This window comes from Silurus aristotelis, assembly GCF_946808225.1.
Source record: "Silurus aristotelis genome assembly, chromosome: 14".
In the NCBI taxonomy this organism is placed as follows: domain Eukaryota; kingdom Metazoa; phylum Chordata; class Actinopteri; order Siluriformes; family Siluridae; genus Silurus; species Silurus aristotelis.
The window spans coordinates 18,229,339-18,479,338 of record NC_139587.1 but is presented as its reverse complement, the minus strand read 5'-3'; the positions used below and the strand labels follow the sequence as shown (position 1 = coordinate 18,479,338).

General features: G+C 38.8%; 10 protein-coding genes, 3 long non-coding RNA genes and 2 pseudogenes across 29 annotated transcripts in view; 4 read left to right on the top strand and 11 right to left on the bottom strand.

Moving 5' to 3' along the window:
• The window catches only part of loxl3a (lysyl oxidase-like 3a), a 16,050-nt gene extending 5,453 nt beyond the window's left edge, over nt 1–10,597 (top strand). Inside the window, exons 5-14 of the mRNA XM_083561582.1 lie at nt 2,138–2,327; nt 2,598–2,778; nt 3,020–3,174; nt 3,570–3,740; nt 5,204–5,363; nt 5,476–5,719; nt 6,659–6,774; nt 7,027–7,163; nt 7,530–7,641; nt 7,782–10,597. Coding sequence (XP_083417708.1) covers nt 2,138–2,327; nt 2,598–2,778; nt 3,020–3,174; nt 3,570–3,740; nt 5,204–5,363; nt 5,476–5,719; nt 6,659–6,774; nt 7,027–7,163; nt 7,530–7,641; nt 7,782–7,855 — 1,540 coding nt within the window. The 3' untranslated portion in view covers nt 7,856–10,597. The remainder of the gene's footprint in view (nt 1–2,137; nt 2,328–2,597; nt 2,779–3,019; nt 3,175–3,569; nt 3,741–5,203; nt 5,364–5,475; nt 5,720–6,658; nt 6,775–7,026; nt 7,164–7,529; nt 7,642–7,781) is intronic.
• Nucleotides 10,598–12,706: 2,109 nt separating this feature from the next.
• LOC310737329 (tubulin beta-4B chain-like) lies at nt 12,707–24,207 on the bottom strand. Of its 13 annotated transcripts, none has more exons than XM_083561627.1 (7): nt 17,710–18,126; nt 17,092–17,200; nt 16,163–16,273; nt 14,871–15,962; nt 14,147–14,257; nt 13,053–13,165; nt 12,707–12,865 (listed from the first exon to the last, which is right to left on the bottom strand). In XM_083561627.1, exons 1-4 carry the CDS (start codon nt 17,764–17,766, stop codon nt 14,902–14,904), a joined length of 1,338 nt encoding a protein of 445 aa, XP_083417753.1. In that variant the 5' UTR covers nt 17,767–18,126; the 3' UTR covers nt 12,707–12,865; nt 13,053–13,165; nt 14,147–14,257; nt 14,871–14,901. The 13 variants fall into 13 exon arrangements, with proteins under 13 accessions (XP_083417753.1, XP_083417746.1, XP_083417749.1 ...); XM_083561620.1 differs by adding an exon at nt 16,734–16,864 and having other exon boundaries at nt 12,707–13,165; nt 17,710–18,122; XM_083561623.1 differs by lacking the exons at nt 17,092–17,200; nt 17,710–18,126 and adding exons at nt 23,679–23,787; nt 24,050–24,207 and having other exon boundaries at nt 12,707–13,165.
• Nucleotides 24,208–26,119: 1,912 nt separating this feature from the next.
• On the bottom strand, nt 26,120–27,318 carry LOC310737351 (tubulin beta chain). The gene has a single exon (XM_083561658.1). It carries the CDS (start codon nt 27,216–27,218, stop codon nt 26,376–26,378), a length of 843 nt encoding a protein of 280 aa, XP_083417784.1. The 5' UTR covers nt 27,219–27,318; the 3' UTR covers nt 26,120–26,375.
• A 2,939-nt stretch (nt 27,319–30,257) lies between these two features.
• Nucleotides 30,258–31,225, top strand: LOC310737232. Its single transcript, XR_014536788.1, has 3 exons — nt 30,258–30,436; nt 30,551–30,921; nt 30,967–31,225. It is a non-coding gene; the product is annotated as an uncharacterized lncRNA (long non-coding RNA).
• Nucleotides 31,226–35,755: 4,530 nt separating this feature from the next.
• On the top strand, nt 35,756–36,825 carry LOC310737191. The gene is made up of 3 exons (XR_014536778.1): nt 35,756–35,928; nt 36,043–36,411; nt 36,457–36,825. It is a non-coding gene; the product is annotated as an uncharacterized lncRNA (long non-coding RNA).
• A 12,686-nt stretch (nt 36,826–49,511) lies between these two features.
• On the bottom strand, nt 49,512–55,224 carry LOC310737332 (tubulin beta-4B chain-like). Its single transcript, XM_083561633.1, has 4 exons — nt 55,113–55,224; nt 51,444–51,552; nt 50,797–50,907; nt 49,512–50,597 (listed from the first exon to the last, which is right to left on the bottom strand). Exons 1-4 carry the CDS (start codon nt 55,167–55,169, stop codon nt 49,537–49,539), a joined length of 1,338 nt encoding a protein of 445 aa, XP_083417759.1. The 5' UTR covers nt 55,170–55,224; the 3' UTR covers nt 49,512–49,536.
• Nucleotides 55,225–61,317: 6,093 nt separating this feature from the next.
• On the bottom strand, nt 61,318–96,059 carry LOC310737323 (tubulin beta-4B chain-like; annotated as a pseudogene). The gene is made up of 4 exons (XR_014538200.1): nt 95,851–96,059; nt 64,299–64,406; nt 62,789–62,899; nt 61,318–62,624 (listed from the first exon to the last, which is right to left on the bottom strand). The product of XR_014538200.1 is annotated as a tubulin beta-4B chain-like (transcript).
• On the bottom strand, nt 82,812–89,908 carry LOC310737331 (tubulin beta-4B chain-like). Of its 2 annotated transcripts, XM_083561631.1 has the most exons (6): nt 89,768–89,908; nt 89,392–89,500; nt 86,341–86,451; nt 85,057–86,138; nt 84,526–84,597; nt 82,812–82,879 (listed from the first exon to the last, which is right to left on the bottom strand). In XM_083561631.1, exons 1-4 carry the CDS (start codon nt 89,822–89,824, stop codon nt 85,078–85,080), a joined length of 1,338 nt encoding a protein of 445 aa, XP_083417757.1. In that variant the 5' UTR covers nt 89,825–89,908; the 3' UTR covers nt 82,812–82,879; nt 84,526–84,597; nt 85,057–85,077. The 2 variants fall into 2 exon arrangements, with proteins under 2 accessions (XP_083417757.1, XP_083417758.1); XM_083561632.1 differs by lacking the exon at nt 89,392–89,500 and having other exon boundaries at nt 89,768–89,895.
• On the bottom strand, nt 82,851–161,875 carry LOC310737338 (tubulin beta-4 chain-like; annotated as a pseudogene). Its single transcript, XR_014538199.1, has 6 exons — nt 161,744–161,875; nt 161,329–161,452; nt 146,029–146,139; nt 144,758–145,829; nt 84,526–84,597; nt 82,851–82,879 (listed from the first exon to the last, which is right to left on the bottom strand). The product of XR_014538199.1 is annotated as a tubulin beta-4 chain-like (transcript).
• Nucleotides 102,820–178,596, bottom strand: LOC310737361. Its single transcript, XR_014536802.1, has 3 exons — nt 178,480–178,596; nt 105,726–105,865; nt 102,820–102,899 (listed from the first exon to the last, which is right to left on the bottom strand). It is a non-coding gene; the product is annotated as an uncharacterized lncRNA (long non-coding RNA).
• On the bottom strand, nt 134,822–141,283 carry LOC310737334 (tubulin beta-4B chain-like). The gene is made up of 5 exons (XM_083561634.1): nt 141,145–141,283; nt 140,756–140,864; nt 136,601–136,711; nt 135,312–136,398; nt 134,822–134,897 (listed from the first exon to the last, which is right to left on the bottom strand). The coding sequence occupies exons 1-4, from the start codon at nt 141,199–141,201 to the stop codon at nt 135,338–135,340; spliced, it is 1,338 nt and encodes a 445-aa protein (XP_083417760.1). The 5' UTR covers nt 141,202–141,283; the 3' UTR covers nt 134,822–134,897; nt 135,312–135,337.
• Nucleotides 162,268–164,763, bottom strand: LOC310737328 (tubulin beta-4B chain-like). The gene is made up of 4 exons (XM_083561616.1): nt 164,588–164,763; nt 164,192–164,300; nt 163,545–163,655; nt 162,268–163,343 (listed from the first exon to the last, which is right to left on the bottom strand). Exons 1-4 carry the CDS (start codon nt 164,642–164,644, stop codon nt 162,283–162,285), a joined length of 1,338 nt encoding a protein of 445 aa, XP_083417742.1. The 5' UTR covers nt 164,645–164,763; the 3' UTR covers nt 162,268–162,282.
• LOC310737327 (tubulin beta-1 chain-like) lies at nt 171,933–174,920 on the bottom strand. Its single transcript, XM_083561615.1, has 4 exons — nt 174,726–174,920; nt 173,897–174,005; nt 173,496–173,606; nt 171,933–173,340 (listed from the first exon to the last, which is right to left on the bottom strand). Exons 1-4 carry the CDS (start codon nt 174,780–174,782, stop codon nt 172,280–172,282), a joined length of 1,338 nt encoding a protein of 445 aa, XP_083417741.1. The 5' UTR covers nt 174,783–174,920; the 3' UTR covers nt 171,933–172,279.
• Nucleotides 178,597–186,322: 7,726 nt separating the features above from the next.
• On the bottom strand, nt 186,323–195,828 carry aup1 (AUP1 lipid droplet regulating VLDL assembly factor). Of its 2 annotated transcripts, XR_014536554.1 has the most exons (13): nt 195,500–195,693; nt 194,128–194,265; nt 192,977–193,127; nt 190,744–190,934; nt 190,147–190,219; nt 188,997–189,070; nt 188,576–188,642; nt 188,195–188,300; nt 187,896–188,039; nt 187,553–187,704; nt 187,176–187,264; nt 186,965–187,064; nt 186,686–186,806 (listed from the first exon to the last, which is right to left on the bottom strand). XR_014536554.1 is itself a non-coding variant. In XM_083559918.1 (12 exons), exons 1-12 carry the CDS (start codon nt 195,538–195,540, stop codon nt 186,761–186,763), a joined length of 1,272 nt encoding a protein of 423 aa, XP_083416044.1. In that variant the 5' UTR covers nt 195,541–195,828; the 3' UTR covers nt 186,323–186,760. The 2 variants fall into 2 exon arrangements, 1 of the variants encoding a protein (XP_083416044.1); XM_083559918.1 differs by lacking the exon at nt 186,965–187,064 and having other exon boundaries at nt 186,323–186,806; nt 195,500–195,828.
• An 8,881-nt stretch (nt 195,829–204,709) lies between these two features.
• Nucleotides 204,710–209,427, top strand: kazald2 (Kazal-type serine peptidase inhibitor domain 2). Its single transcript, XM_083561435.1, has 4 exons — nt 204,710–205,619; nt 206,343–206,503; nt 206,667–206,814; nt 208,861–209,427. Exons 1-4 carry the CDS (start codon nt 205,112–205,114, stop codon nt 208,983–208,985), a joined length of 942 nt encoding a protein of 313 aa, XP_083417561.1. The 5' UTR covers nt 204,710–205,111; the 3' UTR covers nt 208,986–209,427.
• The last annotated feature ends 40,573 nt before the right edge of the window (nt 209,428–250,000 follow it).

Genomic DNA, 250,000 nt, shown 5'->3' with positions numbered 1-250,000 from the left:
TCCATCCGCTACCCTCTTAAAGGGGCTGCTCCGGCCGGTAACACATAATACATTATTGCTAAATTCAAACCCCCAAGCGAGCAAAATGAACAAAAAACAACACAGTGGATTCACGTTTATAATTATATTTTTAAAAAATACCAGTTTTAATGCCAGTCGTATCATTTTATTTTGTTGTATTTATCCGCCACACCTTAAAGGCCGGCCTGTGAAAATATTGTCAAACATTAAAGCGGTCCGTGGCACAAAAAAGGTTGGGGACCACTGATATAGTGTACATGCAATATTACATACAAATGTTTAACAATAAAACATTCCCACTAGTCACTTAAATAGGACATGCACTGTATGCCGACCTTATTGTAAGGGTGCCTGGTTTGTTTAAACTGTTTTGATGGCTACCTTACAGCTCTATGATCACTGGTTCAGTCCTATCAAAACTTGCTATTTATTTGAGGTTTCTCTCATTCTTACTGTGGATATTTTGGTTTCCTTCAGGCTGCCTAGTTTCCTCCAATTTCTAAAAACATGTTGAAAAGTGGATTGACTGTGTGAATATGTGAGCATGGTGCTTTGTGATAAACTGCTCATCTCATTCATGGTGCATTCCTACCCCATAGATAGTGTTACCGAGATAATCTTAAGATTCACTGTAACCTTTACCAGGATAAAAACATTACTGAATGTGAATGATTTAAAAAAAAAAAAAAAAAAAAAATATATATATATTATCCTTTTGATTACTTGTTTTTGTCATTTTTAAAACATTTGTCTAAACTTTGGTACAGCAAAGAAAGTTGAACATTGCATATGAGAGCGTGACAAACAAGGCATATGTATTGGGAATAATTATAGAAAGTGTTAAATGAATAGCTGGTGGCTGAGGGAAACAGGAAGCAACCAAGAGAGTTCAGCTGCTGGCTGCTTTTGAGAATTACATATCTTTAATCTTATTCAATAAGTGAGTGTTTATCTTAATTTTAGTTCATCTATGAGTAGTTGCACAAAGAGCATATTATGTAATCGAAAAACATTATTTTTAAGATAAGTGTTTATGTCTGCTTGTATACTGTAGAGTTCCTGTGAAAAACTTCATTTGCAATGAAAAAAAAAACCTGTCACATCCTGTAATAAAGCTTACTGGAATATAGACATAAACATGTAAATCCTGGTACTATCCTAGATTATTATTAATATCAGTTCTGATTCTGAGAGTTAATAAAATGGACCAACTTGATCATAAACCTTATATTGTTCTGATTATATATCATTAGTATAAACATGGTCCTTGAAAGTTTATAACTTTCATCTGTGAGACCTCATGCCAAAATCTTGCTGGAAGAATTTGTGCTTGAATGTATTCTTTTGCAGTTTATAGCTTGTCCATGAGTAATGAATTTGTATCGATTTCTGAAGTATTTTTCAACTCAATCCACAACCCCCCACCCCACCACACTCTTTGCAATCTGCCTGTCTTCCACTCTCTCTTTCTGTTTTGAAATTACAGTCCACGTCAGAGACACTTTTGCAGATTCGCACCAGATGGTGAAATGTAAGCAGAGAGTGCTGTGCTAGACAGACCATGTTCATGAGTGATATATTTGTGCGTAAATGCACAGGATGGAACCAGTGGGAAAAAAGCTTGTAAATAAAAAACGAACAAAAATACAGAATTCAGCCAAAAATAGGCTGGTTGAGTTGATTAAAAGATAAGCTTACTAAAAAGGCACTATTGGTATATTGTTACAAAAAAACAAGCCATGTTTTAGAAAAATACATTTGCTGCTCTAGGACTAAGGTGCTACATAAACCAATATAAATTAACAAACACAAAACTAACTAGAACTAACAGTCCTGTACACATGACATTACATAATGTGCACTTGTGCAAAACTCCTGAGAAATCTGCAAAGAAATGCTAGACTTTGTAATATTTTGATAATTGTATGGTCTGTGTTTCTTTTAAATCTTATCTTAACAAAAGTAACATCGACCATATTAGAGCCATATATACTATTTTAAAGTTATTTATAGTATGATATCTTCACTTACTATATAACTTTACCTTTCCTAATAAACTTTTGAAAAATGGTAATGGGAAATAGCAGTTTTATTACATCCTGTTCGATATCCCTAGAAACAATAGTGTGTATAGGATTCACACTGTGGCCTGCAGTGGAAGTGAAGCTCATCTTTCGGCCTGTACCATGGAGTTCAGTAAGAATACTAGCAGCCCCTGTCCGTCTGGAGGCCCCGCTGCAGTTCGTTGTGTGCCTGGACCCCAGTTCGCTCAAGATCACAAACACAAGAGAAAGCAAAACCGTACAGTAAGTTTAAATTTGTTGCTTTTTGAAGGAATAGTGGCCAATGTAGGAAACAATTGCACTAGCAGGCTTTCTCAAAGCTCTGAATATGTTTGAATGTACTTGTGTTAAAAGCTCATAGTGTAGGATTGTTTATTGAAAATATCAGACTGTGATTTTGGTAAAATAAAATATTTTTACTGCTCTTTTGCAGTAAATCATCAAGCAATAAACTAGTTAGAATAATGACTAAAGGTATAACAGTAACAAAGGTCATTCTTTTCTCGCTTTCAGTCTAAGATACGTCTAAAGGGTGGAGCAAAGACAGGGGAAGGCCGGGTGGAGGTGCTGAAAGGCTCTGTGTGGGGTACAGTGTGTGATGACCTCTGGAACCTGCAGTCAGCTAGTGTGGTATGCAGAGAATTGGGCTTCGGTACAGCAAAAGAGGCTCTGACTGATGCACGCATGGGCCAAGGTGGATTTCACTGAGCACATATCTTTTAGATTGGACTGAAAGTATTTTACCATTATAGGCTGTTATAATGAAAAACTAAGTATATTTTTATGAGCTTTCTGTTTAGAGCATGCCTGCATGAAAAACTATTAGAAGGTAATTCTGTGCAAATATATTAGCGTGTATCATTATGGGTGTTGTTGCCTTTTGCTCATATGATAGTCAGAAAATGTAATATTGTGCAATGATAACCTGACCGTAGGCACAGGACCCATCTACATGAATGAGGTACGATGCCATGGGAATGAGAAGAGCTTGCGGGATTGCCCTCATAACAACATCACTGCTAAGAAGTGCAAACACACAGAGGATGCCTCAGTCAAGTGCAATGTCCCTTACATGGGTTTTGAAAAAAAGGTCAGAATTTTTAGTTACATAGAGGCAAAGTATTACTTTAGTTTTAAAAATAAAATAGCTCTTTATTTTTGACTTTACATGTGTGAAAGCAAATACTTTTTTTTTTTTAAAGATTAATATGGTTTAAAATGCTTTTAGGTTATGCTTAGCATTTGTTGGATATATATTATATTTAGTTTATGTATTTTAAAAACATAATAAAAACATAATAAAAATTTAAATTTAATTAAAATAAAAGCAAAAGTGATGATTACTGCACTATAACTTATAGAATCGCCCAATGATATTTCATGGATGCACTAGCTGGTGAATTTAAATGACTGTTAATGGCCACCCGACTGAACTGCTTTATAATTTTCTCTACTCTTTGCTATTTGTCACTAAACTCATCACAGATCCGTCTGACTGGAGGCCGAACGCAGTTGGAAGGCAGAGTGGAGATTTTGGCCAATAACACTGATATTTCAGGGGAGTGGGGCTTGATCTGTGGTGATGACTGGACTTCTCGAGAGGCCATGGTGGCATGCAGGCAGCTGGGACTGGGACATGCCAGCAGTGGCCTCAGAGTAAGAATTCCCTAAATGTCAAGGGGCATGAGCATTATATTATAGATATCCGTGCTTACAAATATTTTGGACAGCTTTTGGCAAAAGTGAAACGTTTTGCATCAACCTTTTGAAAGATGATCTTACTGAAAATGAACAGTTTTATATATCAGTGTCTTAAAAGCATAGAATTGCCACATTGAGCCATATATAATCTGTACAGGGAGGGAGTTGCCAGGACACTGTATTGGCTTCAATGCATTAAATAAACAATGTAAACATACCAGGAGTTGCTGTGTGTAACATGCTGAGACTTTAGGTTTATTTCAGGATAAGAAACAAATCACATACAGACAATGGTGTAATACAAAGTGCATTTGTGGATTTAAAGCTGTGGGCTGACAGGTTCCAGATGCAGCAAGGATAGACTCAAACTTTCAGATGTACAATAAGGCTGTCCTTTCCACAACTTGGAAGTTAAAAAAGCCTATTATAACATATATACATAAATCCTCATACGACGTCAAAAAATGTATTGTGTTGCTTGCAAACAAGAGCTATAATTCATAGCTCATAATTCATTTAGGAGGACATTGAAAATGTTTGGTACTTGTAGACAGTAGAAATCATAGATGCCAGATCATTGTTTATGATTTGTATGTTGCTGTACTGATGCTGTTATTCTGTGATTAAAATGCATTCGGGGAACTTTGAATCATCAAAGATCAAAGATTTAATTTGGGTAAATGATGAGATATTTATTTGACTTTCAACCATTTGCACTCTAGACATTATGAACACTTCTAATGATAATGTATTCAGTGATGTTTATACTAAAGTGAGCAGTTATCAAGATAAATAGGAAGATTACAAATATTGCAATTGTGTCAGTAAGATAGTGGAGCCATTTGTGTTCTCTTGGCAAGATGAACTGATTCATGGACAACAAAGCAAAATTCTCATAATTATTTAAAATGAATCTATTAATTACCTGTTATTCTTTGAAATAGCTGAGCATGACCTTGTGTAAACAGAATTGTAATCTAATTTATATTCACTATATTGTCATCGTGTAGCTCAGTGAATAGCCCTTGCAGTCAGAATCCATGTGCAGATCCATATGGTCAGGGGCACAACAGACCTTGAGAGCAGAGTGGCAATATGTGTTGCCGCCAGATGGAGCACTAGGGAGGCCATGGAGGCCTTGAGTCATCTAGTCCCTGGCTATGCCCTGCATGCAAACACAATAATAAAGGACTGCTGAATGAATAAGAATTTCAATCCCTTAATAAACAAAAAACACACCGTACACTTTGTTTTTGATGAGAAAGTGTATAGAATATATAAACCTGTAATCCTGATAGAACACATGATCGAAACACCTGCAGGATCTGTAATTATCAGACTGCTTGTGAACCCTCATTATAGTAATAGGTCTGTCTAACTCTTTGTACTGTCATTATAACATCCTTTGTGTTTCGAAGGAAACGTGGTACTGGGACAGCAGTAAAGTGACTGAGATGGTGATGAGTGGGGTGAAGTGTCGTGGAGATGAGATGACCCTTGCTGAGTGTCAGCACCATAGTGTTTTCAGCTGTAAGAGGGCAGGATCTGCATTTTCCGCTGGAATTATCTGCACAGACTGTAAGTAATATGTACACTGACTAATCTACACGAAAGATTGCCCAGTAAGAGAGAAATGACTCTTAAAGTTTCTAGAAGTTTTAATATAATAAACATCTTCCACAATCCTCAGCGGCATCAGACCTGGTCCTTAATGCCCCTCTCGTGGAACGTAGTGTCTATATAGAAGACCGGCCACTGCATTTGCTATACTGTGCAGCAGAGGAAAACTGTCTCTCCAAATCTGCAGCCTATGAAAACTGGCCATATGGACAAAGGCGTCTTCTTCGCTTCTCCTCAGAGATCCATAACGTAGGCCAGGCCGACTTCCGTCCACGCTTGGGCCGTAGTTCCTGGGTGTGGCATGAATGCCACAGGTAAATATGTATACGGATAAACAGCACTGCTTGTTCGTTACTATTTTCCAGTGATGGCCAATGTGATATAACAGCCCAGTCTCACAGCATTTTGTGATATAGTCACAAAATGTATTCTAGTTTCGTGTTCATAGACACAAATTTCCCTCTTTTTTTCATGTCACTGAGGACGACTTTCTGTGCAATGTATTTCAATGGGAAGTATTTTTGATGCCTCCGCCAAAGTTTTCTTTTTGCCACTGGATACCACAGATGTGGTGGTGTTGTTTTTCTCATGTTGTTATTGATTTATTAATCTTCAAGCACTAATAATTAACGTTCAAACAGAAGATTATATCCTTGTTTTATTGCTTTATATTCAGTAAGCTCATTATCATAAACCATTCTCAGTGGTTTGTTCTAGTCAAAATACAGTAAATGTATTCTCCCGGTTAATTAAGGAGACTGCAGTAATTACAGATACACATATATTACAGTATAACCCTAACCATATATTGTCTACCTTATTTTCTTTATTAAAATGGGGAAAAATATTATCCATGTAATTTCTGTGTATTACCCATGATCCTCTGCCTCCGTTGCTATGGAGACTGAAGCAGTGGTGCTCAGTGACACGAAAAAAGAGGGAAATTTGTGTCCATGAACACAAATCAATAGATTAAGTTTGTGACTATATCACAAAGTGCGATGAGTCTGTGTTGTATATAATTGACAAATACAATAATAGAAGAAAATCGTATTTAAATTTGTTTCTGTAAAACATACACGTTTATTACTACATAATGATCTTTTCATGTTTGGGGTATTTTATATGGATTTTGAATAGGATTTAAAATGAATTGTGTGTAGTTTCATACCTGGAAATGGTTGTGAGGGCAGAAATACGTCCTGCTGTAATTTCACCTGCTACACTCACTACGTGTGCGCTACCCCTACCAGGCATTATCACAGCATGGATATCTTTACCAACTACGACCTTCTGGATCTCAATGGCACAAAAGTGGCAGAAGGTCACAAAGCCAGCTTCTGCCTCGAGGACACAGAATGTAATGAAGGTAAGGCAGGGGTTATGATAATGGTGCGCTTGATATGCAGAGGCATAGTCTGCACATCTGGATCTGTTTTTGAATATTTATGAGTGTAACAGTGTTAACGGCAGCTGAATCCTAAATCATCAGGATACGCACAATGCCATAAAGGGTGACACAATCTACATATCAAATGACCCATTTGTATTATGGTAGGACATTTTTAGATTACATGTCTACAAAAAATGAGAAGCATATGATTTAACTTTATTGCTGCAGGTGTTACAAAACAATACGAGTGTGCCAATTTTGGTGAACAGGGCATCACAGTTGGCTGCTGGGACACGTACAGACATGATATAGACTGCCAGTGGATTGATATCACTGACGTTAATCCCGGGCACTACATACTGCAGGTAGACAGAGCATTATCTGCTTTAAAATATCACTGCCTAACAAAAACATTTATGAAATGCAGAAACACACTGTAATGGCAAGGGAAGAAATCTGTCACAGGGCAAATACATGTTTAGAGACTGCACTCTTGTGGCAGACTACAACAGCACAGCAAATTTACAGCACATAGCAAGCTTTACAATCATAGTTTTCATTCCAGGAAAGTAAAGACTGTTTAAAAAAAAAAAAAAAAAACAAACAAAAAAAAACGTTTATTTGAACTGATATAGCTATCTTAAAATGAAAAAGACACACTTTTAATTATTTTATTTATTCTTATTCTTCCAAAAATATATCAATAATTGTATTGATTTTGTCTCTCACAGGTTGTACTAAACCCGAATTTTGAGGTAGCAGAAAGTGACTTCACCAATAATGCCATGCGCTGCAACTGCAAATACGATGGACAGCAAATCTGGCTGCATAAATGTCACTTAGGTATATCCTAACCCTATTTGTATTGACCTGCATGTTCGGATTTTTCAAGACATTTCTCCACTGATAGGTTCATGATTTATCTTCCTTGTGTGGTGCATTTTAACACCACACTTATAACATTTATTATGTTTTGTTTTTAGGTGATTCATACAGTGAAGATGCAGAGAAGGAGTTTGAACTTTATCCTGGTCAGATGAATAATCAGATCTTATAACACCAGTCACCTGAAACTGCTTTCAAATGCTATGAGAAAAAACTTCATAATATACTCAACTATTTATTCTTACGGAATACTTTTTATTATAGCTCTCCATCAAAACCTAATTAGAGCTATTTCTATCAACATTTGAGGAGATCTGTAGATTAGAAACTCTTCAGTTTACAAAGTGATTTGAGAGCTAGTTTATAGCCCACATTCAAATCAAGGACCAGTTCAAAAATAGACTTAAATTAGCCAGTTGTCCGAAAAGAGGAAATAGCTAAACGGAGCAGCCCAGTTTAGTACTTTACCAATCATTTTTTTTTAAAAAGAATAATAAATCTCTTAAAATGTTCATAATGGATGCATTTATTTAAAAGAAAATGCCTTGAGCATATTTTTAACAAAATGCTTAAACTATGCTCAGTCATCATGGTTAAATAAACTAAGTTTATATTAGCTTTTAAAAAAGTGGATATTACTTTTTCAGGAGGGCAGGGACACTCTAGACATGTTTATTACATTTCACAAGGAATGCATTTACACCCCAAAGCACACTGTTTATTCAAATCAAAGTGCAAACCACAGAGAGAAAAGTTACCAAAACACAAGACTAAATGGTTGAGGTCATCGTATGTTTGGTGTTGTGAGCTTCAGGGTATGAAAGCAGATGTACAGAGCTTCGTTGTCAGTATGCGTCATCAGTGTTTTCCACCAGCTGGTGAATTGACAGGGTGGAATTTTAAGGCTCCACCACTGTATCTGATACTTTGGGGGAGGGACAATGCTGAAGGTGTTTATAATGCGGTCAGGGTACTCCTCTCGGATTTTGCTGATGAGCAGGGTGCCCATGCCTGACCCAGTACCCCCACCAAGGGAGTAAGTAAGTTGGAAACCCTGCAGGCAGTCGCAGTTCTCAGCCTCCTTACGCACCACATCCAATACAGAGTCCAACAACTCAGCACCTTCTGTGTAGTGGCCCTTGGTCCAGTTATTACCAGCACCACTCTTTCCATTTCCTTTTCCTCTTTACAGAGCTACAGCAAGCAGGAAACAAAAGGCAAATTCACAAGAACACCGTCAGAATAAACCCAAATTTGACCATACCAGATTTACTGGTTTGCCTCTGTATGTTAATAAAAAAGAAAATTGTGGACTGAAGAAAGAAAGTTAGAAATGTTATGGAATATTTATCAAAAAACAAAGTTGTCTGGCCTGATAATTTGCCCGTCATGAAGTCCATAGTACACGTCTCCAAATCTATCTGCTCTCTGGAGAAAGAGAGCTTCATTAATCCCAAAGTAAAATTGTAATATCACAGCAGGCAGTTTACAGATATACAACAAAGTACAAGCAACAAGGTGTAGGAGAATATAAAGACTAAGTTAAAATTACAAGACCTTCTTTGTTTTAGAAAAATCTAAAACAAAGAGTGTGAAAGATATATAAAATTATACATTCTAAATAAACAATAAATCGCACAGGAACTACTGCAACAGGCTGCCACTAGTGCAGTGCCATCTTTTGCTGTCCAATGGCGTGAAACATAGACAGAAACATATAAGACATATCTCTGTGCTTCAATTAAAATTAACCGTGTAGGTATTCGGACAGCTTCTTCCTCTTCTTTCGGCTGCTACCATTAGGGGTAGACACAGCGGATCATCTGTCTCCATACTACCCTGTCCTCTACATCTGCCTCTTTCAAACCAACTACCTGCATGTCTTCCTTCACCACATCCATAAACCTCCTCCATACTCGGCATTCTCCTACGGATATACCCCATGTCCCTCCTCTGCACATGTCCTAACCATCTCAATCTATCCTCCCTCACCTGGTCTCCAAAACATCCTACATACACAGTCCCTCTAATAAACTCATTTATAATCCTGTCCATCTTAGTTACTCCTACTGAAAATCTCAGCATCACTTGCCACCTCCAGTTCCACCTCCTGTCTTTTTCTCAATGCCACTGTCTCTTAACCATACAACATAGCAGTTCACCACAGTCCTATAAATTACACAGCCCACCACAGTCCTATAAACTTTTTCTTTTATTCTTGCAGATACCATTCTATCACAAATCACTCCTGCCACTCTTCTCCACCCTGCCTTCACTTCCTCAACACATTCTCCATTATTTTGCACTGTTTACCCACTTATTCAGACAGCGTGAGAGGAAAACTTAGGTGGAGCCGAACCAGTTACAAGTGGCCATGTTAATAGCAGGGTATGCGCACCGGGCTAACCACCATCAGCAGCTGAATTGTTTCATCATTTAGTGGCTATTTGGCTTCACATGACTTTTTACCACATGTGGGCTTTAATTCTGAACTCTGTAGCTGACAATATAATTGTTAAATGTTTTTTTAAATATTATACTTGCAAATTGCAAAAAAAAAAAAAAAAAAGTTTTAAAAATGGCTTAAATTTTTTACCTTTGCACCAATTTGTTTGTTGTTTGTAAATGATTGTTGAATGAGGTTGTAACGTCAGAGTCATGGCTATTTATACCATCAGGGCAATCATTCAAGCCATTGGGCACTTTATCATGGGCCTGCTCATTTCAACGAAGATTAATTACTCTTGAGTTTTGCACCCTCAAGCACCACTCTCAATTTGTTTTTGTCCAGTAAATGTTGCAATCTTATTTTTAAAGTGCATTATTACATTTACCTGAAAGTCACTTGTATCATGTATAATAATTTTGGTTTATCCAAAGTTCACTAAATAAAAATTAAGTAGCCTATACATAATGTCCGCTTGTTCTTAACATCTGACAGAAAATCGAGGAATAGAATACATTAAATATAAAATGTTATTGTACACACTTTTTTATTGTACACATCAATCTTTTGGTCATTCTAAGACAACAAATTGGGTAAAATATTAGTCACTGCTCTGCCTGGCAGACTGTGTTGCACTGCTGTAAGAAACATTACTGACCAAGAAAAGTTACAGAAAATGATGACAAATGAAAATAAGTTAAACATGCACATACATGTGCATCTCAATAAATTTTTATATCATTAAAAGGTTCATTTATTTTAGTAATTCAATAGAAAAAGTGAAACTTGCACAGTATATTATATAGATTCATCACATACAGACTGATATTTCAAGTGTTTATTTCTTTTAATTTTTTATGATTATGGCTTACAGCTAATGAAAACCCAAAATTCAGTATCTCAGAAAAAAAAAAAAATTCAATATTGGAGACTTGTGGTGTCACACTCTAAACAGCTAATTAATTCCAAACACCTGCAAGGGTTTTTTTTTAGAGGTGGCAAAAGTCTTACTTAAGCAGAAGTACAGATACTCATGTTTTAAAATTCTCTGTTAAAAGTTGAAGTACTGACTCTGCTTTTTACTTAAGTTCAAGTTAAATAGATTAAAATATTTAATCGCGCTGTACTAAAATGTACCTTAAATTAATTAGATATAAATATTTAAAAAATATATTTTTGAATACTCAACATGGGCATGGAAAATTATAGATGCTTTAAGCAAATGCGTTTGTTATTCGTAAAACTTAGATCATGAAGACAGAATATTCTTGTAAAAAGTTTTAAAGTAATTGTGGTGGTTTAAATTACGTAAATTATCAGGACACCAAACGGAACCTTTGATATGTTTCCACACGGACGGTTAATGAGGTGTAACCGGAGAAACTGCACCGCTTATAACTTCCATAAGGATTACATAAACAGATAATATTTTTTTTTCGATGTGGATTTGTTTATTTAAAAGTAGGCTTTCATTTATTATGTCTGTGAGGCAAATATTTAGGGTGAGATTTAGGGTGTTTTATTTGTGTCTGTAAAAAGAGGAGACAGAGGACAGAGGCGCTCTCTGTCTTTTTTCTTTACTTTACAAAAGCACAGCTTTTTGTTGTTTAAATAAGTGTGTACAAATCAAAGTAGATCCTTTACATATTTGAATGTGTGTGTGTGTATATACATACACACACACCACCCAAACGTTTGGACACACCTGCTCATTCAAAGCGTTTTCTTTATTTTCATGACTATGAAAATTGTAGATTCACACTGAAGGCATCAAAACTATGAATTAACACATGTGGAATTATATACATAACAAAAAAGTGAACTGAAAATATGTCATATTGTAGGTTTTTCAAAGTAGGCATCAAGAGAATGCCAAGAGTGTGCAAATCAGTAATCTAAGCAAAAGGTGGCTACTTTGAAGAACCTACAATATGACATTTTCAGTTGTTTCACATTTTTTTATGTAGTATATAATTCCACATGTGTTAACTCATAGTTTTGATGTCTTCAGTGTGACTACAATTTTCATAGTCATGAAAATAAAGAAAACTCTTTGAATGAGAAGGTGTGTCCAAACTTTTGGTCTGTACTATATATATATAAAATCTGAGCAAAGAAAAGACATTGTGAATAAATGTGTTGCACTGAAGATTTTAATTTCGCCTCTTTTATATTTACTTATATTCTTCCACTTCTTTCGGCTTCTCCCATTCGGTCGCCACAGATCATCCGTCTCCATACATGCCTTCCCTCACCGCATCCATAAACCTCCTCCTTGGTCTTCCTCTTTTCCTCCTTCCCGGTGGCTCAATCCTCAGCATTTTCTTACTGATATACCCCATGTCCCTCCTCTGCACATGTCCAAACCATCTCAATCTCGCCTCACTCACGGTGTCTCAAATGTCCTACATGCGTTTTAATAAACTCATTTCTAATCCTGTCCATCCTCGTCACAAAAAACCTAATAAGGGCTTGACCAACTGAACCTTGAAGCAGAACACGACAACAGAGCCAATTGGTCACTTAATAAATATATTACCTTTTGGGGATTACCATAAAAATCACTAAGGACAAGGATTATTAAGTGCATGTTTTATTGGTATTAAACAGACAATGACATTTTATATTAAACCAGATCCTTTTCCTCCTCCTCAACCTCTTCAGCAGTTGCATCCTGGTACTCCAACAACAGGTCATTCATTTTGCTCTCTGCTTCAGTGAACTCCATCTCTTTACCTTTGTACCAGTGCATAACCATCATACATACAGAGCAACAGGAAGCAGAAAACACCTGGCAAATTACAACAAGGACACAATCAAAATAAATCCAAATTTGACCACAAAACATTACCATATCAGATTTACTGGTTTGCCTCTGTATGTAAAAGAAAATAAGTTATTAGAATGTTATGTAAATCGTTACCAAAAACAAAAAAGTTGTCCAGCCTGAAAATCTGCCTGTATAGTCCAGACTTTAGAGTCTATAGTTCCTGGCTCCAAATCCACTAGCACAGCACTGGGGGATATATAAGCCACCTGTTAAAGATTAATTATATTTGTATGCATATTTATATAAAACCTAAAAATTAAATTTTTTATTTAGTAACTTGCAAGAAATAGTTCAGCCTGTAATAGAAATGACTTCACTAAAATACCTTAATCCCTATTAACATTCCCTCTCTCCCTCGTCGTAAACATGCTTGCTCAATGTTAACCCATCAATGAGCATTGCAGAGTTTAGTATGTGTTTTTGCATGTTTGTGATTAATGGCCCTTGAGCGAGGCCCTTAACCCTCTGTGCTCCACTGGCGCCGTATCATGGATGACCCTGCGCTCTGACCACAGCTTATGAACAAGCTAGGATATGCAAAGAAAGAATTTTACTGTGCTGTAATGCATGTGAGAAATAAAGGCTATTCTTTTAATCTCAGAAAAGCATTTTCAAAACTGAACTGCACACACAAGCTTTGCTAATTTGTAGTTTGTATAAAATACATGCTGAATAAGGAGTGCATACAAGAAAACTGGCCATCTTAAGATTCAGTATTACAAATACCAACCAGATTTTTTTTTTATTATTATTTTATAGCTAATCATTAGAAAAACTGTACTACAGTTACTAATCGTAACGCAATCACAAGTTCAGAATGAAGCATGTATAAACAAATGTGGCCATGACCTTATAATTGTACAGGGATTTTGACCATTTCTACATTAGAACAATATTTTTCATTTTGGTTTGTTCCATGAAAAAACATTTCAGTTCCTGCTCCAGTGTTTTATGCCACATTTTACATCTAGTTGGGGGAAAATAAAAAAAGTTTTATAATAATACGGATGTAACGTTACACAATTCCTGGTTTGGTACGTTCCTTAACTTTTAAATCACGATTCTATTTCAGCACAGTTAGGGGGGAAAAAATGCAAAACAATTGCTTGTCATGTATTCTATTTTATTTAAATTATTTATATATTTTAAAAAAGAGCATGTTTGATGCTTCTCAAGTATAAACTCACCAGTAGCTTCACTGTAGTAGATATTAATTCTTTCCAGCTGAAGATTACCGTCACCATGGTGTAACCGCCAGTAGGGTCAATCACATGCTTGTTATAAATGACTTCCCAGAACTGAATTGTAAAAGAGAGGGGGAAAGGAAAAAAAAAAAAAAAAAAAAAAAAAGTTAACTTAGTTTTGCCTCAAAAACTCCAAATCAAAACTAGACTGACAGGACAAGTGAACAGAAGTCTGCAAAGTCTCTAAAGCCATTTTAATCCACCGACAGGCTGTTTGAGCATAGTTTTATCATGCCAATAAAGAATAAAAAGCAAAAAAGATGAACATGTTATTCAGAGAGAGTGTAAAAATTACTCTCTTTTTGAGTGGTTGTTAATTAGGCTAAGGAGAACTTTCTCCATGTGGACCCGAACCTATGGAAGTTCTAAAAGGCCATGCATTAATTTTTTTTCCCCCTTTACAGTGGCTTCAGATCAAACCTACATTTGTCCAGGATTTCAAATGATGCATCAGACCTAACTGATCTTAGCACTGAACATGCTGCCAGATTTTACATGCATCAACTGGAACAAACCGCAATCTCATCCAGCAGAACAAACAGTAAAATTTCTGCCTATACGCAAAAGGCAGAAAGTAGCTCCTGAAACCATTTTGGTGCAAAAAAAAAAAAGTAGCAAAACAGGTCAAATTGGTAACATTTTATATAATCAGTAGAAATTTATTAACTTTAAGGTTACAGGAAAGTGAAGAACATTGTTTAAGCCTGCTCCTCTTCTCCTTCCTCCTCAACCTCCCCTTCATCTTCAGCAGTTGCTTCCTGGTACTGCTGGTACTCTGACACCAGGTCATTCATGTTGCTCTCAGCTTCAGTGAACTCCATCTCATCCATACCTTCACCTGTGTACCAGTGCAGGAAAGCCTTGCGTCTGAACATGGCTGTGAACTGCTCGGAGATGCGCTTGAACAGCTCCTGGATAGCAGTGCTGTTGCCGATGAAGGTGGAAGCCATTTTTAGGCCACGGGGTGGGATGTCGCACACAGCAGTCTTCACGTTGTTGGGGATCCATTCGACAAAGTAGCTGTTGTTCTTGTTCTGCATATTGAGTATCTGCTCATCCACCTCCTTCATGGACATGCGGCCACGGAAAATAACAGCCACCGTGAGGTAGCGGCCGTGACGTGGGTCACAAGCGGCCATCATGTTCTTGGCATCAAACATCTGCTGGGTTAATTCAGCCACGGTGAGGGCACGGTATTGCTGGCTACCCCTGCTGGTCAGTGGGGCAAAACCAGGCATAAAGAAGTGGAGACGAGGGAAAGGCACCATGTTGACAGCCAGCTTACGCAGGTCAGCATTGAGCTGCCCAGGGAACCGCAGACATGTTGTGACTCCACTCATGGTGGCACAGACCAAATGGTTGAGGTCACCGTATGTTGGAGTCGTGAGCTTCAGGGTGCGGAAACAGATGTCGTACAGAGCTTCGTTGTCGATGCAAAATGTCTCATCCGTGTTTTCCACCAGCTGGTGAATTGACAGGGTGGCATTGTAAGGCTCCACCACTGTATCTGATACTTTGGGGGAGGGGACAATGCTGAAGGTGTTCATAATGCGGTCAGGGTACTCCTCTCGGATTTTGCTGATGAGCAGGGTACCCATGCCTGACCCAGTACCCCCACCCAGGGAGTGAGTAAGCTGGAAACCCTGCAGGCAGTCGCAGTTCTCAGCCTCCTTACGCACCACATCCAATACAGAGTCCACTAGCTCAGCACCTTCTGTGTAGTGGCCCTTGGCCCAGTTATTACCAGCACCACTTTTTCCTGTGGAGAAGAAGCAGTGAAGAATCATTACATACAGAGCTACAGGAAGCAGAAAACAGCTGGCAAACAACAACAATGACACAATCAGAATAAACCCAAAATTGACTGCAAAACATATGACCATATCAGATTTACTGGTTTGGCACTGTATGATAAGGAACAAGAAAATGGAAACTATTAGAATGTTATGCAATAGCTACCAAAAACAAAGTTGTCTGGCCTGAAGATTTGTCCGTATGGTCCAGACCTCACAGAGTCCATGGTACCCGGCTCCAAATCCACCAGCACAGCACGGGGGACATATTTCCCACCTGAAAAGATTAAAATATAAAATATATATATTTAGATAGAGAACAATTCCCTCTTGTAAATGTTACAGCAGCCAGTTCACAGAAAAATGTACAAGAAAAAAATATTATGGCTAGGTAAAACAAATAAAAAGGACACATAAAAGAAAAAAAAAAAAATCAAATACACAAAGAAGCTACTGTAACATGCTGCCAGTGGTGTGGGCATCTTGAGAAAAATTAAAACCAATAAGTGCAAGCTGCTACCAGAGTCTATTGGCAGTTTATATAATCGTTTGCAGCAACATGCATGCAGAATGCAATAAGGCACATTGGTCACATAAGCATCATGGTCTCACAGCCAAACACATGACAACATAGCAAACATGTGGTGTTATATATTAAGTTTCACCATCTTTAGATGGCTAATTATGTGGCAACACCACAATTCGCCTTTACTATTATCCACAATACAATCACTCACACTATGCTGAGTCCGTTTATGTATCACATGTCTGTTTCTGAAGTTTTGGAATGCCGAGAGTCTTTGGGCTTTCATACAGTTCATGACATGAGTTTAAAGTAACCAAATCCTATATGCTTCCTCGTTATTTTCTATGAGGCAATAAACTGCAAATTACCCAAAAGTTTCAGGCTTATTGAGAAACAGGATACCAAAAGAAAAATAAATGGCACATATTGCACCAACAGGCTGCAAGATTGTTATGGTATGTTTGTCCAGAAGAATAAATAAATAAATAAAATTAGCAATTGTGATTCTTTCCAAGCACCACCAATATATATACAAAGTATTTTTAAAAGTACAAAAGAAAAAGCCTTACCAGTAGCTTCATTGAAGTAAACATCAATTCTTCCCAGCTGAAGATCACTGTCACCATGGTAACTGCCTGTTGGGTCAATCCCATGCTCGTCACAGATTACTTCCCAGAACTAAGGGAACAAAATAAATTGTTAAAGGGGGCGGGGGGATACATTTGAAAAGAATCCCAAATAAAATTAAGCATGCAAAATTAACAAACACGGTCTAAACCATCAGGAGCCCAATTTAAAATAAAAGAGGAACGAAGAGGGGTAACGGTATGCAGCAATATTATTCATAAGGATAGCATAGGCTAACAACTATACATCACTTAGATTATGCTATAGTGCCCTCTACACTATTACACAAAGCAAAAATAAAAATGTTGGCATTGAGGATTGAATGCAGTGTCACACCATCAGCATGAGCATATGACATATGTGATCGAGATAAGATTCATTAGTGGTAACCCAGCTTGTAAATAGCTGATAATTGATATGTAGTTAGATATCACATTTTCCACATGTAGGGTTTAGTTCTGAACTTTATAGCTGAGCGTGTAATAAACGACACGAGCATCGAAAAGAAGAGGGGGGGGCGCTGCGCGGGGTTGGGAGTTAAAAAGGCTTTCATGTCTTACCTTGGCACCGATCTGGTTGCCACACTGTCCGGCTTGTAAATGAAGAATCTCCCTCATTGTTGTTTTCCCTAAAGACTGAGTTTGATGCTACACTTCGCAATCTCCTGCGAGACTGGTGCCAGAACGTCATAAACACGGTAATTTATTAAACGGGCAGAGAAATCAGCCAAGCGCTTCCATTGGTTGCTTTATGTCGTAGACCCGCCCCACCAACGATGTAATTGGTGAAGATATGACGCAATACTATTGGTTGAAAGTGCGAATACTCGCTTCCGATAGGCTGGTTTCACACCAAGGTTTCAAATGAATATAAATCTACAAAGGTATTTTTAAATAGCATTTATACAAATATAGCACTACACTTATAGCAGCTGGTACTGAGTGGATAGAAAACAATAAAAAAGCACCTAGAATTCAGTGATTAGGAGTTCATCCGTTGTCAGCCTAAAGACTCCAGGCACATTAAATCAATAATTATATATAACAATTAAATATACAATTTCTCATGAGCAAGTTTTGAAGGGGACACAAATAGTCAAATTGTACTTATAAAAGATATGTCCCCACAGTGAAAAACTTTGAAAATAACCATAATGACAGTCTCCATGCTACAATAATGATAAAAGCAAAGTTTCTTAGGTTCAATGACAAAGCAAAACAATGAATTTAAAAAAAGGTTTAAAAAGGTATTAAAAATTAATTAGTACACTTAAGAACAAAATAGAAATTGATTATACAAAAGAATACAGTGGGGCCAGTTCGGACGTAGCACAGTGCAACCCTCGGGGTTCTTCCCGGGATTTACGCCAATGTAAAAAGGTGCTATTTTCCTCAAAAACCTCATCGCTCCTTACACTACACTATGCTGCCTGAGATCATCTAGCACTGAACGACCATTCCCACCTTCTCTCAGGGTCTCTTCTCTGTTCTGATACCGAGGTGGTGGAATGAACTTCTGCTAGATATCCAGTGACCAGTTTGGACATCTTCAAGCAACGAGTGAAGACCTACCTCTTTCTGAAACACTTAAACGAGAACGTTTTCCTTGTCGTCGTTTATATTTAAAAAATGTAATGCGACCAGTCACGCGTCTGTGCCTGTAGTTTTGGCATGGCTAAAACCTTTAGGCTTTCATACAGTTCCTGCTCTTTTTGGGGAAAGAAAAGAAGAAAAAACCCCCACCAAAAATAGCATTAATGCATACTGCTGTAATTTCACCTGTTGCACTTACTGTGTGTGCACTACCCCTACCAGGCACCATCACAGCATGGATAACTTTATCAAACAACAACCTGCTGGATTTTAATAGCACAAAAGGCAGCTTACTTTTTACTCAACTACATTTAGCAGAATCGGGCATCTTTTTTTTTTCCCTGAGTGGATAACTACTTAACTGGTCAAGCATTTAGTAAACAACCAAATGCCCACATGCTGCCAGTTTTAAAATGCATCAACTGAAAGATACAGCAATCTTAGGCAGACAAGGAACCATAGGTCTTCTGGATAAACACAAAAGGCAGAAAGAAGCCCCTGTAACCACTTTGGTGCAACACAAGTAGATAAACAGTGGTTTGATTATTCAAAAGGTTTGCAATGTGACTACTGCAGTTAGTCACAAGATTTGAACCAAATGAAAGCTTAACAGAACCCTGCAACAGAGCCAATTGGTCACTTAATTATTTTTTTTTATTAACTTTTGGGGATAATTCACTACAAGGAAAATGATTATTAAGTACATGTTTTATTGGTATTAAACAGACCAAGAGCATAGAAGAAACAGGAACATTGTTGAAATGGTGCAAGCCTGCCCCTCTTCTCCCTCCTCAACCTCTCCATCATTAGCAGTTACATCCTGGTACTGCTGATACTCAGACAACAGGTCATTCATGTTGCCAGACTGGACAGATGCTCATTTTATTGCATATACATTTTGCATTCACTTAAACTTGGAAACCCAAACCTGTTCCAGCATGGCAGTGCACCTGTGCACAAAGTGAGCTACTGGAAGACCTGATTTACATGCTTTGGAGAGGAAGATCTTAAATGGCCTGCTATGAAGCTCTTCTCATTTTTATGAATGCTGACAGCACCCCAGGACTTCTCACCACACCTACATTAGTACCTGCCTTTCGTAATACCCATGTGGCTGATGAACACAAATATCCATAAGCACACTCCAAAAATGTAGTGGAACATCTTCCCAGAAGAGTGGAGGGAATCAAGAGCAAATTCAGTTACCAGCATGACACTAAAACAGGTAATAGTAATGGCTACTTTTTACTTAAGTACATGTCAGAGCCCAAACTTCTTTACTTTAACTTGAGTAAAAAAAAGTGTAGTCAGTACTTCAACTTTTACAGAAGTATCTGAGTATCTTTACTTTTACTTAAGTAAATGATGTGCATACTTTTGCCACCTCTGCAGTGGATACATCACCTTTCATTCCTCTGTCCCTGGTCTGCCCCTTAAATCTGTACATGAAAATAGTATGAATTACAATAAAATGTTTTTGCCACCGAGTGTATAAAACTTCGGCAAAAGACACTTCAAACACTACAAACAGAAGGTAAGCAGTAAACACAGTGCATAATCTTTACTCCTCATTCAGTGTGTCAGCTCATAACTTTTAATACAATTGCAGTACTTACTCACTGTGTGCCTTTTCCTTTCGATGTGCTCAGCTTTGTGGATCTGTGTAGAAACACTGATCTCGAGGGCCAGAAGCTGAAGACAGGAACAACAGATGAGATCAAACCTACATTTGTCCTAGATTTCAAATGATGCATCAGACCTGACTGATCTCATCGGCACTGAACATGCTGCCTGTTTTTACATGCATCAACTGGAACAAACCGCAATCTCATCCAGCAGAACAAATAGTACAATTTCTGCCCATACGCAAAAGGCAGAAAGTAGCCCCTAAAACCATTTTGGTGCAAAAAAAGTAGCAAAACAGGGCAAATTGGTAACATTTTATATAATCAGTAGAAATGTATTAACGTTAATGTTACAGGAAAGTGAAGAACATTGATTCTTTAAGCCTGCTCCTCTTCTCCTTCCTCCTCAACCTCCCCTTCATCTTCAGCAGTTGCTTCCTGGTACTGCTGGTACTCTGACACCAGGTCATTCATGTTGCTCTCAGCTTCAGTGAACTCCATCTCATCCATACCTTCACCTGTGTACCAGTGCAGGAAAGCTTTGCGTCTGAACATGGCTGTGAACTGCTCGGAGATGCGCTTGAACAGCTCCTGGATAGCAGTGCTGTTGCCGATGAAGGTGGAAGCCATTTTTAGGCCACGGGGTGGGATATCGCACACAGCAGTCTTTACGTTGTTGGGGATCCATTCGACAAAGTAGCTGCTGTTCTTGTTTTGCATATTAAGTATCTGCTCATCCACCTCCTTCATGGACATGCGGCCACGATAAATGGCAGCCACCGTGAGGTAGCGGCCGTGACGTGGGTCACAAGCGGCCATCATGTTCTTGGCATCAAACATCTGCTGGGTTAATTCAGCCACGGTGAGGGCACGGTATTGCTGGCTACCCCTGCTGGTCAGTGGGGCAAAACCAGGAATAAAGAAGTGGAGACGAGGGAAAGGCACCATGTTGACAGCCAGCTTACGCAGGTCAGCATTGAGCTGCCCAGGGAACCGCAGACATGTTGTGACTCCACTCATGGTGGCACAGACCAAATGGTTGAGGTCACCGTATGTTGGAGTCGTGAGCTTCAGGGTGCGGAAACAGATGTCGTACAGAGCTTCGTTGTCGATGCAAAATGTCTCATCCGTGTTTTCCACCAGCTGGTGAATTGACAGGGTGGCATTGTAAGGCTCCACCACTGTATCGGATACTTTGGGGGAGGGGACAATGCTGAAGGTGTTCATAATGCGGTCAGGGTACTCCTCTCGGATTTTGCTGATGAGCAGGGTACCCATGCCTGACCCAGTACCCCCACCCAGGGAGTGAGTAAGCTGGAAACCCTGCAGGCAGTCGCAGTTCTCAGCCTCCTTACGCACCACATCCAATACAGAGTCCACTAGCTCAGCACCTTCTGTGTAGTGGCCCTTGGCCCAGTTATTACCAGCACCACTTTTTCCTGTGGAGAAGAAGCAGTGAAGAATCATTACATACAGAGCTACAGGAAGCAGAAAACAGCTGGCAAACAACAACAATGACACAATCAGAATAAACCCAAATTTGACTGCAAAATAGATAAGACCATATCAGATTTACTGGTTTGGGTCTGTATGATAAGGAAGAAAAAAATTTTAACTATTAGAAATGTTATGCAATAGTTACCAAAAACAAAGTTGTCTGGCCTGAAAATTTGTCCGTATGGTCCTGACCTCACAGAGTCCATGGTACCCGGCTCCAAATCCACCAGCACAGCACGGGGGACATATTTGCCACCTGAAAAAATTAAAATGGTAATATTCATTTAGATAGAATTATAATGTTACAGCAGTCAGTTCACAGACAAAGTACCACAAAAGATGTAGAAGAATATTAAGGCTAGGTATTACACTAGGTAACGATATTAAGGCTAGGATAAAATTGAAAAAAATAAATTAACTACGCCAACAGGCTGCCAGTAGTGTGGTGCCACATTGACCAAAAATAAATAAATAAATAAAAACAACAACAATAATACAAAAATACAATAAGTGCGTGTCTGTTTCAGTAGTTTTGGAATGCCAGCGAGTATTTGGGCTTTCATACAGTTCATGTCCTGTTTGCGTTTCAATGACCAAATCCTTTATGCTTCCCTGTTATTTTCTATTAGGCAATAAGCTGGCCATTACCCATAATTTCCAGGCTTATAGAGTACCAAGAGACCAAAATAAAGTAATAGCACATGTACCAACAGGATGCAAGATTGTGCTATGGTATGTTTGAGAAGGAAAAAAAAATAATAATAAATAATAGTAACAAAATAATAATAAATAAATAAAGCTGCAAGCAGCAATTGGCAGGGTTCAAGCAACTGAGGTACTGAAGGTCATAAAGAAAAAGACATTAGGAACATGACCACCGAGTTTCGTCGTAATACGCCTCTGGTAACATTGTCCAACAGGTGATCACAGGTAATTTCCAGATAGCAGCCATGTTTCTTAAGATACACAAATATCCTAATCAAACCTTATGGCACATTGGACTGACACTGCGTGCGAAGTACCAAGTCGATCGGATGAATGGTTGCGTAGTTATAGCAGGGTTAGGTTTTTTTGTTTGTTTAGCACCACCAGGTGTCAAAGCTATTTTTTTATTTTTTGATTAAGGATTGAGCTCAGACATGTCCACCAAGTTTGGTAAAGATATCCTATTCAGTTAATGAGATATAGCCATTTTTGTCAATGACTCGCCTACTTTAAACATTTTGGCGACCCTTTAAACAGTGAGTAGAAATTGGCAATATACAATCAATCCCAGTCTACTGAACATTGCTATACTGGTTTTGTTCCGATGGCGCAAAAGACCTAGGACAAGTTTGCAAAAGTAGGTTTTAACATAACTCAAGCTAACTTTGTAGCGCAAATACGCCAAAAGGCATCTAAAAGTTTTGAGTCTACGATAAACCTTGTACGAGCTAGGGTCAAAATTGTGCAAAATACATATTTTTGGACTGTAGCGCACCCCTTTGGCCAACTGGGTTGATACTTTGTCAACCTTTCCCCAAATTGAGCTCCACCATCTGGCCAAGTTTAAATTCTCTAGGCCTTATGGGTTAGTCTGCACGATCAATTTTAGGGTGGATCAATAATAATAATAATAATAATAATAATAATAATAATAATAATAATAATAATAATACTCTACAATAAAAAACAGGGTTTCATGCTTAAACCCCTAATATTAAAAATAATCTGAGCAATAATAAGAGTGATGCTTTCCAAGCACCACTAGTACTACAAAACTACAAAAGAAAATTTTTAAAAGGTTGTTCTTAAAAAAATATAAAATATATTCACCAGTAGCTTCATTGTAGTAGACATTAATCCTTTCTAGCTGAAGATCACTGTCACCATGGTAACTGCCTGTTGGGTCAATCCCATGCTCGTCACAAATTACTTCCCAGAACTAAAAGGACAAAATCAATTGTAATCTTATTTATTTTGTCTCAAACACTTGTTGACAAATAACACTGATTGGATGACTGAAAAAAATCACAGGAGTCTGTCTTCTTAAGTCTACAAAATCATTTCAATCCGCTGTCGCAGGCGATGCGGACAGAAGTTTTTCTCTCAGCATCGATTACAGTTGAACATGTAGTTATTCGAACAGCGAGAGTGTAAAAATGTGGTGGTTGTAAGTCAGAACGAAGACAATGTTCATTTCTTACCTTGGAACCAATCTGGTTGCCACACTGTCCTGCTTGTAAATGAAGAATCTCCCTCATTGTTGTTCGTCCAAATAAAACCAAAAATAAATATGCAGAAGAGATGCTACACTTCGTTCTCTCCGGCAAAACTGAAGCCAGAACGTCACAAACACCGCTATTTACACAGTCAAAAAATCAGCCACGAGCTCCCATTGGTCGCCTTACGCCATAGACCCGCCCCTCCAACGATTTAATTGGTGACGCAAACATGACGCGACTATTGGCTAAAAGGGCAAATACTCGCTTCTGATTAGCTGGTTTCACAACAACGTTTTAAAAGGAATAAACATCTGCAAAGGCATTCTAAAAAGATAATATAGCTGCAAGCCGCGATAAGCGGTACAGAAGCGCATTGCATTCACAAAGAAAAAAAAAAAAATCACAGCAAGTATCTCATAATTATGACGTAGTATCTCAAAATTATGAGATCCTTCTCTCATAATTATGACTTAGTATCTCATAATTATGAGAAGTTGGGGCAGTCTGTGGCAGGGAAGCGTTTTAGCGCATAACACTGGATCTAATGTAACTGCATTTTTTGCTCTGAAGCGCCTCATTGCGCAACCATGTTGGTGACCCCTGAGCTAAACCATATGATAGCTTCTACATCTCCATGGTTGCGCAACAAGGTGCTTCTAAACCAAAAAAAAAAAAAAAAAAAAAAAATGCAGTTACGTCAGAGCCGGTGTTATGTGCTAAAACGCTCCTCTGCCACAGACTGCCCCAACTTATCTCATAATTGAGATACTAAGACATAATTATGAGATAAGGATCTTAAATTATGAGATACTAAGTCATAATTAGGAGATACTAAGTCATAATTATGAGATCCTTGCTGTGAATGTATTTTTTTCTTTGTGAATGTAATGTGCTTCCGTAAAAGCGGGGTTCAAACAAATGAGGTACCAAAGGTCATAAGGACAAAATACATCAGGAACATAACCACTTATTTTTATGGAAAAAGCGAACTTCGTAGACCATAAACGTCAATAGGCATTTTTGTTGGTTGGACTGACGGATTCCAAATATATAAAAGTTTTGAGTCCAAGAGGTATGTTGTATGAGCTATGGCCAGAAAAGTGTGAAATAAATGTTTTAACTGTAGCACCACCCCTTTGGCCAACTGGGTTGATACTGTGTCAACCTCTCCCCAAATTGAGCTCCAACATCTGACCAAGTTTCAAGTGTCTAGGCCTCGCAGTTAGGGTGGAATAATAATAATCATAATAATAAATAATAATCTCTACAAAAATAGTGTTTCAGCATTCCATGCTTAAACCCCTAATTATTTGCAACTCTGTGGGGGGCTTCATTGGAATATACATTAAATGTTGCGGCTTTATTTTACCTGCTTACCAAATTATTATTTTTCTTTTCTTATCTAGCCCTGCAGTTTATTTGTGCTACAAAACAGACCTCAAATCGTGCAGCCAGTTGGTGCGACATGTGCACATACTCCAATAAGGAGTCGAGCTGTCTGTGTCCACAAACTGACTTTCAACATAGAAAATGAACGGGGCCGGAAACAGGTCAGCCCTCTAGCATCCGACATGCATAAATGTCAGATTCAATTATAGCAGGTGGTACAGAGAGGATAGAAAACAATAAGAAAATTTATAGTCCTTAAGAACCGTGTGAAAGCCTTAAGACTCCAGGCATGCCATACAGCAAAGCAAAGTTCGAGGAGTGATAAGGTCTCAGAGGTAAAAAGGTGCTATTTCCTCAGAGACCTCATCGCTCCTCACACTGCTCCACCACAGCATGGATATCTTTACCAACTACAACCTGCTGGATTTCAATAGCACAAAAGGCTTCTTACTTTTTACTCAAATACATTTAGCAAAATGGGTCGACTCTTATTATTTATGAGTGGATAACTACGTAACTGGTCAAGCATTCAGTAAACAACCAATCACCAACATGCAGCCAGGTTTTACATGCTTTAACTGGAAGAAACAGCAATCTTAGGCAGACAATTGACTGTAGTTCTTCTGAATAAACACAACCCTGAAACCACTTTGGTGCAAAAAAAGTAGATGAACAATAGTTTGATAATTCAAACGGTTTGCAATGTGACTACTGCAGTTATTCACAAGAATTAAACCAACTAAAGCCTGAACAGAACCCTGCAACAGAGCCAATTGGTCACTTCTTAATTAAGAAAAAATACAATTTATTACCTTTTAGGGATTAATTCACTACAAGAAAAAAGACTGTTAAAGTACATGTTTTATTGGTATAAAACAGACCAAGACCTTAGACGAACCTGGAGCATCATTGAAATTCTTTAAGCCTGCTCCTCTTCGCCCTCCTCCTCAACCTTTCCTTCATCTTCAGCAGTTGCATCCTGGTACTGCTGGTACTCTGACACCAGGTCATTGATGTTGCTCTCAGCTTCAGTGAACTCCATCTCATCCACACCTTCACCTGTGTACCAGTGCAGGAAATCCTTGCGTCTGAACATGGCTGTGAACTGCTCGGAGATGCGCTTGAACAGCTCCTGGATAGCAGTGCTGTTGCCGATAAAGGTGGAAGCCATTTTTAGGCCACGGGGTGGGATGTCGCACACAGCTGTCTTCACGTTGTTGGGGATCCATTCGACAAAGTAGCTGCTGTTCTTGTTCTGCATATTAAGTATCTGCTCATCGACCTCCTTCATGGACATGCGGCCACGATAAATGGTAGCCACCGTGAGGTAGCGGCCATGACGTGGGTCACAAGCGGTGTTCTTGGCATCAAACATCTGCTGGGTTAATTCAGCCACGGTGAGGGCACGGTATTGCTGGCTACCCCTGCTGGTCAGTGGGGCAAAACCAGGAATAAAGAAGTGGAGACGAGGGAAAGGCACCATGTTGACAGCCAGCTTACGCAGGTCAGCATTGAGCTGCCCAGGGAACCGCAGACATGTTGTGATTCCACTCATGGTGGCAGAGACTAAATGGTTGAGATCACCATATGTCGGTGACCTGAGCTTCAGGGTGCGGAAACAGATGTCGTACAGAGCTTTGTTGTAGATGCAAAATGTCTCATTCGTGTTTTCCACCAGCTGGTGAATTGACAGGGTGGCATTGTAAGGCTCCACCACTGTATCTGATACTTTGGGGGAGGGGACAATGCTGAAGGTGTTCATAATGCGGTCAGGGTACTCCTCTCAGATTTTGCTAATGAGCAGGGTGCCCATGCCTGACCCAGTACCCCCACCCAGGGAGTGAGTAAGCTGGAAACCAGAGATGGGAAGTAACGGAGTACAAATACTTCATTACTGTACTTAAGTAGATTTTCTGGTATCAGTACTTTACTCCACTATTTATTTTTCAGACAACTTTTTACTTTTACTCATTACATTTTTACACAAATATCTGTACTTTTTACTTCTTACATTTTCAAAACCGGCTCGTTACTTTAGTTTTAATCCATTGATTTGGTGAAATATAACAATTTTCTTTTCACTGCGTGCTGATTTCAGCGGAACAACCGATTTCCTGTTACTGCGCATCTTTTTCACTCCGCTGGTGTATAAAGTCCTGACTCTCACTCTTTACGAAGATAAGAATCAGCAGGCAAAAGGCAGTAAGAAGTTTGGGGTTAACGTGGATGAGACAGAGGGAGTCAGTGATGTAAATATGACTGAGAACAGACACATTCATGTTCATCATCATCTTTTCTCTGCTTGTGTTCTGTATGTGGATCTTCAGCCTGGATACATTCATTAGGTAACAACATTTTTCAATCGTTTTGTATTAATAAATATATATATATATATATATATATATATATATATATATATATATATATATATATATATATATATATATATATATATATATATATATATTATGGGATGCACCGAATATTCGGCCACCGAAAATTTGGCCCAAAGATGGCCAAAGGTGCATTTTCGGTTTTCGGCCGAAAGACTTTGATCACCGAAAAAACACGAAACAGTTTGTTGTGATGACGCAAACAGAAACCGCTGTCTGCACGTGCTTGTCTAAAACAACATGTCTGCGGTGTGGACGTATTTCAGTATATCTGAGAAAGACCCACGGATAGCGATTTGCAAAACATGTAATGCCGAAATTTCAAGAGGGGGTGCGTCTGCAAAAACTTTCTCCACGTCGGGTTTAATTTGAAATCCAAACATCCAATCGCTATGCTGAATATGAGAGGAACGCAAATGCACAGAAAAGCAAAACCCCTCCGAGCATGCGCACTCCGTCTGTGGTGGACGTTTTTGAAAAGGCAGAAAGTTTCGCAGTGATATTGTTGTACTGTATCTTTAAGCAGTTGCACTTGTTCCGAATGCACTTTGTTTTTATGAAAGAACATATTGAATTTTACAACCTTTCAGCAGGCCAGAGGGCCTGTACATTATTATTTAATGTACACATGAGTGCATTTAAGTTAAACATTTAAGACAAAATTTAATTTATTTTATCCTGTGCATTGTTGCAATGTGCTATAAATAAATATTTTTATAATTTGTAATTAATTTATTCTTTGAAACTTTAATATTAGTTTATGCAATTGAAATGCCTTGATTCTAGTAAGGTTAGTACACAGTCATAGCCATAAATGCAATGGTAATAATAATTCACATAATTTTTTTCGGTGTTTCGGTTTTCCGTTTTCGGCCTTGCTTTCCTCCTTTTTCGGTTTTCGGTTTCGGCCAAGAATTTTCATTTCGGTGCATCCCTAATAAATATAATACACAAAATAAAAACGAATACAAGTTACAATTCCAGTAGTACAAGTAAGAAAGACGGTTTATTAAAGAATATTGATAAATATTTTTTAAATATAATTTAAAAAATCATCAACGTCCTTAAACCTCCATTGTTTCGGAATACATTTTTCTTTCGATGTACAGATTGTAGAAATGTTGGGTTGTTTTCAGACGGAATTAGGAACACAGACACCACCGTCGAGGGAGGAAATGAGAATCCAAATTGTTAAAAGTTAAATTCCTAAATTAAAATACATTTAGCTTGCTTTTCTTACTTTTTTGTTGCTCTTTAATATAAAGATCTACCTCTCAAACATTTAAACACACTACACTCTCAAACACTCACTCAAACTGTATTGGCCTACTTACTTCTTAAGTCAAGTCAAGTTTATTTCTATTGCGCTTTTCACAACAGACATTGTTTTAAAGCAGCTTTACAGAAATGAACAGTTAAGGTGAATGGTGTGTGTTTATCCCTGATGAACAGCCATGGAGACTGTGGCAAGGAAAAACTCTATTAGATGTTATGAGGAAGAAACCTTGAGAGGAACCAGACTCAAAAGGGAACCCATCCTCATTTGAGTAATATCAAGAGTGTGTTCATAAATCTTTAAACAATACAGAAGACTGGAGAGTGAGAACTAACATGAGCACTGGAGTGTGTGATTATGAGTGATGTTCTTTCTACAGTCTTAACGTCCCTCACATGCAGATATTCTATGTTTAATCCTTCATTTATTGTGTGTGCTTTTCACTGGTTCTTAAATTAAATGAATATATATTGTACATTGATTATGTTGTTAAAATAAAATTCTGATTTCACCAACTCTATTCTTCTTTCTGGTTTTTTTGCTCATTCTTTTGTGAACAGTTGACCCTGTGGCTGAAATACAGTCTTATTATTTAGCAGCTATATTTATGTTGTGCTTTAGAATTCCTGGTTTAGTGTAATTGAAGAAGCCAATAGCGACTCTAAACGCTGTAGAAAAGGCAGTATAAATACTTCATAAAACCATGTAAGTTCTGCTTCTGTTGTAGTTTAAACATGTGGAAGTCAGTGGATGAGAGAGAGTTTCTTACAGTGTATTTATGAGTCACACAATCAGATGACTGCACATATGTAATGTTGCTTTTCAGCTACGTTAATTTTAAAGAAAAAATTTATTTGTCTGCTTCACCCCCCCCCCCTTTTTTTTTTTTTACCAACGTGTCTCACATTCTTTGGCCTGCGTCTTTTTCTTCCTGTAACATGAATTTTTCCTTCACATCGAGGGAAATCTAGGAGACTAATTTTCTAGTACTAAGATCCCCAAACTTGTTCGAACATGGCAATTCACCGAGGAGTTGTATTAAAATCTTTTCTAATCTAAATCTGTGAATCAGGACAAAATGGGAGATAACGAGTTTTTAGTTCATTCTATAATATATTACAATCACAGAATGAAATCTGTCAAATTGAGTTTTTCATAGCTGTATTTATTTTCCTGAAGACACCCACTAAATTGCTGAGCTCCAGCAGTGTGACATCACAAAATGGGGCGTGGCTTCAGAAAACTGGAATAATTTACCCTAACCATTTAGAGACAGAAAAAAAGAAAATACATTTCGCCTATTTTTTGAAAGTTGGTGCACATATCATGTAGCTAAAAAAGTTTTGGGAGACCCGAATATCACATGTCTAAACATTCCATTCCAAAGTTCCTCTGATTATTCACCTTGGGAAAGCTTTTTACTAGCTTTTGGGGCATTGACATGTAGTGCATTTTCACATGTCTATTAAGCACATACCGATCATATGTGTTATTCTAACAAAATGAGCACATATTGAGATATACAGATTTATTTTCAGTTGTTTAAGTGATTAGAAAAACAAATCCTTTGCCTCATTTCCCAACCAACCATAAACAGAGGAAAGCAAAACAGAGAGCAAAAATGGCATCCACCTATTTACAGCCTTCACTAATAATAATTAAAGAAGCCTAGAAACAAATTTCTCAATAAACTGAGCTCATTTTCACAAATGAACGGGGTCAGGAGAAAAGTGCTCTCTCTCTCTCTCTCTCTCTCTCTCTCTCTCTCTCTCTCTCTTTGTCAAATATTCCAGGCAGTCATTGGTGATTAATGACAGTTGGTGTCCATTAAACTGCTGGAGCAGTGACTGCTGTATGTGTTATTGTGGGGAAAAACAAAGAAAACAACAAGGAAACACAATGTAAAAAGTACAACACACTCCCTCAATGTATGACAAGTAATCAACCAGATACATAATCAATTAATGAATCAATCAACAGATAATAAGCTTATTTTGTTGATCTCTTATTATCCAGAAGAGGGCGCACGATCACAGTCTAAAGAGGCATTTCTGTCATGTCAATGTAATATAAAGGAGGCGTTTGTAACAGATTTTTACACGAGCCTGCATTTACAGTGTATTCTGAAATACAGCGCCCCCTCAGAGAGAGAGAGAGAGAGAGAGAGAGAGAGAGAGAGAGAAAGTTTCTTACAGTGTATTTATGAGTCACACAATCAGATGACTGCACATAAAGATGTTGCTTTATAGCTACGTTAATTTTAAAGAAATAATTTCTTTGTCTGCTTCCCCCCTCATTTTTATTTTTTACCAACGTGTCTCACATTCCTTGGCCTGCGTCTTTTTCTTCCTGTTCACAGTTATGGTATTTCTGTTGCTCTTCTCTCTTCACTCTAACACTTTCCTTTTTCAAAAATGCATCCGACATTTATATAAGTATATTATATTTTTAGAAAAATCTCCTGTATGGTATTGGAGAAAATGATCTGCTCGGTACAAATCACGACGCTGGAAGTCTTTCATGGATCTGTAAAGAAGAAAGGAATACAAGTTCCAGACTAACAGGAATTGTGTATCCAGTCCTCATGTTGCATTAACCTGTAACTGCAATAAGTCACTGAAGGCTTTCTGTATAGAGGACATGGTGAAATAAGCATGTGTATATTTTATATGAAGTCCTGAAGAACTGCTGTTTTTATGCTTTATGCATCCAGATGTTTTTGTACAGTAGGTAATCATTTAAAGCATTTTTTAAACAGCTGTTGTAAAAAAAAAAGACTGGACAAAAGAAAAAGTGATCTGATGAGTTCAGATTCACCCTGTTCTAGAGTAATGGGTTCATCAAGGTAAGAAGAGAGGTGGATGAAGTGATACACTTATCATGCTTAGGGTTTACTGTGTGACATTTTTTTGTCCAGGCAGTAAAAAAATCACTCATGTTTGCAAGCAAGGATTATTTAAAAAATGTAGTAAACGAAATGTAAATAAGCTGACCTTGATCAAACCCTGCTGAACTCTCTTGCACTGGGTTCCTGTAACGCCTCTAACCTAGAACCGAAAAAACACGTATGAATTCGATGGAAAACTAGAATACAAATCTCAAGAAATCAATAACTATTGCACTTAACTTATTATATAGTAATCATAAAACCATATCTGTGTTTTACGTCTTATTCCCTGAAATAAATGACACAAACCTCCACAGGAGAACATGTTCCGGAGCATTCTCCAGACCTGAAATAGACTCAGATAACAGATCTCTTATTAATTATCGAGGAATTCACTGTCCATCCATGTAGGATTAACAGACGAAAACAGATTTTGGATTTCAGAAAGATGCGAGCAGAAGGAACAGAATAAACAGAAACAGGAGTGTGTTGGTCCAAATGTGTGTGTGTAGAAACCCTTAAAATCTCTATACAAAGCAGAAAAATCCAACAAGCTCATTAAAGAGGCTACAATATTGGGGAGTTCTTGGAGTTGGTAGTGGAGAAGGAGAAGGATGCTACACAAACTGTTAACCATCATGGAGAACACCTGGCTAAACTTCAGAACACTTTCAGCAGGATGATTCTTCAGGTCCTCTGTGATCAACACTATTGGAAGTCTTTCCTGCAGACTGAAATAAGACCTTATTATAACTCTGCTTTATATCAGGAGGCAGGTTTCCTCTCTGACATCAGTCTATATAGAGATTCTGTTCTTTTCTGTATTTATTAACAATAATGGTAATCTGTTAAAATCCCATCAATGCACCTAAATCTACAGTCTCTTAGGTTGTCTATATGCACCGATATGATCATGTATTATAATTCTATAATTTTGTTAATATTACAACTTACTTGTGCACCATAGTTACTTGAGATGACACAAAGCTTTTGTCGGGAACGGGTTGCAGACTAAAAGCTCCAAAACTTCATAAAAATCACAAAAAGCACTAAAAAACCTGTTTATTCATTAGACCTTTCAAATCACGTAGAGTCTCTGTGGGAATGTTCATCTTCTAATCGCTCACGTCTAATAAGAATTGTTTAAAAGAATAAGCAAACCTACAAAATAAAAATGTTTATTGAGTGTTTGAATATGGAACATGCTTGAAGATCCACTTGTGTTTGAAGTGATTTTGCCTTTACATTTATCGAAAACTCACACAGTAAAATGAGTTGAGATTTAAGAATATAATAGACAGAGACACTGTAAATAAGAATTATTTAAAAGAATGATCAAAACTATAAAGGAAAATGTTTTAATTGTTTGAATGTGGAAAACGATTGAAAATGCACTGAGGTTTAGAATTTTTTTGAATGTTTTTTTTTTTTTGTTTGTTTGTTTGTTTTGTTTTTTATAACGGAAACCCTGTTCTGAAGCGTCTTTATATCTGTTTTGACCGCTCCCACCACCACGATTAGATGTGCAACACAAAGAAAAGTGCGGCTGGTTTACCCACAGTTGAGGGAATATTGAAAAGGTTCACAAAAAGGTTCAATATAAAATACAATCTATATCAATTTCAAATGGATTGTATTAACACACACACACACACACACACACACACACACACACACACACACACACACACACACACACACGACACCACCGCTTGAAATGACAACATAGATATTCCGAGCCACTACTGTATTTACAATAAACGTTTTATTGTACAGTTTATTGTACAGTTGAACTCAAACACTTCATTTCCTGCTCAGGAAACTATTGTCCTTGAAATGTTTCTCAACTGCTGCTGATTTAATAGCAGACGAACAATGTTTGTTTTCATGTCGTTGGTTTCTTCATTTAGTCTTTGTTTTAGAAGAGATACACGCAGGTAAATAATATTAGAGAAATCGACTTAATCTTGCTTTAAAACAGAGCTGAGACACAGTTGATCTTCAGTGTCTAAACATGTCTGTTTCCGTGTCGGAGCGCAAACTGTAGTCCTGAGCTGAGTTTCCGGATCTTTACCGACATGGGACTAGAACATTTAGAGAAAAGGAAAAGGTCTAATGAAAACTTTTACCACACTAATGCTGTTCTGGTTCATCAATTTAATTAAAATAAAACTTTAAGAAACACATTGGGGCTCATGTTATTGTTTTAAAATGATCTAAAAAAAAAAGGGAATTGGGATGGAACTTCCGAGTAGCAAAAACACCAAAACTAATAGACCATTTCTTTCAGAAAAAAATAACAAACAAATAAATACATTAATTAATCATAAAAAGGCACAGATAAAAAAAATTACAAATACAGTTCACAGAGTATTAAAAAATATGTTTTATTGAAGATTATTGATAAACACTTTTGAAATTCAATGAAAAAATAAATAAGATGACAGAAAAAAGAAATAGGTTTTGATACGAAATCAGAGTAAAATAAATAAAATAAGTTGATCGTTATTGAAAACAGTAGATTCATTTTTTTAAAACAGGCGAGCGCGCACGTGACATTCGTCACATTCACCCGAGGTGCCCTCTGATCATTTCCTTAATGGTCATGAGATCAGATCAGGAAGGAGACATTGTGACACGTCATGTGTTTTGATGCCAAGTGGGCGGCCTCGATTAGCGTTGCTGGTTGATGGTGTCGAGTCCATCCGGCAATCTGTTCTGGAAGTCTTGCGAGAAACAGCTCCATTATTATCGGCTCGATAAACCGTCTGGCTTCACATTTCTGAGGCAGCAACCAGCTCTGAAATTCTCGAGGCAGCAACCAGCCCTCACACGCGTTTTGGAGCAGCTTCGCGAATGTAAAAGGGTCGCCGGCGTCACTAAGGTTCAGGGAGAGGAACATCTGGTGATGTAGATCTGAGATGATCCTCTGCTCCTCTGCTTCAGCTCGTGTCAGAGCCAGCAGTATCCGCTGCCTTTTCTCTCTTTGAGTTTCACTAAAAAGTGGAAGGTTCTGTTTATAAAACATAACCAGGTATGTTGGTTCCATTTCGGTTTAGTTTTATTCCAACGACGTTCGAGGAAATTGCGAAAAGTGAAAGCTGTGTTGAAGTTTTCAAACTGAGCTGCTCCTGAAGACCAGCAGAGAAACGGAGGACTATATATTGGATTTTAAGGCGGCTTCTAGACTTGATTCCGCTCTTTGAAAATCTCGGTACCGCTTTAGAGCTTGATCACTACAAACATTTCGCGTTTACTTAAAATTTTTATGAAAAATAAACACAAATAAATGAATTCATAATACAGTAGTCACTTGATTAGAAAATCAAAATCCTGACTTTGTGGATACCTGCTCATAGCTCTTTATTACAGTGAAGATTTAGAATAAAATGAAATAATAATAAAAAGTTTTTCAGACAAAAACATTTATTAAAGATATTATAGATGAATTTGTGTACATTGTGTTTTAAAGTGTATCAGTCACATTTTTGAAATCACCCGTTCATTTAATGTGTTTAATAGAAAAGTAACAATACAGCTAAAATACATTTTTCCTTCACATCGAGGGAAATCTAGGAGACTAATTTTCTAGTACTAAGATCCCCAAACTTGTTCGAACATGGCAATTCACCGAGGAGTTGTATTAAAATCTTTTCTAATCTAAATCTGTGAATCAGGACAAAATGGGAGATAACGAGTTTTTAGTTCATTCTATAATATATTACAATCACAGAATGAAATCTGTCAAATTGAGTTTTTCATAGCTGTATTTATTTTCCTGAAGACACCCACTAAATTGCTGAGCTCCAGCAGTGTGACATCACAAAATGGGGCGTGGCTTCAGAAAACTGGAATAATTTACCCTAACCATTTAGAGACAGAAAAAAAGAAAATACATTTCGCCTATTTTTTGAAAGTTGGTGCACATATCATGTAGCTAAAAAGGTTTTGGGAGACCCGAATATCACATGTCTAAACATTCCATTCCAAAGTTCCTCTGATTATTCACCTTGGGAAAGCTTTTTACTAGCTTTTGGGGCATTGACATGTAGTGCATTTTCACATGTCTATTAAGCACATACCGATCATATGTGTTATTCTAACAAAATGAGCACATATTGAGATATACAGATTTATTTTCAGTTGTTTAAGTGATTAGAAAAACAAATCCTTTGCCTCATTTCCCAACCAACCATAAACAGAGGAAAGCAAAACAGAGAGCAAAAATGGCATCCACCTATTTACAGCCTTCACTAATAATAATTAAAGAAGCCTAGAAACAAATTTCTCAATAAACTGAGCTCATTTTCACAAATGAACGGGGTCAGGAGAAAAGTGCTCTCTCTCTCTCTCTCTCTCTCTCTCTCTCTCTCTCTCTCTTTGTCAAATATTCCAGGCAGTCATTGGTGATTAATGACAGTTGGTGTCCATTAAACTGCTGGAGCAGTGACTGCTGTATGTGTTATTGTGGGGAAAAACAAAGAAAACAACAAGGAAACACAATGTAAAAAGTACAACACACTCCCTCAATGTATGACAAGTAATCAACCAGATACATAATCAATTAATGAATCAATCAACAGATAATAAGCTTATTTTGTTGATCTCTTATTATCCAGAAGAGGGCGCACGATCACAGTCTAAAGAGGCATTTCTGTCATGTCAATGTAATATAAAGGAGGCGTTTGTAACAGATTTTTACACGAGCCTGCATTTACAGTGTATTCTGAAATACAGCGCCCCCTCAGAGAGAGAGAGAGAGAGAGAGAGAGAGAGAGAGAGAGAGAGAGAGAGAGAAAGTTTCTTACAGTGTATTTATGAGTCACACAATCAGATGACTGCACATAAAGATGTTGCTTTATAGCTACGTTAATTTTAAAGAAATAATTTCTTTGTCTGCTTCCCCCCTCATTTTTATTTTTTACCAACGTGTCTCACATTCCTTGGCCTGCGTCTTTTTCTTCCTGTTCACAGTTATGGTATTTCTGTTGCTCTTCTCTCTTCACTCTAACACTTTCCTTTTTCAAAAATGCATCCGACATTTATATAAGTATATTATATTTTTAGAAAAATCTCCTGTATGGTATTGGAGAAAATGATCTGCTCGGTACAAATCACGACGCTGGAAGTCTTTCATGGATCTGTAAAGAAGAAAGGAATACAAGTTCCAGACTAACAGGAATTGTGTATCCAGTCCTCATGTTGCATTAACCTGTAACTGCAATAAGTCACTGAAGGCTTTCTGTATAGAGGACATGGTGAAATAAGCATGTGTATATTTTATATGAAGTCCTGAAGAACTGCTGTTTTTATGCTTTATGCATCCAGATGTTTTTGTACAGTAGGTAATCATTTAAAGCATTTTTTAAACAGCTGTTGTAAAAAAAAAAGACTGGACAAAAGAAAAAGTGATCTGATGAGTTCAGATTCACCCTGTTCTAGAGTAATGGGTTCATCAAGGTAAGAAGAGAGGTGGATGAAGTGATACACTTATCATGCTTAGGGTTTACTGTGTGACATTTTTTTGTCCAGGCAGTAAAAAAATCACTCATGTTTGCAAGCAAGGATTATTTAAAAAATGTAGTAAACGAAATGTAAATAAGCTGACCTTGATCAAACCCTGCTGAACTCTCTTGCACTGGGTTCCTGTAACGCCTCTAACCTAGAACCGAAAAAACACGTATGAATTCGATGGAAAACTAGAATACAAATCTCAAGAAATCAATAACTATTGCACTTAACTTATTATATAGTAATCATAAAACCATATCTGTGTTTTACGTCTTATTCCCTGAAATAAATGACACAAACCTCCACAGGAGAACATGTTCCGGAGCATTCTCCAGACCTGAAATAGACTCAGATAACAGATCTCTTATTAATTATCGAGGAATTCACTGTCCATCCATGTAGGATTAACAGACGAAAACAGATTTTGGATTTCAGAAAGATGCGAGCAGAAGGAACAGAATAAACAGAAACAGGAGTGTGTTGGTCCAAATGTGTGTGTGTAGAAACCCTTAAAATCTCTATACAAAGCAGAAAAATCCAACAAGCTCATTAAAGAGGCTACAATATTGGGGAGTTCTTGGAGTTGGTAGTGGAGAAGGAGAAGGATGCTACACAAACTGTTAACCATCATGGAGAACACCTGGCTAAACTTCAGAACACTTTCAGCAGGATGATTCTTCAGGTCCTCTGTGATCAACACTATTGGAAGTCTTTCCTGCAGACTGAAATAAGACCTTATTATAACTTTGCTTTATATCAGGAGGCAGGTTTCCTCTCTGACATCAGTCTATATAGAGATTCTGTTCTTTTCTGTATTTATTAACAATAATGGTAATCTGTTAAAATCCCATCAATGCACCTAAATCTACAGTCTCTTAGGTTGTCTATATGCACCGATATGATCATGTATTATAATTCTATAATTTTGTTAATATTACAACTTACTTGTGCACCATAGTTACTTGAGATGACACAAAGCTTTTGTCGGGAACGGGTTGCAGACTAAAAGCTCCAAAACTTCATAAAAATCACAAAAAGCACTAAAAAACCTGTTTATTCATTAGACCTTTCAAATCACGTAGAGTCTCTGTGGGAATGTTCATCTTCTAATCGCTCACGTCTAATAAGAATTGTTTAAAAGAATAAGCAAACCTACAAAATAAAAATGTTTATTGAGTGTTTGAATATGGAACATGCTTGAAGATCCACTTGTGTTTGAAGTGATTTTGCCTTTACATTTATCGAAAACTCACACAGTAAAATGAGTTGAGATTTAAGAATATAATAGACAGAGACACTGTAAATAAGAATTATTTAAAAGAATGATTAAAACTATAAAGGAAAATGTTTTAATTGTTTGAATGTGGAAAACGATTGAAAATGCACTGAGGTTTAGAATTTTTTTGAATGTTTTTTTTTTTTTGTTTGTTTGTTTGTTTTGTTTTTTATAACGGAAACCCTGTTCTGAAGCGTCTTTATATCTGTTTTGACCGCTCCCACCACCACGATTAGATGTGCAACACAAAGAAAAGTGCGGCTGGTTTACCCACAGTTGAGGGAATATTGAAAAGGTTCACAAAAAGGTTCAATATAAAATACAATCTATATCAATTTCAAATGGATTGTATTAACACACACACACACACACACACACACACAACACACACACACACACACACACACACACACACACACGACACCACCGCTTGAAATGACAACATAGATATTCCGAGCCACTACTGTATTTACAATAAACGTTTTATTGTACAGTTTATTGTACAGTTGAACTCAAACACTTCATTTCCTGCTCAGGAAACTATTGTCCTTGAAATGTTTCTCAACTGCTGCTGATTTAATAGCAGACGAACAATGTTTGTTTTCATGTCGTTGGTTTCTTCATTTAGTCTTTGTTTTAGAAGAGATACACGCAGGTAAATAATATTAGAGAAATCGACTTAATCTTGCTTTAAAACAGAGCTGAGACACAGTTGATCTTCAGTGTCTAAACATGTCTGTTTCCGTGTCGGAGCGCAAACTGTAGTCCTGAGCTGAGTTTCCGGATCTTTACCGACATGGGACTAGAACATTTAGAGAAAAGGAAAAGGTCTAATGAAAACTTTTACCACACTAATGCTGTTCTGGTTCATCAATTTAATTAAAATAAAACTTTAAGAAACACATTGGGGCTCATGTTATTGTTTTAAAATGATCTAAAAAAAAAAAGGGAATTGGGATGGAACTTCCGAGTAGCAAAAACACCAAAACTAATAGACCATTTCTTTCAGAAAAAAATAACAAACAAATAAATACATTAATTAATCATAAAAAGGCAACCCAGCCATTAGGGGGGCACAAGCCAGTGTACTCTTAGTGCCGGTCCCAAGCCCGGGTAAATGGGGAGGGTTGCGTTAGGAAGGGCATCCAGCGTAAAACATGTGCCAAATCAAATATGCGGATCACAAATGAGAATTTCATACCGGATCGGTCGAGGCCCGGGTTAACAACGACCGCCACAGGTATCGTTAGCCGACAGGGTACCGGTGGAAATTGGGCTACTGTTGGCCGAAGGAGGAGAAGGAGAGGAGGAAGGCGTCTACAGAGACGGCAGGAAAAGGAGCAGTGTAGGAGAGTAGAGGTTCGGGTTGGTACTTTAAATGTTGGTACTATGACGGGTAAAGGGAGAGAGATAGCTGATATGATGGAGAGGAGAAAGGTAGATGTGTTGTGTGTTCAGGAGACCAAGTGGAAAGGGAGTAAGGCCAGGAACATTGGAGGTGGGTTTAAACTGTTTTACCATGGTGTGGATGGGAAGAGAAATGGTGTAGGGGTGATTCTGAAAGAAGCATACAGTAAGAGTGTAGTTGAGGTGAAGAGAGTTTCTGATAGGGTGATGATCGTGAAGGTGGAAGTTGAAGGGATGATGATAAATGTCATCAGTGCCTATGCTCCACAAGTTGGCTGTGAGATGGAGGAGAAAGAAAGATTCTGGAGTGAATTAGATGAAGTGGTAGATGGTGTACCTAGGAAAGAACGATTGGTGATTGGGGCAGACTTTAATGGGCATGTAGGTGAAGGGAACAGAGGTGATGAGGAGGTGATGGGTAGGTATGGTTTTAAGGAGAGGAATGTGGAAGGGCAGATGGTGGTAGATTTTGCTAAAAGGATGGAAATGGCAGTGGTGAACACGTATTTTAAGAAGAAGGAGGATCATAGGGTGACGTATAAGAGTGGAGGAAGGTGCACACAGGTGGATTATCTTCTGTGTAGGAGATGCAACCTGAAGGAGATTGGAGACTGTAAGGTGTTGGCGGGGGACAGTGTAGCTAGACAGCATCGGATGGTGGTCTGTAGGATGGTTTTGGAGGCGAAGAAGAAGAGGAGGAAAGTAAGGTTTGAAAGAAGAATAAGATGGTGGAAACTGAAGGAGGAAGAGTGTAGTGTGAGGTTCAGGGAAGAGGTCAGACAGGGGCTTGGTGGTGGTGAAGAGGTGCCGGATGATTGGGCAACTACTGCAGGAGTGATGAGGGAGGCAGCTAGAAAAGTACTTGGTGTGACATCTGGAAATAGAAAGCAAGACAAGGAGACGTGGTGGTGGAATGAGGAAGTGCAGGAGAGCATTAGGGGAAAGAGATTGGCAAAACAGAAGTGGGATCGACAGAGTGATGAGAAGAGTAGGCAGGAGTACAAGGAGATGCGGCAGCAGGTTAAAAGGGATGTGGCGAAAGCCAAGGAAAAGGCATATGAGGAGCTGTATAAGAGGTTGGACACTAAGGAAGGAGAAAAGGATTTATACCGATTGGTCAGGCAGAGGGACCGAGCTGGGAAGGATGTACTGCAAGTTAGAGCAATAAAGGATGGAGAGGGAAATGTGTTGACTAGTGAGGAGAGTGTGTTGAGAAGATGGAGGGAGTATTTTGAGCAGCTGATGAATGAGGAAAATCAGAGAGAGAGAAGGTTGGAGGATGTGGAGTTGGTGAAGCAGGATGTAGATAGGATTAGTAAGGAGGAAGTGAGAGCAGCGATTAAGAGGATGAAGAATGGAAAGTCGGTTGGACCAGATGACATACCGGTAGAAGCGTTTAGATGTTTAGGAGAGATGGCAGTGGAGTTTTTAACCAGATTGTTTAACAGGATTCTGGAAGGGGAGAGGATGCCTGAGGAATGGAGAAGGAGTGTGCTGGTACCGATCTTTAAGCATAAGGGAGATGTGCAGACCTGCAGTAACTACAGGGGAATTAAGTTGATCAGTCACACCATGAAGTTATGGGAAAGAGTAGTGGAAGCCAGGCTGAGAGAAGAGGTGACCATCTGTGAGCAACAGTATGGTTTCATGCCGAGGAAGAGCACCACAGATGCCTTATTTGCTTTGAGGATGTTGATGGAGAAGTATAGAGAAGGACAGAAGGAATTGCATTGTGTATTTGTGGATTTAGAGAAAGCGTACGACAGGGTGCCGAGAGAGGAGTTGTGGTATTGTATGAGGAAGTCAGGTGTGTCAGAGAAGTATGTGAGGGTGGTGCAGGACATGTATGAGGACAGTGTGACGGCAGTAAAGTGTGCAGTAGGTACGACAGACTGGTTCAGGGTGAAGGTTGGACTGCATCAAGGATCGGCCCTGAGCCCTTTCCTGTTTGCAGTGGTGATGGACAGGTTGACGGACGAGGTCAGACAGGAGTCTCCCTGGACTATGATGTTTGCAGATGATATTGTGATTTGTGGTGAGAGTAGAGAGCAGGTTGAGAAGAGCCTGGAGAGGTGGAGATATGCGCTGGAGAGAAGGGGAATGAAAGTCAGTAGGAGTAAGACAGAGTACATGTGTGTGAATGAGAGGGAGGGCAGTGGAGTGATGCGGTTGCAGGGAGAAGAGGTGGAGAAGGTGGAGGAGTTCAGGTACCTGGGGTCAACAGTGCAAAGTAATGGAGAGTGTGTTAGGGAAGTAAAGAAAAGAGTGCAGGCAGGGTGGAGTGGGTGGAGAAGAGTGACAGGAGTGATTTGTGATAGAAGAGTATCTGCAAGAATGAAAGGGAAAGTTTATAGGACTGTGGTGAGACCTGCGATGTTGTATGGATTAGAGACAGTGGCATTGAGTAAAAAACAGGAGGTGGAGCTGGAGGTAGCAGAGCTGAAGATGTTGAGGTTTTCGTTGGGAGTGACGAGGATGGACAAGATTAGAAATGAGTTTATTAGAGGGACAGCACATGTAGGATGTTTTGGTGACAAGGTGAGGGAGGCGAGATTGAGATGGTTTGGACATGTGCAGAGGAGGGACATGAATTATATTGGTAGAAAAATGCTGAAGATGGAGCCACCAGGTAGGAGGAAAAGAGGAAGGCCAAGGAGGAGGTTCATGGATGTGGTGAGGGAAGACATGCAGGTAGTTGGTGTAAAAGAGGCAGATATAGAGGACAGGGTGGTATGGAGACGGATGATCCGCTGTGGCGACCCCTAATGGGAGCAGCCGAAAGAAGAAGAAGAAGAAGAAGAAGAATCATAAAAAGGCACAGATAAAAAAAATTACAAATACAGTTCACAGAGTATTAAAAAATATGTTTTATTGAAGATTATTGATAAACACTTTTGAAATTCAATGAAAAAATAAATAAGATGACAGAAAAAAGAAATAGGTTTTGATACGAAATCAGAGTAAAATAAATAAAATAAGTTGATCGTTATTGAAAACAGTAGATTCATTTTTTTAAAACAGGCGAGCGCGCACGTGACATTCGTCACATTCACCCGAGGTGCCCTCTGATCATTTCCTTAATGGTCATGAGATCAGATCAGGAAGGAGACATTGTGACACGTCATGTGTTTTGATGCCAAGTGGGCGGCCTCGATTAGCGTTGCTGGTTGATGGTGTCGAGTCCATCCGGCAATCTGTTCTGGAAGTCTTGCGAGAAACAGCTCCATTATTATCGGCTCGATAAACCGTCTGGCTTCACATTTCTGAGGCAGCAACCAGCTCTGAAATTCTCGAGGCAGCAACCAGCCCTCACACGCGTTTTGGAGCAGCTTCGCGAATGTAAAAGGGTCGCCGGCGTCACTAAGGTTCAGGGAGAGGAACATCTGGTGATGTAGATCTGAGATGATCCTCTGCTCCTCTGCTTCAGCTCGTGTCAGAGCCAGCAGTATCCGCTGCCTTTTCTCTCTTTGAGTTTCACTAAAAAGTGGAAGGTTCTGTTTATAAAACATAACCAGGTATGTTGGTTCCATTTCGGTTTAGTTTTATTCCAACGACGTTCGAGGAAATTGCGAAAAGTGAAAGCTGTGTTGAAGTTTTCAAACTGAGCTGCTCCTGAAGACCAGCAGAGAAACGGAGGACTATATATTGGATTTTAAGGCGGCTTCTAGACTTGATTCCGCTCTTTGAAAATCTCGGTACCGCTTTAGAGCTTGATCACTACAAACATTTCGCGTTTACTTAAAATTTTTATGAAAAATAAACACAAATAAATGAATTCATAATACAGTAGTCACTTGATTAGAAAATCAAAATCCTGACTTTGTGGATACCTGCTCATAGCTCTTTATTACAGTGAAGATTTAGAATAAAATGAAATAATAATAAAAAGTTTTTCGGACAAAAACATTTATTAAAGATATTATAGATGAATTTGTGTACATTGTGTTTTAAAGTGTATCAGTCACATTTTTGAAATCACCCGTTCATTTAATGTGTTTAATAGAAAAGTAACAATACAGCTAAAGGAAATGAGAATAGTTGGTATGAGGCGTGAGTTTGTGAGTTCATGCTGATCATCTCTCCTGGGTCTCATTCTCCTCCTATTTAGGAGTCGCACGAGCCAAAGATCATCAGTCTATACCTTCGTGTGAAGTTGAAACTCGAACGAGGAACCTTTGGATCTCAACAGGACATTTTTAATGAAACCTGAAAGGATCCGAATTCTTTTCTTTATTTTTTTATTTTTATTTTTTTTTTTAATAATTGATTGAACATCTGGAATTATTCCCTCAGCTGAATTGCATTGAATGTATTACTGGGTCGCAGTTCATAGAGAAAAACGGAGATGTCAATGTTAGAGAGTTTCCGTATCTGTCTGTAATTACACAGCTACTGGAAAATGTACAGATCGGGAAAAAAAAGCTACTTTGAAAGCTCTTCTGTTTTCTCAAACAAGTTTTCTAAAAAATTATTAATTTATATCTCAAAAACAAACAAAACAGATTCTTGCTGCTTTTAAAAGGACTTGAAGAAACATGTTCGGATTTTTGTTCGAGCTTTGAAAAGATCTCCAAACTTGTTGAGATTGAACAATGCTGGGATTCCCCAAGGGCAATTCGACGGAATTTTCTGGCAGCATGATTCACTATGACGAACCATAAATAATTTTATATATATATATATATATATATATATATATATATATATATATATATATATATATATATATATATATATATATTTTTTTTTTTTTTTTTTATATTTTATTTTTATATTTTATATTTATATTTATATTTGTATTTTTATATTTATATATATATATATATATATATATATATATATATATATATATATATATATATATATATATATATATATAATTATTAGGCTGTCAAAATTTTAATTATTGTAAACAGCACTAAATGTTATTAACACGCCATCAATTCAGCGCGCATTTCTGTTTTTACCATTTTTATTAACAAAATGTAAATACATAAATAAATAACTAAATATAAAAGAGGCGAAATTAATACCTTCAGCAAAACATACACTTATTCACGACGTCCTTTCTTTACTTAGATATAAAATAAATAAATAAACCGAAAAATATTTTTAATCAGTAAACATTTGTTTTCAAATATCACTGCCTAACAAACACATTTAGAAAATACAGAACCACACTGTAATAGCCATGGAGGTGTTGAGCAAATGGCAAATATCGTGTTTAGAGATTGGACTCTTGTGGCAGACATACGATACTGCAACAGCACAGTAAATTTACAGCACATAACCAGAGTTTTTATTTCAGGAGGGTGAAGAATATATATAAAAAACCCGCTATTAAGCTGATATGGCTGTACTAAATGAAAGAAGACGTGTAGTACTCATTAGTTACAATCAAGTAATTTATTTACGAGCCACCTTCTTCCTCCAAAATGGAGGAAATGGTCTTACAGGTTATACTAAACCCAAATATTGAGGTAAACAGAAGGTCACTTAGGTATTTACTAACTTTATGGATCTGCAATGAATCATTTCTCCACTGAAAAGTTCATGATTTAAAAAGATTGTTCTTAATAAAAGCATTTTTTTTAAAAATGTTGAGCATATTTTTTTAACAATAATGTTTTAACTACGTTTATGAAACGATGGTGATTGAGCAGAGTTTGTATAACTGAAGAAACAGCAATCTTAGGCACACAATGAACCACAGTTCTTCTGGATAAACAAAAGCAGAAAGAAGCCCCTGAAACCAATTTGCAAAAACAATAATTAGTTTATTCAAAAGTTGTGCAATGTGACCATTGCAGTTTTCCCACAATAAACATCTAACATTTTAGTGTTCTACATTTGGGGAAAAAATAAAATAAATAAATAAATAAATAAATAAATAAATAAATAAATAAAAACAACGACAAAGATCATGAACCTTTAATATATTGCAACAGAGACAATTGGTCAATTAACAATAGAAATGTATTACCTTTTCTGAAATAAATCACTGCAAGGGCAAGAATTATTAATTGCATGTTTAAATGGCAAGTACAGAAAAAAAAAAAACAGAATGAGGAATAACTTGACAAAACTCAAAGAAAGTTGTGAAAGGAAAAAATGACTGACACGACATATACCCAGGTGAAAAATAACTTTCCGATTCAGGAAGCGCAACGCCTTCTCGCCAAAATGACGGCACGGGACGACCCGCAAATGTTTCTGTACACGTTTGAGTGCATCACAATACGCGAGGGATGGGCAAAACGTGTATGGGCGTGGCTCATAGCTCCCTACCTCACGGGGGATGCCCAACTGGCATACTACAGCCTCCCAATAGAGGCAGCAGAAAATTACGATCTATTAAAAGAGGAAATCCTAGCTCGATAAGGATTTTTGCCGAGAAATGGCGCAGCGGATTTCCACAAATGGGTTTATAAACCCAACAATGCTCCAAGGACCCAGATAGAAGATCTAATGCATTAGACACGTATACATCCTCGTCATGGTGGACTATGCTACCCAGAAGCAGTCCCACTGAGAAAGGCCACAACGAAGAACATCGCCAAGGAGCTAATGCTCCTCTTCAACAGAGTGAGAATCCCGAAGGACCTACTTCCTGACCAAGGTACACCATTTGTCTTAAAGTTAATGGTGGATCTCTGTCGGTTGTTGCAGATAAAACAGATCAGGACGTCGGATAAAACAGGTCAATAAAACAGGTCAGGACCAGCTGCAGACGGGCTCGTGGAGCGTTTCAACCAGACACTGAAGCGAATGCTCTGGCGGGTGATCCACGAGGAGGGGAGAAACTGGGACCTTCTGCTCCTATACGTGTTATTCGCGGTAAGGGAGACTACACAAGCATCGACAGGATTTAAACCGTTTGAGCTCCTGTTTGGTAGGAGACCTTGGGGACTGTTGGACATGGCCAAGAAAGCATGGGAGGAACAGCCCTCACCATACCAATCACTGGTTAAGTACGTCTAAGATATGCAGAAGCACATACAGAAGGTAGCGCTGATAGTAGGGGAACATATGGAAGAGGCGCAGACAAAGCAACAAAGGGCATACAACCGACCAGCACAACCAATGGAATTTAACCTGGGAGATCGAGTCCTTCTGCTAGTCCCAAGCTCCTGTAAATTCCTAGCCTGCTGGCAAGAAATGGCCCAGTGAACTACCACGTGCAACAGCCGGATAAGAGGGAAGGGAAAAAAAAAAAACATAAAAAAACAAACAAACAAACAAAAAATCAGGTCGGTGTCAGCCCTCTGCATATCCTCCACAGATCCACTAAACTGTGCCTTGGTCAAAAAGGGGGAGAAGCTAATGCCGACACAGCGGCATGACCTGACGGAGCTCGGGGACCAGTTCGCGGACGTGTGCAAAAAGAAGGATCTTGAAAACCATTAATTCACTCACACAAATACATTATAAATATAAAAAATACAAATGTTACAACTTTTAATATTAAACATATTAAGTGATCAACTTCTAATAAGTACTTAACTTGTTAATGTTATATTATTAACTTATTATCTTCGTCGTCTTCTTTCGGCTGCTCCCATTAGAGGTCGCCACAGTGGATCATCTGTCTCCATACCACCCTGTCCTCTACATCTGCCTCTTTCACGCAAACTACATGTCTTCCCTCACCACATCCATGAACCTCCTCCTTGGCCTTCCTCTTTTCCTCCTACCTGGTGGCTCCATCCTCAACATTCTTCTACCAATATAACTCATTTCCCTCCTCTGCACATGTCCAAACCATCTCAATCTCGCCTCCCTCACCTTGTCACCAAAACATCCTACATGTGCTGTCCCTCTAATAAACTCATTTCAAAATATTATTAACATTTGCAAAAAAAAAAGTAAAAAGTAAAAAAAATTTTTTTTAACCCACTAAAATTGTGTCATTTTACACTTAAGGCAATATCTTTTCACCTTACATCTTTTGATATTTTTTAGTGAGTTTAAACATGGAAAAATACCAGATCATTTACACATCAGTTATAGAAAAGATAAAACTGGAAACAGCTACAACTAGTACAATTGTAAGACTGCGCATATTTTATAAACATCAAAAAGTAGGAAGTTCAATTACCAAAATAATAAAACATTTTTTTATTGCAATTTCATTTGCACTAATAACCTCCCCTTTATCTTCAGCAGTTGCATCCTGGTACTGCTGGTACTTTGACACCAGGTCATTCATGTTGCTCTCAGCTTCAGTGAACTCCATCTCATCCACACCTTCACTTGTGTACCTGTGCAGAAAACCCTTGCGTCTGAACATGGCTGTGAACTGCTCGGAGATGCGCTTGAACAGCTCCTGGATAGCAGTGCTGTTGCCGATAAAGGTGGAAGCCATTTTTAGGCCACGGGGTGGGATGTCGCACACAGCTGTGTTCACGTTGTTGGGAATCCATTCGACAAAGTAGCTGTTGTTCTTGTTCTGCAAACAATACTGATTGGATAATCAGCTGATGCAGGCAATTCGGACAAAAGTGTTCTCTCTTAGCTTCAATTAAAGTTGAACATGTAGTTATTCATAGAACAGCGAGATTGTAAAAATGTTGTGGTTGTAAGCCAGACCGAGGAGAACGTTCATTTCTTACTCGTACTATACAAGAACCAGAATCCGGGCAGCAAAAATCACTACTGACCCTTCACACCCTGGACACAACCTCTTTCAGCACCTCCCTTCTGGCAGGCGCTACAGAACTTTGTTTACCAAAACTGCCAGACACAGTAACAGTTTTTTTCCCCAGACAATCACCCGTATCAACAAATCAACCTAATGATATTCCCTGCTTCATATTGATAAGTACTGAATTATCAGAACTGTCAGTCATCACACCATCCGTATATGTTACACACACTTTTGCTGATGTACATTACAAAATAATGCTAAGATACAAAAGTTCTAAAGTAACTATCGTACCTGATGCACAAAACTGTTATTTGCACTACCATGCACTCTCGCACTATGTACATTACTGATCTGTCATACTCTGTAACCCTATTTAATACTCATACTGTCTATATTGTCTCATTGTCTGTATTGTCTTGTTTTGTCTTGTATAGTCCAAGCTAAATGTAGTGTAATCTTTCTGGTAAGTGGCAATAATTAAGCCTCAATAAAGAATTCTAGTCAGAATCAGGTTTATTGCCCAAGTGTGTTCACGCACAAAAGGAATTTGGTTCCAGCTGTTAGTGACCCTCAAAAGTACAGACATGTCTGTACTTTTGAGTAATAACACTGTTAAAGTACATGTTTTATTGGGATTAAATAGACCAAGACCTTAGAAGAACCCGGAGCATCATTGAAATTCTTTAAGCCTGCTCCTCTTCTCCCTCCTCCTCAAACTCTCCTTCATCTTCAGCAGTTGCATCCTGGTACTGCTGGTACTCTGACACCAGGTCATTCATGTTGCTCTCAGCTTCAGTGAACTCCATCTCATCCACACCTTCACCTGTGTACCAGTGCAGGAAAGCCTTGCGTCTGAACATGGCTGTGAACTGCTCGGAGATGCGCTTGAACAGCTCCTGGATAGCAGTGCTGTTGCCGATGAAGGTGGAAGCCATTTTTAGGCCACGGGGTGGAATGTCGCACACAGCAGTCTTCACGTTGTTGGGAATCCATTCGACAAAGTAGCTGCTGTTCTTGTTCTGCATATTGAGTATCTGCTCATCCACCTCCTTCATGGACATGCGGCCACGATAAATGGTAGCCACCGTGAGGTAGCGGCCGTGACGTGGGTCACAAGCGGCCATCATGTTCTTGGCATCAAACATCTGCTGGGTTAATTCAGCCACAGTGAGGGCACGGTATTGCTGGCTACCCCTGCTGGTCAGTGGGGCAAAACCAGGAATAAAGAAGTGGAGACGAGGGAAGGGCACCATGTTGACAGCCAGCTTACGCAGGTCAGCATTGAGCTGCCCAGGGAACCGCAGACATGTTGTGATTCCACTCATGGTGGCACAGACCAAATGGTTGAGGTCACCGTATGTTGGTGTCGTGAGCTTCAGGGTGCGGAAACAGATGTCGTACAGAGCTTCGTTGTCGATGCAAAATGTCTCATCCGTGTTTTCCACCAGCTGGTGAATTGACAGGGTGGCATTGTAAGGCTCCACCACTGTATCTGATACTTTGGGGGAGGGGACAATGCTGAAGGTGTTCATAATGCGGTCAGGGTACTCCTCTCGGATTTTGCTGATGAGCAGGGTGCCCATGCCTGACCCAGTACCCCCACCCAGGGAGTGAGTAAGTTGGAAACCCTGCAGGCAGTCGCAGTTCTCAGCCTCCTTACGCACCACATCCAATACAGAGTCCACTAGCTCAGCACCTTCTGTGTAGTGGCCCTTGGCCCAGTTATTACCAGCACCACTTTTTCCTGTGGAGAAGAAGCAATGAATATCATACATACAGAGCTACAGGAAGCAAAAAACAGCTGGCAATTACAACAAGGACACAATCAGAATAAACCCAAATTTGACTGCAAAACAGATAAGACCAAATCAGATTTACTGGTTTGTCTCTGTATAATAAGGAAAAAGAAAATGTAAACTATTAGAATGTTATGCAATAGTTACCAAAAACAAAGTTGTCTGGCCTGAAAATTTGTCCGTATGGTCCAGACCTCACAGAGTCCATGGTACCCGGCTCCAAATCCACCAGCACAGCACGGGGGACATATTTGCCACCTGAAAATATTACAATATTAATATACATTTAATAAAGTACAACAAAAAAGTTTTAGAAGAATTTTAAAGCTAGGTATTACACTAGGTTACTATATTAAGGCTAGTTTAAAATTACAAAAAAGTAGATAAATAAAAGAAACTACTCCAACAGGCTGCCAGTAGTGTGGTGCCACAATGACAATAATTCAAATCAATAAGCGCATGTCTGTTTCTGTAGTTTTGGAATTTAATGTTTGAGTTTCAATTACCAAATCCTTATAATAATTATAGCTGCAAGCAGCGATTAGCAAGGACGTCATACAGAAAAAGACATTAGGAACATGACCACCGAGCTCCATACAGTTCAATAACAGTATGTAATTCGTTCAGTACAATATCAATAGAGAGTCAGCCTTTCATGCTTGAACACTAATATTAATAATAATAATCTAAGCAGTTGTAAGAGTGATTCTATCCAAGCACCACCAATAAACCTATATATACAAAATAAAATGTTAAAAAGGTTGCACAAAACAACAACAACAACAAAAACTCACCAGTAGCTTCATTGTAGTAGACATTAATCCTTTCTAGCTGAAGATCACTGTCACCATGGTAACTGCCTGTTGGGTCAATCCCATGCTCGTCACTAATTACTTCCCAGAACTAAGGGAACAAAATCAATTGTAAAAGAAGGGGAAAAAAGGTTAGCTTATTAATTTTGTCTCAAAAACTTGTCGCCAAACACACACAAAAAAATTTTTTTTGGATGACTAAAAATCACAGAAGTACGGAAGCGCACCAATGGAGACGTAGAAGCTATTATATGGTTTAGCATGATGACTGTATATGTTAGTGTTAAGATGGTTCTCACAATGCTTCTCTAAACACAGTCCTATTATCTGTTCAGTGTCTATAGGATCTTTATGATGTGAGTATGTAAGGTATACAGGAAGTCTTTATCTGGGCTCAAACATCTTATAATTGTCTTCTTACCCAATCAGGAACAGTTTTAGCTCAGGTATTTTTCTGTGTGTGTGTGTGTGTGTATATATATATATATATATATATATATATATATATATATATATATATATATATATATATATATATATATATATATATATACAGTGGGTACGGAAAGTATTCAGACCCCCTTAAATTTTTCACTCTTTTTTATTTTGCAGCCATTTGCTAAAATCATTTAAGTTCATTTCTTTTCCTCATGAATGTACACACAGCTCCCCATACTGACAGAAAAACACAGAATTGTTGACACTGTTGCAGATTTATTAAAAAAGAAAAACTAAAATATCACATGGTCCTAAGTATTCAGACCCTTTGCTCAGTATTAAGTAGAAGCCCCCTTTTGATCTAATACAGCCAGGAGTCTTTTTGGGAAGGCAGCAACAAGTGTTTCACACCTGGATTCAGGGATCCTCTGCCATTCCTCCTTGCAGATCCTCTCCAGTTCTGTCAAGTTGGACGGTAAACATTGGTGGACAGCTATTTTTAGGTCTCTCCAGAGATGCTCAATTGGGTTTAAGTCAGGGCTCTGGCTGGGCCATTCAAGAACAGTCACGGAGTTGTTGTGAAGCCACTCCATCGTTATTTTAGCTGTGTGCTTAGGGTCATTGTCTTGTTGGAAGGTAAACCTTCAGCCCAGTCTGAGTTCCAGAGCACTCTGGAGAAGGTTTTCGTCCAGGATATCCCTGTGCTTGGCCGCATTCATCTTTCCCTTGATTGCAACCAGTCGTCCTGTCCCTGCAGCTGAAAAACACCCCCACAGCATGATGCTGCCACCACCATGCTTCATTGTTGAGACTATACTGGACAGGTGATGAGCAGTGCCTGGTTTTCTCCACACATACCGCTTAGAATTAAGGCCAAAAAGTTCTATCTTGGTCTCATCAGACCAGAGAATCTTATTTCTCACCATCTTGAAGAACTCCATGCGGGTTTTCATGTGTCCTGCACTGAGGAGAGGCTTCCGTCGGGCCACTCTGCTATAAAGCCCCACTGGTGAAGGGCTGCAGTGATGGTTGACTTTCTACAACTTTCTCCCATCTCCCGACTGCATCTCTGGAGCTCAGCCACAGTGATCTTTGGGTTCTTCTTTACCTCTCTCACCAAGGCTCTTCTCCCCCGATAGCTCAGTTTGGCCGGACGGCCAGCTCTAGGAAGGGTTCTGGTCGTCCCAAACATCTTCCATTTGAGGATTATGGAGGCCACTGTGCTCTTAGGAACCTTAAGTGCAGCAAAAAATTTTTGGAACCTTGGCCAGATCTGTGCCTTGCTACAATTCTGTCTCTGAGCTCTTCAGGCAGTTCCTTTGACCTTAATGATTCTCATTTGCTCTGACATGCATTATGATCTGGAAGGTCTTATATAAACAGGTGTGTGGCTTTCCTAATCAAGTCCAATCAGTATAATCAAAAATTTCTGGACTCAAATGAAGGTGTAGAACCATCTCAAGGATGATCAGAAGAAATGGAGAGCACCTGAGTTAAATATATGAGTGTCACAGCAAAGGGTCTGAATACTTAGGACCATGTGATATTTCAGTTTTTCTTTTTTAATAAATCTGCAAAAAGGTCAACAATTCTGTGTTTTTCTGTCAGTATGGGGAGCTGTGTGTACATTCATGAGGAAGAACAATAAACTTTAATGATTTCAGCAAATGGCTGCAATATAACAAAAAGTGAAAAATTTAAGGGGGTCTGAATACTTTCCGTACCCACTGTATATATACTTGTCTGTTATCTGCATAAAATTAAAGAAAAATATATGCGCCATTCTGTGTGCTGTGTGATTCTTCCCTGATCAGAAAAGGCACCACAGGCATCACAGATCGCATGGAAAACCTCTCCAAGAATGAAGTTTTGTTTGGTCATAATAAAAATCTAACATTATATTAGTTTAATTAGTTACTGGACATTTCCTCACTGGCCTGCCCCTCCTGCTAATGAATTTAGTTACGGTGAGTCTTGCTTTAGTTAACAAATACAGGGCAATAACTATTATTATTATTATTATTATTATTATTATTATTATTATTATTATATTTTAACATTGACCACTAATATATGTTACTCGTTCTGACTGTCCACTTGATAAAAGTTTGTTTTATGTGTAACGTGTAACATATATTAGTGGTCAATGTTAAAATATAATAATAATAATAATAATAATAATAATAACAACAACAATAATAATAACCATATAATAGCTTCTACGTCTCCATTGTTGCGCAATGAGGCGCTTCCGAGCAAAAAAATGCAGTAACGTCAGATCCGGTGTTATGCGCTAAAACGCTCCCCTGCCACAGACTGCCCCAACTTATCTCATAATTATGAGATACTAAGTCATAATTATGAGATAAGGATCTCATAATTATGAAATACTAAGTCATAATTATGAGATACTAAGTCATAATTATAAGATAAGGATCTCATAATTATGAGATACTATGTCATAATTATGAGATACTAAGTCATAATTATGAGATAAGGATCTCATAATTATGAGATACTATCTCATAATTATGAGATACTTAGTCATAATTATAAGATAATGATCTCATAATTATGAGATACTATGTCTTAAAAATGAGATACTAAGTCAAAATCATAAGATAAGGATCCCATAATTATGAGATACTAAGTCATAATTATGAGATAAGGATCTCATAATTATGAGATACTAAGTCATAATTATGAGATAAGGATCTCATAATTATGAGATACTAAGTCATACTTATGAGATAAGGATCTCATAATTATGAGATACTATGTCATAATAATGAGATACTAAGTCATAATTATGAGATAAGGATCTCATAATTATAAGATACTATGTCATAATTATGAGATACTAAGTCATAATTATAAGATAAGGATCTCATAATTATGATATACTAAGTCATAATTATAAGATAAGGATCTCATAATTATGAGATACTATGTCATAATTATGAGATACTAAGTCATAATTATGAGATCCTGGCTGTACATTTTTTTTATTTTTTTTGTGAATGCAATGCGCTTCCGTACAGAAGTCTGTCTGCAAAGTCTTCAAAATCATTTTAATCGGATGTCACAGGCGATGCGGACAGAAGTTTATCTCTCAGCTTCAAACACAGTTGAACATGTAGTTATTCATATAACAGCGAGAGTGTAAAAATGTGGTGTTTGTAAGTCAGACCGAGGAGAACGTTCATTTCTTACCTTGGCACCAATCTGGTTGCCACACTGTCCTGCTTGTAAATGAAGAATCTCCCTCATTGTTGTTCGTCCAAAAAATATATACAAATCTGCTCTTAAGATACTACACTTCGTTCTCTCCGGCGAAATTGAACCCGAACGTCACAAACACTGCTATTTACACGGTTAAAAATCACCCAAGCGCTCCCATTGGTCGCCTGACGTCGTAGACCCGCCCCCCCAACGATTTTATTGCTGGAGGCAAGACTATTGGCTGAAAATGCGAATACTCGCTTCTGATTGGCTAGTTTCACACTAAAGTTTTGAAGGAATACACATCTCAAAAGGAATCATAAAAATATATTATTTGAAACTCTGTAGGGGGCTTTTATTTTTTTTTTTTGCAGCTTCACTGTAGTATACATTAATATTGCGGCTTCATCTCACCTGCTTACTGACATCATTATTTTCCTTATCCAGTCTTGCTGTTTTTGTGTGTTTTGTGTTTCTTTATTTGTGCCACAAAACAGACCTCAAATCATGTAGCCAGTTTTTGTGACATGTGCAAATACTCGAATAAGGATTCGAGTGCATTTTCAATCATGTTCCACATTCAAACACTCATAATTTTTTTTTCTAATAATTAAAAATGCACTATGGTTTAGAATGATTTTGCCTTTACTTTTCTCAAAAACTGTACAGTAAAATGACTGGAAATTTAAGAGTCTAAAAGACAGTGATACCTAATACCTAATAAGAATTATTTGAAAGATTGAGCAAACGTATAAAATAAATGTTTTATTAGTGTTTGAATGGGGCGATTTAAATTTACTACTACAGTAGTAGTAGAAGTCTCAAACACTATACAGTAAAGATGTTTTAAGAGTGTTTGATTGTGGGCCTTGATTATATATATATTTACACCACAAACACGAAATTGTATTACTTGTGCTTTATTAAAAAAAATAGCAATACATAAATTTTTTTATGTTGTTTTTTTTTAATAACGGAAATGCCATTCTGAAGTGTCTTTACATCTATTAAGACTGTTCCCACCACCCATACCGTAAGTGTACGATTAGACCCGCAATACAAAGAAAAGTGCATCTGGCTTAACCGCAGTGGTCAGTGTCCACAAACTGTGATTTTTTTTCATGCATTATAGAAAATAAATAATGCATAAATGGCATATTTGCTTATAGCAGCTGGTACAGAGGGGATAGAAAATAGAAACCAATAAGAAAACACCTAGGATCCACAGCTGGTAAATGTACACACATCCTTCACTTAAGCAGAAGTACAGATACTCATGTTTTAAAATTCTCTGGTAAAAGTTGAAGTACTGACTATGCTTTTTTTACTCAAGTTAAAGTAAAGAGGTTTGGAAAGTGCACCCTGTCTTTTTTTGTTGTTATTATGAGTGGGTATTCATGTATTTATATTTTAAATAAAAATGGTTAAACACGCTCAACTGATCATTGAAACTAACAAAAGTCTGGACAGATTTAGTTTGAAGCTCTGTTCAGGTGCAAATTCTGTCCTTTGCAATGAAGACCGGCCATGCATTTTATGATGAACCAATGGGGTCAAAATTCTGTTGGCCTGTACAATGGTTAATCTTAACTGGCACCGTGTTTGTGTCAGTTATTCAAGTCAAGTCAAGTCAAGTTCAAGTCAAGTCAAGTCAAGTCAAATTTATTTATAGAGCACATTTAAAAACAACAGCTGTACCAAGCACTGTACAGAATTTAAGCATATAATAAAATACAAAATACAGAAGTCAACATAGGACACGGCAACAGATATTACACTAAAGTTATGCCAGTGTGTTTACTTATGATCATACGCAACAGTAAATAAATACTTTTAAGAAGAGACTTAAAATCAGCGTATGTTGGCGCAGTTATTGTCATTGTGTTTTTATAATTATTGTGTAAGTTATTAGGTAGGGGTAGATGTTAATAGTTTAATGTTCGTCTTTTTAAACATAAACCTATAAAACTACATTATTATTATTATTATTATTATTATTATTATTATTATTATTATTATTACTTCACATAGTTTGACTGAAAAATAATAATGAAATTTCAATTGTTCATTTGTTTTTAACAGTAGAACAGTATCCTGATGTTTTTATGTCTTCTACCTTCCCTGACTCAGTGTTTTTAATTTTCTATACAAAACCTTTTAAATGAAACATTATAATAATGAAGTGTATTTAATAGTTAATGGAGAGCAAAAGAGAACAGACAAACAATGTATGAACCTTTGCTTTTTATAACACTAAAAAAATCATCTCTAATACCGTCTACCTTTATCTGAAAGCAGAAAATCTCAATTTGAATTCTGAATTTGATTGATTTGTTTCAGCGACAGTTGGTAAATAAGATTTAAACGAATTATTCAAATGGAGAAAACCATGTATTTACTGCAATATCAATAGATTCAGATACTGTTGTTACACACATCATATTTCTCTATTTGTAATTACATGTTTATTTTAATAAAAGTTTTTAAGGATTAAAGATGACGGCGACATAATTGAGAGTAATGATTTGTCTTCAAGTTGCTCTAAATATGTCTCATCCAATGACAATTTTGACTGTGATGCCCCAGACAGCACTGATGCAAAGACTCAAAAAGAAAAACTAAAAAGTCCATTAATGAAGAAGGTATCTCAGACAAGACAAAAGTAAAAGTTAAAAAGTGCACAAAAAAGGAGATAAAAGAAAGTGGGATAAAAAACAAAACAACTTGTGTATACTTTGGGGTAGGGCAAAGCAAATTGGCAAGACATCTTGAAAGAAAACATGCAAAGGAAACTGAAGTAGCTCAAGCATTATTAAAACTGAAGGGGACAAAGGAATGTCAGATATTATTTGACCAACTTCGAAATAAAGTAAACTAACTCCACAATATTGAAATGATAAATAAAGGCAGAAATTGGTGGAGAAATTGTGACCATGAGACAGCCAACACAGGATACTGTTTGGCAAGACTACCTACCATGTCAACATTGCCATGGATTTTTTCAAAAGAAAGGAACTGTGGAAGGACAACCAAATCTGTTTTAAAAATGCAGAAAGGGACAACAAATAAAAAAAAAGGAAAAGAGCCTAATGCAAATGCATTATTATGAACATGCATCAAGATTAAATCTCTAAAAAAATATGGTCAGCCCCACCTCATATATAAATATAAATATGCATACCAAAAAAAATTAATCGAAATTTTGCAGTTTCGGCAGCAAAGGAAGCAAGCGGGTATGATTCATCAAAAAATACATTTGATACTCCCTCTCTAGCTCTAGGAGTGGGGTTGGGGGGCTTTGTCGCTGTGGCCGCGGCAAAGGACATCTTACCCCAGGGCCTAGCAGTGGTGAGGCCACTCTGCTGAGCCGGTGGTTTCCGCAGGGATTGTTAGTTCTGCCAGTATAGTGGGAATGGCGTCCCACTGCAGGAGCATTAGGCGGCCGCACAGAGGGCATCTGGCACAGAGCTAGCTTCCTAGAAAGACACAGTTTAAAAGTCTCGTCCTCCTTCTTTTTATCATCAGAGCGCTGCTGCATTAGTGCAACGGCAGGTCCAAAAAACCGGCACTCCTGCGATGCAATGCTTTTCACTATCGAGGAGACCGGAAAGATTGAGGGACACAGAGCGTTCTACAACCACCGATAAAGCCATAGAGCGCCCCCTCACTTGGACAGCTTGACAGGCATTGCGGAGAACAAGATTGTTAACTATAACAATCTCCTTCCAGAGATCGGGTGATGGCGACCCTTTCTCCGGGTGTTGTCCCAAACCAAGTAGGAGTTTGGCCTGATATGCAGACAACAGCAAGGAGACGTTAAGAGCTCTTATAGAAAGAGCCGAGGCTTTATACGAAGCCTGGTAAATGGACGTGGAGAAGCAATACATCTTACCTGGTAGGACAGGCTTGGGTGGTGCGAGCAGCCCACCCTGAGATAGATTAAGGTGTATAGCGATGGAAGGCTCGATAACAGGGGGGTCACCCATGCCGAGACTTGCCATATCCTTAATCTCGCTTTTCACAACAGACATTGTCTCAAAGCAGCTTTACAGAATTTTAAGAGTTAAGGTGAATGGTGTGCATTTATATCTGATGAGCAGCCATGGCGACTGTGGCAAGGAAAAACTCCATTAGATGTTATGAGGAAGAGACCTTGAGAGAAACCAAATTTAAAAGGGGAACGCATCCTCATTTGGGTGACATCAAGAGCGTGATTATAAATCTTTTAACAATACAGAACACTGGAGAGTGAGAACTAACATGAGCACTGGAATGTAAGATTATGAGTAATGTTCTTTCTACAGCCTTTTTCAGTCATTTGCAGTTATAAAACTAGGAGCTACTGAGCAACTCATAAAATAGCTCAACATTTGCAACCATCATAGATCCAACACCAGCTTTTCCATGCCAGAGCCTTCAAACACTTTGGAGGTCCAGTGTCCAAAATTAACACGAGGTGGGATCCAATTGGCGCTGGTACGTCTCTTGATGGTTCGGGATGTTTGTGGGGTCGGCATCTACTTCTTAAAAGGTCCACAATTTTCATGAGGTGGGACGTGACTAGGGCTGGCGAAACCTCAGGATGCCTCGGGATGGGTAGAGAAAGAGAAGCAGTGGAGAGGAATTAGCGTAGCTGCTGTTCATGATATTAACAAGCACAAGTTGATAATGTGAATTTGATAAGATGTTCTGGAGCACAAGGTTATGATATGTGATTCCAAAGTTTAGGAGCTAAATGTGAGAATGCTCTACCACCTATAGTGGATTTTGCTATTCTAGGAATATCTAAGGGAGCGTTACAGATTGTAACGTGATGGGAACTACATACTGCAGATAGACACAAGAATGTTATTTGTTTTAAAATATCACTACCTTACAAACACATTTAGAAAATACAGAACCACACTGTAATAGCCAGGGAAGTGTTGAGCAAATGGCAAATATCGTAGAGATAGAGATTGCACTCTTGTGGCAGACATACGATACTGCAACAGCACAGTAAATTTACAGCACATATAGTTTTTATTTTAGGAGAGTGAAATATATATATATATATATATATATATATATATATATATATATATATATATATATATATATATAAAATGGAGGAAATAGTCTCACAGGTTATACTAAACCCCGATATTGAGGTAAACAGGAGGTCACTTAGGTATTTACTAACTGTATGGATCTGCAATGAATCATTTCTCCACTGAAATGTGCATGATTTATCTTCCCTATTTGGTGTATTTTAGCAATAAACTCATAACTCTTATTTCATGTTGCGTTTCTGTGATTCATACAGTAAAGATGCAGAGAAGGACTTTATCCTGGTCAGCTGAACAATCAGATCTTATAACACCAGTCACCTGGAACTGCTTTAAACAGCTATAAGAAAGTCTACATATGTACTCAACTATTTATTCTTACTGAATACTGTTTTAATATAGCATCCACCAAATCAAATGTCTGTAGATAAGCAACTCTCCAGCTTACAAAGTGATGTGAGTTTATTGTCCACAGCCATTTCAGCAAAGGACCAGTTCAGCAAGGGACCTTGAATTAGCCCTTTGTCTGAAAATAAAAAGGAGGAAGTAGCCAAAGGGAGCAGCCTAGGTTAGTACTTTAGTTATCATTTATAAAGAGATTTAAAAAGATTGTTCTTAAGGGACGCATTTATACAAATATTTTTTTAAACAATGTTTCAAATATGTTTATTTAACCATGGTGATTGAGCAGTTTGTATAACCAAAGAACAGATACTGATTTTTTTCAGGTAGGCAGGGACACACTAGCCTTTTTTGTTACATGACTAAAGGCTGTTTTCATAAAACATGCTGTGTCTGGTGTGTTCTTGGTAGATTTCCTTTACTGAATGTACTGCCAGCTTTTCCATGAAAGAATGAATCTACAAGAACAGCAATAATAAGCACACAATGAACCACTGTTCTGGATAAAACACTGTGCCAAGGACACTTACTAGTCCTAATCCCAGTGTTTTCTGTGATGTAGCACTGTTTTATGTAGCACCAGGGTTCAGGAGGAACTTAGTTTAATTTCATTGTGTACTGAGTCAGCTATATAAAGGTTGAAATGACAATAAAAGCTTACTGACTTAAGCAAAAGCAGAAAAGAGCCACTGAAACCACAAAAAAAAGACCACGAACTTTTAAAATTGGTAATAAAATTACCCAACTGAACCTTATGGCAAAACATTGCAGAGACAATTGGTCAACATTATTGTACAACATTGTAGGGAAATGTATTACCTTTTGGGGAATAAATCACTGCAAGTGCAAGGATTATTATTTTTATTATTATTTATGTTTTATTGCCATTGAACAGACTAAACTTACAAGGAACAGCAAAAAAAAAATGTACAGCAAGAGAAACAGCTTGAACTTAAAGAAAGCTGTGAAAAACAAGTGACAGAAAAAAATGTTTGAGCCTGCTCCTCTTCTCCCTCCTCCTCAAACTCTCCTTCATATTCAGCAGTTGCATCCTGGTACTGCTGGTACTCTGACACCAGGTCATTCATGTTGCTCTCAGCTTCAGTGAACTCCATCTCATCCATACCGTCACCTGTGTACCAGTGCAGGAAAGCCTTGCGTCTGAACATGGCTGTGAACTGCTCAGAGATGCGCTTGAACAACTCCTGGATAGCAGTGTTGTTGCCGATGAAGGTGGAAGCCATTTTGAGGCCACGGGGTGGGATGTCGCACACAGCAGTCTTCACATTGTTGGGGATCCATTCGGCAAAGTGGCTGCTATTCTTGTTCTGCATATTGAGTATCTGCTCATCCACCTCCTTCATGGACATGCGGCCATGGAAAATGGCTGCAACTGTGAGGTAGCGGCCGTGACGTGGTTCACAAGCGGCCATCATGTTCTTGGCATCAAACATCTGCTGGGTTAATTCAGGCACAGAGAGGGCACGGTATTGCTGGCTACCCCTGCTGGTCAGTGGGGGAAAACCATGCATAAAGAAGTGGAGACGAGGGAAGGGCACCATGTTGACAGCCAGCTTACGCAGGTCAGCATTGAGCTGCCCAGGGAACCGAAGACATGTTGTGACTCCACTCATGGTGGCAGAGACTAAATGGTTGAGGTCACAGTAAGTTGGAGTCGTGAGCTTCAGGGTGCGGAAACAGATGTCGTACAGAGCCTCGTAGTCGATGCAAAAGGTCTCATCCGTGTTTTCCACCAGCTGGTGAACAGAAAGAGTGGCATTGTAAGGCTCCACCACTGTTTCGGATACTTTGGGGGAGGGGACAACACTGAAGGTGTTCATAATGCGGTCAGGGTACTCCTCTCGGATTTTGCTGATGAGCAGGGTGCCCATGCCTGACCCAGTACCCCCACCAAGGGAGTGAGTCAGCTGGAAACCCTGCAGGCAGTCGCAGTTCTAAGCCTCCTTACGCACCACATCCAATACAGAATCTACCAGCTCAGCACCTTCTTTGTAGTGGCCCTTGGCCCAGTTATTACCAGCACCACTCTGACCTGTAGAGGGGAAGCAATTATCATACATACAGAGCTACAGGAAGCAGCAGACAAATTTACAAGATAACCATCACAATAAACCAGGATGACATATTTACTGGTTTGGCCCTGTATGATGAGGAAAAAGAAAATGTAAAAAATTAAAAATGTTATGCAGTAATTACCAAAAACAAAGCTGCCTGGCCTAAATATTTGCCCGAATGGTCCAGACCTCACAGAGTCCATGGTGCCTGGCTCCGAATCCAACAGCAAAGCACGGGGGACATATTTCCCACCTAAAAAGATTCAAATATATTGACATAACTTAATTAAAACCCTTACCCGACCGTGAGGCTTTTTTTGGCAACTTGATGTTTTCATTCGCTGATAACTTGTGTTTCAGCTAATGGAATGATTTTTTGTAAGAAAATCACTTTTTTGTTGGTTCCAGGAGGGATCGATGGCTGTAAAAATTACTTACGAATTCTAAACCAGTTATATACACTATGTTAAAAAATAGTGTTTGTGGCCACCGGTAAGTTTTTCGCCTGCAGCTGTAAGTGCCGACAACCTACAAAGATACAAGAACAAGAAAACAATAAGTCTCTCTCTCTCTCTCTCTCTCTCTCTCTCTCTCTCTCTCTCTCTCTCTCACACACACACGCTTGTACACACACTGAAAATACATGTGTCTATATGTGATTTAGTTCCATCCATCTATTTAAAACTTTTGTTCTTTTAATTTTATAGTTTAAATGTTGTTGTTTCATTTTCTAGTTGTTGTAATAAATTATGTTCATAAATCTGATGTGGAGTAGACTTTTTTACTGAGAAAAAATTTATCAGTGAACAAAGGTCACCCTCTCTCTCTCTCTCTCTCTCTCTCTCTCTCTCTCTCTCACACACACACACACACACACACACACACACACACACACACACACACACACACAATAATCTCAATAGGAAAGCCAGAAACTAATTCACAGCTCTATTTCATGCTGAAGCAATTAAAAAAATTTCGTTATAATGGGAGTCAATTGGAAAAAAACAGCCACTAACAACAAATGATGAAAATAATTCATGCTGATGCTGCTGCAAAAAAAAAAAACTAACCATGCAAAAAAAAGTCAGTTTTTCTCCAATCTTTGACACATCCTGTGATAAATTGTCAAAAAAAAATCCAGTTTACAATTCCATTTTATATCAAATTTCAGTCATTTTGTGTGGGTTTTTTTGCCATTTCTGTGACATCACTAATTCAGTTGGCAATTAAAAATAAAAAGTCCTGGATTTAAAAATTGTTTTTGTAGTTTTGATCAGAACTGAGGTTGATTACCAGATTTGAGGGAAAAAAGTGGAAAAAAATATTGATCTGACATTTTTACAGCACTTAAACTTAGTGGCTTTTTTCAGCCCGAACAACAGATCAGGATGGATTCTGTACGGTTGGATCACAAAGGGGAATTATAAAAATGTTACAGTAGCCAGTTCACAGACAAAGTACAAGCAACAAGGTGAAAAATAATATTAAGGCTAGATTACAATTTAAAAGATTAATGAGAAAAACCCTAAACAAATTCAATGTGAAATGTATAAAATTATCTGAATAAAAACACACACGGGAACCACCGCAACATGCTGCCAGTCATCTTGAAAATTATATATTTAAAAAAAAAAAAAAAAAAGGGTTACCTGAAGCTCATTGTAGAAGACATTAATCCTTTCTAGGTGAAGATCACTGTCACCATGGTAACTGCCTGTAGTGTCAATCCCATGCTCGTCACTAATGACTTCCCAGCACTGAGGGGACAAAAACAATTGTAAAAATGTAGAAGGAGAAAGAGGAGGGGAAGAGAAGAGGAAATTTTTTTTAATAAAAAAATAATAATAAATTAACTCCCCCCCCCAAAAAAAAAAAAAAAAAAAACACGTTGCGTCAACAAAAATGTCCATAAACAACGATACTGACAGGAAGACTGAACCCGCATACACAGGCTGTTCGGGCAGTTTTATTGCACCAAATTAAAAATAAAAACCATTTAGGCATATCTCTGGTGTTTTATTACATTTGAGAGAGCGAGAGTGTAAAAATGTGGCGTTTGTTAGCCAGACTGAGGAGAAATTTCTCCATTAAGAAGCGACCAGAAGCCGGCAGCCATGTTAAAAACAGGGCGTGGCATGTTTAGCCTTTAGCAGCTGCATTGTTTCGCCGTTAGTTCATTACTGTTAAGCTGTTATCCAACAAATTCATCATTTACTGACTACTAAGCTTCACAATGACTGCTTACCACATGCGAGGATTAGTATTAAAATCGATAGATAACCGTTTATTAAAAAAAAAAAAAAAAAAGGGCGCTTAATAAGAGATACAATCATATAAAATATACCGTATTTTTAAAATGAACGAGACGAAACCTTTCACCATGTCAGAGAAAACGCCCAGGGGCCTTCAGACAGCCTCGGAGACGCGCCTAAAAAATCTATACAAGTGTTTTTTTTGTTTTTTTTTTATTAAAAAATGTAAAAAAAAAAAAAGGCTTTCATTCTTACCTTGGCACCAGTTTGGTTGCCGCACTGTCCTACTTGTAAATAAACAATTTCTCTAATTTTGAAACCTTCGTTCTGCAATGCAGTGGTGACTTGCGAACTAAGCGTTAGTTATGCAGTCTGGGAATGCACCCAAGCGCTTCCAATGGTCTCCACAAGACATGCACAAGACATTTATCTGACTGGTCACTTGTATTGGGTTTAATGTTCTTCTTTTTCTCTCGGCTTCTCCCATTAGGGGTCGCCACAGTCGATCATCCGTCTCCAAACCCCCTGTCCTTTACATCTGCCTCTTTCAACCCAATTACTTGCATGTCTTCTCTCACAATATCCATAAACCTCCTTCTTGGCCTTCCTCTTTTCCTCCTTCCTGGTGGCGCCATCCTCAGCATTCTCCTACCGATATAATCCATGTCCCTCCTCTGTACAGGTCCAAACCATCTCAATCTCGCCTCCCTCACCTAGTCTTCAAAACCTTCCACATGCGCTGTCCTTCTAAAAAAAAATTTTATTTCTATTCCTGTCCATCCTCGTCACTTCCAATGAAAACCTCAACATCTTTAGCTCTGCTACCTCCAGCTCCACCTCCTGTCTTTTACTCAATGCCACTGTCACTAAACCATACATCATCGCAGGTCTCACCACAGTCCTATAAACTTTCTCTTTCACTCTTGCAGATACCGTTCTATCACAAATCACTCCTGCCACTCTTCTTTACCCACTCCACCCTGCCTGCACTCTTTCCTTCACTTCTCTAACACACTATCCATTTTTTTGCACTGTTAACCCCAGGTACCTTACCTCCTCCACCATCTCCACCTCTTCTCCCTGCAACCACACCCCTCCACTGCCCTCCATCTCATTCGCACACATGTACACTGTCTTACACCTACTGACTTTCATTTCCCTCCTTTCCAGTGCATACCTCCACCTCTCCAGGCTCTTCTCAACCTGCTCCCTACTCTCACCACAAATAAATTGTTATTTATTATTATTATCATCCGCAAACATCATAGTCCATGGAAACTACTGTCTGACCTCGTCTGTCAACCTGTCACCACTGCAAACAGGAAAGGGCTCAGAGCCGATCTTTGATGCAGTCTAACCTCCACTCCACTCTTTTCCTTGGCTAAGAGTGCAGTGGCTTGTGCAACCCTAATGGCTGGGTTACTTGTATTGGGTTCAATAATTTTGGTTAATCAAAAGTTCACTAAATAAATAAGTAGCATATAAATAATGCCAGCTTGTTCCTAAAGTGTTCTGATGCAGAAAATCGAGAAATAGAATCCATAATCTCTATGCAATCTTACCTTTATGGACATGGAGGGAAATTGAAAAGCATATCAATACTACAAGCAAAGTAGGAACAGAGCATTGTACTGATTTTTAAACATTAGTTTAATAAAAATCTTTTTTACCACATTGGGAAAATGTTCTTTACAAAATAAAATTATGCAATAATTATACTGTGTCAAAAACATTATCTGTGCCTGCTCTGCACTTGGCACTATTTGATCAAGTGACATTCACAAATGCTCGATAGGAACAGAGCACATGGGCATGATTCAGCGTGAAGTCATTGTCACAGATTGTGCCCCACTTGCTATTATTGAACATCTCTACCCAGAACTATCAGCACTGCATCCCATACACTCACTATTTTCAAGTCAAAGAAAAGAAACAAGAACAGGGATATTTTTGTGTGAACTGAGAGTCCCTTGCACATACCTTACTTTGTCAGAACCAAAAACAAACCTCTAGGGACATAAAATACATATTTCTTATCTTTAATGTAAAAGAGAAACTTGTGGATACATAACAATACTTGACTGATATGGATTACATTTTTCTTTTCAGGAACGGCTTGAAAAGGGTGTCATCCATCTATGTATGCAATTTATGGGACACAAGCGAGTCAAAATGGCATTATGCAATACTTATAATGGCCAGTTGTGTCATTTATTTCCCTTCCTTGATGGTGATGAATTTGGTTGTGATTTTGGCTGCTCTGAGCTGATTTACTAGTGGATAGTTATACTTAATCATGTTCTGGTCCAACCCTATGATAGTTCATACAGGGTCTGAACCACCTTTTTTCTCCCTGAAAAAAATCAGCTAATACTCTTGACCCTTTGAGGGGAAAGCTCACAAGTGTATCCCTCATAGCTTGGTAGCAGGTAGGTGTGGTTTATCGGAGGCATGGTTCTAGGCATGAAGACCTTAAAGAATTCATGATATTATGTTAGAATTTTGCTTTGTAGGGTGAGTCATGACTTTCACTGGAGGAATGCTGTGAACATTTACTATGTTGAGACATCTGGTTAGGCACTCTTCTGACCAGCAGCACATCTATCTCTCTTGGTCCAGGAGATTTAATGATTGTTTGCCAGCAACACAGAACTTGGATGCTGTTGTTACTAGGAATAAGATCCTCTTCCCATGAAACCTTTTGTGAGGGCTTGGGCATAGGGAGAGGCAGAGGTTGGAAACTGGGTTGATCTTTTTGACAATGGTTCTGTCACTTAACCATAGTTGATCAATGTTGAAAATTCTGAAAGATTGTGGTGAGACCATCTGAGTGCCTTATCTGAACAGGGATGGAAAATGCTTGAGGAGTTCACTACTTAGAAAGACTCATAAGTGCCACGCGGCGTAGATGGAGGCGGAGGCAGAAATATAAGCCGGCATTTTTATTACACAACAAGGCAGAGCCAACATAAAGCACCCGCAGAGCGGGATAATCCGGCAAACGGCAGTCCGTAACACAAATAATAATACAAATGATATCCACGGTGCGGGGTGCGGCACGGAGGCAGAGACGGAGAAGCGTCAGAAGTCTGAGGCGCGCCGGGAAACGCACAAGCCGGCGTGGAGAGAACGAGGAATCCGGAAGGAGAAGATGCGTAGCATTACATACGTACATTCAATAACCGACAGTCTGTGTAGGCGAGCGTGGGGTTTATATGGGTGGTGCAATAGAAGCTGCTCCTTGTGAAGCCGGATTGCGAGCAGCTGCAGACCGGCTGGTAGCACCCCTGGATGGAGGCCGGAGACGGAGCGAAGTCCCCGGTGGTCTTCAGAGACGGAGCGACCTCCTCTGCGGAGAACCGGAACTGGGAGGTGCTTACGACCCTGGCTGGAGGTTGGAGGACGTCCTCGGCGGAGTCAAGAGGCCGAGTGACGCCCTTAGAGGACCCCTGGAGTGCAATGTGGGAGGAGCTCGGGAGCGAGATGTCGCCGTGGGAGGAGCTCAGAAGTGAGATGTCGCCGTGGGAGGAGCTCGGGAGCGAGACATTGTCCGGAGGGGAGCTCTGAGGCATCACTTCGCCTTCTGCAGGACTGTGGGGTGAGCCGTCGCCTTCCGTGGAGCCCAGGGGCAGTGGTTCGACTACCATTTCGCAGTTCTGGAGTCGAGTTGAGCACACAGGGAAACCCCTGGGGGAAGGGGCGCTCTTTGGGACCCTCAGGAGCAGGTCGGAGCCTGCTGGGCAGCCTGGGAGTGAAGAGAAGCTCGCCTGGAGATCCATGAGCGGAGCCAAGCCCTTACGGGGGTCTTGAGACGGAACCGAGCCCTCCCTGGGACGCTGGAGCGAGGCGGAGCACTCCTCGGGACACTGGAGCTGAGCGGAGCACTCCTCGGGACACTGGAGCTGAACCGAGCTCTCGGGGTCGCTTGGAGGGGAAGAGGAGCCCACGGGGTCGCTCGGAGGCGGAGAGGAGCCCACGGGGTCACTCGGAGGCGGAGAGGAGCTCCCTTGGAGAACCTGGAGCGGAGAGGAGCTCCCTTGGAGAACCTGGAGCGGAGAGGAGTTTCCTTGAAGAACCTGGAGCGGAGAGGAGTTTCCTTGAAGAACCTGGAGCGGAGAGGAGCTCCCTTGGAGAACCTGGAGCGGAGAGGAGCTCCCTTGGAAAACCTGGAACTGGGCGGAGCTCTCTGGAGGCACCTGGAGCTGGGCGGAGCTCTCTGGAGGCACCTGGAGCTGGGCGGAGCTCTCTGGAGGAACCTGGAGCTGGGCGGAGCTCTCTGGAGAAACCTGGAGGGAGACGGAGCTCTCTGGAGGGACCTGGAGCTGGGCGGAGCTTTCTGGAGGGACCTGGAGCTGGGCGGAGCTTTCTGGAGAAACCTGGAGCTGGGCAGAGCTCTCTGGAGGAACCTGGAGCTGGGCGGAGCTTTCGGGAGGAACCTGGAGCTGGGCGGAGCTCTCTGGAGGGACCTGGAACGGGGCCGAGCTCTCTGGAGGGACCTGGAACGGGGCCGAGCTCTCTGGAGGGACCTGGAACGGGGCCGAGCTCTCTGGAGGGACCTGGAACGGGGCCGAGCTCTCTGGAGGGACCTGGAACGGGGCCGATCTCTGAGAGGAGCAGGAGATCAGCCGTGACCAACCCGAGTTCCCTGGTGAGAAGCTGTAGAAACCGGGTGCACGTGCCAAACTCACCTCCATTCGCGCCCCACAGCTGTGCAGCGAGAGAGAGTGATTCCCCTGTCAGAAGAGAGATGACCGAAGCGACCCTGGTTCTCTCCGTCGGGTAGCGGAACGCATTCAACTCCATAAAGTCACGTACGCTCCGTAAAAAATGGCCCCATTCTGCTCTGTTGCCAGAGAAGCGCTTCGGGAAACCCGTGACGTCATCAAAGGGGTGTCGTCGCCGAACATGACCGAGAGCCGGCCGCGAGCTTCCGGGTTTTCCTGGAGGTGGGGCTACGCTGCTTTGGAATCGCGGCCATGCAAACCCGCCCACCAAGGTGCGATTCGCGCCGGGAACACGGCGTTAATCCGATTATGTCTTTTCTTTTTCTTTCTTCTTTTTTCTTTTTGCGCCCCCCTTTTTTCCAGTCCTTTATTCCTTTTCAGGGGTCGGTTATTCTGTCACGCAGCGTAGATGGAGGCGGAGGCAGAAATATAAGCCGGCGATTTTATTACACAACAAGGCAGAACCAACATAAAGCACCCGCAGAGCGGGATAAAATTCGGCAAACGGCAGTCCGTAACACAAATAATAATACAAATGATATCCATGGTGCGGGGTGCGGCGCGGAGGCGGAGACGGAGAAGCGTCAGAAGTCCGAGGCGCGCCGGGAAACGCACAAGCCGCCGTGGAGAGAACGAGAAATCCGGAAGGAGAAGATGCGTAGCGGGGGAAGCATACGCGGAGCAGCGAGCTATCAGGAACCTGCACAGACAAACACCAGACTACACACACGTACACGTACAATAACCGACAGTCTGTGTAGGCGAGCGTGGGGTTTATATGGGTGGTGCAATGGAAAACGGAGATGAGCCTCAGCTGCTCCTTGTGAAGCCGGATTGCGAGCAGCTGCAGGCGGGCGGGGCACGCAATGGAGCAGGAGCGCAGTGCGTCAGGGAATCCCAGGGAAAGACAGCCTCCGAAGGGGGCGTGGCAGGGGGATTCCTGACAATAAGTGATTGGTGTTGCCACAAAGTAAATTCTAAACTTTTTGCACCATTGTGATTTCATACTTGTGAACTTTGTATTGTATCTGCATAATTTTAGCATGTCTGACATCATTTAAAGCATTTTCTTAGTTTGGTACAGGTAGAAGTTAAAAAGGGAATCCAAAAACATATGTTTATAAAGACATGCAAGTTCGGTAAATAAAGTTAGATTCAGACCATGGGAATACATCACGTTAGGAGATGGATCAATCCATCTGCTGCCTGCAACAAGAGTTTTGACCTACAGAGTGAATTCAACAGCACATTTCCCTGAATCATAGAAAGGCGTTGTTCTTAAATGTTCTTGCTTTTAAATTGATAATTGAAAAAGATAGGAAAAATCACTTGATGAATTGGTTATTAGACAAAATGTTCTCTAACCTGTGTCCATACTACTGTTGCCTAGCTCAGTGCCTTGTCCATGAACAAATTATTGAGCCAAAGGGAATTGCTAAAATGCTTATCGACGTATGGAATAGGTAAAGGTGTAGATGGCGAACAGTGCAGTTGTTGCAGCTTATCAGCAAACCTTTTTAACTCACTACATATCTGATTTAAAGATATGAAATACAAGAGGAGAGAGGGGCTAAGAGGATAGAGACATATGCAACATCAAATAAGATATATGCTTATATAAGATATATAAGTCCTGAACCAAAACAAAAATAAAAAACTGATGAGCAAGTGTTCACAGTAGGACTTTGAGATGCTTCTTGACATTTCAGGACATGTATATGATTAAATAAGATGAATGAATTAGCCTTTGGGAAGTTGTCCTAGTAATGAGAAGTGGTTGGCAAAGAAGGCCACAAAGAACTCCAAGTTTTCTTCACCCGCAGTACATGGAATATAGCATAGGGTTGAATGACATTTTTAATATAAATATTTAATTTATGCATTATAGGAATTTGTCACCTAATCATCCTACCCTGCATCTGCAGCGCATGGGTGACACCCTGTTCCGAATACTGCAAAGTGGGCTGTAAGAATCAGAGGTGGAAAGGGTACTAAAATATTTTACGCAAGTAAAAGTACTGTTAATTAAATTAAGCTTTACTTAAGTTCAAGTGAAGTTACCGGTCTAACAATCTACTCTATTAAAAGTAAAAAGTGGCTCATTTAAAATTTACTCAGGGGTGGAGTGAGGGTGTAGTTTATTAAGAACAAGGGGATATAATTTTTTAATGTAAGGAATAACTTTACAAATTAAAGTGTAATAACAAAAAAATAACAAAACAAAAAAAGATACAGTCCATGACCTATGACTCATGACTTAGTCTAATGTAAGTTATGCACTTTTGCAGAAAAAAAAATATCTCCTTTTATTATGTCATTTATGATGAAACCACAAATGCAAATTAAGAATTCAGCTCATACATTAAACAACTTTCGATTTGAGGGCATTTCGCTTCCATCTGGGTCTGCATCACTGGTGTCTGTCTCGTCAGTTTTCTTTCTTGTGAGATTACCACATTTGTTCTCATCCTTTTAATCATTCAGTGCAGTAGTTTCCAGAGCTAAATTTTTTCCCCATGCCTTATTTATTTATTTTTTTTTTTTTTTACTCAGTAACAGATATGATTTAAAATGTATTATTTTAAGTAAGTGCAATACTTTAAACTAAACATAATTAAAAGTAAGATTACAGATTTTAAAAACTTCTTTAGAAAGTAAAAGTACACAAAAAAAACTATTCAATTACAGTAAAGCGAATAAATGTAATTTGTTTCTCCCCCTGGTACAAATTGAGATCAACATTCTTTTCCTAATAGGTGTATCACCTGACTAAAATTCAGATCAAGAATATTCAATGTAATCTAATCAGAGTTTAAGTTACAAGGTAATGTTGATTTAAAAGACATTGGACTTTTTAGTGTTTTGACCAAAAAGTAATTAGCATTAGCATAAAACCCTTTATATATTTTATTTTGTATGCGTTTTGGTTACCGAACCTTACACTCTAGAAAAAGTGTTGTTTATTGTGACGTATGTTGGTGTTATGAATGTGTTCAGTACATGTAACATCAATATTTGAAAATATGCTGACAAATCCTACCCTGAATTTATTTCCAGCTCATACATAACACACAGAAAGAGTATGTGTTTGTTTGATTTGTATTTTCAATAAAAGGACCTGGGGCAAGGTGGTCCCTTGCTAAATGTTATCCTCTATTTTAACCTAAGTGAATGTTTGACCATTTCCTGAGTTTTCCTGAACGACTCATGTCATGTTATGTCATATAATGTCATGTCATTCTCCTCCTTATTGCTTTCAGTGTGAGAACAATGCAATAGTTTGAGCCTTGTTTCTTCCCAGACTGTCATGCCTCCTGAACAAGGAACCTCTCATCTCACTTTGTCCTTATACATTTCACCCTGCTGAGAGCAAAGCATTGGCCATACTCCATTGCCCTGTTCTGCAGAAATTTGCTCCATAAGCACTCCTTTCAGGTAGCAGGTTAAAGTTGCTGATTTGGTCTGACGCTAGAGTATAGTATGCCCAGTGGAGTCGGGGAAAGCTGACTGACATGAGAACCTTCCGCTACCTAATTAAATTCACAAAAGGCATGGAAATTACCAGTTGAATAATGTGTGCAGGAGTAGAGCAAAAATGAACAGTGCACCGGAAGAGTGCTTGTTTAAAATCACTGCAAAATCAGAGAACTACATATATAGATTTTTTTTAAACCCTTTAGATTTTTCCAACAACACATTTCTGTTTTTGTGATACTGATGCCAAAGACAAACTGGCTATTAAGGAGATGTTAGACCATAAGTTAGTAATTAATACCAAGGCATTTGCTGTGTATATGTATATTCAGTGTCAAAGCTTCAGGTCAAATTTCATGTTAGCTGTCCTTTCCTATAGACTGATTCGACATGTTGGCAGTGTTCCGACAGTAACTCTGTGGGAATCATTAAGGCTGATCATTCAATATATTCTCAATTCCAAAGCAGTCACTGACCAACTTGTGTTACCACTAATAACCACACACAGTTTATTAAGCATTACAATCGACTTGGCATAATTACCACTCTGTGAATGAACACAGCCAGAGGAACACATTAGCACAAAAAAAGTGTGTTAATTCCTCTGTCACACAGGGTAGAATTTCTAATGTGACTCAGATATATGAAAGTGAAGTTATTAGTTTGGCCACATATTATGTATGATAGCTCATGTTTAAATCTATGTGATTGATTTATTCCTTGAAATGGTAGGGGTTGCATTGAAATATATACATATATACACATATTACATACACATTATTATATATCTATATATCACATTACATTAGAACTGAACTCCTTCAAGACGGAGTTAGACTGAAGATCGATCAGTTCCAATTACACTTCTTGTGGCGGGGTTTCAGGGTCTTGAGACAGAACACCAGCTAAAAAAACAAAGTGACAGCGGATATTGTACTCTTTTAAAACCATGACAGTTTCTTGGCATATTAGGCATACAGCCTTTGATCGGTGCTCACTATCCACTTTTCTTTGATAAGCTCATTTTTGCAGAGGGGCTCATAAGAGAAGAAGAGAGTACCGGCATGGGCGTCAAATTCATTTAACAGAAGGGGGGGGGGGGGGTTGGGGGACAATAAATATAAAATTTCTCATGAGCAATTTTTTAAGGGGGACACAAATAATACAGTCAAATTGTACTTCCAGTATAAAGACACAGTGTATGTAAGAGTCTGAAAGAAAGCTATGGGATAAACCAACCTTCTGTTCCTAATTGGACTGGGAAAGGCAGGAAATCTATGCTGGTCCAACGCTAAAGAGGATAAGATTTGTAGTAGATATACTTAGGACATCTGCTTTGGTAAGTAAGAAATTCTACTGTCTTACATTACTGTCTATATGTCTCACCTATTTGGTCAATTTGTCATAATGGTACATTTATCTTTCACATATTGACCTATAGTACATTTCACTCTTTCTATAGGTGGAAATCAATCTTTCTACCCTCTCTGCATTGTTTTTTATCCTGCACTCTCAATTTCTACAAATTTCTCAAATATTTGGGCTTGTAGCCAAATTGAGCTTTTCAAGCCTGTGACATGAAGGGCTTAAATTATAACAAACATTTATGGACAAGAGCCCACCAGCTAAGCACTTTATGTATAATGCCTGTTGCCCAGTTATTACCAGCACCCCTCTGGCCTGTAGAGAGGAAGCAGTTTCTTTCTGTGCGAACATGACATGCAGTTGCTAGTTAAACATTACAAGTAGTGTCATAAATTTGAAAAATAATAATCAGAAGAGAACTGCAAAAAGTTTTTTTCAGCGATTAATAGGTACATTTACGTTTGCAGCTAAAAAATTCCCTTTTTACATTTTAAAACTTTTGAATGAGGTGGAAATAAAAAAAAAGAATTATGATGATGTGACACATTTGGATATAAACAGGCCTTAAGTGTTAAAGTTAATCTTTGCTTAACAAAGTCATGAGCCCCTCTGTAGCATCTGCAATGTCATGGAGCTTTTGACAATTGAAGTGGAGCTTTTCATATGATGTTTTTATACTGAAATGTATTTTTAATGTTAATAACAGTGCTCAACATGATTGCTCATGACCAGATTCTTTTCTGAAACTAAAATACTCAATACTGTCATGAGGAGTTGTTTAGCTGGGGTACAAACCCTTTTTGCTCGTTCATCTTAAAGCAAATGTTTAGCTCTAACAGCACATGCAATGATAGTAGATGAACAATCAGAATCTGGCTGACAGTTCACGTTCGCAGGTTTTATTGAAAGTTGTTTCTCTTTAACATGAAGCAGATCTACAATTATAAGGCCATTAGCTAATTCAAATCACTCTTCCTTAATTAAAGTGAATTTGCAAGCAAGTATGAAAAATGACTATTTCTGCTTCTAATTACAGTGGAACCCGGTTATGTCGATAGCCTAGGGGACGCCAAAAAGCGTCGAGATAACCGATGATCGAGATAAACGAAAACCAATATGGCGGCAATATATTACATGCTTAAAATTTCTTTATGTACATGATGTGCGTTATTAAATGAGAATGTACACGCACGTATTTTTTGAGGTTTTTTTACACAACAACGTTGCCGCGATTTGTTTGATGAAGGCATGCTATAAAAATGTACATACATGTTTGTTAACTGTCAGGAAACCACCTCAATCGCGCACATTTCGCACTCATCACCAGCTCCTATTTAAACCCCTCACTTCAACACTCTCACCGTTCGTTATTGTTGGTATATGTTGGTTCACGGCGGTCGTTGTTATCGCCCATGCGTATCCCGGTACTTGCCTTCCCACTCGGACTCCGCTCTCTCTCTCTCTCAACAGCTGCGCTTTTCTTCCCAAAGCGCATCGCGGATTCCCCCGATCCTGCCGGTGTTAATTCTATGCTTTTGCTGCTCATCCCACGTTCTCCCCTTGTGCTGTTCAGCGCCGCGCTTCTACTTTCGCCTCCCGTTCATCGCATAACATTTAACAACAAAAGGCAAATGTGCACCAACTAACAGCAGAGATTTACCAGTATACAATACAAACCACCGTCGATTCTTGATAGAAACCTTTATTATATTCTCCAACATTGTAAACACAAAAATGGCTCACAAAATCACTAAAAACGTGCGGGGTGTAGTTCGTTTTTACAAAAAGCTAACCAGTGTCAAAATTAAATTCTCGAGTCATTTCACTGAAACACAGCTCTGAAAAGTATCCTACACCTGTAGCATCTGTAAGGCTTGATTTTTCCGCCACTTCCGCGAGTTCTTCTGCGGCTGCACAGTGCCGATCGAGATAACTGATGTTAAGTGGCAAATTTGCCCCCCCCTTGTGCTCGAGATATTAGGGTTCGGCGACATAAAAGAATCGACATAACCGATGAGAAAATGCTAAGACAAAGCAAGAATTTGGCGGTTTTACTTCAAAAACTTCGACTTAATAGGGTTGGCGAGGTCGAGATAAGTGTGTTCCACTGTATATACTTAGTTGCACTTGTAAGAAATATGATGCGTCATAAAAAGTGTGTTTTAAGTGTATTTACAGAAAACATACATAGTTTACTGTCAGGGGCGCGAGAGGAAGGACCCAAATGCGGCGCGCGCGCCATCGGCTGACAGTACCCACCAAGGAGGCTCCAGACGACCTTCCAGGCTGCTCAGAATGGTCCCGATGAAACTGAGAAATGAGGCTGCAGTCTAGAACATGCCGCGCAGGAACCCAGGAGCGCTCCTCCGGGCCATAGCCCTCCCAGTCCACCAGATTCTGGAGGCCCCTACCCCGACGGCAGGAGCGGAGCAAACGACGCACCGTATAGGCGGGACCCCGTCGACGACCCGGGCGGGCGGTGGGGGCCCGGCGGAGGGCACCAAGGAACATGCCCTGACAGGCCAGAGTCGGGAAACGTAGAACGTAGGATGGAGCTGAAGGGCAACAAAATCCAGGGCAATGTGAGACCAGGGGTGTTTAGGCATTCGGATTCTTGTGTTGCGTGCAGGTGGGACAGGCGGCAACAAATTCACGGACATCTTTCCGGACAGTGGGCCACCAGAACTGCTGATGGAGGACGGACAGAGTTCGAGGAAACCCGGGATGACAAAACAGAGGTGAGCCGTGACACCACTGAAGGACTTGGGACCGCAGCTGCTCGGGAACAAAAGAGTCTGTTAGTAGGCCAACCCTCGGGAACCGGCTGGTCCATAGTGGCAAGTTTAACCCTAGCCTCGAGGTCAAGGTCCAGGGCACGCACGGTAACTGAAGGAGGAAGTATGGATGTGAAGGTGGATTCTTCTTCCTCCACAGGGGAGTGTAACCTGGAAAGAGCGTCAGGCTTCCCATTCTTAGATCCCGGGCGGTAGGAGAGAGAGAAATTGAACCTTCCGAAAAAAAGTCCCCAGCGAGCCTAGCAAAGATTGAGGCGCTTGGCGGTGCGTTGATACTCCAGGTTGTGGTGATCAGTCCAGACCAAGAAAGGGGTCTCAGCCCTCTCTAAACAGTGACGCCATTCTTCCAGGGCAAGCTTGACGGCCAGGAGCTCCCGCTCATCAATGGGGTATTACGTTCAGCTTGGTTAAGACGGCGGGAGAAGAAGGCGTATCAAACAAACGTGGCCGACATGCTCATCCAGAGACCGGGAGAACACTAAGATGTCATCCAGATATACAAAAACGAGGCCAAACGGCATGACCAAACACTCATAGTGACCCGACGGGGTGTTGAAAGCCGTCTTGCACTCATCCCCTTCCCGGATGCGAATGAGATGGTATGGGTTTCTAAGGTCCAGTTTAGTGAAAATGGAAGCTCCTTGGAGCTGTTCAAACACCGTGTCCATTAAGGAGAGTGGATAGCGGTTCTTGATGGTGATGCTATTGAGACCACGATAATCGATGCAGGGGCGTAAGGTCCCATCCTTCTTCTCAACAAAAAAGAACCCCGCACCGGCAGGGGAGGAGGAAGGGCGAATAAGGCCAGTAGCAAGTGAGTCCTGAATGTACTGCGTCATGGCTTTTTGCTCAGGGCCCGACAGGTGATACAAACGTCCCCGGGGGGGCGAGGACCCGGGTAGGAGGTTGATGGCGCAGTCATATGGCCGATGAGCAGGTAGGGAGGAAGCTTGGGCCTTGCTAAATACCTGACCTAGGTCGTGATACACAGAGGGAATTGAGTCAAGGTCCAAGGTCTCAAAAGAACCAGAGGCTGATGGCTGGACGAAACAGTGGGAATGACAGAAGGTTCGCCATTTTCAAGACTTCACCCGTGGACCAATCCAGGCGGGGGTTGTGTTTCTGCAACCAGGGAAAACCGAGAATGACCAAGTGTAATGAGGGTGTAAGGGGAAGAAATGACCAAAAAGGATAGCCACTCCTGATGTTGACCGGCAATGGTGACCCGGATGGGCTTTGTGGGACAGGTCGCCTGATAAAGGGGATGGTTGTCGAGGGCTTGAACTTGAAGGGTGGCTGGCAAGGTTTTGGTCTCAATCCTCAACTGCTGAACTAGATCCTGATCCAGAAACTCTGAGTCTGCCCCTGAATCCACAAAAGCCGCAAGCTGGTGCTCCTGTCCCCCAGAGAGGATGCGGATGTCTAGGAGTGGTTTGGAGAGGGCAGGAAGGATTTGGCTCGGCGAGGACCTCCCCATCAGCGACGAGCCTGGTCTTTTACTGGGCAGGAAACAGCCATGTGTCCAGCCTCCCCGCAGTAGAGACACAAGCCTCTGGAGCGACGCCTCTCCTTTTCATTTGGGGATAGGTGTCGGTGGCCAATTTCCATAGGATGGGGTGTAGAGTGGGGTTCTGGTACAGTAGTGTCACAAGGAAGTGTTCGACGTCAGGATTGCAGTGGAGAGCGGTGACGATCGGAGCACCAAGAAGTGTGCTCCAAACGCCGCTCCTGCAGGCGTCTGTCAATTCAAGTAGCGAGGGCAATGAGGCCATCTAAGCCCGATGGAAGTTCCCGGGCAGCTAACTCATCTTTAACTTCAGCAGCCAAACCACGATAGAAGGCGTCATAGAGGGCAGTGGGGTTCCATCCGCTATCCGTGGCAGCGGTGCGGAACTCAGCGGCAAATTCAGCCACCGAACGCCTACCTTGAGTGGCAGAAAACAGCAAGCGAGCCGCATCGTGACGAGGAGAGGCGGAGTTGAAAATTTTCCGGAGTTCGCCGGAGAAGAAGGAGAAAGACATGCAGTAGGGGGTCTGGTTCTCCCACTCAGCGGTGGCCCACTGGAGAGCTGGACCTGATAGCAGGGAAATCATATAGGCCACCTTGGCTACTTCGGTGGGAAAGGAAGAGGGTTGAAGTTAAAAGATAATGCCGCACTGAGTGAGGAAGGGGCGGCAGTGTCCTGGTTCCCCGGAGAAACGTGCCGGTGGCATTAGGTGAGGTTCACGGGAACTAACCACGTCCGGAGCAGGTTCCATCTCGGTTGATGGTGCAAGCGAGGCGACGAGTGTGGCTACAGCCGAGGTACTGGGATTTTGAGCCGCGCGCTGCATGAAATCTTGAAGTGCCGAACCAAGCTGACGTAGCTGCCGATCATGGGTGACGCAGATTTGCTTCAGAGAGTCTATACTCTCCCTTAAATCCTGTGCGTCCGCGGGGTCCATAGTTGGCCAGATTGTTCTGTCAGGGGCGCGAGAGGAAGGACCCAAATGCAGGATGCAGGAGAAATTCAAAAGGCAGTCTTTAATTAGGGAAAAAAACAAAGAGGCAATAAAAACTGTCCGAAAACTAAAGCACTTTCCTTAACAAGAGCATGAGAAAAAACAAAGAGCAGAAAAAGGGCAAAAAACTAAAAAACCAGGAGCCGGGCAGAAGAGACCAGGAGAACACAGAAAACAATAACAAACAAACGTCCAAAAACCGGCAGAAAAACCGAAAAAAAAAAAAAAAAGAGACATCCAAAGTGAAAGCAAAATAATCCACAGAGAAAAAAAACGGCAAGAAAGTCCCAAAAAACATACACGAAGCCAAAAGACAATCTGGCAAGGGGTAACAGGAGCCGGCGTCTATTTATACACACAAAAGATGGCTGCCGCGTTGTGTCGGCACCGCACCGGAAGCGGAAGTTGGACTACAGGAAGTTGGATTACCGGGAGTGCGCGCGCCGTCGGCTGACCGTTTACTTTTACTTAAAGGTTTGCTTTATGTTTACTTTGTGTAGTAAAATGATTCAGCTGTTAGTGGGTTTAAAGTATTCATAGACATACTGTATGTATATATTAATGTGACGTCGGCATCACATTCCGCACATTCCAGCAGGCTAATGCTCCAAACACGGCAGCCAGGCAGGTGCTGAATGGACAGCGCCATTTCAGCACCCATATTGTGGAAAGCTACGTCACACATGGCAGGGGGCACAGCTACACAACAAGGCACGGCTGGAACCAAATGAGAAGAGCGGCAAATCTTCACCCTCATTGAGAAAACTGAAGAGTATAAAAAGAGCCATGAAGGAAGACAGGTTGGAGAAGCTCTGGATTCTAGCTCACAGATTCTCTCTTCTTTTATTGCAGGAAGCAGCAACAGCAGCGCAAGCTACCACGACGGTGCATATCCTACTTCCTCGACCCGCTAGAGGTCTTTAGGTGCTGAGGACACCCAGCACCCACCCTTTCCTCGGCCCGATCCTAGCTTCGAGCAACTTGAAATAGAAGCAACGCTACCCTGACACGCCTCCAAATGCCAAGCAATGCCATGGATCCCATATTGAAACATCTGTTGGAGATGAGCATCCAGCAACTGGCAGTCGTACAGGAATTAGTGAAAGAAGTCTATGCAGCAATGCAAAAGCTGCTCGAACTGCAAAGGAAGCAAGAGGATAATGGCAATCCAGTCCTTAGCCCAATTCAGGAAGCACAACGCCTTCTCACCGAAATGACGGCACGGGACGACCCGCAAACGTTTCTATACATCAGGGGTCACCAACCTTTTTTGACACCGATAGCTACTTCTTGAGTACCGACTAATGTGAAGGGCTACCAGTTTGATACACAAATGCTGCAAAAAAACAAAAACAAAAGATGTTGCATAAGAGCAACATCTTTGCTCTTATGCCATTTTATGAAAATCATCTTAAACTTTAAATTACTTAAAATATTTTGCTCTCCATAAAAATCTCTCCAGTGAAACACCAGACGTCACACACCTTCATCATGCAGCTCTTTAGAAACTCTCCCTCAGTAAATAACCGGCTGATGTGCCTCTGATTTCTCCTCTGCTTTCACACCAGCTTCACTTTGTGATTTTGCTCTGGTGAAACACGTCTGCTGAAATGTCAGATTCTTCTTTAACTCTTCTACTTTCTGTATCTTCTGCTCTGCATTCAGGTTTTTCAGCTTCTCCTCATGTTTTGTCTCGTAGTTCCATCTTAGATTCAATTCCTTAAATACAGCCACAATCGCTCCACAAATAAGACACACGTGTTTACCGGCAGTATCAGTAAACATCTACTCAGTATCCCATCGGTTTATAAAGGCTCGGTTTTCAGAATCCACTTTTCTCTTTACCACTGTGAGGCGCTGTTTCACAATAACTTTACAATAGGGTTAAATACATCAACAGAAACTCGACTTGATTGATGCTGGAATGTTCCCAGGTCGCCTCGTGTTCGGTAAGGCAGCTGAAGCACTGCATTATGGGATCTGTAGTTTGTGTTATCAGCGCTTCATTTCGCCGGGACATTAATAACAATATATATATATATATATATATATATATATATATATATATATATATATATATATATATATATATAAAATCACCTCACGGGCCGGATATAATTGTACGTCGGCCCGGATTTGACACAGAGTTTGACACCCCAGATCTATGTGAAGACACTGATCATGTTAATGACTTCTTACAATAATTATCAACAATGATTTAACAAGGTAGAAAACAGCTATTTTTAGAAACGGCCCGCAGGCGACTCATGTGGTCCTTGTGGGCGACCTGGTGCCCACGGGCACTACGTTGGTGACCCCTTGTCTATATTGTCTCATTGTCTGTATTGTCTTGTATAGTCCAAGCTAAATGTAGTGCAATTTATGTCTGTACTTTGAGGGTCACTAACAGCTGGAACCAAATTCCTTGTGTGCGTGAACACACTTGGCCAATAAACCTGATTCTGACTAGAATTCTTTGTTGAGGCTAAATTATTGCTACTTGCCAGAAAGGTTGTGCATCTTGATATAGTGGTCTTAGATCCTATATCCTGTAAAAATGTAGCTAACCTGCCCCACTGTGATAAAATTTGGAGAGTGGACCCATAGGATGCTCTCTCCAAGATTAATATAATCAGATACTTTTAGATTTTACTACTAGAGAAATTCTATTTACACAACAATGTTGTTTTACACAGACTTAGGAAAATTAAGAAAAAGATTGGATTAAAGCATTTAAGACCAAAAACAGCAAATATAAGACTAATTCAGATTTTTTTGAATGTTAGACTTGTTTAAAAGATCTGGTGATTCACATCAAGATTGTAAAAATGTGGGTTATATTTTACTCTAATCATACTGGAAAGCAAAAGTAAATGTACTAGAGATTATTTCCGAAGTCAAATTTAGATTTGTTTATTTTCAGCTTTTGATTTTGTTCCCTTTGCAGTCCCTATGTAATAATGTGGAAGTGTGAGATCAGTGAAATGACCTCACCTTTAGATGACGAGGTGGAGCAGGAACAGGAGACATGAAGGTGGTTAAAGGTCATGATGGGACTGATGATGCAGCTCCTGCAGGCTCTGCTTAGTGATCCCCTGCAGGCTGGTCATTATTGGCACTAAATGGACACAAAGACCATGGTATAAGTCAGGGGTGGCCAACCAGTCAGAGACCGAGAGCCACATTTTTTACTGTGTTACTGCAAAGAGCCACATCATACACATGGGCACACATAAACAGCACCCATCCCTTCCTCTCACACACACACACATGCACACACGCACACACGCATGTTACTTAGTGGGACTTTTGGCATTCCTTGCCTTGAACAATCCCCATCAAATCTGGCTTGTATTCCGTTGTTGCCACTCAAAGCAATTCTTTCACATGGGTGTCAGTCTGAACAGATTGATGCTTTGATTTCACGTGTTTCCAGGTAGAAAACACAGACTTTGTTTGTTTGTTTTTTAATGTGCGTGTTCACTTCGCTTGAGTTCAATACGGTATTTTTTGTCAAATGCGCATGTGCGTGAGATGAATATACCGCAGGGGTGGGCAATTAATTTTTGCAAGGGGCCACATTAGAAACCTGAATTGTGTCAGAGGGCCACACCAACGATAATATTTTAGGTATGCAACGAAATGAAAATTCTTGGCCGAAACCAAAAACAAAAATAATTGACCGCCAAACGTTTGGAAGCCCATTCAAATGAATGGAACGTTCTAATCTACAGCATTAAGAAGAGCCGTGTAATAATAAATATTATATTATAATAATGATTATTTTCAGGATCCACGGGGAATGTTTGAAAGATCAACCCATCGAGCCACTGGCGACCAGTGATCTAGGTCAATGAATTCCATAATTTTGTGTGTTATGCCTTTAGCCTTGGCACCATCACTGGAAAACTTTCCTGCCTTTTCAAAAACGTCCACTACAGATGGCTACAGCTCGGATTGACTTTACTTTTCTGCGCCGCGTTCTTCTCATATTTAGAATGGCAATCGGGCTGTTTGTATTTCAGGTGATAATTTAAACCCGACTTGGAGAAACTCTTTACAGATACACCTCCTCTTGAAATTTCAGCATTGCATGTTTTGCAAATTGCTACCCGCACACCGCAGACATGTTGGCTCTTATCCAGATAACGGTGTGCTGGCTGCGCTTTTTTATATCATTATAATTGTGTTTCTGCCGTGTTGTTTCGGTGAATTAGGTATTTCGGCCGAAAATTTTCCGGTGGCCGAATTTTCGGTGGCCGAATTTTCGGTGCATCCCTGTAATTTATGATGATTGGCCTCACGCGGGCCAGACAAGGACGTACAAAGGGTTTGCCCTGTAGTTTGCCCAGGTCTGATATACCACAAAGTTATATCAGTAGGGGCAAGCTCATTTAAGTTTAAAAAATACCGTATTGAACTCAAGCGAAGCGAACACACACATAAAAAAAAAAAACCACAAACTACGATATGAGCCGCATGAAACCAGCCAAAGAGGTATAAATAAAAACCATCAAATACACATTAAAATAGTGCCAGTTGATAAATAACTTTTGTCTTCTGTCCCTGGTCTGCCCCCAAAATCTGTACATAAAAATAGTATTAATTATAATAAAATGTTTTTGCCACCGAGTGTATGAAACCTTTGCAAAAGACACTTCAACACTACAAACAGAAGGTAAGCAGTAAAAACGGTGTATCATCTTTACTCCTCATTCAGTGTGTCAGCTCATACGTTTTACTACAATTGCAGTACTTACTCACTGTGTGCCTTTTCCTTTCGATGTGCTCAGCTTTGTGGATCTGTGTAGAAACACTGATCTCGAGGGCCAGAAGCTGAAGACAGGAACAACAGATATGATCAAACCTACATTTGTCCAAGATTTAAAATGATGCATCAGACCTGACTGATCTCATCAGCACTGAACATGCTGCCTGTTTTTACATGAACAGGAAGAAACAGCAACCTCAGGCAGATAATGGACCATAGTTCTTCTGGATAAACAGAAAAGGCAGAAAGAAGCCCCCTGAAAGTACTTTGGTGCAAAAAAAGTAGATGAACAATAGTTTGATGATTCAAAAGGTTTGCAGTGTGACTACTGCAGTTAGTCACAAGAATTAAACCAACTGAAACCTGAACAGAACCCTGCAACAGAGCCAATTGGTCACCTCTTAACAATTAATAAAAAAAAAAAAAAAAAAGTTATTACCTTTTGGGATTAATTCACTACAAGGAAAAAGATTGTTAAAGTACATGTTTTATTGGAATTAAATAGACCAAGACCTTAGACGAACCCGGAGCATCACTGAAATTCTTTAAGCCTGCTCCTCTTCGCCCTCCTCCTCAACCTCCCCTTCATCTTCAGCAGTTGCATCCTGGTACTGCTGGTACTCTGACACCAGGTCATTCATGTTGCTCTCAGCTTCAGTGAACTCCATCTCATCCACACCTTCACCTGTGTACCAGTGCAGGAAAGCTTTGCGTCTGAACATGGCTGTGAACTGCTCAGAGATGCGCTTGAACAGCTCCTGGATAGCAGTGCTGTTGCCGATGAAGGTGGAAGCCATTTTTAGGCCACGGGGTGGGATGTCGCACACAGCAGTCTTCACGTTATTAGGGATCCATTCGACAAAGTAGCTGCTGTTCTTGTTCTGCATATTGAGTATCTGCTCATCCACCTCCTTCATGGACATGCGGCCACGATAAATGGTAGCCACCGTGAGGTAGCGGCCGTGACGTGGGTCACAAGCGGCCATCATGTTCTTGGCATCAAACATCTGCTGGGTTAATTCAGCCACGGTGAGGGCACGGTATTGCTGGCTACCCCTGCTGGTCAGTGGGGCAAAACCAGGAATAAAGAAGTGGAGACGAGGGAAAGGCACCATGTTGACAGCCAGCTTACGCAGGTCAGCATTGAGCTGCCCAGGGAACCGCAGACATGTTGTGATTCCACTCATGGTGGCACAGACCAAATGGTTGAGGTCACCGTATGTCGGTGTCGTGAGCTTCAGGGTGCGGAAACAGATGTCGTACAGAGCTTCGTTGTCAATGCAAAATGTCTCATCCGTGTTTTCCACCAGCTGGTGAATTGACAGGGTGGCATTGTAAGGCTCCACCACTGTATCTGATACTTTGGGGGAGGGGACAATGCTGAAGGTGTTCATAATGCGGTCAGGGTACTCCTCTCGGATTTTGCTGATGAGCAGGGTGCCCATGCCTGACCCAGTACCCCCACCCAGGGAGTGAGTAAGTTGGAAACCCTGCAGGCAGTCGCAGTTCTCAGCCTCCTTACGCACCACATCCAATACAGAGTCCAACAGCTCAGCACCTTCTGTGTAGTGGCCCTTGGCCCAGTTATTACCAGCACCACTTTTTCCTGTGGAGAAGAAGCAATGAAGAATCATACATACAGAGCTACAGGAAGCAAAAAACACATGGCAAATAACAACAAGGACACAATCAGAATAAACACAAATTTGACTGCAAAACAGATAAGACCGTATTAGATTTACTGGTTTGGGTCTGTATGATAAGGAAGGAAAAAAATTTAAACTATTAGAATGTTATGCAATAGTTACCAAAAACAAAGTTGTCTGGCCTGAAAATTTGTCCGTATGGTCCAGACCTCACAGAGTCCATGGTACCCGGCTCCAAATCCACCAGCACAGCACGGGGGACATATTTGCCACCTGAAAAGATTAAAATGGTAATATTCATTTAGATAGAGAACTTTATTCGCAAGGGGGAATTATAATGTTACAGCAGTCAGTTCACAGAAAAAGTACCACAAAAGATGTAGAAGAATATTAAAGCTAGGTATTACACTAGGTAACGATATTAGGGCTAGGTTCAAATTGCAAAAAATAAATAAACTACTTCAACAGGCTGCCAGTAGTGTGGTGCCACCTTGACAAAAAAAAATATATATAATAATAATAATGATAATAATAAATGATAATAATAAATGATAATAATAATAAAATAAAAATATTAAAATACAATAAGTGCATGTCTGTTTCTGTAGTTTTGGAATGCCAGCGAGTATTTGGGCTTTCATACAGTTCATGTCCTGTTTGCGTTTCAATGACCAAATCCTTTATGCTTCCCTGTTATTTTCTATGAGGCAATAAACCAGCCATTACCCAAAATTTCCAGGCTTTTAGAGTACCAAGAGACCAAAATAAAGTAATAGCACATGTTGTACAAACAGGCTGCAAGATTGTGCTATGGTTTGTTTGTCCAGAAGAAAAAGAATACCAAAAAAATTTAAACTAAATAATAATAATAATAATAATAATAATAATAATAAATAAATGAAGCTGCAAGCAGAAATTGGCAGGGTTCAAGCAACTGAGGTACTGAAGGTCATAAAGAAAAAGACATTAGGAACATGACCACCGAGTTTCGTCGTAATACGACTCTGGTAACGTTGTCCAACGGGTGATCACTTGTAATTCCCAGATGGCGGCCATGTTTTTTAAGATACACAAATATCATGAAACCTTATGGCACATTGGACAGACACTGCGTGCGAAGTACCAAGTCAAATGTCAAATTATTATTATTATTATTTATTTATTTTTTATTAAGGATTGAGCTCATAGACACATTCATGACATATAACCATTTTTGTCAGTGACCCGCTTACTTTGAGCATTTTGGCGACCCTTTAAACAGTGAGTAGAAATTGGCAATATATAATCAATCCCAGTCTACTGAACATTGCTATACTGGTTTTGTTCCGATGGCACGAAAGACCTAGGACAAGTTTGCAAAAGTATGTTTTTTCCCTAAAATTGAGTTATGTTAAAAGCTAACTTCATAGAGCAAATACACCAAAAGGCATTTAAAAGTTTTGAGTCTACGATAAACCTTGTACAAGCTATGGTCAAAATTGTGTAAAATATGTTGTGTAAATTGTGTATTTTGGACCGTAGCCAACTAGCTGTTTGGCCAACTGGGTTGATTCTTTGTCAACCTTTCCCAAAATTTCGCTTCACCATCTGGCCAAGCTGAAAAACCTGAATGCAGAGCAGAAGATACAGAAAGTAGAAGAGTTAAAGAAGAATCTGACATTTCAGCAGACGTGTTTCACCAGAGCAAAATCGCAAAGTGAAGCTGGTGTGAAAGCAGAGGAGAAATCAGAGGCACATCAGCCGGTTATTTACTGAGGGAGAGTTTCTGAAGAGCTGCATGATGAAGCTGTGAGACGTCTGGTGTTTCACTGGAGATATGTTTATGGAGAGCAAAATATCTGAAGTTATTTAAAGTTTAAGTTGATTTATTTTGGAATAATATTCCTGTCTGTTTTTATTTAATATTTATGTTCAAAAAACACTGTTTTAGTGTGTTCAATAAATGTTTATCCTGTTCGGCCCACGACCTAAAGTGTGCTTTGTTTTGGCCCCTGTGCAATTGAGTTTGACACCCTGATATAGATAAATATCATTAATTATTAATAACAACATATAATTGCAAATTTGGTATTTCAGAAGTGTGTATCAAACTGGTAGCCCTTTACATTAGTCCAGGGGTGTCAAATTCAAATTCACAATGGGCCAAAATTAAAAACTGGGACGATGTCGTGGGCCAAACTCAATATTTATTGAACAATTGACTGCAATTGTGCATGTTTTCTATCTCTCCAGATGTTCAATCGTTTCATATGGAAACAAATTTTAGTTTTGCATAAACATTGAATCTGGAACAACCAAAGATTAATATTATAAACACATGAGAAATTTAATTTAAAATAAACACACACATCAGTGGTATTCGTTTCTTATGTCTCTCTCTCTCTCTCTCTCTCTCTCTCTCTCTCTCTCTCACACACACACACACAAAAAAAACACAAAAAAACAACACAAACAAAGTCTGTGTTTTCTACCCTGAAACACGTGAAATCAAAGCATCAATCTGTTCTGACTGACACCCATGTGAAAGAATTGCTTTGAGTGGCAACAACGGAATATGAGCCAGATTTGATGGGGATTGTTCAAGGCAAGCAATGCCAAAAGTCCCACTAAGTAACATGCATAGTAAAAGAAAACCGTTATTGTAAATTATTATATTTTTGTTTGTGGACTTGGTTAAACTAAGAGTTTGTGTGTGTGAGACAGTGCACACAATGTTCATTGTTGAAAATGACTGTCCTGTGGTTTTAGAACTGTGGGAGTCAATTTCTGTCATTATGTTGGTGTGTGACATTTACAATAAATCTGGCTGAGCAGAGGTGTGTGTGTGTGTGTGTGTGTGTGTGTGTGTGTGTGTGTGTGTGTGTGTGTGTGTGAGAGAGAGAGGAAGGGATGGGTGATGTTCATGTGTGCCCATGTGTATGATGTGGCTCTTTGTGGTAACACAGTAAAACAAATGTGGCTCTCAGCCTCTAACTGGTTGGCCACCCCTGCTCTAGGCCTTATGGGTTAGTCTGCACGATCAATTTTAGGGCGGATCATTAATAATAAATCTCTACAATAAAAATAGGGTTTTATGCTTAAACCCCTAATATTAAAAATAATCTGAGTAATTATAAGAGTGATGCTTTCCAAGCAACACTAGTAAACATGTAACTACAAAAGAATTTTAAAAAGGATATTCTTAAAAAAAATATATATATTATATATATTCACCAGTAGCTTCATTGTAGTAGACATTAATCCTTTCTAGCTGAAGATCACTGTCACCATGGTAACTGCCTGTTGGGTCAATCCCATGCTCGTCACAAATTACTTCCCAGAACTAAAAGGAAAAAAACAATAGTAAAAAGAGAGGGGAAAAAAATTAAGTCTTCTTATTTATTTAGTCTCAACCACTTGTCAACAAATAACACTGATTGGATGACTGAAAATCACAGGAGTCTGTCTTCTTAAGTCTACAAAATCATTTCAATCCGCTGTCGCAAACGATGCGGACAAAAGTTTCTCTCTCAGCTTCAATTACAGTTGAACATGTAGTTATTCGAACAGCGAGAGTGTAAAAATGTGGTGGACAATGTTCATTTCTTACCTTGGAACCAATCTGGTTGCCACACTGTCCTGCTTGTAAATGAAGAATCTCCCTCATTGTTTTCCGTCTAAATAAAACTAAAAACAAACACAAGCTGCTACACTTCGTTCTCTCCGGCAAAACTGAAGCCAGAACGTCACAAACACCGCTATTTACACGGTCAAAAAATCAGCTCCCATTGGTCGCCTTACGCCATAGCCCCGCCCCTCCAACGATTTAATTGGTGAGGCAAACATGACACGACTATTGGCTAAAAAACGCATGCACTCGCGTCTGATTAGCTGGTTTCACAACAACGTTTTAAAAGGAATACACATATGCAAAGGCATTCTGAAAAGAGAATATAGCTGCAAGCAGCGATAAGCGGGGTTCAAACAAATGAGGTACCAAAGGTCATAAGGAAAAAATACAATATGAACATACCCACTTAATTTGACCGAAAAAGCGAACTTCGTAGACCGTAAAAAAGTCAATAGGCTTTTTTGTTGGTTGGACTGAAGGATTCCAAATATCTGAAAGTTTTGAGTCTAAGAGATATGTTGTATGAGCTATGGCCAGAAAAGTGTGCAATTAATTTTTTAACCATAGCGCCCCCAATTGGCCAACTGGGTTGATACTGTGTGCATACTATGCCATACCACTCTGAGAACGCTCGATCTCATCTGATCTCGGAAGCTAAGCAGGGTCCGGCCTGGTTAGTACTCTATAAGCTCCGCTTATAGAATTACATTGGCATTCAGGGACAGGCATTAAGCTGGTTTAAATCCTACCTGTCCGATCGTTACCATTTCGTAGACTTAAATGGAGAGTTATCCAGGCTAATGCTAGTAAAGTATGGCGTGCCACAAGGTTCAGTTCTAGGACCCCTGCTTTTCACAATATACATGCTTCCCTTATGAAATATTACTAGAAGGCATGGAATTAGCTTTCATTGTTATGCTGATGATACCCAGCTATGTATCTCAACAAAACCAGGTGATACAGCTCAATTAGCTTGCATAACTGAGTGTGTTAAAGAAATAAGAGATTGGATGACCCATAACTTTCTACTACTAAATTCTTATAAGATGGAGATTTTGCTCATCAGCCTAAAAACCAGTATACAGAAGCTCCAGCATCTCAACCTGCATTTAGACGGATGTTCTGTAACCACTAGTTCAATGGTAAAAGACCTGGGAGTTATTTTAGACAGCAACTTGTCTTTTAATAATCATATCAACCAAGTTACAAAAGCAGCCTTCTTTCACCTTAGAAATATTTCTAAGTTAAGAAACGTTATCTATATCCGATGCAGAGAAGGTCATCCATGCGTTCATGACCTCCAGAATAGACTATTGTAATGCATTACTAGGTGGATGTCCTGCATCATTAATAAAAAAGCTTCAGTTAGTTCAGAATGCGGCAGCAAGAGTTCTTACAAGGTCAAGAAAATATGACCATATAACCCCAATCTTATCATCCATGTTAAGTTTCGAATAGACTTCAAACTACTACTTCTTACTTATAAAGCACTAAATGGTTTGGCTCCCATGTATCTTTCCAGTATTTTAACACGCTACAATCTGCCACGCTCCCTGAGATCTCAAAACCCTTGGCTTCTAGTAGTTCCTAGAATAGCAAAGTCCACTAAAGGCGGTAGATAATTTTCACATTTAGCTCCTAAACTCTGGAATAATCGTCCTGACAGTGTTCGTGGCTCAGACACACTCTCCCAGTTTAAGTGCAGATTAAAAACATATCTTTTTAGCAAAGCCCACACATAACATATGTCTCACATCATAACCTTGTGCTCCAGAACATCTGATCATATACACATTATCAACTTGTGCTGTTAATATCATGAACAGCAGCTACGCTAATTCCGCTCCACTGATTCTCTTTCTCTCCCCATCCTGAGGCATCCTGAGGTTGGCCAGCTCCAGTCACATCCCACCTCATGAAGATTATGGACCTTTGAAGAAGTAGATGCCGGTTTTGACATTGGACCTCCTGGAGTGTGTCAAGGCTCTGGCATGGAGAAGCTGATGATCACAAATGTTGAGCTCATAAAACTAGGAGCCACTAACCATATAGACTGTATAAGACTGTAGAAAGAATATTACTTTTAATCTTATACTCCTGTACTTATATTAGTTCTCACTCTCTAGTGTTTTATATTGTTGAAAGATTTATGATCAAACTCTTGATGACACCCAAATGAGGATGGGTTCCCCTTTTGAGTCTGGTTCCTCTCAAGGTTTCTTCCTCATTACATCTAAGGGAGTTTTTCCTTGCCACAGTTGCCACGGCTTGTTCATCAGGGATAAATGCACACCGTTCACCTTGACTGTTGATTTCTGTAAAGCTGCTTTGAGACAATGTCTGTTGTGAAAAGCGCTATAGAAATAAACTTGACTTGAGTCAACCTCTCACCAAATTGAGCTCTATCTGACAAAGTTTCAAGTCTCTAGGCCATGCAGTTTGGTCTGGACAATTGGTTTTATGGTGAAATAATAATTAATAATAATCTCTACAAAACAATAGTGTTTCAGCATTCCATCCTTTAAACACTAATTATTTGAAACTCTGTGGGGGGCTTCATTGTAATATACATTAAATGTTGCAGCTTCACTTTACCTGCTTACCAAATTATTATTTTTCTTATCTATCCCTGCAGTTTTTGTGCTACAAAACAGACGTCAAATCGTGCAGCCAGTTGGTAAAACGTGCTAATACTCGAATAAGTCGATGCGAGTCGAACGGTCAGTGTCCACAAACTGACTTTTTTTTTCACCATAGAAAATGAATGGGGCCGGAAACAGGTCAGCCCTCGAGCATCCGACATGCATAAATGTCAGATTCAATTATAGCAGGTGGTACAGAGTGGATAGAAAACAATAAGAAAACACCTAGAATTCATAGTCCTTAAGAACCGTGTGAAAGCCTTAAGACTCCAGGCATGCCGTACATCAAAGGAAAGTTCGAGGAGTGATAAGGTCGCTGAGGTAAAAAGGTGATATTTTCTCAGAGACCTCATCGCTCCTCACACTGCACCACACACCATGGATATCTTTACCAACTACAACCTGCTGGATTTCAATAGCACAAAAGGCTTCTTAATTTTTACTCAAATACATTTAGCAGAAACGGTCATCTCTTATTATTTATGAGTGGATAACTACTTAACTGGTTAAGCATTCAGTAAACAACCAATCACCAACATGCTGCCAGGTTTTACATGAATTCAACTGGAAGAAACAGCAATCTTAGGCAGACAATTGACCGTAGTTCTTCTATATAAACACACCCATGAAACCACTTTGGTGCAACACAAGCAGATAAACAGTGGTTTGATTATTCAAAAGGATTGCAATGTGATTACTGCAGTTGGTTACCAGAATAAAACCAAATGAAGCTTAACAGAACCCTGCAACAGAGCCAATTGGTCACTTTTAACAATTAATTATTTTTTTTTATTAACTTTTGGGGATTAATTCACGACAAGGAAAAGGATTATTAAAGTACATGTTTTATTTGTATTAAAAGTAACAAGAGCTTAGAAGAAACAGGAATATTTGTTGAACATGTTTAAGCCTGCTCCTCTTCTCCCTCCTTCTCAACCTCTTCATCTTCAGCAGTTGCATTCTGGTATTGCTGGTACTCTGACACCAGGTCATTCATGTTGCGCTCAGCTTCAGTAAACTCCATCTTGTCCACACCTTCACCTGTTTACCAGTGCAGGAAATCTTTGCGTCTGAACATGGCTGTGAACTGCTCGGAGACACGCTTGAACAGCTCCTGGATAGCAGTGCTGTTGCCGATGAAGGTGGAAGCTATTTTTAGGCCATGGGGTGGGATGTCACACACATCCGTCTTTACATTGTTGGGGATCCATTCGACAAAGTAGCTGCTGTTCTTGTTCTGCATATTGAGTATCTGCTCATCCACCTACTTCATGGACATGCGGCCACCGTGAGTTAGCGGCCGTGACATGGGTCACAAGCGGCCATCATGTTCTTGGCATCAAACATCTGCTGGGTTAATTCAGCCACGGTGGGGGCACGGTATTGCTGGCTACCCCTGCTGGTCAGTGGGGCAAAACCAGGAATAAAGAAGTGGAGATGAGGGAAAGGCACCAGCTTACGCAGGTCAGCATTGAGCTGCCCAGGAAACCGCAGATGTGATGGATTGAAATATGTATTCAATAGCATAAATCTGCGAAGCAGTAAAGATAGGTTACAAATGTTGTGAATGTTTACAACTGTTTATAAAAGTTGTAAGGTAATTTGTTTGTCATGTTAGTTCATCCGTGTTCATCTGTGTTCGATTAGTTTGGTGCAATCAGATCGATTGCTTTTCCCTGCTTGATCATTAGAGGGAGAACTCGCGGGTTTCTTCATTCTACATAAAGTTTGCAATGGGGAAACATCCGTGTGTTCATGATTTTTCATCTCAATCTTTTCAGGTATTAGTTTGAATGAGAAAAAGGAAATAATGTTTTTATGTGATGATAATATAATGGTTAAGAGTGTAAATGCTAGAATTAGACCGATTGTGTTTTGTTAAAGATGTTTAAATGTGTAAATGTGTGCATGTAGAGGCACGAGCTCAGGTGTGAGATGGCGCAAGGTCCACAAAATGGCGCGAAGCTATATATATTCAGAGAGAGTTTAACCTTTGCATTGTATTTAATGTTTAATCCTGCTAATTTAGTGTTGATTGGTAGATTTGCTGAAAAAAGGTGAATATATTGGGGATAATTGAAGATATTGATGTATTTTCAGATGCAATTCTAAAAAGCTGTATTAATTAATGTATTATTGATTATAAATAACTAATTATATATAAATAACTAAAGGGTATATAATTAACAAGTATTGTAAAATGTGTGAAATGAGAGAAGACCATTTATGTTTGGCAAAGTGTATTATTTGTTATTGTCAACTGTCATGAAAATATAATTCTACATAAAGTTTGCAGTGGGGAAACATCCGCGTGTTCATGATTTTTTTATCTCCCTCTTTTCAGAGGTAAAACATTTGGAGACACCACAGGGATCTACTCTTCAGAGGGTGGTCGTTGCTTACCTGGCAGACAACTTCTGATGCAGTACATCTGTACGTCTGTACTGTTAAGCGTGAGAGATAAAATAATAGAACTGAGTACAGTCACTGAAAAATGAGTCTACAGGGCAAAGCCAATTCACAAAAAAAATAGACTGCAAACGGAGTTGGATGAACTCCTTTTATTTATTTATTTATATATATATATATATATATATATAAAGGCTTACCTGAAGCTTCATTGTAGTAGACTTTGATTCTTTCCCATGACAATCCCATGCTCGTAACTAATGACTTCCCAGAACTTAGGGGACAAAAACATTTTTGTAAAAATGGAGAAGGAGAAAGAGTAGGGGAAGAGAAGAGGAAAACTTTTTTTTTTTTTTTTTATAAATAAAAAATGTGTATTTAAAAAACAAAAAAAACAAAAACAAATGTTGCGTCAACAAAAATTTCCATGAACAACTATACAGACAGGAAGACTGAACCCACATATGCAGGCTGTTCAGGCAGTTTTATCGCACCAAATTAAAAATAAAAACCATTTAGGCATATCTCTGGTGTTTATTATTACATTTGAGAGAGCGAGAGTGTAAAAATGTGGCGTTTGTTATCCAGACTGAGGAGAAATTTCTCCATTTGGAAGCGACCAGAAGCCGGCAGCCATTTTAAGAACAGGGCGTGGCATGTTTAAGCCTTTAGCAGCTGCATTGTTTCGCCGTTAGTTCATTATTGTTAAGCTGTTATCCAACAAATTCATCATTTACTGACTACTAAGCTTCACAATGACTGCTTACCACATGCGAGGATTAGTATTAAAATCGATAGATAACCGTTTATTAAAAAAAAAAAAAAAAAAAAAGACAAAAAAGGGGGGCGCGTAATAAGAGATACAATCATAGAAAATATACCGGATTGTTAAAATAAACGAGACGAAACCTTTCACCATGTCAGAGAAAACGCCCAGGGCCTTCAGAGAGCCTCGGAGACATGCCTAAAAAAATCTATACAAGTGTTAAAATAAAAGACTTTCATTCTTACCTTGGCACCAATTTGGTTGCCGCACTGTCCTACTTGTAAATAAACAATTTCTCTCATTTTGAAACCTTCGTTTTGCAATGCCATGGTGACCTGCGAACTATGCGTTAGTTATGCAGTCTGGGAATGCACCCAAGCGCTTCCAATGGTCTCCACAATACATGCACCCGCCTCCCTTGCAATCTAATTGGTGGAGCCTTTTTTTTTTTAACTTTGGAGCTTTTTTTTTTACTTTTGGCCCAAGTTGCGTATACTCTCTTCTGATTGGCTGATTTTGTTGCTATACGTTTAAAAAATGTTTGCGTCCTTATCTTACCTGCTTATACAGTTATAACGGTTCTTATTAGCGGCAAAAACAACATTTAGTCCAAATCTTTTTTAGTGATGCACTTCAAACAGAAAGACACTTGGGCGAGAGAGACAATGGAACAGTGGTTAATCTAGTCCAACAACAAAAAATTGGTCTCTCTCTTTCTAAGTTATACATACAATCACAATCATGAATGTGAGCATCATGAACAGGAGAAAGAAAGAAAAAATGAAGCAAAATAAAACAAAATAAGAGGTTTGCACCTAAGTACATTAGCACTCTCAAAGATATATGTTCTCCTTTTTCCTTTCTACATCTACAAAGAAGTCAGGGGCAAGGGGAAGAGCTCAAAAAGGCTAAACAAAGAGAACAGTATTTTTTTTTTTTCTCGTTCCTCTTTCTCTTAAATACGATAAGGATGGATGCCAGGCGGTGTAAAACTTTTCCGTAATACCAAGTAATGTAAATCTGATCTTTTCTATTTGAATAAATTGCGACAGGTCATGTATCCAATGAGAATAACTGGTTGGGTGAGGATTCTTCCAATTCAGTAATATAAGTCTCTTTGCTTCTATAAAAGAAAAGGCGAGCATGTTTGATTGTAAGGATGACAAGGAGGGATATGTGGGATTGAGTCCAAATAATGCTATTAGGGGACACGGTTTATTATCTAAAATGAAGTATTCAGAGATTGATTTAAAAATTGATGTCCAGAAAGAGGTCAAGGCTGGGCAAAGCCAAAAAGTATGATAAGAGTCACAAGTTGGATCCAAACCAGGGTTAATCTTAGATAGTTTGGTCTTTGTCCAATACACTCTATGCAACAATTTAAACTAGGGATGCACCGAATATTTGACCACCGAAAATTTTCGGCAGAAAACGACCCAAAGACTTTGATCACCGAAAAAACACGGCCGAAACAGTTTGTTGTGATGACGCAAACAGAAACCGCTGCCTGCACGTGCTTGTCTAAAACATGTCTGCGGTGTGGACGTATTTCAGTATATCTGAGAAAGTCCCACGGATAGCGATTTGCATAACGTAATGCCGAAATTTCAAGAGGGGGTGCGTCTGCAAAAACTTTCTCCACGTCGGGTTTAATTTGAAATCCAAACATCTGATCGCTATGCTGAATATAAGAGGAACGCAAACACACAGAAAAGCAAAACCCCTCCGAGCATGCGCACTCCGTCTGTGGTGGACTGTGGTCTGCGTTTTTGAAAAGGCAGAAAGTTTCGCAGTGATATTGTTGTACTGTATCTTTAAGCAGTTGCACTTGTTCTGAATGCACTTTGTTTTTATGAAAGAACATATTTAATTTTACAACCTTTCAGCAGGCCAGAGGGCCTGTACATTATTATTTAATGTACACATGAGTGCATTTAAGTTAAACATTTAAGACTAAATTTAATTTATTTTATCCTGTGCATTGTTGCAATGTGCTATAAATAAATATTTTCATAATTTGTCATTTATTTATTCTTTAAAACTTTAATATTAATTTATGCAATTGAAATGCCTTGATTCTAGTAAGGTTAGTACACAGTCATAGCCATAAATGCAATGGTAATAATAATTGGCATAATTTCTTTCGGTGTTTCGGTTTTCAGCCTTGCTTTCCTTCTTTTTCGGTTTCGGCCAAGAATTTTCATTTCGGTGCATCCCTAATTTAAACTGTATTAACGAATGACGGGCGCATATAGACGAGGTATGTACACGACCAAGGGCCTTGGACCATTCCTCATCCGTGAAATTGTAATTGAGGTCCGATTCCCAGTTACTCTTTATTTTAGAAAGGGATGAAGAGCCTGACTGGACAATGAATGAAAAAATAGTTTTATAAATATTAGAGACAGTACCCGTACAAAGTTTTGATTCTAAAACTTGATCAATCTCTTGTTTAGGAGGTGGGTGCGGGAAATGAGAGGATGTGTTCCATACAAAATCACGAATTTGGAGATATCGGGGAAAAATTAGTTTTAGGGAGGTTGAATTTTTCTGACAGGTAGGAAAATGTGACATGCATTCTCCTGAAAAAGATCATTAATGTTTACAATGCCCCTTCTAAACCACAGTGCAAAGGATCCGTCCTAGATAGATGGTAGAAAGGAGGGGTTTTTGTATATAGGAGACAGACCTGATGCTGCCTGGAAACCGAAATGTTTCCTAAATTGTTTCCAGATTTTAAGGCTTTGTAGAACTAAAGGATTGGAGGAGTAATTGGATGTCTTCAATGCTAATGAAGAGCATAATAAAGCATGCAGAGGCACGAGTACAGGAACTACATTCTATCTCAACCCATTCCGGAACCCATTGGCACAGGCCATAATGTGACTGGCTCCAGTAGAGAATACTATGGATATTTGCTGCCCAGTAATATATTAAAAAGTAAGGGAGTGCAAACCCGCCTAGTTTTTGGGGCTGTTGAAGAAACAATTTTTGGATCCTTATTGGGCCTCTGTTCCAAATATAATTAGATACTGCTTGATCTAAGGTCTTAAAAAAAATTTTTGGTAAAAAAAAAAAGTGGAATACTTTGAAATAGGAAAATAAATTTGGGAAGAATATACATTTTTATACTATTGATTCTACCTGCCAGAGAGAGCGGAAGAGTCATCCATTTGGCAAGATCTTGCTTGGTTTTCTCTAACAATGCAATAAAATTATGCTTAAATAAGTCACCATACATCCGTGTTATTGTTACTCCCAAGTACCTGAAGTTGTCCGAGGCTAATTTAAATGGTAATGTTGATATTGGAATAGAGCTTGCAGAAGAATTAATTGGAAAAAGCTCACTCTTATGTAAGTTTAATTTAGAACCAGAGACACCACTAAATTGATTTAAAATATCTAAGACGTAGGGAAGAGACGATTCTGGATCTGAAACATACACCACTATGTCATTCGCATGAAGAGAATTCTTTTATTTCCTGCTCTAATAATACCAGTGATATTGTGGTTATTACGAAGGGAGATCGCGAGAGGTTCTATAGCTTAAGCAAACAGAAGAGGGGATAGTGGGCAACCCTGTCTGGTGCCACGGTAAAGAGTAAAATTACCTGAGCTAACACCGTTCGTTCTCACGGACGCCAAGGGAGAGGAATATGAGTTTTACCCAGGACTCAAATCTATCACCAAATTCAAATTTTTCTAATGTAAAAAATAAATAGTCCCACTCAACTCGATCGAATGCCTTCTCTGCATCGAGAGAAACCAAGGTCCTCAGGCATAGAAAAGTCAGATAAAGGGAAAATATATTCATAATCCGTCTGATATTAAAAAAACCCTGCCTATTTTTAATATCCGGTCTGGTCTGGGTGAATGATGTCTTGGATAACAGTTTCTAATCTAAGAGAGAGAACTTTTGCCAACATTTTTACATCCACATTGAGGAGTGAGATTGGGCGGTACGATCCACACTACAACGGATTATTATCGGGCTTTAATAGGAGAGAAATTGACGCCTGACGTAAAGAGGGGGGTAGGTAACCGTCGTTCAGAGACTCTTCAAAGACCGAGAGGAGCTGAGGGGAAAGCTTTTTAAAAAAAACTCTGTCGGAAAACCGTCTGGGCCCGGAGATTTTCCACTCCGCATTTGTGGTATAGATTGCATAATTTCTGTTAAGATAATAGGTTCGTCCAATTTGGCTTTTGATTCGCTATCAATTTGGGGGATGTTAAGATTATCAAAAAAACAACTGATAGCGTTAGAATCCTCAAAAGATTCTGACTGACCCTTTCATTATATAACGAAGGAGTTGGGTGGCTTGCATAATCCTGATCTAACATGCCAATTTGCTCAGAGAGTTCGAGAAGCCTCTTATTACGGAGTCTCTTGATATGAGTAGAGTAAGAAATAATTTCTCCACGTAAATAAGCTTTGAGTGTTTCCCAAAGTAAAGATGTAGAGATTCCTTCTGTTGAATTAATTTCAAGAAATGTAGAGATCTTTTCTGAGAGAAACTGAACAAAGTGGTTATCTGACAAAAGTAATACATTCATTTTCCAAGCATATAAGGACCTATAGCAGCCAGGGGGAGCCAGTTCGAGAGTTACTGGAGCATGATCGGAGATAATTATACTTTCATAAGAGGAAGACTTTACTGAAGGGATGAATTTACTGTCAATGAAAAAAATAATCAATACGTGTGGTGAGCTGGAGAGAAAAAGGAAAAGACTCTAGAAAGGGGGTTCAGAAGACGCCACACATCCGTCACTCCGTACAACTCTAAAAGGGAGTTAATTATTTTCGAAGATCGGGATGGGAGAGCTGATTTTGGAGATGACCTGTCCAAAACAGTGTTTAGAACACAATTAAAGTCACCTCCCATAATTAGTTGATAAAAATTTAAGTCTGAAAGTTTAGAGAAAAGCTTAATAAAAAAGTCTGGATTATCCCAGTTAGGCGCATAAATGCTTGCCAAAGTAACTTGGCAATTATAAAGGGAGCCTGAGACAATCACATACCTTCCATTGGGATCTGAAATAACATTTGAGGGGGTAAACGGGGTATTCTTATTGATTAGGATGGCGGTACCTCTAGCTTTACAATTATATCCCGAATAAAAGATCTGTCCCACCCAGGACCTGAGCAAGCTTTTGTGGTGAGAGATCTTTAAATGAGTTTCCTGTAAAAAAAAAAAAAAAATACCTTGGCTTTTAAGTTGTTTAAATGAGAAAATATTTTACACTCTTTACCTTATTATTTAAGCCTTTGACATTCCAACTAATCATTTTAAACCTGCCCCCAGTAGCTTGGTGCATATCAGGCATTTTTAGTCACCAAAGGTTTAATAGAGTCAATAAATTGGTCAGGGTTTTTTAAAGAGAGAGCATTAGAGAGAAGAGCAATCAAAAACAAGATGATCGAAGGTGCACAAAACAAACAAACAAAAATAAAAGCATAAACAAGCCCTATCCCCTCTGAACATCCAGAGTGGACATAGGGTCTAACACCCATAGCTACTACAAACCTAACTGGAAACAGTCAGATACAAAAGAAAACAACTAACAGGTTCCTTCAATTATTGGCTGCCCTTTCGGCAGTGCTCCGTGAACTGAATTACGATATGTACAAGTTATCAGCAGTGTGTTACATATGACAATTAACGTGGCCTTATGTAACAAATACAGACAGAACACAAAATTTTACTCTTCTTATTTTTTCGTTTACTTTTTTACTTTTACTCTACTTTATAAGCTTCGGGTAAATTCTGCTCGTCAGGCCCTGTTCGCTGTAGTCTTGATGGAAGCAGTGAAAAAAATCCATCGCTGCCCGCGGAGTGTGGAAAACATGTCGCTGTCCCTGAAAGTCGACACGGAGTTTATTGGGATGCAGCATTCCATAGGTGACGCCCATGCTGCGAAGAGAAGCTTTCACGTCCTTAAACTCAGCACGGCGCCTCACCACCTCAGCCAAAATGTCCGGGAAAATACGAATCACCGCCCCATTGAATTCTAGAGAGCCCCGTTCACGACTAAGCTTCAATATAAGTTCTTTAGTTTAATAATGGTGGAGTCGGACAAGCATATGCCTAGGATACTGACTTTCATTTCCCTCTCCAGTGCGTACCTCCACCTCTCCAGGCTCTTCTCAACCTGCTCCCTACTCTCACCACAAATAAATTATTTATTATTATCATCCGCAAACATCATAGTCCATGGAAACTCCTGTCTGTCAACCTGTCCCTCACCACTGCAAACAGGAAAGTGCTCAGAGCGGATCTATGATGCAGTCTAACCTCCACCTTGAACCAGTCCGTCGTTCCAACTGCTCACTTTACTGCTGTCACACTTCATGTCTTCATACATGTCCTGGCCCACTCTCACATACTTCTCTGACACAACTGACTTCCTCATACAATACCACAATTCCTCTCTCAGCACCCTGTCATATGCTTTCTCTAAATCCACAAACACAACTACTTCTGTCATCTGGTCCAACCAACTTTCCACTCTTCATCCTCTTAATCGCTGCTTCTTCCTTCATAATCCTATCCACTTCCTGCTTCACCACTTCCACACCATCCAACCTTCTCTCTCTCTCATTTCTCATTCATCTGTTGCTCAAAATACTCCTTCCATCATCTCAACACACTCTTATCACTAGTCAACACATTTCCATCTCCATCCTTTATTGCTCTAATTTGCAGCACATCCTTTCCAGCTCGGTCCCTCTGCCAGCCAATTGGTATAAATCCTTTTTTCCTTCCTTTAGTTTCCAACTTCTCATACAGCTCCTCATATGCCTTTTCCTTGGCTAAGAGTGCACTGGCTTGTGCAACCCTAATGGCTGGGTTACTTGTATTGGGTTCAACAATTTTGGTTAATCAAAAGTTCACTAGATAAATAAGTAGCCTATAAATAATGCCGGCTTGTTCCTAAAGTGTTCTGATGCAGGAAATCGAGAAATAGAATCTAAGAATTATCAGCATCAGAAAGCATTTATAAATTATCTTTAATATCTGAAACTGAAGCAACACACATCCCTACAACATAAATGTACACTGTTTTTTTTGTTCGGTACCACACAAGGCCATGCTCCTGCTCTCTCAGTCTAAACTTTATAAAACATAATAATGAGATGTACCACTAATTCTGGGGTGTAGTACAAACTAGCCTATAACCTATTTTTCTATAACAGAAAAATAAAGAAAGTGTAACAAATGTTTGTTGTTTGTTTCAATATGTTCACAGTTGCGAGTCTTCCTCTGAATCCAGGCCACATTTCCCTATGTTTCATCTGCAAAAAGAGAACAGGAAAAAAGACATATTAGTAATTTGATGTTTGAACCACATTTACCTAATTTATATTTTACTTTGAAATAAATTTCTTCTTTGACTATGAAAGTAGCTTGCCTGAAATGCTAATGAGAAGTCTCTACTATAGACTGAACTAAAATACCTTAATAATTTTATCCCTCTTTCTCTTGGTAATCATGAATCATGAATGCTTACTGGTAACCTGCCAATCTGCATTTCTGAGTTAAGTATGTGTTTTTGCTTGTCTTTGTGATGAATCTTAGAAACGTGTTTTTAAATTTGAACTACACACAAGCTTTCCTATGCTAATTTGTAGTTGTATAAAGTACATGCTGTAATGCCAACCAGATGAATTGTTAAACTATACAAATAGTATTTTTGTAGAATATTAACCTGTTAGCCTCCAACACTGATTTTGGGACTTACAGCTGAAATGCCCTACCTAACTGTAAATGTTAAAAGTTCCTGATAAAAGTGGGCTTCATACACAATTTAAATATCTCTAAAAAGAAGACACTTTGAGCTTTACTGTCCATTATTCACTGTTGATATTGTTAAAAAAAAAAAAGTTATAGATGATTAAGTACTGTAGAAAAAAACTTCCTTAAATATTTTTTTTTTCCTTTCATATATAAATACATGAAATCAGTCCTGGAGCAATCCAGAAAAGTACTGGCCACATGTCTCATGAGTTTATATTTCTAATTTTATGAAGATTTCATAACAAATGAGATTCCTACAAACATTTATCTGAGACTGTCTCATACTTCCTCCCCTGTTTGAGAGACACCTGCTAAACTCAGGTGATCATTCATACTCTATTCATACAGTCTGCATATTAAAGGCTTTTGTTATACATGTTTGGGGCTATTGATATTGATTTGGCATTTATATTGATGGCCAGGTAGCCAGACAAGCCATTGTTCTACAGACATGGCCATTCATATTAATGTCTGGCCATTCCAATCTCAACAACACACACACACACACACACACACACACACACACACACTTACTTTTCAAGCATTTCTCTTATAAAAACAAACAGGCAATAAAACCAATAAAATCGTATAATGCTATAAGGGGAGATTTATTGTAACTTACAGATGTAGAGCTCCATGTCTCTGTTGTTACTCCGCCCCAAAAATATTTTCCACATCGCTGCTTTTTGTGCAAATCTCAGATAAAAACTTATTTGATTGTACATTTTTTTTAATTGTTTTCTTTTTTTTTGTAAACAAAGTCCAGTTAGCACGAGCTATAAACAGCTGTTTATGTTGACCTGAGAGCTGCATCACTTCCTGGTTCGTCACTGCTTCTTCGATGCTTCAGCCAGTAATAGTTTGTAAAGAGTAATAAAACCATTCCTCACACACGTGGAGAATAAAATCCTCCCATATATCGTTAGAATCCTGCCCTTATTGGCTATTATTATTATTATTATTGGCTATTATTATTATTGGCCCTTATTGGCTATTGTATTATCCCATATATCGTTAGAATCCTGCCCTTATTGGCTACATTGTCCATCAGTCATTTTGTTTCCATAATGCTACTGGCTGGGGGAAAATAAATGTTTGAAATGAAATGAGGCGCATAAAAAAAACATGGCGACACCTGCAGAGAGAGAGAGGAGACTCCACCCAAGATTTATACTCTCTTACTTTTTTATCATTTTTTTTTTACTTTTTTGTGGTCTCAACCGTTTTGTAACACTATATTCTACCATCCATATTTGTTTTTTGTCACCAAGATGTCGTGTTTTATATGAAAGTTATTCAGAAATATATAAACAAAAACACCAGCCGAAGTTCTTTGATGTAAACAAAGGAATAAACATCTAAATTACAACACCATTTTTTGTTTGGAGCAGAAATGCTTTACGTCATGTTGTTCACTGGACCTTTATCTTTCCTAATAAACCGGGATTAGCAGTGGATGTGTTTGTGACTCGTTATTACAATAATGATGTAAGTAGTGCGTTTTTTTTATGCATGTTGTTGTGTACTGCTCACACAAATTCAGCAAATACATTCGTTATACGTTTTCCATTGAAAAACAGTGATCTGAAATCGCTGCTTAAGACTTAGAGCTTTAGAATGATGTATAGTTAGTCATGGTTACTCTTCTCCCTATTTATTTAATCTATTGCTAAACATTAACACCTGTGAACAATTGGCTATTAGTTGCGTTCACACAACCACGAAGCCTAAGAGGTTAAATAAACTGACTGGACTATAGTCACAAATCTTCATGCATACAACACTGTTCACAAGACCGTGACCTTCTGATAATTGTACAGCAAATAACAGTATTCATACATTAGAAACTACAATATTTATTTTACATTATATATTATACATATTTACATTTGTTCTATGCAAAAACTATATTTCAAGTTCCTGCTCCAGTGTTTCATTCCCCATTTTACATTTAGTTGGAAATCAACAAATACAAAAACTGGTTTATAATAATGGTTAATATTGCTCTTTACATATAATAGTCCATGTACTTATTTTAGTCACTTATGCATCTATCTACTAACACATTTTTCTGCTATCATTACATGTATGGAAAACCTCTCATATCATGAGGAAATAAATTATTTAGGTTATATTTACCTCAACGAAATGGAAAAGTAAATGTATTAATCGTTACGCTCTTTCGAAAATTTTGTGATTTTATGTCCTAATACATTAATTTGGATTTGTTCATTTTTAGCTTTTGTTTTTCTTCCCTTTCATGTGGCAGTCCCTATGTAATGTCCCTGTGATGTGGCAGTGTGAGATCAGTGAAACAACCCCACCTTCAGATGAGGAGGTGGAGCAGGAACAGAAGGCTATGATGAAGGTTAAATGTCATGATGGGCCTGATGATGCAGCTCCTGCAGGCTCTGCTCAGTGCTTTCTAGCAGGCTAGTAATTGTATCCACACAGTTTGGTTGCACTAAATGGACATAAAAGAACCATGGTGTAAAAGAAAAACATCAAAGACTTACTGAAACACAATGGAAATTAATGTCAGTGTATAATCACTACTCTTCAATCCTCTGCCCCCGGTCTGGCCCCCACATCTATACCTGAAAATAGTGTGATTTATAATTAAATGTATTGGCCACTGAGTATATGAAACTTCAGCAAAAGACACTTTAACACTACAGACAGAAGGTTAGAAGTAAGCAAAGCGTATGATCATTACTACTCAATCAATGTGTCAGCTCATAAATTTCAGTACAATTCCATTACTTACCCACGTGTGTGGTATAAGAAACTGTGTGCCTTTTTCTTTTGATGTCCTTAGTTATTACATTAGTTTAATAAATCTTTTTTACCACATTGGGAAAATCTTTTTTACAAAATAAAATAATGCAATAATTATACTGTGTCAAAAACATATGTGCCTGCTCTGCACTTGGCACTATTTGATCAAGTGACATTCACAAATGCTCGATAGGAACAGAGCACATGGGCATGATTCAGCGTGAAGTCATTGTCACAGATTGTGCCCCACTTGCTATTATTGAACATCACCCAGCTCTTGTTTAGCGGGAAGGGATCCACACACAACTAAGTATTAGCACTGCATCCCATACACTCACTATTGTCAAGTAAAGGACAGGGTTATTTTTGTGTGAACTGAGAGTCCCTTGCACATACCTTACTTTGTCAGAGCCAAGAACAAACCTCTAGGGACATAAAATACATATTTTTTATCTTTAATGTTAAAGAGAACCTTGTGGATACTTACCAATACTTGACTGATGTGAATTACATATTTCTTTTCAGGAATGGCTTGAAAAAGGTGTCGTCCATCTATGTATGCAATTAATGGGACACAAGCAAGTCAATATGGCATTATGCAATACTTATAATGGCCAGTTGTGTCATTTATTTCCCTTCCTTGATGGTGATGAATTTGGTTGTGATTTTGGCTGCTCTGAGCTGATTTACTAGTGGTAAAGGATAGTTATACTTAATCGTGTTCTGGTCCAACCCTATGATAGTTCATACAGGGTCTGGACCACCTTTTTTCATCCTGAAAAAAATCAGCTAATACTCTTGACCTTTGAGGGGAAAGCTCACAAGTGTATCCCTCATAGGTTGGTAGCAGGTAGGTGTGGTTTATCGGAGGCATGGTTCCAGGCATGAAGACCTTAAAGAATTCATGATATTATGTTGGAATTTTACTTTGTAGGGGGAGTCATGACTTTCAGTGGAGGAATGCTGTGAAACATATGTTCATAAAGACATGTAAGTTCGGTAAGTAAAGTTAGATTCAGACCATAGGAATACATCACGTTAGGAGATGGATCAATCCACCTGCTGCAACAAGAGTTCTGACCTCCAGAGTGAATTCAACAGCACATCTTCCTGAATCATAGACAGGTGTTGTTCTTCAATGTTCTTGCTTTTAAATTGATAATTGAAAAAGATATGAAAAATCACTTGATGAATTGTTATAAGACAAAATGTGCTCTAACCTGTGTCCATACTACTGTTGCCTAGCTCAGTGCCTTGTCCATGAACAAATTGATGAGCCAAAAGGAATTGCTAAAATGTTTGTCTACGCAACATCAAATAAGATATATGCTTATATAAGATATATAAATCCTGAACCAGAGCAAAAATAAAAAACTAATGAGCAAGTGTTCAAAGTGTAAACTACTTTCGATTTGAGGGCATTTCGCTTCCATCTGGGTCTGCATCACTGGTGTCTGTCTTGTCTGTTTTCTTTCTTGTGAGATTAGCACATTTGTTCTCATCCTTTCAATCATTCATTGCAGTAGTTTCCAGAGCTCAATTTTTTCCCCATGCCTTATTTATTTATTTATTTATTTTTTACTCAGTAACAGATATGATTTATAATGTATTATTTTAAGTAAGTGCAATACTTTAAACAAAACATAATTAAAAGTACAATTACAGATTTTAAAAACTTCTTTAGAAAGTAGAAGTACAAAAAAAATAACTATTACAGTAAAGCGAGTAAATGTAATTTGTTTCTCCCCTGGTATAAATTGAGATCAACATTCTTTTCCTAATAGGTGTATCACCTGACTAAAATTCAGATCAAGAATATTCAATGTAATCTAATCAGAGTTTAAGTTACAAGCTAATTTTGATTTAAAAGACATTGGACTTTTTGGTGTTTTGACCAAAAAGTCATTAGCATTAGCATAAAACCCTTTATATATTTTATTTTGTACGCGTTTTGGTTACCGAACCTTACACTCTAGATAAAGTGTTGTTTATTGTGACATGTACGTTGGTGTTATGAATGTGTTCAATACAAATCCTACCCTGAATTTATTTCCAGCTCATACATAACACACAGAAAGAGTATGTGTTTGTTTGATTTGTATTTTCAATAAAAGAACCTGGGCCAAGTTGGTCCCTTGCTAAATGTTAACCTCTATTTTAACCTAAGTGAATGTTTGACCATTTCCTGAGTTTTCCTGAACGACTCATGTCATGTTATATCATATAATGTCATGTCATTCTCCTCCTTATTGCTTTCAGTGTGAGAACAATGCAATCATTTGAGCCTTGTTTCTTCCCAGGCTGTCATGCCTCCTGAACAAGGAACCTCTCATCTCACTTTGTCCTTATACATTTCACCCTGCTGAGAGCAAAGCATTGGCCATACTCCATTGCCCTGTTCTGCAGAAATTTGCTTCATAAGCACTCCTTTCAGGTAGCAGGTTAAAGTTGCTGATTTGGTCTGACGCTAGAGTATAGTATGCCCAGTGACTGTGGGAATCATTAAGCCTGATCATTCAATATATTCTCAATTCCAAAGCAGTCACTGACCAACTTGTGTCACCACTAATAACCACACAGACAGTTTATTGAGCATTACAATCGACTTGGCATAATTACCACTCTGTGAATGAACACAGCCAGAGGAACACATTAGCACAAAAAAAGTGTGTTAATTCCTCTGTCACACAGGGTAAAATTTCTAATGTGACTCAGATATATGAAAGTGAAGTTATTAGTTTGGCCACATATTATGTATGATAGCTCATGTCTAAATCTATGTGATGGATTTATTTCTTGAAATGGTAGGGGTTGCATTGAAATATGTCTGTTGTTTCAGTGCCTTGAACCTAAATTGAACCTAAAACTTATTATTTAGCAAATCCAAAGAATAATTTAGTAATGATGTTAAAACTGATAAGAAAATGTTTGAATGTTCTGACTTGCATCTCAAGAATGGAATCAGCACCAGACTTCCAGAACACAGTTGGCTTGCAAACATGGCTGCCACAAACACCAAACCTATGAACTCTGTCATGTTCAAGCTTACATCATTCTGATAACACACACCTGTACAATAAATTTCCCCTAACTTCACAACAGTCAGCTATCGAGAAAATGGCAGCATTAAATTAATATATGGTACTGATGATACTCAGTGATTTATTATCAGTATACATAAAGTGTGGTAGGTATAGGTCTGGACCCACAGATCACTTTTGGAGGTTCAAGGAGTTATACAGTTTGTACAACCAAAAACACCAGTATGAGGTGCTAAAAAAAATTGCAAGAGAACATAAGTGTCAAAGTCTCTTTGGGAGTCATTAGTGAGAGTAGTGTTTACTCTGTTACCTGGTTACAGGGCTCAAGGAGAGGACACCATGTTATGAATGTTGCTCACGTCTCTTCAGCTTACTTGTAAATGAGCAATTTGTAGTGACATAATAACTCAGATATTAATTTGTGTGTATACAGTATATACACACAAATTATACAGTATAGTGTTCTTTCACCTTGTGATCAGGTACAAACATGGTTCAGGCTAATATATTTGTTGTTATGAATGTTTATTAGATGGACCTGTGTTATTTTAAATGTTGTGTTTGTGTATGTGTGCTTCAATGGACTTGCAAAGGCAATAAAAGTAGCACAGTGTATTTGTGTTTATTCTTCAAAGAACATTTATGGCATTTGGCAGATGCCCAAAATCAAATTGACAATTATTTCACTTACACAACTAAGCAGTTGAGGGCTATGTGCATTGCTCAAGGGCCTAGCAATGGCAACTTGCTGGTGCTGGGATTTTAACTCATGACCTTAGATGTCCACCATTTTCACCACAGAGCTACCACTTCCTAGAACATTAAATTACATAATTGTTTTTCAATCACTCTTGTGATTTAACATGAATAGAATTATCTCTTATCTCACTCCTCAAAAACCCCTTCTTACACACTCAAACTTCCAGATCTCTTTGCTGATACAGTTCTGAAATCTTTATCTTCTCCCAGTCCACTTCAGTCTTCTGCCACTTAGTGTATCTTCCCAGTGACGAAGTGTACCACACTGAAGTGTTCTTCACAACAGGCTTCATGCTATTTTTTCCATGATAGCAATCAGTCGTGGCTTTTTCTTCAAAGATGATGGCTTCTGGTTCTGCTGTTTTCTTGTTTGTTTGTGTGACTGCCATGTAGTTCTACCCAAGTACTTTCTACAAAGATGAGGGCTGCCTCTGTAATATCAAAGAAAAATCTCAGAGCAGTGAGTTGTCTGAATGCTGATGGCTCATATACCACAGTGAGGGACAAACAAGCAGATACCAATCTCTCTGTGTGACAAGAATCATGATGTGTGGGCATATTAACCAGGTCAAATATGTAAGAGTCTGAAAGAGAGTTATGAGATAAACCAACCTTCTGGTCCTAATTGGACTGGGAAAGGCAGGAAATCTATGCTGGTCCAACGCTACAGCGTCGAGATAAACGATGATCGGGATAAATGAAAACCAATATGGCGGCAATATATTAACGTGCTTGAAATTTCTTTATGTACATGATGTGCGTTATTAAATGAGAAAGTACATGCACGTGTTTTTTGAGTTTTTTTTAAACAACAGCGTTGCCACGATTTGTTTGATGAAGGCATGCTATAAAAATGTACATACAGTGAGGAAAATGAGTATTTGAACACCCTGCTATTTTGCAAGTTCTCGCACTTAGAAATCATGGAGGGGTCTGAAATTGTCATCGTAGGTGCATGTCCACTGTGAGAGACATAATCTAAAAAAAATATCCAGAAATCACAATGTATGATTTTTTAACTAATTATTTGTATGATACAGCTGCAAATAAGTATTTGAACACCTGAGAAAGTCAATGTTAATATTTGGTACAGTAGCCTTTGTTTGCAATTACAGAGGTCAAACGTTTCCTGTAGTTTTTCACCAGGTTTGCACACACTGCAGGAGGGATTTTGGCCCACTCCTCCACACAGATCTTCTCTAGATCAGTCAGGTTTCTGGCCTGTCGCTGAGAAACACAGAGTTTGAGCTCCCTCCAAAGATTCTCTATTGGGTTTAGGTCTGGAGACTGGCTAGGCCACGCCAGAACCTTGATATGCTTCTTACAGAGCCACTCCTTGGTTATCCTGGCTGTGTGCTTCGGGTCAGTGTCCTGTTGGAAGACCCAGCCTCAACCCATCTTCAATGCTCTAACTGAGGGAAAGAGGTTGTTCCCCAAAATCTCGCAATACATGGCCCCGGTCATCCTCTCCTTAATACAGTGCAGTCGTCCTGTCCCATGTGCAGAAAAACACCCCCAAAGCATGATGCTACCACCCCCATGCTTCATAGTGTTCTTGGGATGGTACTCATCATTCTTCTTCCTCCAAACACGTTTAGTGGAATTATGACCCAAAAGTTCTATTTTGGTCTCATCTGACCACATGACTTTCTCCCATGACTCCTCTGGAACATCCAAATGGTCATTGTCAAACTTAAGACGTGCCTGGACATGTGCTGGTTTAAGCAGGGGAACCTTCCGTGCCATGCATGATTTCAAACCATGACGTCTTAGTGTATTACCAACATTAACCTTGGAAACGGTGGTCCCAGCTCTTTTCAGGTCATTGACCAGCTCCTCCCGTGAAGTTCTGGGCTGATTTCTCACCTTCCTTAGGATCATTGAGACCCCACGAGGTGAGATCTTGCATGGAGTCCCAGTCCGAGGGAGATTGACAGTCATGTTTAGCTTCTTCCATTTTCTAATGATTGCTCCAACAGTGGACCTTTTTACCAAGCTGCTTGGCAATTTCCCCGTAGCCCTTTCCAGCCTTGTGGAGGTGTACAATTTTGTCTCTAGTGTCTTTTAATAGCTCTTTGGTCTTAGCCATGTTAGTAGTTGGATTCTTACTGTTTGTATGGGGTGGACAGGTGTCTTTATGCCGCTAACGATCCAAACAGGTGCATCTAATTTAGAATAATAAATGTAGTGAAGGTGGACATTTTAAAGGCAGACTAACAGGTCTTTGAGGGTCAGAATTCTAGCTGATAGACAAGTGTTCAAATACTTATTTGCAGCTGTATCATACAAATAAATAGTTTGAACACTTGAACACTTCGGCGGCTGTCAAACCTCCGCTGTCTCTGAAGCTCCCGGCTTCAATCACGCACATTTAGCACTCTTCACCAGCTCCTATTTAAACCCCTCACTTCCACACTCTCACCGTCCGTTATTGTTGGTATATGTTGGTTCACGGCGGTCATTGTTATCGCCCATGCGTATCCCAGTACGTGCCTTCCCACTCGGACTCCGCTCTCTCTCAACGGCTGCGCTTTTCTTCCCAAAGCGCATCGCGGATTCCCCCGATCCTGCCGTTGTTAATTCTATGCTTTTGTTGCTCAAACCACGTTCTCCCGTGTGCTGTTCAGCGCCGCGCTTCTACTTTCGCCTACCGTTCATCGCATAACATTTAACAACAAAAGGCACCAACTAACAGTAGAGATTTACCCGTATACAATACAAACCACCGTCAATTCTCAATACAAACATTTATTATATTCTCCAACATTGTAAACACAAAAATCGCGCACAAAATCACTTAAAATGTGCGGGGTGTAGTTCGTTTTTACAAAAAGCTAACCAGTGTCAAAATTTAATTCTCGAGTCATTTCACTCTGACACACAGCTCTGAAAAGTATCCTACACCTGTAGCATCTGTAAGGCTTGATTTTTCCGCCACTTCCGCAAGTTCTTCTGCAGCTGCACAGTGCCGATCGAGATAACCGACGTTAAGTGGCAAATTTGCCCCACCTAGTGCTCGAGATATTAGGGTTCGGCGACATAAAAGAATCGACATAACCGATGAGAAAATGTTAAGACAAAGTGGAAAGTTGGCGGTTCCACTTCAAAAACTTCGACTTAATAGGGTTGGCGAGTTAACCGAGGTCAAGATAAGTGGGTTCCACTGTATATACTTAGTTGCACTTGTAAGAAATATGATAAAACACTTTTTATGACACTTAAGTGTATTTACAGAAAACATACATAGTTTACTTTTACTTGAGGTATGCTTTATGTTTACTTTGTGTAGTAAAATGATTCAGCTGTTAGTGGGTTTAAAGTATCCATAGACATACTGTGTGTATATATTATTGTGACGTCGGCATCACATCCCACACATTCCAACAGGCTAATGCTCCGAACACGGCAACCAGGCAGGTGCTGAATGGACAGCGCCATTTCAGCACCCATATTGTGGAAAGCTACGTCGCACATGGCAGGGGGGCAGAGCTACACAACAAGGCACGGCTAGAACCAAATGAGAAGAGTGCCAAATCTTCACCCTCGTTGAGAAAACTGAAGAGTATAAAAAGAGCCATGAAGGAAGACAGGTTGGAGAAGGTCTGGATTCTAACTCACAGATTCTCTCTTCCTCTTATTACAGGAAGCAGCGACAGCGTCGGCAACAGCGCGAGCTACCACAGGGAACACGCCGGTGCATATCCTACTTCCTCGACCCGCTAGAGGTCTTTACATGCTGAGGACACCGAGCACCCACCCGTACAGACAGGACTGTGTTTTAGCTTTCCTCGGCCCGATCGTGGCTTTGAGCAGCTTGGAATAGAAGCGACGCTACCCTAACACGCCTCCGAGCGCCAAGCAATGCCATGGATCCCATATTGAAACTGTTGGAGATGAACATCCAGCAACTGGCAGTCGTACAGGAATTGGTGAAAGAAGTCTGCGCAGCAATGCAAAAGCTGCTCGAACTGCGAAGGAAGCAAGAGGATAATGGCAATTCCGTCCTTAGCCCAACTCAGGAAGCACAACGCCTTCTCACTGAAATGACGGCATGGGACGACCCGCAAACGTTTCTATACATCAGGGGTCACCAACCTTTTTTGACACCGATAGCTACTTCTTGAGTACTGAATAATATGAAGGGCTACCAGTTTGATACACATTTCTGAAATAACAAATTTGCTCAATTTACCTTCAATTATATGTTATTATTAATAATTAATGATATTTATCTAACTCAGGGGTGTCAAACACAATTGCACAGGGGGCAAAACTCAAGACACTTTAGGTCGCGGGCCGAACGGGATAAACATTTATTGAACACACTAAAACGAAATGTTTTTTTTTTTTTTACATACATATGAATAAAAACAGACAGGAATATTATTCCAAAATAAATCAACTTAAACTTGAAATAACTTCAAATATTTTGATCTCCATAAAAATATCTCCAGTGAAACACCAGACGTCTCACAGCTTCATCATGCAGCTCTTCAGAAACTCTCCCTCAGTAAATAACCGGCTGATGTGCCTCTGATTTCTCCTCTGCTTTCACACCAGCTTAACTTTGTGATTTTGCTCTGGTGAAACACGTCTGCTGAAATGTCAGATTCTTCTTTAACTCTTCTACTTTCTGTATCTTCTGCTCTGCGTTCAGGTTTTTCAGCTTCTTCTCATGTTTTGTCTCGTAGTTCCATCTTAGATTTAATTTCTTAATTACAGCCACAATCGCTCCACAAATAAGACACACGTGTTTACCGCCAGTATCAGTAAACATCTACTCAGAATCCCATTGGTTTTGAAAGGCTCTGTTTTCAGAATCCACTTTTCTCTTCACCACTGTGAGGCGCTGTTTCACAATAACTTTACAATAGGGTTAAATACATCAACAGAAGCTCGACTTGATTGACGCTGGAATGTTCCCAGGTCGCCTCGCGTTCGGTAAGGTAGCTGAAGCGCTGCATTGTGGGATCTGTAGTTTGTGTTATCAGCGCTTCATATCCCGGGACATTAATAACAATATATATATATATAAAATTACCTCACGGGCCGGATATAATTGTACGTCGGCCCGGATTTAACACCGAGTTTGACACCCCAGATCTATTTGAAGACACTGATCATGTTAATGACTTCTCACAATAATTATCAACAATGATTTAACAAGGTAGAAAACAGATATTTTTAGAAACGGCCCGCAGGCGACTCATGTGGTCCTTGTGGGCGACCTGGTGCCCACGGGCACTACGTTGGTGACCCCTTGTCTATATTGTCTCATTGTCTGTATTGTCTTGTATAGTCCAAGCTAAATGTAGTGCAATTTATGTCTGTACTTTTGAGGGTCACTAACAGCTGGAACCAAATTCCTTGTGTGCGTGAACACACTTGGCCAATAAACCTGATTCTGACTAGAATTCTTTGTTGAGGCTAAATTATTGCTACTTGCCAGAAAGGTTGTGCATCTTGATATAGTGGTCTTAGATCCTCTGTAATCTTCTTGAAATGTCTGCCCCATTGTGATAAAATGTGGAAAGTGGACCCATAGGATGCTCTCTCCAAGATTAATATAATCAGATACTTTTATATTTTATTACTAGAGGAATTCTATTTACACAACAATGTTGTTTTACACAGATTCAGAAAAAGATTGGGTTAAAGTATTTAAGACCAAAAACAGCAAATATAAGACTTATTTCAGATTTCTTTAAATGTTAGACTTGTTTAAAAGATCTGGTGATTCACATCAAGATTGTAAAAATGTGGGCTACTAATCATACTGGAAAGGAAAAGTAAATGTACTAAAGATTATTTCCGAAGTCAAATTTAGATTTGTTTATTTTCAGCTTTTGTTTTTGTTCCCTTTAAATGTTGCAGTCCCTATGTAATAATGTGGAAGTGTGAGATCAGTGAAATGACCTCACCTTTAGATGAAGAGGTGGAGCAGGAACAGGAGACATGAAGGTGGTTAAAGGTCATGATGGGCCTGATGATGCAGCTCCTGCAAAGAGCCACATCATACACATGGGCACACATGAACAGCACTCATCCCTTCCTCTCACACACACACGCCGCACACACACACACACACACACACACACACACACACACACACACACACACACACACACACACACACACACACACACACAGACACACACCTCTGCTCAGCCAGATTTATTGTAAATGTCACACACCAACATAATGACAGAAATTGACTCCCACAGTTCTAAGACCACAGGCCAGTCATTTTCAACAATGGACATTGTGTGCACTGTCTCACACACACAAACTCTTAGTTTAACCAAGTCCACAAACAAAAATATAATAATTTACAATAGCGGTTTTCTTTTACTATGCATGTTACTTAGCGGGACTTTTGGCATTGCTTGCCTTAAACAATTCCCTTTCAAATCTGGCTCGTATTCCGTTGTTGCCACTCAAAGCAATTCTTTCACATGGGTGTCAGTCAGAACAGATTGATGCTTTGATTTCACGTGTTTCAGGGTAGAAAACACAGACTTTGTTTGTGTGTTGTTTTTTTTTTTCATGTTCACTTCGCTTGAGTTCAATACGGTATTTTCGTCAAATGCGCATGTGCGTGAGATGAATATACCGCAGGGGTGGGCAATTAATTTTTGCAAGGGGCTACATTATAAACCTGAATTGTATCAGAGGGCCACACCAGCGGTAATATTTTAGGGATGCACCGAAATGAAAATTCTTGGCCGAAACCAAAAACGAGGAAACCAAGGCCAAAACCGAAAGAGAAAAGATTGTCAATTATTAGAACCATTGGATTTATGGCTATGAGTGTGTACTAACCTCACTAAAATCAATGCATTGCAATTCAAAGAATAAATCAATTACAAAGGTTTTTTATTTATTATTTTAATTGGTATTTATTTGTTACCGTTCATAGTATTGACAGACAGGCAGCGGTCAATTATTATTAGCAACGGGTCTGTTAAACAAAAATAATTGACCGCCAAACGTTTGGAAGCCCATTCAAGTGCCGTGAAAAGCCGTGTAATAAATATTATATTATAATAATTATTATTTTCAGGATCCACGGGGAATGTTTCAAAGATCAACCTGTCGAGCCACTGGCGACCAGTGATCTAAGTCAATGAATTCCATAATTTTGTGTGTTATGCCTTTAGCCTTGGCACCATTACTGGAAAACTTTCCTGCCTTTTCAAAAACGTCCACTACAGACGGAGTGCGCATGCTCGGATTGACTTTACTTTTCTGCGCCGCGTTCTTCTCATATTTAGAATGGCAATCAGGATGTTTGGATTTCAGGTGATAAATTAAACCCGACTTGGAGAAACTCTTTGCAGATACACCTCCTCTTGAAATTTCAGCATTGCATGTTTTGAAAATTTCAAATTAGGTTCAAGGCACTGAAACAACAGACATATTTCAATGCAACCCCTACCATTGCAAGAAATAAATCCATCACATAGATTTAGACATGAGCTACATACATAATATGTGGCCAAACTAATAACTTCACTTTCATATATCTGAGTCACATTAGAAATTCTACCCTGTGTGACAGAGGAATTAACACACTTTTTTTGTGCTAATGTGTTCCTCTGGCTGTGTTCATTCACAGAGTGGTAATTATGCCAAGTCGATTGTAATGCTTAATAAACTGTCTGTGTGGGTATTAGTGGTGACACAAGTTGGTCAGTGACTGCTTTGGAATTGAGAATATATTGAATGATCAGGCTTAATGATTCCCACAGAGTTACTGTTGGAACACTGCCAACATGTCAAATCAGTCTATAGGAAAGGACAGCTAACATGAAATTTGACCTGAAGCTTTGACACTGAATATACATATACACAGCAAATGCCTTGGTATTAATTACTAACTTATGGTCTAACATCTCCTTAATAGCCAGTTTGTCTTTGGCATCAGTATCACAAAAACAGAAATGTGTTGTTGGAAAAATCTAAAGGGTTTAAAAGAATCTATATATGTAGTTCTCTGATTTTGCAGTGATTTTAAACCGATGGACTGTTCATTTTTGCTCTACTCCTACACACATTATTCAACTGGTAATTTCCATGCCTTTTGTGAATTTAATTAGGTAGCGGGAGGTTCTCATGTCAGTCAGCTTTCCCCGACTCCACTGGGCATACTATACTCTAGCGTCAGACCAAATCAGCAACTTTAACCTGCTACCTGAAAGGAGTGCTTATAAAGCAACTTTCTGCAGAACAGGGCAATGAAGTATGGCCAATGCTTTGCTCTCAGCAGGGTGAAATGTATAAGGACAAAGTGAGATGAGAGGTTCCTTGTTCAGGAGGCATGACAGCCTGGGAAGAAACAAGGCTCAAACTATTGCATTGTTCTCACACTGAAAGCAATAAGGAGGAGAATGACACGACATTATATGACATAACATGACATGAGTCAGTCAGGAAAACTCAGGAAATGGTCAAACATTCATTTAGGTTAAAATAGAGGATAACATTTAGCAAGGGACCAACTTGCCCCAGGTCCTTTTATTGAAAATACAAATCAAACAAACACACACTCTTTCTGTGTGTTATGTATGAGCTGGAAATAAATTCAGGGTAGGATTTGTCAGCATATTTTCAAATATTGATGTTACATGTATTGAACACATTCATAACGCCAACATACATGTCACAATAAACAACACTTTATCTAGAGTGTAAGGTTCTGTAACTAAAACGCATACAAAATAAAATATATAAAGGGTTTTATGCTAATGCTAATGACTTTTTGGTCAAAACACTAAAAAGTCCAATGTCTTTTAAATCAACATTAGCTTGTAACTTAAACTCTGATTAGATTACATTGAAGATTCTTGATCTGAATTTTAGTCAGGTGATACACCTATTAGGAAAAGAATGTTGATCTCAATTTATACCAGGGGAGAAACAAATTACATTTACTCGCTTTACTGTAATTATATAGTTTTTTTTGTGTACTTCTACTTTCTAAAGAAGTTTTTAAAATCTGTAATTGTACTTTTAATTATGTTTTGTTTAAAGTATTGCACTTACTTAAAATAATACATTATAAATCATATCTGTTACTGAGTAAAAAATAAATAAAAAAATAAGGCATGGGGAAAAAATTGAGCTCTGGAAACTACTGCACTGAATGATTGAAAGGATGAGAACAAATGTGCTAATCTCACAAGAAAGAAAACAGACAAGACAGACACCAGTGATGCAGACCCAGATGGAAGCGAAATGCCCTCAAATCGAAAGTTGTTTACACTTTGAACACTTGCTCATTAGTTTTTCATTTTTGCTCTGGTTTAGGATTTATATATCTTATATAAGCATATATCTTATTTGATGTTGCATATGTCTCTATCCTCTTAGCCCCTCTCTCCTCTTGTATTTCATATCTTTAAATCAGATATGTAGTGAGTTAAAAAGGTTGCTGATAAGCTGCAACAACTGCACTGTTCGCCATCTACACCTTTACCTATTCCATACGTAGATAAGCATTTTAGCAATTCCTTTTGGCTCATTAATTTGTTCATGGACAAGGCACTGAGCTATGCAACAGTAGTATGGACACAGGTTAGAGCACATTTTGTCTTATAACCAATTCATCAAGTGATTTTTCATATCTTTTTCAATTATCAATTTAAAAGCAAGAACATTGAAGAACAACACCTGTCTATGATTCAGGGAAATGTGCTGTTGAATTCACTCTGGAGGTCAGAACTCTTGTTGCAGGCAGCAGGTGGATTGATCCATCTCCTAACGTGATGTATTCCTATGGTCTGAATCTAACTTTACTTACCAAACTTGCATGTCTTTATGAACATATGTTCCTGGATTCCCTTGTTAACTTCTACCTGTACCAAAAACTAAGAAAATGCTTCCAATGATGTCAGACATGCTAAAATTATGCAGATACAATACAAAGTTCACAAGTTTGAAATCACAAAGGTGCAAAAAGTTTAGAATTTACTTGGTGGCAACACAAATTACTTATAAGTCTTTCTAAGTAGTGAACTGCTCAAGCATTTTCCATTCCTGTTCAGATAAGGCACTCAGATGGTCTCACCACAATCTTTCAGCATTTTCAACATTGATCAACTATGGTTCAGTGACAGAACTATTGTCAAAAAGATCAATCCAGTTTCCAACCTCTGCCTCTCCCTATGCCCAAGCCCTCACTAAAGGTTTCATGGGAGAAGGATCTTATTCCTAGTGACAACAGTATCCGAGATCTGTTGGCAAACAATCATTAAATCTCCTGGACCAAGAGAGATAGATGTGCTGCTGGTCAGAAGAGTGCCTAACCAGATGTCTCAACATAGCAAATGTTCACAGCATTCCTCCACTGAAAGTCATGACTCCCCCTACAAAGTAAAATTCTAACATAATATCATGAATTCTTTAAGGTCTTCATGCCTGGAACCATGCCTCCGATAAACCACACCTACCTGCTACCAAGCTATGAGGGATACACTTGTGAGCTTTCCCCTCAAAAGGTCAAGAGTATTGGCTGATTTTTTTCAGGGAGAAAAAAGGTGGTCCAGACCCTGTATGAACTATCATAGGGTTGGACCAGAACACGATTAAGTATAGCTATCCTTTACCACTAGTAAATAAGCTCAGAGCAGCCAAAATCACAACCAAATTCATCACCATCAAGGAAGGGAAATAAATGACACAACTGGCCATTATAAGTATTGCATAATGCCATATTGACTTGCTTGTGTCCCATTAATTGCATACATAGATGGATGACACCCTTTTCAAGCCATTCCTGAAAAGAAATATGTAATCCACATCAGTCAAGTATTGTTATGTATCCACAAGGTTCTCTTTTACAATAAAGATAATAAATATGTATTTTATGTCCCTAGAGGTTTGTTCTTGGTTCTGACAAAGTAAGGTATGTGCAAGGGACTCTCAGTTCACACAAAAATAACCCTGTCCTTGACTTGACAATAGTGAGTGTATGGGATGCAGTGCTGATACTTAGTTGTGTGTGGATCCCTTCCTGCTTAACAAGAGCTGGGTGATGTTCAATAATAGCAAGTGGGGCACAATCTGTGACAATGACTTTATGCTGAATCATGCCCATGTGCTCTGTTCCTATCGAGCATTTGTGAATGTCACTTGATCAAAAAGTGCCAAGTGCAGAGCAGGCACATATAATGTTTTTTGACACAGTATAATTATTGCATAATTTTATTTTGTAAAGAACATTTTCCCAATGTGGTAAAAAAAGATTGATTAAACTAATGTTTAATAATCAGTACAATGCTCTGTTCCTACTTTGCTTGTAGTATTGATATGCTTATCAATTTCCCTTCATGTCACATAAAGGTAAGATTGCATAGAGATTATAAATATGGATTTTATTTGTTTCACCACACTATGCACACATTTTATTATTCTCTATTGTTGGTGTTCTGTTTTACTTGAATTAATTTTGTTAGGTATTGAATGATACACAGTGTGTTGTTTAAAAGTTGGATCTGTTACATCAATTGAAATCTGACAAATGGGACCATTTATGTAGGTTTGATCTTGTTACCTATTGTTTTTGTTTTCAGCTTCTGGCCAATGAGATCACACAAAGCAGACAAAGCTGAGGACATCAAAAGAAAAAGGCACACAGTTTCTTATACCACACACGTGGGTAAGTAATGGAATTGTACTGAAATTTATGAGCTGACACATTGATTGAGTAGTAATGATCATAGGCTTTGCTTACTTCTAACCTTCTGTCTGTAGTGTTAAAGTGTCTTTTGCTGAAGTTTCATATACTCAGTGGCCAATACATTTAATTATAAATCACACTATTTTCAGGTATAGATGTGGGGGCCAGACCGGGGGCAGAGGATTGAAGAGTAGTGATTATACACTGACATTAATTTCCATTGTGTTTCAGTAAGTCTTTGATGTTTTTCTTTTACACCATGGTTCTTTTATGTCCATTTAGTGCAACCAAACTGTGTGGATACAATTACTAGCCTGCCTCAGGAGCTGCATCATCAGGCCCATCATGACATTTAACCTTCATCATAGCCTTCTGTTCCTGCTCCACCTCCTCATTTGAAGGTGGGGTTATTTCACTGATCTTACACTGCCACATCACAGGGACATTACATAGGGACTGCCACATGAAAGGGAAGAAAAACAAAAGCTAAAAATGAACAAATCCAAATTAATGTATTAGGACATAAAATCACTCTAAATTTTCGAAAGAGCGTAACGATTAATACATTTACTTTTTCATTTCATTGAGGTAAATATAACCTAAATAATTTATTTCCTCATGATGTAAAAGGTTTTTTGTACATGTAATGATAGCAGGAAAATGTGTTAGTAGATAGATGCATAAGTGATTAAAATAAGTACATGGACTATTATATGTAAAGAGCAATATTAACCATTATTAAAAACCAGTTTTTTTATTTGTTGATTTCCAACTAAATGTAAAATGGGGAATGAAAAACTGGAGCAGGAACTTTGAAATATAGTTTTTGCATAGAACAAATGTAAATGTAAAAATATATAATAAATAATGTAAAATAAATATTGTAGTTTCTAATGTATGAATACTGTAAATTGCTGTACAATTATCAGAAGGTTATGGTCTTGTGAACAGTGTTGTATGCATGAAGATTTGTGACTATAGTCCAGTCAGTTGATTTAATATTCTACAAAAATACTATTTGTATAGTTTAACAATTCATCTGGTTGGCATTACAGCATGTACTTTATACAACTACAAATTAGCATAGGAAAGCTTGTGTGTAGTTCAAATTTGAAAACACGTTTCTAAGATTCATCACAAGGACAAGCAAAAACACATACTTAACTCAGAAATGCAGATTGGCAGGTTACCAGTGAGCATTCATGATTCATGATTACCAAGAGAAAGAGGGATAAAATTATTAAGGTATTTTAGTTCAGTCTATAGTAGAGACTTCTCATAAGCATTTCAGGCAAGCTACTTTCATAGTCAAAGAAGAAATTTATTTCAAAGTAAAATATAAATTAGGTAAATGTGGTTCAAACATCAAATTACTAATATGTCTTTTTTCCTGTTCTCTTTTTGCAGATGAAACATAGGGAAATGTGGCCTGGATTCAGAGGAAGACTCGCGACTGTGAACATATTGAAACAAACAACAAACATTTGTTACACTTTCTTTATTTTTCTGTTATAGAAAAATTGATTATTTTGGTAAACAGTTTGTACTACACCCCAGAATTAGTGGTACATCTCATTATTATGTTTTATAAAGTTTAGACTGAGAGAGCAGGAGCATGGCCTTGTGTGGTACCGAACAAAAAAACAGTGTACATTTATGTTGTAGGGATGTGTGTTGCTTCAGTTTCAGATATTAAAGATAATTTATAAATGCTTTCTGATGCTGATTCTGATAATTCTTGGATTCTATTTCTCGATTTCCTGCATCAGAACACTTTAGGAACAAGCTGGCATTATTTATAGGCTACTTATTTATTTAGTGAACTTTTGATTAACTAAAATGATTGAACCCAATACAAGTAACCCAGCCATTAGGGTTGCACAAGCCAGTGTACCCTCAGTGTCGATCTCAAGCCCGGAGAAATTGGGAGTGATGTGGCAAAAGCCAAGGAAAAGGCATATGAGGAGCTGTACGAAAAGTTGGAAACTAAAGGAAGGAGAAAGGGATTTATACCAATTGGCCAGGCGGAGGGACCAAGCTGGAAAGGATGTGCTGCAAATTAGAGCAATAAAGGATGGAGATGGAAATGTGTTGACTAGTAAGACAGAGTACATGTGTTTGAATGAGATGGAGGGAAGTGGAGGGGTGTGGTTGCAGGGAGAAGAGGTGGAGATGGTGAAGGAGGTAAGGTACCTGGGGTCAACAGTGCAAAATGGAGAGTGTGTTAGAGAAGTGAAGAAAAGAATGCAGGCAGGGTGGAGTGGGTGGAGAAGAGTGGCAGGAGTGATTTGTGATAGAACAGTATCTGCAAGAGTGAAAGAGAAAGTTTATAGGACTGTGGTGAGACCTGCGATGATGTATGGTTTAGTGACAGTGGCATTGAGTAAAAGACAGGAGGTGGAGCTGGAGGTAGCAGAGCTAAAGATGTTGAGGTTTTCGTGACGAGGATGGACAGGAATAGAAATTAGTTTTTTAAAAGGACAGCGCATGTAGAACGTTTTGAAGACTAGGTGAGGGAGGCGAGATTGAGATGGTTTGGACATGTGCAGAGGAGGGACATGGGTTATATCGGTAGGTGAATGCTGAGGATGGAGCCACCAGGAAGGAGGAAAAGGGGAAGGCCAAGAAGGAGGTTTATGGATATGGTGAGAGAAGACATGCAAGTAATTGGGTTGAAAGAGGCAGATGTAGAGGACAGGGGGTTTTGGAGACAGATGATCCGCTGTGGCGACCCCAAATGGGAGAAGCCGAAAGAAAAAGAAGAACATTAAACCCAATACAAGTGACCAGTCAGATAAATGCATTAACTTTCATGCTAATAGTATCAGGTTGTAATGTACACCACTGTATATACATGAAGAAAATCAGGGGGCCCTGTAGATCGCCTTGCCCACAGCATTCCTCTAAATGTTGTTTTTGCCGCTAATAAGAACCGTTATAACTGTATAAGCAGGTAAGATTTTCCGTATAGCACGTATAGCAACAAAATCAGCCAATCAGAAGAGAGTTTACGCACCTTCGGCCAATAGTCTAAAAAAAAAAAAGGTTTCACCAATTAGATCGCTGGGGAGGCGAGTGCATGTCTTGTGGAGACCATTGGAAGCGCTTGGGTGCATTCCCTGACTGCATAACTAGCGCATAGTTCGCAAGTCACCACTGCATTATCGAAAGGCAGAACGAAGGTTTGGACTCATTTTGAAATGAGAAAAATTGTTTATTTACAAGCAGGACAGTGCGGCAACCAAATTGGTGCCAAGGTAAGAATAAAAGCGTTTTTTTTTTTTGTTGTTTTTTGTTTTTTAAACACTTGTATAGATTTTTTAGGTGTGTCTCTGAGGCTATCTGAAGGCCCCTTCGTCTCGTTCATTTTAAAAATCCGGTATATTTTCTATGATTGTATCTCTTATTACGCGCCCTTTTTTTTTCCTTTCTTTTTTCTTTTTTTTAAGTCGTCTTTTTTTTTTTTATAAACGGAATTATAAAAATTTTATAATTCAATATTTTTTTTCCACTCAAATCTGTTAATCAACCTCAGTTCTGATTCAAAACTACAAAAAAAAATTATTTTAATACAGGACTTTTTTATTTGCCAATTGAATTAGTGATGTCACAGAAATGGCAAAAAAAACCCACACAAAATGACTGAAATTTGATATTGTAAACTGGATTTTTTTTTACAATTTATCACAGGCTTGGATGTGTCAAAGATTGGAGAAAAACTGACTTTTTTGCATGGTTAGTTTTTTTTTTTTTTTTTGCAGCATCAGCTTGGATTATTTTCATCCTCATTTGTTGTTAGTGGCTGTTTTTTCCCCATTGACTCCCATTATAACGACATTTTTTAATTGCTTCACCATGAAATAGAGCTGTGGATTAGTTTCTGGCTTTATAGTATAGTATGTGTGTGTGTGTGTGTGTGTGTGTGTGTGTGTGTGTGTGTGTGTGTGTGTGACCTTTGTTGACTTTTACTGAGAAAAAAAATGTATCAAAGTCTACTCCACATCAGATTTATGAACATAATTTATTACAACAACTAGAAAATGAAACAACATTTAAACTATAAAATAAAAAGAACAAAAGTTTTAAATAGATGAATGGAAACAAATTAAATATAGACATGTATTTTCAGTGTGTGTACAAGGTCCCCTGGTGGTCTAGTGGTTAAGATGCAGCGCTCCCACCGCTGCGACCCGGGTTCGATTCCCGGTCAGGGAACCATCCCCAGCCACTCTTAGTGCCGGTCCCAAGCCCGGATAAATTGGGGAGGGTTGCGTTAGGAAGGGCATCCAGCGTAAAACATGTGCCAAATCAAACGTGCGGAGGATCCGCTGTGGCGACCCCTAACGGGAGAAGCCGAAAAGAAAGTTTAGTTTATTTTCAGTGTGTGTACAAGCGAGAGAGAGAGAGAGCTTTGCTCACTGACCTTGATGTGTCTAAGAAAATCAGAATATGCACCTCAGCTTTCAGACTAAACAAAAACAAGGTCAGTGGATTTATGCACCTGCTGCCTTTTGTTGATGAGAAGTATAGACTAAACAAAAACAAGGTAAGTGGATATTAAACACTTGCATTCCATCCTGCTGGTCATTTCAAAATGAAAAGAGCAGCGAGCACCATGAAGAGAGCCTTCACTTCTGAAGAAGTTTTAGATGAAATCATGCAGCCTGACCCCAGCGAGCTGGAGGATTCATCTTTGGACAGCACTTCAGAGGGTCAGATCCAGACTTCAAGCCAGCCACGTCCTCAACTACATCGAGTGAAAGCGAGGAGGTTTCTGAGGATCCTGGATCAGGTTGGATGGGGAGAAACGGACAGCAATGGTTTCCAACTAATGCAGAGACGGTTTCTTTTTTCAAGCCTGCTCAAGGTGTGACTCCGGGGCCAACAAGATATGCAATATCAAGGGTAGAAGATTTAAAATCTACTTTTGAGCTTTTTTTTTTTTCCAGCGAGATGATTGACTTGATAGTCAACATGACTAACCTCCATTGGCGGCGCACCATCAAAGAATGAACTGATGTGGACTTCACAGACATCAATGCTTACATGGGCCGGCTAATTTTAGCTGGTGTCTACGGGTCAAGAAATGAGTGTTCATGCTGCCTGTGGGACGATTGAAGTGGCCGGGCAATTTTTAAGGCCACGATGTCTCTCCGCAGGTTTCATCATATCAGCAGAGCGCTCCGTTTTGATGACAAGAGAAGCAGAGAAGCTCCCCAAAGAGACGACAAACTTGCCCCAATCCGAGCCCTATGGGATCTGTGGGCTAAAAGACTCGAAATTGTATTTAATCCTGGCATAGACGTGACCGTGGATGAGCAGCTAGTACCATTTAAAGGACGATGATAATTTCGGCAATATATGCCCAAAAACCAGCCAAGTATGGGATTAAATTGTGGATAACCGCTGATGTCGCCACATCGTATGCCTGGCAGTGTTGATGCCTGAGATGACTGAGGGACTCCAGGGAGTCACTGTGACTTGTGACAACTTTTTCACGAGTTATCCAGTTGCACAGGATCTCCTAAAAAAAAAAAATAGCCCTAGTCGGCACAATTCGAAAAAACTAAACAGAGCTACCACCAAACCTGCTGCAGGTTAGAGAAAGACCTGTCCCCTCCTCCATCTTTGCTTTCACCAGCAACACAGTGGCTGTAAACTACATTCCCAAACAGGGGAGGAGTGTGCTTCTCTTAACAGGTCATACAAAGGGCTAGCAAAGCGAGAGAAATCTTTAATGTACTGTCTGGTATGGGATGCAGATCTCATCTCGCAAGCCTTCTAAACACTCTTCCATACATCACTGGAAGGCTGCGGGCCCATTTATATACAGTGGGTACAGAAAGTATTCAGACCCCCTTAAATTTTTTCACTCTTTGTTATATTGCAGCTATTTGCTAAAATCATTTAAGTTCATTCTTCTTCCTCATGAATGTACACACAGCTTCCCATATTGACAGAAAAACACAGAATTGTTGACATTGTTGCAGATTTATTAAAAAAGAAAAACTGAAATATCACATGGTCCTAAGTATTCAGACCCTTTGCTGTGACACTCATATATTTAACTCAGGTGCTTTCCATTTCTTCTGATCATCCTTGAGATGGTTCTACACCTTCATTTCAGTCCAGCTGTGTTTGATTATACTGATTGGACTTGATTAGGAAAGCCACACACCTGTCTATATAAGACCTTTCAGATCACAATGCATGTCAGAGCAAATGAGAATCATGAGGTCAAAGGAACTGCCTGAAGAGCTCAGAGACAGAATTGTGGCAAGGCACAGATCTAGCCAAGGTTCCAAAAAGATTTCTGCTGCACTTAAGGTTCCTAAGAGCACAGTGGCCTCCATAATCCTCAAATGGAAGACGTTTGGGACGACCAGAACCCTTCCTAGAGCTGGCCGTCCGGCCAAACTGAGCTATCGGGGGAGAAGAGCCTTGGTGAGAGAGGTAAAGAAGAACTCAAAGATCACTGTGGCTGAGCTCCAGAGATGCAGTCAGGAGATGGGAGAAAGTTGTAGAAAGTCAACCATCACTGCTGCCCTCCACCAGTCGGGGCTTTATGGCAGAGTGGCCCGACGGAAGCCTCTCCTCAGTGTAAGACACATGAAAGCCCGCATGGAGTTTGCTAAAAAACACCTGAAGGACTCCAAGATGGTGAGAAATAAGATTCTCTGGTCTGATGAGACCAAAATAGAACTTTTTGGCCTTAATTCTAAGCGGTATGTGTGGAGAAAACCAGGCACTGCTCATCACCTGTCCAATACAGTCCCAACAGTGAAGCATGGTGGTGGCAGCATCATGCTGTGGGGGTGTTTTTTAGCTGCAGGGACTGGACGACTGGTTGCAATCGAGGGAAAGATGAATGCGGCCAAGTACAGGGATATCCTGGACAAAAACCTTCTCCAGAGTGCTCTGGACCTCAGACTGGGCCGAAGGTTTACCTTCCAACAAGACAATGACCCTAAGCACACAGCTAAAATAACGAAGGAGTGGCTTCACAACAACTCCGTGACTGTTCTTGAATGGCCCAGCCAGAGCCCTGACTTAAACCCAATTGAGCATCTCTGGAGAGACCTAAAAATGGCTGTCCACCAACGTTTACCATCCAACCTGACAGAACTGGAGAGGACCTGCAAGGAGGAATAGCAGAGGATCCCAAATCCAGGTGTAAAAGACTTGTTGCATCTTTCCCAAAAAGACTCCTGACTGTATTAGATCAAAAGGGGGCTTCTACTAAATACTGAGCAAAGGGTCTGAATACTTAGGACCATGTGATATCAGTTTTTCTTTTTTAATAAATCTGCAACAATGTCAACAATTCTGTGTTTTTCTGTCAGTATGGGGTGCTATGTGTACATTCATGAGGAAGAAGAATGAACCTAAATGATTTTAGCAAATGGCTGCAATATAACAAAGAGTGAAAAATTTAAGGGGGTCTGAATACTTTCCGTACCCACTGTTGGCCCCAGGGTGTCACGAAAGCTGTTAGGTGTTTACTCTCCTTTGACACGAACCCCTGATGGTAGGCCTTCCCCTGATCTAATGACGAAAACAAAGAATTACCACCAAGGCTGTCCATGATGTTCTGCACCCTCGGATTTGGCTGTCTATCTGGGTGAGTCTTTCTGTTTAGGTCCTAATAATCAATACATAAATGGAGGATGCCATCCTTCTTTCTTATGCACATGATTGGAGAAGAGTATGAGAAGTTGGATTTTTCAATCCAGCCCTGTGCTATGAGGTCATGTAAGTATTCTTTCATCTCACGATATAGAGGCTTTGGTACAGACATGTAAGTACGATTGACTGGTTCATCATCTTTAAGGAAGATGCTCAATTGCAAATTTCTGATGCACCCAATGTCATTGTCTGACTTAAAAAAATAAATGGCACTCTTCTCTTTACATTTGCTGTACTACCTGTCTCTGGTGTTTATTCAGATGGCTGACATCGACGGGCGGGACCCATTCATCCGGACTGGTGTTATCGTGAAGTTATCTGCAGTCTGGATGTGACATACCCCAACAGAGGGAGGGTTTGCTGGCACCTCAAACATACTAGCAGGGAAGACATTCTTGACAAGCTGTAATGTACCGATTGGGGTCTGGCCTGTGAGAGTTACATCATGATCCGTGTCATTGTACACCTCAATCGTGATATTTGTTGGAGCTCCTTTTCTCAGCCTCACTAGACTGTCTGTGAATTCAAGCCCATCTGGCCACTGGGGGTTCACATCAGGTTAAAAAAGGAGTGTGCTGTCCTCTTTAACTGGCTGCATGTACACTCGGCATGAGACCCGCACAGTACTACGTTTGGGAATGCTAACATGCACTTTCGCAGTTTTTACTATGTATTCACATGAGCTCTCTGCACTCACAAGTTGGATAAATGTCTGAACTTTGCTCCTCTTTAAGCTGGGGAATGCAGCTTTCACAGTTCTCTCCAAAGTTTTGTTTACCGTGTTTGGTTGTGCCTGCTCAATGAAGTTCATGATTTGTTCTATCACATTAAAACCGATGATAGGCTGTGAGAGGTTCTGACCCCTCGCTACGAGCATAGTAATGACAAGTTCAGCTTGGTGCGATGGCTGTGATAAATCTAAATATCACTTCAACATATCCAATATAGGGCAGTTCAATGCCATTGGCAGCCACAAGGTTCAATGTATGTGGAGCCTCAAGAATACTGGAAACATCTCTCAGTGGGACTTCGGGTAAGTAATCCTCTTTCCACACTTCTTCAATGACATACCTGAGAGCCTGTGTCCCACAGTGCTTGAAATTGTTGGCCGTGCAGGTAACACTCAACGAGACATTGCCTCCCAACTAATGACATCACAGGGGAATGCTGATTAAATTGGGTTCTGCCAGGGGTGTGAACACTTATGGTCATGTAGGAATTTGACACTGACCTATGTGAGTTAATACAGGTTTGCTTGTGTTCAGTCCAATGGTGAGTTTGGCAGTTTTTAGAACAATACAGTACCTTTTTACACTGTGAACAAAGCTTCATTTGGTTCTCTGTTCTTCCACAGGCTGCACAGCTTTGGGACTGTTCAGTGGATCTGGTTACTCCATGTCCCACGGAAGTAACCCCTCTCCATTTAAAAGAACTCTCTCTTAAAGTCTTAATGCCACGAATTCTGCATCCTGCCTGGAAGTGCTCACTACTGCCACATCTAAAGCAATGCATGCAACGGTCCTCTGTTCTTTGCTGCTTGACAATTGAAGCATTTTCTTGCTTGGGAACAAGTAGCTGGTGTATAATATATTGTCGAGGCATATACTGGGGTTGAAATTGAGTGTTCACTTTTGTTTGGTTGGCAGCTGGTGATGCCCAATATGGTTGCACTGGACACAGAACAATTTCTCGGTCAAAAGCACTGTGGTGAGGCAAAGGCTGTTTGCTGCAATGATTCCCGAATGTGAGCTATTTCAGCACCGAGTGTTTTTAGTGATGCTACATCAGTTCTCAGTTCTTTAAGTTCTGACAGCACACTGGAAGATGGTTTTGGCACACTGAAAGTCACACTGGGTTTCTTATCAGTGGTTTCATCACTGGACTTAACTGAATGGACAACAGTAGTGGTGTGCTGCACATTGGTTTTCTTTTTCTTTTGTCTTTCTGCCTCATTAGCACAAGCAATCTTGCCTCATCTGTGGTTTTCGTATCACGAAGTAGGGGCTGCATGTCTACTTTAATGCGGTCACTTTGAAGACCAGTGAGTACAGTATGTAAGAACAAGCTCTGCACTAATGCTGAATTGTATTTGAGGCCTGATTCTGCTTCTTGAGATGCAAACAAGATTTTCTGACGCAGATCCAGAACACGCATTAGGAAACTCTGAGGTGTTTCTTTGTTCCCTTGGCCTTCAGAGGTAAATTGCTTGTAAAGTTCGGTTGCACTTTTTTCCTGGAAGTGAGAACGCAGAATTCGTCTGTGTAGGTAAAGTCAGGTTGGGCTTTCCTTCTAAATAGCTTCATAACTGTTACCCAGGGGAAATGGGCCGAATGACTGCATCACAAATTTCACATTCTGGGTAGCCTCTGCTCAGACCGTTCTCAATCTGGTGTGCCAAACTTGAAAAGGTCAATTTCTCTTTTTGACCTGGCTCACCGATTTGGCCAGAAATTTTTAAATCTTTGCACCAAGGTGAGCTTAAATGTTGGACATTCACTAAGGGTGCAGCTATTTGTGGTTGAGGCTGCACAACGGTTTGTTTTGTGCTTAATTCGTCCAATTGTTGCATTTCACTCAATTTTTGTTTCATTGCACACTTGAGTTCATCCAACTCCTTTTGCAGTCTCTTTTTCTGTGAATTGGCTTCGCCCTGTAGACTCATTTTCTGTGACTGTACTCAGTTCTATTATTTTATCTCTCACGCTTAACAGTACAGATACGCCACCATCTTCTAGCTCTTCGATGTCTTCTTCAAGATGTTAAAGGATGTGAGAGATAAGAGACATGCGTGATTTAGATGGGACTTTTTCTCGATCGGATATGTTCAGGAACTCACAAACATTGAGCAGTTGGTCTTTGGATAGAGGATTTAACATGCCGATGACCTCAACTTGCATTTCCTCTAGCACTGTTGTCATTTTGGACACGAGTGGACCTTTTCACCGAGTAGTGGCTTACTTGAGACTGAGTGAACTTGTCTGTTTCACCTGATGATCTCTGTGGCCTTTACTGCAGGAACTCTTTCCACTCCACTGTTGATCTGGGTTGTTTTAGGGGATGTACTGCATCAGAAGTTGTCTGCCAGGTAAGCAACGACCACCCTCTGAAGAGTAGATCCCAGCGGTGTCTCCAAATGTTTTACCTCTGAAAAGAGGGAGATGAAAAATCATGAACATTCGGATGTTTCCCCACTGCAAACTTTATGTAGAATCATATTTTCATGACAGTTGACAATAACAAATAATACACTTTGCCAAACATAAATGGTCTTCTCTCTCATTTTACACATTTTTACAATACTTGTTAATTATATACCCTTTTTAGTTATTTATATATAATTAGTTATTTATAATCAATAATACATTAATTAATACAGCTTTTTAGAACTTGCATCTGAAAAAACATCAATATCTTCAATTATCCCCAATATATTCACCTTTTTTCAGCAAATCTACCAATCAACACTAAATTAACAGGATTAAACATTTAATACAATGCAAAGGTTAAACTCTCTCTGAATATACAGTGACGAAAATAAGTATTTGAACACCCTGCTATTTTGCAAGTTCTCCCACTTAGAAATCATGGAGGGGTCTGAAATTGTCATCTTAGGTGCATGTCCACTAATAAGAATCAATAAAAATCCAGAAAATCACTATATATGATTTTTAAACTATTTATTTGTATGATACAGCTGCAAATAAGTATTTGATCACCTGTCTATCAGCTAGAATTCTGACCCTCAAAGACCTGTTAGTCTGCTTTTAAAATGTCCACCTTCACTACATTTATCCTCCTAAATTAGATGCACCTGTTTGAGGTCGTTAGCTGCATAACACCTGTCCACCCCATACGAACAGTAAGAATCCAACTACTAACATGGCCAAGACCAAAGAGCTGTCCAAAGACACGAGACAAAATTGTACACCTCCACAAGGCTGGAAAGGGCTACGGGGAAATTGCCAAGCAGCTTGGTAAAAAAAGGTCCACTGCTGGAGCAATCACTAGAAAATGGAAGAAGCTAAACATGACTGTCAATCTCCCTTGGACTGGGGCTCCATGCAAGATCTCACCTCGTGGGGTCTCAATGATCCTAAAGAAGGTGGGAAATCATCCGAGAACTACACGGAAGGAGTTGGTCAATGACCTGAAAAGAGCTGGGACCACCGTTTCCAAGGTTACTGTTGGTAATACACTAAGACGTCATGGTTTGAAATCATGCATGGCACGGAAGGTTTCCCTGCTTAAACCAGCACATGTCCAGGCACGTCTTAAGTTTGTCAATGACCATTTGGATGATCCAGAGGAGTCATGGGAGAAAGTCATGTGGTCAGATGAGACCAAAATAGAACTTTTGGGTCATAATTTCACTAAACGTGTTTGGAGGAAGAAGAATGATGAGTACCATCCCAAGAACACCATCCCTACTGTGAAGCATGGTGGTGGTAGCATCATGCTTTGGGGGTGTTTTTCTGCACATGGGACAGGGCGACTGCACTGTATTAAGGAGAGGATGACCGGGGCCATGTATTGCGAGATTTTGGGGAACAACCTCCTTCCCTCAGTTAGAGCATTGAAGATGGGTCGAGGCTGGGTCTTCCAACAGGACACTGACCCGAAGCACACAGCCAGGATAACCAAGGAGTGGCTCTGTAAGAAGCATATCAAGGTTCTGGCGTGGCCTAGCCAGTCTCCAGACCTGAACCCAATAGAAAATCTTTGGAGGGAGCTCAAACTCCGTGTTTCTCAGCGACAGGCCAGAAACCTGACTGATCTAGAGAAGATCTGTGTGGAGGAGTGGGCCAAAATCCCTCCTGCAGTGTGTGCAAACCTGGTGAAAAACTACAGGAAACATTTGAACGCTGTAATTGCAAACAAAGGCTACTGTACCAAATATTAACATTGACTTTCTCAGGTGTTCAAATACTTATTTGCAGCTGTATCATACAAATAAATAGTAAAAAAAAAAAAAATTCATACATTGTGATTTCTGGATTTTTTTTTTTTTTTTAGATTATGTCTCTCACAGTGGACATGCACCTACGATGACAATTTCAGACCCCTCCATGATTTCTAAGTGGGAGAGCTTGCAAAATAGCAGGGTGTTCAAATACCCATTTTCCTCACTAAGTCTTAAAAATACCGTATGGAACTCAAGCGAAGCGAACACGCACATTAAAAAATAAACACAAACTTCGATATGAAACCAGCCAAAGAGCTGCGTGTTGGCCACCCCTGGTATAAGTAAAAACCATTAAAGACACATTGAAATAGTGCCAGTGGATAAATAACAACAACAACTTCTGTCCCTGGTCTACTCCCCAAATCTGTACATTTTTGCCACCGAGTGTATGAAACCTTTGCACAAAGACACTTCAACACTACAAACAGAAGGTAAGCAGTAAACACAGAGCATCATCTTCACTCCTCATTCAGTGTGTCAGCTCATACATTTTACGACAATTGCAGTACTTACTCACTGTGTGCCTTTTCCTTTCGATGTGCTCAGCTTTGTGGATCTGTGTAGAAACACTGATTTCGAGGGCCAGAAGCTGAAGACAGGAACAACAGATATGATCAAACCAATGCATCAGACCTGACTGATCTAATCAGCACTGAACATGCTGCCTGTTTTTACATGAACAGGAAGAAACAGCAATCTTAAGCAGATAATGGACCATAGTTCTTCTGGATGAACAGAAAAGGCAGAAAGAAGCCCCCTGAAAGCAGTTTGGGAAAAAAAGTAGATGAACAATAGTTTGATAATTCAAAAGGTTTGCAGTGTGACTACTGCAGTTATTCACAAGAATTAAACCAACTGAAACCTGAACAGAACCCTGCAACAGAGCCAATTGGTCACCTCTCAATTAAGAAAAAATAAAATGTTTTACCTTTTGGGGATTAATTCACTACAAGAAAAAGGACTGTTAAAATACATGTTTTATTGGGATTAAATAGACCAAGACCTTAGACGAAGCATCATTGAAATTGTTTAAGCCTGCTCCTCTTCTCCCTCCTCCTCAAACTCTCCTTCATCTTCAGCAGTTGCATCCTGGTACTGCTGGTACTCTGACACCAGGTCATTCATGTTGCTCTCAGCTTCAGTGAACTCCATCTCATCCACACCTTCACCTGTGTACCAGTGCAGGAAAGCCTTGCGTCTGAACATGGCTGTGAACTGCTCAGAGATGCGCTTGAACAGCTCCTGGATAGCAGTGCTGTTGCCGATGAAGGTGGAAGCCATTTTTAGGCCACGGGGTGGGATGTCGCACACAGCAGTCTTCACGTTGTTGGGGATCCATTCGACAAAGTAGCTGCTGTTCTTGTTCTGCATATTGAGTATCTGCTCATCCACCTCCTTCATGGACATGCGGCCACGATAAATGGTAGCCACCGTGAGGTAGCGGCCGTGACGTGGGTCACAAGCGGCCATCATGTTCTTGGCATCAAACATCTGCTGGGTTAATTCAGCCACGGTGAGGGCACGGTATTGCTGGCTACCCCTGCTGGTCAGTGGGGCAAAACCAGGAATAAAGAAGTGGAGACGAGGGAAAGGCACCATGTTGACAGCCAGCTTACGCAGGTCAGCATTGAGCTGCCCAGGGAACCGCAGACATGTTGTGACTCCACTCATGGTGGCACAGACCAAATGGTTGAGGTCACCGTATGTTGGAGTCGTGAGCTTCAGGGTGCGGAAACAGATGTCGTACAGAGCCTCGTTGTCGATGCAAAAGGTCTCATCCGTGTTTTCCACCAGCTGGTGAATTGACAGGGTGGCATTGTAAGGCTCCACCACTGTATCTGATACTTTGGGGGAGGGGACAATGCTGAAGGTGTTCATAATGCGGTCAGGGTACTCCTCTCGGATTTTGCTGATGAGCAGGGTGCCCATGCCTGACCCAGTACCCCCACCCAGGGAGTGAGTAAGCTGGAAACCCTGCAGGCAGTCGCAGTTCTCAGCCTCCTTACGCACCACATCCAATACAGAGTCCAACAGCTCAGCACCTTCTGTGTAGTGGCCCTTGGCCCAGTTATTACCAGCACCACTTTTTCCTGTGGAGAAGAAGCAATGAAGAATCATACATACAGAGCTACAGGAAGCAGAAAACAGCTGGCAAATTACAACAAGGACACAATCAGAATAAACCCAAATTTGACTGCAAAATAGATAAGACCATGTCAGATTTACTGGTTTGGGTTTGTATGATAAGGAAGAAAAAAAATGTAAACTATTAGAATGTCATGCGATAGTTACCAAAAACAAAGTTGTCTGGCCTGAAAATTTGTCCGTATGGTCCAGACCTCACAGAGTCCATGGTACCCGGCTCCAAATCCACCAGCACAGCACGGGGGACATATTTGCCACCTGAAAAGATTAAAATGGTAATATTCATTTAGATAGATAACTTTATTCCCAAGGGGGAATTATAATGTTACAGCAGTCAGTTCACAGAAAAAGTACCACAAAAGATGTAGAATAATATTAAGGCTAGGTATTACACTAGGTAACGATATTAAGGCTAGGTTTAAATTGCAAAAAATAAATAAACTACTTCAACAGGCTGCCAGTAGTGTGATATATATATTATAATAAATGATAATAATAATAATAATTAAATAAAAATATAAAAATACAATAAGCGCGTATCTGTTTCTGTAGTTTTGGAATGCCAGCGAGTATTTGGGCTTTCATACAGTTCATGTCCTGTTTGCCTTTCAATGACCAAATCCTTTATGCTTCCCTGTTATTTTCTATGAGGCAATAAACTGGCCATTACCCATAATTTCCAGGCTTTTAGAGTACCAAGAGACCAAAATAAAGTAATAGCACATGTTGTACAAACAGGCTGCAAGATTGTGCTATGGTTTGTTTGTCCAGAAGAAAAAGAATACCAAAAAAATGTTAACTAAATAATAATAATAAAAATAAAAATAATAATAATAAATAAATAAATAAAGCTGCAAGCAGCAATTGGCAGGGTTCAAGCAACTGAGGTACTGAAGGTCATAAAGAAAAAGACATTAGGAACATGACCACAGAGTTTCGTCGTAATACGACTCTGTTAACGTTGTCCAACAGGTGATCACATGTAATTCCCAGATGGCGGCCATGTTTTTTTAAGACACACAAATATCATCATGAAACCTTATGGCACATTGGACAGACACTGCGTGCGAAGTACCAAGTCGGTCGGATGAATGATTGCGTAGTTATAGCCGTTTAAGTTTTTTGTTCAGCACCACCAGGTGTCAAATTTTATTTTATTTTTTTATTTGATTAAGGATTGATCTCATAGACACGTCCACCAGGTTTGGTAAAGATATCTCATCCGTTCATGACATATAGCCATTTTTGTCAGTGACCCGCTTACTTTGAGCATTTTGGCGACCCTTTAAACAGTGTGTAGAAATTGGCAATATATAATAAATCCCAGTCTACTGAACATTGCTATACTGGTTTTGTTTCGATGGCACGAAAAACCTAGGACAAGTTTGCAAAAGTATGTTTTTTCCCAAAATTGAGCTCCACCATCTGGCCAAGTTTAAACTCTATAGGCCAGGGGTCACCAACGAGGTGCCCCAAGGACCACGTGAGTCAACCGCGAGCCTTTTATGAAAATAGCTGTTTCCTACATTGTAAAATCATTGTTGATAATTATTGTGCGAAATCATTAACATGATCATGTCTTCACATAGAATCTATGTGAAGACATGATCATGTTAATGATTTCTCACAATAATTTCACACAGGGGTGTCAAACTCAGTGTCAAAGCCAGCCCAACATACAATTATATCCGGCCCACGAGATGATTTTATATAGCTCTATTATTATTGTTATTAATGTCCCGGGATATGAAGAGCTAATAACAAACTACAGATCCCACAATGCAGCGCTTCAGCTGCCTTACCGAACGCGAGGCGACCTGGAAACATTTCAGCGTCAATCAAGTCGAGCTTCTGTTGATGTATTTAACCCTATTGTAAAGTTATTGTGAAACAGCGCCTCACAGTGGTGAAGAGAAAAGTGAATTCTAAAAACAGAGCCTTTCAAAACCGATGGGATTCTGAGATGTTTACTGACACTGCCGGTAAACACGTGTGTCTTATTTGTGGAGCGATTGTGGCTGTAATTAAGGAATTAAATCTAAGATGGAACTACGAGACAAAACATGAGGAGAAGCTGAAAAACCTGAATGCAGAGCAGAAGATACAGAAAGTAGAAGAGTTAAAGAAGAATCTGACATTTCAGCAGACGTGTTTCACCAGAGCAAAATCACAAAGTGAAGCTGGTGTGAAAGCAGAGGAGAAATCAGAGGCACATCAGCCGGTTATTTACTGAGGGAGAGTTTCTGAAGAGCTGCATGATGAAGTTGTGAGATGTCTGGTGTTTCACTGGAGAGATTTTTATGGAGATCAAAATATTTGAAGTTATTTAAAGTTTAAGTTGATTTATTTTGGAATAATATTCCTGTCTTTTTATTCAATATTTATGTTAAAAAAAACACTGTTTTAGTGTGTTCAATAAATGTTTATCCTGTTCGGCCCACGACCTAAAGTGTGCTTTGTTTTGGCCCCTGTGCAATCGAGTTTGACACCCTGATATAGATAAATATCGTTAATTATTAATAACAACATATAATTGAAGGTATATTGAGCAAATTTGTTATTTCAGAAGTGTGTATCAAACTGGTAGCCCTTCACATTAGTCCAAGGGTGTCAAATTCAAATTCACAATGGGCCAAAATTAAAAACTGGGACGATGTCGTGGGCCAAACTCAATATTTATTGAACAATTGACTGCAATTGTGCATGTTTTCTGTCTCTCCAGATGTTCAATCCTTTTATATGGAAACAAACTTTAGTTTTGCATAAACATTGAATCTGGAACAACCAAATTGTAATATTATAAACACATGAGAAATTAAATTTAAAATAAAAACACATCAGTGGTATTCATTTCATTTTCTCTCTCTCTGATACACATACATATACACACACACACACACACACACACACATATATACACACACACATATATACACACACACATATATACACACACACACACACACACACACACATATGTGTGTGTATATGTATGTGTATATATATATATATATATATATATATATATATATATATATATATATATATATATATATATATATATATATATATATAGACTTTCTAATTCCTTTATACAGGTAGTTATCAACTTGCGACCATTACGACCACAATCGCTAGCCGCAGCGTACCACAGTGCGTACCAGCTTCCGGCATCAGGTCACAGTACTGTACATATAGCTTACTCTACTAGCCTACTACTCTACCCAATCGTGGTCGTAAGTCTACGACTACCTGTAATGTAAATCTTTTTTTCACAGGGCAACAACAAACCAACCAAAAATAATAATAATTTCCTTCAATTAAAAAAACAATCTTTCAGCTATTAACAGTCCATGCCTTGGAGTAGAAAAAGTGCATAAAAGACATCATTCATTCAAGTTTAGTAGCTACACTCTGATTTACTCTGATTGGTTGAAGTCAGATACCTGCATCTCTTCTTAGATACAAGTGCATCATGTGTGGGGTTTAGGCTCTGAGCTGAGCATCATGTCTGGGTTTAGTCTCCGAGCTGAGGAAATCCTCAGGATTGAGTGAAGGTGTTCATTAGTGAGACTCCTTAGTGGTGTTTTGTTCATCTTCATTAAAGAGAACAGTTACACACACAGATATGTGCTGGTGAACACAGAGAGATTTGAGCAGCTTGGACACAGAGTTGGAGCAGTGTGTCAGGGAGGAAATATGGAAACTGTGCAGCACACACAGAGTCGTACTTTGACTTGAGCTCAATCAGCTCCATTCGGAGGTTGGTTGGTGCGCTTTCCACGTCAACCACAAACGGATTACTGAGCAGTTCAAATCTGCATTTCTGGGCTTCAAAATCGGTAAATCGCCGTGTAAATTTAGCGCTGAGTACGCAGAGTTTTTCAGCGGTCTTGGGATTTGTAGTATTAGCGTTGTATGCGTTATATACTGGCGGGCCAGCTTTAATACACATTTGATATGATCTCGCGGGCCAAATATAATTACAGCCAGATTTGGGCCACGGGCCTGAGTTTGACACCCCTGCATTAGTCGGTACCCAAGAAGTAGCTCTCGGTGTCAAAAAGGTTGGTGACCCCTGCTCTAGGCCTTATGGGTTAGTCTGCACGATCAATTTTGGGCTGAACAATAATAATAAATCACTACACTAAAAATAGGGTTTTGTGCTTAAACCCCTAATATTAAAAATAATCTGAGTAATTATAAGAGTGATGATTTCCAAGCACCACTAGTAAACATGTAACTACAAAAGAAAATGTAAAAAAAACTTTTTAATATATATATATATATTTATTTATTCACCAGTAGCTTCATTGTAGTAGACATTAATCCTTTCTAGCTGAAGATCACTGTCACCATGGTAACTGCCTGTTGGGTCAATCCCATGCTCGTCACAAATTACTTCCCAGAACTAAGGGAACAAAATCAATTGTAAAAAGAGAGAGGAAAAAATTAAGTCTTCCTATTTAGTCTCAACCACTTGTCAACAAATAACACTCATTGGATGACTGAAAATCACAGGAGTCTGTCTTCTTAAGTCTACAAAATCATTTCAATCCGCTGTCGCAAACGATGCGGACAAAAGTTTCTCTCTCAGCTTCAATTACAGTTGAACATGTAGTTAATCGAACAGCGAGAGTGTAAAAATGTGGTGGTTGTAAGTCAGACCGAAGACAATGTTCATTTCTTACCTTGGAACCAATCTGGTTGCCACACTGTCCTGCTTGTAAATGAAGAATTTCCCTCATTGTTGGTCGTCCAAATAAAACCAAAAACAAAAAAGCTTATAAGCTTCTATACTTCGTTCTCTCCGGCAAAACTAAAGCCAGAACGTCACAAACACGGCTATTTACACGGTCAAAAAATCAGCCAAGAGCTCCCATTGGTCGCCTTACGCCATAGACCCGCCCCTCCAGCGATTTAATTGGTGAGGCAAACATGACGCGACTATTGGCTAAAAGGGCATATACTCGCTTCTGATTGGCTGGTTTCTCAACAACGTTTTGAAAGGAATACACATATGCAAAGGCATTCTAAAAAGATAATATAGCTGCAAGCAGCGATAAGCGGGGTTCAAACAAATGAGGTACCGATAATCATAAGGAAAAAATACATTAGGAACATACCCACTTAATTTTACTGAAAAAGCGAACTTCGTAGACCGTAAACGTCAATAGGCATTTTTGTTGGTTGGACTGAAGGATTTCAAATATCTGAAAGTTTTGAGTCTAAGAGGTATGTTGTATGAGCTATGGCCAGAAAAGTGTGCAATTAATTTTTTAACTGTAGCGCCCCCCTTTGGCCCTCTGGGTTGATACTGTGTGCATACTATGTTTACGGCCATACCACTCTGATAACGCTCAATCTCGTCTGATCTCGGAAGCTAAGCAGGGTCGGGCCTGGTTAGTACTTGGATGGGAGACCGCCTGGGAATACCAGGTGCTGTAAGCTCTGTTTACAGAATTACATCGGCATTCAGGGACAGGCATTAAGCTGGTTTAAATCCTACCTGTCCGATCGTTACCATTTCGTTGTCTTAAATGGAGAGTTATCCAGGGTAATGCTAGTAAAGTATGACGTGCCACAAGGTTCAGTTCTAGGACCCCTGATTTTCACAATATACATGCTTCCCTTAGGAAATATTATTAGAAGGCATGTAATTAGCTTCCATTGTTATGCTGATGATACCCAGCTATATATCTCAACAAAACCAGGTGATACAGCTCAATTAGCTTGCATAACCGAGTGTGTAAAGAAATGAGATTGGATGACCCATAACTTTCTACTACTAAATTCTGATAAGACGGAGATTTTGCTCATCGGCCCAAAAAACAGTATACAGAAGCTCCAGCATCTCAACCTGCATTTAGACGGATGTTCTGTAACCACTAGTTCAATGGTAAAAGACCTGGGAGCTATTTTAGACAGCAACTTGTCTTTTAATAATAATATCAACCAAGTTACAAAAGCAGCCTTCTTTCACCTTAGAAATATTTTTAAGTTATGAAACGTTATCTATATCCGATGTAGAGAAGCTCGACCATGCGTTCATGACTTCCAGAATAGACTATTGTAATGCATTACTAGGTGGATGTCCTGCATCATTAATAAAAAAGCTTCAGTTAGTTCAGAATGCGGCAGCAAGAGTTCTTACAAGGTCAAGAAAATATGACCATATAACCCCAATCTTATCATCCCTGTTAAGTTTCGAATAGACTTCAAACTACTACTTCTTACTTATAAAGCACTAAATGGTTTGGCTCCCATGTATCTCTCCAGTATTTTAACACGCTACAATCCGCCACGCTCGCTGAGATCTCAAAACCCTGGGCTTCTAGTAGTTCCTAGAATAGCAAAGTCCACTAAAGGCGATAGATCATTTTCACATTTAGCTCCTAAACTCTGGAATAGTCTTCCTGACAGTGTTCAGGGCTCAGACACACTCTCCCAGTTTAAGTGCAGATTAAAAACATATTCTGTTATATATTAGATTATAAACAACATCTGATCATATACACATTATCAACTTGTGCTGTTAATATCATGAACAGCAGCTGCGCTAATTCCTCTCCACTGATTCTCTTTCTCCCCCCATCCTGAGGCATCATGAGGTTGGCCAGCTCCAGTCACATCCCACCTCATGAAGATTATGGACCTTTGAAGAAGTAGATGCCGAACTCGGAAACATCCCAAACTATCTAGAGACGTACCAGTGCCAATTGGATCCCACTACATGTGTGGTTTTGACATTGGACCTCCTGGAGTGTTTAATGGCATGGAGAAGCTGATGCTGGATCTGTGATGATCACAAATGTTGAGCTCATAAAACTAGGAGCTACTAACCATATAGACTGTATAAGACTGTAGAAAGAACATTACTTTTAATCTTATACTCCAGTGTTTTGTATTGTTGAAAGATTTATGATCAAACTCTTGATGTCGCCCAAATGAGGATGGGTTCCCCTTTTGAGTCTGGTTCCTCTCAAGGTTTATTCCTCATTACATCTACAGGAGTTTTTCCTTGCCACATTCTTTTTCCTTGCTTGTTCATCAGGGATAAATGCACACAGTTCACCTTGACTGTTGATTTCTGTAAAGCTGCTTTGAGACAATGTCTGTTGTGAAAAGCGCTATAAAAATAAGCTTGACTTGACTTGTGTCAACCTCTCACCAAATTAAGCTCTATCTGACCAAGTTTCAAGTCTCCATGCCGTGCACTTTGGTCTGGACAATTGGTTTTATGGTGGAATAATAATAAATAATAATCTCTACAAAAACAATAGTGTTTCAGCATTCCATGCTTTAAACACTAATTATTTGAAACTCTGTGGGCGGCTTTATTGTAATATACATTAAATGTTGCAGCTTTACTTTACCTGCTTACCAAATTATTATTTTTCTCATCTAGCCCTGCAGTTTATGTGCTACAAAACAGACGTCAAATAGTGCAGCCAGTTGGTAAAACGTGCTAATACTCGAATAAGGAGTCGAACGGTCAGTGTCCACAAACTGACTTTTTTCCACCATAGAAAATGAATGGGGCCGGAAACAGGTCAGCCCTCGAGCATCCGACATGCATAAATGTCAGATTCAATTATAGCAGGTGGTGCAGAGTGGATAGAAAACAATAAGAAAACCCCTAGAATTCATAGTCCTTAAGAACCGTGTGAAAGCCTTAAGACTCCAGTACATCAAAGCAAAGTTCGAGGAGTGATAAGGTCGCTGAGGTAAAAAGGTGATATTTCCTCAGAGACCTCATCACTCCTCACACTGCACCACAGCCTACCAGGCACCATCACACCATGGATATCTTTACCAACTACAACCTGCTGGATTTCAATAGCACAAAAGGCTTCTTAATTTTTACTCAAATACATTTAGCAGAAACGGTCATCTCTTATTATTTATGAGTGGATAACTACTTAACTGGTTAAGCTTTCAGTAAACAACCAATCACCAACATGCTGCCGGCCGGGTTTTACATGAATTCAACTGGAAGAAACAATCTTAGGCAGACAATTGACCGTAGTTCTTCTGAATAAACACAACCATGAAACCACCTTGGTGCAACACAAGCAGATAAACAGTGGTTTGATTATTCAAAAGGTTTGCAATGTGATTACTGCAGTTGGTCACCGGAATAAAACCAAATGAAGCTTAACAGAACCCTGCAACAGAGCCAATTGGTCACTTTTAAAAATTAATATTTTTTTTATTAACTTTTGGGGATTAATTCATGACAAGGAAAAGGATTATTAGTACATGTTTTATTTGTATTAAAAGTAACAAGAGCTTAGAAGAAACAGGAATATTTGTTGAACATGTTTAAGCCTGCTCCTCTTCTCCCTCCTCCTCAACCTCTTCATCTTCAGCAGTTGCATCCTGGTACTGCTGGTACTCTGACACCAGGTCATTCATGTTGCGCTCGGCTTCAGTAAACTCCATCTTATCCACACCTTCACCTGTGTACCAGTGCAGGAAAGCTTTGCGTCTGAACATTGCTGTGAACTGCTCGGAGATGTGCTTGAACAGCTCCTGGATAGCAGTGCTGTTGCCGATGAAGGTGGAAGCCATTTTTAGGCCACGGGGTGGGATGTCGCACAGAGCAGTCTTCACATTGTTGGGGATCTATTCAACAAAGTAGCTGCTGTTCTTGTTCTGCATATTGGGTATCTGCTCATCCAGCTCCTTTATGGACATGCGGCCACGATAAATGGTAGCCACCGTGAGTTAGCGGCCGTGAGGTGGGTCACAAGCGGCCATCATGTTCTTGGCATCAAACATCGGCTGGGTTAGTTCAGCCACGGTGAGGGCACGGTATTGCTGGCTACCCCTGCTGGTCAGTGGGGCAAAACCAGGAATAAAGAAGTGGAGACGAGGGAGGGGCACCATGTTGACAGCCAGCTTACGCAGGTCAGCATTGAGCTGCCCAGGGAACTGCAGACATGTGACTCCACTCATGGTGGCACAGACCAAATGGTTGAGGTCACCGTATGTCGGTGTCATGAGCTTCAGGGTGCGAAAAACAGATGTCGTACAGAGCTTCGTTGTCAATGCAAAATGTCTTATCCGTGTTTTCCACCAGCTGGTGAATTGACAGGGTGGCATTGTAAGGCTCCACCACTGTATCGGATACTTTGGGTGAGGGGACAATGCTGAAGGTGTTCATAATGCGGTCAGGGTACTCCTCTCGAATTTTGCTGATGGGCGCCCATGCCTGACCCAGTACCCCCACCCAGGGAGTGAGTAAGTTGGAAACCCTGCAGGGAGTCGCAGTTCTCAGCTTCCTTATGCACCACAGACAATACAGAATCTACCAGCTCAGCACCTTCTGTGTAGTGGCCCTTGGCCCAGTTATTACCAGTACAACTTTTTCCTGTGGAGAAGAAGCAATGAAGAATCATACATACAGAGCTACAGGAAGCAGAAAACAGCTGGCAAATTACAACAATGACACAATCAGAATAAACCCAAATTTGACTGCAAAACATAAGACCGTATCAGATTTACTGGTTTGGTTCTGTATGATAAGGAAAAAGAAAATGTAAACTATTAGAATGTTATGCAATAGTTACCAAAAACAAAGTTGTCTGGCCTAAAAATTTGTCCGTATGGTCCAGACCTCACAGAGTCCATGGTACCCGGCTCCAAATCCACCAGCACAGCACGGGGGACATATTTGCCACCTGAAAAGATTAGAATATGAAAATACATTTAGATAGATAACTTTATTCCCAAGGGGGAATTCTAATGTTACAGCAGTCAGTTCACAGACAAACAAAGTACAACAACAGCAGCAGAATATTGAGGCTAGGTATTACACTAGGTTACTATATCAAATCTAGGTTAAAATGACAAAAAAATAAATTAATTAATTAAATAAACTACTCCAACAGGCTGCCAGTACTGTGGTGCCACCTTAATAATTAAAATTAATAAGTACACACATGTCTGTTTCTGTAGTTTTGGAATGCAAGGGATTATTTGGGCTTTGATTCAGTTCATGTACTGTTTGAGTTTTAATGACCAAATCCTTTATGCTTCCCCGTTATTTTCTATGAGACAATAAACTGCTCATTAACCATAATTTTCAGGTTTATTGAGGAACAGGAGACTAAAGGAAAAGTAAAAGCACATGTTGTACCAATAGGCTGCCAGATTGTGTTATGGTATGTTTGTCTGAACGAAAAACGATTAATTATAAATAAATATAATTATTTATATATTTATATATATATATATATATATATATATATATATATATATATATATATATATATATATATATATATATATATATATAATATCAGCAAGCAGTGATTGACAGGGTTTAAGCAACTGAGGTACTAAAGGTCATAAAGAAAAAGACATAAGGAACACGACCACCGAGTTTCGTTGTAATACGCCTCTGGTAACGTTGTCCAACAGGTGATCGCCACAAGTAATTAGCAGATGACAGCCATGTTTTTACAGATACACAAACACCCTAATGAAACCTTACACCCTGTGCACAATTATTAGACAAGTTGTATTTTTGAGGATTAATTTTGTTATTAATTAATTATTATTGTTATTATACAACTACAGTGCTCTTGGTCAATCTAAAATTTTAACAAAACCTCAAACCTGAACATTTAAGTAGTAAAAGTGAATTTCCTGCTTAAGAAGGGCCCAAAGGTTCTCAATAGGGTTTAAGTCAGGTGAAGAAGGGGGCCATGTCATTAGTTTTTCATCTTTAAGGCTTTTACTGGCCAGCCACGCAGTGGAGTACTTTGATGCATGTGATGGAGCGTTCTTCTTCTTCTTCTTTCGGCTGCTCCCATTAGGGGTCGCCACAGCGGATCATCCGTCTCCATACCACCCTGTCCTCTACATCTGCCTCTTCCATACCAACTACCTACATGTTTTCCCTCACCACAGCCATGAACCTCCTCCTTGGCCTTCCTCTTTTCCTCCTACCTGGTGGCTCAATCCTTAGCATTCTTCTACCAATATACAGTGAGGAAAATAAGTATTTGAACACCCTGCTATTTTGCAAGTTCTCCCACTTAGAAATCATGGAGGGGTCTGAAATTGTCATCGTAGGTGCATGTCCACTGTGAGAGACATAATCTAAAAAAAAAACCAGAAATCTCAATATATGATTTTTAAACTATTTATTTGTATGATACAGCTGCAAATAAGTATTTGAACACCTGTCTATCAGCTAGAATTCTGACCCTCAAAGACCTGTTAGTCTGCCTTTAAAATGTCCACCTCCACTACATTTATTACCCTAATCTAGATTCACCTGTTTGAGGTCGTTAGCTGCATAAAGACACCTGTCCACCCCATACGAACAGTAAGAATCCAACTACTAACATGGCCAAGACCAAAGAGCTGTCCAAAGACACTAGAGACAAAATTGTACACCTCCACAAGGCTGGAAAGGGCTACGGGGAAATTGCCAAGCAGCTTGGTGAAAAAAGGCCCACTGTTGGAGCAATCATTAGAAAATGGAAGAAGCTAAACATGACTGTCAATCTCCCTCAGACTGGGGCTCCATGCAAGAACTCACCTCGTGGGATCTCAATGATCCTAAGGAAGGTGAGAAATCAGCCCAGAACTACATGGGAGGAGCTGGTCAATGACCTGAAAAGAGCTGGGACCACCGTTTCCAAGGTTAATGTTGGTAATACACTAAGACGTCATGGTTTGAAATCATGCATGGCACGGAAGGTTCCCCTGCTTAAACCAGCACATGTCCAGGCATGTCTTAAGTTTGCCAATGACCATTTGGATGATCCAGAGGAGTCATGGGAGAAAGTCATGTGGTCAGATGAGACCAAAATAGAACTTTTGGGTCATAATTCCACTAAACGTGTTTGGAGGAAGAAGAATGATGAGTACCATCCCAAGAACACCATCCCTACTGTGAAGCATGGGGGTGGTAGCATCATGCTTTGGGGGTGTTTTTCTGCACATGGGACAGGGCGACTGCACTGTATTAAGAAGAGGATGACCGGGCCATGTATTGCGAGATTTTGGGGAACAACCTCCTTCCCTCAGTTAGAGCATTGAAGATGGGTCGAGGCTGGGTCTTTCAACATGACAATGACCCGAAGCACACAGCCAGGATAACCAAGGAGTGGCTCTGTAAGAAGCATATCAAGGTTCTGGCATGGCCTAGCCAGTCTCCAGACCTAAACCTTGGAGGGAATCTTTGGAGGGAGCTCAAACTCTGTTTCTCAGCGACAGGCCAGAAACCTGACTGATCTAGAGAAGATCTGTGTGAAGGAGTGGGCCAAAATCCCTCCTGCAGTGTGTGCAAACCAGGTGAAAAACTACAGGAAACGTTTGACCTCTGTAATTGCAAACAAAGGCTACTGTACCAAATATTAACATTGACTTTCTCAGGTGTTCAAATACTTATTTGCAGCTGTATCATACAAATAAATTGTTAAAAAAAATCATACATTGTGATTTCTGGATTTTTTTTTAGATTATGTCTCTCACAGTGGACATGCACCTACAATGACAATTTCAGACCCCTCCATGATTTCTAAGTGGGAGAACTTGCAAAATAGCAGGGTGTTCAAATACTTATTTCCCTCACTGTAACTCATGTCCCTCCTCTGCACATGTCCAAACCATCTCAATCTGGCCTCCCTCACCTTGTCACCAAAACATCCTACATGGGCTGTCCCTTTAATAAACTCATTTCTAATCCTGTCCATCCTTGTCACTCCCAACAAATACCTCAACATCTTCAGCTCTGCTACCTTCAGCTCCGCCTCCTGTCTTTTACTCAATGCCACTGTCTCTAATCCATACAACATCGCAGGCCTCACAGTCCTATAAACTTTCCCTTACCTTACACACCTGACTTCCTCATACAATACCACAACTCCTTTCTTGGCACTTTGTCGTACGCTTTCTCTAAATCCACAAACACACAATGCAATTCCTTCTGTCCTTCTCTATACTTCTCCAGCAACATTCTCAAAGCATGTGATGGATGGTTGTCTTGCATAAAAATAGTTCTGAGAGTTGATTTTGAGTCCATTTTCAACCCAAAAAGGTCCAACTAGCTCACCTTTAATAATACCTGCCCATACCAGTACCCCACCTCCACCTTGCTGGTGTCTGAGTTGAAGTGGAGCTCTGTATTCATTACTGATCCAACCACGGGCCTATCCATCTGGTCCGTCAAGAGTCACTTTCATCTCATCAGTCCACAAAAACTTTGAAAAATCTGTATTTAGATATTTCTTGGCCCATTTTTGACATTTCAACTTATGTGTCTTGTTCAGAGGTGGTCAGGTTTCAGCCTTTGTTACATTCGCCATGTCTCTGAGAACTAAACACCTCGTACTTCTTGACACTACAGGTAGGTTGCAGTTGTGGAATATGGCAGCACTGGAGGATAATGGGTTCCTGGTTGCTTCATGTTTGATTATTCTCAAATCTTTGGCGGTTAATTTGCGTCTTTTCTTCTCTACAAGTTTCTTGCGACCATTTTGACTATTCGCTACATAACGTTTGATGGTTCTGTGATCATGCCCCAATATCTTAGATATTTAAAAAGTGCTGCATCCCTGTGAAAGACTTAACAAGTTTTGACTTTTCAGAGTCAGTTAAATCTCTTTTTTGGCCCATTTTTCCTGAGGAGAAGAATCTGCCTAATAATTATGCACACCTTGATATAGGCTCCTTAGGCCACACCCTCCCTCGTTACACAAATAGACAACACCTGATATGCATTTAATCCAATAAGCATTCAAGTTTATACAGCTTGGACTTGGAGAATATGGATAAAATGATATGGTCAAAATAATCACATGCCTAATAATTGTGCACACAACATATAGCACATTTGACACTGTGTGCCAAGTCGATCGGATGAAGGGTTGCATAGTTATAGCCGTTTTTTTTTTTTTTGCGCCAACAAGTGGCAAAGCTATTCATTTATTTAATTTGACCAAGGATTAAGTTCAATGACACTCACATTACCACAAATTTGGTAAAAAGATCTCATTCCGTTTATGAGTTATAGCTATTTTTGTCAAAGTGACCTGCCTACTTTAAAGGGTCGCCAAAATGATCAAACAGCGAGTAGATATTTTGCAATATACAATCAATCCCGTTCTACCAAAAATTGCTACATTGTTTCCGTGCCGATAGCAGGAAAACCTAGGACTAGTTCACAAAACATCAAAAGGCATCTGAAAAGTTTTGAGTCTACGATAAACCTTGTACAAGCGATGGCCCAAAAATGTGTGAAAAATTTTTTGGGGACTGTAGCGCCCCCTTCTGGCCAACTGGGTTGATACTTTGTCAATCTTTGGCCAAATTGAGCTCTACCATCTGGCCAAGTTTTAACTCTCAGACCTTACGATTTATTCTGCACGATCAATTTTAGGGCGGAATAATAATAAAAATCTCTACAATAACAATAGCGTTGCAGCATTTCATGCTTGAACCCCTAATAATAATAATGAGCAATTGTAAAAGTGATTCCAAGCACCACCAATAAACAAATCTACAAAATAAATTTTTAAAAGGTTGCAAAAAGTAAAACCCTCACCAGTAGCTTCATTGTAGTAGACATTAATGCTTTCTAGCTGAAGATCACTGTCACCATGGTAACTGCCAGTTGGGTCAATCCCATGCTCGTCACCAGTGTTGTGCTCGTTACTAAAAAATAGAAACTAGTTACAGTTACTCATTACTTCATTCAAAAAGTAACTCCGTTACTTTGTTGATTACTTAGACCAAAAAGTAATGCGTTACTGTTTAAAGTAACTTTTTTGTTACTTTTTTAAAGAACCTTCTTTAATGTTCCCATTAATGCCCTTTTATGCGTTATGGTCTACACAAACACAAAACTGACTTAAACACAAAGTCATTTTTAAACACTATTTTATTGAAGTCAGACCAGTTTTAAAATTCTCTGGTAAAAATGTAAGTATTGACTATGCTTTTTTTACTCAAGTTAAAGTAAAGAAGTTTGGGCTCTGACACGTACTTAAGTACTTAAACAACGCTGGTAACTGCACGTCACGTCAAAATATTAGGGCCGTCAATCAAATAAAATAATTAATCGCACATTTCTATCTGTTCTAAATGTACTATATATCAGAGGTGGGAAGTAACGAATTACAAATACTTTGTTACTGTACTTAAGTAGATTTTTTTGGTATCAGTACTTTACTTAACTATTAATTTTTTAAACAACTTTTTATGTTTAATTATTAAATTTTTACACAAATATCTGTACTTTCCACCACAGATGTAGACTAGTTTACGAAGCTAAGAATCAGCAGGCAAAAAGCAACAAGAAGTAAAGCTAAAGTGGATGAGACAGAGGGAGTCAGTGATGTAAACATGACTGAGAACAGAGACATTCCTGATCACCTGATCATCATCTTTTCTCTGCTTGTGTTCTATATGTGGATGTTCAGCCTGGACACATTCATAAGGTAACAACATTTTTAATTCGTTTTGTATTAATATTAGGCTGTCAAAATTCAAATTCTTTTAAACGACACAATTTTATTAACCACTATCAATTTAGCGCACATTTCTGTTTTACCATTTTTAGAAAAAATATAAATACATAAATTAATAACTACATTTAAAAGAGGCGAAATTAAAACCTTCAGCAAAACATACATTTATTCACAACGCCATTTCTTTACTTAGATATAAAATAAATAAATAAACCGAAAACATTTGTTTTATTTATGCGGCAAGTCTCAAATCAAATGCCAAATCTGCCATGATTCACACAATTAACCCTCTGGGTGGTGTTTTGTGGGTTTTTTCTCATAATAGAGAAATGAACTTAAATTACTGTCTTTTTTGATAGTACAGATAAGAACAATACATCATTTGACTCTGTAAAATGTCATTTTATTTGTATACACTTATAATAACAACAAAAGGCTGTGCTTTGGTAAAATAAAGTTAACAGACAGGGGGCGCTCTCTGTCATGTCATCTCCCTTCACAAACAAAAATAAAACAAGCTGAATCTCAGTGAATATTTGCCTCACAGACATAATAAATATATGTATAGAAACCTCAAATTGTCTTTTACATAAACCACATTCACATTGAATACAAATATTCTCTGATAATAAAATCGGTATGATTATATAAATCAGTATTATTAATACCATAAATCAGTATGATTAAGATAAAAGCTTCTTGACGACTTGAAGCAGTGCAGTTTCTCCGGTATCACCTCATTAACTGTCTGTGTGGAAACATAGCAAAGGTTCCGTTTGGTGTCCTGATGATTTACGTAATTTAAACCACCATAATTACTTAAAAAAAATTTTTTTTTTTATTTTGTCTTAATGCTCTAGGTTGCATCCATATTTCTCCATGTCCATGTTGCTTAAAGTATTAAAAAAAAGGAAGTATTAATATATGGTACATTTAGAACAGTTGGAAATGTGCGATTAAGTTGCGATGTTTATGTTATGATGTGAGGTCCAATAACCAGTGTGACACTAAAACAGGTATAAGTAATAACTACTTTTTACTTAAGTACATGTCAGAGCCAAAACCTCTTTACTGTCACTTGAGTAAAAAAGTGTCGTCAGTACTTCAACTTTTACCCGAGTATTTTAAAACATTAGTATCTCAACTTCTACTTAAGTAAAGGCTGTGTGTACTTTTGCCACCTCTGCTGCTGGAACATGCACAGACATGATATAGACATCTATTGATATCACTGATGAAAAACCAGGGTACCACATACTGCAGATAAACACAAGAACATTATTTGTTTTTAAATATCACTGCCTAACAAACACATTTAGAAAATACAGAACCACACTGTAATAGCCATGGAGGTGTTGAGCAAATGGCAAATATCGTGTTTAGAGATTGGACTCTTGTGGCAGACATACGATACTGCAACAGCACAGTAAATTTACAGCACATAACCAGAGTTTTTATTTCAGGAGGGTGAAGAATATATATAAAAAACCCGCTATTAAGCTGATATGGCTGTACTAAATGAAAGAAGACGTGTAGTACTCATTAGTTACAATCCAGTAATTTATTTACGAGCCACCTTCTTCCTCCAAAATGGAGGAAATGGTCTTACAGGTTATACTAAACCCGAATATTGAGGTAAACAGAAGGTCACTTAGGTATTTACTAACTTTATGGATCTGCAATGAATCATTTCTCCACTGAAAAGTTCATGATTTATCTTCCCTATTTGGTGTATTTTAGCAATAAACTCAACCATTTATAAAGCGATTTAAAAATATTGTACTTAATGAAAGCATTTATTAAAAATGTTGAGCATATTTTTTAACAATAATGTTTTAACTACGTTTATGAAACGATGGTGATTGAGCAGAGTTTGTATAACCAAAGAAACAGCAATCTTAGGCACACAATGAACCACAGTTCTTCTGGATAAACAAAAGCAGAAAGAAGCCCCTGAAACCAATTTCCAAAAACAATAATTAGTTTATTCAAAAGTTGTGCAATGTGACCATTGCAGTTTTCCCACAATAAACATCTAACATTTTAGTGTTCTACATTTGGAAAAAAATAAATAAAAATAAATAAATAAATAAATAAATAAATAAATAAAAACAACGACAAAGATCATGAACCTTTAATATATTGCAACAGAGACAATTGGTCAATTAACAATAGAAATGTATTACCTTTTCTGAAATAAATCACTGCAAGGGCAAGAATTATTAATTGCATGTTTTAATGGCAAGGAACAGAAAAAAAACACCAGAATGAGCAATAACTTGACAAAACTCAAAGAAAGTTTGACTGACACGACATGACTGACACATACCCAGGTGAAAAATAAGTACTCTTTATTGTATTAAATATATACTTGAAAGTCAGATATTATATTTATAGCACTCCTAACATGCTCACTTCACTTTTATTATTTAAAAGTATACTAGAAGATCTTTGGTATCAAATATATACTTAGTTGCACTTGGAAGAAATATGATAAAACACTTTTTATGACACTTTAATGTAGTTACAGAAAACATACATATTTTACTCTTACTTAAGGTATGCTTTATGTTTACTTTGTGTAGTAAAATGATTCAGCTGTTAGTGGGTTTAAGGTATCTATAGACATACTGTGTGTATATATTAAATGTGACGTCGGCATCACATCCCACACATTCCAACAGGCTAACACTCCGAACACGGCAGCCAGGCAGGTGCTGAATGGACAGCGCCACTCCGGTGCATATCCTACTTCTTCGACCCTCTAGAGCTGACCTGGGCAAACTACGGCCCGGGGGCCACATCCGGCTCTTTGTACGTCCCTGTCCGGCCCGCGTGAGGCTAATCATAAATTACAGGGATGCACCGAAAATTTTATAAATCACCGAAACAACACGGCAGAAACACAATTGTTAACACGCAATAAAAAAGCGCAGCCAGCACACGGTTATCTGGATAAAAGCCAACATGTCTGCGGTGTGCGGATAGCGATTTGCAAAACATGCAATGCTGAAATTTCAAGAGGGGGTGTATCTGCAAATAGTTTCTCCAAGTCGGGTTTAATTTATCACCTGAAATCCAAACATCCCGATTGCCATTCTAAATATGAGAAGAACGCGGCGCAGAACAGTAAAGTCAATCCGAGCATGCGCACTCCGTCTGTAGCGGACGTTTTTGAAAAAGCAGGAAAGTTTTCCAGTGATGGTGCCAAGGCAAAAGGCATAACACAAAAAAAATTAAGGACTACATTGACTTTTGAATTTAATTTTCATTTTGGTGCATCTCTAAAATATTATCGTTGGTGAGGCCCTCTGACACAATTCAGGTTTCTCATGTGGCCCCTTGTAAAAATTAATTGCCCACCCCTGCTCTAGAGGCCTTTATGTGCTGAGGACACCGAGCACCCACCCGTACAGACCTCGAGCAACTCGGAATAGAAGCAACGCTACCCTAACACGCCTCAGAAATTCAAGCAACGCCATGGATCCCATATTGAAACATCTGTTGGAGTTAAACATCCAGCAACAGGCAGACGTACAAGAATTGGTGAAAAAAGTCTACGCAGCAATGCAAAAGCTGCTCGAACTGCAAAGGAAGCAAGAGGATAATGGCAATTCCATCCTTAGCCCGACTCAGGAAGCACAACGCCTTCTCACCGAAATGACGGCACGGGACGACCCGCAAATGTTTCTATACAAGTTTTAGTGCATCACTATACGCGAGGGATGGGCAAAACGTGGATGGGCGCAGCTCGTAGCTCCCTACCTCACGGGGGATGCCCAACTGGCATACTACAGCCTCCCAATAGAGGCAGCAGAAAATTACGATCTATTAAAAGAGGAAATCCTAGCTCGATAGAGATTTTTGCCGAGAAATGCCGCAGCGGATTTCCACAAATGGGTTTATAAACCCAACAATGCTCCAAGGACCCAGATAGAAGATCTAATGCTTCCGAAGTCCGTGAAAGGACACGTATACATCCTCATCATGGTGAACTACGCTACCCAGAAGCAGTCCCACTGAGAAAGGCCACAACGGAGAACATCGCCAAGGAGATAACGCTCCTCTTCAACAGAGTGAGAATACCGAAGGACCTACTTCCTGACCAAGGTACACCATTTATCTTAAAGTTAATAGTGGATCTATATCGGTTGTTGCAGGTAAAACAGGTTAGGACATCGGATAAAACAGGTCTGGACCACCTGCAGACGGGCTCGTGGAGCGTTTCAACCAGACACTGAAGCGAATGCTCTGGCGGGTGATCCACGAGGAGGGGAGAAACTGGGACCTTCTGCTCCTATACGTGTTATTCGCGGTAAGGGAGACTACACAAGCATCGACAGGATTTAAACCGTTTGAGCTCCTGTTTGGTAGGAGACCTTGGGGACTGTTGGACATGGCCAAGGAAGCATGGGAGGAACAGCCCTCACCATACCAATCACTGGTTGAGTACATCCAAGAGATGCATATGCATAAAAAAAAAATAATAATAATAATAAATCAGGGCGGTGTCAGCCCTCTGCATATCCCCCACGGATTCACTAAACTGTGCCTTGGTCAAAAAGGGGGAGGAGCTAATGCCGACACAGCGGCATGACCTGACGAAGCTCGTGGACCAGTTCGCGGACGTGTTCAAAAAGAAGGATCTTGAAAACTATTAATTCACTCATACAAATACATTATAAATATAAAAATACATATGTAACAAGTTTTAATAATAAACATTAAGTAATCAACTTCTAATAAGTACTTAACTTGTTAATGTTTTATTATTAACTTATTATCTTCGTCCACTTCTTTTGGCTGATCCCATTAGGGGTCGCCACAGCGGATCATCTGTCTTCATACCACCCTGTCCTCTACATCTGCCTCTTTCACACAAACTACCTGCATGTCTTTCCTCACCACATCCATGAATCTCCTCCTTGACCTTCCTCTTTTCCTCCTACCTGGTGGCTCCATCCTCAGCATTCTTCTACCAATATAACTCTTGTCCCTCCTCTGCACATGTCCAAACCATCTCAATCTCACCTCCCTCACCTTGTCACCAAAACATCCTACATGTGCTGTCCCTCTAATAAACTCATTTCTAAATATTATTAACTTATTATAATAAGTCAATTTGCTAAAAAAATTAAATAAAAAAGTAAAAAAAAACAAACATTTTAAACCCACTTAAATTGTGTAATTTTTACACCTAAGGCAATATCTTTTCACCTTACATCTTTTGATATTTTTTAGTGAGTTTAAACATGGAAAAATACCAGAACATTTACACATCAAAAAGTAGGAAGTTCAATTACCAAAATAAAAAAATAAAAAAATAAATGTATTGCAATTTCATTTGCACTAATAACCTCCCCTTCATCTTCAACAGTTGCATCCTGGTACTGCTGGTAATCTGACACCAAGTCATTCATGTTGCTCTCAGCTTCAGTGAACTCCATCCCATCCATATCTTCACCTTCTGGGATGTCGCACACAGCTGTGTTTACGTTGTTGGGAATCCATTCGACAAAGTAGCTGCTGTTCTTGTTCTGCAAACAATACTGATTGGATAATCCGCTGACGCAGGCAATTCGGACAAAAGTGTTCTCTCTCAGCTTCAATTAAAGTTGAACATGTAGTTATTCATAGAACAGCGAGATTGTAAAAATGTTGTGGTTGTAAGCCAGACCGAGGAGAACGTTCATTTCTTACTCGTACTATACAAGAACCAGAATCCGGGCAGCACAAATCACTACTGACCCTTCACACCCTGGACACAACCTCTTTCGGCGCCTCCCTTCTGGCAGGCGCTACAGAACTTTGTTTACCAAAACTGCCAGACACAGGAACAGTTTCTTTCCCCAGACAATCACCCGTATCAACAAATCAACCTAATGATATTCCCTGCTTCATATTGATAAGTACTGCATTATCAGAACTGTCAGTCATCACACCATCCGTATATGTTACACACACTTTTGCTGATGTACATTACAAAATAATGCTAAGATACAAAAGTTCTAAAGTAACTATCGTACCTGATGCACAAAACTGTTATTTGCACTACCATGCACTCTCGCACTATGTACATTACTGATCTGTCATACTCTTTAACCCTATTTAATACTCATACTGTCTATATTGTCTCATTGTCTGTATTGTCTTGTTTTTTCCGTTTTGTCTTGTATAGTCCAAGCTAAATGTAGTGTAATTTATGTCTGTACTTTTGAGGGTCACTAACAGCTGGAACCAAATTCCTTTTGTGCGTGAACACACTTGGGCAATAAACCTGATTCTGACTAGAATTCTTTATTGAGGCTTAATTATTGCCACTTACCAGAAAGATTGTGCATCTTGATATAAATGGTCTTATATCCTCTTTAATCTTCTTTAAATGTAGCTAACCTGCCCCATTGTTATAAAATTTGGAGAGTGGACCCATAGGATGCTCTCTCCAAGATTAATATAATCAGATACTTTTAGATTTTATTACTAGAGGAATTCTATTTACACATAAATTTTGATTTTGGAGAAAAACCTCGATTCATTGTCTAGACTAATTACATCTATAATGTAATCATACTACAGTGGTACCCCGCTTATCGACCTTAATCCGTTCCTTAAAACTGGTCAAAATGCGAAAAGGTCAAAGAGCGAATGTAATTATCCCATTAGAAATAATGGAAAACCAATTAATACGTTCCCGACCTCCACCGATACCCATTTATTAACAAATTTTGCCCTGTTCTTAGCAGTATTAATACTAGGGATGCCACAATTCTCAATATAATATTGAATCGTTCGGTACGACATCCACGGTTCAATTCGCGCTTGTGAATTGTGAGTTTTTTTCGGTTTTACGTTATGAGCTTTTTATTTCTCTCTGAATTGACCGTGTGTGCCTGTAAGTCTACGAGCTGAGATGAGGAAACTCCTCCCCGCGAGTAAATGTTCAATCACTATGCTCTAAAGTTAGGGGCCGCTGAACCATCATTCCACACTTTAACATGGCGAGCGGTGGTGAAGTAAGGCTACAATACGAGGAGGTGCCGGCATCTTTTAAATCTGTGGTGTGGAGACATTTCGGTTTTGCTGTTGAGTATAATGCAGAGGAAGAAAAAAACGGTAAACAAAAAAATGACTGTCTGCAAGCATTGTTTTACACGTGTAGCCTACTCAAACGAAAACACTTTTAATATGATTGCACATCTGCGGCGCCATCACCCAGCAATATTAATGTCTGAAGGCAGGATAGCAGAGCAGGTAATAAAGTCCTCCAAAAAACAACAGTCCCTCGCTAAATCCTTTCAGCATACATACCCAACTGGTTCCGAGAGACACATGAAAATAACACAGACGTTTTCGGTGATTGGAGATGCGGGCTTTTGTCATCTTATAAAAACACTCGGTCCGCGTTACAGACTACCATTTCGCACTTTTTTCAGCACCGAGATAATTCCCGACCTCTATGAAAAAACATGCAACAGTATTGTGTACGAATCGGCTCAAGCACAGAGCCTTGCTCTGACCACAGATGGTTGGACCTCGTGGGCAACCGTGAGTTACCTCACTGTAACTGTTCACTACATGTCGGATTGTGAAATAAAAAGCGCTGTACTCCAAACCCGTCCCCTGTATGAAAGTCATACAAGCGCTCATTTGGCAGAAGAGTTGACAAACGCAGTGAATACATGGAAGTTGAGGAGGCCAAATATGTTTAGGAATTTATGTGTTCCCCAGTTTGTACATGGGCTACCAGCAGCTGTGAGATGTCAGTGTTCATTTTAAAATAAAAAATGTTTAGATTATAAAAAACACTAGGAACCAGTGGACTTTTCTTTGCTTTTAAGTAAAATAAAGGAGTGTTGCAATATATCAGTTTTATTTGTTATTTGTTTCTTCTTAACCTCTTACTGTTCCTATTGCCTAAGCATAGAATAACAAAAAACACTTGTGTAAAGCCATCAGAACCGAACCGAAAACCGTGGTTAAAAAACCGAGCTATGTATTGAACCGTAGGCTAACTGTATTGTTGCATCCCTAAATAATACTAAATAATACATAAAATAATACAGGTACATAAATAATACTGTATATAATAAACTGTTCTGCTGCTTTGTTATCAGCACTTGCTGCTTCTCCTTGATGAACCACACTATGAATACCGTGTATTTCCTTAAACCTACAAAACCACCCATGAGATGCACCAAAAGGCACTTTGTCACAAATTATTGCCTGATCAACATTATCACCCACTCGCTGTTTCTCTTTTATCCACAGAACGAGTCATTTTTCCATCTCGTTCATAGGCTTGGTCATTTTTTTAAGTTAACATTGTGCGAAATACTGGGCAAGGCATTTGCTTCTTAAATTTTTTCCTTATTGGCCAAATATGTACATATAGTAGACTTAGGTAAATTATACGTAGCAACAAGATCTTTGATACGCATACCATTTTTATACTTAGAGATAAATTCTCTTTGTTTTCATAGAAAATCACACGCCGCTTGGCCTTCTTTACTAGCTTTTTTTGGACCCATATTTCTAGAGTATTTTCACAAATTTAAACAAAAAAAAAAAAGACTTTACACTTTAAACAAAGTATAGTATATACAATATACATGCACTAAATTGTTATATTGACCGCTAAATAACACTATATTGTTCACAAACCGAAGTTTAATTTACGATAGACGTTCTCTTTATGAAAGCTGAGGCGAGACTGGGAAGATCCTTTCCCTCGCTCCACGTAGGTCGGGGTAAAAAAAAGGGTCGTTCAGCGGGCGCAAATTTCGGTCGAAAAACTGTCCGCTACGCGAAAAGGTCGATAAGCGGGGTACCACTGATAAAATGGTGACAATAATGTCTTAGTCTTAAATTTGATTTGATGTAATCGTTAAGACATTTTTCAGACCACTAAGAATTAAATTTAAACCCATATCACATCAAAAACACACAAACGCTGTTAGCAACTGGCCTTAACCGAACTCCAAAGAGATTTTTGCAAGCCAAATTCACAACAAATTAAAGAACAGTACCACCAAGAAAACCCAAAATAAAGTGGGAGCATTTCAACGAGTATTAAAGAGTTTTACACAGACTTAAAAAATTCAGAAAAAGATCGGGTCAAAGTATTTAAGACCAAAAACAGCAAATATAAGACTAATTCAGTATTTATTAAATGTTAGACTTGTTCAAAAGATCTAGTGATTCACATCAAGAATGTAGAAATTTGGGTTATATTTTACTCTAATCATACTGGAAATGAAAAGTAAATGTACTAGAGATTATTACCAAAGTCAAATTTAGATTTGTTTATTTTCAGCTTTTGTTTTTGTTCCCTTCAAATGTTAAATGTTGCAGTCCCTATGTAATAATGTGGAAGTGTGAGATCACCTTTAGATGAGGAGGTGGAGCAGGAACAGGAGACATGAAGGTGGTTAAAGGTCATGATGGGCCTGATGATGCAGCTTCTGCAATCTCTGATCAATGATCCCCTGCAGGCTGGTCATTATTGGCACTAAATGGACACAGAGACCATGGTATATGTAAAAACCATCAAATATACATTGAAATAATGCCAGTGGATAAATAACTTTTCTTTCTTCTGTCCCTGGTCTGCCCCCCAAATCTGTACATGAAAATAGTATGAATTATAATAAAATGTTTTTGCCACCGAGTGCATGAAACTTTTGCAAAAGACACTTCAACACTACAAACAGAAGGTAAGCAGTAAACACAGTGCATCATCTTTACTCCTCATTCAGTGTGTCAGCTCATACGTTTTACTACAATTGCAGTACTTACTCACTGTGTGCCTTTTCCTTTCGATGTGCTCAGCTTTGTGGATCTGTGTAGAAACACTGATCTCGAGGGCCAGAAGCTGAAGACAGGAACAACAGATATGATCAAACCTACATTTTTCCTAGATTTCAAATGATGCATCAGACCTGACTGATCTCATCAGCACTGAACATGCTGCCTGTTTTTACATGAACAGGAAGAAACAGCAACCTTAGGCAGATAATGGACCATAGTTCTTCTGGATAAACACAAAAGGCAGAAAGAAGCCCCAGAAAGTACTTTGGTGCAAAAAAGTAGATGAACAATAGTTCAAAAATTCAAAAGGTTTGCAGTGTGACTACTGCAGTTATTCACAAGAATTAAACCAACTGAAACCTGAACAGAACCCTGCAACAGAGCCAATTGGTCACCTCTTAACAATTAAGAACAAATTTTTTATTACCTTTTGGGATTAATTCACTACAAGGAAAAAGATTGGTAAAGTACGTTTTATTAGAATTAAATAGACCAAGACCTTAGAAGAACCCGGAGCATCACTGAAATTGCTTAAGCCTGCTCCTCTTCGCCCTCCTCCTCAACCTCCCCTTCATCTTCAGCAGTTGCATCCTGGTACTGCTGGTACTCTGACACCAGGTCATTCATGTTGCTCTCAGCTTCAGTGAACTCCATCTCATCCACACCTTCACCTGTGTACCAGTGCAGGAAAGCTTTGCGTCTGAACATGGCTGTGAACTGCTCGGAGATGCGCTTGAACAGCTCCTGGATAGCAGTGCTGTTGCCGATGAAGGTGGAAGCCATTTTTAGGCCACGGGGTGGAATGTCGCACACAGCTGTCTTCACATTGTTGGGGATCCATTCGACAAAGTAGCTGCTGTTCTTGTTCTGCATATTGAGTATCTGCTCATCCACCTCCTTCATAGACATGCGGCCACGATAAATGGTAGCCACCGTGAGGTAGCGGCCGTGACGTGGGTCACAAGCGGCCATCATGTTCTTGGCATCAAACATCTGCTGGGTTAATTCAGCCACGGTGAGGGCACGGTATTGCTGGCTACCCCTGCTGGTCAGTGGGGCAAAACCAGGAATAAAGAAGTGGAGACGAGGGAAGGGCACCATGTTGACAGCCAGCTTACGCAGGTCAGCATTGAGCTGCCCAGGGAACCGCAGACATGTTGTGATTCCACTCATGGTGGCACAGACCAAATGGTTGAGGTCACCGTATGTTGGAGTCGTGAGCTTCAGGGTGCGGAAACAGATGTCGTACAGAGCCTCGTTGTCGATGCAAAATGTCTCATCCGTGTTTTCCACCAGCTGGTGAATTGACAGGGTGGCATTGTAAGGCTCCACCACTGTATCTGATACTTTGGGGGAGGGGACAATGCTGAAGGTGTTCATAATGCGGTCAGGGTACTCCTCTCGGATTTTGCTGATGAGCAGGGTGCCCATGCCTGACCCAGTACCCCCACCCAGGGAGTGAGTAAGTTGGAAACCCTGCAGGCAGTCGCAGTTCTCAGCCTCCTTACGCACCACATCCAATACAGAGTCCAACAGCTCAGCACCTTCTGTGTAGTGGCCCTTGGCCCAGTTATTACCAGCACCACTTTTTCCTGTGGAGAAGAAGCAATGAATATCATACATACAGAGCTACAGGAAGCAGAAAACAGCTGGCAATTACAACAAGGACACAATCAGAATAAACCCAAATTTGACTGCAAAACAGATAAGACCATATCAGATTTACTGGTTTGGCGCTGTATGATAAGGAAAAAGAAAATCTAAACTATTAGAAAATGTTACGCAATAGTTACCAAAAACAAAGTTGTCTGGCCTGAAAATTTGTCCGTATGGTCCAGACCTCACAGAGTCCATGGTACCCGGCTCCAAATCCACCAGCACAGCACGGGGGACATATTTGCCACCTGAAAATATTACAATATTAATATACATTTAATAAAGTACAACAAAAAAGTTTTAGAAGAATTTTAAAGCTAGGTATTACACTAGGTTACTATATTAAGGCTAGTTTAAAATTACAAAAAAGTAGATAAATAAAAGAAACTACTCCAACAGGCTGCCAGTAGTGTGGTGCCACAATGACAATAATTCAAATCAATAAGCGCATGTCTGTTTCTGTAGTTTTGGAATTCCCTGTTTGAGTTTCAATTACCAAATCCTTATAATAATTATAGCTGCAAGCAGCGATTAGCAAGGACGTCATACAGAAAAACACATTAGGAACATGACCACCGAGTTTCATACAGTTCAATAACAGTATGTAATTCGTTCAGTACAATATCAATAGAGAGTCAGCCTTTCATGCTTGAACACTAATATTAATAATCATAATCTAAGCAGTTGTAAGAGTGATTCTATCCAAGCACCACCAATAAACCTATATCTACAAAATAAAATGTTAAAAAGGTTGCACAAAACAACAACAACAACAAAAACTCACCAGTAGCTTCATTGTAGTAGACATTAATCCTTTCTAGCTGAAGATCACTGTCACCATGGTAACTGCCTGTTGGGTCAATCCCATGCTCGTCACTAATTACTTCCCAGAACTAAGGGAACAAAATCAATTGTAAAAGAAGGGGGAAAAAGGTTAGCTTATTAATTTTGTCTCAAAAACTTGTCGCCAAACACACAAAAAAATGATTGGATGACTGAAAATCACATAAGTCTGTCTGCAAAGTCTCCAAAATCATTTTAATCGGCTGACGCAGGCGATGCGGACAGAAGTTTATCTCTCAGCTATAATTACAGTTGAACATGTAGTTATTCATATAACAGCGCGAGTGTAAAAATGTGGTGTTTTTAAGTCAGACCGAGAAGAATGTTCATTTCTTACCTTGGCACCAATCTGGTTGCCACACTGTCCTGCTTGTAAATGAAGAATCTCCCTCATTGTTGTTCGTCCAAAAAAATATATACATATATATATATAAATAAATCTGCCCTTAAGATACTACACTTCGTTCTCTCCGGCGAAATTGAACCCGAACGTCACAAACACTGCTATTTACAAGGTCAGAAATCACCCAAGCGCTCCCATTGGTCGCCTTACTTCGTAGACCCGCCCCCCAACGATTTTAATGGTGGAGGCAAGACTATTGGCTGAAAGTGCGAATACTCGCTTCTGATTGGCTGGTTTCACACTAACGTTTTGACGGAATAAACATCTCCAAAGGAATCCTAAAAATATATTATTTAAAACTCTTTTTTGCAGCTTCACTGTAGTATACATTAATATTGCGGCTTCATTTTACCTGCTTACTGACATCATTATTTTCCTTATCTAGTCTTGCTGTTTATTTGTGCCACAAAACAGACCTCAAATCATGCAGCCAGTTGTTGTGACGTGCAAATACTCGAATAAGGATTCGAGTTCATTTTCAATCATGTTTCACATTCAAACACTCATAAAACATTTTTCTAATTATTAAAAATGCACTATGGTTTAGAGTGATTTTGCCTTTACTTTTTTTTTAAAACTCAACCATAAAATGACTGGAAATTTAAGAGTCTAAAAGACAGTGATACCTAATACTTAATAAGAATTATTTGAAAGATTGAGCAAACGTGTAAAAGAAAATCTATTAAGACTGTTCCCACCACCTGTAAGTGTACGATTAGACGCGCAATACAAAGAAAAGTGCGGCTGGCCAGTGGCGCAGTGGTCAGTGTCCACAAACTGTGGGTTTTTTTCATGCACCATAGAAAATGAATAATGCATAAATGGCATATTTGCTTATAGCAGCTGGTACAGAGGGGATAGAAAATAGAAACCAATAAGAAAACACCTAGGATCCACAGCAGAGCTGGTAAAAGTACACACATCCTTCACTTAACCAGAAGTACAGATACTCATGTTTTAAAATTCTCTGGTAAAAGTTGAAGTACTGACTATGCTTTTTTACTCAAGTTAAAGTAAAGAAGTTTGGAAAGCGCACCCTGTCTTTTTTTGTTGTTGTTATTATGAGTGCGTATTCATGTATTTATATTTTAAATAAAAATGGTTAAACGCGCTCAACTGATCATTGAAACTAACAAAAGTCTGGACAGATTTAGTTTGAAGCTCTGTTCAGGTGCAAATTCTGTCCTTTGCAATGGAGACCGGCCATGCATTTTATGATGAACCAATGGGGTCAAAATTCTGTTGGCCTGTACAACAGTTAATCTTAACTGGCACCGTGTTTGTGTCAGTTATTCAAGTCAAGTCAAGTCAAGTCAAATTTATTTATAGAGCACATTTAAAAACAACAGCTGTTGGCCAAAGCGCTGTACAGAATTTAAGCATATAATAAAATACAAAATACAAAAGTCAACATAGGACACGGCAACAGATATTACACTAAAGTTATGCCAGTGTGTTTACTTATGATCATACGCAACAGTAAATAAATACGTTTTAAGAAGAGACTTAAAATCAGCGTATGTTGGCGCAGTTATTGTCATTGTGTTTTTATAATTATTGTGTAAGTTATTAGGTAGGGGTAGATGTTAATAGTTTAATGTTCATATTTTTAAACATGAACCTATAAAACTACATTATTATTATTATTATTATTATTATTATTATTATTATTATTATTATTATTACTATTATTATTACTTCACATAGTTTGACTGAAAAATAATAATGAAATTTCAATTGTTCCTGAGTTTTTAACAGTAGAACAGTATCCTGATGTTTTTATGTCTTCTACCTTCCCTGACTCAGTGTTTTGAATTTTCTATACAAAACTTTTTAATAAACATTATAATAATGAAGTGTATTTAATAGGTAATGGAGAGCAAAAAAGAACAGACAAACAATGTATGAATCTTGTTGAATTTTGCTTTTTATAACACTAAAAAAATCACCTCTAATGCAGTCTACAATTAGCAGTGAGATGCGATGCTTCTCACTATCGAGGAGACCGGAAAGATTAAGCGACACCGAGCGTTCTCCAACCACCGATAAAGCCATAGAGCGCCCGCTCACTTGGACAGCTTGACAGGCATTGCGGAGAACAAGATTGTTACCTGTATTGATCTCCTTCCAGAGATCGGGTGATGGCGACCCTTTCTCCAGGTGTTGTCCCAAATCAAGTAGGAGTTTGGCCTGATACGCAGACAACAGCAAGGATACGTTAAGAGCTCTTATAGAAAGAGCCGAGGCTTTATACGAAGCCTGGTAAATGGACGCGAAGAAGCAATACATCTTACTTGGTATGACAGGCTTGGGTGGTGCGAGCAGCCCACCCTGAGATAGATTAAGGTGTATGGCGATGGAGTATAACGTGTATAACGGGGGGTCACCCATGCCGAGACTTGCCATATCCTTAACCTTGCTTTTCACAACAGACATTGTCTCAAAACAGCTTTACAGAATTTTAAGAGTTAAGGTGAATGTTGTGCATTTATCCCTGATGAGCAGCCATGGCGACTTTGCCAAGGAAAAACTCCATTAGATGTTATGAGGAAGAGACCTTGAGAGGAACCAGATTTAAAAGGGGAACCTATCCTTATTTGGGTGACATCAAGAGTGTGATTATAAATCTTTTAACAATACAGAACACTGAAGAGTGAGGACTAACATGAGCACTGGAATGTAAGATTATGAGTAATGTTCATTCTACAGCCTTTTTCAGTCATTTGCAGTTATAAAACTAGGAGCTACTGAGCAACTCGTAAAATAGCTCAACATTTGCAACCATCAAAGATCCAACACCAGCTTCTACATGCCAGAGCCTTCAAACACTCAAGGAGGTCCAGTGTCCAAAATCAACAGGAGGGGGGTTCCAATTGGCGCTGGTACGTCTCTTGATGGTTCGGGATGTTTGTGGGGTCGGCATCTACTTCTTTAAAGGTCCAGAATTTTCATGAGGCGGGACGTGACTGGGGCTTGTGAAACCTCAGGATGCCTCGGGATGGGTAGAGAAAGAGAAGCAGTGGAGAGGAATTAGCGTAGCTGCTGTTTATATTACCAAGCACAAGTTGATAATTTGCATTTAATAAGATGTTCTGGAGCACAAGATTATGATATGTGATGTGTGTTATGTGTAGGTTTTGCTAAAAAGATCTTAATCTTCACTTAAACTGGAAAGTGTGTCTGAGCCCCGAACACTGTCAGGAAGACTATTCCAAAGTTTAGGAGCTAAATGTGAGAATGCTCTACCACCTATAATGGACTTTGCTATTCTAGGAATATCTCAGGGAGCGTGACAGATTGTAACGTGATGGGAACTACATACTGCAAATAGACACAAGAATGTTATTTGTTTTAAAATATCACTGCCTAACAAACATTTAGAAAATACAGAACCTCACTGTAATAGCCAGGGAAGTGTTGAGCAAATGGCAAATATCGTGTTTAGAGATTGCACTCTTGTGGCAGACATACGATACTGCAACAGCACAGTAAATTTACAGTACATAATAATAGTTTTTATTTCAGGAGGGTAAAAAAAAAATATATATATATATATATATATATATATATATATATATATATATATATATATATATATATATATATATATATATATGCAGTGGTGATGGACAGGTTGACGGACGAGGTCAGACAGGAGTCTCCCTGGACTATGATGTTTGCAGATGATATTGTGATTTGTGGTGAGAGTAGAGAGCAGGTTGAGAAGAGCTTGGAGAGGTGGAGATATGCGCTGGAGAGAAGGGGAATAAAAGTCAGTAGGAGTAAGACAGCGTACATGTGTGTGAATGAGAGGGAGGGCAGTGGAGTGATGCGGTTGCAGGGAGAAGAGGTGGAGAAGGTGGAGGAGTTCAGGTACCTAGGGTCAACAGTGCAAAGTAATGGAGAGTGTGTTAGGGAAGTAAAGAAAAGAGTGCAGGCAGGGTGGAGTGGGTGGAGAAGAGTGACAGGAGTGATTTGTGATAGAAGAGTATCTGCAAGAATGAAAGGGAAAGTTTATAGGACTGTGGTGAGACCTGCGATGTTGTATGGATTAGAGACAGTGGCATTGAGTAAAAGACAGGAGGTGGAGCTGGAGGTAGCAGAGCTGAAGATGTTGAGGTTTTCGTTGGGAGTGACGAGGATGGACAAGATTAGAAATGAGTTTATTAGAGGGACAGCCCATGTAGGATGTTTTGGTGACAAGGTGAGGGAGGCGAGATTGAGATGGTTTGGACATGTGCAGAGAAGGGACATGAATTATATTGGTAGAAAAATGCTGAAGATGGAGCCACCAGGTAGGAGGAAAAGAGGAAGGCCAAGGAGGAGGTTCATGGATGTGGTGAGGGAAGACATGCAGGTAGTTGGTGTAAAAGAGGCAGATATAGAGGACAGGGTGGTATGGAGACGGATGATCCGCTGTGGCGACCCCTAATGGGAGAAGCCAAAAGAAGAAGAAGAAGAAGAAGAAGAAGAAGAAGAAGAAGAGATATATATATATATATATATATATATATATATATATATATATATATATATATATATATGTATATATATATATATATATATATATATATATATATATATATATATATATATATATATATATATATATATATATACAGTACAGACCAAAAGTGTGGACACGCCTTCTCATTCAAAGAGTTTTCTTTATTTTCATGACTATGAAAATTGTAGAGTCACACTGAAGGCATCAAAACTATGAATTAACACGTGGAATTATATACATAACAAAAAAGTGTGAAACAACTGAAAATATGTCATATTGTAGGTTCTTAAAAGTAGCCACCTTTTGCTTTGATTACTGCTTTGCACACTCTTGGCATTCTCTTGATGAGCTTCAAGAGGTAGTCAACTGAAATGGTTTTCACTTCACAGGTGTGCCCTGTCAGGTTTAATAAGTGTGATTTCTTGCCTTATAAATGGGGTTGGGACCATCAGTTGTGTTGTGCAGAAGTCAGGTGGATACACAGCTGATAGTCCCACTGAATAGACTGTTAGAATTTGTATTATGGCAAGAAAAAAGCAGCTAAGTTCAGAAAAACGAGTGGCCATCATTACTTTAAGAAATGAAGGTCAGTCAGTCTGAAAAATTAAGAAAACTTTGAAAGTGTCCCCAAATGCAGTCACAAAAACCATCAAGCGCTACAAAGAAACTGGCTCACATGCGGACCGCCCCAGGAAAGGAAGACCAAGAGTCACCTCTGCTGCGGAGGATAAGTTCATCCGAGTCACCAGCCTCAGAAATCGCAGGTTAACAGCAGTTCAGATTAGAGACCAGGTCAATGGCACACAGAGTTCTAGCAGCAGACACATCTCTACAACAACTGTTAAGAGGAAACTGTGTAAATCAGGCCTTCATGGTAGAATATCTGCAAGGAAACCACTGCTAAAGAAAGGCAACAAGCAGAAGAGACTGGTTTGGGCTAAAGAACACAAGGAATGGACATTAGACCATTGGAAATCTGTGCTTTGATCTGATGAGTCCAAATTTGAGATCTTTGGTTCCAACCACCGTGTCTTTGTGCGACGCAGAAAAGGTGAATGGATGGACTCTACATGCCTGGTTCCCACCGTGAAGCATGGAGGAGGAGGTTTGATGGTGTGTGCTTTGCTGGTGACACTGTTGGGATTATTTCAAAATTGGAGGCATACTGAACCAGCATGGCTACCACAGCATCTTGCAGCGGCATGCTATTCCATCCGGTTTGCGTTTAGTTGGACCATAATTTATTTTTCAACAGGACAATGACCCCAAACACACCTCCAGGCTGTGTAAGGGCTATTCGACCAAGAACGAGAGTGATGGGGTGCTGCGCCAGATGACCTGGCCTCCACAGTCACCGGACCTGAACCCAATCGAGATGGTTTGGGGTGAGCTGGACCGCAGAGTGAAGGCAAAAGGGCCAACAAGTGCTAAGCATCTCTGGGAACTCCTTCAAGACTTTTGGAAGACCATTTCAGGTGACTACCTCTTGAAGCTCATCAAGAGAATGCCAAGAGTGTGCAAAGCAGTAATAAAAGCAAAAGGTGGCTACTTTGAAGAACCTAGAATGACATTTTTCAGTTGTTTCACACTTTTTTGTCATGTATATAATTCATAGTTTTAATGCCTTCAGTGTGAATCTACAATTTTCATAGTCATGAAAATAAAGAAAACTCTTTGAATGAATGTCTTCCTTTTGGTCTGTACTGTCTGTGTATATATATATATATATATATATATATATATATATATATATATATATATATATATAAAATGGAGGAAATAGTCTCACAGGTAATACTAAACCCCGATATTGAGATAAACAGGTCACTTAGGTATTTACTAACTGTATGGATTTGCAATTATTCATTTCTCCACTGAAATGATTCATCTTGATTTATCTTCCCCGTTTGGTGTATTTTAGCAATAAACTCAACTTTAATTTCATGTTGCGTTTTTGTGATTCATACAGTAAAGATGCAGAGAAGGACTTCATCCTGGTCAGCTGAACAATCAGATCTTATAACACCAGTCACCTGGAACTGCTTTAAACAGCTATAAGAAAGTCTACATATGTACTCAACTATTTATTCTTACTGAATACTGTTTTAATATAGCATCCACCAAATCAAATGTCTGTAGATAAGCAACTCTCCAGCTTACAAAGTGACGTGAGTTTATTGTCCACAGCCATTTCAGCAAAGGACCAGTTCAGCAAGGGACCTTGAATTAGCCCTTTGTCTGAAAATAAAAAGGAGGAAGTAGCCAAAGGGAGCAGCCTAGGTTAGTACTTTAGTTATCATTTATAAAGAGATTTAAAAAGATTGTTCTTAAGGGACGCATTTATAAAAACATTTTGTGCATGTTTAACCATGGTGATTGAGCAGTCTGTATAACCAAAGAACAGATACTGATTTTTTTCAGGTAGGGAGGGACACACTAGCCTTTGTTGTTACATGACTGAAGGCTGTTTTCATAAAACATGCTGTGTCTGGTGTGTTCTTGGTAGATTTCCTTTACTGAATGTACTGCCAGCTTTGTCATGAAAGAATGAATCTACAAGAACAGCAATAATAAGCACACAATGAACCACAGTTCTGGATAAAACACTGTGCCGAGGACACTTACCAGTGTTTTCTGTGATGTAGCACTGTTTTATGTAGCACCAGGGTTCAGGAGGAACTTAGTTTAATTTCATTGTGTACTGAGTCAGCTATATAAAAGGTTGAAATGACAATAAAAGCTTATTTACAAAAGCAGAAAGAAGCCACTGAAACCACTTAATTAATTTATTCAGAGTTTCCACAATAAACATCAACATTTGGGTTGTCTACATTTGCGCAAGATAAAAAAATAAAAATAAAAAAAAACTTACCAAACGGAACCTTGTGGCAAAACATTGCAGAGACAATTGGTCAATTAACATTGTATTGTACAACATTATAGGGAAATGTATTACCTTTTGGGGAATAAATCACTGCAAGGGCAAGGATTATTATTTGCATGTTTTATTGCCATTGAACAGACTAAGCTTGCAAGTAACAGGAAAAAAAAATTTACAGTATGAGAAACAGCTTAACAAACTCAAAGAAAGCTGTGAAAACCAAGTGACGGACAAGACATTAAGCAAGCTCCTCTTCTCCCTCCTCCTCAAACTCTCCTTCATCTTCAGCAGTTGCATCCTGGTACTGCTGGTACTCTGACACCAGGTCATTCATGTTGCTCTCAGCTTCAGTGAACTCCATCTCATCCATACCTTCACCTGTGTACCAGTGCAGGAAAGCCTTGCGTCTGAACATGGCTGTGAACTGCTCGGAGATGCGCTTGAACAGCTCCTGGATAGCAGTGCTATTACCGATGAAGGTGGCAGCCATTTTGAGACCACGGGGTGGGATGTCACACACAGCAGTCTTCACGTTGTTGGGGATCCATTCGACAAAGTAGCTGCTGTTCTTGTTCTGCACGTTGAGCATCTGCTCATCCACCTCCTTCATGGACATGCGGCCACGGAAAATGGCAGCTACCGTGAGGTAGCGGCCGTGACGTGGGTCACAAGCGGCCATCATGTTCTTGGCATCAAACATCTGCTGGGTTAATTCAGGCACAGAGAGGGCACGGTATTGCTGGCTACCCCTGCTGGTCAGTGGGGCAAAACCAGGCATAAAGAAGTGGAGACGAGGGAAGGGCACCATGTTGACAGCCAGCTTACGCAGGTCAGCATTGAGCTGCCCAGGGAACCGCAGACATGTTGTGACTCCACTCATGGTGGCAGAGACTAAATGGTTGAGGTCACCGTAAGTTGGAGTCGTGAGCTTCAGGGTGCGGAAACAGATGTCGTACAGAGCCTCGTTGTCGATGCAAAAGGTCTCATCCGTGTTTTCCACCAGCTGGTGAACAGAAAGAGTGGCATTGTAAGGCTCCACCACTGTATCTGATACTTTGGGGGAGGGGACAACACTGAAGGTGTTCATAATGCGGTCAGGGTACTCCTCTCGGATTTTGCTGATGAGCAGGGTGCCCATGCCTGACCCAGTACCCCCACCCAGGGAGTGAGTAAGCTGGAAACCCTGCAGGCAGTCGCAGCTCTCAGCCTCCTTACGCACCACATCCAATACAGAATCTACTAGCTCAGCACCTTCTGTGTAGTGGCCCTTGGCCCAGTTATTACCAGCACCACTCTGACCTGTGGAGAGGAAGCAATCATCATACATACAGAGCTACAGGAAGCAGCAGACAAATTTACAAGATAACCATCACAATAAACCAGGATGACATATTTACTGGTTTGGCCCTGTAAAAAGAAAATGTAAAAAATTAAAAACGTTATGCAGTAATTACCAAAAACAAAGTTGTCTGGCCTGAATATTTGCCCGAATGGTCCAGACCTCACAGAGTCCATGGTGCCTGGCTCCAAATCCACCAGCACAGCACGGGGGACATATTTCCCACCTAAAAAGATTAATATATAGACATAAATTAATTAAAAATCACAAAGGGGAATTAAAATGTTACAGCAGCCAGATCACAGACAAAGTACAAGCAACAAGGTGAATAATAATATCAAGGCTAGATTACAATATAAAAGATCAAAGAAAAACCCTAAACAAATTAAATGTGAAATATTAAATTAGATGAATAAAAACAATACACGGGAACCACCGCAACAATCTGCCAGTCATGCGGCGCCATCTTGAGAATTTTATATATATATATATATATATATAAAAAAGATGTCTAACCTGAAGCTTCATTGTAGTAGACATTGATTCTGTCCAGTTGAAGATCACTGTCGCCATGGTAACTGCCTGTAGTGTCAATCCCATGCTCGTCACTAATGACTTCCCAGAACTGAGGGGAGAAAAACAATTGTAAAAAGCGAGAACGAGAAGAGGGGAAGATAAAAAAAAAAAAAAAAAAAAGAAAAAAAACGTTGCGTCAACAAAGATTTCCATGAACAACAACTACTGACAGGAAGACTGAATCCGCATACGCAGGCTGTTCGGCTGTTTTATCGCACCAACCTAAAAATATAAACCATTTAGGCATATCTCTGGGCTTTTATTTGATTTGAGAATGTAGTTATTAGGACAGCCAGAGTGTAAAAATGTGGCGTTTGTTATCCAGACTAAGGAGAAATTTCTCCATTTGGAAGCGACCAGAAGCCGGCAGCCATGTTAAGAACAGGGCGTGGCATGTTTAAGCCTTTAGCAGCTGCATTGTTTCGCCGTTAGTTCGTTACTGTTAAGCTGTTATCCAACAAATTCATCATTTACTGACTACTAAGCTTCACAATGACTGCTTACCACATGAGAGGATTAGTATTAAAATCGATAGATAACCATTATATAAATATATATATTAAAAAAAGACGACTTAAAAAAGAAAGAAAGAAAAAAAGGGCGCGTAATAAGAGATACAATCATAGAAAATATACCGGATTTTTTTAAATGAACGAGACGAAACCTTTCACCATGTCAGAGAAAACGCCCAGGGGCCTTCAGACAGCCTCGGAGACACGCCTAAAAAAATCTATACAAGTTTTAAAAACAAAAAGGCTTTCATTCTTACCTTGGCACCAATTTGGTTGCCGCACTGTCCTGCTTGCAAATGAACAATCTCCCTCATTTTGTACTCTGTCGCACAATCAAAAATATTTGTCGTATTGAGTCCAAGCCTTCGCTCTGCCTTTCGATAATGCAGTGGTGACTTGCGAACTATGCGCTAGTTATGCAGTCAGGGAATGCACCCAAGCGCTTCCATTGGTCTCTACAGGACATGCACCCGCCTCCCCAGCGATCTAATTGGTGAAGCCTTTTTTTTTTTAAACTATTGGCCGAAGGTGCGTATACTCTCTTCTGATTGGCTGATTTTGTTGCTATACGTTTCAAATGTTTGCGTCCTTATCTTACCTGCTTATACAGTTATAACGGTTCTTATTAGCGGCAAAAACAACATTTAGAGGAATGCTGTAGGCAAGGCGATCTACAGGGCCCCCTGATTTTCTTCCTGTATTTACAGTGGTGTACATTACAACCTGATACTATTAGCATCAAAGTTAATGCATTTATCTGAATGGTCACTTGTATTGGGTTTATTGTTCTTCTTTTTGTTTCGGCTTCTCCCATTTGGGGTCGCCACAGCGGATCATCCGTCTCCAAACCCCCCTGTCCTCTACATCTGCCTCTTTCAACCCAATTACTTGCTTGTGTTCTCTCACCATATCCATTAACCTCCTTCTTGGCCTCCCTCTTTTTCTCCTTCCTGGTGGCTCCATCCTTCAGCATTCTCCTACCGATATAACCCATGTCCCTCCTCTGCACATGTCCAAACCATCTCAATCTCGCCTCCCTCACCTAGTCTTCAAAACGTTCTACATGCGCTGTCCTTCTAAAAAAACTAATTTCTATTCCTGTCCATCCTCGTCACTTCCAATGAAAACCTCAACATCTTTAGCTCTGCTACCTCCAGCTCCACCTCCTGTCTTTTACTCAATGCCACTGTCACTAAACCATACATCATCGCAGGTCTCACCACAGTCCTATAACTTCCCTCCTATATTTCCCTTTCACTCTTGCAGATACTGTTCTATCACAAATCACTCCTGCCACTTTTCTTCACCCACTCCACCCTGCCTGCATTCTTTTCTTCACGTCTCTAACACACTCTCCATTTTTTTGCACTGTTGTCCCCAGGTACCTACTGACTTTCATTTCCCTTCTCTCCAGTGCGTACCTCCACCTCTCCAGGGTCTTCTCAACCTGCTCCCTACTCTCACCACAAATAAAATGTATTAATTATTATTATCATCCGCAAACATAATAGTCCATGAAAACTCCTGTCTGACCTCGTCTGTCAACCTGTCCCTCACCACTGCAAACAGAAAAGGGCTCAGAGCCGATCTTTGATGCAGTCCAACCTCAACCTTGAACCAGTCTGTCGTTCCAACTGCTCACTTCACTGCTGTCACACTGTCTTCATACATGTCCTGACCCACTCTCACGTACTTCTCTGACACAACTGCAAACAATTCCACAATTCCTCTCTCAGCACCCTGTCATATGCTTTCTCTAAATCCACAAACACAACTCCTTCTGTCATCTGGTCCAACCGACTTTCCACTCTTCATCCTCTTAATCGCTGCTCTCACTTCCTCCTTACTAATCCTATCCACTTCCTGCTTCACCACTTCCACACCATCCAACCTTCTCTCTCTCTCATTTTCCTCGTTCATCTGCTGCTCAAAATACTCCTTCCATCTTCTTAACACACTCTCCTCATATATCGTATAAATCCTTTTCTCCTTCCGTTAGTTTCCAACTTCTCATACAGCTCCTCATAAGCCTTTTTCTTGGCTTTTGCCACATCACTCCCAATTGATGATGCTTGAGATCGACACTGAGAGTGCACTGGCTTATGCAACCCTAATGGCTGGGTTACTTGTATTGGGTTCAATAATTTTGGTTAATCAAAAGTTCACTAGATAAATAAGTATCCTATAAATAATGCCAGCTTGTTCCTAAAGTGTTCTGATGCAGGAAATCGAGAAATAGAATCCAAGAATTATCAGAATCAGCATCAGAAAGCATTTATAAATTATCTTTAATATCTGAAACTGAAGCAACACACATCCCTACAACATAAATGTATACTGTTTTTTTGTTCGGTACCACACAAGGCCATGCTCCTGCCTTCTCAGTCTAAACTTTATAAAACATAATAATGAGATGTAACACTAATTCTGGGGTGTAGTACAAACTGTATTTCTATACCAGAAAAATCAAAAAAGTGTAACAAATGTTTGTTGTTTGTTTCAATTTGTTCACAGCCACAAGTCTTCCTCTGAATCCAGGCCACATTTCCCTATGTTTCATCTGCAAAAAGAGAACAGGAAAAAAAGACATTTTAGTAATTTGATGTTTGAACCACATTTACCTAATTTATATTTTACTTTGAAATAAATTTCTTCTTTGACTATGAAAGTAGCTTGCCTGAAATGCTAATGAGAAGTCTCTACTATAGACTGAACTAAAATACCTTAATAATTTTATCCCTCTTTCTCTTGGTAATCATGAATCATGAATGCTTACTGGTAACCGGCCAATCTGCATTTCTGAGTTAAGTATGTGTTTTTGCTTGTCTTTGTGATGAATCTTAGAAACGTGTTTTCAAATTTGAACTACACACAAGCTTTCCTATGCTAATTTGTAGTTGTATAAAGTACATGCTGTAATGCCAACCAGATGAATTGTTAAACTATACAAATAGTATTTTTGTAAAATATCAAATTAACTGACTGGACTATAGTCACAAATCTTCATGCATACAACACGGTTCACAAGACCATAACCTTCTGATAATTGTACAGCAAATAACAGTATTCATACATTAGAAACTACAATATTTATTTTACATTATATAATATACATATTTACATTTACATTTGTTCTATGCAAAAACTATATTTCAAAGTTCCTGCTCCAGTGTTTCATTCCCCATTTTACATTTAGTTGGAAATCAACAAATACAAAAACTGGTTTATAATAATGGTTAATATTGCTCTTTACATATAATAGTCCATGTACTTATTTTAGTCACTTATGCATCCATCTACTAACACATTTTCCTGCTATCATTACATGTACGGAAAACCTCTCACATCATGAGGAAATAAATTATTTAGGTTATATTTACCTCAATGAAATGGAAAAGTAAATGTATTAATCGTTACGCTCTTTCGAAAATCTAGAGTGATTTTATGTCCTAATACATTAATTTGGATTTGTTCATTTTTAGCTTTTGTTTTTTTTCCCTTTCATGTGGCAGTCCCTATGTAATGTCCCTGTGATGTGGCAGTGTGAGATCAGTGAAACAACCCCACCTTCAGATGAGGAGGTGGAGCAGGAACAGAAGGCTATGATGAAGGTTAAATGTCATGATGGGCCTGATGATGCAGCTCCTGCAGGCTCTGCTCAGTGCTCAGTGCTCAGGCTAGTAATTGTATCCACACAGTTTGGTTGCACTAAATGGACATAAAAGAACCATGGTGTAAAAGAAAAACATCAAAGACTTACTGAAACACAATGGAAATTAATGTCAGTGTATAATCACTACTCTTTAATCCTCTGCCCCCGGTCTGGCCCCCACATCTATACCTGAAAATAGTGGGATTTATAATTAAATGTATTGGCCACTGAGTATATGAAACTTCAGCAAAAGACACTTTAACACTACAGACAGAAGGTTAGAAGTAAGCAAAGCCTATGATCATTACTACTCAATCAATGTGTCAGCTCATAAATTTCAGTACAATTCCATTACTTACCCACGTGTGTGGTATAAGAAACTGTGTGCCTTTTTCTTTTGATGTCCTCAGCTTTGTCTGCTTTGTGTGATCTCATTGGCCAGAAGCTGAAGACAAAAACAATAGGTAACAAGATCAAACCTACATAAATGGTCCCATTTGTCAGATTTCAATTGATGTAACAGATCCAACTTTTAAACAACACACTGTGTATCATTCAATACCTAACAAAATTAATTTAAGTAAAACAGAACACCAAAATTAGAAAAAAAAAAAAATGTGTTCATAGTGTGGTGAAACAAATAAAATCCATATTTATAATCTCTATGCAATCTTATCTTTATGGACATGGAGGAAAATTGATAAGCATATCAATACTACAAGCAAAGTAGGAACAGAGCATTGTACTGATTATTAAACATTAGTTTAATAAATCTTTTTTTACCACATTGGGAAAATATTTTTTTTCAAAATAAAAAAATGCAATAATTATACTGTGTCAAAAACATTATCTGTGCCTGCTCTGCACTTGGCACTATTTGATCAAGTGACATTCACAAATGCTCGATAGGAACAGAGCAGATGGGCATGATTCAGCATAAAGTCATTGTCACAGATTGTGCCCCACTTGCTATTATTGAACATCTCCACCCAGCTCTTGTTAAGCAGGAAGGGATCCACACACAACTAAGTATCAGCACTGCATCCCATACACTCACTATTGTCAAGTAAAAAAAAGAAACAAGGACAGGGTTATTTTTGTGTGAACTGAGAGTCCCTTGCACATACCTTACTTTGTCAGAACCAAGAACAAACCTCTAGGGACATAAAATACATATTTCTTATCTTTAATGTAAAAGAGAAGAGAATGGCTTGAAAAGGGTGTCATCCATCTATGTATGCAATTAATGGGACACAAGCAAGTCAATATGGCATTATGCAATACTTATAATGGCCAGTTGTGTCATTTATTTCCCTTCCTTGATGGTGATGAATTTGGTTGTGATTTTGGCTGCTCTGAGCTGATTTACTAGTGGTAAAGGATAGTTATACTTAATCGTGTTCTGGTCCAACCATATGATAGTTCATACAGGGTCTGAACCACCTTTTTTCTCCCTGAAAAAATTCAGATAATACTCTTGACCCTTTGAGGGGAAAGCTCACAAGTGTATCCCTCATAGCTTGGTAGCAGGTAGGTGTGGTTTATCGGAGGCATGGTTCCAGGCATGAAGACCTTAAAGAATTCATGATATTATGTTGGAATTTTACTTTGTAGGGGGAGTCATGACTTTCAGTGGAGGAATGCTGTGAACATTTGCTATGTTGAGACATCTGGTTAGACACTCTTGTGACCAGCAGCACATCTATCTCTCTTGGTCCAGGAGATTTAATGATTGTTTGCCAGCAACACAGAACTTGGATACTGTTGTCACTAGGAATAAGATCCTCCTCCCATGAAATCTTTAGTAAAGGCTTGGGCATAGGGAGAGGCAGAGGTTGGAAACTGGATTGATCTTTTTAGCAATGGTTCTGTCACTGAACCATAGTTGATCAATTTGAAAATGCTGAAAAATTTTGGTGAGACCATCTGAGTGCCTTATCTGAACAGGGATGGAAAATGCTTGAGCAGTAGAAAGCACTTAGAAAGACTCATAAGTGATTTGTGTTGCCACCAAGTAAATTCTAAACTTTTTGCACCTTTGTGATTTCAAACTTGTGAACTTTGTATTGCATCTGCATAATTTTAGCATGTCTGACATCATTGGAAGTTTTTGGTACAGGTAGAAGTTAACAACGGAATCCAAAAACATATGTTCATAAAGACAAGTTCGGTAAGTAAAGTAAGATTCAGACCATGGGAATACATCACGTTAGGAGATGGATCAATCCACCTGCTGCCTGCAACAAGAGTTCTGACCTCCAGAGTGAATTCAACAGCACATTTCCCTGAATCATAGACAGGCGTTGTTCTTCAATGTTCTTGCTTTTAAATTGATAATTGAAAAAGATGTGAAAAAATCACTTGATGAAATGGTTATAAGACAAAATGTTCTCTAACCTGTGTCCATACTACTGTTGCCTAGCTCAGTGCCTTTTCCATGAACAAATTAATGAGCCAAAAGGAATTGCTAAAATGCTTGTCTACGTATGGAATAGGTAAAGGTAGAGATGGCGAACAGTGCAGTTGTTGCAGTGTTTTGACCAAAAAGTCATTAGCATTAGCATAAAACCCTTTATATATTTTATTTTGTATGCGTTTTGGTTACCGAACCTTACACTCTAGATAAAGTGTTGTTTATTGTGACATGTATGTTGGTGTTATGAATGTGTTCAATACAAATCCTACCCTGAATTTATTTCCAGCTCATACATAACACACAGAAAGAGTATGTGTTTGTTTGATTTGTATTTTCACTAAAAGGACCTGGGGCAAGGTGGTCTCTTGCTAAATGTTAAATGAACGACTCATGTCATGTTATATCATATAATGTCATGTCATTCTCCTCCTTATTGCTTTCAGTGTGAGAACAATGCAATAATTTGAGCCTTGTTTCTTCCCAGGCTGTCATGCCTCCCGAACAAGGAACCTCTCATCTCACTTTGTCCTTATACATTTCACCCTGCTGGAGCAAAGCATTGGCCATACTTCATTGCCCTGTTCTGCAGAAATTTGCTTCATAAGCACTCCTTTCAGGTAGCAGGTTAAAGTTGCTGATTTGGTCTGACGCTAGAGTATAGTATGCCCAGTGGAGTCGGGGAAAGCTGACTGACATGAGAACCTCCCGCTACCTAATTAAATTCACAAAAGGCATGGAAATTACCAGTTGAATAATGTGTGTAGGAGTAGAGCAAAAATGAACAGTGCATCGGAAGAGTGCTTGTTTAAAATCACTGCAAAATCAGAGAACTACATATATAGATTTTTTTTAACCCTTTAGATTTTTCCAACAATACATTTCTGTTTTTGTGATACTGATGCCAAAGACAAACTGGCTATTAAGGAGATGTTAGATCATAAGTTAGTAATTAATACCAAGGCATTTGCTGTGTATATGTATATTCAGTGTCAAAGCTTCAGGTCAAATTTCATGTTAGCTGTCCTTTCCTATAGACTGATTCGACATGTTGGCAGTGTTCCAACAGTAACTCTGTGGAAATCATTAAGCCTGATCATTCAATATATTCTCAATTCCAAAGCAGTCACTGACCAACTTGTGTCATCACTAATAACCACACAGACAGTTTATTAAGCATTACAATCGACTTGGCATAATTACCACTCTGTGCATGAACACAGCCAGAGGAACACATTAGCACAAAAAAAGTGTGTTAATTCCTCTGTCACACAGGGTAGAATTTCTAATGTGACTCAGATAAATGAAAGTGAAGTTATTAGTTTGGCCACATATTATGTATGATAGTTCATGTCTAAATCTATGTGATGGATTTATTTCTTGAATGGTAGGGGTTGCATTGAAATATGTCTGTTGTTTCAGTGCCTTGAACCTAAATTGAACCTAAAACTTATTTAGCAAATCCAAAAAATAATTTAGTAATTATGTTAAAACTGATAAGAAAATGTATGAATGTACTGACTTGCATCTCAAGAATGGAATCAGCACCAGACTTCCAGTTGGCTTGCAAACATGGCTGCCACAAACACCACACCTAGGAACTCTGTCATGTTCAAGCTCATTCTGATAACACACACCTGTACAATAAATTTCCCCTAACTTCACAACAGTCAGCTCTCAAGAGAATGGCAACATCAAATTAATATATGGTACTGATGATACTCAGTGATTTATTATCAGTATACATAAAGTGTGGTAGGTATAGGTCTGGACCCACAGATCACTTTTGGAGGTTCAAGGAGTTATACGCTTTGTGGAACCAAAAACACCAGTATGAGGTGCTAAAAAAAATTGCACGAGAACATAAGTGTCAAAGTCTCTTTGGGAGTCATTAGTGAGAGTAGTGTTTACTATGTTACCTGGTTACAGGGCTCAAGGAGAGGACACCATGTTATGAATGTTGTTCACTTCTCTTCAGCTTACTTGTAAATGAGCAATTTGTAGTGACATAATAACTCAGATATTAATTTGTGTGTATACACATTAGTGTTCTTTCACCTTATACTCAGGTCCAAACATGGTTCAGGCTAATATAATTGTTGTTATGAATGTTTATTAGATGGACCTGTGTTATTTTAAATGTTGTGTTTGTGTATGTGTGCTTCAATGGATTTGCAAAGGCAATAAAAGAAGCAGTGTATTTGTGTTTATTCTTCAGAGAACATTTATGGCATTTGGCAGATGCCCAAAATCAAATTGACAATTATTTCACTTACACAACTAAGCAGTTGAGGGCTAAGTGCATTGCTCAAGGGCCTAGCAATGGCAACTTGCTGGTGCTGGGATTTTAACTCATGACCTTAGATGTCCACCATTTTCACCACAGAGCTACCACTTTCTAGAACATTAAATGACATAATTGTTTTTTAATTACTCGTGATTTAACATGAATAGAATTATCTCTTATCTCACTCCTCAAAAACCCCTTCTTACACACTTAAACTTCTAGATCTCTTTGCTGATACAGTTCTGAAATCTTTATCTTCTCCCAGCCCACTTCAGTCTTCTGCCACTTGGTGTATCTTCCCAGTGACCAAGTGCACCACCCTGAAGTGTTCTTCACAACAGGCTTCATGCTATTTTTTCCATGATAGCAATCAGTCGTGGCTTTTTCTTCAAAGATGATGGCTTCTGGTTCTGCTGTTTTCTTGTTTGTTTGTGTGACTGCCATGTAGTTCTACCCAAGTACTTTCTGCAAAGATGAGGTCTGCCTCTGTAATATCAAAGAAAAATCTCAGAGCAGTGAGTTGTCTGAATGCTGATGGCTCATATACCACGAAGGAGATTGTAGACTGTAAGGTGTTGGCAGGGGACAGTGTAGCTAGACAGCATCAAATGGTGGTCTGTAGGATGGTTTTGGAGGTGAAGAAGAAGAAGAGAAGAGTGAGGAGTGAAAAGAGAATAATATAGTGGAAACTAAAGGAGGAGGACTGTAGTGTAAGATTCAGAGAAGAGGTCAGACAGGGGTTTGGTGGTGCTGAAGAGGTGCTGGATGACTGGGCAACTTCTGCAGAAGTAATAAGGGAGACAGCTAGGAAGGTACTTGGTGTGACATCTGGAAATAGAAAGGAAGACAAATAGACGTAGTGGCAGCAGGTAAAGAGGGATGTGGCGAAAGCCAAGGAAAACTCATGAGAAGTTGGACATGAGAAGTTGGACATTAAGGAAGGAGAAGTTGGACATTAAGGAAGGAGAAAAGGACTTGTAGCGATTGGCCAGGCAGAGGGAAGGATGTGCTGAAAGTTAGAGCAATAAAGGATGGAGATGGAAATGTGTTGACTAGTGAGGAGAGTGTGTTGAGAAGGTGGAGGGAGTATTTTGAGTAGCTGATGAACAAGGAAAATAAGAGAGAGAGAGAGAGAAGGTTGGATGGTGTGGAGATGGTGAAGCAGGAAGTGGATAAGATTAGTATCGAGGAAGTGAGAGCAGCGATTAAGAGGATGAAGAGTGGAAAGCCGGTTGGACCAGATGACATACTAGTAGAAGTATGGAGATGTTTAGGAGAGATGGCAGTAAAGTTTTTAACCAGGTTGTTCAACAAGATTGTGGAAGGTGAGAGGATGCCTGAGGAATGAAGGAGGAGTGTGCTGGTACCGACAGTAAGTAACTACAGGGGAATTAAATTGATCAGTCACAGTTATGGGATAGAGCAGTGACGGGCCATGCATTTGGTACCTGGACCTTCAGTGGGGACTTACCCAAATGAATCCACCTCTTAGTGCCACCACTATCACGTCGCAATTATAGAAACCATCAATACTATACAAAAACGCAATATAACAATGTGTGGCGTTACAGAGAGAGGCATTTCGCATATAGCGGGTGAATACCATTTTTAATAAAGCAAGCTCCAAACCTCTACACTAGAACAGCAACTGTGCCACCCACATCATCTGCAGCAGTTCGGAATCAATATTTGGCATAGAAAAGTCTAACTCAGATGTTTTAATGTGTGCAGAGCATTACAGACGTGTTTTGCCAGTCAAACTTGGCTAACAGTTTCCCTCTGACCAACCAATCAGAGGACAGAAAAATGCTAGGCAAATTTTTTTATCTGATTAGCTTATAAAACAGACCCATTGATTATAGAGACTAAGGTAAAAAGGCCAGAAGTACTGACTTTGAAGGCATTTGGCAGATAAGATTGACATGGCAGCACACAGAGACTAAAATCTGATTGGACAAAAAAAAAAAAAAAAGATCTAACATCCACATACACGTACTGGAAGCAGTGCAGCCAAGAGAAACGCTACGAAATGAAGAGAATAAACTGTTAGGAATAAGTTAATAAAATTACATGGAACAAACATTAGAAATGTATGTTGGTCAGTGCTTTTGATAGTGTTTAGGCCAGCAGAGAAGGCTTTGCTGGCCCTGACCACTCACCACTGGGAAAGAGTATTGGAAGCCAGGCTGACAGAGGAGGTGACCATCTGTGAGCAACAGTATTGCTTAATGCTGAGGAAGAGCACAAGGGATGTTGATGGAGAATTATAGAATTCAGTAGGAGTTGCATTGTGTGATTGTGGATTAAGAGAAAGCGTATGGCAGGGTGCCGAGAGAGGAGTTGGGGTATTGTATAAGGAAGTCAGGTGTGTCAGAAAAGTATGTGAGAGTGCAGAACATTTATGAGGACAGTGTGACAGCAGTGAAGTGTGCAGTAGGAACGACAAGGTGGAGGGGGGACTGCATCAAGGATCGGCTCTGAGGCCTTTCCTGTTTGTAGTGGTAATGGACAGGAGTCTTCGTGAATTATGATGTTTGCGGATGATATTGTGGATTGTGGTAAGAGTATGGAGCAGGTTGAGAAAAGCCTGCAGAGCTGAAGATGTTGAGGTTTTCGTTGGAAGTGACGAGGATGGACAGGATTAGAAACGAGTTTATTAGAGGGACAGTGCATGTAGGACGTTTTGGAGACAAGGGAGGCTCGATTAAGATGGTTTGGACATGTGCAGAGGAGGGACATCGGGTATATGGATAGGAGAATGCTGAGGATGGAGCCACCAGGAAGGAGGAAAAGTGGAAGGCTAAGGAGGAGATTTATGTATGTGGTGAGGGAAGACATGCAGGTAGTTGGTTTGAAAGATGCCAATGTAGAGTACAGGAGTGTATGGAGATGGATGATCTGCTGTAGCGACCCCTAATGGGAGAAGCCGGAAGAAGGAGAAGGCTTGCCTTGGGTCAACCAACAAATAAGCTGAAGGTATACACTTCATTCTGATTGACATTGTGAGAACAAAGTTTCACAGTTTTGTTACTGGTGACCTGGGTTCTAACCATTCTCACAAGCAGTAAAAACAACAATCGGAAGAACGTTCTTTAGCCTTTGGGTATAGAATATCTTCTATGCAATTCCTCAGTGTTGGTCTTTTAAACACATCTTAATAAATACAGAGATATGTTAATTAGGTACATTGTAAGCTTTAGTCCGTTTTTAATAATATTTATTGCAAGATCATGGATTGGTGGAAAATATTAGTCACTGACTTACCTGGTAGACTAGATCATGTATGCTAAACAGGTCCTGAATGTTGCATTGTTGTTATTAGAAACATCTCAAGTTCATCAACTGTGCAACAGGTATAACTAATGATGCAAATAACAGACCTATAATACAAACTAAATAAAATGTGTGTACAATGAAATCGAACTGGAATTGGCCAGTTTGTCTCAAACAAAAGCAGTTTACCAAACACTTTCAAGACATCAAGAGAAACAAAACAAAAACATTTCTTTCATTTATAAATGATCTTTAATGTCTGAAACGGAATTAACACATATACCTACGACATACCCTCAAACTGGGTTTTGTTCGTTACCACACAAGGCCAAGCTGCTGCTTTCTCAGTCTAAACTTTATAAAAATAATATGAGATGTTCCACTGGTACTGGGGTGTAGTACAAACTGTTTACCAAAATAATCTTTTTTTTTTCTGTAGCAGAGAAATCATTAAAAAGACATGCATGAGTGCCATGCAAGAGGATCAATAAAAATCCATTGAAGTCAACTTATTCCAATCCACTTATTTCCATCCCCGTGCTTTTTGTATTTTTGCTGAACACAAATTCTGCAAGTAAAGTTGGTATAATGCTTTCTTCTTGTTTTAGGAACATTGTGTGAACTCCAATTAACTGTCTCTCAATTAACTTGAGCAATTTGCTCACACTCATGAGTCTTCCTCTGGATCCAGGCCATGTTTCTCTAGGTAACGTCTACAGAAAAAGGGAGAGAAAAGAAAGACACCTGAGTAATTTGATTAATCTCATTTACAAAATTCACATTTTACAACCTCTTAGAAATTAATTAACAAGTAATTTCTTTACATATGAGGAACTTGCCCAAGATTCCAGCTCAGAATATATATACCTACATAATGCTCACTGGTAACCTGCCAAACTGCATTGCTGAGTTTAGCATAGTATATGCTGCTGCTTGTCTTGTTATGAATTGTTCAAACTTGTTCAAACAAACTGCATACACAAAGTTATTCTATGATGATTAGTTTAAATTATTCATATAAAAAAAAAAAAACCTAAAGTTACGAAATAGTTCTTTCCTAGTATAAAGTGTTGAGATTTTACCTTCTTGCATAATCATACAAGGCTGCTTTTCTGTCCTGTAAAGACATGTGTCTGTCTGTTGGTGATTTTCCAAAAGCTTTGGCAGCTGACTGTAGATTAAACACAACAATGTTTTCATAATAAAAGAATAAAATGGTTCAACAAATAAACTTGCACAACATCATGGACAACATGACAAGCAGGTTTGGCAGGTAGCAGGTTCTCCAATTGCATGTGGAAAACGAGCAAAAGTATACTTTTATTCATAAGACAAACTGACTAGACTGTAATCAGCAATTGTAACCTGTGCACAAACCAATACATACAAAATGGTTTTTTTTTTGGGTTAGGGTTAGAGGTTTTTGTTATCATTTATGAGATCAGTGAAAGATTCCCACCTTTAGATTAGGAGGTGGATCAGGAACAGAAGGCATGGCAGAGGGTAAAGGTTGTGATGGGCCTGATGATGCAGCTTCTGCAGGCTCTGTACGATACTGCTCAGTGTTCTCCAGCAGGTTTGTAATTGTTGTATCCACACAGTTTGTTTGCACTTAATAGACATAAGGGACCATGAAGTAAGAGAACACATAAGACTTAATGAAACACACAACCAAAAGTGATGCAAGTGCAACAGTATAAACAATAGGTTAGGGAACCATAGAAGAAAATGCAATTTTGGTTCAAATGTAACCAAAAGCAGCTATTTGATTGATGGGATCAGAAATACTAAAGGTGTCTTACACAGATCTTTGGTGATGACACTTAAAGGGACATCTGGTAGCACTTCCTTAACCTGATGTGCCATGCGGATCACTCTGGGATCTTCTGCCTCAGTGCTTGAGACCAAAAAACCCTGTCCCACGGTACGAGGTCTTGCCCCCAAGTCTATATGTGAAAATAGTATGATAAAAGTTTTTTTACCATTGAGTGTATGAAACCTTTGCAGAACACTACAGACAGAAGGTAAGCAGTAAGCACATCATCTTTACTTGGCATTCAATGCTTCAGCTCATACATTTCAGTACAATTGCAGCACTTACCCAGGTGTGTGGTATGGGAAACTGTGTGCCGTTTTCTTTTGATGTGCTCAGCTTTGTCTGCTTTGGTGATCTGTGTTGAAACAACACCGATCTCTGTGGCCAGAAGCTAAAAACGAGAACAATAGATATCACAAGGTCAAACCTTCATAGATGGTCCCGTTTGTCCAAGATTGTGTTTGATGTATCAGATCTAACTGTTTGAACAAAACACAGTGTTTAGTTTAATAACTGCTGAAAATTCTGGTTACACTGAATGTCGAGTGTACCACAACATTAAAGGTTCATCATTTGAGAAGCAATGAGCAGTGATTACCATACATGCATGTATTTATTCCTTTTATACTTGTATTTATAAGTATGAAAACAAAAACAAGAAGGTACCTCTTGGACTCTGTTGGCAAATTCTTGATGTGATTCTTCATCCTGTCTTTGCACTGTTGGCAGCCACCTGATAAGAAAGTTATAATGGAAAGAGAAGGATAAAAATCTCTGGTTAACCAATGATTTTTACAAAATAAAATTGACTGCAGTCATTAATAATTTATTACTAATTGATTGATAGATAAATTGATTGATTGATAAATTATTTCGGATTATTAATAATTTATTACTAATTGATTGATTGATAAATTATTTCGGACAGGTGAACTATTTTTACATAAAGATTGTATTAACTATGAATAATGCACGAATGCATCAGTTATTATTTGGTGAATTATAATCTACAGGCAGGGAATTAGATAAAAAACTAAAAAAAAAAAAAAACTAAAAAAAGTAGTAGGAAGGTAGTAATATTTAGTACCTTACTTGATACACTGTAAACGGGACAAAAAACGTCCACAGCAATTCGTTCAGCCACGAGCATTCTGGTACATTCTGAAAGGAAGAAAAAAGCCACCAAGTGCTTTTATGAATTCAGAACAGCTGGAGGTGACATCCATTCAACTGAACAAGGAAAATATATTCATAATGCTCTAGGGATGTTGCCCCCTAGAATTCCATTGCCAGCTGTCTCTGCTTTAAACATGACCTCTAAACGTACACAGTGCAGGGGGTTAAATAAAAAGCAGCATTTTTTTTTTATTATATTAAACAACAAATCAAAATAAACACAACACTTATGCTGGCTAATGTATACCAGCTACTCTAATGACATTCACCCAATTCATTAAATAATATCACCATATGTATAAGCTACTATAAATAACATTATAACAAGCCAGTCACTTAGACCAGCAGTCTTCTAAATACATGTTTTAGAAAATTGTTTCTGACCCAATATATTAATTCTTTATTTGTTTTGCCACACAAAGGACATAAGTGAAAAATGTTGTCCACAGGACATTTTACAGTTGGACTTGGAAACCAACAGTTTTCTCTGACAGTCAAACTATAGTGGATGTGGTTTTGTATTTCTCATTTCTAAAATACCTAAAATATAAATCATGGGTCCTCGGAGTCATACTCCGGCATGAAATACTCTTCTATATTAACGTGTCATCTTTTATATCTAAAACTACATATTAAAGCATTTTGAAAGGCTTTTGTCAAGACATAACCAATTAGATAAAACATTTAAAGAAATAATGCTTTTGTTGTATTTATTTATTTTCTAGCCTACATCTTTACACAGAATTTTGGAGTCCCTCTGTGGTTGATAAACCAATCCCTTGCATAGAAGTGACAAAAAAAAAAAGTGCATAATAATAATCAGGGTGCAACCTCATCATTCAATAATTTTAGCATTCCATTTTGATACTGAAAGGTGTGAAACCAGTAATTTTATTTTTATGGAACCTTGCAAATTCAATTTAATTATTTCACTGCATTTCTGTATTTCTGGTACTTTCACTCAATAAAATATTTGAATAGTTTTCCTCTATATTGTGTTGGTAGTGTGCAATACATGAAAAAACACTAGGTGATAAAAAGGATAACCATATAGTAATTACCACAGCTATGAAGGGCCTCCTCACCCTTAGCGCTACAGGTTGTACAGCGTCTACCACAGAGAAAGGCCAGGAGCTAGGAAAACGAGAGGGAGAAAAAACTGAGTTATTTATTTAAAGATTAGTCAAACTACTTCTGTTACTACTATTAATAATAACAACAGGGTCTATTTAAACTTATGGTGCATTAATTTTAAAAGCCAGTCGGAAGTGGAAATATTTGACATATTTTGTGCTCACAAAGACTGTAATAAGCAAACACATATTACTGTCCTGTCACAGCTTCACACTGGGCGATTAATCGGCTTTCAGACAGGCAGCTTCCAGGAAGCTTATTCAGAACCTGGCAAACATCCCAGGACAGCTCTGCTTCTAATCACCTAAGCACTTGCACCATGCACCTTACCTAAGCACAAAAAGACTTTTGCCCTATTCCAACATTATTCATTCTGGGATTTCACTTTCACATCAAAAATGATAAACAGCCTGACACAGTCTGGAAATCAACAATAACACCAGGTTGGCATAAAAAGAAAGATTAAAGGGTGCCATAGTAGCACTTATAGTGTTCTCTACATTAAGTATGCATCGTGAGCTAACCTGAACTTGAGCAGGCCAGCACGCCCATTGGTTGTGTCTTCTTCTGGGAATAGCAGTAAGGGCAGAGATTCAGGAACAGCACAATACCCACGCAGGGTCTGTGCCAGCTCAGCTCTGCTGCCAGTCACAGTGCCCAGTTCCATGAAGCCCCGTGCCCAGCACACAAACCCTGAAGGGCCCTCCAACAATGGCTGGAAAGACCGAAACGGGAGATTGAAAAGAAGTCAAATTCAGCCATTAGTTTGCATACATCGAGAAGTTATTGCATAACCACACCATTATCTAATAAACTAGACCATGTGATACAACTGAATGTGCAGAGTTCCCCAAATTTTCTCTCTTCCTTTTTTTCCCCTTCCTGTAGACTTATTGCTAAATGCTTAACTAAACAAAAATCAGCTAACTGGCACGCCTGCTTAATTCATAATGTAATAAACGTGAATAAAGATATAAAAAGAACATTTAAGCAAATGAATACAGGACAATCAACATTGCAAAGTTGTACTTCATAATGGTATAGACTATTGCCTAATTTTTCTTTTTTTTTTTGTCCTCCAGCTTATATGTTAACTATGACAAACAAGTTGGTATTCAGCTCCAAATGTATGAAAATAAATCAAGTGCACACTAGTATGCTGTTTTTTTTTTTGTTTTTGTTTTTTTTGAGATGGCACCACACTGACTCATAACAGATATCTAACCCTGAGCTAATTAAACAGCCAAAAAAGATAAATACAGTGGTACCTTGACATACGAGTTTAATTCGTTCCGTAACCTTGCTCGTATGTCAAATTGCTCGTATTTCAAAGCAAATTTCCCCATTTAAATTGATTGAAATGCCATTAAGCCGTTCCAGCCCCCAAAATGCCACCACAGTTGTTTTTGTTACGTGTTTTTGTATGAGAAAAATTTATTTATAAATTACAAATATTGTATAAAAACAATAAAAGAGTATGTAAAGATATAATAAGGTTTTATTCAGTGTATTTTCCTTGAAGATGAGACGACTTGAGCTAACGAAAACGCCGGTGGGGTTTGTGTGTGTGTGTGTGTGTGTGTGTGTGTGTGTGTGTGCGCGCGCGCGCAGAGAGGGGGTGGTAGAGGCGATAAGCGGAGGGAAAACTAGTTTTTTTTTTACTATCACCCCTGCACACTACCTATCCCTAAACTTTAACATTTTTACTTTTTCTTGTTTGCTTATCTTAATTTTCGTCACAAAATTAAGAGCTTGTATCTCAAATTTTTGCTCGCGTATCAAAGCAAAAAATCGACCGAGTGACCGCTCGTATCTCCAAAAACTCGTATGTTAGGGCACTCGTATGTCGAGGTACCACTGTATATTGGAAATAAGCTCTATATTCATATACCATAACCACCAAGTAAATTTGTTTTTTTTTAAAGCAACGGTTGAAGACCTACCTCTTCCTGAAACACATAAATTAACACTTTCCAAGTTTGCTTTGTCGAATTCAGAGTTATTTTGTAGAGTTATATTTATATTAAGCTTGTAATCTTGCATACCAGTGTAGATTTATTTATTGCTAGAAACTCAAAGCACTTTTGTACGTCACTCTGGACAAGGGCGTCTGCTAAATGCAGCTAATGTAAATGTAATTTTATGAGTAAAATGAAATAAAAGATCGGTTTTCTTTACAAAAACAGTATTTGCCTATGGAGTGCAGTTTTGGACTGGGTTTGACAGTGTTAGCAAAAGGCAGATAGTAGCCTTACAAAAAAAAAAATCAGTATGCATTACAAATAGTTCATAGTGAATAACAGACTTCCATTTTTGTCCTTACAACTGAATTACACATCCCTCATGCTTTCAGCTATTGTGTATCAGTAAACCCAAACAGATTTGAATGTTTAAAGCTCATGTGGCACGTGTTTCGGGAATTTATTACATTTTCTTATTTCAAACAACTTGCTTTTAGTTTTTAACTATTTGTTGTATTTTATTGCATAAGTGCTTTTATGTTTGTATCATTTATCACTTGGCAGTCACACCATAGCATTTACAGTTGACCCTTAAAATAATGGTTTAAACTGATCTGAAGCCAACCTGAGATCTCAGAGAAACTTCAAGAAACAAACACATTAATTCGTAAAATATCTTACTGAGTCTACAGTAGTATAGAAAATGTTGGGTGTAAAACAATACAAGACAACAGCAAACAAAACTGTATTTTGTCACCACTCTAGATATAACTGAAAATATACCGAGGAGACTCACAGTGTGGCAGGAGGTAAGGAGGTTAATAATGTTGTGGTCAAACTGAGTAATGTGATTGCTGACATACAACTTGACATTTTTGTCCCTTAAGCGCAGGTTGTTCTGTTTTACATACAGGCCCAACACAGAGCACATGACTCGTACTATAAATCTGAAACAGAAGAAAAGACAAAAAAGCCATAAATAACATCATAAAAGTCTATCAGAAAATCAAGAAAACACTACACTTTAAAGACACAGAGTAACAAAAGTGTCCAGTCGGTTAGATGATCACCAATCTACACATTATAAACCCATAAACATGAGCTTATGTACAAAAGCTTATTGATTGATAAGAAAATTTTTACTGTTAACCAATAAAACTTATTAGTATCCATTTCATGCATAATCGGATGAGATTATACTAGAGCATGTGTAATATAACATCAAATTAAATGCATCTAAAGGAACGTGTTACATAGCATATGTGCAATTAGATCTATGATAAAAACTTTAGTCCCATCTATAACCATAGCTTAGTAACACAAACTGACTGCATTACAGCAGAGCTTAAAATATCTGCTTTATAAATAAGTAGAGTTCCTGAGAACTGGCAGAGAACTGTGGAGGTCAGTTTTCAAATTTGTCTGCACGCGTGTATGTATGTATGTATGTATATATATATATATATATATATATATATATATATATATATATATATATATATATATATATATATATATATAAATATAAATAAATCAAATATATAGAAAATAATATATTTTCTACTCTGGCAGCTCAGTCAGCAACTAAAAAAATAATAAGTATATATAGTATATACTTCTATATAATAAGTATACTGAACTTTTTTTTTAATTTTTTTTTTTACTTGGATTAAAAAAAAAAAAGAAAAGAAAAAAAAAAAAGAGTCAAAATCTAAAACTTAATGTTGATACTGATAAAAATTTGAAGTTATTTGAATATATATATATTGTAATACTTTGAGAGCCAAACAGAGAAAATGCTGGCCACATGGACATAAACAATTAATGAAATAGAAATTGTGCTGTTACATATTACAATTCTTATCACCACAATCAGGGACGGAACAATTTTAAAACACCTAAAACACTCATTTCTGTTACACCTTAATAACAGTTTGTGCTACTTACCGCCTTACAAAACTGTCCGGAAGTGCACAGCTCACTAGGAATATATGGACACCTATAAATATACGTAGTAACATTAAGCAAAGGCCAATCGGGGAGTACAGCAGCAGCAGTAGTAGGATCAGACCATCGCTTGGCAACCTGCAAAAGAAAATTTTCGTCATAAATACAACATTAAAATGAGAATCATAACACCTGCTGTGTAACTTTTCTAACTGACTGAATTCACGGAGGAAAATCTTTTCACTGAGATTTAATGTGATCATTCATGTGAAGAGGAGACAATGAGGCATGCATCAAGAATTCACAAACATAAATATGGATTACGCTCAATCATTTAACTTTAGCAATACTTTCATTAGGTACATTACATTAGAAATGTAGAGACCTATAGGCCTGGAACTGGGGTGAAGGTTTAGATGAATTCTACATCTTTGTCGCTTCTGAGATCATTTTAAAGTGGTTGAGATACATGCAAAATAGTTCAGACCTGAAACACATGTAGTTCTCTGAACTATATATACACACACACACGGGAGAAAAGGTCCACATTTGACTATGGTGAGGGTTTTCCCCCACACTGCCTCACAAAGTATATATATTATAAGAGAATCAAATAAAGTATTTCAATACGAATGAACACATTCTCCTTTCCCTGACTATGGATTTAACTCGTATGTTGTTACACCCGGGTTACTGAGCTGTTATAGAGTTATGGCAAGTAAATGCCATTTTACTTTGACAAAACTGTATAGTAATAACGTTGTCAATACATTTAAGGAAATAGCAACATTTTCATCTGTTGAAGCTAAAGACATCATGTCTGAAACCACCTCAGATTAAAGAAACCTTGAAAAGCTCCACCGGTTGACTAACTTCGCTAGCTAATTTTGCTAGCTGCGTAGACGACGACTACGACTGTTTTTCGTATTATTCTGTTTATTATAATGAGCAGATTGTTTATTTACAACACAGTGATATTAACTCTCTACAGTGACTTATGACGGCTTGTATCATTTGACAGATATCCGCTTACTCTCGTTATTTAGGTTACCTTGACTGTAGTTAGCAAGTCAGCTAATTAACATAGTCAGCTAATTTAAAGCTAGCTCTGAGGTCTAGTCATTGTCCAACGTGGGTATGTTTTCCAGTACAATTTATCAAGTTTGCTAACGGACACCATAAAACTAGTGTGTTTTTATAACCATATCAATTTAACCGATTATTGTAATAACAACATCGAAACTACAGTACATCAACCCTCTTAGCTAGCGCTATCTTATTATTCTTCGTATTAGCTAACCTTGGCTAAATAGCTCCTCGGCTAATCTAGCTAATATCTCAACCTAGCATTAATATTAAATGTGAATCTTACCGCTGAAAGTCAAACATCTGCTCTATCCCCCGCATTTCCATTATTACAGGTTTCTATTCGCTTCTGTCAGTAGCGAACAGCTGCCTTGCTGCATACTAGTCTTCAACTAGCTACAAACTTATTACATTTAAAACACTAGCTTATATTATTTATCTGAAATTCCCCCGTCGCCATGTTGAAGTCCTGATATTTGTTGAAGGGGGGGCGCTCACGATATAGCTTCCCCCTTTTACACTGACACAGGATCAGCCCTGCGTAACCCGCTCTAGTTAAATCACGACAGTCGAAACTTTGAAATGATTCCAGATCAGCTTTAAACGCCTATTTCTGTTCTGCCGTTAGTCTGCGGAAGAAGAGCTCAGGCTGTGTTGTGCATGGCTTTTATTTATTATTATTTTATTTTTTTTTAGAAACACTGACATCTAGCGGTGTGGAGTGTGATACAGGACACGACCTTGTATACGGTGGTGTGAAGTGTTTGCCTCTTCCTGATTTCTTATTTTTGCATGTTTGTCACACTTTAATGTTTCAGATCATCAAACTAATTTTAATATTAGTAGATAACACAAGTGAACACAACATGCAGTTTTTAAATGAAGTTTTTTATTATCAAGGGAAACACAATCCAAAACTACATGGCGCCTTTTTAAGGTCATGCCACAGCATCTTAATAGGATTTAGGTCATGACTTTGATTAGGCCACTCCAAAGTCTTCATTTTGGTTTTCTTTAGCCATTCAGAGTGGACTTGTTGGTGTGTTTTGGATCATTGTTCTGCTGCAGAACCCAAGTTCGTTTCAGCTTGAGGTTACAAACAGATGGCTGGACATTCTCCTTCGGGATCTTTTGGTAAACAGCAGAATTCATGGTTCACAGCAAGTCTTTCAGGTCCTAAAGCAGCAAAACAGCCCCAGACCATCAAACTAACACCCCCATATTTTACTTTTGGTATGATGTTCTTTTTCTTAAATGCGGTGTTACTTTTATGCCAGACGTAATGGGATACACACCTTCCAAAAAAACGTTTGTCTCGTCAGTATTTCCCCAAAAGTCTTGGGGATCATTAAGATGTTTTCTGGCAAAACTGAGGAGCCTTTATGTTCTTTTTTGCTCCGCAGTGGTTTTCATCTTAGAACTCTGCCATGCAGACCAATTTTGCCCAGTTTCTTTCTTATGGTGGAGTCATGAACACTGACCTTAACTAAGGCAAGTGAGGCTTGCAGTTCTTTAGATTTTGTTGTGGGGTCTTTTGAGTTGTCGCTGTGCTTTCGGGGTAATTTTGGTCAATAGGCCACTCCCGGGAAGGTTCTCCACTGTTCCATGTTTTTGGCAATTGTGAATAATGGCTCCTACTGTGGTTCGCTGGAATCAAAAGCTTTAAAAATGGCTTTATAACTTTTTCCAGACTGATAGATCTCAATTACTTTCTTTCTCATTTGTTTCTGAATTTCTTTGGATCTAGGCACGCTGTCTAGCTTTTGAGGATCTTTTTTTTTTTTTTTCTACTTCACTTTGTCAGGCAGGTCCTATTTAAGATATTTCTTGATTGCGAACAGGTGTGTCAGTAATCAGGCCTGGGTGTGGCTAGAGAAATTTAATTCAGGTGTGATAAACCACAGTTTTAACAGGGGGCAAACACACAGGGCCATATAGTTTTGGATTTTGTTTTCCCTCAGTAATAAAAACCTTCATTGAAAAACTGCATGTTTTGTTCACTTTTGTTATTATTTACTAATATTTTAATTAGTTTTGAAGTGTAACAAACATGCAAAAAAATAAGAACTCAGGCCAACACCTTTTCACACCACTGTAGATGAGATTCAGACTGTTTGGGTAATACTCAAACTAGTGTATTTACACAACAAAATAAATGTAAAAAAAAAAAAGTAGTATAACTTTAATAGTTTATTTATATCCAGTATCATCTTCTTCTTCTTTCGGCTGCTCTTATTAGGGGTCGCCACAGCGGATCCTCCATACACTCCTGTACTCTACATCAGCATCTTTCAATCCAACTACCTGCACGTCTTCCCTCACCATATCCATAAACCTTCTTCTTGGCCTTCCTCTTTTTCTCCTTCCTGGCGGCTCCATCCTCAGCATTCTCCTACTGATATTCCCCATGTCCCTCCTCTGCACATGTCCAAACCATCTCAATCTCGCCTCCTTCATCTTGTCTCCAAAACGTCCTACATGCACTGTCTTCAACCTCAAAACCTCAACATCTTCAGTTCTGCTACCTCCAGCGCCACCTCCTGTCTTTTACTCAATGCCACTGTCTCTAAACCATACAACAGTCCTATAAACCTTTCACTCTTGCAGATACTCTTCTATCACAAATCACTCCTGTCACTCTTCTCCACCCACTCCACCCTGCCTGCACTCTTTTCTTTACTTCTCTAACACACTCTCCATTACTTTGCACTGTTGACCCCAGCACCCTGAACTCCTCCACCTTCACCACCTCTTTTCTCTGCAACCGCACCACTCCACTGCCCTCCCTCTCATTCACACACACGTACTCTGTCTTACTCCTACTGACTTTCATGCCCCTTCTCTCCAGCACATACCTCCAGCACATACCTCAGGTTATTCTCAACCTGCTCCCTACTCTCACCACAAATAACAATATCGTCCACAAACATCATCCTGTCTGATATTTATATTTAGTATTATGATAGATAAGGTTCTTATGTTTTAAAGCAGAGGTGTGGAAAAATTTAATTACCGCGATAAGCTATCTGAGATTCTATTTTGTTTCTTTTCCTTCTTTTCTGACAAGAAAAACATATACCCTGTTGCCACAATGTTTCTGGATCACCTTCTGGGTAAGCCAACAGAAAGCACAAGAAATATTTTAAGACATTTCCAGATTTCCAGAAAGATTAGTTTCCCCTGCACTATAAAAATCTTTAGTTATAATCTTCAAGTATAACAGTAAAAAAAAAAAAAAAAAAAAACTACTATCACAGCATTAAAGCGAGCCTGCAAACAGTATATGATGAAATTTCATATGTACCAAGAGTTTGACACAGAAAATACACTGAAATATTTGTAATAGTTTTACAATGGTAGTTTTAAACAATAACAGCTATAATGGGGTATGGAAACATTTTAGTTTTAGTGTAAGTTTTGACTACTATGTGTTTAACCATAGTCTTTGCAGACAGGACAGTTTCCTGAGTGTAAAAACTGATATATAAATACAAAGCTTATAATTAAAATGTGCAGAATAATGTTTTAGCTGCTAATATGAGCTACACTATAGATTTATAGGAGACAACATCAGGCCCAAGATTAATATTTTGCAGGCTATATGTTTTTGATGACTGGGGTTTAAATAACTATAATACATATATTTCTCTTTAGGAGGCCAATACAATAAACAGCAGGTACCAAAATGGCCCAGTTGTCTTATTTGTACTTTAAATATTCAGCAAATTAATTTTAGTCAAGAAGTTCATTGACCGTTTTCACACACCAGAGGGCAGAATGAGCTTTCTTTTAAGCATGGAATAAAAATCATGGCAACACTGACTTTGCCTGTTTGTTATTTGTTACTAACAACAAATGCAAGAATATAAATTCTACAGACAGAGCATGTTTCTTGTCTTTAAATAAAAATCTATAAATATAAATGATATAAATCAATGTCTAAAAAATAAAAATACAAAAAACACAGATCATGACACACACTGTCATAATTGTAGCTAGTACAGATGTGCATCATTCTTGATATAATTCCATTGTGGACTTTTTTTAAAAGATGGTGCCGAATGTTGTAAAAGTTGAAAAAAAAAAAGTCAAGTTCTTTACTAACTTTTTACTTCCAAATTATAACACCCCCTCCCCCAACTAAAGTTCATCTATTTTCCTCTCACATTGATAAATAACTGTTGTGCTCGGTGCATTTGCCTCCAGCTGCATCGCCCCAATATGTCTCTGCAGCAAGAGATTAAATCTGCCCCATTCATTAGCCTAAGTGGATGAGCCTTCCTAATAGATGCTCCCCTTCCCCTCAATAATTGCTGTTGATTGGCGCAAATTAGGCCCTAGTTGCCAGACGAGTGATTCTCGACGACGATAATCCGATTCCCAACTCAAACTAATAGGATTTTAACTCCAGCTTGGCCTAATGTCCGTCTGTAAGGCCTGGCCGGCTCTGCTCCGGCCAGCAATGCTACTCTGGCCTTGTGTCTTACTTGCACGCCTGTGGGACAGAGAAGCAGACCTGCTGAGTCTGTGCCTTTGGCTGAACATGCAGTTATTTGCACACTATACAACTGAACAGGAATCAGCAGGAGCTATTTTGTAGCAGATACAGGATATGCCTAGTGATACACAGGACTATAGGCTTGGTATATGGGAAGAAACTCTGATAGGAAATAGACATTGGAGACATATTCTTATGAATTTTATCTTGTCCTGTAATTGTGTAGTAACATTAATGGCAGTTCTAAAAGTTTATGAGACTGAGAATGATACATACAACATTAGAATTAGTTGTATTACCTTCTTATTTTTGTACTGCGTTTGGTGGGATCAAAACACTATGCATGTTTGTCATAAGCCACTACCCAAATTAGGACTCACACATATTTGATAGTATTTGTCATTGGGATGATAAGAGGAGATCGGATGCCTGCTTAGGCCTCGAGTCTAATGAAACTCCACTCCATTAGAGCTGAATCGGACAGATTGCCCTCCCAGAGAAATGAATTGAGTTTTTTGTATTTGTGAGATCATTCTCCCTCCATTAACTGCTCTTTATCCCGTCTCTTCATCACAGCCAAATCAGGTTAGACGGCCATGATTAGCTGGGGTGGCCTCCCTTTTTAAGCAGTAATTGGGTTTGGCGGCTCAGCTGATAGCGCCATTAAGACCAATAAAGGCTGGGCTTGGCTTGAAGAGTGAAACAGATTCTTGTGGAACAGATGGCAGGCACACATAAAGGGGTTGATTTAGAGCTGGCAAAAGAAAAGTTTGTGTAACTGAAGAACTTGGTGTACAACAGCATGCCTGGGAGACGTTTCATGCACACTCGCAGCTTGCGTTTGCGTTGTCTGTCTTTTGGTAGATGTTAGAGATCTTACATGATTTTGCGTAATGCACCTTTTTGAAATAGTGTGGCAACACAGCCACATTTTCATAACAAAATATAAAAGGTTGATGGATTGAACCTGAATACGTGGATAAATGAAACATCTGTGAAACAAGATGTTCTGTGTATGGAACTGGAGAGGAATTTGCAATATTCTGGAATCTCTAGCACAAAAGAAATACAGAGTAGGGAAATTGTTGCTCTTACATCGGACCTTGGATAAAGGACGCTCTACAAAGATCTTCTCTTTTGTAACATGACTAACTCTGTTAATAATTTCAATGAAAAGAAATAGGGGATGGCCATTTATAGCTGTTAGAATAATTAATTGCAGGAACTCATTACGTAGAAGTTCCACAACATGCAGTTATTGTATAAAAGAGTAATAGAATCTTTGCTCAATCTTGTTCAGGAACCAGGGGGTGTGGTTGAGTTACAAGTCCATAATGATGATAAAACTAGCCTCACTTAAAGAAATGAGATATGAAATTAACAAGCTGCTGCATTCAGTAGATTGTGTGGTGTAAGAAAATAGAGTATTTAAAAAGAAAAGAAAAGAAAAGAAACAAATAATTAAATTTACTTTGCTTTACAAAAATGGCTGTATTTAGATGTCTCAAATATCTCAGCACACATTGACTGATAAACCTATTGGGGGTATTTGATATCTCAACAGGGTGTAATACTGGTGACTATCCATTTTGTAGATTTACATTTGCTGTCATGAATTAAGCCCTTTAATTGGATTTCTTGAAGTTTCTCCCTCATGGATGCTCTTGACTGCTAAGAAAAAAAAGAGAATAATTGTGTTTGTTTATAGAACTCTTTTATCCATTAAGTAATCACTGTATACATTGATATTAATTGTTATTTTAGTCTTTGACACCTCTCATCAACCTAATGAATATTTTGTACCTCTTATGGGCCTGTGTTACTGCCCAGTTATATCATGTTTATCAATGGGTTCTTTTCCATGCAACTTTTTTCTTATGGTAATGTGTGGACTTGTCTTGTAAAAAAAAGTTGCCAACAGAAGTGATGAGAGGAATGATAAGGAAGCACACACACACACACACACACACACACACACACACACACACACACACACACACACACACACACACACACACACACACACACACACACACAAACAATTGCTTATCTAAAGGGCTAAATGCTGTGTATAAATTGCATAATGGCTATGGAGAGCTGTATATCTTTCCTGAGCCTCATTAGGATGAAGGGGAGTGCTTATTTTATTTATTTAAAAGCATTTCACAATACTGCTTTTCCCGCTCGGACCTTCCCGGGGGGAAAAATAATGAGAGAGCACTTCAAATGAATTACTGTATACACAATCACTTTAATTATTCAGTTCTAGCTAGGCATTGGGTGTGACTGTTGGGAAATACCATGCATGCTGCCAGGTCTACCTGTTACAGTGATGCGATTAATGTTACAGTGAGATATGCACTTAAAACATCTGATGTCAACAGCTTTTTTGCAGTTTAGTGGGGGTATCAAGCTGTGTAGTTTGCAAAAAGGCCCCACGCAGATGTACTGCTCGCTTGTGTGGGAGCCCTGCACCCGAGCTGATCGTTTGAGGCTGAAGACAATAACAAGAAAAAAAAGATGCAGTTTAAATTAATTTTAAAAAGAATATAACAGTGTGAAAAAAGGTTTAGTATTGGCTAGTGGCTAATACAGTTAGTTATCACTATTTTAAACAATTGTTAGCAAAATTGTTGTCTATGCTAGCAAAATTATTGTCTATAAAAAGACTGGTGTTTTTTATTTTTGGTTTTATTTTGTAGGCAACAAATTGACTATAATGTATAATATATAAATAATATGACTATAATAAGATTATTAAATTTTTTATTTAATTTTTTCTTCCATACTTTTTACCTTATTTTATTATGTATTATGGAGAAAAATGTGCCATTCCCACATAAAATCACATACACATCACATTCAATCTATGCGTGATCTATACGTAACGGTTTACAAGCTGAAAAGAACCGTATAGAGATTGAGTCCTTCCTCTAGTGAAGTGTGTTGTGGCCCTTTATGTCATCATGAAGCAGTATGAAAAATCCCTTGTATTAGGCGTATTCTTCCCCTAGTTGTGCAAAACACAATGCCGCTGCAATTCGTGTGCTACACAGCACCGAGAATTATAGTTTGACATGCATTTGCTCCAGCTGTGACCTTCCCTCTGTGACATTCTTATAAAAGAATTGAATTTGCACAGGCTCCGCGATGACTGAGGCTGCTCCTCCTATTTGCCTCCTTGTATATTGCTTTTATAAGAGACAATAGGGAGAGATATGAGAGAGAGAGAGAGAGAGAGAGAGAGAGAGAGAGAGAGAGAGAGTAAATGTGTGTGTGTGTGTGTGTGTGTGAGAGAGAGAGAGAGAGAGAGAGAGATGAGATGGAATGATGCCATAGATCTTCATAGCTCTGGCAGCAGCTGTCCATTTGAAAATGAATCACAAGATGCAAGAACCCATTATAGAGGACATTTACAACCGAGTGTATCACTGAAACTCTTTAATATATGTAAACAACAGCAACAATAATAATAAAGCACAATGCTTTAGTTTGGTATGCCTAAATAAATGTGTACAAGTGTGTGCAGGCAGTTTTTTTTCTGATACTGAAATCTAGCTTCGAACCTGCACACGTTTTACACACTCCTATTTAAATTATGCATAAATATTACTTTCTGAAAAAAATATATTTTATAAATATAAGATATTTTAGTAACAATTTGTCATGACTTGTCTCACTCGAAGATTATGGATAGTGTTTATGGATTTATATCATCTCAGTTATGCTCGATAATATGAAACAATACTATAGGAAGGGCAAACATAAAGCATTAGGAATTGAGGAAAGAAAAGTATATATAAATATACATATATATACATATATATTATATATACTCATTATTTCAGTCAAATTACTACTAAATGACATGACCAAAATTCCAGGATTAGTCATACATCGGAAAACTACCGTTTACACAAAAGCAGACGAGCAACATTTGTTTCTGATATTTGAAGATCTGTGGCTGACATTCATGTGGCTGAGAATTCCCTTAAGCCAAAAATGTACTCTTAATGTAAATACATGTTTAGTAAGTTGAGTAGGATTGCTTTCTACCAGCCTGGCACACTGCTGACAAGTTGTCATATACAAGAAAAAGCAAGCAAACAAGCCAAAAACAGAAGAAATGCCACATTGAACAGTATATCCTTTTTAATACTATTATTTTTATATACTATTTTGCACAGTTTAAAGAAAGTGAAATGCATTTATGAGGAATAATAAATGCATTTTGATCGTTTCAAATATCTTGGCCATAGCTCAGTGTAAAACTACCTGAAGCTTCTCTCACAATGCATTGAAGCAGTCCATTCATTCCAGCACTCCATTGAGATGGCCTGAAGCAATTAGCCCCACTAAGACCAACTCATTAGGAGGCATGGGCTGAATGAGCTCTGCTCACTGCAGCTAATCAATATTAATGATGGATTATTTACAATTAACAATAGGCCCTTAATGGCCCCCTAATTGTTTGTTTTGCTCTAACACAGAGAGGTGAGAATTGCAGGTAGATCGGAGAGATTAGTGAGAGGAGGGATAAATGTCTTCTCAATTACTCAGGACCAAATGAGCCGCGTTCACTTCAATTCCGGGAAAGCAACATATCTGTCTGAATATCTCAAGGTAAAAAAAAAAACTAAGATGGTTCATAATTTTCTACTGCTTGGTGATTTATTATGTCTGTTTTTAAGATCACTATAGCTACATAAATTAAATAGTCTATTGGACTCTCTCATTGAAGAAAATGAGATGCAGGTTATGACATGACTCTGCAGCATAATCATATTTTACTGGTACATTTAGAGCTGTAAAGCCCAAGGGCTTTTTAGGTAATCGTGAATTTGTAAAAACCAGGTGTGTTGGGCTGAATTCATGACCTTTCCTGCTGACTGTTACATTTTGGGTTGGACCAGTGCCCATGCACCCCCTTTCCAAAACATGGAGCAATGTGATTGGCTGCTGCAGGTCTTTAAGCACACCTTTCTTGCATGTTGAAGGTAGCACCCTGCAATTTAAGAAGTGTCCCTATCTAACTCCTCTCTAAGCTTTCTCATTTCCCTTTCTAAACTTTCTTCTCCTTTCCCTTTCTTCATACACATTTTCTCAGCTGCATGTTTGTCTGGGCTGCGAGTGAAGACAGACATCACCTTTCTCTGTTTATAGGAAGAGTTTAGGCTGGAAGAGTGAAATCAGATAAGCAACCTTACTTTAGACTGCAGGAAATTTGCAGCCAACTATTGACACCAGCAGTCTGGGACTTGGAGGCCTGCAGCCTGCTAAGGATCACTCATCTCCGTTAAGAACTTGTCCGGCAGGAGGGAGATGAAAGGATTTGCTGCTGTTTGAGACACAGCAAAGATCTCCAAAACATTGACTTGCTTTACAATTGTTTGTCAACAAATGCAACCTAGGCAACAGACAATGCCATATTTGGCAGTGCTGCTAGCACTGCTGCTTGCTCCCTTTTCTGAGACACTTTCCTTGGAACACCTCAGGCATTTAGACTGGCAGAGGGACATGCGACCAGGCCAGCGGTGTCCTGCAAAGTGCCTTCGTGAGCATTGCCCAGATGCTAGGCTGCTCCAGAGCTGCCTATGGGGTCAGGTCCGGGATCTGTGTGGGTGTTGTTGGGAATGTGGGAATGGAGAGGGCCAGCTTTGTGACCCTGAACCCAGGACTGGGAGCACATTTTTTGGCCAGTGTGCTGAGGGACTGCGTTGTAAAGTCCCACGTAGGGACCCCACAATGAAGGCAGACCCTAAGCCTGTGTGTGTATGTGCAAAACAGGAGATTTTGTGTGGTACAGATGGGAAGACATATGAGAACATATGCCAGCTAAGAGCAGTACAACGCAAATTGGGTGAGCAGAGAAAAGTCATGATAGCGCATCATGGACCCTGCAGAGCAAGTGAGTATATGTCTTACAGTCCTACAGACCAGATGTCTATTGGCAGTTTAAATGCAATGGATATGGTAAATGTATACTAACTTTGACACTATTATACTGGTTATTCTTTTCACAGCACCTTTTTAAAAGTCTTCAACCTGGTTGTTTGTGATTTTTAAGGATTCTATTAACTATTGAAAGCATTTTATAAGGTTTCCTGTTTTGTTTTACTGTCATAAACTGTTTCCTGTTTTGTTATACTGTGTATACTGTTCCACAGAAGTTCTTCACAAACATGAAAACTATAAATACTCACTGCATTGTAATAATAAATAGATTTGGAAATATATTACATTTTATGTGCTCATCTTACACATTTCTCGTCTGAAATCTCTCAGATGCAATATAAACATAAACCCTGCTGCAGAGTACTATATTATCAGAGATACATAGACAATACTCTTACCCTAAACAATGGATAACTTCCGAGACTGCTAATTATGAATGCTAAAAGCTCGTTTGTTTGGAATCTATGAAACTATTTATAGCCTGCACAAGCAGCTGTTTAGTCCCTCATATTTCTCTGGCTCCATGTAATTCTTGCTCTATGGTGTCATTGATTTTTGTGAATTGATAGAGTGCTCGCTTAGCACAAAAGGGATCAGAGCCCATTCTTAATGCATTAATGTGTTCATTTTTAAACCAACCATAATGACCACTGTTTGTCCTGTGTTAACTCTGCAGAGCCAGTCATCACCTATGCTCCAGGTGACATCATTGCTCTGGAAGGAAGCAACATTCTTCTATCCTGTGAGGTGTCGTCGTACCCAGCAGTCTCCATCCAGTGGAAGAAAGAGGGAGACAATACATTCCTCGCGTTTGAGGATTCAAACAGAGCCATGCAGGTCTTTGCACCATTTATATTGAGAGTGCATTACACGTGTTATATAAATAAAGTATATGTTAGCTGCACTGTTTTATTACTTTATAAAGCTTTAAGTGAAGAATGTATACTTAATGCTTCACAGCTACAGATACAGATGGCTGAATCGTTGTGTGTAATTACAGGCGAGCGGAGGCCCGCGGCGTTTTGAGCTCACTGGCTGGCTTCAGATCCACAAGGTCGGCCGTGATGATGCAGGGGTGTACACATGTGCTGCCAGGAACACCTTCGGTGAAACTTCTGCCTCCGCAAGATTACGGGTTATACACAGAGGTTTGTGTGATTCACACACATAAAGCTGTTAACAAACAATGTGAAAGGTCAACTGCCTGAGAACTCACAGGCAGTTCACAATTGTTTCTTGCGAGCAATATCTCTCTGTGGATAGAGACAGATTGATTGAGAATTCCTGAGTTGCAAGTATTTGAGTTTCAAGTATTTTTTCAAGTTTTATTCATACATAAGGGGTGCACATAAAAATGTACAACAATAATAACTTTTAGGTCAATAATAAAAAAAATAAAAAAAAACATTTTACAACAACATTTCACTTTTGTCCAATATTGGATTGGAATACATTGATTTAATTTGCACATATTCTTTTTACAGAACCACACAGATTAAAGGTCAAATAATCACAATCACATGCTTTTAAATTGGGAACTGAATAAAATTGTGAGAACGCCGTTGCCAGGCAACTCATAAGCATAAAGTGAAAGATTTGTTAAATAATGAGCATAAAAGCACATGGCTGTTAAGTTTTACTGCACAAAATATGGTGCAGAAAAAAAACAGTCATTATTATCAACATTTCCTTCAATTGTGATGATAAAGAGTTAAGAAAACACTTCACTCAGTACACTGTCATTTTTATTACAATTTATTACAAACAAAATGTCTATGTTTTCCACCATATAAAAAAATGCCAACACTTACATACACTTAATACAGGAAGGAAAGCACAAAGCAGAGTAAAAATGTAGTGAAGTGTTAATGATAGTTAATTTAATGTAATGAAATGATGTGCTCCACTTTAATTAGCTTGAAATCTGTAGTTTTACAATAAAGCTGCATCTCTCTAAAGAAATAATAATAATATATGAACAATATTAAACTTAATTTTTTACTTCATTATTTTCATACATGTGGTGCTTAAAGTGCTGTACAGTAGAGTTGTAAAAATGAAAATCTATACCAGTATTGTAATAATAGTAAAAAAAATATATAGATATAATCAAATGCAAAAAAATACAATAAATGTTAATTAAGTGAAAAAATAAGTACAATACCATTACTATGATTATAAAATGAAATAAAATAGAATACATTAAAAATAAAATAAATTGAAAAACATGTTATAAAATTAAAATGAAATTAAACTGTAAGATCAATGGTCTAAAATTGTGGTTCAGAACTTGAGTTCAGAATTGTTACGTGTTACTAATCCATGGTCTGATTTTGATATCTGGAGAAAGACATTAGAGACATTAGTTTTCCCGCTGCTATTCAAAGGTAACATCGAAATACTGTCCTGATAGATTAAAAGCACGTATTATTGCAAGAAATATTGCACTTTGCCCCTTTTCCACAAATGTCAGACATGTCCAGTCCACTTTTTGTGGTCGGGACTGTGGTAGATAAAGACATGCATGAAAATCAACAATGGAAGCCAAATCGATTTTGCGCCCCAACTATCTGTACTCATCATCTCTGCCTGAGTAAAGGTGAACTTGGTTTTCCGAGAAATCCCACGGAATGGAAGATAGCTTTACACCAGTCACAGACTTTCTCTTGAAAGAACACAGTATTAGTGATGACAGGCAGTCAGGAGAGAACGGAGATGAGTGAGATTTGGGTGATGGGGGGGTGGAGGGGTGTATTATGTGGCAGGGCTTTTGGTGTGACTGTCTGGTTACTATCTCTTTCTCTGGGGGGTCTGCGTCTCGACTATCCACCTTTTATCTGAGGCACAGGGAAATCACCCCCCCCCCCCCTTCCTACTTGCCATTTCCCGGAATGTTGCTACCGCAAAGAACGCTGGGAACTCTGGGCAGAAAGGTGACACAATGCAGACCTACTTTTTTCTAGCTGAACTTTATAACATCGTGAAAGGGTTTTTGGGACAAAATAGTATTGTAGTGTTCTGAAAAGATGAAATTATGAATCCACTAAAATATTACTCCTGAAAGTGCTGTCTCCCGGGCATTGAGTGCTCTTTTTTCTTTAACCAGCTTGTTAGTCTTTTGGAAAAATGTACACTCAAGTTTTTATTGCCTTTTATGACAAAAACTGTAATTCTTACTTCCTCTAATCTTTCAGGGTCCCAGAGTGGCAGAGAGCTTCCAGCAAGAAAAAATGAAGCTCACAGACCATCTATCAATGAAGCTGAGAGTGAAGACGATGAAGATTACGAGGGACAACCAAGCGGAAATATGTATTTGTAAGATGTACAGTTTCATTTATCAAAGTTCCAACTGCATTTCAGGTCTGCATAGCATCATCACTTCTGTAAAACAGTTGGTGCGTTATTTGAACAAGTACCTGTTATCTGAGCACTGTAAATAAACACTTATAATATCTTTCTATATTCATTTTAAACTGAACACACAGAATTATCTAGCTAATGTAAATCCTTTTCATTTTAAGATCATAGTTATTATTTTGTAAAAAAAAAAAAAAAAGTAGAAAAAGAAAAAAAAAGAAAAGAAAAGTATGGATTTAACCCTTAGTTGATTAATCAATGCTTGCCATATACTTGCAGTTTTTTTCCCACACAGCTTTCATATCATTCTTAGCATCATCATATGATAAATTTTTTGTGCCTTTGTGTGTGTACTTGCATGTATTTGTATCCATCAAAAACTTTATAAAAGCTGAAAAACAATATTTGCTTGTGCACTTACTCTGAATATTCTCCTTTCATGCAAAGCAAACCATCACTGTCTCCAAATTTGTCAAGAGACCCACCAGCAGAGTCTGGCACAAAAAAAGCACTGAGGTTAAGTTGTTTGAAAGCTCTGGTATTAAGAGCCGTTTTACACTTAAGAAGTTGGTTTCGCTAGGTTTTCTGTTTCCTTCTACCATATTGATTGATACTCAACTATCAATGCATAATAGAAAAGCACTCAGAACAAATGCGGGGTTATGGCCTTCCAGAGAGAGAGCAGACGAAGCTGTAGCTGAGCACCATTATTGCCCCATAAAGGATCCCCAGGGATGGACACAGTCCTCTCATCAGCACACACCAAATACCCAATTAAAAAGGAAGACCTTTAAATTCTCCCCCTCTTTCCCAGGCAGAAATCAATCAGAATTCAATCTGTTTCAGTCGGGATCCTGACTGTGCAGGTGATAGCTCACTAGAGCTCAGATAGGTGACAACAGCAAAGGGGAGCCAGCAAAGCAGCCTGGTGTAAGCTTTCAACACTGCTGGCTCCTCGGCTGATGTGGCTGGCTGGGAGTGTGAGACATCCAGGGTGAGAAAGCAACACTGCCCTTCTTAAATGCTTATCTAAAGTTACAGTGTGGCTTTTATTTTTAGATGCATGTGGCAGGTGAGGGGTTTTTTATGGCTGGCTGACAAAGTGCCCAGGTAAATGATCCGTCTTGAACTTTTAAAATAAATGGATAATTTAAAATAAGTGGTTCTCAGATTCATCTTTTGAAGAGGTTAATTGAAAATGAATCCCAGTCTAAAATGGAGCTCTTCTATTCTCCAATTGATGTGCGTTTAATGAATGGAGAGGGGGGGGGATAGAGAGAAAGAGAGAGAGATGTATCTGTATGCTGAGATATATATATGTATATATATATATATATGTGTGTGTGAGTGTGTGTGTGTGTGTGTGTGTGTGTGTGTGGGAAAGAGAAAAAGGGAGAGGGAGAGGGAGATAGTAAATGGAGAAAAAAACAGAGAGGGAAAAGAGAGAATGCAATTAAAAGATGATTCATTCTCACTTTCATGTAACAGTATCTGTGAATATTAGAATGGACACTCTTTCTCATGATAGTGTTTGGCTCAGTAAAGCTCTCCCCTGGCCCTCTTTCTCAAGGCCGGCTTAATGATTCCCTCTCCGATGAGATTGTGAGTTGATGTTGGGATGGGAGGTGGAAGGATAGCAGAAGTTAGTTACTCAGGTCCCTTGGTCAGTAGCACCATGTGCAGGGGTCAGTCAGGGTCAAAGATCATGGGCAGAAAGCTGCTAATAATGGACAGCTCACTAAAGTGCAGGCTTAGGTTACCCAGTACCCAGCTTGACCTCTTTAGCTAGGGAAACAGTTATTCTAGTCTGTACATTCTGACTTTACCCTTTCCCATACTGAACCATTAACTGGGCTATTTGTAAAATAAAGTGAGCTGTGGGATCGAGTCAAAGCAAGTAACAGCACAAGTTTGAAAATTTGGGAAGCCAACTGAGTAAAAATAGTATAGTAGTACTATTGATGATTAGTAGTACTATTGGAACTATAATGGGTAGACATTTTATGCCACCCAGATGTGGATGGTTCCCTTTACAGTCTGGGTACCTCTCAAGGTTTCTTCCTCATACCATCTTATGGAGTTTTTTTCTTTTCAAAAAGGAGATTATACATTATATGCCATAATACTTCTATTTGTTTGAAAATTTAACATGTTTCATTAACTGGACATTTTCAAGAAGCTCATTAGTGTTTCAGTAGTAGAAGCACTATTGATACTTGATTAAACCTTAGATAACTGATCAGAGTGAAAACAATGAGATATCAATTAAAATAAAGTACGAAAAAAAAAAGAAATGTTAATGCTAATACCATTTGAATGTCTGCATCTTATGCCAAGATGTATTTTAACAATGGTAAGACATTAATATTTTTTTCTGCTTAAAACAGCGGTACAAAACTTTCCACAAATTCTGGAAACGTTTCACTTGTATGCAATTGATGTTTACAAAGTAGTTTTAATTGCAATGAATTTATACAGATTTTTTTAGTGTTGTATGAGAGTCTTTTTTTTTTCACTTTTACACAGGTGCAACTCTTGCATGCTCTTGCACTCTACGGTTTTAATTGCAAGCAGGTCTAGAGAGATTTCCGTTTAATGCAGTAAAATTTTACATATAATTGGTGGTTAATCATAATCACGTATTTTTAAAAAAAGCGATAAGGCCGCTCGTGTGTAAATAAGGCACTGATAAACGGAGAGATAACCCCGTTTCGATAAAAGCCGGATGTTTATTCCAAGGCGGAAGTGTGTGTGCGCGCGCGTCCTGCGCTGGCCGTCAGGTGGCGCGTGCTGCTTTCGCAATCCCGTGCAGGCGACGGGAGCGCGCGCTCCTCTGGGACTGGATGGCATTTAGATGGTGGATTCGGGGCGCCCTCATTAAACTGCCAATGACTGAAATATGTCTTTGTCTCGCCGTGTCGCCGAGTAATAAAGCCACCGAATTCTTCAGCACAGCTGCGCGTTATTGCGCGCTCTCAGCTGGACGGGGGTATGTCTCCCCCCTTTCCTCTCCTCCGCCGCTACTAATTGACAAACGAGAGAAGGAAACGTTATTACTGTCCCCTCATCTAAGGGGCAAATGATTTTAGGCGCTGAGGACGATGATGTAGTGTTTTGTTTACATCCGCCTTAATAGCTCAACTCGTTTCTCAATTATACTTTTAAACGAAAGACAGTCGCAAGCCAAAGGCGAAATTCTCCCATTTCCACAAACGGTTGGTTAATTATTACAATACAAGTTATTAACATAACACTGTAAATGCACTCTTTATATGAGTGGGATATGGGTTTAGCATCAGAATAGGTCAGTTCTATCTATCTATCTATCTATCTATCTATCTATCTATCTATCTATCTATCTATCTATCTATCTATCTATCTATCTATCTATCTATCTATCTATCTATCTATCTATCTATCTATCTATCTATCTATCTATCTATCTATCTATCATCATCATCATCATCACATTATTATTATTATTATTATTATTATTATTATTATTATTATTATTATTGTTGTTGTTGTAAATATTTATTAAAAACTTAATCTAAACTTAGTCTTTCTTTCTTTCTTTCTTTCTTTCTTTCTTTCTTTCTTTCTTTCTTTCTTTCTTTCTTTCTTTCTTTCTTTCCTTTTGGTAAAACCATTAGATTTAAAGTTAAAGCAACATATATTACACCATACAAGACTTTGATTAATAGTTATAATAGATAATATCATATAATATATAATTACTGTTATTATAATTATTGTTGATATAATTATTTTTATTGTTATTGGTAGTAATAGAGGTAGTAATAGTAGTTGTAGTAGTATTACTATTGTTCCTGTTATATAATAATAATAATAATAATAATAATAATAATAATAATAATAATAATATTAATTCGTATTATTTTTATTATTTATTTTATTTGTATGTGTATTCTCACTCCCAAGCCACTGAGGCTTGGGCCCTAGATAAAGTGGTAACTAAAAAAGAAAGAAAGAAAGAACTACAACTATATAACTAACACATTCCAAACAAACCCAACAACATCAACTCTGGATAAAACTCGTTACTGAAAATGAATGAATGAATGAATAATTTAATGAATAATTTATTACTATATTACTATTATCACCACCACCAGCAACAACAACAACAGCAATAAGAACAATAATGATAACAATAATAATCTTGTTCAGGTTGTATTCCTGCCTAAGGAAACTCTGGGATTAGTGGTTACTTAAAATGAATAAATAATCCAGATTGTATTTCTGCTTTATGCCCTGGTGTTCCCAGGATTGGCTTTGGATGTACCACCATTCTGACCAAGACAAAGCAGTTAATAAAGATGAGTAGTAAGAATAATAATAATAATAACAATACAATACCACCATTACTATTGCTACTATTTTTATTACTACTAAAATTGCTGCTGCTACTACTAATACTACTAATAACTAAATACACTCTAATACCAAATACATATTTGTAAAAAAATAATACAAAATACATGGATTTTAAACATGCACTGAGATAATTTATTTTAAAACTTAATATATTTGTCTTTTTTTCTTTCTTTCTTTCTTTCTTTCTTTCTTTCTTTCTTTCTTTCTTTCTTTCTTTCTTTCTTTCTTTCTTTCTTTCTTTCTTTCTTTCTTTCTTAAAAGCAAATTATTTTGTCTTGTGTACAAATAGCCCATCAAACTTCCATTTGCAGCATTGTATCGTTTAAGAATGAGAACTCCTGTAGTCTTTTCTCCAGAGAGAGAATCTTTCACTTAGCCTTTCTTGTGAAGGGCAGGATTTGATTACCAGGCTGATGCAGGTATTTCTGAGTCCTGTTCATGTGCTTCATACACACAGCGTAGCTCAGACATCATTTACACCAATCTGTCTCCCATTCCAGTACAAGCGTCTCTGCAGGACTTTCACGGAATCCCTTCTATTTGTTAAATACCTACAGAAAACTGATTATGGAAGAATTCCTAAACATTTCCATGCATCTAATGTTATATCTGATGTTAACCATTTGTACAATAAATATTGTTGAGTGAGTTTACATATAACAATATATACAACATATAAGTATATATAACAATTTTCTTTTTTTCTTATTTATTTCACAGGCTTTTTTTTTTTATTATTTTACACACATTTGCTTTTCAGTATTAAAAGAACATGACTGACATGTACACCGTTCTCCTGAGAGAGACCAGGAGATGATAAAATGTGGGTGTCTTTTGTTGTTTATTGTGTTTGCATGATCCAAGCCAGCAGATGTTACCTCTGCTGCCAGGCCCTTGAGCGGTGCTAGGGGTAAAAGATGCATGGTGACCATGGTGATGAGATTGGGATGCTGCAGCTTTTGATACCTTACTGTCACTGGAAAAAGGTGCCAAGGAGGAGTAGGAGGAGGAGGAGGCATGACAATCACACCTGCAGCTGCTGTCACTGATATAATTAAGCAATGGTCCAGTCTGATAGAAATCCTTCGGGAGTTTTGGCCCGTTGGCTCCTTTTATTTCGAAGTGAACTGTCATTTTTGAACTTTTGGTTGATTTTGTTCCCATTTGCTTTGCTTTTCATTAGCTGTTTTGTTGTGTTTGTTGCATTAGGAACACGTTTTCTTAATTTATTGTAAATTCAGGATTAAATAAGGGGGTGCTATACAAACCCTTCAGCTTTATATTTTTCTTCCCCTGCATCGTCTCCAGTTTCTTGAGACGACTGTGCCTGATGGCACCAGCACACTCTCATCGGCTTCTTTAGAGAACACCATCGCTTAGTATATGCTTGGATTGATTTCAGCTCAGGAGTGACAACGGCATGCTGACAAGATGAATCGAATCTGGAAATGACTGCAGGTGATAAGGCTGAGGTTATATAGATACACATGCTGTGCTGCCTCTGGCTTCGTAACGCTGTGCTCGGTGCAGGGTAAAGTGATAAATGGCCTGTTAAAGTGTTCTCTATGAGTGAAACAATCCTTTCAGTTAAAACTCTGACCCGTTGTTATGCACTAGCGATTGTTTGTCATGCACCAAGGGAAATTAAGTTGCGTAATTCAAACAGTAATCATTGTTTTCATCCATTTTTTTAATGATCTCCAGTTCTCATTTGCAAACAATTAACACCAGGCTGATTGCCGCCATACACATTTAGGTTTCAATAGCTCAGCGGTCGCCTCTTCGCCAGCTGTCATATTTCCACAGCTTAATAACAGCAGGTAGCATCGTTGGGAGCCGGTGGGTTATAAGGCATAAAGGTGAATATGTTCTGATCTCACCATAACAGGACCTGGAGGGGACATCAGAGCTTTACAAACATCACCACTGATAGCATGCTGCTAGCACTTAACAGACAATTTGAGTTTGTGCCTCAAGACACAACGCAACAATGGACGTGTCTTTGTTCAAGACCTGGTTTTAGGGCATGATGGGTAAACAGCAGGTTTATGGGACCTTAGAGCACTTTTGCGACAGCCTCCTGCAACACTTTTTATGACAGTGACATCATAATACATTGTCCATGAGTGATTGACTGAGTGGGTGAGCAAGCGAGAGACAAAGAGAACATTTTGCACGGCCAATGTCATCTTTACAAGAGAAAAGTGATCTAACAGCGGGAGCACAGGGGTTACAGGGGGAAGCAGGACTCAATGTGATTATCATTGGAAAAAAGAAGAGAAGACAATGGACGTTTAATGCACAAATGCAGGAAAAAGTGATATTTTATTACAGCAAAAAGGCTTTCAAAAATTACTGGAAAAAGCAGGAAAATGTGTCTGCTATGGATGGCACTAAAACCTAGTTTAACAAGGTCATAATTCATTTAGGCCTGATGTGTCCCGTCATTCACACGCTCAAATGTGCTGCCCCGAGCCCTCACTCCATTTTCAGAAAGTACAATTTTTTACAAAAAAGCACTTTGTTGCTATTACTGTGGTGTTTCAAAGAGGAGTAAAAGCAAAAAAATTGGCGCTTCAAATTTCATTTTTTGATGTCCCATTCAATTGATTAGCTTATACAGTGAAAAACGACCATGTTTCCGTTCAGAAATGGAAGGGCCTTTTGTTACATGTAGTATGCAATGCAACATAATTAGATAACAGAGGCTACATTAAAGATGATTTATGCCAAAGATTATACCCATGGAGATCACTCTCCCAGTGTAATCTCATATATCTGTGAGGAAAATATGAGATGTCTGCCATGCAGACTTTAAGCAAAACTTTTAGAACGGCATAAAAAGAAACATGAATTATTTAGATAATGTTGTATATTACTTGATATTTGACTTATTAGGATAAACATGCATTCAAAAATCTATAAATATGCTGCACATGTTTGTAATGAATTATCAGGTTTTTTTCTGCTTCAGCAAAATCGAGCAATAAACAATATACAATTATACAATTAACTTTAATAAGTAAAATACAAAAAATATTTTAAAAATTTGATTTATGATCATTTATTGTAAATACACAATGCATTATTTTAAATTTGATAAAAAAAATATATAATAAAATTACCATAAAACTTTATTCAATAATAATAATATATATATTTTTTAATTAAACCTTGCATATTAAACTGGACAGAGAAGATCTATTGAAAGTGTTTTATATTTACGCAGAATTTCTGATCAAATAAATAACAAAAACATAGAAAACGTATAAACCATTCCCATAAAAAAAAAACCCCAAAAAACAAGACATTAATATCCAATGTCTTAATGTACAGTTTCGTGACCTGTTCAATAATAGTTGACACAGTGTCAGGATTAGTGTGTATTGCTCAGTGGTCTGGCTTAATGTTAGCGTTAGCATGCACCCTGCGGTGCTTGAACACAGATCACCCGAGCGTAGCGGGAGGATCATTAACCTTAATTACCCCTCTAATCCACTCCTGGCTTTGCGGAGTAAACAGCCAGGCCCATTAGGCTGGATGACTGTCAGCCTGCAGGGCCCCATGACTCCTCTGGCATTGAGCTCTGCCTTTAGGGGATATAGGTCTTTTCAAGAACACCATTCAACCCTCAATTTCTCTCTCTCTCTCTCTCTCTCTCTCTCTCTCTCTCTCTCTGTTTTCAGTAGCAACACCTCCCTCTCCTTTCTCCCGCACTTGCTGATATAAGGCAGGAGGAGGGCTGACACACTCACTGGCATCCCTGATGCTTTTGTTTGTTGTCTTTCTCCCCCTCTTTTATGTACCCAGATGGTTCATTTTGAAAAAGCTGGTTACTGATTCCACCCCTACACACTTATTTGGAATGCTTTTTTGTTACTTCTGCCCTGCAGGCATTCCTGCTCATTCTCGCTCAGTTGCCCTACACTCCCCCCAACCATTTTATCCTTTGCTCCTATATTTGAAATCTTGTTCCTCATGGAAAAACTGTTCCAGGAACTAGTTTCTTTTTTGCACCTTCAGCAGTTTTCTCTATTTTCTATCTTTTATAAGGTATGAATTGCTGATTTGATTAGTATCATAGACAAATAAGTTGCACACAAATATTTTTTTAGATGTGAAGTCAGTTATTTGTCAGTTTTAAAGTGTTCCAGTTCAGTCAGTTAAGTTTCTGATTAATGAAAAAGAAAAAAAAAAGAGAGTGCCAGGTGTGTAGCAGCAATGATGCATGGTTTCTCTCTGCTTCAGTGGTGTTAATCAAAGCACACATCCGGGGTCTTACATGGAAGTAACCTACTTGTGTTTGGTCTCTGGTTCAAAACATTCTTTTGTTTTGCTTCACCTTTCTTCAGGTCTACCCTCCATGTGTTTCCACCCAAACCCATTTTATGTACAGAATTTGCCATGTTTGGTAACATTTGCCTCAAGTATGAAAAAGGGAGCAATAATGCCAGTGGTGAAATCTTGGTTTTCACTGGACATAATCCAAAGCTATTTGTCTTGACTCTGGCAAAACTCCAGAATGTTATTAAAGTTTTTCTTTCCTGTGCTCTCTCTGGAGTGAAATGTGGGCACTAAACCAAACTCAGTCTAAGAGGAAGACGCGAGACATTTTGGGGCCTGTGCTGCGGTTCAGGTCTCACCTCGCTGCTGACGGAGAATAACTATCTGACCCACAGATCTCTAGCGACTTAGAACCAAGAATTATAAGGTCTTAGGCGATGTTCTTAAAACTTGTGCACTGACTACTACATTAAAATATTAAATTTTGCAGTGAAGCACTAATATGAAAGGAGAATAGCGAGTGGTAAATAATTGCTTTACAGCTTTATCTAAACTATTGAGACTGATATTGAATAGCATTGTCTAGGAAATAAACCATTTCTTTTATAATGAATATATGCAGAGGATTCTCCAGGCATTGTTCAGTGTTTTGCGCTAAATTTAGACTGAGAGAAAATCAAATTCATCAAACTGTGTGCATATTTAATTTTGAATAACGGGGAATATGAAAATAGATTTGCCACTGGCCATGCAATTCCATAACAATATTCTCTATTGACTTTGTGAAACTGGGCTAAAGTCCTTTAAGGAATTGAGAAGTAATGTAAAACCAAATAATGTGTTTCACCAAGCTAACTCAAATGTTACAGCAAGACTGTCCCAAAATCCTTTGCTATATTTATCCTATGAGCACAATACAAGCTGAACTGTTTTTTATCTCTCTCCAGGTCATCTGTCCCTCTTGATCTTTTAAAAGTAGTCCCTGCAAACCCAACTTCCCAGATGAGAAGATTTGCTCCCCGTGGCACCATCGGTCGCTCTAAAAGCGGTCTGGCCTCTTTGAACAACCGGGAAACATTAGCCCTCACCGCTACTGCCTGGGCCAGCCTCTAATGGATCGCTCTCATTTCATCAACCCACTGACATTTAATGAATATATATTTTATCTCTGCTAGGCCCCGTTATCGGAATGCCCAATATGTTCCGAGAAAGAGTCACCCTGGGAGTGTTTGGGCTGGACCAGAAGATCCTCCGGCATGGCACCTGCACACCAATCTCAAGCCTCCCCTCCCCTTCCCCGCCTTCCTCGTGTCCTCCTCTCCTCCTCCTCCTGGCCTTCAATATCACATGTAGATTAATAATTCATGGGCAGTTATTAGGGCTGGTTCAATAGGAGCTGTGCTGATGGAGGGCTGTGCAGAGTAAGCGTGCCCGCAGGGAGGGAGAGTGTTGTTGTGTCAGCCCCCATCTGCCAGAATGCAATAAGGAGAACAATGGAGGCCTTGATTCCCACCAGCAGGCCTATAATCTTTAAATGGCTATTAGCAGAAGAGTGCAACCAGTCAATAACCGACAAAATCCTTTTAAAAGCTGCTCTCTCTCTCTCTCTCTCTCTCTCTCTCTCTCTCTCTCTCTCTCTCTCTCTCTCTCTCTCTCTCTTTCTCTTTCGCTCTCTCTCTCTCTCTCTCTCTGTAAATCTCCATGCCACAATCACAATTGTTTCTTACTAGCAATCTCTCCAACTGCGGATAGAGACAGTTTGATGGAGAGTTGCTGAGTTGCAAGTATTTGATTGACACAAAATGCAATCTAGTACATTACAGGCTATTCTTTACAAATATGAATCTGTCATGTTTATCCACCTGTAAAAACAAGGAGACATAAGAAACGATACTGCCGCTCTCCAGTAGGCCCGATCTCCCCATCCTTTCCATAGAAAAACTACCCAGCCTGAGATGTTTACTCCATTTCATTAAACAGTGAGTCGGGAAATGAATTGAATCACATTACAGTCCCACAATATGATAAATCCCTGTCTCGTATTTATTATGGCCCTGAAATAAGAGCACAGCAGCATGCAAGCATTAGAAGAAGCATATGTAAGGACATAACTGTGACAGCTCTGATTTGCCTTCTCAGGTTTGAGCGAAGGCGGGGAGTCAATCGTCTACCAGAGGATTTTTTTATTTTTTATTGAAGAAGCTTATTGCGACTGTAATGTTTGAAGCATAAAAAGCAGGCTTCACTTTGAATGTGGTTGTTTTTGAAAAATTAATACATTCATGCAAAACCTCTATGGACTCTAGACACTTAATTGCCGGTATATTAAAAGTGATCATTAGAAAACCACAACAAAGCTTACCAGGATAATAGTGCACTAATATCATAAACCACACCATATCAATGTAAATATTAGTAAATAAAATTAATAGCCATTTAGTAAATGGTAAGAAAGATCCTTACAGGAACAGGAACGGTATTTGAGATGCATAACGTTTATTATAGTTAAATACTGCAGTGGGGAAGATCATTTCAAACAACCAAATAAGAGTGTCATATTTAAAATTCAATGTCCATCTTGCTAAAGCCCCAGGAGAATTCTGTCGCTTAACATTTCTCTGGAGATGAATAACAGCACTTGAGTGCAGATTATGTCAGAGACAGCCTTTTCTAGAGCTTTGAAATATTGGGCATCTTGCTTTTATCCAGCATGCTTCCTCAGCACCTCAGGCAACATTTTAAGCTGATCACATGATCAAAACCTGCTGGGTCATAGGTCAATCAAGTCGCTTTGTTAGTGTGATGTCCGTCATTTAGAGAAGCAAATAATTTGTAAATCCATAAGAGCTTTTTTTTACCAGATATTCAGTTTTCCCTCTTAGTTCAAATATATTTTTATATTGCTCTCTCTCTCTCTCTCTCTCTCTCTCTCTCTCTCTCTCTCTCTCTCTCTCTCTCTCTCTCTCTCTCTCTCTCTCTCTCTATCCCTGCCCCCCTAACAACTGTAGGGTAATCTATCTTCATTGTCTACATGTGCTGTGTTGTGACAGCAAGGATGCTGGGAGAGTCTGTAGGAAGGAAAACAGGTACCTGAAACAGACACACACAGACAACCAATCACAGCACATCACATACCAAAATGTCAGTGAATGAATCATATAAACGGAGAAATATACAAGGCAGGCAAAGGGGAGCCAGTCTCAATCAAGGATAACAAATGTCCATTTTCAATGAATCTTTTTTGAAAAGCAGATATATTACAATTCAGACCAGTCAATGCGGCGTTTGTTTGTGTGAGCGTATTGTTTATTGCTTTTCCTGCTATCCACTGGAAGTCGACTCAGTTTATCCGCAGACAGCGAGTGTTGCATCTTGTCTGTGCACAATGCTGTCTTCACGCTGTTATCAGTGACGTGCTGTCAGTGCCCATACAGACACTGTTCCTCACACACAGCGAGTGACTTCCTTTTCCCATTCACTCGGCATGGGCTACAGGCGATCCCATGAGGCTTTGCATCTGTCATCGAGATGGAGTGGAGGTATAGGGCGATGTCATCAGGAAGTCTGCAGACTAAACAAACTACTCTTGTCTCTGCAATCCTGAGTCTCATCACTCCGCTCATTATTAACACATGCCAAATGAGAGACAGGAGCAATTTCTATCTGGCTTTTGTGAGTGCAATGGAAATCAAGCAGTTAAACACAGTATCCTGCTTATTTCCTTCACACATCACACAGAGTCATCCAATCAGTTCAAGGAAAAACGAATTGTCTTGCGGTCCATGAAGCCTTTTAGACACATACGGAAACTCACAAGTAAACAAAAAGGTTTTAAAGAGCTGCCCAGCTCTGACCAACACCACTATGAAGGTCTCTTAGGGTGACTTTCTGTTGCATGCAGATATCTTCATTTAAGTGCTGTTCTTCCTTCCTGTGAGTTGAGGGAAATAAGTTGCTTCCAGACAGATACGTAAGAGGTTTGGGTAAAGCAGAGAGTTCAAAATACCCCAGAGATTTTTGCAGACTTTTGCATGGATTGGAAAGTTAAGGCTTAAGAAAACATGTGCACATTGCTGCCTAGGCGCCCAAACAAACATCTATCATCTTTTTTAGTCTAGCTTGAGGATTGAGGATGTTCAGAAAAGGTATGTGTACAGGAAACACGAGTACATTTTTCTGTGTATGAGCAAATACTTAATGAAGATTAATTGTGCTGTACAAGATACACATTTTCTTTGTTAGAAAACATCATTTGTAAAAAGGATGCAATCACGTCGTGACAGCTTTCAGTTCATTGCACACAGCCAGTTCATTCTAGAGAAAAATACAAGATACATACACAAGGTATAAGGTACATTTATTTAAGTAAATAAGCCATAAATTAAAGCATATTCTTATACATTTCTTATAACAGTACAACATCCTCTCATACTACAGTGAAATGGCAAATGATAACAATTTGTGATTTATTAATAAACAACACACTGTGCCAATTAACTATGTATATTTACATGACATTTTTAGTTTAATGTTATATTATTGTTAGTATCTGTTGTGACTGCCATGAATTGTTGAATAGAAGATGAATGCAAGTGCAGAGAATTTTATTTAAAGTCATACACACATGAACATGTAAGAGAACGTAACGTAAACAAACATTAACTAGACAAGCATGAAACATGCAAAAGGCATGGATAAAAACACACTTATAACAACACTACTTGCAGCTAATGCTAGACAAAGAGTGCTATTCAAACATGACATAAAAACTAGTATTTATTATGCCAAAATGTACAATAGTCATGTGACCGGAGTATTGCAATCAGGTGAGATACAGTGCCTGATGGTAATCATAGTTGTTTGCTATATTTAGAACATTACATTCTCATTACAGAAGCTTTAAACAGCTATTTCTTTGTTAGCCTCAATTTTGAATTTTCTCTTGGAGTTAATATCACAAAAAAAGCCACACTTCATACAGAAACCAGAATGTGCAAAGTCTATGGACTGACATTTGAAATGTTTTTTCAAAACCTTCTTTTAACTATTGCTAACCTTAAATATTTGAAGTGTCTATTTCTGCTACAACACATAGACATTTCAGGAAACACAGGTTAGCTTGCAAACCACAAGATAGAAATGTTCAGTATTGTAAGTATGCAGTTAATTGTTACTTACATGTAACATCAAGCTTGCTTGTAGAAAGGCAAACAGATAGAAGAAGTTTCATGATTACATTTTGTTGATTTAACTCGCAAAGGTTATTCATCTTCAGTACAGTTTGTCAGCCCCATCGTGAGCTTGACAGCGGTTTCTGACACCCATAGTATGGACAGGTAAAGTATGCTTGCGTTTCGATAGAAAGAAAAAAAAAATCGCTGAACATGATAAAGTTATGAATGGGTTCCAAATCATGACAAAGATGAATGAGGTTTATGGTTAAGGTCATGTATCAACAATTGCCCCGACAGTAAAGAGAATATTTTTTACACTGATTGTCATTTTTATTACTATCACTAATACTGCAGTTCTTTAGGAAAAAGTCTTCTGTAAAAAACTTTTATCAGTTACTACTAATAAACTGGTGCTAGTTACAGAAGAAAGTTATTCTTGCAGTGATAATAAAGCGAGGAAAACAATTTTGGTTACTTTTCAAAATTACACTACAACAATAGTAAAGTAAAACAATAGTACTAACAGTTATAAATGCGATACTTATGCTAATATATAATTTTCTGTAATTACTATGTTTGCCATGTTCGTTTATTTAACAGCAGCATTTAGGAAAACTCCAAAACAGATTTTTCATTTCAAGTCTAAGTTTCCTCAGGGGCATGAACCCCTATCAGTGTGCTAAGAAGAGCTGTATCAGCTTGCCTGACAATTACATTTTAAGAGATTAATCATCGAAGTGACAAATAATAGTATAACGCAGGCATGTGGTGGTTGGAAAGCGCTGTTCGGCTGGTGATGGATGGTTGGAAGATGAGTAGCAGACTGAGGCGCCATCATTTATTATAAAGAGCTGTGACAGTGAAAACAGTTAAGCATGGGAGTTAAGTATGCGCTGTGAATGTGTCAATCACACTGAGGAGGATTTGTACACACTAACAATGGAACGATCGTTTATGACCCTGGAACAGAGAAACATGATCCTCTGTTAACAAATCAAAGATGAACAGACAGGTAATTCCATGCAACCTACTGTACATTCAGTGTACTGTGCATGGGGTTATGTTCCAATGCAAAGAGTACATATCATCTTTTTGCACAAATAAGTGGAAAATAAGATAGCTTCAAATTCATAGTCAGATATGACAAAGAGGTGTGCATTTTGTGGTGCACATGATTAAAGCAACCCTGGTTCTGTAATCCCTGTCTTTCCAAAACCTGATTTCCTCCAGCATCCCTATGCCCTCCGGCGAGTGCAGCGTTTGGGCTCTGGGACAATGCAGTGCACTTTATCATTCTTATGAGCGGGAGTAAGACAGCAGCACTGCAGCCGCTCTCCGTACCAGCCTTTAATTCATCATCCTTTATGGAGAGTAATGGCTGTGGGCTGACACCGGGGAACTGGATAGCAGGCAGGACGATGGAGCCACTAGCATACAGCCTGAGCAAGCATAGAGTGAAAAAAGGGCTTCGTCTTTAAAAAGAAAAAAACAGCATGTGAAATAACGAATCTATAAATGTTGGATTAACATAAAAGGTTTAACAAATAGCCTTTAGCTTTTCAGGGAACTTTTCATGAGACACTTAGGAACTAACATTAATGGTCAAGATTATTGGCTTATTTTACACAGAGGAAATGTTTGAAGACCCTAAGAGGTCAAAAGTCATCTATAAGTCATAACATACATTAAAGCTTTAGCGCTCGCCTCTTATCCTTAAACGCTATTAAAAGCAAAGTGTTTAAATAATTTATGGGAGCTAGTAATGCATATGGATGTAAATATTTTCTGTATTGGGAGATGATAACATACACTGCATAGCCACCTCAGCATAAATTCTTGCATCATAACAATCCAGAATGTCCTCTAAAGTCAGTTTAGAGGGTAAATGCATTAAGAGAATTTCCTACAAAATAAACAGTATTTTTAACACGATTTTTTCAAACAATCCTTATATGGAGAAGCTCATACAGAAGCTGAAAACTTTTGTAGTCTGATTTAAATTTTGCATCTTAAATAAATTGAACCGACCTGAATATCAGTCACAGCATATGTTCAAAAATCTTTTCCTTTTTCCAATCATTGATTCTTCATTACTTTTCTGGAGCCTGCTCTTTCTTGAAAATTGTGGAAATACTATTATCAAGCCATTATGATTAAAGGAGATTGAGATGTAGAAAATGCCATCTGTTGCTTTGGTCTTCGGCCTCGAACCCCAACCACATTCCCCCCTCATCCTGTCACTTAAGCAAACAGATCTGACCCTCTCTTCCTTCTCTCCTTCTGGCACTTTTTGCTTCTTCAAAGTTCGGCAAATCGATCGGTAACTTTGACGCCTCAACTCTGGCTAGGGGCCAGAAATGATAAGCGCTCATGGGGGACGTGAGAGCTAAGTGCTAAATCAATGGTTCCCCGTCTCTGATGTGGATAGCATTACTGAGAGGAGCCAGTGGCCAGAGGTGGAGATGATGATTCTTTGGGGACGCCTTTAAGAGACACACTGGATGCCATATTTTGGGGCAATCATCCACATGATCAATCATGCCTTTCTTTCTTCAGAAAAATTTATGTTCTTTTATGCGCTGGCAACACTTTTGTTAATGGCCTAGTTATTTACCAGGTACGGTGTGTTTTATGGTGTTTTATGGTTTGTATTTCACATATACTGGATATGCTTTATAAGTGTCCATCTTCTAACCCAGAATAAAAGTACTTATGAGTTTGTACCACAGACTTAGCCACTTAATACAATAAAAATGTTAGTTATTTGTAACCAGCCCATAATTCTGAGAGAGTTTGAGAAGAAAGTGAGATAGAGAGAGGCAGTGAGAGACCGAGAGAGACAGAGAGGTTATAATAATGTATCGATATATTTTGAAAAAATAAGATATCCAATTTCTTAGCTCTAAAAAGTTTATTTTTGGTTGTGTTTATGGCAGAATGGATCAAAATGGATAATTCCTAACTGAAAGCAACATGCCTACTCTCCTCTTATAATAGAGTTTGTTCCATTATTTGTTTTACGCAACAATTGATCTAGTTTGATTCATCCTGACTGCACACTGAGATATGGCTTTCTTGCATAGTGCTGCTGTTAAAACAGCTGTCAAACCTGAATACATATAACACTAAAGTAAGAGGCTGAATAGGAGGCATTGGGATAAAAGAGCTAAGCTGAGGGGATAGTCTGCGTTTCCATGTGTGAGTGATTGAGAGTATGTCCACAGCTGCCTGACATCTTGGTGATGTCTTTGTACCTCATTGTGCATGTATTTCCTGCCAGGCCGATGTGCTGCTACACAGAGGCTTATTTTTCAAAAATGTAAAAAAAAAAAAAAAAAAAGCACCTGACAGTAAATTTGTAACAGAATACAGCTTGGATTAGAAGTATGTGACTCTAACAATATTGATATTAAATAAGTAATTTTTCCAACATTCATGAATTAACAGCAGCTCTGAAAATAAATCATAAGGCAAAGCACATGTTATATTTGATGTATTTTTTAAATTAAATTATTGTTTAATAAACTTTTTTTTTAATTCCATTGTCAACACACTGCTTTCCACATCTTGTAACACAAAGTGACTTAGAAACATAGCTGCTGAGGGCTACAACATACAATCATATATAGAGACTATCATGTTCACATACACCAACACACACACACAAGCACATATACAAGCACAGTATACATGTCTGAACTTAATTCCCACCTTCCAACAGCCAATTGCTAAGTATATGCTAATTCTAAACCGAACAATTTTATACAATGCTATTGTGTTTATTGTTACGACCACTCACTTCTGATTTCTGGTTCATGTTTTACATTTTCTGCCAAAGTACAGTATCTCTATATGTACCTTGCTTAATCTCTGACAGTCTGTTGACTTTGACTTCTTGTTTTGAATTTGTTTGTGTAGCATTAACCTGCAACAGTACTTTTCGTTGATACCTGGTGTTCAGCCATAAAAGGATTTCACAACGTGGGTAATCACTGATAGGATAAAGTCTTTGGTATACAAGATTTAGGATGATTGGAAGGAATCTCCAGTGTCAGCGCTGCCTAATAAGCAAGTGTTCCTGTAAGTTATCTGACCTGAAAAACTCTTCAAGGTGGATGGATTTTTGTCACTAACATGACAAGTTTACTTTTTGTTTTATTTAAAACAAAGATTTGGTTTAAATATAATGGATAAAATTTTTTATAAAAGTACAGTATGTTGTTTTTTAACAAGTAAAACATTGCTAATAATTGCTGTAGAATAATTGGAATAAAATGCTTTGGGACATGCTGCTATTGAAATATTATCAACTGTACTAACATCATGCTATCTCATAATTTGCTTTTTACTTGGCATTGCACAAATGCAATAAAATTGAAATCTATTTTCAAACAAATATATCTACATTTACAGAACCTATAAAATGAATGGCAATTTTGATTTTCCTCTTCTCTGTATTGTATGTATAGTCAGTTTCTTGAGAATAGACCAGAATTAATACACTGTACAGGCACAACAGGTTTTGTGAAAATTCCTTCCACAGAATCGTCTTATATGTATTCAACACGTTTTTTTTTTTGAAGCAGTATAATCACTGTTTAATTGTTCTACACATTCCTGCACTCATCATAAACTGAGGTAATCTCCATAGACATTGTGCAGTGGACCGAGACTTTCGAGTGTAGGCAGCGTGTTATTGACATACTCTCCTTTTTCCATTTTATGCCCTCAGAGACCACAGACTCAAGACCTGATGCTCCCCAGATGATTGCCCGGCCTCTCTAATGTCCGAGGTTTCTAAACTAGGGTGCATGGCAGATTGGCCACAGTTGTCTGAGGAAACACGAGCTCCCCTCTTCAAAGTTCACATGGCTTTGAGGGATGGATCAATAAGCTAAAGCGAGGAGCTATTGACACGTTAAAACTGGTACCAGACACGGCCAACACACACACACACACACACACACACACACACACACACACACAAACACACACACACACACACACACACACACACACACACACACACACACACACACACACACACACACACACACACACATACTCTCTCTTTGCTCTGTCAATGTCATTATGAATCTGCCTTTTCAATATGAAAAGTATTTTACGGCAAAGTCTTAAAACTAGATTGATTCTCATCACTGAAAGCAGCAATACAAAGTACTGAAATCATTTCCATCATATGAATATCACCCACACATTAGCCCCAGTGTGTTTTTCTTCAGTCATTTCCTCTCTCCTGTGCTGCTGCACAGGCCTCGGCGCTCCTTCACATTACAGTTTTATAATATCATCATGTCATTTCAATTGCTTTAATGAGAACAGTAATTGGAGGAGCCCCTTGTAGCATACTGCTTTATTTCCCTATTGCGATGTAACAATTACATATGATTTGAAATTTTTTTTCCTTCCAGTTAAATTATGAAGAATCATCAGAGGAGACGAATGACAGAGATTGCAGCCGTGAAAGCATTGCCTTGTGACTCCTATGCGCCATTAAATTTCTGACGAACCAACAGAACTAATAGTGTAAACGTTTCCCATGATGCACTGCTTCCAGCAGCTCTTAATATTATGGTGGTCTAATTAGTTGGTGCTAAAGCGCCGGACTCCCAGCATGCTCTTCAGGACAGTATTGAGACATGGATCATGTTTGCTGCCACTGCTGAATGGATCTACTGGGGCGACCAAGACCCCTTTTTATGTCTGACAAGCTTTATTGCAGCAATCTCAGTGAAATTTAAAGTGATTTGGCATTGTTTTTACTCACCGTTAAGAACTGAGTTATTATAATTTACACCTTGATGTGCTGCTTCACAGACAATGACTCTAGCCGGAGATTTCTTCAGAATTTCAGGCAAAAATAACGTTCAGCAGTATCTATTTACTTTACACAAACAGATCATGAATTGCTATTATGTCTTGTATTATAAGAAATGAATTGTTTTGTAAATTTCCCCTGGGGAAGGTATGAGAGAATAAGGTAAATATTTAAAATAAAGGTACTGATGAATTTTTAATATAAACAGCATCTTATTTCTTTAAGCCAAAAATTCATATTGTTCTAGTAGCTCCTCAGCCTTTCCATATGTTTCATTCACATTCATTTAGTTGGACCTATCAGGTGACCAGAGGGAAAATATGCAGACGCCCATGTAATCTTCTCTGCATGAATTTCCATATACCACAATAATGAGAAAACAACACAAAGAAGAGTAAAAGTTTCTGCAGTAATTGTATTATAACTTTTGATGAAACCACCTCTCGCTCAACGAGTTCCCGTTTAATTAAAAGCCTTTCGGCTTTGTTGTAGTGTTCGGAGAACATCACAGGGATGAAGAAAAAGGACTGAAACAGCAAAATTAAAATATCTTTACATTAGACTGTGAACTGAATAAGAAAATCATTAGAATGCATTCTCAAGCTTTACATTAATTTCATTAATTATGGTGAAAAATAGGGAATTTATTTTTTCTGAGATTTGTTAGCAGACTCTTAGTAAGTAGATGATGCAACTACATGCCATAATAGCTTTTTGGACTCTTGAGTCTAAATAAATCCTAATATAGTGGATCTGGGTATAGACACAGCAACTCAAAGCCAAAACATTGTTAAAGCTGGTTAGATTTAATGAGAAAACAGTATTATCAAGTGTTTACAATGACTTACACCTATCTATAGACAGGCAACAACCTATCAGGTCACAATTATCAGCTATAAAAAAGGTGATTGAGTATATGATTAGAATTGTTGTGTTACATTAAATATTAAGTGTAAATAGAATTACAATGTTCTTATGTAAAATTTGAAAGCAATACACAGCCACTAACAGAATAACACTAGTGGGTTGCTTAACTGTCAGTTACAAAAACTAGATCATTATGTATTCAATGTAATGAAATACATTGTATAAATAACTATACATTATATACATACATTAATGAAATAACTGTAGATCATTACTGTGACCTACTTATTTTATTTGTATAGCGCTTTTACAGTGGGCATTGTTTCAAAGCAGATTGACATAGATAAAGCTGTAATAAGGTTATATACAAGAATGTGTTAGTTAGGTGTGTAAATGCAGTTCTATTACAGTTTTTCTCAATTGCTAAAACACTAAACCCTATTGTCTGAACCAAATGCTCAGTTGCCTGAACCCACTGATTGAATCAATCACTCTTTTGGCAAAACCATAAGCACTTTTCACCTGTTTAGGCACAACTTGCCAACACATTTTCATTGTGATGCACCCGTGCTGCATAATGGTGAGCACAGGTGACAAAAGTCAAACACAATTAAAGCACAAGTTTCACCACTTGAACACTACAACTCAAAATGGATCACACTTGTGGCTAATGATGTGAGGGAACATATAAAGTAAGCCAGTTCAGAGAGCACTGGTTTGTGAGACCCTACAATAGATAGAAATCTGAGAGGAAGAGTTTGTGTGAGAGGAGGTCGAGGTGGTCAGCGAAGACAAAGAACAGTAATATCTGATGAAATCAGAGCTACTGTGATTGACCATGTTCTTGTCCATGGTATGAGCATGAGGGAGGCTGGACAAAGGGTACAACCAAACATCAGTAGATTCACTGTGTCCACCATAATCCAAAGATTTAGAGAAGAGAACAGGTAATTACCTTTTTTGACATTATAGTACAGTATGTAAATGTTGACAGCAATTACTCTATGAAATACTATATATTGTACCACAGTATACTGTAAGTAAATATATGTTTCAGAACATCACTGTACCAATGTACTGTAGTATTGTAATGAAGGGTTGGTCTAACTGTTTGTAGGCCTAGTATTCCATGTATATTTTTTGTAACTCCATGTTCTCTTTTTGTAGAATTGAAAGACTGCCACATGGGGGTGGGAGGACAGGTATGTTCTCCCCCCACCAAGAGATATGGTCCGTGAGAACAATGCAATTAAACTGAGTGGAATTCAGCAGAAGATCGTTGAGGACCATGTACATTTTGAGGGTATCATCAGTGTCAGCCTCTCTACTGTTGATCGTGTCCTCAACCGCAACAGACTGCGCATGAAACAGCTATACAGAGTGCCCTTTGATCGCAACTCAGACAAAGTCAGAGAGCAAAGATTCCAGTATGTACAGGTTGGCAAATATCCAGACACATTCGATGTTGATTACTCTAAGTAGTGATTTACTGTAGTGGCCTAAATCACTTTTTCCGTATCACTTACAAAACTATATCTATTTCTACAGAGGGTTCTTAACTGGATGCAATGGAAAGACCCCATGAATACGTGTACATGAATGAAGCTGGGTTTAATCTTTCCAAATCTCACTCAATCACACGCGAGATGCTCTGTAGGGCAGCAGGATGAGCATCCCATCTATGTTGTTGTTTGGGACAATGTGAGTTTTCACAGAGCCCTCCAGGTTAGAGAGTGGTTCAATATGAACCAAGGTTTTATCAATCTTTGCCTTCCACCGTACTCGCCTTTCCTAAACCCCATTGAGGAATTCTTCTCCTCATGCCGATGGAAGGTATATGAATGCCAACCCTACACCAGAGTAAATCTTCTGCAAGCCATAGGACTTGCCTGTGGTGACATAGGTGTGGAGGCATGCCAAGCCTGGATACGGCATGCCAGGGTTTTTTTCCCCCCGTTGCCTGGCCAGACAAAATGTGGCCTGTGATGTGGATGAAGCCCTGTGGCATGACCCAGTACAGAGACATGATGCTGGGCTGAGTAATGCACTTATTTGTATATTTTTATACTTTATTTTTACATGGGCTTACTGTACACAAGTGGCAAAAAATAAGATTTCTGTTTGTTTTTACAAGTGCTACGTGTAAATGCACAAGATTTCTGTTTTGTCTTTTTGTACAAGTGCAAAATGCACAGGTTTTTTTGTTTTGCAACATGCATTTAGCCTACAGTGAACAATAAACATTTATTTCTCCAGCTTCATGTCCTGAGCATTGTGTTTTCTATTTTTCTACGTAGTGTTTAGTGACTGTTCCGTAGTGATTTTAATTTTGATTGACTCGGGGCACGATTTGACCACATAGTTCAGTTTTGGAGGTCCTGCCCCATCATCTTAATGGGGTTCAAATCAGGATATTTTGGCCAAACCCTTAATTTGAGCAATTTTGAGCAATTCAGACATGGATTTCCTTTTTCTGCTCAGACCATTGTCTTACTGCACAAGCTGCACTGAACTTCAGATCTCAGGATAATGAAAGAATGTTTGACTGTTGGTATTATGTTCTTATTGTGGAATTCTGCACTGACTTTACTTCCACTGTGCTGGAATCTACAGTAGGTCTTCTAAAATATTCCCCTCTGAACTTTCCACTTCATAGAATATTATCCCAAAAGGCTTGGGGGCCATGAAGCTGTTTTTGGTATCAGTCAGATTAGCTTTGTGGTTCTATTGGCTAGTCCATGTCTTTGTCTTGCAACTCTCCAATGGATACTATTTTAGCCTTATCTCATTCTAATTGTGAAATAATGAACACTGACCTCATTTGAGTTGAGGAAGGCCTGCAGTTTCATTGATTGTTTATGTAGTTTTTTTTTTACTTCCTGGATTTATCGACAATTCACTGTTTCTTTTTTTGCAGGACTTCTGGAAGAATGACCACTGTTTTTCCAATATTGACTATTATTGTGACATTATACCTTAAGCATTTCTAAACATATATATATTGTAGTATTTCCAAAACTTTTTATTTCATCTTTTTTTTTACAGTGATCTTTTAAAGATAGAGATATCTTCTCTACTGTACATAGCTGGAAAGAGTATATTTATATTATGATTAGATTCAACAGTGCTAGCAGTAATTATGGCTGGATATGTCTAAAGAACTCAATAATCAATTACATTGAATCATTTTTTTAACTAACTGTATTTTTTGTGCACAGGGCCAGGTGTTGCATCATCAGTAAATTAAATCATTATTTAAAACTATTTACCCAAGTTGTTTTTTCATTCAATTGTCTATGACCTGTGCTTGAAATTTTATGGAACTTGCAGAATACAAAATTATATCCTATTCTATATGATTCTAGATGAGGTTTTTTTTTTGGAGAACTATTAACATCTCATTACAGTGATTTCAATTCAGTACGTGTGAGATTGAATTTCAAGATGCATTAAAGCTGTTTGCTCCACCACCTCTATATTTACACTATTTCACTATTTGTGGGAACTTTTCCTTAAGTCAACCTTATTGTATGAATTTACTTGTATGTCACCACTCCTCTAGACAGAGCAGGTGAGGTTTATAGAGACTTTTACCAGATGGTGTAAGAGCATGGCCTGTCAATCAGTAAAAAAATGCTGATGGGAAGCTTTTGTATTTAAAAAATGGGATAGAGACATGGGAAATTTCAAAAATTTCTGAAATTTCTATGTGAGAAATAATATGTGAGAAGAGATCTATAGAATGAGTTGTATAAATACTAGAATTTCCTGTAGAAAACTATGATAAAGTAGTAAGAGATTCATCAGACAGAAATATGCATTCAATTGTTGATCTGTACCTTTATTTATAACTTGTGACTGGCTACCATTCCATATGAACAGTTTAACATCCTGATTTATATCATGACTAATGACTGGCATGCTCTTTACATTTTCCAAAATGCAAGCGGGGCATAACTGACAACTGCTGCTGTTGACAGAAGTGACACCTGCTTAAATGCTTCTGCTTATTCTGTAGAATTCTAGAAAGACTTACAATACCTTGTTTGACAAGATTTGAACAGTTCTATCACATGCTTGCTTGTTATGTTGAAATATTTTACTCAAGGAAGTTCTAATGCAGATCATTTTTACTTGGGTCGCTTGTCATTAACACTGAAAACGTACGAATAGAAAAACATATGGAAATAACAAATTGTGTTAATCTGAATTATGCTATTGTGGTTTGCTATCAACAGTGATTGAAACTGCTTTTTAAAAACGTATACCAGGACACAGAAAACACTGCAAACTAAAAGTGTGTATGTAAAGATAATTCAATTTTTTACTTCAACAAAAGTTTTACAGCTTGGTTTTATAGTTTCATCTTACTTCTTATTTATATTACTAGTTTACCTCTTTCTTCTTATGCATACCATGTATATCCTGTGTTCAGTGCACTGATTCAACAAATTCAATCCGACAGTGCTGTGTGTTCTTTTACACAACCTACAGATATCACATAATTCAGCTTTGTTTTCTTGGCTGATAGAGACCATCCAGAGAATAAAACTTTGTCAATATTATTAAGAAATATGCGTGTCATAAAAAGTTCAGCCATGCTTTGGCTCCAGCATGCCTTCCTGGATGCTACTTTTAATTATCTAGATGTAAATAAGCAACACAGGCCAGCAAACTTGCCTACTAGCTAGCCAAAAAACATTCAGAATATTACTGATCATTTTAACAAACAATCTGTACTAATTAAAAAATATAAACCACTTTTTACACCGTGAATCAATCAACGCATTGCAACACTTTCAGTTCCTCTCTGACGAGTCAAGACAGTTTTTAGCTGTACAGCTCTTATGCAAGTTACTTTATTAAAATGAACCAGAAACACAGCTTCATAGTATGTCACCATATATCACCATATGTCAAAACAAAATGCAGATTAGAAAAGTATTTTAATACAAACTGAATGTGTTACTTTAAAACAACAAGCGGCAGAATCAAATTTCAATATAAATTGTATATTTGAAATACAGAGTATACATTCATCAGAGATATGCATAAATCCTCAGGATTGTGTGATTACGGTGATCTCTTGAGTATACAGAGAATCATTTGTATTAATCATTTTTTTTCAGTCTGAACTAACCTTATACCAGAACTTAAAGACCTCTCAAACCATATGTGTTGTCTGCATCTGCCCCATTGTTCTCTGTTTTGCTGTGTTAGGGTTTCAGCTGCCCTGTAAACGAAGCTTCAGTGAGACAAAGCTGTACTGCTTTCTGAAAACATCCCTGTACTAATGGACAACAGGGAGTGTAAACCTTCTCTTTCTCACCAATGTTTGGTCAAGTTACCATAGCAGATAGCCCCATGCCAGATGGTCCACAGTGTCTCCATTAAAACCTCCCTCTCTCCTTCACTCTCTCTCTCTCTCTCTCTCTCTCTCTCTCTCTCTCTCTCTCTCTCTCTCTCTCTCTCTCTCTCTCTCTCTCTCTCTCTCTCTCTCTCTCTCTCTCTCTCTCTCTCTCTCTCTCTCGTTCTCTCTCTCGCCCTTGAGAGGACAGAGTCCAGAGTATCTATAGCCCAAGGCCTAGGGACCTGAGCCTCAGACGATTATGAGGCCGTGCCACCTTAATTGCTGCACTCATGCTAGGCGAAGTGGCCAGCCCCAACAGCCCAACCCACTGCATTATTCATACCGGAGACGAGGGTAGCACTTACAGTCAACAGAAACAATCCACAGCGCTAGGTGATGTCACATCATGGTCGGCACCAGTCAGACGGGCCTGGGTCTAGGTTCTGGGCTCTGTGTGCTTATGTGTATGTGTGTGTGTGTGTGTGTGTGTGTGTGTGTGTGTGTAGTGGGTGTATTTGAGTAGAGAGAGGATCACCTCATCCATCATAGCCACTTATGAGCCATAGGATCCGCTGAGTGCGAGAGCTAAATCGCGTTAGCTCCCGCTGCACATACCTGCTGCCTCATTAGGTCAACCATGCTGCACGCAAGCTTGCACTGCATCCTGTGGCTGCAGTTAGGTATTATAGTGCTATATTTAAACCTGCTCACAAAGAACGCATAATATACTCTATTGTCATGAATGCAGCAACTGTAGTAGAGGATTTAGCTGGCACCGAGTAGGCTACTGGCTACTCGCTGGAATTTTTTTTCTGTTTTTTTTTTAAGTTTTTTATCATCATTATTATTATTATTTCTATATCAATATCCTTCTCAGAGTCCTCATTCAACTGCCAGTGACAATGTACTCTGGTTCTGACTGGAGAGCTTCACTGACCGTAAAAGTGGTGATTAAATATCAGGACATCGTTGTAAGAGGAGAAGACAAAACACAGCTCTGACAGGCACTGCCACAACACTAAGCCACAGCTCAACCTCTTGGAAATGCATTTCAGGTTGTGGAGAATAGCTTAATGCTATTGGAGCTCTGTCACTTTGGCTGCAGACTGACGAGATGAAGTGTTTAGCACTCTGAACGAGGTGTTTCATTTCTGACAGCTGAACCACAATCAAAACCCCAGCATGTGCAAGATGACTGACGGCTTTTAATGAACAGAGCCTAACAGATGAGTGGGGCAGGAAGAGAAAGAGAATGCGAGAGAAAACGTGCGCTAGAGTGGATAGTATTTGCTTTGTCACAACAAAATGGACCTGATTGTGAAGATCCTTGTTTACCTTGGCATTTTAAGAAGCTGGAGACGGTTTCTTGTTAAGCATAACATGAGTAGTGTCTGCAGAGTAGCATGACAAGACTTTTTTTTATAGACTGATTTTTAGAGGAGCTTGTACACATTCTAGAGTTTGACAAAAGTATCTACAATAATAACACTGCATATACAATTCTGTAAGTGATTACGAAACACAGAGCAAAACAAAATGTGTTGGTCTCTCTGTATATGCATGTATGTGTCTGTTAAAAGGCTGTGTTTAGGTGTAGAAAAACTGCAGCTGCAGCGGTATCATGTTTCAGACAAATTAGAGCAAATCTGCTCCCAAAGACTACAGCATTAAATCAACGTCATTACTCCATTTCTGTCAGCTGCTGCCTTTCACCCAACATGATACCACAGTCCAAGCAAAGAATGCCCACACAGGTGACCTAACAATGATATATATAATATGCACACAGCTAGAAATATATTAAAATGCACTCTGTTTTTAACCATGGCGTCTTTCATGTTTGTGTGCTCTCATGAGTAACCTCTTATCCACCCATCATTTTAACTCCATATCTCAGTTATTAGTTGGCATTAATGAAACAGGAAAGAGGATGGTAATCATCAGGAATGTTCTTTTTAAACAGGATACTTTTAATATCCTCAAAAAGGGTGCAGGTAATCTAATTCAACCATAGAAAACAGCTGAAGATGGCAGGGAGATACATCTACAGTGCAGTAACTGAGAGCCAGCACAGTGAAATAGAGCCATGGTGGTAGTATTTAGGCGTTAGCAAAAACCTCCCTTAGTCTCAGCCATGTGAGCTAAAAAAGCTGCAGTGTATTTGATGAGTGCAGTCTCATCTATCAGCCAAGCTCTGATGGTGGATGAGGGCTACTCACATCCTGTGAGCTGATCTAAAGATGAGTATCGAGCCATTTCCCAAGTAACTAATGAGGGAAGAACAAAGATTTTCACTTTAGTAGAACTGCAGCACGCCGGTCATGTCTCACTTGAAATGTCTTTGAATTCATTATTGCTTAATGGTTTGGAGTGAGCACGATGTGGGTGAAACCTGACTAAGCCTGTGAAGAGAGACTTTGAATAGTGGGAATAAGTGACCCGCTGGAATAATATCCCTCATAAAAAGACTGTGGCAAGTAATTGCTTGTTTCAAGAGCAGACACCTAATCCCCAGTGTTTGTAAAGGGCATTGTAAAGTAAATAACATATTTTACAGGTTATACCAGTAAGTGAGAGTAAAAACATTGGTTACAACAACAGGTAGTTTTAAATCACTGTCAACTATCAAGGCATGCTTACATTAGTTTAAGTGGCTCGTCTTAACTGCTTAAATGACCCCGTGTGTGAGTCACTTAGTGTAAATGCAGATTTGCAACATTAGGTTCAGTGTGTACATTGAATTTTTGAAGGCAGGCATGCACCCTGGGTGTTATGCTAGTCCAACTCATTCAAACTAATAGGGAAATCCTTTCTAGTGAGTTTGGGAGGAACCAGCTTAAACACAGTTCGAACATGAACATGGAAAGCTACACACAGAGCTCACAATTGAACAAGGGACCCTTGAACTTTGAGGCTACAACCTCAACCGTCATTCCCCACATAAATACTGTAAGTACTTGTTTTGAACCACATATATACATCATTAATAATAGTTATTTATTCTTTACTGCAATGCCGCTGCGACCCGGGTTCGATTCCCGGTCAGGGAACCATCCCCAGCCACTCTTAGTGCCGGTCCCAAGTCCGGATAAATTGGGGAGGGTTGCGTTAGGAAGGGCATCCAGCGTAAAACATGTGCCAAATCAAACGTGCGGAGGATCCGCTGTGGCGACCCCTAACGGGAGAAGCCGAAAGAAAGTTTTATTCTTTACTGCAATGGTCAGATCACACCAATGTCAACCTCCTTTGCAAATGTGAATATAAACGATAGTAATAAAATAGTAAAATAGTAATAGTAAAGAAAATATAGAAATAGAGAAGAAATAGAAAAGAGTAAGCCGCTTGAAGAAAGTAACCCAAGAGGCAGTAAAAAGATTGTTTGAATCTGTTAGATGATTCAGACTACCTTAGATTCAAAATGTCAGTTGTAAAATGTCTTTTGCAGCTTGTAGTATGAGTAATATGAGCATGAACCAGCAAAGAAAAAAACTGCACTTTTTATTTTATAGCTGCTTTTATTTTAACTCCTTCTAACAGAACATGGGACTTTTTATCCGTATTCTGTTTTGTTTCATAGATTGCAAGAAATCATATGCACGCACACACGCACGCACGCACGCACGCACACACACACGCACGCACGCACGCACACACACACACACACACACACACACAGGCTGGATAGCTCTCGTCTTGTGTTCTGTCAACACTAAGGCCTGGGGGGGCACTCTGGGATGACAGGTGGAAGGAAAGATGCAAAGAGGTGGGAGGGATATATGAAAACTGGTGAGTCTGGGGGTGCATAGTTGAGAGGCCAAGAAAATACTAGACATTCTCGCCGTCTTTGATCAATCCTTATCATAGAAATGTGTGAATACGTACTGTCGTTCATGTCCTCACCTAGAAGGCATGCAGACAAATCATAATAACTATAGTTTTTAAAGCCAATTTATTTTCAATAGAAAGTGATATAAAAAAGGTAAGCAGGGTCTGTGTAATATATTTAGTCACATTATAAAGATTTTTATGCTAGTACAATTTTAATAAATTTAATAACAACAGAATTACATTAGTGCTCAACCCTTAAAGCTATGATTCTGCCTGACAGTTCTGTAATTTTAATATAAGATAAAATATTTAAACACTTTTCAGATATTTCGTGTAAAAGTATAAAACTAAATCTCACACATATTAAGTGAAATTTAAATAATATTTCCAACAATAACTCAAAGTTGTACCCTAAATGAACAGAAACATAAAAGAACTATATCATTCCAATGCTTATGCAAGTCATTTATAATTGAGGCTAGTTATACAAAGAATATTTTACATTATTGAGAAGTGGAGCCTAACAACTATGCAAATCTGATCAAATGTGTGCTGTGATAGCCTCATCTTTGGTTATTTATAGAGAAATTGTCTATATTTGGGCTGTTTCATATGTTATGAGATCTCCAGTACATTTAATGGAAGCACTCTGTGAGAAACGAGCCTAACAGAAGAAAGTCAGTAAAATCAAACGACACATGAAGGGATTGGTGACATCTCTTTCAACTACTTGAGACTAATCAACTTGCCATATTAAAGTTCACATATAACTCTGGTTGCTTTATATCGAATTCGTTGCCTTCATTCTGTATCTGGTTACTGCAGAATGCTTTATACCTTTGGGCTTTTTTTTGTTGTTGCAGCTAATGCATTTTCCTCCTGGGTAAAGCCAGGCTGGTTGCACCAGGCACCTTTATGCAAACGTGCTGAAAATGGATGCCACTACGCTTTGGGCGGCTTAATCCAGATATTTCTTCTTTGACATTTTTATGGAAGGGCCGAGCAGAAGAGTATTGAAGTTGAATTACAGTGGAACAAAACAGACCTCTTGCTACAGTAGCTAGGAATCTGAGCATGGAGCAAAAGCACAGATGTGGCAGATCAAGTTTCAGGGGAAGCCAAAGTTGCACTGGCTTGCAAGTCTCTACAGATGCACAGGCTTGAAGAAGTTACCAAAACTTTCCGCCAGCCGCAATGGACTGAGATGACACATGCTTGTTCATTGTGGTGGTAATAGTGCTGATGGTGAATGACATACACCGAATTTGGATTTGGAGGAATAGCCATTTTCCACTGTACGTGTTTAAACATAGCTGCTGAACATCACAGCAGTGCATGTTGACAAGCTCGTGGTTCAGTGTGACTTCACACTCTCGCCACTGCAGTGTATTCAGGACAAGTGGCTTGACCTCTTTTTGTAATGTGAGATGGTGTTGTACTGTGGAATTCACAAACTTTCATCTCTGTCATCAAATCCTTTCATCACGAGAGACTCAAAGGGTTGACTAGTTTCCAGATCAGGTAGAAACACAGCTGATTTAATTCATATTAAGCACTATGTTTATATGATTGTAAAATCTTTTTTGTGCCTTTTTTTCTCTAGCTTTATAATGCCATTTCATTCAAGCTATTTCAAATTAACTTCACATCAATTTGCCATTACAAGTAGGTTGGTCAGGAAGGTTTGAATACGCAGAAATACATGTTGACCTGTGTGTAATTGGTAAGCCTCAGAAGGCACTGGCAGTATTTACAACATACCATTTCATCAAATATTCTCAGGTTGACCCAGGCCACTCTGTTCAGTTAGAACTCATCTGGCACTGCACATTTCAGTGTAATGAATATTTGTGCTGGGAAGTGAAGCGTTGAGCTGGATGACTCAGGTTCATCCTTTAACTGCATTTGATGCTGTGCTCTGTTGAAATGTCTCTTGATCATCAGTCATCAGAGGCTTGCAACACACCTACAAGGTTCACCTGCAGATAGCTATTCATGCTGACACCTTTTAAAACTGAATGATGGCCAGGGCACTCACGCACACTTGTGCGCGCACACACACACACACACACACACACACACACACACACACACACACACACACACACCCACACACACACACACACACACACACACACACACACACACACACACACACACACACACACACAATTGCATCAGAGTCTGCACTTACACACGTGAACAAATGAGCAAATATACATCATAGCACTCCTACACACGTGAACACATGCCTGCACACACACAAACACACTCACACACACACACACACACACACACACACACACCTGGCTCTGGAAAGATGAGAATTAAAAAGAATCTGTGCAAAGGTGGCTACAGCTGTGAATTTCCCTTCTCGAGTCTCAAGAAGCGCAATCATTTTCTTATTAGCCCTTAATTCATCTCTTTCTCACTGTCGTACTGCAGGGCTACCATAGAGTTTATCTGAACCCTCTTAATTACTGAGGGGACCCTTCCTCAGAAATGAATCTGGCTCAACAGCTCCTGCAGGGCAAAAACAAGCTGAACACAAACAGCTTTTGTTTGATTGTGTTTTTTTTTTTCCTTTCCTTTCCCCCTACACTAAGATTGATGTGGTCATTGAAAGACTGACCAGATCGATTTGGCTGCGTTTTTGCTGGGCCATAATGAAGTCATTGCACTGTGTGTTTTCATAGAGTTAAATAAGGTAGAGACAACTGAAGAACTTGTTACTTTCAGAAATAGAAAGCTGAGCCTGGAGGCCATGCAGTGAGCTGTAATAAATGCTCTCAGACTGTCCATTTCTCCGAATAACTACATTTCCCTGTGAGGATTCGTTTCAAGATCTTTGGGCTAATATACATTATTGATCCATGCATCTTTTTAATCAAACATGCATTAAATGGACGGGTTCCCTTTGCACCTCAGGGTCATACTTTTGTGAGTGCTTATAAAATGAGACTCACTGCAATGAAATGTCTCATATAAACAGCATCATTACAGATAACTACAAACCAAGGTGGTTAGTCAAATTTCATATATTGGCAACGGGATTTTTATGAAGCTGGTTTAATTGCAAACACATATATAATTAATGTTCGGGGCTTTTTCAAATTGTAAATTTACATTTTGCATTTACGGAAGGCATTCTTTATCCAAGGGGATTTTGAAGAAGTGTGTTGAACTTTCTAGCAGCAAACATATTCTCATGCTAATCTAAATAAGCAGTGGGCTAAGAATACCATCTGCTACACAGATGTTATTATGTCGAAAAATATATATTTTTTCATAAGCCATGCATATTTAGGGCTTGTAGAAATGTTAAATTAATTAAATGGTTGTATAATTGAACTAAATTGAATTGTATGGTTTTATGTGTCAGGACATAATAAAAATCATCAGGTCTTGGCTAGCCAGTCTTACAATTACATAAATACAACCTTAAATGAACAACACATGTAGAACCACCTTTAGCAACAGCAACTTAGCAATCGTGTTCTGTCTTCTGACTTTGTCAGTCTTTCACATTATAATGGAGGAAATTCGGTTCACTCTTCTTTACAACGTTCTTTCAGTTCATTGAGGTTTGTGGGTATTTGTTTATACATAGCTCTCTTAATGTCCGACGCAGAATTTTAGTCGAGTTTAAGGTATTGCCTTTGTTTGATTTTGTTCTGTTTCAGCTATTCTACTTTAGTTTTGCTGGTATGATTTAAATCTTTGTTCTGTTTCATAAACAACGTTTGTCCAAAATTTAGCAGTCAGACAGATAGACTATCATTTACTCTACAATATTTAGGTATACAGAGGATTTCATGGTCAGCTCAATGATTGCAAGGTGCCAATGTCCTGTGGCTGCAAAACAAGCCCAAGTCATCCTCCCTCCATCACTGTGCATGAGAGTTAGTATGACGTGGCGCAGTGCACTATGGCCAAACATTTCCACTTTGATCTTGTCTGGTAAAAGGACATTGTTCCTGACGTCTTGTGGTGTGTTTACAGGTAACTAAAGCTGTGCTGTCATGTTTTTTGCTGTCATGAAAGAAGAGGCTTTCTCCTGGCAACACTTCCAAATCATACTTGTTTGTTCTTTTTCTAATTGTACTGTCATAAACTTTCATATTTAAAAGGCAAACTAAAACATTGCCCAGTCTGACTTTGGGATGATTTCCAGCACTGCTCGACCGGTACCACCTTCTCTCAGAATAAGAGCTAAGTACACTTCAAGACTCTTCTCTGTTCTGGCACCGAGGTGGTGGAATGAACTTCCCCTAGATGTCCATACAGCAGAGTCCCTGACTATCTTCAAGCGACGACTGAAGACCTACCTCTTCCTGAAATATAAAATTAGCACTTTCCAAGTTTGCTTTGTAGAATTCAAGAGTTATATTTATATCATGTTCGTAATCTTGCGTACCAGTATTGATTTATTCATTACTAGAGACTCAAAGCACTTTTGTACGTCGCTCTGGATAAGGGCGTCTGCTAAATGCCACAAATGTAAATGTAAATGCAAAAATGATTTTGCTGGGACGTCCACTCATAGAAAGATTAGCAACTGTCTTAAATTTACATTTACATTTGCGGCATTGTAAGACGCCCTTGTCCAGAGTGACGTACAAAAGTGCTTGAATGTTTTCCACTTTTGAATAATGTTACTCATTGCGGAATGATAAGCTTTAAATCGTTTGAAAATATCCTTATAACCCTTCTCAGATTGATTGAAAGATCATTGCTAATATCTTTCTTCCTTGGCATTGTGTTAACACATACACGAATGCTAAAGACCACCAAACCTGGGTTTTAATAGAGGTGGTCACACTTGCTGATGATCAGTTAATGAAGAGCATTTGATTGTCAGCACCTGTTTGCTTCATAGCCTCTTAATTCCTATGGAAGTAGTGGGTGTACTTCAGTTTCTTTATTTTGCCCTTATAATTTAAAAAATAAATAAAGCCATGGTGTAATATGGCATGTCTTTTTCATCTGAGGTTGTAATTTAAAGACCTTATAATGGCCAGATTGTTTTTGATGTCTTGATAGGTAAAACTATAGAATTCAAAGAGGGTGTACTTTCTTCTTCACATGACTGCAAGGAGTTTTACCTTCTATTTTAGTTTTACCCGTATTGCATTCTTAGTCCATTGTCTCTTTGTAGTAGTATGAGGATATATTTGATGAGGTAGTAAATGTAAAATGGAATGAAATCTACAATTTTAGGAAAAACCACCAAACAAAAGTGAGAATGAAATGTATTTTTCAGTTCTAGTTTAATTTATAATTGAACCAGTGTTTCATTTACATCTAATTTTAAATATGCCTAACTTGGGTAACCACTTTTGGTTTGTAGTCCAACTAAAATGACACTGTTTATCTGAAACATTTCATTTCAGTGAGTTTCATTTCATAAGCTCCCACTAATATTTGGCTGTTTTTTCACTGGGCCATAATGAAGTCATTAAACTGTATATTTTCATAGAGTTAAATCAGGTTGAGACAACTAAAGAACTCAGAAATCAAAAGCTAAGCCTGGAGGTCATGCAGTTTAAGCTGCAATAACTGCTCTCGGTCTGTCTATTCCTCCAACTATTTCAAATATTATGTTCTTTTCCTGTGAGGATTTGTTTCGAGATCATTATCGATCCATTCATTTTTTTAATCAAACATACATTAAATGGACAATATCTTTCTATTTCAATGTAACCATGTGTCCAGGACCATATACAATAGAAGGCCAGCCACTGTCTTTGATTTAAACCTTTAAACTAAAGCCTATAGCTGCCCTGTGTATAATGCCATTTAGGACACATGTAAAGTGACCGTTGCTAAAATGTCACATTAAAATGAAACTGATGGTGACACTGTGATCATTAGTGGATCGTCAACGTATTTCTCTAGGCTAGTTTATGAAGCACGTATTACAGCAAAGAGGCTATCAACTCAGCTTTTATGTACTCATATATTATGAGCTGCTATATTCAGTGCTCATTGTTTTCCAAACAGTGCAGATTCCTTGTAATGGATTCCAATCTCTCATTTAGTTCTATTGTCACTTGTAGGGGTTTGGCCTTACTTTGGGCGACATTTTATTGAGTTAATGGCTGCTGCTAGGATCCATTCCAAAAGCTTTAAATTGCAAAACCATCAATCTAGTCTGGTGTTTCTCACTCAAAGGGAGTCATCAATTAAGAGGCTGGTGCTCCCTGTATTTTGGCCCAGACCCCATTCTCCCCCTCCTCGCCTACGAATGGCCTGTCTATTCTGAGACTTTGCAGAAGAGAGAGAGAGAGAGAGAGAGAGAGAGAGAGAGAGAGAGAGAGAGAGAGAGAGAGAGAGAGAGAGAATGATAGAGCTCAGCCTCAGGGCACATTATTATTACCAAAACCCATCTCATGTGTTTTTTTTTCTCTCTCACTCTCTCTCTCTCTCTCTCTCTCTCTCTCTCTCTCTCTCTCTCTCTCTCTCTCTCTCTCTCTCTCTCTCTAAACTTAATATCTAGAAGACCTATACATGATCTGTGGGTCAGCCTTTTTGTAAAACATGATTAGACTCTAATTATAAAATTGACTATTTATGGTATGGATTTATTTATTTGTGTCCAGCATGAAAACAAAAAAATCCACAAATGAACAAAAAAAAATATCCAGTAGCCTTTCAAAAGCACCTTTTACTGTAATGTGATCTGTTCCTACAGACGTCATCACACTTCTGTAGGAACACATCACAAAACAGTAAAAGTAATTTTTAAAAAGGCTACTGGATATATTTTTGTTCCATTCCTCTCAAATTCAAATAACAAATGTAAGAAAATTATCTGATTATTATTCATCTACATTTAATCTGTAGACGAAATAAAATTCATTTAACTGACTGCCTTGTTTTTGGCACTTTGCAACTTTGCCCTTGACTGGTGCTTTAGAATAAAACTCTGCTTTTTAATTTTTTTTGACAATGCTTTCAATTAAGTTCTCATTCTTGTATTATAGCAGTATATGATACCCTATTGCACTTCTACCTATAAAGATAAATCAGGGATTAAAGTGTTCAGTAATCTCTGCTACACCACTATTCCCTGAAGCACTATTTCTGAAACTGATCTGAGGTTGCTGTTTTATGCGCATTTATACACAGAGTTATTGAAATATGCATTTTTGCTTTATTTAGAGACTTGAATCATTTAAGAATAACTACAATTGAAAAAAAGAAAGAAACAAAGATGCAAACAAACAAAAACAGACAAGTAAGCCAGAAAACAAGCAACCAAATTGGATGTGTAAACAAACAAAAAAGTAATTAACTAGTAAATTAACAAGGAAACCAGAAAATAAAATAAAAACTAAACTAAAAAACTAACTACACAAACAAACAAATAAATAAATTCCATGAAGCATTATTTCCCAAAATGATTAGATGTTTTGCTGTTTTTTTTCTCTTTTTAATAGAATCCTTTAAGAATAACTACAATAAAAAAGTAATAAGAAAACAAATCAGTAGACAAGCAAGCAAGAAAAAATGAATAGGACGTGTAAACAAACAAATGAACGAATGAATGAACAAATGAACGAATGAACAAATGAACGAATGGACAAATGAACAAATGAATGAATTCCCTGAAGAACCATTTCCCAAACTGATTTGAGGTTTTCCTGTTTTCAAATGCATTTATACAAGGATCATTTTTATATATTTTTTTTCTCCTTTTTTAAATTTTTTTTTTAAAGAACTGAGTCCTTTAAAAATAATTACAATCTTAAAAAAGAAATAAGCAAAATTGCAAACAAACAAACAAATAAAAAGAAAACCAGCAAACAAACAAAAAAAAAAAACCAACCAAACAAACAAACAAACAAACCAATAAATAAACAAACAAACAAACAAACAAACAAATAAATAAATAAATAAATAAATAAATAAATAAATAAATAAATAAATAAATAAATAAATAAACCTAGTTGGCTGGTCATCAAATGTCTTGTTTTTTTTTCTATCCTTTATTAAAGCTGGCTGCTTTTCATGTCCTCACATTGAGAAGGACATTTCGTGTTGGTTTCGGTCAGATGTGTCTAAAATAATGGTCTTCTCTCCCCCAGTGCTGCAGGTGGCTCTTCGGCTCCCAGCCCGAGGCGCTTCCCAGCTCATTCGGGCTGCTGCGTGGCTCCGGGCGCCGGAGGAAATTGAATTAGCGCTCAGTCCGCGCGCGTGTAAACAACACAAAGCCAATGACACGCTTCATAACGCCTGCGCGTGAACGCGAGTCACAACTAGGAAGCAGATTTACTCAAAATAATACGTTACACGAATGACGCAACGCTACCTGCTGTATGAATAAAACATACACAGAACTAATCCTTTGTTACTGTACGTGTCTGTCACTTAGAGCACAGATATCAATCTTCCAGTCTCCCCCTTCATTCCCACACTCCAGTGTTTTCCCTCTGTCACATTCTGCGTGTTTTTCCTCGTCCATCTCTGCCTGTCCGCTCATGTGCTTAGGAAGTCGGTTGCTGGATTCAGACCCAACTCAGTTATTTGCCGTTGTAGCACATGGCTGACAGAATAAACACTTTAACAGATGTGTGATGAAAGAGGGAAAGAGAGTTGTGTGTAGAAGTTTGCCACAGGGCACACCGTGAACTTCAAAACAAAACAGTGAGTTTCTCAACAACAACAACAGGAGTTTGTAAATATATATTTTAAATCTCTCTGTTTATTTGTGATGGTGCTTATTATTATTATGTTGATTATCATAATAATAATAACAATAACAATAATAATAATAACGATAATAACAACAATAATATAAAATTAATAATAATAATAATAATAATAATAATGATAATAATAAGGATAATTATTATTATCATTATTATTATTATTATCATTATTATTATTATCATAATAATTATTATTATTATTATTATTATTATTATTATTATTATTATTATTAATATTATTATTATTATTATTATTATTATTATTAATATTGCTGAGGTGGTGGTGGTGGTGACGGTATCATGATGATGACACAAATGCTTCTTCTTCTTCTTCTTCTTCTTCTTCTTCTTCTTCTTCTTCTTCTTTTCACTTTTTACAGCAAAAGCAACAGCTATAACTTAATGTAAAATCAAGGTGAATGTATATTAATTAGAAAATACCATTGTTATAACCTTGCATAATAGATTCAGTGTGTATTCTGACACATTATTCTTATTCTTATTATTATAATACCATATTCGTATACCATAATACCATACCATATACACTATTCACTATGATAGGTTTCTTTATATATATTGTTCTTTTCTCAGTCCTCAATTCTCTGTGAACAAAATTCACATCGAAAAAGCAATTCATTAATGCAACACTTTATCTATTTCAAGTCACAGAAGACATTTCGTTGTTCTCCTATCCGGTGAAGACAACCCCCCACCACACACACACACACACACACACACACACACACAATCCGGGGCCACATTACCAGATGACGTATCGGAAGCGGCTTGTGCACGCGCAAACGCGCTTTCTCCTCTCTCTCGGTTTGCTCGTGCACTTCAGGCGTCTGATCAGTCCAGGAGGCGCCAGTGTCTCCCGAGGGAGCGGCAAAGTCAAGGACTGTAGCTCGCCATGCAGAATACAGTAATTCAATCTGCTCTGAATTCAACCTAATTACAGGAGAAAGCACAACAGGCGGGGGGAGTGCACGGGGGCTTTGACAGGCTCATCAGCGTTATCCACATCTTTCACTCCCTCACTAACACACACACACACACACACACACACACACACACACACACACACACACACACACACAGACAAACAAGTGTGACAAAATGGCGAAAGAAAGAGTCCCGACAACGCGGTCCTTCTAAAAACACACACAGAATCCTGGCTGGTGGATGTAATAAAAAGTCAAAAGGCATTGCTGATGATAACTGATGATAACCGATTCATTCAATGCATATAACTTTAATTAAAAACTCAACAGAGACTCTTTGAATAAGCTACCTGTAAGATCTTCTGGATCCTGCATAATGCTGTAATACGAGTGGACAATAAGTATAAGAACAGTAATTAGAGTGATGGTGGTGCTTCTTCGTCTTATTTAATATTATCATCATCATCCTCATAATAATGAATAACAGCAATTATCACTGTATTAATTATCTAATTAAACAACAACTATAATAAGAAACTATAAATAACTGCATTACATAATTGCAAATATTTCATTAGATTGAATTTTTAAGTATATGACTATATAAAATGTAATAATAAAGTATAATCATCTTCATCATCATCATCATCATCATCATCATCTTCATCTTCATCTTCATCGTCATCATAAAGTCTATAATGAAAGTATTGCATGCTATAATGTACTACCGATTTCTATCAGTTAATAAAATGACATAACAACAACAATAATATAATAATAATAATAATAATTATTATTATTATAATTATTATTAATTATAATTATTATTATAAATATAATATTAGTAAAATTAAAAGATCTGAATAACCTACCTGTAAGATCTTCTGGATCCTGAATAATACTGTAAAACGAGTGGAAAAGTATAAGAAAAAGCAATTAAATAATGGTGGTGCTTCTTTAGCGTATTAATACTATCATCATCATTCTCATAATAATGAATAACAACAATAATCACTGTATTAATTTACAAATTAAACAATAACTGTAATAATAACTGTAAATAACTGTATTACACTTTTGCAAATATGTCATTATTATTATAAAAGATATTTAAAATATAATAATAAAACATCACCGTTTTCATCTTCATCATCATCATCATCATCATCATCATCATCATCATCATCATCACTGTCTATACACTGTCTAATAATAGTTTCATGCATTTTACGTCATAATGTACTATCGATTTTTGTCAAATTTACATCACAATGAATGATATAATAATAATAATAATAATAATAATAATAATAATAATAATAATAATAATAATATCATCATCGTCGTCACCATCTTAAGTAATGGTATTAATTAGCATTTTAAACAATTAATTACCATGTTATAACAATGGTGTAAGTATTACTTTTAATATACTTTTTACATTATTTAAATTTTTTTTTTTTTTTTACTATAGAAAATCACCACGGCTAATAAAAGTAATTTTTTATTTAGAATAATAATAACAATTATTATTACTTTGCTAAAATATAAATCTACATATCTTTATTAGGCAACTTGT

Excerpts from the sequence above, each read along its gene's own strand:
- LOC310737329 (XM_083561623.1), bottom strand. The coding sequence starts at position 24,106 with ATGAGGGAGATTCTTCATTTACAAGCAGGACAGTGTGGCAACCAGATT. Across the intron at positions 23,788-24,049 it reads GCAACCAGATTGGTTCCAAG|TTCTGGGAAGTAATTTGTGA; the intron begins GTAAGAAATGAA and ends TTGTCCTTTTAG. Across the intron at positions 15,963-16,162 it reads GCCAGACAACTTTGTTTTTG|GAAAAAGTGGTGCTGGTAAT; the intron begins GTAGCTATTGCA and ends TCTTCTCCACAG.
- LOC310737351 (XM_083561658.1), bottom strand. The coding sequence starts at position 27,218 with ATGAACACCTTCAGCATTGTCCCCTCCCCCAAAGTATCAGATACAGTG.
- LOC310737332 (XM_083561633.1), bottom strand. The coding sequence starts at position 55,169 with ATGAGGGAGATTCTTCATTTACAAGCAGGACAGTGTGGCAACCAGATT. Across the intron at positions 51,553-55,112 it reads GCAACCAGATTGGTGCCAAG|TTCTGGGAAGTAATTAGTGA; the intron begins GTAAGAAATGAA and ends TTGTTCCCTTAG. Across the intron at positions 50,908-51,443 it reads CTACTACAATGAAGCTACTG|GTGGCAAATATGTCCCCCGT; the intron begins GTGAGTTTTTGT and ends TAATATTTTCAG.
- LOC310737331 (XM_083561631.1), bottom strand. The coding sequence starts at position 89,824 with ATGAGGGAGATTCTTCATTTACAAGCAGGACAGTGTGGCAACCAGATT. Across the intron at positions 89,501-89,767 it reads GCAACCAGATTGGTTCCAAG|TTCTGGGAAGTAATTTGTGA; the intron begins GTAAGAAATGAA and ends TTTTCCTTTTAG. Across the intron at positions 86,139-86,340 it reads GCCAGACAACTTTGTTTTTG|GAAAAAGTGGTGCTGGTAAT; the intron begins GTAACTATTGCA and ends TCTTCTCCACAG.
- LOC310737334 (XM_083561634.1), bottom strand. The coding sequence starts at position 141,201 with ATGAGGGAAATTCTTCATTTACAAGCAGGACAGTGTGGCAACCAGATT. Across the intron at positions 136,712-140,755 it reads CTACTACAATGAAGCTACTG|GTGGCAAATATGTCCCCCGT; the intron begins GTGAATAAATAA and ends TAATCTTTTCAG. Across the intron at positions 136,399-136,600 it reads GCCAGACAACTTTGTTTTTG|GAAAAAGTGGTGCTGGTAAT; the intron begins GTAACTATCGCA and ends TCTTCTCCACAG.
- LOC310737328 (XM_083561616.1), bottom strand. The coding sequence starts at position 164,644 with ATGAGGGAGATTCTTCATTTACAAGCAGGACAGTGTGGCAACCAGATT. Across the intron at positions 164,301-164,587 it reads GCAACCAGATTGGTGCCAAG|TTCTGGGAAGTAATTAGTGA; the intron begins GTAAGAAATGAA and ends TTGTTCCCTTAG. Across the intron at positions 163,656-164,191 it reads CTACTACAATGAAGCTACTG|GTGGCAAATATGTCCCCCGT; the intron begins GTGAGTTTTTGT and ends TAATATTTTCAG.
- LOC310737327 (XM_083561615.1), bottom strand. The coding sequence starts at position 174,782 with ATGAGGGAGATTGTTCATTTGCAAGCAGGACAGTGCGGCAACCAAATT. Across the intron at positions 173,607-173,896 it reads CTACTACAATGAAGCTTCAG|GTGGGAAATATGTCCCCCGT; the intron begins GTTAGACATCTT and ends TAATCTTTTTAG. Across the intron at positions 173,341-173,495 it reads GCCAGACAACTTTGTTTTTG|GTCAGAGTGGTGCTGGTAAT; the intron begins GTAATTACTGCA and ends TCCTCTCCACAG.
- aup1 (XM_083559918.1), bottom strand. The coding sequence starts at position 195,540 with ATGGAAATGCGGGGGATAGAGCAGATGTTTGACTTTCAGCG. Across the intron at positions 189,071-190,146 it reads GGAGGCCCTTCATAGCTGTG|AATGTACCAGAATGCTCGTG; the intron begins GTAATTACTATA and ends TCTTCCTTTCAG. Across the intron at positions 187,705-187,895 it reads TGTCATCACCAAAGATCTGT|TGCAAACAAACTGTGTGGAT; the intron begins GTAAGACACCTT and ends ATGTCTATTAAG.
- kazald2 (XM_083561435.1), top strand. The coding sequence starts at position 205,112 with ATGCAACCTAGGCAACAGACAATGCCATATTTGGCAGTGCTGCTAGCA. Across the intron at positions 206,504-206,666 it reads ATTCAAACAGAGCCATGCAG|GCGAGCGGAGGCCCGCGGCG; the intron begins GTCTTTGCACCA and ends GTGTAATTACAG. Across the intron at positions 206,815-208,860 it reads ATTACGGGTTATACACAGAG|GGTCCCAGAGTGGCAGAGAG; the intron begins GTTTGTGTGATT and ends CTAATCTTTCAG.